This window comes from Choloepus didactylus, chromosome 2 (genome assembly GCF_015220235.1).
Source record: "Choloepus didactylus isolate mChoDid1 chromosome 2, mChoDid1.pri, whole genome shotgun sequence".
Classification (NCBI taxonomy): domain Eukaryota; kingdom Metazoa; phylum Chordata; class Mammalia; order Pilosa; family Megalonychidae; genus Choloepus; species Choloepus didactylus.
This window is the reverse complement of record NC_051308.1, coordinates 80,175,129-80,463,486: the sequence shown is the minus strand read 5'-3', so window position 1 is coordinate 80,463,486 and position 288,358 is coordinate 80,175,129. Positions and strand designations below refer to the sequence as shown.

At 38.2% G+C, this 288,358-nt stretch overlaps 4 protein-coding genes and 1 long non-coding RNA gene across 8 annotated transcripts in view; 2 read left to right on the top strand and 3 right to left on the bottom strand.

Moving 5' to 3' along the window:
• Positions 1 to 51,431, bottom strand: part of LOC119516383 — a 66,133-nt gene extending 14,702 nt beyond the window's left edge. Inside the window, exon 1 of one of the 2 annotated variants that reach the window (XR_005213295.1) lies at positions 51,339 to 51,431. This is a non-coding gene — a long non-coding RNA (uncharacterized LOC119516383). Of the gene's footprint in view, positions 1 to 12,603; positions 12,666 to 51,338 lie in introns of those variants that run through there. The other variant, XR_005213297.1, reaches the window with a different exon arrangement.
• Positions 51,432 to 56,755: 5,324 nt separating this feature from the next.
• Positions 56,756 to 92,112, top strand: NPL (N-acetylneuraminate pyruvate lyase). Of its 2 annotated transcripts, XM_037825207.1 has the most exons (12): positions 56,756 to 56,899; positions 60,863 to 60,949; positions 66,920 to 66,993; positions 69,331 to 69,418; positions 74,508 to 74,565; positions 77,314 to 77,387; positions 79,520 to 79,614; positions 80,332 to 80,480; positions 80,614 to 80,660; positions 84,022 to 84,106; positions 88,016 to 88,055; positions 90,985 to 92,112. In XM_037825207.1, the coding sequence occupies exons 2-12, from the start codon at positions 60,882 to 60,884 to the stop codon at positions 91,167 to 91,169; spliced, it is 963 nt and encodes a 320-aa protein (XP_037681135.1). In that variant the 5' UTR covers positions 56,756 to 56,899; positions 60,863 to 60,881; the 3' UTR covers positions 91,170 to 92,112. The 2 variants fall into 2 exon arrangements, with proteins under 2 accessions (XP_037681135.1, XP_037681134.1); XM_037825206.1 differs by lacking the exons at positions 56,756 to 56,899; positions 60,863 to 60,949 and adding an exon at positions 62,878 to 62,968.
• Positions 92,113 to 132,099: 39,987 nt separating this feature from the next.
• DHX9 (DExH-box helicase 9) lies at positions 132,100 to 194,648 on the top strand. 2 transcript variants are annotated; one of them, XM_037825204.1, is made up of 28 exons: positions 132,100 to 132,237; positions 135,951 to 136,083; positions 136,736 to 136,876; positions 152,935 to 153,040; positions 154,729 to 154,841; positions 155,436 to 155,584; positions 158,011 to 158,057; positions 159,936 to 160,072; positions 160,378 to 160,467; positions 160,590 to 160,751; positions 160,888 to 160,965; positions 161,552 to 161,743; positions 172,907 to 173,048; positions 173,480 to 173,562; positions 177,172 to 177,328; positions 179,345 to 179,445; positions 182,107 to 182,320; positions 182,505 to 182,599; positions 182,904 to 182,977; positions 184,184 to 184,336; positions 186,115 to 186,275; positions 187,082 to 187,193; positions 187,794 to 187,955; positions 188,063 to 188,190; positions 189,587 to 189,816; positions 189,987 to 190,102; positions 190,814 to 191,014; positions 194,002 to 194,648. In XM_037825204.1, the coding sequence occupies exons 2-28, from the start codon at positions 135,973 to 135,975 to the stop codon at positions 194,339 to 194,341; spliced, it is 3,795 nt and encodes a 1,264-aa protein (XP_037681132.1). In that variant the 5' UTR covers positions 132,100 to 132,237; positions 135,951 to 135,972; the 3' UTR covers positions 194,342 to 194,648. The 2 variants fall into 2 exon arrangements, with proteins under 2 accessions (XP_037681132.1, XP_037681133.1); XM_037825205.1 differs by lacking the exons at positions 132,100 to 132,237; positions 135,951 to 136,083; positions 136,736 to 136,876; ... (1 more) ...; positions 154,729 to 154,841; positions 155,436 to 155,584 and adding an exon at positions 157,038 to 157,174 and having other exon boundaries at positions 194,002 to 194,646.
• Positions 144,765 to 145,772, bottom strand: LOC119527805 (heterogeneous nuclear ribonucleoprotein A1-like). Its single transcript, XM_037828238.1, has one exon. It carries the CDS (start codon positions 145,770 to 145,772, stop codon positions 144,765 to 144,767), a length of 1,008 nt encoding a protein of 335 aa, XP_037684166.1.
• Positions 194,649 to 215,892: 21,244 nt separating the features above from the next.
• On the bottom strand, positions 215,893 to 283,031 carry SHCBP1L (SHC binding and spindle associated 1 like). The gene is made up of 10 exons (XM_037825203.1): positions 282,502 to 283,031; positions 280,253 to 280,402; positions 259,514 to 259,728; positions 258,653 to 258,739; positions 258,363 to 258,581; positions 246,664 to 246,769; positions 223,463 to 223,616; positions 222,158 to 222,408; positions 217,840 to 217,962; positions 215,893 to 216,166 (listed from the first exon to the last, which is right to left on the bottom strand). The coding sequence occupies exons 1-10, from the start codon at positions 282,904 to 282,906 to the stop codon at positions 215,915 to 215,917; spliced, it is 1,962 nt and encodes a 653-aa protein (XP_037681131.1). The 5' UTR covers positions 282,907 to 283,031; the 3' UTR covers positions 215,893 to 215,914.
• Between the last annotated feature and the right edge of the window lie 5,327 nt (positions 283,032 to 288,358).

Below are 288,358 nucleotides of genomic sequence, written 5' to 3'. Positions count from 1 at the left end.
TAACATTTAAACAAAGACAGGCAGGCTTAGGATAATGAGCAAAGTGGTCAGTTTGGGCCAACTCGTGTTACTTCATTAATAATCATTAAGAGGGCTACATACAGGAGCACCAGACTTCAGGGACTAATTGCAAGAGCACCTGACTTTAGGGTTACAAAACAAGGTAAGAGGATACCAGCAGGGACAGACACTAGTTGTCTTGTTATTGTCCAGGTACAAGGTGCAGTTTCAAAACATAGCAACAGCAAAACAAGGCATCTGGGTTGCAGTTCAGTGAGTGTGATAATTAAGCAAAGTTTTCTCCTAGGTTAACTTTCCTTTTAATTGTGCATGTCTTGGTGGTTAAAGCCAATTAAGGCTGGTCCAGCTGGAGCTGTGAAAAACAAGAACTTATCTATGGGATGTGTAGGTGGGGATTTCAGAGATGGGGAGAAGAGAATTGGAAACTTTTGCAACCTAGTCAGGTAGAGAGCTGCTTTGGAAAGTGGTCTGTTGGGGGGGAGGGCTGGGAGGGCGGGTTAGGGTATGAAAAATGGGTCAGGGTCCACTATAAATATACCTTGATATGAAGGGAGATCCTCTTGGCTGGTGAAGTCCTGGCAGAGGTTTCTTCCATTCTCCTGGTATCAGAGAGCGCACTTCTGCCCACATACATCCAATATGCTCCTTTCCACTAACTATGTCAATTCTGATCATTGGCAAATGTGAGAAACTTCCATTTATATTTAAAAATCACATCCACTGTGAAATTATTTCTCATTTACATTTAGTAACTCCATCAGTCACATCTTAATTCATTATTCTAAGAAAATATGCATTATTCTGTTATGTGAATGGCTTTAAAAAACAAAGCATTATTTTTAAATATATAAAGTCCTTTCTTGTCTCATAAGTTGAACACTGGTAAATCTACATTAACCTACTGATTAGTAATTTTGCACATTAAAAATTATATATAGATTTAATACCATTTTCAACTTTTATTTAATGAATATTTAATTCAGAAACCTACGAAATAATAGGTAATTATAGCTCTACAAGAACACATATTGACATGTAGTTTAAAAGACCGTGAAAGGTGCCTTGTGCTTGCAGTGAGTTTATAATTTAAACACAAAGAAAAATTTTAAGGTTGTCAATCAAATATTCATCAGAAGAGAGAATGCATGGAGGATCCCACTTCCTCAGGGCACATGTGCAAAGGAGAAACTAAAAATAACATAGGCCAGGTTTGGCAGACCTTGTTTAGGCAAAATTCCAAAAACATCCAAAAAGGGCTGATGACAAAAAGCAAAGATGACACTATGTAGAGACAGGTTTGAAAAACATTGTGATGATGATAACCAAAGGGATTTTTGAGGTAGGAACAAATGGGAAAGTCCAAGGAGTTTGAATTTCATTTCCCATCCTTTCTTTCAATATCTTTTTCTGTACTTGAACTGTCCTCCAACATCTCCAAACCCTGACTCACTTTTGAGGGGAGTTTAAAAGAAGATCAGTTGAGTAAAGCAATACACAGCCCATCTAACACAGTGGTAAAGTTTAAAACATGCACACCCTATCACACCAATAGGTGTTTGCCTTGCAGAGTTTTTTTGCTATGTTTAAAAAAGAAATTTTTATAGTCCTCCCTGCCACTCTCCTCTTACCTTGCAGAGAAAGTACCTAGGCCAGTAGATTTCTGATTTTAAATGCTTATGAATTTTCTTCAGTGCCATGACTGACCAGTCCCATTCCCTGAAACTCTGAGATTCTGATTCAGCCCCAGCAGGCTGTATTTTTAACCAGCACTGTAAGCAATTCTGATGTAACCATCCCCTGGCCCACATTTGAAAACTGTTTCATTGCATTGGAAGAGTAAAGGGTTAGAGAAAACTTCACTTCTCTCTGCTGCAGGGAAGTCCACCAGGACAGGCTTTCTGAAAAGAGGTTCTCTGACCTGCATTCTCTCTCTCAAGGGTTTTTAATTAACATTTCATTCCCAAGAACAGACACTCGTCAGTCTGTGACCTGGCAACAACTTCCGACACTCACTCAGCAACACATCTGCAGCCTCTTGAGAATTTAGATAGAAACTAGCCCAATAATCCTTTATTTCTAGACCCTACAAAGCTGCCTGTGCAAAATGACTTGATTCCACACTAGTATTTTTTAATTTTTCCAGTTTGCTGCTTTTTGGTTGACTGCTATTGACAGTTGAATTCCATCCTATTTCTGGTTTTCTGCAATGTAAAATAATTCTCCTTTGCTTATGTTATGCATTCATGCTGTATCCTGTTCCACAGGAAACAGGGTAAACCCACCAACTATAGTAAGAACATTTCCTTAGAATCAGAAGAGATGGGAAAATCTTTTCTCAGTTCAAGGTTTCTGAATTCACTGCTGAAAAAGGATCCTCAATCAGCTTTATTCTCAAAGGCCCACTCTAATTAAAGTAACATTATTTGGCCTCAACATAATAACGAGCACAAACATAGGCACTGAAACTGCACAGCAGGACTCAACAATGAGATGATCACTCAGGATGCCTAGGATATGCTCATGGTTGATTAACTGTCATTTAAGTGAAAACACAAAATTTACAAATTCTCAGAGAGTACTTGAGGTCCTTGGACCTCCAGTGTTCTCATCTCTGCCACTTGTTACCCATGTAACTTTATTTGTGGTAATACATCACTCTGAGCCTCAGTTCCATCTAAAGTAGATTGCTTAACGAAAGGCTGCCAGTTTTATTGCAGTATTTTTGGGAGGTAGATCTCACTGGGAGAGACTGAAACCTGGAAGACCAGTTGGAAAATTATTGTAATAGACTAGGTGTGAGAAATAAGGGCCAAGACTAGGTTAGTGGGAGTGGGAGTGAAAAGAGACACGGAAGGCTTCAGAAAGAATCAACGCTTGTTACTGACTGGTTGTATCTGAGGAAGGGATGTGAGGAATGCCTCTCTAAAATGCAAGACTGCTTCCTTGCTTAAGCAAATTCAACACATTGAATATAATTTCATTTCTCTTTGATTGTTAAGGGTCACTAATCTGAAATCTAATCTCATCTTTCATTATTACTGATGAAAATATATAGGATTTAGAAATTTGGGGTATATCCGTAATAACCTCTATCTATCAGTAAAAATTTCTTTCTGCATAAAGTCCTCCTCTCCTTTCACTCTATCATCATTTTCTCTTCATTCAAAAGTGAAGTATATGAAAGAAATGCCAATGACTTTAGTTGACCTCTGGTTAATTTATATTTTATAGGATGCATTTCCCACAAGGACAGCTGATTGGAGATGTCCACCACAATATCGCTACAATGCCTTACACTTTGCAGAAATTCAACAATGTTGAGACTCATCTCTACTATTGACACTATGGCTGGTAAGGGACGAGCATGGGATTTGAAATCAAAAGACCAAGCCATTTATTACCTGTATTACTTTGAGCAAATCACATAACCTCCTGAACCTTTGATTTCTCACCTGCAAAATGAGCAAAATGAGCACCTGCATGACCACTTTACATGGTTATTGTGAAGACAAAATGAAAAAAGTGCAAACCAGAATGCAAGGCTAAGGATTTCTAAATAAACGCTGGAGAAATATTAGCTACTAAAATTAATTAGGTCTGACTATTCTCAGACGCTATTTCACAAACTATACTCTTAGGACATTAACTAGTCGGTGAAAACTAGGAATCCGTCTTCAAAGAAATTTGGGAAATATTGCTCTAAGGTAACCAGAGAAATCCTAACACAATCTTATTCCAGAATAATATTTGCCAGATCTATAGTTACTAACACACACATGCACACACACAAACACACACACGCACACTATAACAACAAAATATCGCTTTATTAATTTAGCTTGTCCATAATATTTTGAGCCCTCTTCTAGGATACTGTATTCCCAGTGCCTAGAACAGAACCTGTCCAATAGTAGGCACTAAATAAATATTTGTTGAAGGAATGGACAAATGAGCAAATAGAGAACCAACCAGATGGTGTGATTTTAAGATCCTGGGAAAGTCTCATACCACTCCCTCCAAATTTTTTCTCCTTCGTATCTAGTGTTTAAAATTTCATCAGTAGAATTTAAATCCTTTCTCCAAAAACTCTCAGGAGAGGATAGGGCTTCAGCAAAAAGGTTCTCTGATTTATTGAGGTGAGAGAATGATGGTGATCATTGTAAAGAACCTGCATTAGAAGCAATGTTATTAATAGAAACTGAATGAATCTATTATGTGGGTAAAAGGGATGTGCTATTGCATGACATTAAAAGGCTGAAGACAAAGGCAAGATGGCAGCCACAGTGAAGACAATCAAGGGTTCCTCACCCCAGGAACTTTGAAGATGATTTCTTGTGGCACATGCCTCAGATAAAATCCTGGCTAGAAAATCAAATGCTAGTGTGACTTTCCAGAAATTACAAAGTGAGGCCATCACAACTTAATACAATCAAATCAATGATCCAATGCATGGGAAGTAAACGCAACCTGAATACAGAAACAAGTACAACGAATGGTTTCATAGTCTGCTCTGAAAAAAAGAATTAAATGCCAACAACTGTGAGTGAGGTAAATGAATTTCATAACAGAGGGTGCTCAGGCATCCAAATATTGTATTTATATGCAGAGGCTCTTTTTTGTTTCTGATATGAGTTATATAGTGTTTTCTGTTAATTAAAGTTCAACACAATTTTGAAGCAAGATTATTGTCCTGTGTTTCAGATATTCCCAGAAGTGTTGAGAGAAAAAGAATGTCATGCTCAATATTCCAGGAAATTAATTACCTAGAGGAATTCATGAAAGAATGCAGAGATCACAATGTTGCATTTTAAATGCATTTGCCATATATTCTTTGGTTTTGTTGATTGATAGAACTTACTAGCTGACAACAGGTCTCAGGTATCAAATTTTGATATGATAGGACAAACAGAGCCAGATGGTAGGGGCTAAACTAGGACTAGGATTTAGGCAAAGATAAACGCTTGGGCTAAGACAACTGGGACAAAACCTTGGAGTCACCATCACCCATCCCCCAAATATGGTGACACTTCAAGCACCAAGTGGCCAGAGTCAGCCTGAGGAATGAGAAAATAAAACACGTAGAGCTAAAGATGATGTCAAGGACTAGCTAGGGTTTGAAGTAAAGAGGAAAGTGATAAATGGAGGCTCAGACAGATCCATCTCCAGTACCACATATATAATGACATCTATACAGTCCAATAAGATTAGGAATATATGCAGATTCCACAGTTAGCCTAGAGTATTCTGTTCAGCGGCATGGCCAGAACAAAAGAAGTCCTATATGTCAAATTTATTTTCAGTCACAACATGATCTGATTTTCTATGTTTATAAATTTGTATTAATTGACTAGAAGCTAAGGAACGTGGCTATAATGATGGTTATGGTTTTGACTGTATGGTGTATGATAGCAGCAGCAGAAAAGCTTTATGAAGCCCAAACACCCCACTTGAAAAGAGGTTAATACTTGCCCAGTTAAGAAGGTTGGAAGTTCTCATAAAGATGCCACGGAAAAAAAATGATTGGAAGAATCTTGGGATTCTTGGGATAAGGATTTTCAAGATCCTTATCCTCCTATGTCCTTCTTTGACTTTGTAGTTGATCCAAATACTTTTCTGTGCATTTTTTGTGTTTTCTCATTATAAGGTGTGGTTTTGTAAGAATAAGGCTTGACCAAGACAATCTTCCTGTAATAGAACCTACTAATATTAAGCAAGGAGGTGAGGGAATTGACCTACATACCCAAGTTAGAAACCAAGGAGTTATAACTTTGTGTTGTCAGCAGTAGGAAGATGTTGGGAGGTTCAGAGCCTGGGATCATTTTGTGTTGAATCAATAAAAGGTCCACACTTACTCCAAGCTGAACTTATTACTTTCTAAGGCAGCATTGTCTATAGAAATGTAACATGAGCCAGTATGCGATTTTAAATTTTCTAGTAACTGTACTAAAAAGGTAAAATGAAACAGGTGAAATAAATTTTATAGGATATTTTATTGAATACAATATATCAAAATATCAAAAATATTTCAAGTGTACCGATATTTTTAAATTATTAATAAGAAATTTTGTATTCTCTTTTTTATAATAAGCTTTGAAATTCAGTGCATATTTTATACTGACACCTCATCTTAATATAGACTAGCCCCATTTCTAGTGCTCAGTAGCTACAAGCGGCCAGTGACTACCTTACTGAACAGTGTAATTCCAAGGTCTTAAATGGGTAGGGAAATTCAAACACAAATAAGCATTTGTATTTATCGTATCATGTGTCATATTTCCCAAAACATCAAATTGTTGTAATATATGTCTTATTAAATTATTTACAGAGTATTGTAATCATCCATAATTAAAGAAAAGTTACTGCTGTATTCACTTTCAAAAAACAAAGAAAACATGATGTTAGGAAAACTGAAAAAGGAAGAAAGTGTGGTTTTTTTCCCCCTTCAAATTAAGAAAAGATATCCGTTATTTAATTTACATGGTAAAATACTTTGGTTCAATAGGCTTTGAAGACTATTGCTTGGAAGTAACAGGTCTTCTGCAGCTCTGAAAAAATGAAGTGCTCAAGAACAAAATTTGGTGAGGGTGGGTTGGAGCAAAGGAAGGGAGAGAGGCGGAAGGATGAAGGGAGCGGCAGGGCACTGTGCCAGTGAAAAAGGCGGGAGAAGGAGGGGGGTGCAGTCTCCTTTGCATTTTTGCCAAGAACCAGGCCTAATGTTGAATAAGTGTGTGCCTCTGCACAGCTGCACCAGTTTGTGATTATTTCTCACTTCCGGCCCTCTCTGTTCTCTATTCATAAAGAGACGCAGGCATGGCTCATCTCACTCTGACCAGCTTTATGACTGATACTCATCACCTGGGGCTGCCCCACACAAAGGCAAAGACAGCAGCCTACAAAGGGCCTTCCAGCCCCAAAATGCCTTCTCCACATTTATCCCTGTCCAATTATCCTTGACTCCTGGTATTCATTTGGCACCTGAACTTCACACTAAGCGCCCTCCTTTGTGTCAGGAAGTTTTTCTCAAACTTCAACCATTTGATAATGTCTATCATTGTTTCTGCTATATCTGGGTATCGCCTATACTATTACTTAATATTCTTTCTTTAAATCAATCCCCCCTTTTTATAACAAAAATACACTTATCAAAGAAAGAAACATTATACATTACCAAAAAGTAAAGCCTGTGTAATTTGCCATAAATAGAAGGTAACCCTGAAGATGAACACTACTATTAAAATTCTTTCACACATGTAACACCTGAAATCATCTTGCCTGCCACAAGAGGTAAAATTACCACTAATCAGAAGATCCTGGAAAGATCTCCAAAAAGCTATTGCTAAAACATGAATATCATAGAGCAGATATGTAGCATTCACAAATAGTTAGCGATGAAATTTTGCTTAAGCAGAGGATAGCCTTTAGGTTAGAGTTCTCATCTTTATTCTGCATAAGAATTACCTGGGAAGCTTATTTAAAATATAGGTTTCTGGGTCCCACACCAGAGACTCTGATTTATTAGATCTGGGTTGGACCTGGATATTTGCCTTTCTTTAAATCAAACTCTTCAGGTGATTAGGATTTAGTTGTTCAGCGAAGTAGCCTTTAAGACTGAAACACATTCCAGTAGGAGACTGGGAAGCTATATCACAGATTACAGCCCTGCATTAGCAGCAGAATTCCAAAATAGAAGAAAGGAGTTGGTAGAGGGTGGAGATCTGAAAATCAGCTTCATCATTTCCACTGTTTTGTGGAAGATACCTTTCCAGGAGAACAAGGCTTAATGCAACAATCCATTCACTTTCACATAGACCGAGCAACAAAATCACTTCTCCGTGGATAATTATAAATAAATTACATTTATCAGTCCTAGGTGGAATCTTTCTGTGGGGTCTTTTGTTTTTCCTCGTCCTTCAGAAAATATAAAGACTATGTGTTTAGTATTTTAGGATATTAAGGATCTATATAAAACTTCCACGTAAACATGAAAGCCTTTGTGAAAGATGTGAAATTTAAGGTTGGTGTAAAAAAGAGGGGGAGAGGTTATGTGGTTGGACTTTTCCCAGCAAAATGGAGTAAATCAGAATGGATTCTCTAGGAAATAAGAGACAAACGCTGTCTTGGCCAGCAGAGCTCGGCCAAATGGACTAAGCCAGAGAGCTTTCTGCTCTCCCCTTGTCTTACATCAAATACTGTAGGTTGCTGTATAGGCAACTTTCTAAGAAGGCTCCCAATTATCCCTGACTCCTGGTATTCATGCCCTGGCATAATCCCCTCCCTTGGAGTATAGGTTGAGCCCAGGGAACTCTAATGAATAGAATACATCAAAAGTTATTATATGTTCCATCTGAGAATTGGCTCCAAAACACTGATTTACATCTTGCTCACGCTCGCTCTCTGGCTCTTCTTGCTTGCTCATGCTGATGAAGCAAACTGCTACGTTGTGAGATGCCCTTTGGAAAGGCACATGTGGCATGGAACTGGGGGCAGTATATTCATTTCTTATGGCTGCTCCAACAATGTACTGCAAACCTGGGGGCTTAAAACAACAAAAATTTATTCTTTCCAAGTTCTTCAGGCCAGAAGTCTGGAATCATTTCCAGTGGGCTGAAATCAAGGTGTTGGCCGCCCCCGCCCCGGAGGCTCTAGGGGAGAATCCTTGCCTCTTCCAGCTCTGGTAGCCACCAACATTCCTTGACTTGTGGCCACATCACTCTAATCTCTGTCTGGGGTCACACTGGCTCCTCCTCTTCTGTCTGTAATCTCCCTCTGCCTCTCTCTTATAAGGACACTTTTGACGACATTCAGAGCCCACCCAGATAATCCAGGATAATCACCTCATCTCAAGATCCTTAATCACATCTGCAAAAAACTGTACCATATAAAGTAACAGTTACATATTTCAAGAATTAGGACCTGATATCTTGGGGGCCACCATTCGTTCCCTTACAGGCGACATCTGACTAACAACCAGGGAGAAACTGAGGCCCTCAGGCCAACAGCATGTGAGGAACTGAAACCCGGCCCATATCAGTGGGCTTGGCAGCAGATCCTTCTCCACTGGAGTTTTGAGATAACTGCAGCCTTGTGAAGATACCCCGAGTCAGAGGACCCAGCTAAGCCCTGCCTGCATTCCTGACACACAGAAATCTTTGAGATTTTTTTTTTTTTTAAAGCAACTAAGTTCTGGGATAATTTTGTACATAGCAACAGATAACTTATACTGTTGCTTTGCTCATAGCTCATAAAATGCCAATTCATGACATTGTATTCATATATAGCTAAGATGACTGTTAGGTCAAAACTATTTTATCATTAGAAGCAACCTGGTATTGTGAAAAAAACACAAGCTCTAGAGTTAGAAGAAGCCCACTTACTGTGTGACTTTGAGCAAGTTGCTTAACATCTCTGAGCTTTTGTTTCCACTTGTGTTAGATGGAAATAATGATAATTCCCTAATAGGGTTGTTGATAACATTTAATAAAATGGCATATGTGAAGCATCAAGTTCAGGATCTAGCATCCAGCAAGCACTCAATAAAAAGTAGGCTATGTTGTTCTGTGTATCTTAAGTGCTATTTTACTTTTAGTTAAAGCAAAATAGCACTAAATATATTTTAGATTTTCATCTTAGATTTTTAAGAAAATTGTTTCTCCAAGACCAATTATTGGTGTAATTAAAAAAAAAAAGGACATCTAACATCCTCTATGATGGACACTCCCATCCCCAAGGGCACATAACACCTGCACTCTGGACACACTTCTTATGGCCAACCATCTTTGAAACATTAAAATTAGTTCATATAAAACATGAAGTCAGAAAATGAAGGAACAGATAAAGAAATCAAGACCAAACTCTTTTACCTGGAGTCAGTAAGACATCCATTGATGGAGAAAGATGATGCTATCACTTAACAAGAGTAAACTTCAGGACCTATCAACCAAGTATGAGTTTGGGAAACTCAGTTTAGAGATGGATGGCAGGTCCAATTAGGTGGCAGGGGCAGAGTGAAGAGGCTATAATCACTCAGGGGGCTTCAGTAGCATTTTGTGGAACAAGAAGCTGAAGGTTAATAATGGTGAGCACATGGAAAGATGTGAAAGCTAGAGAGCTAGGGGGACCTCTCTCTCTCTCTCTCATGGAAGATTTGATCTAGAGTCTCATCCCTGAACCTGATAAGCACTTAACCTCTAGTCCCTCCTCATCCCTGAAATGAGTTGTCATTCTCGACCATCCTCTGGGTCCCTTATAGCTGACATTCACGGCTTCTGCCTGTGTACAAAATTGATTATTCCCCTGTAAGTGTGCAGGGAGATACTCAGCTTTCGGAGGAACAATTAAATACGCTGGTTACAGTCAGGTGCTATTTTGATTCACTTTCTGCTCTTTGTCTAGTGTCAGTGTGTTAGTTCTCATTTAGGAAGAGAATCAGTGCTTAGTACGTGAGAGAAAAAGAACCCGCAAGATGGCTTGCCAAAAGGCTTCTGCACAGTCTGTAAGACAATTTATTTTCTCCTTAGCATTGACAGTCGGTGTCATGGGGACCCCTGAGCTGAAGTGCTGAGATGAAATGCCAGTTCTGTTATGTAAGGAACTAACACACTTTGGAGGGAGGTTTAAAAGGCACATTGACAGTCACGTACATACATGTTTTCTGGAATAATGAGGAATTAAGGTTTCTTGAAAGAGGAGAAGGAGATAAGCCAAATTGTTTACTTATTTTTTTTCCAAGGTATTACATATTTAATGGCTTTTTTATACCAAAGATTATTATGAGGGGTGCTGGGGATTTCTTTTTATTTCCCCTTCTTCCATACACGCAGAGGGGATCTCAGTGGCCCTGGTTTCTGTGTCTAGACCCTGCAGCTCCTTTCCTTTGGGCCTTGACCTCTGCTCCACCCGCCTCCCTCCCGGTCACCTAGCTGGCAGTCAGCCAATGCCAGACTGCTCCCGCATCAGCCCCCGGGCACCAACAGTTACCTGGCAACAGTGGCAATCCTGCTAACAGGCAACGAAGCAGCAGTGGAGACCAGAGAGAGCAGCCTCTCACAGAATCCAAAAGAGGGAAGGGAAGGGGGGCAAACGTCTCTTTTTTATCAATGGCTTTCCTTCCCCACCCATATGGTTCTCCTGAATCACACGTACCCTGCTTCAACTCCCCACCTCCAATATCTATCCTCACCTCATAAAAATAGCCTCCAATTGGAGAGTTTGGTAACAGCTAAAGAAATGCATATGGACTAGTGTAGTTGGGGAGATGCGATAGTCACCCTCCCCTTAACCTCAGTGTGAAACATTCAGGACTTAGCAAACCCAGTTTCCATCTTTGTACTTTGTTGTGTGTCCTCTCGTAAGACATTTCAGAGTCCCGTCAGGACCGGAGCCAAGGATGTATTTTGACCACCCAATTATCTTGCCATAATAGAGTCCTAAATAATGTGTAGTGAGAGGCTTTGACAAGCAGTTCTCTCACTTCTTGCCTTGCTAGCCACAAGTCTCCAGCAAGTGGTACTACAGAAGTGGGCTTAAGCATACTAGCTAGTAACAGCTGGCATTTGCCAAGTGCTTATTCCATTCTGGGTGTTGCATTGAACATTATACAGATACATTTAGCTTTCAAAACAGCCTAATGAATTTGATATTATTTTCTCCATTTTACAGATAAGAAACACTGAGGCTCAGGGCCTAAGTAAATTGTCAAAGGTCATACATTTATGAAGAGCAGGGTAAAGATTTGAATTCAGTTCAGGATTGGAACTCAGCTTCTTAACCACTTTTTTATGTAGATAAAAGGTGAGAGATGATAAAAGGAAGCTTGGATGGTAAGGCAGAGACGGAAATTACCAAACTGTAAGAATCAGTGTATGAAAGTCACCTCATGGAATGTGCTAAGAAAAAGTTACTCCTCAGTTAAAGTGGATTTATAATAACAGAGGCCGATCAATCTCCTTCAGCAGATATATGGAAAACTGTGTAAACACTCAGAGGTCTTGGAGGACGTAAATGTCAACCTACTGGGAACATAACCCCTGAAGATCCTGTCATCATCATCAGTCTGTAATTTTGAGGGAAAAGCAACACGTCACATGAGGCAGAACAAACAGCATGGGATTTGGGGTGAGACAACCAGAACTTAAGTCCTAGCTTAGACATTCACCTACATTGTGACCGTAAAGAAGTCAATTCAATACACACTTATTGAACCTATGTCTTGTACCAGGTATTGATTTTGGAGCTGAGAAAATAAGAATGACAAGATACAGACCATGTCCTGAAATGGGCCACAGGCTCATGGAGCAGGGAGAATTTTGGACAATTTTCCACATTTTCTTTATCTAGAGGCTGAGAAGACTCATACTGACTTATTAGAGTTTTTGTGAACATCAAATAAGATAATAGCTGTGAAAAGGACTTGTGGTCTATAAAAAGTGTCATGCCAAGTTAGTGGTTATTTTGGTTTGCTAAAGCGGCTGGAATGCAATATACCAGAATGGATTGGCTTTTAACAGTGGGGATTTATTAACTTACAGTTTACAATTCTTAGGCCCTGAAAATGTCCAACTCAAGGCATCAACAGGATGATACCTGGACTTTGAAGACAGGCTGCTGGCATCCTGGGACGCCTCTGTCACATGGGAAGGCATATGGATGGCAACTGCTGGTCCTTCTCTCCTGGGTTTCCTTACTCTCAGCTTCCGGCTTCAGTGGCTTCCTCTCTGTTTTCTTGAGTTCTCTCTTAGCTTCTCTGGGGCTTTTCTCTAAACTTTTCTGTGAGTTTCTCTTTCTTTTTCATCCTTTATAAAGGACCCTAGTAAGAGGATTAAGACCAACCTTGAATGTGATGGGTAACCTCTCAACAGAAATAACCTAATCCAAAGGTCCCACCTACAATAGGCTACACCCACAGAAATGGATTAACTTAAGAACATACTTTTCTGGGGGTACAAAACAGCATCAAACTACTGCAGTGGTGATTATCAGTGCTAAGATTGAACTCCTAAAGTAATTCTTTGACATTACCATGGTGTTCTAGTTTGCTAATGCTGCCAGAATGCAAAACACCAGAGATGGATTGGCTTTTATAAAGGGGGTTTATTTGGTTACATAGTTACAGTCTTAAGACCATAAAGTGTCCAAGGTAACGCATCACCCATCAGATACCTTCACTGGAAGATGGCCAAGGGTGTCTGGAAAACCTCTGTTAGCTGGGAAGGAATGTGGCTGGCGTCTGCTCCAAGTTCTGGTTTCAAAATGGCTTTCTCCCAGGACATTTCTCTCTAGGCTTCAGCTTCTCTTCAAAAATGTCACTCTCAGTTGCTCTTGGTACATTTGTCTGAGCTTATATAGTGCTCCAGCAAACTAATCAAGGCCCATGCTGAATGGGTGGAGCCATGCCTCCATGGAAATTATCCAGAGTTATCACCCACAGTGGGGTGGGGCGCATTTCCACGGAAACAACCTAATCCAAACGTTCCAACTTAATCCCCACTAATATGTCTGCCCCCACAAGACTGCATCAAAGAACATGGCTTTTTCTGGGGGACATAATACATACAAACTGGTACACATGTTAATTAACCATATGGTCTGACCCCTGCTGACCTTACTAACTTCATTTCCCACTAGCTCTACCTCCCTCTTCCCGGTTGAACACACCAAGAATATTCCTGCCTCAGAGTCTCTGAACTGCCCTAACTGTACTTATCTCATTTTTTTGCAAGGCTCATTCCTTAATTTTATTAAGATCTTGCTCAAAAGTTATATTTCCAGGGAGGGCCTCCCTGTTCACCTTGTCTAAATGGAACACACATATACACACACATACATGCATAGTCACACATACATATACAACCCACACATGTCCACAAACACATAATACACAGCTACACACATGCACATGTATACTCTATACATGCACACGATGCACCTATATACACGTATGCAGACACATGTACATGTATACTCTCCACATACACATGCATATAATATATACATGTGTACATACATGTGTACACTATATACATGCATACACAGTGCACATATGCCCACACAAACACACACATACACATCTATATACACATATATGCTTAGAACTCTATTTCCTTACCCTGTTTTATTTTTCTTCAGAGCACTATGTCTCCCTGAATTTCTGTATTTTACATGCTTGTTTACAGGGCTGCTATCTGACTCCTCCACTGGAATGTAAGCTCGCAGGGTCTTTATCTTGTTTAACATTCTGTTTCCAGTGCCCAGAACAGTGCCTGACTCATCATCCATTGATGCTTGACAAATATTTATTGAACATTTAGTTTTTTATATATAACAGCTTTATTGAGATAGAATTGACATACCATGCATTCACCAATTTAAAGTGTTCAATTCAATAGTTTTGAGTATATTCACAGAGTCGTGCAACCATCACCACAATCAATTTTAGAACATTTTCATCACCCCAAAAAGAAACACCTACCAACTAGCAATCACCACCCAATTCTTCACAGCCTCTTTCCCCCAGCCATGGGCAAACCACAAATCTACTTTCTGTTTCTACAGATATGCCTATTCTGGACATTTCGTATAAATGGAGTCATACAATTTGTGGTCTTTTGAACATTGAATTCCAAATGAATGATTAATGAATGAACAAATTGTTAAAATCTTTGCCACATTCTATAGATATAAGTAGTCCCTCAGAAGGGTTCCTTCCATGAGGTTTGAGCAACTTAACATTTAACCTAGGAGACAGAGAATTGGTCTGGTGAAAGTAGAGCAGAAATCTCATTTATTCATGGTTCACTTTCATTCATTTGTTTGTTTTTTAATTGTGACATTTTGACAGGAGTTGACCGGAAGCTTCCCTTTGTGCTATCAACAGAAAAAGAACAATGGCTGACAGAGCAAATTGATACTTGAAATGAAATTCTGAGGGGACTGTTTGTTTCCTTAAGAAAACCATACGTTTTCAAACACTCTGAATTAAAAATGATTTAATTCTATTCTAAGGAAAGGCCAGCAGGACTGGTGCTCTGATATTTTGATTGCAGATCATTGCCTATTCATTAAAGCAGGACCTTCATCAGGCAACTTTGGTAGACATAATTCTACACATCCATGTACTTAAAGTAATAAAATGGCCTTTTATTATTTACAAGCATTTCATAATTGACCCCACTTACCAAACTGACTTTCCCCTTCAATTATTTTAAATTGGTAAGGTTTTACTCCATAAATATACTCTTTTCCAAAATACATTGCTAAACCATTTCTCATATCCAATTCACATAAAAATAAAATGACATCAGGGTAAAAGTGAACCACTAACTATGTTATTATAATTGGAATGGAAAGAAGGTCACAGGGTATAACTTCTCACCCAATGCTGGAATCCCTTCCAGAGCTTCCCCAGCTTGAATGCATCCTAGGAATGGGAGGGCATCATTACTTGAAGCAAACCCCTCTATCATTCTAAACAACTTTAATATTCAAATATTGTCCCTTATAATTAATTCCCCAAGTATTCTAATTTAAATACTTTCCCCCATATACATGACTGTTTCCCTGCATCTCATTCTTTTAGTCTGAGTTCATTCCTCTAGGGCAAAGGAGAGGAAGCCAACTTTTCTTGCCCAGGGCAAGTAAGTCCTCAAATATCTGAAGATAATGATGCTTGCCTCCTTAAGGCTTTCTGCACCGGGCTAAACAAGCCCCAGGCCATTTTATGACTTGGTTTGCAGACCCCTTTGCCGCACTCCCACACTACTGTTCTTCCACCACCACCTTTCTGAAAACCCATCATTGAAGCAATCTGCTGCTCTCCCTCATACAAAACTGCAAAATGGGCATTTAATTGTGACCTTCCCAGCATGTTTCAAATGGATAAGGAGCCATACATGCCTCCTGTTAATTGCTAAAATAGCCTTTCAAGTGCAAACACAACATAAATGGTATTGTTGGGAATATATAGATGAAATCTTTCATATCTGGGGACTTCTATGGGCTTTCACAGGCATTTGTGGGTCAGGGGAAGCTTTGAGCTAAAATGAGCTGATCCCATTTAAACAAAGGGCAACATCCATTCAGAAGCTCTGATCTGCATCTCCAATCTTTAGATACATGTAATTTCAACTGAAGTTATCATGAATTGAACCAGGAAAGCAAGAAAGAGTTGTTTCAGCAGCTGTGAAAACAAAAGCAAAAATACAGAGCTGCTTTTATTAATTTGTAGCTTTCTCAAAGAGCAGAACATTTTAGTGTGCTTCTCATTTATAGATGCCACACAGAGAACATTTTGTGTTTTCACAAATGCTTGCAGTGGTATAATGTAAGGGGTGGAGCTGATAGCCTATTTTTGTTAGGGCCACAGAGACACTATATTATGAGTATATTGCAATTCAAGTTCTGATCTGTCTCCATCCTATACATTCAGACATAACAACCAGTTCACCAAGAAGTGAGCCAGCTTTGGGAGCTTGAGTCACACCAGCTGTGGCCCCTCCTTAATTTTCAGCCAGGAAGACATCTCTGGCCAAAGAGTGCGCCAACAAGCAATCAAAAAGCAAGAAACAAGCAAGGAGCATCAAGAAGTTCCCTTCCAACAGACAGTAGCATGCAAAGACAAAAATGGCAATGCAAGGCCAAGCAATTGTTTGAATCACCACTCCAACATTTCTGATGTATGACTTTGAGGAAATTACTTAACCACCCTTAGTCTGTTTCTTCATCTAAAAATAAGTCTTCTAATACATACCTCAAAAGGTTATTGTGAGGGGTCATGTAAGAAAATATATGTAAAGTAAAGTAACAATGGCCAGGCACAAAAGTAAGTATTTAATAGTAGTGACAAATAAATAAATTGCAGATTAGAAAGCTGTTGGGTGAATACAGAATTAAAAAGGGACTGGGATATGTTTATGGGCTTTTTATCACAGGCTATGAGAGCCCAATGAATTGTTCCTTTTTTTTCTATCTAAAGATCTGGGACCAGCCAGTGAGAGTGAAGTGGCCTCTTCCCTGGACAACGATGGAGACATGGTGCAAGTTTTCATGTCCAAATTGTCCACTTCCAGGCTCTGTGCAGACCAACACCTTTCCCTAGCACTTGTCATTGTACCACTACTTTTCTTTAACATCAACAATGGTTTCAGATTCCTGTCTTCATAGATGCTTTTTCTTTCTTCATGATCAATAGGAAGATACTTATGCACACAGGTTAAATTTTCCCTATGTTTTAGGCTGGATTGCCTCTGAAGATTTTATGTATATTTTTATAAATTTAGTCATAAAAGATGATACTTTTTCTTTGGGGTAACTTGTTATTTCATTCACCATCAAAATTTCCCCAAAATTTCACCATCAGGCAAAGACAATGAATGAATGTAGAATTTTCAGTTCTATCATTCAATATAAATGTATCAAATGTCTTTTTGTTTATGACATAGGCAAATAAGAACAATAGATTGTCTATATTTTCAAGGAATTTATTGTATAGAGGACATGGGTACATCAGCAAATGCTACAACACAAGGCAGAAAGTGATTCTCACAGTGATTGAGAATGAACAAAGAGCACAGGGGAAAGATATTGTTTCTGATCTGGTTTGGAAATAAAGGAAGATTTCTTAAGAGAGGTGGCATTTGTGACTTGAAGGATGGATTGTATTCTGATGGAAAGAAATCAGGGGTTGGCATTGTAGAGGGAATGCTGCAGAAATTATCAAACTTGCTTGGAGAGCAATGAGCAGTTAAATTGGGCTAGAATATAGGGTGAGTGGGAAGGCAACATCATTTGGAGATAGAACAAAACTGATAGAAGGGATCAGAATAGGGAGAGAAATGAAGACCATGCCAAGAAATTTGAAATTTGCTAAGTAGGCAATGGGGCATCCTTGAAATGCTTGGAGCAAAGAATTCACATGATTACATCTATATTTTTAAAATAAATTACATTATCAGCAGCTCATTGGATGATTTAAAAGAGAGGAGAATGAAACCTGGATGCCTAGAACTATTTTCACTTATTCGTTTATTTATCAGATATTTATTGAGTCCCTATTAAGTGCCAGGGATCAGGGTCATATGGGGTCTTTAACAAGACCAAAAAAGTCCCTACATTTATGCATATATGCAAATGAAGTGAGAAAGAATTAGGCCCTAACCAGGAAGAGTGTGTTTAAAAACATACTCAGTTTCCCAGCTTTCTAGGGCCATGACTCAGAAGGACTCAAATGACCTCTGAATAACATTCCACCACCTGATAATGCCACCCGATTTTAAACCAATAACTCCAAATCAATTATTTTCAGTCTCTGTTTCTCTAAATTTTATTCCCAACACTAGATACCTATGCTTTCTCACATTCAAAAAGGTACATCAGATATATATGACATATATATATATATGATTGAATTAGGGATTCTGATATGACAAAATATGGACAACACTCCCAGATAAATGCTAGATCATTAAAGCAAGAGGAACCATAGTGGAGAGGTTGCAAACATTGTTGGGTTTGTGTTTTGTTTTGTTATTTGGATTTGAATGTCTTTAGGCAAGGTGTCTATCCTCCAGTTTTCCATGGGCCCCACCATTCAAATTGTTTTACACCCAGACATTCCATTTCGTTTACATTACCTCTCTGACCCCCAGAGGCACTTGGGTTTATCATCTCTGATTCTTGCCCAACCTCTTTCTTGGTCTCAGTAACCCCACAGATGGAAAAACTAAGACCCAGAGAGAGCCTAACCTTCCTAATGTCACACGATTGGTTAATGGCAGAGACAAGACCACCAAGCCAATACTCCCTCTGCTCCATTCCACCTCCTGCCGTGATGGCAGAGTCTGGGTTAAGCAACCTGAAGGGACATTCTGGAGGGATTACCTTGCATCCTTGGCAACCATGGAAGTCGGCACATCAATCGCCCCTGCTGTGGTACAGCCAGTAATTCAAGGCCCTTACACGGCACATCCACAGGGTGGGTCCTCTCAGGAACGGCCTTTCTTGGCACGGTAGCCCATTCTTTCCGGGGATGTTTGGTCAAATGGGACTGTGGCGGCTTTCTCTCCATCATTAGAATTTCCTCCTATTGTGCTTCTACAGAAGGGGAACTGACTGTGCGGTAGAGTGACTAAAGAAAGATGCTAAAGTTGGAACTGGGGATAATCCAAGTTGGTGGCTGCTGAATCATGAGGAGATTCTATGCTGCCTCCTGTTCTTCCATCGAGTTCCAGTGACTCAGTTGTTTAAATCTTGCGGCAAGACACCTGGAAGCCATTTGTGTTTTTACTAAGGACTCATTCACAGGGTAAAAAAATGTAATAACGTTCATTTACCATCACTCCATTACCCTGAGAACCAGATTGCTGCTAATTCAATGCATTGCTGATTTAGTCATCACATTCAGTGAGGCAACATTCTTCTGCAAAAGCTATTTATGTCCCAGCACCATTTGAAAAGACTTTGTTAGATTCTTTTTGAAATATCAAGTCCCAGAGAGGCAGAACTGCACTGGATGTGGGTCTGAGGAGAGCCCTGTCTAAAGGACAGCTAACCAGTTTGGGGTCATGCCTTCGAGCTCGAATAACACATCCCTTTTCTCCTCAAACTTGTTTTTGAACATTTGATTGGAAAGGGTCTTTTCAGGACAAGCTTCCTCAGGTAAAGAGAGTCACAGCCCACCGCACAGCTCTGGCACAGTCCCCAGCTCACTGCAGGCAGGAAAAAGGTGGAAGGACATGTTTGTAGCTGAACATTTGATAATACTTACTTCAGACTCACCAGTGGCCTGGCATGAGATTTCCATCATCCTGCATGGACAGCTTCTCTATTCCTCAATTTTCCCCAACCAAAAGTGAGGGTATTTGTCCCACATTGAAATGAGTCAAATGATGAAATGAGGTCAATTCCATAGTAGTGGGTAGTTGGACACCCAGCATGAAGCCAGTAGAGGGGCAATACTGTGAGCCTATTTAAACAATGAGGAAGTCCTTGGGTTTGCTTCCCCACCTCCTCCAGAGGGGCAGAGATCCTCATAGCCAAAAGAGTGACCACCAGAAAGAAAATAAGCCCATGCTGCCCTTGCTTCTTCCCTCCTTCCCAGACACCCCAGGTGAGAGTGGTTGATAAAATACCTGTGAAGGGCTTTGAATTCCTGGGAGATCCGTTCTATATGGATAGAAAATGTTATTATAATGCAAAACACTGGAGATTGGCGGAAGTCGTCATGCACTAGGCAGAGAACAGACAAAATAATTTCCTTTCCTTCCTTCTGATCTCTAGCTAAAACTTGTCTCAATCACTTGAGTAGAATTTAATCCACTAGTGGACTGTCCCCATTCGAGGACTGCAGGGCTAAAGTTAGTTCTGACCTGAACACGCCAACCACAAGGGGGAATGGGCCAGAGTTTCTCTCTGCTGCAGACTAGCTGCCTGCTAGTTTGCACACCTGTATCTTCCCCAGAGTTTGGGGTACACAGTCTTCCACAAGGGTTTCTGCTTTAAAATGTCTTCAAGCCAGGGCAGAATTGGGCAAATTCTCTTTCTGTCCCTTTTCTCCCCACCCGTTTCTACTGCATGTCTTCAATGGTCCTACCCCTACCCTATTTGCACAGGGCCTTGCTCTCAGCTGTCAGCTGCAGCCCATTGTAAACAGAATCAATTTTCAGGCTTTCAGGAAGAGCCTTGCCAGGTGCCAAGGAAGAAATTTTCAGTCTGACACATCTGCTCTTTACCCTTCAAATTGCTCTAAATAGCATCCAATTCCAGCCTCCATATAAGTCCAGTTCTGAGGCTACACCCTAAAAGAGGTATTAACTGTATGGCTCCAGACAGGAGGGACCACGAGAGGGAGTAGACACAGCAGGAGGATTAACGGAAGGAAATAAGGGAGTTTAACTTAGAGAAGGGACTTTTCAACAGATGCATAGGTGTTTTCAAGTATGTGAATGTGCATCGCTGTAGTTCGGCTTTTATGATAACAAGCAATAGAGTCGCACTCAAGCTAGCACAGTAAAGCAGGATTGTTGTTAGGGTTCTCTTGGTACAGTAAGGGGCTCTCAGAGAAATCCAAAAGATGGAGCTACAAAAGGCATGGGCCTCCTGGAGAAATGAGTAGGAGAGGGGATTTGGATTTAAGGTGGTCTAAATACTACAGTAGCAGAATCTCAAATGCCTTTTAATAGATGTCACCTTTAACGCGACTCATCTGTAGCCCATTCATCTGCTTCTTCCTCCTCTAACAACTGGCAAATTCCTTCCTAGTTCCTTCATTTAAATTCCATGGAATGGAAGTCCAAGTGGCTGGGCTTACTATTTTTCAACAGGCCACCGAAGTGATAGGTTGCAGAAGAGCTATGCATTGTCTGCCCATGGTTCAGGGATCCATCCCTTGTCCAGTCAGCTATAGCAAAAGGTTAGAGTTGAGTAATATAAAACAGTGATGCTGCTGCGCTTGCAGTTTGGGCTGTGAGCAGCACAGTAGCAGCTTCTCCTGGAAGGAAGCACAGGAGGATTAGACAGGCTAGCACTGCATTTAAAAGCATAGATCCTGGAGTCTCACTGCCTGGGTTTGAATACCTACATACCGTTTCCTAGCTGGATAGACCTTGGGCAAGCCACATGGCTTTTCTGAGCCTCAGTTTACTCATCATTGGAAAAATAAATAAGGTTGTGGTAAGGATTATTTAGGCAATCCCCATTTAGCACTTAAAATAGTGTCCAGCATAGAGTAGCAATCCATAAATGTTTGCTATGACTTCTCTCTAGTATAGTGCTTCTCCAACTTTCCTGTGAATATGAATCACTGAGAAGTCGGTAAAATGCAGATTCTGGTTCAGTAGGTATAGGGTGAGACCTGAGATTCTGCATGTCCAACCAGTCTTCCAGCTGATGCCAAAGCTTCTGTTCATGATCCATGCTTTCAGTAGTCAGGCTCTAGTACACAGCACACAAAGAAGCAGGAATAGACTGTCTCTAAGGGAAAAAGGATAGACCTTGAAAAGGAAAAAAAAACTCTTCAGCTCAAAATAAGGAGGAACTTTCCATCAATTAGAATTGTCTTTAAATGGAAACACAAGAGCTGCTTCGCGAGACGGTGAATTCCCTCTCTGGAGGCAGGGCCGCCTTCAGTCGGCACAGGAAGTACAGTGTCTAGGGGCCCACAAAGATGTTTTAATTTTAATTTCTTTTAAAACCAGAAGAAAAAAATGAATAGAGTAATAATGAATAAAAATCATGAATCCAACCTGGATTATAGTCATCTTAACACCAATGCAGCCATGAAATATAATTTTTAATATATCTTATGGAGCCAAGGACCTGTGAAGGCAAAAGTGCTCAAGAAAGGGGCCATGAAAGTCATAGTGCAGCCCTGGCTGGCTGTAATAACTGATAAAAGGTGGAAACGGAGGACTCTAAGGTCTCTTCCCACTTTGACAGTCAATGTTTTTGTCTCTAAGATTCTGTGACTTCTGCTCTAGGTCTGCTAGCTGTAAACCTCATACCCACACACCGCCACGTCCTGCTTGTCCCACATCCTCATACACAGGGTAACACAGTTCAGCATTGCCAGGGCATTGGCAGTTAGCAAGCCACCCCCAGCATTTATAATCTAGCTTTGCCTTCTCCCTGTTTGCTTCCAAAATAAATACTGATTTTTAATCTTTCAAAAGACATTTGATTCCAGACATGGCAAGCATTTTGCCGACATTTTCTCATTAATATATGTAGCACCTTATTGAAGGAGATGGGGTTTTGTAATTGTTTTGTTTTTACTTCTAAAGGGGCAATGAAGTCAAGGAAAGATTAAGTGAGGGCTGCACTTCAAAACTCAGTGGGAGAGAAAAAAATATATATCAAACTAAGATGATGGCTATGAGGATGGTGATGATAAGGATGATTATACTTGTGGGTATAAAACATGCATCAAGCACTCATAAATCACTTAAGCCATGATTCTCAACCATTAGCATGAGTCAGAATTACATACGTAGCATTAAACAGACAGATGCCTGGACCCCACCCCAAACCTTCTCCCTCAGAGTACCCAGAGAACAGAGCTCCATTTCTGTGTTTTGACAAAGCTCCCAATAGGAGTCCTCCATTATGAGTCTTAAAACCACTGTGCCATGACAGGTGCCTAACTTAAATGACGGATGCTTCCTTCAGGAACCTTCCACCCTGGGCTCTGAGGCACAAACCAAGTGATATTCAATTTCTACTCTACCCAAAAAATGATGCTGTATTTGATGGCCTGCCAACCCTTTCCTTATTTCTTGAAAGTGAGGTCTGGAGCAGAGGAGCAAGAGTAGAGAAATTGGGGAATGGTAAAAAGGAAAAGACCAACAGAAGAAAATAGAGGGCAGGAAGTAGCAAACAAGGACCTGTGGAGTAGAGGAATCAAAGGCACCAGCAAATTCCTATTCTACCCAACACTGCTCCTTCTTACTGTGCACTGTTCCCTTCCTTGCCCACATACTTCTGTCATTTAAAGTAGGCAGATAAAGCTGGTCAATAGAGCTGGACAACACATAGCACAGTGCTCCTCAAACACCAGGCCATAAATCAGGGCTGTTCTGGGCAGAGCCTCCACACACGTGCCAGTGAACTGGGAAAATTAATGACAAGCTACTGAGTGTGTTACAAAACTGATACGTCTGATTTCAAAGAATGTCTTTTATTCTTTCCTATATATTTTTTATATTCAAGTGTGCTTTCTTTATGAAATAATATTGATATTACTTAACATTTTGTTATCGTTTTTAAATATTCTTTCTTGGCAATATAAAGTATTATACACTCTCCTGCACTTTTCAAAATTATTTTTATTGCTGGGATGTACCACCTAATGCATTTTGTTTTACTTTCTCCTCTCATTTTAGAGCTGAATTTCCAAAAAGGCCATGTGACTTCTGCTCTAGAGTGTTGGTTTAGAAACACAAGCTTCAGAGATTGGTTCTGAAACTGGGGTTTGACCTTTGGCTCTAACACTCTCCACTTGTGTGACCTTAGGCCAAGTCACTTATTGGCCCTAAGTCTCAGTTTCTTCATCTGTAAAATAAGAATCATGCTTACCTCATGAGATAGTTGAGGGATTAAATGAGATAATATGTATAAAAGCACTTTGCATTTGCTAAATGAGGTCATTATTATTACTATCATCATCATCATCATCATCATCATCACGATTAGTGGTATAACCCAGTTTCACGTAGTTAATGGCAGCACTTGGTCTAATCCTTTAGCTTCCACATTGGGCTGGTTCCCAGTCCAGTGATCTTCAAACTATCACTTAGTGAGTCTACCTCAGGTTGTATTTTCTATTTAGTTCAAGAAACATTAATCACTTATTTAATATTCCTGAAAAAATTGCAATAATCTGACTCTAATCATGAGGGAATATCAGACAAAACCCAATTTGAGGGCCAGTCCACAAAATAACTGACCTACATTCAAAAATGTCAATGTCACAAAAATCAAAGAAAGGCCATGAAACCAATCCAAATGTATGGTTCTGGATTGGATCCCAGAACAGAAAAAAAAAACATTGCTCTAAAAACCATTATGGGGATAATTAGCAAAAGGTGACTAAGATCTGTAGATCAGATAATAGTAATATAGCAATGTTAAATATCCTGAGTGAATATTCTTCTTCTCAGGAAATACACACTGCAGTATTTAGGGACAAAGGGGCATGATTTCTGGTTCAAAACGGTTCAGAAAAACAATTATATAATATATATGTGTGTGTGTGTGTGTGTGTGTGTGTGTGTGTGTGTGTGTGTGTGTGTGTGTGTGTGTGTAGTTATATACAGATAGAATGATAAAGGAAATTGGGCAAAATGTTAAAAGTACCTATTACATGTTAAACCCCTATGTATGATAATAATACCTGATACAGGACTTTACAGTTTACAAAATACTTTCACATGACTTTGTATCTGATTTGATTCTCATTGAATTCTTAGTGACGTACAGTGAAGCCATATCTTGGGGGGAGGGAGGAAGGCAAGCAGTAAAGAGGCGTCTAAAATTTCAGCCAGGAAGGCAAAAAATCATATACAAAAGAAATACCCTTCTAGAATATTCTTTATATTTACCATGTTTTTTTCTGTAAACACAAAGTGTTTGACTTCATGTTGGGGACCAGATTGTGACAAAAATACAGTTCTTTAGTCACTCGACTCAGTTATTCAGATTATGCAGACTCAGAGAGACACGATTCTCCCATTGAGAGAGGGACATAGGGACTGAGGTCAGCTGAGGAGACGGAAGATCGTGTAGCTCATCTCACACTCACTCCAAATCCATGCTCACTCTTGAGTAGGGTGTACAACAGAATTGCCCACAATGTTTAAATGTCCCTCTCTCTCCCTCTCCTCTCTCTCTCCCTCAATGAATTGGCTTGGTTTTGCTGAGCCTATGTCCTTGAATTTAAGAAGGGACTTGGTAGGGCAGTGTGCAGGATTTGGCTGATTGCTGCTCAGCATCCATTCTCCTCTATTTTCTGGGTAACTTTCAATGCTACAGAGGCTGGAAGTGAAAATGACATTTCCTGGATTCTAGTTAGGAGACTGGATACGACCCAGGTTCCATCAATTAGATACACTCTTAAGAGGTTTGGAAGGCAGAGGTGAGGCAGAAGCTGTTTCCCTGCTGCTATTGCAGTTTTCTGCTGGCAGGGAAGATTTTGAAGTTGTCAGCATCAGTCTCCACTTCGAGGGTGGGCTGGGCAATAAAGATCATCAGACTCCACATTCCATTGTCCAGACCGTTTGGAGGAAGAACAGCAGTAGCAGCTTCTTAGAACTGTCCTTCTGATCTCTAGCTCACAGCTATGCCACTGTGTTTAACAACACAGTGGTTTCAGCAGAAGCTGCAATTGCCCTTCCTCGTTGAGGCAGAGGTCATCCTTTCACTTGTTCTGCGGTGTTCTGGGAGTCATTGTTGGAGGTGCAACCTAGAACCTGCTCCTCCTAACACTTTCAACAATTTTGGAAGCAACCAATCTCCTGCATTAAACCCCTCTAATTAAAATACCTGGAATAGTTTCTGCTTCCTGAACTGAACCCTGACTGATTTTTCCTGTTTTCCAGATACAAAGAGTCAGGCTCTAAGAGGCCAAAATGATGCACTGCTTGAATGAAGTTCTCATAGGATCAAATACAGGAGCTGGGATATTGGTGCAACTCATCCATGGACACAAAACTGACTTTCTGCACTTAAAAATTATCTGTCTCATTTAGATTGCCTAGTCCTGAGACAGGGATGACACCTTGTACAAGCTATGTAAGGGTACTTAACATTGACCAGGCTTGACAAATAAAAGTTTTCAAATGATTATTCCACAGCTTCTCTTCAGGAAATTAAAGCAAACTTCATGTTGTTATCAGTTCATTTTTAACTTCCTAAGGCAAGAAAGAGAGAGGAATGCTCCAGACTGAAATGAATCGGGGTAAAGTTAACTTTCCAGTTTCAACAACGATGGGTAGAAGTTCTGAAAATACTCAACAGGAGATTTAACCAGGAGCAGGAGTTCAAAACTAAAGTGCCCACAAATATATCCCCTATCTGGCTCAATTTTCACAACAAACTCAGGAGACAAGTACTATTATTATCACCATTTCCTGGGAGAGGGGGCTCATGTGAAGTGAAGTGACTTCTCAAGGTCACCCGGCTATTAAGTGGGCTTGGTGGAGGAAGAAATATGCTAACCCAGGCTTCTCTAATACCATAGCCTGTGCCTTTAACCGCATCCGAAATAATGCAGCTCTCCACAAGGTGAATGATTGCCAATATTTTTTTCCACTCCCCAAAATAGTGTTTTCTAAGCTAATATAGACAACCATTGATTAAACCCAGCAGCCCTCATTAATCAGTTTCTTGAGTGAAAAATAAAACAGCAGGTTCCAGCATTTTTATTCTTAGCTCCCTTACTAGAATGAAGGAGCAGGGAAGGGAAACGGAGAGAAATTAGCTCCTAGACCCAAGATGACATTCAAATCCATTTCTCTGCCTCCCTAGCCAGCTGCCCCTGGATTCCCACTCATGTATCCCTCCACCAGTTCACAGAAATCAGAACTCCTGCACCTCACTCCCGAAACCAATCACAATTCCCATTCCCTAAAACCATTCATTCCTCTACAGTGATTGAGGACCACACAACTGTTTCCCTAATATTAACGATGAGTTTTCCCTCAACAGCAACTGGCTAAAATTCTCAGGTTAGAATGACAAATGGGACTGCAATTCTAATCCCCTTTCCTTACCGTCCCACTCTCCCCTTCTGTCTAGATGCTCCTGCTGCTCTAGATTAGTCTCACGATGCTGACACTCCTCTCTGCCACCACACAGAGGTCCTGAGATTCATTCATAGCTGACACCCAAGCCATTACCACTTGCTGTTGCAAAAATAAGTTTGGAACCCTGGGAGTTATAACCTTTCTCCATTTTTCTTTTCTGCTGATAAATCCTGGAGAACAGTAGGGATAACAGCAAGACATCCATCATCTTGTGGGGTTTACAAGTAGCTGGCATTACATTCTCAGCCAATACAACAGCAAGCTGACTCTAATCACAGTCTGTTGATCACAGCTTTCAGTAATATTGCCTTGTTGCATTGTTCTGTTCCTTCTCTGAGCTGAATGCCTTCAGGAAACCTTTCTGAGACTTACTATTTAAACCCCAGGGAGGAGGGTAGGGGGAATGCAAAGAATTTTGTTTCATTTGCAAAGGTAAGGAAAGCACTTGGCTCTTAGAAGTTCACAGGCCTTGAAAGGAGACAATTTAAGCTAAAATCTGAGGACATTAAAGTAGTTGCAAGTGTTAGCAAATTCTGGGCCAAACAAATATTCTGTTTTGCTGAGTTTCACTGATTTCTTCCAATAATGTTTATTGGGTATTTCCACATTTTCTAAGATGACTCTTGGATTACCAATAAGGCTTGTAGTTTTTAATAACTACTGTTAATCTGAATTTGTGAGTCTTCCTAAAAAATATATTCCACTACTTTCAGTTCTACAAAAGTAAAATTCAGCTGGTTTAGGCACCATTCCATAATTATAGCTTTTGATCATGTGAAGGGATGGCTTAGGAATGATGAGCTACTGTTCTGTGGTGTGGGTATGACAAGACAGGTAAATCCTATTTGATTTGCTTTTGGCAAGTGCTTAGACCAGTGGCTTCCAAACATGTTGTACGTGTACCCCAAGCAATAAAATAATGTTAAGCATGCTCGCTCTAGGCTAGGCTGTGGTGAAAGAGACCCAAACATGTTTAATGGCTAAATAGAAGTTTATTTCTTGCTCATATAATAGCCTGAAGTGGATGTTCCTGGTAAGATGACATCTCCTCTCCCATGCAACATTTCAGGGATGCCGACTCCTTTCATCTGGGGCCTCCAACATCCCCAGCGACTGGTCATTTCTGCATCTAAGGCAGCAGAAGGGTGTCGGAAATAAAGCGGTACCTGTAAGGGAATAAACGCTCACTCGGTTTTGGAGGAGAAAAGAATTTATTTACAATCTTGCAAGATAGGGCGTCCAGCCAAACATGTGGCAGGCTGGCGCGCCAGAGGAAGAGAATGGCGATTTTTATATCTCCTACTCCTAATTCGCAAGTCCCTCCCCTGTTTCCCCATTGACTGGGTACTACAGAGGTTACAGCCTATCCAAGAACACTAACTAATTCATCTTTTGAGATTTTAATTTGTACAGCCAATCCCAGAGAGCCAACTAGCTCATTATTGAGATTTTGAACTGATCAGCCTATCCCAGACAGTTCATTTAGTTTAAAAAATTTTTCTTTTTGCTGTGAGTTCCCGCCTCTGATTTTACCTCATATTTCTTTACATTCCAGTAACCATGGTTACTTTTTCATATAAGGGGCTGGCAGATTCTTTCTTCTCTTTATCACGGGGCTTGTTTAAACTGGTTTTGCCTCCATTTCCCTTATTCCATGCTGTCTCTATGTGAAAACTAAACTTATCCCTTTCTTACAAGGGGAAAGAGTATAAAGGAGGCACACCTGCTTTCTTAAAAATCTTGGTCCAGAATTGGCATATATCACTTCCAGTCACCTTCCCTTGGGGAAAGCTGGCCCCAACTACTTGCAAAGGGTCTTGGAAAAGTTGTCTTTGGCTGGGCAGCAGCTGCCCTGCTGCAATCGTCTATTCTGGAACAAGGGACAGATTTTGGTGAACACCTAGCTGTTTGCTACAACTATTAGTTTATTCATTCCTTTATTTAGTCATTCTTGTTTATTTAAATATTTGCAAAGTATATATGTGTGTATATATTTATATATAATGCTGTACTAATTATTGTAAAGCATATACAGAAATGTAAATTAAAGAGGAGGAGAAGGAAAAACAAGTTTAAATGAATGTTTTAAATTATCTCCCTGCAGCCCATTAGGTTATCCTTTTTCTCCCCCAGTGAGGATTCACTCCCACTTTGGAGACAAACTCTGGAAGGTTCTAGAAGTTAGGAAGTGCTCTTCTGATGGAGAGTTTTAAGAACCAAAGGCATCACCTTCCCCCAGTTGTTTCCATCTTTATAGATGGCACTATCATCCACACAGTTGCTCAAGCCTCAAACCTAGAAATCGTCTCCGATTCCTCACTGCCTTTCTCTCCATAGATAGCCCCTAGCCAGTCCTGTCAACTGGCCTTTCCAAGAATATCCAGTATCCCTCATCTGTCCACATCCATTACTACCACCTGACCTCAGCCACCATCATCTCTTATCTGGACCTCTATGAGAGTCTCTTGTCATTACAATTCACTCTCCATGGAACAGCCAGTGTGATCTTTTAAACATATAAAGAAGATCACATTATTACCCTGCAAACTCTCCAATGGGTGGACACTTTGAATAAGATCCAACATCCTTGCTGGAGCTTGCAAGGCATGGTAAGCACTCAAATATTTCTTGAATGCTGTTAAATATTTGCATAGTGAAAAAAATTGGAAAAAAAAATACCAACCTGTCGTTATCTTTACTGTTAACTTGCTCAACGGCATCTTTTATAAATAAAAACAAGGATATTTCCATTTTGTAAAGGAAAAGAAAGAGGAGGAGAGGGAAAGGAGGAAGAGAGAATAAATGAAGAGCTACTGTTTCCAGGTAAAGTCCACTCTAATGACCAGTTACTACTTTCATTACTACTTTCTCCTCCCAATTCAAGCAGATTCTCACTTGCAAGAGGTTTCGTAGCAAGAGCAAGAACAGAAAATTTACTTTACTTCCTGGCTTTCTTTTTTCTTTTCCAAAGAGCAAAACCCCTGTTAAGGAGAATTATAAGGAAAGTGTCTCAGAAAGAAAGTGAAGAAAGGATTCCCTCTGAGAAAAGAAAAGACCCTAGGCCATGGGGAAGAGAGACAAGTCTGGGGCAGCTTTTTGGAGGAAAAGGCAAGGGCCTACTCGGGAAAGAGGGGTTCTGGTACCCAGGCTCCCAGCCTTCCTGTAGGTTTCAGGTCCCCAAGGGCTGAAGGGACCCTGTGGGCTAAAGCCAGCTGCAGTCTCAGAAGAACCAGTACAGAGAATTGCCAAACACAACATGTTGGTCCTGAATTAAGACCCCAGAATCTTGGCTCTATCTCACAGGGGTGGGGTTGGGGAGGGAATGTTAAGCCCACAAAGACAGAAGCTGACTTTCCTGCCAGCCTAAAGGTTGAGTGTCCAGAGCCAAAATGAAATTGATATATGGAAACAAAAGAAATGTCATATTTCCTGGATACCTTAATTTGTGATCTGAGATATATACCCACTACCTTCCTATAACAACATTTAAGGATTTATTACGTTCATACCTTAGCACTGATACAATGTCATCCCTATAATAATGTCACTCTTACTCATTTGCATTCTATTTTGCTTTCTGGGGCAGGGTGGGGAGAAGATACTAAAGGAGTGGAATTATGCATAATGCCAGCGTTGTCTGGGAGAGTGCATCTTGTGCATGCATATCAGCTGGCGTATGTGTCAGGGAAGAAAAGGCTGACAACCACTGCTCTATGCCTGTTTCCTTCTGACTTGATTCAGTTCATAACTGCTTCCCTAACCATGCCTACTACAGAACCTTGTTCATAAGGCAATGATGGCACAGCGGTTGAGAGCACAGGCCCTGGACTAAGGCTGCTGGGATTGGAAATTAAGCTCTGCCAGCTCAATCAGCTATCTGTTATGGAGCAAGTTTCCCAATTTCTCCGTTTTTCTCATCTGGGGATAAGAATATCCTTACCTCATGGCGTTATTGTGAAAATTAAATGTGGTAATAATTTTAAGGTGCTTAGCACAGTGCCAGACACACAGTAAGCTTTCTATTAAATGTTACCTGTTATAATTAGCTATTATTAAAGTTGGCACTTGGAAAAGGCTGAATGAATAAATGAATGGCTGACTTATCCTCTGTTACATCTGGGGCAGAGAGTTACCCAAAAAATATGGAATTGGCCAGGTTATCCTCTATTTAGGTGCCAAATTCTGCCCCAATTTGTTTTGGGTTTTGTTTTATTGAGGTGAAATTCACATAACATAAAATTAACCAATTTAAAGTGAACAATTCAGTGGCATTTATTTAGTAAATTCACTATGTTGTGCAAACATAACTTCTTTACAGTTCCAAAACATTTTCATTACCCCAAATAAAACTCCATATCTATTAAGCAATTATTCTGTTCCCTCCCCTACTGAGTCCCTTGCAACCACCACTCTGCTTTCTGTCTCTAGGGATTTATCTATTCTGTCTATCATACCATACATTACCATAGTGAATTAAAATAAAGTAGGGACTTTTCACACATTCGTGCCGCCTCAGAATCTCCAAGGTCACTAGTAACATAAGGGACTTTTGCATTGTCATAATGTCTCAGCACCTCTGACCCTGTCATTAGGTTCCTCAGTGACCACCCTTGACATCTACTTATACAAGAGAAACAGCTTCTCTCCCTCCTCGCCACATCCTTCCTAGATTTAAGCCCCCACAAAAGTTAAATACAAATCCCCAATCCCTGCTCTTACTTGACCAACCGCTTCAGTTCCACCCATGTAACATCCTAAAGGCTTGGTCCCCAGGTCACTGTCACCTTTTGCTCTCTGCCTACCTTGTTGGGCCCACCTCCTGAAGTGTTTTCCCATGTGACCCTGTGAGGCCTCTGCTCCTCTCTGTCCTAGGACCTGTGAGTGCTAATCGACTTTTCTTCCATATACCTCTGGTGTCACTCATCCTTGCCACACCTGACTATACAGAGACCCTTACTCACAACACATGGCACATCTTTTCTTGTGCTTGTTAGCCATTTGTATCTCTTCTTTGGAGAAATGTCTATTCTTTTGCCCATTTTTTCATTGACTTTTCTTTTTATTGTTGAATTGAAGGCGTTTTTGATATTAATATTAATTAATATGAATTAATTTAGATATTAATCCCTTATCAGACATATAATTTGCAACTATTTTTCCCCATTCTGTAGGTGTCTTTTCATGTTCTTGATGGCATTTTTGATGCATAAAAGTTCTGCTTTTTTAAAAATTTTTATAAAGTCCAATTTGTCTATTATTTCTTTTGTTGTTCATCTTTTGGTGTCGTATCTAAGAATCCATTGTATAATCTAAGGTCATGAGGACTTACTCCCATGTTTTCTTCTAAGAGTTCTATGGTTTTAGCTCTTATATTTAGTTGATTGATCCATTTTTTGTATGGTGCACACACTTTGTTTTTGTCATGAATGCACATACATCAGGTACTTGTCACCCACCTGAGGTGGACTCAGGCACACCATCTCATTTGGTGACCAATCGCCAATATTGGCAAGAACTTCAGCCATGATCAGGAACACTCTGTGGTCATACCAAAGAACTTTTTTTTGGAAATGCCAAGTGTCTTCTGAGGGAATAAATTCTGCTATTTTGGCCTCAAGCATCATTAAAGTAAATCTATTCCATGAATCATGAGAAATCAAGATATTTGTAGTCCTTCTACTGGAGATTAATCTGTTTTAGTTTCCTGGGCTGCTCAAGCAAATACCATGAAATGGGTCACGTTAAACAATGGCAATTTATTTGCTCATGGTTTTGAGGCTAAAAGAAAGTCCAAATCAAGACGTATCAAGGTAATGCTTTCTTCCAGAAGACTAGCATTCTGAGGCACCCAGCAATCTTTGTTCCTTTGCTCCTCTATTATTTGACAATGCACATGGCGGCCTCTCCCGGCCTCTCTGTTCTCTTCCAGGTCCAGATGAATTTTAGCTTCTGGCTGCTCCCTGTGGCTTTCTCTGTTTGAATTTCATTCTGCTTATAAAGGACTCCAGTAATAGGATTAAGACCTATCCTGACTGATGTGGGCCACACCTTGTGCCAGTTTGAATGTATCATGTCCCCCAAACACCATTATCTTTGATGTAATCTTGTGTGGGCAGACGTTATCAGTGTTGATTAGATAGTAATTCTTTGAGAGTTTCTTTGGAATGCGCCCCACCCAACTGTGGATGATGACTCTGATTGGATAATTTCCATGGAGGTGTTACCCCACCCATTCAGGGTGGGTCTAAGTGGATCAGTGGAGCCATATAAATGAGCTGACATAACAGAAGGAATGGAGTGCAGCTATGAGTAACCTTCTGAAGAAGACCTACAGCCAAGAGGGACACTTCGAAGAAAGCACAGGAGCTGCAGATGAGAGACAGTTTGAAGACTGCTGTTGAGAGCAGACTCTTGTTCCAGAGAAGCTGAGAGAGAACAAATATCCCAAGTGCAACTAAGAGTGACATTTTTGAGGAACTGCAACCTAGAGAGGAACGTCCTGGGAGAAAGCCATTTTGAAACCAGAACTTTGGAGCAGACGCCAGCCACGTGCCGTCCCAGCTAACAGAGGTTTTCTGGACATCAATGGCCATCCTCCAGTGAAGGTACTCGATTGTTGATGTGTTACCTTGGACACTTTATGGCCTTAAGACTGTAACTTTGTAACCAAATAAACCCCCTTTATAAAAGCCAATCCATTTCTGGTGTTTTGCATTCTGGCAGCATTAGCAAACTAGAACACACCTTAACTGAACTAACCTCACCAAAAGGTCTTACTTACAATGGATTCACCCCACAGGAATGGGTTATGTTTAAGAACATGTTTTTCTGGGTTACATATAGCTTCAATCCATCACAGATGTATTTAAAATATCCCACAACCAACAACTCAGTAGGATGACTAGTTAAACATCAGCCATTTGAAAACACTCTAATTTCAAGAAATGATGTTGATAAATCACTTTCCATATATTTTATAGAAAAACTGTGATGAAAGAAAAATGATGCATGTATGATCAGTGCCTCTATATTGCGTTCCCACAGAAATTCAAAACAAAAATCACAAACATGCCATATTTTATGACACCTTTGAGCCCATACTGTCCCCTTAGCCTGGATTGTCCTCTCCCTACCTTCACCCACCATAATCCTTGCAAATCATAGGAGTATAGTGAAGAGTTTAAGAGAATGGAACCAAGAGTCACACGGCATGGGTTCAAATCCCAGCTCTATGTTCTCCTAGCTGTGTGACACTGTGCAAGTTATTTAACTTCTCTGTGTCTTGGTTTCCTATGAGGATGATGATGATGGTACTAATCTTGTTGGGGTTTTGCAAGATTAAATGAGCTAATATATGGAATATACTTAGAAAAGGACTGTACTGGACACATAGTAAGTAAGTACAATATAATTACTGTCTTTATTGTTCTTTGAGTCCTAGCTCCAGCTTTAAACATTTGCAAAGAATCCTTCATTCCCTAGGGCAGAGTTACACACCCACTTCTCCATGCTTGCACTTGCCTCTACTATGCAATATGCATCACATTCAATTAAAATTGTCAGTGTCTATGTCTGCCTTGGTGCTGTGTATGAAGTATGAAGAATGCAATGACAGTCATTTTACCGTTAAGAGTCTTTAAGCCTTACAATAGAGCCACGAACATGTTAAGCGCACAATAAATAGTTGGTTAACGAATGAAAGCATTCATTGAATGCTATTTAACCTTTTCAAACTTCCCATGCAGTCAGTATCTTCCCTGTAACTGTTGAGTGATTGTTATGGCTGTGGCTAGTTCTAAAGCCAAATAAGGTAAGGTTTTGAGCTATCTCAGAGACAGTATGATGACCATTGGTATCATAAAACTTTACCATTAGCATCGTTAACACAGTAGATAAACATTATCACTGGACAGCAGCATCTTTGCCCAGTGCATGTAATCTCTAGGGATGAAACTTAAAGTTTCCTCAGCAGCTCTCAAGCACTGCAACCCTCCAGGGTTGTGGTGACATAGAACATGCCACAACTCCCAGCAGTGGGCTGGAGTGGTAAGTCAGTCACTCTGTAAGTGGAGAAAGGCTTTGACAGGAATGTGCTCCAAGGAGACACTGAAAATAGCAAGTCCCTCTGAGACCAAGGAAACTTCCCCTTGTGAAAGTGAGAAAGGGATTCTGAAACAAGAAGCTTCCTGGCAGTGAAAAGAAAACATCCGGGTTAGCTGGCTTGCACGGGGGAAACCAGGGAAGGCACTGGCTGCTATGAGAAGGGAGAGTGGAGCCCCAGGGAAAGCCCCAGACTTGGAATCAGAAGAATCACATCTTGAGTTCTCCATCTGATGAGCCTAACTTCCTCCTCTCTAAAGCAGAGGGTCAAATGAAGAAAATGCAAAGTGATGTATAAATGGAAGGAATTGTTCTGTATAGTCGGGAAAGGCCCCTTCACACATGAACTCACAGAACAGGGGTCTTCCACCTTCTTCATTCTAGAGTTGAAAGAGCTGTCATGACATTCTTTTCATTTAAATCAGCCAAGTTCCTAAGAGGCTTAAAGGGACAATAGACTTGAAGGTTTCCTTGGAACAAAACTTTTTATCAGGAATCTGCTTTTTTTGGCACTATAGCTTTAAACAGGTGAAAATGATCCAATCTTAAGATCAAATATTTAAGATGCAAACCACCAGTGGTATGTTTCTGGAACCGGATGCCCTCCAGCTAGCAAGAGCTGATGATGCCCATCTCTTCTCAACTCCAAGTTCAGTGACTCTACATTGGGAACTTGAAATCGGCCATGGTGAGAGTTGACGAATGCTACAAATCAGGGCTTTTTATTCCCCCAGGAGAGCTGGCTTACCAGCACACTACTGACTGAGCCCAAAAGACTCAGATTCCTCCAGCCATCACTCTCCACTCCAAATGCTACAAAAAGGAAACTTCAACTGCACACATAAATATTAGTTGGAGCACAACACAATGATGATAGAGGAAAAAAAAAAAAACAAAAACAGAAAACCCTGGTAAGTCAACTATACATTCTAGCCACATGAGGTTCTGGCAGTGAGGTTGCTTGAGTGCTTTTAACTGAGAGTAACTGCCGGAGAATTTTGAGGTAGCTTTATCTTGAGCCTCAAGTGAATATATTCAAAAGCCATGTTATAGCTGAAATTCAAACATCTTGATTGCACATGGAGAGTAACTGAATGTTGGAATAACCAACTGGTCAAAATAGGTGATAGGTCCAGAAAAATATTTGTTCTTGGCTGTCATTTATCCCACTAAGCTAATGTAATGTTGCAGTTATAACGATTTTTCAATACATAATGGTCAAATGAAGAAATTTTTATTTCCTCTTACACGTCTCATTCATTGTCTTACAGTTAAAATGGATTGTTCCTTTTCTTCTGGAACTCCAAATATTATACAATGTTCTGTAGGGCAGTGCTTTTGATAGGAGAAGATAATACTGCTCCGGTTTGCTAATGCTGCTCTTTTGCAAAACACCAGAAATGGATTGGCTTTTATAAAGGGGGTTTATTTGGTGACAAAGTTACAGTCTTAAGGCCATAAAGTGTCCAAGGTAATGTGTCAACAATCGGGAACCTTCACTGGAGGATGGCCCATGGCGTCCGGAAAACCTCTGTTAGCTGGGAAGGCATGTGGCTGGCGTCTGCTCCAAGTTCTGGTTTCAAAATGGCTTTCTCCAAGGACGTTCCTCTCTAGAGTGCAGTTCCTCAAAAATGTCCCTCTTAGTTGCTCTTAGGGCATTTGTCCTCTCTTAGCTTCTCCGAAGCAAAAGTCTGCTTTCAAAGGCTGTCTCCAAAATATTGCTCTGTAAGCTGCAGCTCCTCTCTTGACTCCTGTGCATTCTTCAAACTGTCCCTCTTGGCTGCAGCAAGCTTGCCCCTTCTGTCTGAGCTTATATAGTGCTCCAGTGAACTAATCAAGGCCCATGCTGAATGGGCACGGCCACACCTCCATGGAAATTATCTAATCAGAGTTACTACCTACAGTTGTGTGGGGCACATTTCCATGGAAACAACCTAATCCAAACGTTCCAACTTAATCAACACTAATACGTCTGCCCCCACAAGACTGCATCAAAGAATATGGCTTTTTCTGGGGGCATAATATATACAAATCGGTACACTGCCTTACATGTATAATGTGTCTGATGGTTCTCAGAGTTCTTTGTTATACGTAATTCTCATTTAATCCTTACAAACATCCTCTAAGGATAGGTGCTTCCATTTTCAGACCAGGAAACAGACGTTCCTCATCATAATAACAGCTAACATTTCTGAGTACTCACCATACGCCAGACACTGTGGTAAGCACTACATACATTATCTCATAGGATAAAGGTATGTCAGGCAGGACACTTAGTTGCAAGGAACAGAAGCCTCCTTTTTTAGCTTGAGCATAAAAGGAATGTTTTAAGCAGAAATAGATCTCAAAGAATCTTCAAAATTGCTGCTGCACTAGACTCAGAAAACTTACAGGAACCAAGAAGACAAAGCAGCCAAGAGGACCATCAGATCTTCCCATGGGAAAAGTCTGGTTAGAACATAGACATTGTGGCCACAGCTTCCAGATACTCAGCACCATGTCTTTAGAACTACTGGACATTGGATACTGCTGTCATAGCCATCAGCACTGCTGCCAACAGCCCCTGCTTCTTTGTGTTACTCTTATAGTCATAAAGCCCAGGACAAGAACTTCTGGTTGGCTAAGCTTAAGCCTCATGTCCATGCTTTAGCTGTTAAGATTTCAAGCAAACCAGTGTCTAGCCTTTGTGGCTCCTGCAATGGGATGTAGATCCTTCACTTACCAAGAATCACAAAATAGTGAATTCCCCAAAGGAGGCGGTTCAAATTATTGTAGTGGTCATCTGTCCTATTCATGGCTGCCAATTACCTTTTGAGTATCCATCCTATATTTGGGGATATTTCCAAAATGTCACCATTCCAACATAGGAGTCAGAATGCAAATTCCCAGTGTCTCTTGTAACTAGCATTCAAGCACATAAATTAGTTACAGCCAGTCAGGCACACCATTGCAAGATTTCAATTCAATAGTGAGTGACAAGAGGAAAGAGGCTCTGCATTGACTTTCCATCTTTGCTGATGAGGAGGAGGCAGAGGTGTCTGGTTTGGGGTGATAGCAACAACAGTGGTGGCTATTTCTTGGGTTTAACAATGTTGTATTTGTGACACACAAGTAACAGCCGTGGGGCAGCAGAAGCTGTTTTCCATTAGATATACAGCTTGATTTGGGGTATTATTTCTCAAGGCTAATCCTCAGGCCTGTTTCTCCAGTCCATTCAACAATTCTGTGATCCACCCAATAATCTTTTAAATAAACTGTCTTTCTGCTTATTCATGCAGAAATACCTTCTGCTGCTTGTTGCTAAGAACTGTTACCAATACAATTATTTTTCCTATTTCTCAAACGTGAAAACTGAGGCTTCAAGAGGCCAAGTAATTTACACAAGATCGCAAAGCTGGTCAATAGCAGAGCTAGGATTTGAACAAAAACTGACATAATCCAGAGCCAATATTTTAAGCCAGAAATATTATGTCACAAGATCATAAACTGATGAGCCAGAGTAGAGTTTAAGTTAGAAGGAATCACAGAAATATTGCATCTAACCTGAAGCTCTGAGGAAGAAAGTGTCAAACTGGAGACCACAACCAAATTCTGACTTGTAATCTGATGTATTTTCCATGGCACTTCTTATCCTCATTTTAAAAAATATATATTTTGCTTTATATATTTTGAGATTAACTTTAAGTGCATTTGGGTTCATGAATATCATACCATGAGGCAGGGAGGTGATTACCATTGCTTCTCTCATCCTACTCCTTACTTCTATATTCAATTTCCATCTTACTGAAGTACATCCTTTAGTAGTTCTCTCAGCAAGTGTGTATTTTTAAAAGTGTATGTTTATTAGAAAAATGTTTTTATTTTTCCCTCATTCTTGAATAATGGTTTGGTTGGATAGAGATTTCCATGTTTAAAATTATTTTTTCCTCAGCACTTTGAAGATATTATTTCATTGCTTTCTAGTCTCTCTGTTGTGGCAATAAGTTTGCTATTAAACAGCTTAATTTTAAAATGGGCAAAGGACTTGAATAGGCATTTCTCCAACGAAGTTTGGATACAATCACCATCATGGATGAACCTTGAAAACCATTATGATAAGTGAAATAAGCCAGACACAAAAGAAAAAACATTGTATGATTCCACTCATATAAAATATTTAAAAGAAGCAAATTCATAGAGACAGAAAATAGGTTAGAAGTTACCAGGGGCTGGGGCAGGGAGGGAAATGAGGAATTATTGCTTAATGGGTAAAGAGTTTGGGGTGATGAAAAATTTTAATAATGGAAGGTGTGTGATGGTAGCACATTATAAAAGTAATTAATGCCACTGAATTTTACAAGTAAAAAGGTTAAAATGGCAAATTTTATGTAACATATGTTACAATTTAAAAAAAGAAGTCTGTTATCACTCTACTGTTCCTTCTTTTGTGATTAAGCTCTGCAGTATCACTGCAGCGTGAGGTTTTGTTCTTATTTATCTTATTTGAGACATGTTTTGATTTTCATTCTTGAAAACCTTGAGACCCTGTGTTTCATCAGTTCTGAGACCCTGTGTTTCATCAGTTCTGGAAAACTCTCAGTCATGATCTCTTTTTATATCGTCTCACCTCTGTGGAATAAACTGCTAGTTGTCTTCCAATATCCATTATCCTTTATTTCCTTTAAAATAGAACTATCACATTTTTTTTCCAGGCACATGATTGGAACTTCTGCCTGCCTCCCTAGAACCTTTTGTGGTCATGTGATATGAGAAGTAATGTACATGTCTTCTGATTGCATCTTTAAAAGAAAAGGGTATGCACACCCCTTTTCCCTTCCCTACATCCTCTCCCACCCCCTTCCTGGCATGCAGAGTACAGAGCTATGGGTGCCACATGGGATTCTGAAATAGAAGTCACATATTGAGAATAGCAGAGCCACCCTACCAGCCATTGACACCTGGACTATTCAATGGGAGAGAAATAGATTTCTATATTGTTTAGGCCTTAGTATCACGGAATCTATTTTTATAGCAACCTTGATTATATCTTAACAGTTATGCCTCTATTTTCTCTACCCTTTCCTAACACCTCCCTTAATACGTGTGTGTGTGTGTGTGTGTGTGTGTGTGTGTGTGTGTGTGTTGGTGGGTGGGTGGGTGAGTGGGTGGGTAGGTGGGTGCATGACCTTCTCACTGTCATCTCCATTTCTCCTAATCATGTTCAATTTTCCCTCTTGCTATTTCTTAGTGCTGTATCTGGGTGATGGCCTTGGAGCTTTCTTCCAGTTCACTAGTTCTCTTCAGATGTCTAATCTGCTATTTAACATGTCCCTTTGACTTTCTAATATCAACAAATATATTTTTAATATCTAAACTTTCTCTTTGGTTCTTTTTCAAATAATCCTGGTCTTTTTTCATAAATTCTTTCAATCTATTCCTTTCTTTGTGTCTCTGACATTTAAAACATACTTATTTCATTGCCTCTTTCAGATTTTTAAAAAATTAAGCCAGTTCTTGGGTTGGTTTCTCCATCAGGATGATTCGTTTCCTCATGTGGTTTGTAATTTTTTATTACTAGTTCATCTTCAGTAGGACTGGTTATTCCTATGGGATACCTGTGTGCCCAAACTGCGGAAATGCCCCACCACAGAAGTTTGCTTCTGGTGAAATTCCGAGGGTTCAAACCTATACCAGTTTTGATAGTAATTTCTCAGCTTGAGATTTCTATATTTCCCAGGTAGTATAAATTTGAATCTTATATTGACTCATAGCAAGTCCTAAGTGACACATTTTTCCACCCATAGCTCAAAACCAACTACAAGCTTCCTTCCTGCTTACCCACAACATTTGTCAGTGTCTTCTCTAGTCCCTTCTTCATGATAACCTACCCACCTGGGCTCCAGGCTTTATTGACAGAACTCCTTCACAGTTAGAGCTCCAAATAAAATATAAGGCCCCCAATTAAATTTGAATATCAGGTAAACAATTTTTTAGCATAAGTATATGCCACACAATATTTAGGAAATACCTACACTAAAAAATTGTTGTTATATGAAATACACATTTAATTGGTGATCCTGCATTTTTATTTGCTAAATCTGGCAACCCCCATCCCAGTGCCCCGCCTAAACTTAGACTGATGACACCCACTCTATCCTCACGAGGGCTTCAGTACCCCAGTTGCCAGATCCTAGGACCTATATGCAAGCCAGCATTATTAGCTACAATTATCAGTCTGGCTCTGAGTTCCTTTTTCATCTTGAAGACTGGAATATTTCCCTTACTTTTTCCAATACTGGCTGTATCTAAATATTTTAAAATTCTGCCACATTTTATCTAGACTTTCTATGTGACAGTGGGTGGAAGAAGGCTTCCCCAGGACAGCTCAGTTGCCTGTGTTGGCAGAAATCCTTTACTATACACCCCTCGTCCTCTAGGTGAGCACTATACTCTTCCATCCAATGGAGCACAGAGGGGTTAGTTCACCCAAAATAATTGGAGGGCAAGAGAATGTTCAGGAACACATGACAACACTCATTACTTGTATGCCAGGGATGATGCCCATCTCAGCAAAAGAAAGTTTTCCTATGGATGGATTTTTCAAAGAGAAGCAAACGTGTCCCAGTTTTCACTACAGTTTTTGTGCCGGTTTGAATGTATTATGTCCCCTAAAATGCCATTATCTTTGAAGTAATCTTGTGTGGACAGACGTAACAGTGTTGATTAGATTGTAATTCTTTGAGTGCTTCCATGGAGACGCAACCCACCCAACTAAGGGTGATAACTGTAATTGGATAATTTCCATAGACGTGTGACCCCACCCATTCAGGGTGGGTCTGAATTAGTTCACTGGAGCACTATATAAGCTCAAGACAGAAGGAGCAAGCTTGATACAGCCAAGGGGACACTTCGAAGAATGCATAGGAGCCAAGAGAGGAGCTGCAGATGAGAGACAGTTTGAAGACGGCCGTTGAAAGCAGACTTTTGCTCCAGAGAAGCTAAGAGAGGACAAACGCCCCAAGAGCAACTGAAAGTGACACTTTTGAAGAACTGCAGCCTAGAGAGGAATGTCCTGGGAGAAAACCATTCTGAAACCAGAACTTTGGAGCAGACGCCAGCCATGTGCCTTCCCAGCTAACAGAGGTTTTCTGGACGCCATTGGCCATCCTCCAGTGAAGGTACCTGACTGTTGATGCGTTACCTTGGACACTTTATGGCCTTAAGACTGTAACTGTGTAACCAAATAAACCCCCTTTATAAAAGCCAATCCATCTCTGGTGTTTTGCATTCCGGCAGCATTAGTGAACCAGAACAGTTTTATTTCCCAAAACCTGGGTATCCAGGATTTCCTCTAAATTCTTTGGGCAGAGGGAAGGAACTGAAATTCTGACTTCCTGCATTTTATTTTCTCTGGGCTGACTAAAAGATAAGCTAGATGGTGAGGTAAAAATAGAAAATTATTAACCAAAAAGGGTTGAAACATGTATATTTTAAGACCTTAAATTAGTCAAAATCTTAAGAAATGGAAGACACCGAGTCATCAGATGAAGAATATAAAGTGGTTTTGTATTGAAATGTTTCAGAAAAAGGACCCTTTCAAATTAGTTCTAAATAAAGCTCTCAGAATAGAAAAAGATAATTTTGTTTTCACTTTAGGCATGGAAAATCCCCTAGACCAAAAATTCCAAAATTCTTTCCAGATATTTTCTATTTTTTTTTTTTTTTTTTTTTAAATAATCCCCACATCCTCCACATGGTTTCCAGGCAGGACCTAATTTGGCCTGGACCCCAAATCCTCATTATCCCCACAAACCTAAAATTCAGGCTTTTGGCATCATCTCAAAGGAAAGTTTAACTTTCAGTTCTTGCATTCTGTGCGTTAAAGGTATTAATTTGTTCAAGATACACATTTAAAATACACCATGATTTTGAAACTCTATTTTGGCACATCCACATTTTTTCAGTATTCCAAAAGCCTTAAAAATTGGTCCATGCCCTGGGCTTTCCGTCCCCTCTGACTGGCTCTGCTGCTAAAAATTCATGTTGTATAAGCTTTAAAGAGTGTGCATACCTCTCAAACAGTCCCCACTGTTGATGTGAGTTTAAGAAAAGAAGGTATAGATCTAGCTAAATTGGAATTATTTTGTAGCTCAAAAAGGAATGAAGTAGTGCTTCTGGCACTTGCCTCTAGACCCAGAACTTATTTGCTTGGGGGCTTAACCTACCTCCACCTCCTTTTTCTGTAGTGATCCCTCCAGAATAGGGCTATCCTACTCCAAGGAAACTCACTAGATGACAGTCCAAATAATGACCATCCAGACTTTCAAAACACATTAAATCAGAGAACCATGGAATTTTAACACGTTTCATCACAGAGTAAACCATGTAAACAAGAAAAATTTGGAAATTTCACAGAAGCATAAATAGGGAAATGGAAATTACATTTAGCCTCACCAATATCAGAAAATTTCTATTTTTCTTAGCATAAAACATATTTTAAACAAAAATGGAATCATTCTCGACAAGCTTCATCATTTTTCTTCACTTTTCTATAAATTGTGAACATTCTCCATGCTATTTAATATTTTAGGGTACCATTTTAATAACTATACATTCTATATTATAAATATGTGTTAACGTATTTCATCAGTCCTCTATTTGCGAGCATTTAGATTGTTCCTGGTTTCTATTAAGTCTATGACAATTATTCTTGTAGAAAAGTTATCGTTGCAGTCAACCATGATTACATCAGTAGGATAAATTCCCAGAATTGAAGCTGATAGGTGAAGACTGCACATTTTCAATATTTGGTGTACACATTGCCAAATTACATTGCAAAAGGTTTAATCAATCCTATCAGTAGTATCCAAGAGTATCTATTTACTTGCTTGAAGGAAGCTTGTATAAAGATAAACTAATAAGTGAATATCTATAATGCAAAAGTATTTTTCATTTTTTTTAAGGATTTACAACATGCTTCCTTTAAGCAGTGAACTCTCCTAGTATGCTTAAAATATTATTCAGGGGGATTGTGAGAAGATGGCAGAGTAGGGACTCCAGGACTCAGTTCTTCCACCAAAACAACTATTAAACAGGCAAGTACTGTCAGAAGCAACTATTTTGAAACTCCGAGGGCCAGAAGAATACTGTACAGCATCCAGGGAAGAGTGAGAGGAAAAGGCTGATAAATTATAGCAAAGAAGAGTAAACTACTCCCCCAGTGTGAGTGGATACCAGCACCCATTCTCCTTTCTCACAGCAGTCTGCTGTGGGGTCCAGCCCCTGGGTAGCTTGCTGGTGACAGAAAGGGACATAAAAATCATCTTCCTCAAGATCAGGGGTGGAGCATGGCCAATTACAATCACACTTTTTTATTAGTGACTTCAGATCGCTGGGAACCCAGCTCTGAGAGTGGCCATTGCTTCAACCTGCCCCGGACAAAGTCCACGGTGGAGGAGTCTTAAGGATGTTACAATTCCTTAAGCCTACAGCCAACATCCTACTTAATGGTGAAAGTCTGGAAGCCTTTCCTTTAAAATCAGGAAGACAACAAGGATGCCCTCTATCACCACTTTTATTCAGCATCGTACTAGAAGTTCTTAACAGAGCAACTAGGTAAGAAAAAGAAATAAAAGGCATCCAAATTGGAAAGGAAGAAGTAAAACCTTCCCCATTTGCAAATGATATGATCCTATATACAGAAAATCCTGAAAAATCCACAACAAAACTCCTAGAGCTAATAAATGAATTCAGCAATGTGAAGGAACAAGATCAGCACCCAAAACTGAGTAGTGTTTATATACACAGGTAATGAACAATTGGAAGAAGAAGCCAAGAAAAAAATTCCATTCACAATAGCAACTAAATGAAGCAAATATCTAGGAATAAATCTAACCAAGGATATAATGGACTTATACACAGAAAACTGCAAAACATTGCTAAAAGAAATCAAAGAAGACTTAAATAAATGGAAGGCATTCCATGTTCACAGATCAGAAGACTAAATATTGTTAAGATGTCAATTCTATCCAAAGCAACTTATAGATTCAATGCAATCTCAATAAAAATTCCAACAGAAATGGAAAAGCCAATCATCAAATTTATATGGAAGGGCAGAGGAGTCCAAATAGCTAAAGTCATCCTGAAAAAGAATGAAGTTGGAAGATTCTCATTTCTTGATTTTACAACTTATTACAAAGTCACAATAATCAAAACAGCATAGTACTGGCAAAAGGACAGACATATAGACAATGGAATTGAATTGAGAGGAAAAAAATCAATCCTCTCATTTATTGCCAAGGAGGCAAAGACCACTCGATTGGGAAAGAGTAGTCTCTTCAACAAGGGGCGCTGGGAAAACTGGATCTCTGTTTGCAAAAAAAATGCAAAATGGATCAAAGACTTAATTATAAGAGCTAGATCTATTAAACTCCTAGAAGAAAATGTAGGGAAGCATCTCCAGGACCTTGTTTTAAGCAATGGTTTCTTAGACATTACACCCTAAGCACAAGCAACAAAAGAGAAAATAGATAAATGGGACCTGCTCCAAATTAAAAACTTTTGCACCTCAAAGGACTTTCTCATGAAAGTAAAATGACAACCTACACAATGGGGGAAAATATTTGGAAACCACGTATTTGATAAGAGTTTAATATCCAGAATATACGAATATACAAAGAAATCCTTCAAATTAACAACAAAAAGACTCAATTAAAAATTGCGCAAAAGACTTGAATACACATCTCTCCAAAGAAGATATACAAATAGCCAGAAAGCACATGAAAAGATGTTCAACATCATTAGCCATCAGGGAAATGCAAATAAAACCACAATGAGATACCATTTCATACTTATTTGTATGGTTGCTATTAAAAAAAAAACAACGCAGAAAAATAACAAGTGTTGGGGAGGATGCACAGAAATAGGAACACTCATTCATTGCTGATGGGAATGTAAAATGGTGCAGCCGCTGTGGTAGACAGTTTGGCAGTTTCTCAGAAAACTAAGTATAGAACTACCATATGACCAGGCAATCTCACTACTAGAATTGAAAGCAGGGGCTCAGATAGTTGCACAAGGATGTTCATAATGGCATTATTCACTATTGCCAAAAGATGGAAGAACCCCAAGTGTCTATCATCCAATGAATGGATAAGTAAAATGTGGTATATACATACAATGGAATATTATTCAGCTGTAAAAAGAATGAAGTCCTGATACATGCGTCAACGTGGATGAACCCTGAAGACATTATGTTGAGTGAAATAAGCCAGACACGAAAGGGCAAATATTGCATGATCTCACAGATTTGAAACAATTAGAATAAGCAAACTCACAGAGTCAGAATCTAGAATACAGGTTACCAGGGGATGGGGTGGGAATAGGAAATGTGAAGTTAAGGCTTAAATGTGCCAGCTTTCTATTTGGAATTATGGAGATATTTTGGTAATGGATGGTGGTGATGGTAGCACATTGTGAATGTAATTCACAGCACTGAAATATATATCTGAATGTGATTAACAGGGGAGATGTTAGATTGTATATATGGTAAAAGCAGAAAATAATTTTAAAAAACTCATGGAACTACACTACACAAACAGTGAACTCTAAGTTAAACCATGGACTCTAATAATAGTACAATTATAAAAATGTGCTACCTTCAACTGTAACAAATGTTCTACACCAATGCAAGGTGTTAATAATAGGGTGGTATATGGGAATCCCCTATTTATGCATGATTGTTATATAAACCCACAACTTCTCCAATAAAGAAAGAAATATTCAATTTAAAGTATAATTGTAAGCTTCTATGGAAATTTTCTGTTAATACAGCTAATAAAGAAAATAAGGTATTTCTCTACTTGATTTTTTTTTTTTTAACGGAGATTACCACCTCTCAAAGGACTCTTTCTCTTTCCATCCTCACCCAGACCATGAGGAGACACCACGGTACAGTGCAATTATTCTGCTCTTAATCCATCTTCTATTTCATATTCAGTTTCCCGTCATGCAATGGATAAACACAGCAGCCTGACATGATGAGAAGCCTTCCCTGAAGACTGCAGCCCACACTCATCCATCCCTTCACTGAACTCCTATTATACTTATTGTCTGTACCACACAATTAGCACTTTATTATATACTGTCTTGTTCTTTAATTGTCTGTACCACACACTTTAGCACTTTATTACATTCTGTCAGATCCTGTAATTGTGTCATGTATTTTTGTCTTGTCTCTCCATCTAGATTACACGCATCAGGGCAGCAGGGACCCCGTCTGGTTCTGCTTCGGCATTCCCTTCACCACCAAACACTGTGTCAGGCACAGCAAACTAAGCCTTCAAGAAATGCTAGCTGGTTTATTGGTTGGTGGGTGGGTGAGTTGGAAGATTGGTTGATTGATTTTCTCATGGGCTTTAAATAGGCTGAGTTATCTAAAACCAGGGGTAAGAAATAGTAAGACTAGAAATAAGATTCTAGGTAACAGAAGAAGTGGGCCCCATGGTCATTTCAGCCACTGTCCTTCTGTCCAAGCTGCTTTGTTGCCTAGCAAGTCATTTAGTTTCTCTCTACCTAGGTTTTTCTGCGGATGTAGAACAGAGAGACCAAAACACATGACCTGACAATACCATTTCAAAAATCACATGTGTTTTCATCTGAAGATTTTACACTATCCTAACAGTCTCCAACTGGGGAGATAACTGCCATGTAGAAGAAGGAGGTCATACTTTGGAATCAGACTCACTTCTTACCAGCTGTGTGATCTTTGACGAATTGTTTAATCTCTCAGTCTCTCTCTGTCTCTTTAAACTCTCATTCCTCATCTCTAAAATTATTCCACTGACTATGATTATTTGTGATATTGCCACTGAGTGTCCTTAAGCCTGGTGCAGTATTCTTTCTTTCTCCAATTTCTGCAAATGTTATGCATTGAAGTGCTAAGTATTGTTATTATCATAATAAATATAATTAACACCTCTGTTTTTATCACGCACTAGTTGAAGAATGTCTGTCTAGGCTGTCATTAATGGGTTTGCTTTTCAGTATGTGTGGGGAATAAACTCAGGCAGAGTTGCACAATTTCCCTATCTTTCCTAGTTGAAGAGTCAGTTACACTTAGTGATCTATCTCGTAACATCAGATTTACTTCCAGCAATAATAATAAAAACCACCCAGTATCCAGTATTAACAAATTCATGCCTCTGTTTGTCATTTTTACCTTTACTGTAAACATTTAGGTAAACCGAGCATTGAGTTAACCATATTTCTCTGACTTTGGGATGATACAAATAAAATGTTCTGTGCCTGTGTCATCTGCATTTTCCCCTTCTGATCAATATATTTTGCCATACTGTACCCTTTTTCATGTTTTTGTCATTGTTTTTTCAACTGGCAGGTGCACAATAAACTATAACTAGCAAATAGTTATTCAACATGTTATCCTCCCCTACAAGATGAGTTTAAGCCTTTCTCAGAAGTCTCTCCCTCACCCCAAGGCTTCTCCATCTCTGAGGATCCAAGGAGCCTGGAGAACTTCAAATGGCTCCTTTGTAGGATGGATGACTCCATTTAAAATTAGCTTCTCCCTCTCTGTATGTGTTGCCCGAGGATACCTTTGGTAAAGAGGGACTGCTTCCTTCTGTGTATCCATGCTAAATGGCTATGTTCTTTGAGTCTTTAAAAAATATTTAAGGTCTGCTGGAAAACAGGCAGGGTACAGGCACTGGAGACATAAAGATGAATTCCACACAGTTTGGGCTCTCAAGGAACCCACAGTCTGAACCCACAGTCTAAGGAAGGAAATAGACATGCCAACAGATAATTACCACCCCATGAGATAATTGTGAAAAGAATACTTGTGGTCAGGGTGTTCGTCTGAGCCCACTTGTGCCCACCACTATCGAAGGGAGCAGTTGACCTGGTTGTGGGAGCTGATTAGCCTAAGGGAAGGAAACTGCTTGGAGACGGTTTTGCAGCAGCCTTGGGGTGGAGAGGGGGTTATGGGAAAGAAAAGATGCTCTGTGTCCAACTTTGGTGCCCTGTCCTAGCCCCACAGACTCATGCCTGAGCCCCGTGGAGGGAGAAACTGCAGGAAGAGAGGGAAGGGGCTCAGTGAGACACTGGACATACATTATGATGCTTTGGGGCCCAGGTGAAAAGTGCAACTCAAAGTAGAATAGAAGGGGCTTCTCTCCACGTTTTGGGACAGTGTGGTTGATGGACTTGGGGGCACTGTGAGGGAGCACCCTGGCTGAGACTGTCTGTGACAGTGGCCGAGGTGACACACTGCCCTCCAATGGCTTCATGTCAGGGAACATCAACAAGGAGCTCAAAGGGGAAGAACAGAAAAGGATGGGAGGGAGCACATGTGAGATGCCACTGTGCCCCCAGAAATAATTGGGGAGACTTGATAGGAAGGTGGTCCGTACTAGGCAGGTAGAAGCTCAAGCCAATGAAATGTGTTGTTATCACTAAGATAATAACTATTACCATTAAAGCTGATGCTTTGGGGAAACAATGGTTCTATCTCCACAAAAGTTGTGGGAATACAAAAAAAGCACTTATTTTCTGGTCATGAGATTAACCCGAGTGATACCTATAGTGGTTAGTTATATGCCCGAGGTCTGTAGGTAGAGAGACATGAGTTCCAAGATAAGTAAAAAAGGAGATTCAGACACCACCATTCTGGGGTGGAGGGACTCTGATGGTGACAGGGAGTGGTGGCCAGGCTTCTCCTTCTCCTGGAGATGGAAGAGTTTAGGAAAGGCCTTGGTGGGGGATCCAGCAAGATGGAACTAAAGAAAATGACACAGAGGCTGGAGACAGAAAGGAGTGAGGTAACTAAACAAAAATGTCTAGAATCAAATTCCAAAAAGAAGACATCCCCTGAGCTGAACAAAATGGAATTCTACCTACATGACATAGTTAAGTAGAATCCAAACAAAAGAATTCTGACTGTATTAAAGAGTACACTGAAAAATAAGTTCTTCCTGCCCTCAGTACCTTTTCTTAGAGTAAAGAGCTGGAAGTTGCTGTCATGTAGCCACACAGGTTGTTAAAATATTTGAATACTTTCTACTGGTTGGTAAATAGCCACCCCTTAAAGCCCCTAGTGGGGCTTACTTTTAATCCATCATTAAAGGGTCGAAGCTTAGAAGTTAGGGGACCTCTAGGATCCCCCAGCTCTAAGGCCAGCAGCCATTCCTGTTGGCCACTGTTGACCTACTTGTTAGGTACTTAAAATGTCACTGTTATCCTTCCAGAAATTACCCATATATAGATATATCACTACAGATACCTCTTTTTTTCTTTAAATACAATTAGAAGAATTAAAATGTTCTATGCTTTGTTTTTTTCACCTATTTGATAGGCCCTTAAATGGATGAACAAATACAGATTGTTTCCTTTAGGAGACAGCAAAATTTAGACTAAGCTAAGACACCTAACCTTAGAAGTGGCTCATGGGAATAAAGAGAAAGATCCTGGAAGAACTTTCCAGAAGGCCCAGAAGAACCCAACCAATAGGGCAGTAGAATTGACATTGAAAGCTGGAATATGAGTGGGTTTGCCCAGCCAGTAATGCCCTGAAGGCTCAGGTAGCAGGAGTAAGAAAAGACAGGACCACTAAATCTCCCCAGGTTCTCCTCCAGAAGCTGTCGGAGCTCCTGCCCACTGCTGCCAGCTGACAGGAGTCGTCCAAGCCTCCCAGAGCCCAGCATCTGGGCTTGATTCTGTTATCCAGAATCAAACCAGCCTTGGGTGGGAGAAAATCAAATTTCAAATTTCACTTATCTCACTGAATTCTTTCCAGAGAGTATTTTCTTCATGAAAGGGGACAGAAAATGAAAGTTCTTCATAAAATAGCTAAAATATTTTTTTCCTAATTGCCCATCTTCATCTCAAATGCTGAAGGAAGCAGAGGTTTATCCATAAAGAGAAAATACTTACAAACTGTACTTTAGCTGATGTTTATATACTGTCTGTACATCCAGAAGTCAAGGTCACTGGGTGCACTCTTCTTACAGCCATCTTGTCTTCAAAAACTTAAAGAACCAATAATGAGGAGGAAAAAAAACATAAATTTTCATGTCTGGTTTCTGGGTTTCTGGACATGATTTTTTCATTATTTTAATAACAATGAGAGAGAGGGAGACTAAAGAAGAATGTTTAAAATTGAAGGCATCAACTGCACAGATTTTAAGAAAAGTACAGTGGGAAAAAGAGGGACAGGAAAAGGTTACCTAATATTTTTATTGTCTACTGATATTTCCAGAAACTTTCAGTCTGAAAAAAGTCACACAAGAGAAAGCAATTTCTGCAGATACACTGTCATCTACTGGTGAGTTTTTACCTTACTCATAAGATGAGCAGCTATTGAGCTTTGGAACGTTTTTAAAAGACATGATTATTACTCTTTGAGACACCTGGAGAACCTGTGAAAGCATAGCCACAAGTAGAACATAACTCACTTGTGGGCTTCCCAAAGGCCTAAGGCTCACGTAGGCAATAGGTAATACAGGCTGAACATGCTTCAAAAGGAAATTTTGACTGTAAATATTTGAATATTGTCAACAAGGCCCTGCCAAGCAAAATTAATATTATTAACTTTCTCTTCTGTTTACTAACTCATAGTTTCCCCTTGCTGATAGTCAAACAAGGCCCAAATAACAAAAAGTTTTCCCATTATTAGGTTGTGATTAAGCAATACGTGTAACCCACTGGCGACATCAATCTAGAGAGAGAGAGTTCAGGAATAGCGTCACAAAGTCAGCAATGACGCAATGTTCCCCAGATGTAACCATGATGGGAAAACTGATGGAATCTGAGTCCTCAAATCCCTCTCTTCCTGCTTTCAAAGAGGCCTTGCCTTCCCTTCATCCAGCTCCTGTATCCTTGGATGCTCGCTAGTTTCCCATGCTGTGCCCACAGCATACCTTGCAGCCATAAGGGTTCCTACTATTACATCAATACCAGGCAACAGGAGGCACCCTCCTCCCATCAGTGCTAACTTCTATTTTCAGGCCACAAAGCTAACACATTGCTCTCAGCTTTCAGCATGCACTTTTAGTCAACAACTATTTATTACTGCCTACCATGTAGCAGGCACTGTGTCACAGTCACCAGGACAGACAGATCACTGCCCTCATGAAGCTTACAGACTAATGGTGAGAACTAAACACAGCAGTAAGTTCACAAATACAAGTTGTGACTGGAAGAGGGTGTCATTTAGAGGGGGAGGATCTGAGCAGGCCCCTCTTAGGGAGTGACATTTGAGCTAAAAGCTGAACAATGAGTAGAATCAGTCAGATGAAGAGCCTTCTAGGTAGAGATGAGCACACATACCTTGATCTTGGTAAGAACTTGGGGCTTTTGAGGAACTGAACAGAGGCCGGAATGCTATAAACTAACTCCTCAGAAAAATAGACAACACCACAAAATTCCAGGCAGTTTAAAACTGCATTCACAATAGCAGCATTATTTATAATAGCAAAAACAAAACGAAACAAAAAAAGTGGAAACAATCCAAATGCTGATCAACTGATGAATGGGTAAACTCAGGGTGGTATATCCATACATTGGAATATTATTTGGCAATAAAAGGAATGAAGGTCTGATACATGCTACAATATGGGTGAACTTGAAAACATTAAGCTAAGTGAAAGAAGCAAGATACAAAAGTCCACATTTATATGAAATGTGCAGATTCCATCTGTATGAAATGTCCAGAATAGATAAGTCTATGGAGACACAAAGTAAATTACTGCTTGCCTAGGGCTGGGGGATTGGGTGGAAAAAGGGAGTGACTATTGACAGGTATGGGGCTTCTTGGGGGATTGATGAAAACTGATTGTGGGGATGGTTGCACAACTCTGTGAATACACTAAAAACCACCGAATTACATACTTTAAATGGGTGAATTATATCTCAATAAAGCTGTCATTAAAAAATCTAAAGCCATAGATCCCAAGTTAAGAATGCCAAATTTGGAAAGATATCTCTTGTATTCCATTCATTCTTCTTTTTATTCCCTTCTACTTAGAAAGCTGATGTGCATTCACTAAAGAGCTGAACCAGGAGACAGTTGACAATGACTGCAGTATACTGTCCTGAAAATTGTCCCATCCTGGGAAGCCAAAAGGGTACTCCAAAACCGAGCTTATATACAAGACTTTCTCCCATCAAGAGATGTCCTGTTTGACACTCAGCCACAGAAATTAAACCCTAAAGGAGAAGGAAATTTGTCCTGGAGACCAGCAATTAGCCAAACAACTTAGTCATGGCCTGCTCCTGTCTCTGAAGATCTCTGGACTTGGATACAAAAATAAACCTCAGCTTTTCCATCACCCACACTGACATGTCCATGTAAGTCAGAATTTCCAGAAGTAACTCTCTACATGTGACCCTGATGACGTTACAATAGGTCTACGATGTATAACATCGTAAAGGACCAATTTAGTTCTCCTTCCTTTGTGGGTGTTTCCCAAAATATCAGAGAAATGTTTTGGCTGTCTACAATCCATTTCCTCTCTTCTGGTAAGGATTTCCCAATGGAGTGGGTAGAGCACCCCCCTTACCCACAGTCAGTTCAGGAACTTGTAATGGGGCTCCACCTTCTGCTCCAGGGATGGAGCATGTGGTCAGTCTGACCAATTATAACTCACCATAGCCCCCATGCCCTGTTCTCTACACCAGTGGGTTTCAAACTTGAATTAAAGCAAACAAAATCTGATGTGAAACCCCCATATATTTTTAAGTAACAAAGGAGAGCTTAAGGCAGTAAATGTATTAAAATCCCACACTCTTGGCCTGCAGGTGAATAGGTACTGTGCCTGCACTGTGGGAAATTCAAAGAATAGGACATGGTGCCTGCTTGGAGCACTTCACAGTGGAGTTGGGGGGTGTGAGTCAGGGTTAGGCAAGAAATAAAAAGCATAAAAAGTTAAGAAATGATGATTAAATAATATTTGATAACAATAGAAGTTCACTTATCAGAAGAGTGTTAAGAGGACCTGAGACCAGTACCAAGCATTTGCTCTGCCTTCCTTCCTCTAAATCCTACTCATTGTCTAAGACTTAGCTCTGGTGTCACCTCCCAAAGGACTTTTCTGAAACACTCTATTGCCTCATCATACATACATACACACACACACACACACACACACACACACACACATGCATACACACATGTACCTTCAGCCTGGGTTAGAGTCTTCCTCTCAGGGTTCTTATAATATCTGTGCACAGATTTATCACTGCACTAACCACATATTCAAAGATAAATGTCTCCCCCACAATTCACAGTATATATTAGAAGTTTCATGAGGGTATATAGTAGATACTGTGATGCACCTCTTCCGTCCCCCATTCTGGTGAGACATGGGTCTCCTCCAACAGGTGACTTTGGCCCCAGAACTCACCATTGGCCTGGCTGAAATTTTCTTGGCACTGCATAGCAACCTGGGATTCTTCTTACCCCATCCTATTTTCTTCCTTCTCTCCTTTCACAGGTGTCAGATCTGTGTCTGTCTGAAAGCTCTCTTTACCTTCTCTAGATCCCTCTTCCAATAAATGTCTTGCACATCTTATCTCATCTTGGCATTTGCTTCTTGGCAGACCCAAATGAATATATTATTATAAGGAGCTACCATATCATCATATTTATTCAGACAGTGGTTTACTTGTGCATTTAGAATATTGGCTTCTTGGTTGACAATTTGAAGTCTAATGGCCCCCATCTTTTGACTATTGAAATACTCAATGCTGCATATATTAAAGTGAGACTTTAAAAAATACTACTGACATTGTCCTGTTGGGATATAATATTTGAGTTAATAGAAAAGAATACTATGCTATATTCTAGGATACCTTGTTTCACGTAACTTGGACTTTTTGTTTTTCGGGGGGGGCAGGGGCGGCCACTGGGGAGTAGGATCACATAGAGTAGTGGTTAAAAGTTACCAGCTTCCAGACTGCTTGAGCTCAAATCCCATCTCAACTATTTACTGGCTCTATGGCCTTAATCAAGTTATGTAAGTTCTTTAAGCTTCTGTTTCCTCTCTGTAAAACAGGGATGATCTTTCACCTGTAAAACATGAATAAAAATATGCATCCCCCATCCCATAATGTTAACACCCCTTTTCAACATGAAGAAGTTACAACGGTCATTGCCCAAATATCCCTGAAGTTTGAGAGAATGATCAAATGAGAGGAAGGAGCTATACCAGAAAAGATAGGATTTAACAACTGATTATGACTACTGAATCATTATATAGACATTTCTTTTTAGTCTCTAATGTGTTGGAACAGCTAGAAGGAAACACCTGAAATTGTGGAACTATAACCCATACTACACTTTGAAATTTCCTCTGTAACTACTTGTTAAACTGTACCTTGAAATTTATAATTTTTCTGCACAGGTTATATTTTACAATAAAGTGTTAAAATAATAATAATGATAGGACTCACCACTAGGATTGTTTTATGAATCAAATGTTAAACAACTAGAACTGTCGGCAAAGTACAGTATTTATTATTATCGGCTATTTTTCTGGTGATGTGTGCAATGAAAAGCAGTTTGAAACTAGAAAGCCCTTTGGAAAATTTACTTTCTCTATATGAAATGGTAAGTATTGGCCATCACTTTTTCTGGAAAATTTTAGTTCATTCACATCAGCAAGAAAAAGCTGGGGAATAGTTTATGTCTGTGTTCCTGATTTATCGACATAGTGCACGATATCAGAAAATAGATTCTTGACATTCCTGCAAGTAGAGACATTTTGTTTAAAAAAAATAATTTTCCCTTTCAAAACTCTTCCAATTGTTTTCCAGAATAGATCAGAAAAGCTCCTGTATTAATAGCATATCCGCCCACCCCTCTTTGAACAATGAGAGTGTGAGGGGTTTGGGTAGCACCACCAGCCTGAAGAAAACAGAATCCCTGATGTCAGGGTTTACCACACGGGTATGAAACAGTATCTCAAATCTCAAAATACCCACGATATTGCAGGACCATGAGCAGGAGAAGGAAGGTTAAGACCCAAAGGAGCAAAGGAAGCTTTCCGCATGCGGGAGGAACTGGCGGTGCCTGGGTGGGTGAGGTTTGTGCAATGCGGCGGAGAGGGGTGCATAAGCTTTCCCCTTCCAGAGACCCAGTTCTGCATCTCCCTCCCAAGTTCGGATGCTTCCAACTATCGGGGAGCAGGGACAGTGCGTCGATACTTCAGCCCTCGTCGCTTAGTAACACAAAGGGAACAGTAAACTCCATATTTACCTAACTCTTGGGGTTTCAGGAGCGGCGGGTTCGGCGCGGTAGTGCTCCGACGCGCTCCGCGGAAGGCGGCGCAGAACTGCAATCCCCAGGCTGCCCTGCGCGGCGGGCTGGTTCTCCCGGCCCCGCGGCGGAGATACAGAGCGCGCCTGCGGCAGCGCGGAGCTGGCGGCCGGGGTTGTGCGGGGCGGCCGTCGTGGCTATCACGGCAACATAGGCGTCCGGATCCGCGTCGTCTCGGGTGAGCGCGGATGGGCTGACGAAAACAGACGGACAAGTGGGGGGATTCGGTAGATTGACGTGAGGGACGTGAACCTGGTGTGGGTGACAGTGACAGACCCGGAGGAGAAAGGAAAGACCTATGCTTGGGAAGTGGAGCGTGTGGATGCGACAGCCTCCAGGAGTGGAGCAAGCGTCGGGACAGACGGAGTTGGAGGGACCGGATACTTTCCAAGAGCACGTAGCTGTAGGGTCTTTTTCTCAAACTCATCAGAGTTAGCGATTAAATCTGATCCAAACTCCGTTTTGTGGGAAATGAGTTGTATTTCTGCTTTCCTTTTTTTTTTTTTTTTTTTTTCCTTCACTTTATCTCATTTCTTCCCCTAGTATTTCTCAAGTCATTCCCCTTGCCCGGAGCTGCATCCTCCCCCTTCCCCAGAGATTCATTATTTTTCTTCAAACTGTCCGTTTAAACAAAATTTGACTTGGGCAACTTGAATTCTTTGCTCTGAATGTTCTGGCCTGTGATAAAGGTATTAGATTTTAAGAGTTAGGATATTTCCTCCCCAGTGTTTCAATAATTAACGTTCTAAATTCACATTGACCTTAGGTTGGAGAACATTTTAACCATTTGCTTTTGATACCAGTTACGAAGAATTCCAAAGCATGATATTCCCAAGCTTCTTTAAAAGTCGAATTTACAAAATATCTGTCATTCTCTGTTAAAGTAGTTGTGAATTTTTATCAATCGGCAAAGTTTATTTAGTGTATTGCTCTGTGCAAAGATAAATTTGAAACTGTCTCTTCCCCCACATGGCTTACAGTCTAGAGGTGGAGCCCAAACTACCATGCTAATAACTCAGATGTAAGGTTTTTAAAAAAAACGAAAGTGTTTGGGGAATTCTGAGGGTTAAGAAGTTATTTTCAGAGAGGATCAGGGAATGCTCTCTGGCTTTTAAAGTGACTTAAAAAAGTTGGCTGGACTGAAGAGGCTGAAGTGGGAGATAATGGCATTCAGGTGGGAGAGGCATGGGAGCAGAGGCAAAGGGGCCAGGCAATTTGGTGCAAACAGTTGATTTAGCTGGTGTGCTGAAGACGTTTGTACAGAGACCCAGCCAGACCGGGGAGTTTAGTACTTATGCTGTAAGCCAGAGGAAGTTAGTATTTTCTGAGCAGCGCAAAAACAAGATAAGAAATGTCTGTGTTACTGGAAGATTCATCTGGCAACCCTTGTGGGATAAAGGAGAAGAGTGGGAGAGTGACTCCCAACTCCTATCCCCCACCCACAAGGGCCCCATGTTTTGACTTTTTTTTTTTAAACCAAACAAGCTGCACTTAAGCAGCAATTGATGTTTTTCAATCAAAGACATTGAAAAAAAGAGGCCAGTTAGAGCTTCTGACCATCCTACGGGTATCAGTGTTACTGCCCTAAGGTGTTGTAAGTGCAGCCACAAATATAAGAATTTGCAAGTCCATTTACTGTGAACAACCTGGTAGTGTTTGATTTGGGAGACTTTTAAATGTTGAATATAGTTCTTGGGACTCTTACCTTCTTGGGCCTCTCTGGGCCCCTTGGACCTGGGATTGTTCCATTGGACTAGATAAGGGATGACAAAAGGATAAGTTATGAGAGAGGCAATGGGTTGGGCAAGGAAGGATTGCAGGGGAGATAACAGAGAATTGAGACAACAGTCTGTGAATAGACAAGGGTAGCAAGGGTTGGGAAGGAGGCACTAGCATAAGCAGGATGACAGGGAACATGGTGCTGGTAAAGGAATAATAATAGTAGTTAAATAATGGCTAACATCCTGTAGCCATCAGACAAAAGTTCATGGGGGAGGCTGAATTTGTACTTACTATGTGCCTGGCACTGTTGTTAATCACTGTATATGAATTCATTTAACTCTCTCGAAAACCCTATGAAATGTTACCATTTAGAGATGGGGAAACTGAAACACAGAGAAGTTAAGTAACAGGCCCAGGGTCACCCAGCTGGTAAATCACGGAACCAGATGTAGACCTGTGAAGTCTGACACCAGAGCTGGCCCTCTTCAGTCACTCTATTGTAAGGAAGAGAGAAAGAAATTGTTTAAAGGGCAAGGTGGCAGGTTCGCTCTGGGCATGTTGAGTTGAGGTGCTTGCAGGAGTGCCTGGTGAAGACACACAGCAGGCATAGCATCCTTCTCAGCTGATACTCATGACATTCCTCTGGGGTAGACAGGGCCTGTGTTTTTGGCTTCTGAGCCTCAGAGGCTGTGACCTGCCTGTTGTAACAAAGGTGGTCACATGGAGCCCAAAGATTAGGGCCATGTCTTATGACTTCTCACCTTGTGTTTTCCCCATGGGCCAGGTGATTACATTTATCTTTTAGAGCCTCCAACATATTAGTCACATATTCAAGCCAGGAAAACCCAGAGAAATTCCTAATATCCTGTATATCTGGAAAGGTTCTCCTTTATTGCCCCACAATATGGAACAAAGCCATAGGCAAGATTTGGGCTTGATTTCAAGAGTGAGTCTTGTTAGGAATATATCTGTTTGCAAGGGGTGTATCAAGTTGGCTTTCTACAAAAGCAACAAGGGCTACTGGAGCCATAACTCTTGGGAGATTGAGAGAAAGTAGAAGATAATGCAATCTGTACTCCAGAAGATTATACTCCCATTTGGGGTTAATCTGTTAATCTCATCTAGCGTAACAGTTGTGAAACAAGAGCAAACAAAACAAGACAGTTCATTATTAAGTAATAGATTATGTGGGTCAGATTGTAAGTACAGGGAGTATTGGATCTTTAAATGTGCCAGTGAATCTCATAATTTTAATACATCCCCTCTTGTTGATCACTTATAGACATTGCTGTATTTGCTATCAGCCCACTGTCTTTTGTATACTTTTCAGCAAATTTTATCTGGTTATATTTTATTTTCTTATTGAATTATTAGACTTTGCCTTTGAATTTTATGTCTTACAGCTCAAAAAATAATAATGCTTCTATAACTAAAGTGTCAGAGCTAGGAGTTGAACCAAGCAGTTTGACTGCAGAGGTTCATGCTGTTAACCACCAGGTCTGTCGCCTCTCTTGTGTATGTTTTGTGAAACTTCGTGGGTTTTGCCCACTGATTATGGACAGACACACTCTGCCAGATGGTGAGGGATCCTTTTGCCCCAAGTGAATGATGTCAGGTTGACTGAACAGCAGGCTCCATCAGTGAAAGTCTTCATCCAGCTTCCTTCTGAACACCTCTTTCAATCACCAGCATATTCATGCTTTTTAATTGAGACCATGTGTTAGGCAGAGCATTCCTGTGCAGGGAAAGCAAAGACAAAGAAAACACATTTCCTGTCTGCCCAGAGCCTGGCCTAAAGGGGAAGAGAGGTGAATAAAGAATTGTGATGCAGTTTACTTTGTATACTACAGCTAGGAAAACAAAACAAAACTGGTCAGAATTAGAATATGAAAGGATAGTTAGGGAAAGCTGCAATAGTTATAGAAATGACGAAGCCCTTGGCTGTTACGTACTAATTTTAGGTGAGATTCTAGCTTCAAGGAATGAAAATATGGAAAGAGAAAGGAATGTCCCTATTTTTCTGATCATATTTCAATTTAAGTAGTAGTAATTTTGTGTGTATTTAGCCTCCTGTGTTATGTTCAGTTTCTTTCTGGGGTCTACTGTTATTTACCTTACTCTAAATTTCAGACTGCTTCACATTCATCTGTATAGATAAAATGGGAGGCCCTTCTGACAGTATTTCCCGGGACATTGCTCTCTTCTTGTCTCCACTCTCTCTTATCTTAAAAAAATAGAATAAAATTTTTCTCCCCAATAGAATTAGGCTCTAAAGTTTTACATTCTTTTCACTCACTCTGTGTGTTTGTGTACTTGTAAGCATATTTTACAGTTCTTAACTGGGAGTGGACTTTGCCCAGGAGTTTTATCATTAATTGGCATTCCTCGAAGAAGGAGAATTACATTTTATGTTTTCCAGACTTTTTCCCAGCAGCACAATGGCCTCCCCAAAGAAGAAACTTCAAGGTCTTGTTGCTGCAACCATCACACCAATGACTGAGAATGGGTAACTATCATTTGGGCCATAAAGGGATCTGTTCTCATCTGACCGAAATGGACTGAAGTTCTGTATAGAAGCCATCACATAGACCGTGTCCCTCTCTGTGATACTGTTGCCAAATGGCAGCTTTTGTTGGTGGTTCTCCTGTGTTGTCTCTGATCCCCAAGACAGAGAAGAGTTCCCTGTATCACAATCAGTGCAGGGAGGGAGAAGGTAGGATATGGCAGCTTGTCTTTCTCCCAGTGTCTATAGCTCCACAAAGCATTTTCTCCTTGGATTTCACCACAGCCCTGGCTTTCCCAAATATAGTAGTGGAGATGGATGAGGAAAATCCTGTTTAGGCATGCATTGATATCAAACACTGACCTGGCCCCTCTCGAGATCCTGTCTCGAGGTATGTGTGATTCTACTCCAGGCTGTTCATAGACTTGATGGAAAAAGTCCCTACCCTGAGGAAAGGGGTGGGGGTGGGGGGTGTAGCTAAATGTTTACAGGCTCATTTCATTATTGATTTAAATGTTGAGTTGGGGTCAGGGGTGGGGGAGGTAACAACAGATGATTGCTGAGAGATCATTGCCCAAGCAAGTCTTTTGACTTCCAGTTGAAGACTATCATAGCCCCTTTGCTTGCACAATCAGATGATGGTTGTGTGCCATGGGTGTCCATGCACAATATGTAACTCCTTCCTAAGCATTGCCTCTAACCAAAAGGGCAGCAAGTTTAGATCCACTTCCTGGATCTAAAGTTTTTTTTTACCTGTCAGAGGAGTCAGACTGCCAAAGCAGTTGGAATTCTGGTTTTTTTTTTAAGCTTCTCCTTCCTTTATAAAATGTAATAGACTCATACCTACATCCTGGAATTATGAGCATTAAATGAGATAATCTATTCAACAGTGCTTAGCATAGGGTCATTGTTCACATTGGTGAATAAGTTTGAAATGTTAACATGGCATAAGGCAGGAATAAAAGGAAGATGAGGTATTTGATACTTTTTAATAAGGCCTTTCTTTTCTTATGTTGCTAAATTTGTAAACCTTAATATTACCCTTTTAAAGTAGATGAAACTTCTTATCACTCTTTAAGTATTCTCATTCAGAGTTGGCCACATCACAGTCTTCCCTTGGATCATGGAACTCAAAATTTCTAGCTTTTGAGACTCATGAAAAATCACATCCTTAACCAGATCTAAGTAAAATTCTCACTGAGATGGCTTTTTAAATTACCCAGCCGGTTAATAAGCAATTTTTTTTTTCTGTTGCTTCTCCCTTTCTGCAAGTTCTGAGAAAGACTGAAGTCAGCTGTTTCCAGTGTGTCAGGCACTTGTTGGGCAGATGAAAAGGAAGGCATGTGATTGCATGAGCAGGCAGATTTTAGTTCCTGTTACAGAGTGGAGATCCCTTTTGTAAGCTCAGAGCACCACATCTGGTGGATACTACTTTAACCTTTGTCATCAGAACCCTCTTAGCCTGGAAGTGGCCTCTCAAAACAGTCTTGTTCATTATTCTGGGACCCATTGGGAATGTCAGCGTGTTCTTCCTCCCTATTCTGCTGTTTTCCTGGAAAGCCAGGCCCTATGTATAAGAGATAACTAAAATGACTCTGCTTTTTAAAAACCTTCTCCATTTCCCTGCTGCCTCCATCTTACTATTTCCCCCCCTTTTTTTTTTAATTCTCCTTTTCTCTTCTCTGAATTTCACTTCCATGGGGTATGAAATCGAAATAAGAATGTATTCTTTATAGGAGGCTTTTAAGGATTAAATTAAATGAGGTATGCCAGTATTTAGCATGTAGTAGGCATGTGAGTTACATTAGTTCCCTTCTTCCCCCACCATGTAGGCATTTGTATAGGTAGAAAGCAGGTTTGGAGTACCCACCAAGAACAAGCAGGCATTAATCTGTTTGCCCGCAAGGGAATCTGCACTTCTTACATGTTTCAGAGAGACAGGGTGGAAAGAAGGGACACGTGGAATCTGCAAGCTGGAAATTCTGCCAGGTGACCTGCCATCATGAGAGTTTGCCTAACCAGGCATGTACAATGTAACACAGCTCCATCATTCACAAAGACTGGACAAGGACTATTCCCCTGCATCCTTTTTCTTCTTAATTCCAATGAAAACTCACTAACTATTCAACTCTCTGAGTGTAAGCTGATGTCCTAGAGTGGGGAAGTTGGCAGAAAGAACACAGTATCTCTTAAATAGATTTTAGCATATCTGGGTATTTGACCCCAACTTTGCCACCAACTAGCTGTCTGACCCTGGGGATGTCATGTCACCTTTTAAGAGTTCTCTTTTATTTTCTATGTAGAGAGATTGTTCAACGACATAATTTCTGAGGCCCATTCCAGTTCTAGAAGTTTACCATCCTCTGGTATTCAGTCATTAGGGTTATTGTGGTGACCACCGTTAAGTAAGAATGTATAAGATACCTGCACCTTCAGTCCATCCTCCACACTGTAGCCCAGTCAGCTTCCCAGTAAATAAATCTGATCATGTCACTTTGAAGTCTCTGTTGACTTCCCTTTTGTTTAAGCCTTGCTTGTCATTATATGCTCCATATAATGACCAGTTGCTCCAGCATCTCATGGAAACTAGCTAGAAATGCAGAATCTCTGGCCCTGCCACATACCACTGAATCAGAATCTGTGTTTTAATAAAACCTCAAGGTGACTGTTAAACACATTAAAGTCTGGGATGAACTGGTCCAAAGATTAAAGCCCAAATTCCCTGGAATGGCATAGGAAGTCCTTCCCAATCTTCTTTTCCTGGTTCATTTCTATTTCCCCAAACACATCATACCCTCTATACCTTTATGCATTCTGTTTCCTGTGCCTTTTTCCACCACCACCTCTCTCCTTCCTCTACTACACCCAAATATTTCTATTCATCCTTGAAAACCTATACTCTGGTAATCCTTCCCCATTCCCCTAAACAGAGTTAGAGGGTCTGTCCCAGCCTACCTGGTTGGAATTTATCAACCCCTCTTCTGAACTCCTATACACTTTATTTTTGACTCAGTTGTCACTTTCATCATATTTTCCCTTTATATTTTAGTTATATATACTATCCCCTTTACTTGATTAATGTAATAGTGAAATTTAAAGGAATATGCAAGTGTGGGAATAAGCTGCTTTTAGAGGCAGAGATCATGGTAATTTCGTCATCATTGTAAGTTCTATCATCACTCCTTTACCTGACCTTTGTTGAGGATGTCTGTCATGCCAGGTACCATCTAGAGATTGCAAAATACAAAAAGCATAATTCTAGCCTTCAGAAAGTCCTTGCTTTCTAGCCTGGATCATGAGTATAAACAATTTAAAAGTGATGTTCGTTATAATAAAGATGTGAACTTCTTTGCTAAAGGTGTGAGGTATTTCCTATTTTAAGTCTAAGGAATCATAACAATTACTGAGTATTAACTGCGAGCCAGGTACAATACTGAACACTTGTGCTAGCATTGAGCTGGGCAGTGGTGTTCCCTGATGAATTTAGTGTCTATTTTGGGGATACACACACACCGTATCATACTGCATAACTCATTTCTTTCCTTAAGGATTTCTGAAAGTGGAAACAAGGTCTCCAGTTTCCTTTTCCAAATGAGAGTTTATTAGATTAAGTCAAAAGCATACATATCTAAGTGAGTACAGTGCATGTCAAGCCTCTGCCATCCAAAGCTCTGCAGGCTCCTTCTTTGTGAGAAAGCCAGCCCTGCTTTCCTTGTCTCCGAGTATGTGCTGGGGGACACAGGGGTGTGTGTCAAGATTTCAGTTAAAGTGAACAGTAGCCACCTCATTTGACTCTGTAACTCCAACATAGGCTACTGCCCTGTATAATTTTGTTTGCAGTTTCCAATCTGTATTTCAGAAGTCCCCTGGGTTGGCCCCAGCTGTTTTCCTGGTTGCTTGCATGAGCAACATCATTGATGAAAACCAGAGTTGCTATCATGCAGACAAAAGCCGTTGCAGACTTTTCCTGCACTTCGGCGCTTATCATAGGTGGGGATGAGGTGAGGTGATGGAAGAAGCAAGAAGCAGGTGTAGTGTAAAGGTATAGTTCTGAACAGTCGAAAACCTGAGACAAAGATTTCAAGAAGTTGAGCAGGTTAAGCTGACCTAAAAGAATGGGTCCTGAGGTGGATAGTCTAGGCAGCTGAATTCCCTGTCTTGTCTTTGGGTAAGAATGACCTGAATTCACTCCTGTCCTGCATCAGGGAGCCAGGATTTGTTATTTGAGCAAGTGGAGCAGGGAGGAAGCAAATTTATGATAATGGGATATGTGCCATTATGGAAGAAGTTTGCTCCCCTTGTAGTCCTTATAATTGCATAAAACACACTTTTTCCCAAGTGGCAGCCTCTAATCCACTAGCTTTCTTGTTTCTCTGTGTGCATGCTGTGGGCAGTGATTGCCTAGGCTTTCTTTGCTTTTAGTATCTATCCCTTTAATCTTAGCTTCAGCTGTCTTTTATTCTCTCTCTGATTGCTCCTATTCCTTTGACACATTTCCCTTGATGTGTTTGTTTCTTAGATGCGTCAGTTTTGTTTTTGTTTTTTGAGGAATACAATAAGTAAAGATGAAAAGAACGTAATAAGGCTAAAAAGTAATTAGAATTCTCTGGCACTGGACCAAAGTGCAAGTTGCAGCTAACTGGTTACTTTGTTTTCTTGGCAACATAACCATGAGTTCCTCAACTTTTTATCCAGACTCGCCACATGGTTTGTCTTTGGATTTTCAGTCTCTATCTTCCATCCTCCCTACCCACATTTTGATTCAGAACAGGACCACTTTATACTATTTTTGTGCAAGTCTGTTTCTAGATTGTAAAATCAATGTGATTTTAGGGAAAAGGATCCTTATTACCTTAAGCATCAAATCTTTATAAGGTCAGTGTGTCTCAGACTGCAGTGTGCATGCAGATCACAAGAGGATCACATTGAAATGCAGATTCTGATTGGGTAAGACCCTGTGGGGGCCTAAGATTCTGTATTTCTGACAAACTCTCAAGAAATGCTGCTAGTGCTACTCTGAATCACTCTTGGAGAGGCAAAATGAAGGCAAATTTCCTTTCCAACTGTTAATCCTCGTCAATTTAAAACTAGCAAATATAGCTGGGTTTAGCCTTCATTTTTTTGTCACAGACATTAAGTGCTAAATTTTTTAATTATTAAGATCAGATTTTCATATCTTGTAAGCCTAAGAAATGATTGCTTCTCCCCAAGGGGAAAATGTTAAGCTGTCAGTTAACGATTTCCTTCTCCCTGAAAAAGGCAAAAGATGATTAGATAACTATGTTTTAAATATTACTTGTGGTGAGGTTTAAATATAAGCCTTGTGATAACTAATTGTGTTTTTGCTCACATAAGTGGGGCACACATGGCTGAGTGGAGAAATTACCAGCCTCAGAAAATAAAACCATTATTCAGAGCACGCTAAGAATTTCACAGACTGAATAGGTGGATTTTTTTTTTAATTCAGTTTTATTGAGATATATTTATATACCATACAGTCATCCATGGTGTACAATCAACTGTTCACAGTGCCGTCTTATAGTTGTGCATTCATCACCCCAATCTATTTTTGAACATTTTCCTTATACCAGAAAGAATCAGAATAAAAAAATAAAAATAAAAAAAGGACACGCAACTCCCTCCCGTCCCCATCCCACCCTATTTTTTTCATTTAGGTTTTGTCCCCATTTTTCTCCTCATCCATCCTTATAGTGGATAAAACCACAGGGTTTTCACAATCGCACTGTCACCCCTTGTAAGCTACATTGTTATACAATCGTCTTCAAGAGTCAAGGCTACTGAGTTGGATTTTTACTTCTAGCTATTCCAATATATTAAAATCTAAAAAGTGTTAGAATAGATGGATTTTTAATTAACAAAGGAGAGCAGTATATAGACCTGGGGATTAGTTGAATGAAAATATAAGAAAGACTCTAAATATGAATTATTTTCATTTTTGCCCTTGTCTTTTAGAGAAATCAACTTTTCAGTAATTGGTCAGTATGTGGATTATCTTGTGGAAGAACAGGGAGTGAAGAGCATTTTTGGTAAGTCATCTTAGGGATCTGCCTACATATCACCAGCTCAGTCCTCAGAACGTAGCTCTCACCTGGTTCCCGGGCAGGAGGTCACAGTGTCACTGGTGGTTATGATTGAGCCTGGCCAAGCTAACTAAAATTTGTGAATTTGTAGCCTCACCAACTTTAGGCCTACAAAGCATCTCAACAGATGATGCAATTTAGTGGTATGCTTTCAAAAAAGTGAAATATTTTTATTCCCACTTAGAGATGAAAATCTATGGCTCAGATACTTTGTTTAGGTTATCAATGCTGTTCAGCCATGCAGTGGTGGAGTAACAACCACTCCCAGGCTTCCTATCCCTTTAAAATAGGCTTTATTCCATCTTCACGTGAGCTTTCAAATTATGAGTGTAAGAAGGACTAAATGCAGCCCACAAAGGAATTGCTGGTCTAGCAGTTACCCCCATTCATTTCATAGACGGTGGTAATAAAAAATCAGACCTTGGAAGTTTTAAGCCTGAGAACTATAATTATCTATGATTGAGATACCCCTTGGATTGATTGTCATTCTGAGGACTCCTTGAACCTGAGCTCTACCAAAAGGAGCCCTTCCAGAACTGAAGGCACCATAGTCATAATAAGAGCAGATAAAACTTCCCCGAAAAGATGTCCTGGGCCACATATCAAAACCGAGACCTGATTTCAGAACACTCAGTGTCCCCCCTGCAGCTCCAGGTCATAATGAGGAAGCCTGATTCTTACTCCTCAAAGAACCACAGATCTTCCCTGGGTATAAGAAGAAACAGGAACTTCCCTTCTATTAGAACATACATGAACTGTCTCAAGACCCCAGAGGAGTGAATAAAGGATACTTCCCCACTCCCCCTCATCCCTTCCACCCCTCGTCACTTACTCAGTGCTTGGAGATCCAAAGTGCCGCCAATAGTCATTTGTGAAAGGCCCCAGTAATATATCCTAGTGCCATTGGCTTTCTTTCTACAATCTGTTGAGAGATGATTGTAGGAAAGGGGGAAAGGATGGGTTTTGGAATTATACAAATCTGGATTCAAATCTAGATTATTTAGTGTTTCAGAACCTCATATTTTTATTTATAAACAAGGATAACAGTATCTACTTTGGGTTGTTGTGAGAATAAATCAGTATATAACACAGTGCTTAGCACAAGAGATTGTTCATTTCTTTTGTGATTTGTTATGAATTAATTGTAAAAAAAAAAAAAAAAATTTTTTTTTGAATTGTCCTAGATCATTACCACAGCTGACCAGGTCAATCTCTAAACAGAGGTACTTTTAGATCTATAGTATACACCAGTGTATACTAATAAGGGACTCCCACTCATGACCCCTTGACATCCTTGTAGTTCATGGTGCTGATTTTTCTGCCATTCAGACCCAAATATAGAACTGGATGGTAAGGTTTGGAGATGGTCTAAAATGTGGGCAGTTGTCTCTGTCTCCATTCAAAATACTTTTTATCTGTCATTGATAGCAAGGACAGATTTGTAGTTAGGAGTTGTAATTAACCTTCCCGCTGTTTTTAGCAAGGTGAAGGCTGAAAAAGAAAAAAAAAAAAGACTGAGTCTGAAGTGAAAATGGAAGCATGGCAGGTTCCCTTCCTACACCCTGGCCTCTGGTGTTTTCCCTGTGCCCCTTGCTTTTTAAGAAGGGATTTTTCTTTTCTTTCTTTTCCATTCTTTTCTTTTTATTCTTTTTTCCTTCCTTTTCTTCCTTCCTTCTCTCTTTCTTTATTTCTTTCTTTTTTAAATTTTTTATTGTGTTAATATATATAGAACATAACATTTCCCATTTTAACCACTTTTAAGTATACAATTCAGTGGTATTCACAATGTTGTGCTACCATCACCACTATCCATTACCAAAACTTTTTCATTACCACAAACAAACTCTGTACCCATTAAGCATTAACTCCCCATTACCCTAGCCTCACCCCTTGCCTGTACTCTATTTTCTGTCTCTATGAATTTGCATATTCTGGTTATTTCATATAAGTGAAGTCATATAACATTTGTCTTTTTGTGTCTAGCTTATTTCACTCAACATATTTTCAAGGTTCATCTGTGCTATGGCATGCCTCAGAACTTCATTACTTTTTAGGGCTGAATGCTATTTCATTGTATGTATTTACTGTGTTTTGCCTATCTGTGTATCTGTTGATGGACACTTGGGTTGTTTTTGGCTATTGTGAATAGTATTGTAATAGTATTGTAAATAGTATTGTAAATAGTCCCTTAAGCAGGAATTTCTGCCCTGCACTTCCAAGAGTTGGTGTTGGAGGAGCAAAGGTATTTGCTGGTCCCACTTACTGTCTGTTTGTTTGGAATAGTGAATGGCACAACAGGAGAATGTCTGTCCCTGAGCATCTCAGAGTGCTGCTGCGTCGCAGAGGAGTGGGTGGCAAAAGGAAGGAACAAGTGAGTAGTTTTGCCAGGATAAAAACGCCCATTGGTAAAAGCTGTATTGAGTGAGGCTCTTTCTGGGATGACACAGCCTCCCTGCCTTGTGGTCAGGGGCCAGGCTCAAGGTCAGCTTGAGGGAAGATGAGCAGGGTCCCAGGACATCCTGGTAATTCTGAAAGGAGCTGAGGCAGAGGATGAGCCCCTCCTTTCCCATATGGAAGGGCAGCCAGACTGCAGGGCACATCTCGCTCCCAGAGGTTCCAGCTGGAAAACTGTCTTTTATCCATCTACAAGGTTATTCCCCTCAGGCTGCTTATCCTTGGGCTGAAGCGATAAGAGGCTAAAGGAAAGAAAGGGAGGACTGTTTGATGCTGGTATCTGATTCTGCTGTATACATGGCTCTCCTGCTGAACAACTCACAATTCTGGAATCTCCTAAACATGAATCCCCAAAATTCCCTTCTCAGTGGGTGCTTGATGCTTATATTTGCCTATTTCTTTCCCCCTGTAGTACTGGAGGACTTTTTACATTCTGTAAACTTCAATGTAGTAATGTAGTGATATATTTTTGTTGTAACACTCAGTTCATGACATGGTAAAACAAGCAGGACAATATCAATTCAATAAGCACATTCAATTAACCAAGTTATATTCATCAACTATTATGTTGCCAAGTGCTATGCTAGGCATTGGGGATACGAAGCAGAATAAAATAGGGCCTCTGTTCTCAGGTTGCTTACAATCCGATGGGAAAGTCAGATCATGAAAACTAATACTGTGATCCCTCTGATAAATAGTAAAACCAGGGATCAGTGATTGAAGGAGAGGTTTTAAAAGACTGGAGGTACATTCAAAGTGAACCTGGAGCAGAGGTTGTCAGAGTGGAGCCCACAGACACCTCAGGAATCCTTAAATAGCTTCAGAGCACCCTTGGGTACTCTGAAATTATATGCCAATTTTGAGTGCATAACCACATAAGCATTTTCTAGTGATCTATCAGCTTTCAGTTAATTTTTAGCCAGATCCTGGTCCCATAAAGATCAAAGGCCATGGGCAGAGTGAGAAAAGAGGAAGGCTAAGGAAAATGTATCAAAAACTTGGGGCTAGGAAAGTAAGTAGAGAAAAAAAGCCCTCAGAGGGTAGGAGGAAGTTCAGGAAGAATCCTGTCACTGAAGCCAGGGAGGAGAATGGTTCCGGGAGCCTCCCTGTACATGGTAATTCAGAGCAGGACAGTGAAACCAGACTGCCTGAGTGAGTCCTGGCTCTGCCTCTTACTAGCTCCATGACCTCAGGCAAGTCACTTAATCTCTCTGTACCTCATGGGTAAAATAGGAATAATAATAGCATCTATCTTATAAGGTTGTAGTGAAGATTAAAACAGTGCTTGGCATATAGTACGAAGTACTATATAAGAATTAGTGTAATTATTTGCAATAGATGCTGTGTTCATTATAACATTTGTTATAATAATTACTAGATGCTGCAAAGATCAGTAGCTGAAGGACTAAAATGACTTCAGCTCGACACATAGGAAGTGACCACTGACCTCAGAGAGAACAGAACCACTCAGGTTATTGTAGCAGAAGCCAGGCTGCAGTGAGCTGTAGAATTAAGCAAGCATATGGGACTGGGGACAGTGAGTACAGCTGATTCTCAAAAAAGTTTTCTGATGAAGTGAAGGAGAGATAGGATGGTAGGTTAAGCAGAAGGAGTCAAGATTGAATGAAGAGTAGATCAAACTCAGGAAGGCTTGAGCACATTTCGGTGCTGAAAGGACACTGCCATGGGAGAAGAGAAGAAAGATACAGAAAGGAGAGTGGAGAACTGATGCCTTTGATGGAAGGTCTCAGATGGGGATTTGAAATAAAACCAAAAGTAGAGTAACTAGAAAACAGCTAAGACGCTGGGAGGGAAGCGTGCATAGTGTTATTGGTATGCTTAGAGGTGAAGAGGAGGAAAAGTAAGGGAGTCTGGGCCTGAAAGCTTCTTTATCTTTGGTAATGTAAAAGGAAATAAAACCAAATAGAGTTACTATGGCTAAGAGATTTTAAATGGAGTCTGGAGGTCATTCTGGAGATTACTCTTATGCAAATCTCAGCCAGATAGCACCAACTGTGAAAGTATGCAAAGCCTCAAGCAACAATATTCCTCAAAACCCTAAGGAGATGGAAACCATAAATAAACCATGAGATACCTCAGGAAACTATCTAACCCAAGGGATAGAGTACCCCAAATATCCACCAACCACAAAAAACTTATCTAATCTTCTTTTTCTTTAAAAACCCTTGCCTAGAAGTGCCAAGATACAACAATATTTGGGTTGCTACTTGAATCTGTGCTCCTTGAATTGCAATTCTAAGACCCCAAATAAATGGCTTTGTTGCCTTACCGCTCAGCTAGTTATTTCTCAGTCAGCAGTATCTAGGAAGCTAGGATGTCTACCAAGAACAAGGAGTTGTGGTGGAATTTAGAGCTTGAGGAGGATAGTCAAGATTTGCAGTAGCCATTTGGGTGAATAAGCATTGAGACATGATGGACAGAAGGCTTTTTGGAGCCTCATTCTCCTGAATTAGAAAATTACAAGTTTGTATTCAAGTTCCAAGGTGATTTTTAATAGCAGCACCTACTAGCCCAGGGGGGTTTAAAGAAGGAAACAGACGGTTTAACCTAAGTCAAGAGATTGGCTAAGAAGGAGTGGGGAAAGGTTAAGGAGGTCATGCAGTAAAGCTGGTGATAGAAAAACAGGTCAGTCAGTTTCCCACTATCTAGAAGTCTTCTATTATCTTTTAAAACTGCAAATCTAATGATGTCACTGCCCAGCTGCGTTCCATTTTACCTAAGACATAGCAAGCCAGAAACCATTGGAGGATTCTGTGATGGGCCTAATCAGGAGTGTGTCTCCATGCATTAGGACAGGATGTGTGTCTTCCAGAATGCCTCAAAAGGCTCACTGGGATGACTGGACTCATGGCTGAGCTTTGCTAATCCTGTGCTTGAAAGAACAGTGCTAACTGTGGTCTGTCCCTGTTGGGCCATGTGGAGTACCTCCAATGAGGAACTTTGTGGTTTCAGAACAAACCGCCCTTTTGGCCAAATTCTGAGGACTTACAAGATAGGCAATAGCTTTTTACAGTAAATTCATTTCTAATATGGCTGGTTCCTGGCTGTACTCTTGAAGGAACCTCTATTTTTCTCTCCAACCAAAAATACCTCAGTATTATACCTGTCGTCACGTACATGTCACCATCAAATACAGCATCTAAAACAATGCTTAGTCAAAGTAAGTACTCAAGTGTTGATTATAGACATTGATTTCAAATGCTACTGCTTAGTTGAACCTTAAATTTTATTCTTTGGACAGTCTTTTTTTTTTTAAATCCCTGGTGATTCTTGTCTTTCAACTGTTTTCTCTATTTTTACAGCAGGACTTTTTTTTTTTCCTTAAAATAACTTTCCATCCAAGGTTTTATTCTTAAGATTTAGAAGTATTCCATGCTAATATTTAAGCATTTACTGTAGGCCATGTACTAGGCTGTTTTACAGGAATAGACGCACATAATCCTTACAACAGTCCTGTGAGGCATGTGCTATTATCGTTTTAATTATTCCAGGAGACTGAGATATGTAGGGATTAAGTGCCTTACAGAGAGGGTCACAGCTAGTTAGTAATAGAGTTGGGATTCAAGCCCAGGACTCTAACTCTGGGGTATATGTTCTTAACAGAAGCAGGTGCACCACCTCCCAATCAGATTTTTTCCCTAATACTTGATTCATCATTGTCATCTTCATTATTTTTTTTTATATATACATTTGATCATTTAAATCAATAAATATTGCTACACACCTAGTAAGTACAAAGCACTATTACATAAATATATACAATGCCACTTATTTACAAAAGCAATATATAATGTCTGATATAAATTATTGATTATTCAACTAGATCATTTATTTCAATTAGAATTGTTTTTTAATTTTATATCTTTCATATTAGCCTAGACAAATTTTTATGCATTTTTTAAATTGTGAACTTTAACAAATATACTTACCAGTGATAACTTTCAAAGTACTATTAAACAAGTAGTTAGAGACCAAATTTCAAAGAATGTTATGGGTTACAGTTCCACAATTTCAGTTATTTCCATTATTATAAAATATAACATGTATACAGAAAGGTGTTAACTTTCAAAGTACAGTTCAATAGCAGTTATATAGGTAATTTCAAAAAATGTTATGGGTTACAGTTCCACAGTTTCAGTTCTTTCCTTATCATGAAATATAGGATATATACAGAAAGGTGGTAATTTTCAAAGCACAATTCAATAAATAGCTATAGAGCAAATTTCAAAGAATAAGTTACAGTTCCACCATTTCAGTTATTTCCTTCTAGCTATTCTAATACTCAAGCATCTAAATATAGTTTCAGTATTTGTAATCCTTTGTTAAATCCTATCTTCTCTGTTGCTACCCCTTCCTCTCATTTAATCACTTTCTTGACTAGACAAATTTTTATGCAAGTGTGTTTATAATACTTATCTCTATGGGCCCCAGTTTCCTTACCTATAAAATAATGGACTTGGACTAAATAATCTCTGGGGTCTTCTGCCTTTAACTTTATGAGAGATTGATCTCATTTCTTTGCATGTCCAATAGCTTTCAGCATGAAGTTTTGCTGCTGGGAATATGAAACTACTATACTGCATAACCATACTGCCTTCCCAGTGGCTCTAAACTAAGCCAGCTGCAGAAACATCTCCCAGTAAGGAAGAAATGAAGTGCACTTTTAACTTTGCCTTTAAAGTACTTCTTTCAGATTGACTCTCTCTACTGTGAAATCAGAACCATCCTAGGCACTTTCACATCACAACCAATCTCTCAGTAACATGACTAGACTTTGAAATTGGAGGCCCATATTCAAGAGATCACCATAAGCTCTTTTAATTAGATTAATTTTAAATAACCATTGTGGAACTTGATAGTTTAGAGATTGTAAGATATTAGCTAACTGCTAAAATAAACTAAGATAGTGCAATGTTGGTGGCCATCTATCCCTTCTGTGTTACTACTAAACCTCAAGTGATACAGCAGTGTTTTCTCTCTTGCAGGTTGGATCAGGTGGTGATTCACGTAGGAACACTGAGCTTGAAGGAATCACAAGAACTGGTAAGTATACAGGTCCTTCCCAGAGACCCCACTTGTGGGGTCTCCATTTTTATGCTTAAAATATTGCTATGATATATATTTCACAGTAAGGAAATAACTGCAACTGTGGAACTGTAACCCATAACATTCTTTGAAGTTTGCTTTCTAACTACTTGTTAAATTGCACTTGGAAAGTTATCACTTCTATGTAAATATGTTATGTTCCACAATAAAAAAAAATTTTTTAAAGATATCTCTGTGTGCTGGATGCTGTGCTGGAGAAGAGAAGGTATGGGGACTCAGAGAGCTCATCTAGAGGCAGGCACAGAACCATAAGGAAGGGGCTATAGCCCAGGGTTATGAGTTTGGTAGTAGGGCTTTGGATAGGAGATGGCGACACCTCTTCCTCCAAGGGAGTAAATATGGGTGTAGATGTAACTAAGTTTGCAGGTAAGAAACAGAACTTGAGCCAACCTCAGTTTTCTCTGGGAAGTAGGAGGCAAGGCCATCTGCTGGTCATAAAGGGGATATAAGATGGGTGAAGGCTTGAAGAGGGGTGAAAGATGAGAATGGTTGCACTGGAGAATAAGAGAGCTATTCTGAACACCTGCTAAAGTTGTAAGTCATACAACTGACAAAACACCATTCAACACAATTGTAGAAAGGTTTTTTTTCTAGGCAACACTGTGCAGCCAGAACATAGCAACAAGAATGCAGACAATTGGATTGCATTAGCAGGTTAGGTGGGGCAAAAAGACTATGGAGGAAGGAGTTAAAGTTGCTGGCAGAAAAGTAGATAATGTGTTGAGTTTGAGGCCAGCTGAATTGGGTAGGAAAAGAAAGCACAAAATGTTTAGCATCATTTACCAGAAGGTCCAGTGCGTGGCCTGCTACTAATTAACTGTGTTTCAAGAATTTGATATTTGATATTCTAACTCTAAAGATCATGATTTGATCTAGTCCAATATTTTCTTTTTTTTTTTTATTAGAGAAGTTGTTGATTTACAGAACAATCATGCATAAAATACAGGATTCCCATATACCACCCTATTATTAACACCTTGAATTGGTCTGGAACATTTGTTACAATTGATGAAAGAATGTTTTTATAATTGTACTGTTCACTAGCCCATGGTTTAAGTTAGGGTTCAATATTTGTGTAGTGCAATTCCATGTTTGTTTGTTTATTCTGGTACCAAAATATACAACCTAACATTTCCCCTTTTACCCACATTCAGATGTATATTTCAGTGCTGTTAATTACGTTCACAATGTTGTGCTACCATCACCCAGTATTTTCGTGATGGGTTTTGTTTGTTTTTCCTATTCTCTGGATTAAGAAATGGGGTGTGTATTTCATACTTGAAAAATTGCAATTCAGTGCTCTTAGGCATGCTATAAGGGAAAACATATTACTAGATGATTGCTTGATAATTCTGGAATCAGAACTTGGAGATTTGATTTATTCTTACATTTGATTTTTTTCTTCTTACAAAAGGTCTCTCAATTAAGGTAGCATGGTATAGGGAATCCTTTTTTCTCTCACTTGCTTTCTTTTCCAATGTGTAATATAAATTTTAAAATATTGTCATGACATGAAAGACAGTGTCATCCAGTGGGCTGAACACTAAAATAGTGTAGAGATCATCTAGGCATAGGGATAATCCCCTGGTAGGGGGATAATCTTGCCAAGAAGACAATAATATTGGTTTAGCTGCAATTCTCCATTGGATGGTGCTTGAATGGGCACTACCATCAACTGTTTCCTGGGTATTTCCTTTTTCATTGCTTCCTATGAAAGTTACTCTTCTCTTTTCCTAAATAGGGTGCTAAACAAATGATTCAACTATATCACATTACAATCTGTGTTAATGAAATTATTCCCAGAAAGCATTGGTTAGTCTTTGCAATATATTCAAATCTTCTCTATTTAACTCTCTCTAGTTACTGCTGCAGAAAATTAATCACATCTGTCAGATATAGATAGCTATTACTAAAGTCTTAGAGGGAAGCCCTTGTTCCCTTTTAGAGACTGGGCATGTACCAAAAACAATCAGTGAGCATTTACTGAGTGCCTGCTGTGTGCCCAGCATGATAAACCTGAGCACAAGGGAGAATAAGATCAGACCCTTGTCCTCAGGGAACCCCAATCTAGTGGGAGGACAGTCACCATATATACAACTCATCATGTTACAACATAAATAGGGGGTTAGATTTGAGATAGATACAAACTGCTATGAGGGTCCAGCAAGAGGAAAAGTTAATTTTTTCTGGGATAATTTGAGAAAATAACAGAGGAATGGTACAGTGTTTCTTCTTTATGTATAATCTGTTTCTTCTCAATCTTTCTCAGCTAATTTCCCTTCCAAACTGTAATAAAAATTTTAAAATATGATTCATTCTATTGGACATGAAAGTATCATCCAGTGGGATGAACATTAGAAGAGAAATTACATTTGTAACTTTCTCTGTTAACAGTTCTATATTATCAAAATGAGCATTCACATCTCCTTAGCAAAGTGTTTTGTGATGACAATGTCTGAAGAAGAATAAGATGATGTGCACAGCTCATCTCCATCAGGGGTCTCTACTTGACAATCTGGGATTTTTCTGGCAATGACATTTATCATTGTGTGGCTAATTTTTCCACCCTCCAATGTTGTATCAATTGGCAAATTTGAAATTTCTGTTGCTGAACTCTAATATCTGACCTGTAGGTGAATATGACAACTCAGGTCCTCAAGAGTAGGCTTCTTTCTTCTTTTAAAGGCTCAACATGCAGCAGAAATAGGAGCTGATGGCATTGCTGTCATTGCACCATTCTTTCTCAAGCCATGGAACAAAGACAAGTAGAAATGTCTAAACTCTCGGTGCTTCACATGGTCCCCTTCTTTTTGCTTCCATTCAAAAAGGTTATATTTAATTCATGAAAGTAATGTCTAAAGGCTTAGGCATGGAATTGCAACAATACAGTGGTTCTCTGGAATATTTCTCCTCCCTGGGCCCATAAAAGAAGAAACCACATTAAAGGGCTTCATTTCTTTTGCCAGGTGATATGACTAGGTCGTCCATCAATTCTTGGTCAGCCTATAGGTGACTGTTTGGATCAGGTGTCCATTCCTGCTACAGTCAGTTGGCAAAGTGTCAGGGTCACATGACAAAGCATGGGGACCCTTTTTCCAAAAAATAGAAATATAAGTTATGGACACTTTGGCACTACATGTCCTGTTCAAGACAATGTGTGAATGAAAAAATTGAAGAGATTTCACAAAGATACAGTCTTCCAAAATATTAAGATATTGCTTTCTCCTTCTCCATTGTGCTCTCTATGGAAATTACTTGTGATTTCCAAATAAACTGATGAATCCTTTATATATGTATATATATATTTTATTGAGATTGTTCACATACCATACAGCTATCCAAAGATCCAAAGTGTACAATCAATTGCCCATGATATCATCATACAGCTGTGCAACCATCACCACAATTAAATTTTTTTTCAATTTTTAGAGCATTTTCATTACTCCAGAAAAGAAATAAAGACAAAAAAAGGAAATTCAAATCCTCCCATACCCCTAGCCATCCCCCCCTCCATTAACGATTCATAGTTTTGGTATAGTACATTTGTTACTGTTGATGAAAGAATGTTAAAATACTACTAACTGTAGTATATAGTTTGCAATAGGTATATATTTTTTTCCTATATGCCTCTCTAGTATTAACTCCTAGTTATAGTGTCATACATTTGTTCTAGTTCATGAGAGAGATTTCTAATATTGTATAGTTAATCACGGACATTGTCCACCACAAAATTCACTGTTTTATACATTCCCATCTTTTTTTTTAATTCAGTTTTATTGAGATATATTCATATACCATACAATCATCCATGGTGTACAATCAACTGTTCACAGCACCATCATACAGCTGTGCATTTGATGAATGCTTTTTGATTAGCAAAAAGAAATACAAACTTTAAATGGATAAAAATTAAATGATATTATTTGCAGTTATAATGATAGTTAATCACTATTATTAATTATACTTAATTAAATCTACAACTAAATAGGTCAAAGTCATCATGAAATATCAATTATTGATAGAGAAAAAATAATTATTAATTACATAAGTAATTTAAATATTGTTAATTTGGGAATTTAAAATGACCATTTTTAAAGGGTTTTTTTAAATCATGTTTTTAAGAAATTTTACATGACTACTTTTCCCAAAAGGTGAACAAAGGAAATTTAATGAATTACACACAGTAATATTTTAGAAAATATTTGTCATAGACATAATACCTCATCACAGAAATAAAGTACATAAAATTCTCTCTTGCTACCCAATGACATCCCAAGTGTAAGCAGTTCTGCTGGATTTATTGGTCATCTGCAGTGATGTTGTAGATGAAGCTCACATGGAAGGACATGTCGGAAATCCCTATTCCTCCGAAAACTGGGGGAAAGTATCTGGATTTCTCCCCACGTCTGTTTGAATTACTGTGACATGTTCCACTGCTCATAACGTTCCTCTTTAAGCAGATGTTGCTTATCTTTTTTGTTGTAGAATCTTGTCAGTTACAACCTTATTACTTTGATTATAAGGCAGAGCTCCTTTATTCACTGACCACAGTGCACCCTTCTGGGCTCTTCAGCCCTTCCTAGCTGATGATCTTCTGGTTTTTTTTAAGATCATTTCTCCTGATGTGTGGGAAGGTTCACACTGGTTTTTAAATAGTAGTTTAATGTGGTAGGAAAGTGACAATCTTTTGGCCTTTCTACAGAAAGGAAAATAAGACTTTGGATGAAGTGAATGGCAAAGAAATTGCAGTAGCAATATCAGGGATGGTGGGAGAGTCAAGAATTTTCAACTTCTGAAAAAGTTGGTTACATTTCATTTGATAATTCATTTTTACCAGGTGAAGCCACTGTTTTACAATTGTTCACACCATTATTTGTCCTGCTTTTTTTTCAGATGTCCTGATTAACTTCCTAAAGGAGGTAGCTGCTGCTGCCCCTACATTGCCATTTTATTACTATCACATTCCTTCCTTGACAGGGGTAAAGAGTAAGTACTGCTTCTTTTGAGGTTACTTTCCCTCCACTGCTCACCTCATCCCCTATTTTGCTAGGAAACCCCCACTCCACCCGAACCCATGCCATGCAACAAGAGTATAACACCTTTGATTAGGCAGCTCCAGTTGCTCCAAAATAAGTCACTCTAATATCCCAGCCCATATCAGTCATTCACACTAGCTTATAATAGGAATTGTTAGGTGTGAAGGAAGAGTTGACCCCTGGTCACTATAGCATACATCCCTATGCATGTGAAGGCATGAGACTGAGCCCCACGAGGACAGGGACTGTGTCTCCCTTAGATCCTATTGTGTTCTCAGTGCCTGGCACTCTGATGCTCTTGTGACATTTCTTCTAAGCTTTTTAAAATTCTTGCTGTACTTCTCTAGCTAGAAGAGTGCTACAATTAGATGAAATTTTTAGGGGATTATTTTTAAAATTCCATTCATTTTTAACATTCTTAAAAGAAAAAGTAAATGGGCTTTATGACTATCCATCTATTGTCTTCAAGGAATGGAAAGCTTAGGACTATAGAGTGACGAGTACAGAGGAGCTACTAGGCAGGGGCAAGTGATGATGCCCAATCCACAGTCAGTTACAACTAAGAACAACCCTTGGCGGCTCAGCGGGGATGTGTGGGCTGTGTGCGGTGCTATTTGACGTTTTCTGGAGGTGTGCAGATTAACGAGGCATTTGTTGCTTTGAGCAGTTCGTGCTGAGGAGTTGTTGGATGGAATTCAGGATGAGATCCCCACCTTCCAAGGGCTGAAATTCAGTGACACAGATCTCTTAGACTTTGGGCAATGTATTGATCAGAATCGCCAAAAACAATTTGCTTTCCTTTTTGGGGTGGATGAGGTAAGTCACATCCTGGCAAACTTTAGCAGGTTAGTTTCCCTCCAAAACAATTTATGTAGCTGTTTATTTAGTGGCATCTTTATCCTTTCTCTCCTTGCATAAAAGTGAACATTCTTTGTCTATTTCTGATTAGCAACTGTTGAGTGCGCTGGTGATGGGAGCCACTGGAGCAGTTGGCAGGTAAGTGTGATTCATTTTTCCCAATGGTTATCAGTGTGAAGTCCCTCTATAAAAGTAGTCATCGCTTGAGTAGTTATACTTCCTGCATGTGCACCCTTTCTAATAGATGTTACTTTTCCACATTCCTTCAGTGAAAGGGAATTAAGTAGGATTAAGCAATTTGTTAGTTAGAAGCCTCTGTTAGAGGTGAGACGCATGAGCACAAGTTGAGAGCGTGAACAGAAGTTGTAACCTAGTGGGATCTGGCCCTTAGCTCTGTTGGCCCTGGTGATCACTCTGTCTCTGTCAGAAATTATTTGGTTACATGTAACAGAAACACTTCAAACTAGCTCATATGAAAGAAAGTTATTTAAAAAAAAAATACTAGGAAATTATATAAAACTCAAGAGGAAAAACTATAGCCAGGCCTCAGAGTGATGAGAACCAGCAACTACAATTCTTTCAACAGCCAAAGCAGACCATCTGTGGTCTTCTGGAGACTCGCCTACACATCTATCTGTGCATCTTTTCATTTCCCTACTCTTTTTCTTTCTCCAGATGGGTTTTCTTTGCTTCTGTGTGCACATGGTTAATCACGGCTGCCCTGACATGGCAACTCGGGATATCACTAGATGGCACTAGTTAGTCAAGTGTACACCCACAGTCCAATCAGCTGCAATGAGGAAAGCAGAATCACGTGACAAGGCGCCTACTCGGTAGAAGGCTTAGAGATGGCAAGCAAATTGAGTGGCCTGTTCACTGCACCTGTTAACCTGATTCATTAGAAATATGACCACAAGCAGCTTAGTTGAACTGTTTGCATTAACTGGAAGTGCATTTCCTCCCTGTAGGAAATGTGCAGGGGAAGCAAAGTAATATTCATAATGTATCTTGGTGAGCCCAGCTTTGATACTGAGATCTTGAGTTAATAATCTTAATGGCTTGTTCCCAAACCAGGATGGCTTTCTACATCTATCATCACTAGAGATACATCTATCGAGAAAACCTGTCTGTATCTCCTAACCATAGAATCTTTTTTGCCTTGGAAATTCTTAGTTTTTTGACTCCCTTTTTTTTATTGTCTCCATACTTACCATTTTAATTCTGCTGACATACTCTTTCTCAGACTAAGCAAAATACATTTGGTTAGACTTCAGCTTTTCATCATTATAATCACACTCCTCTAACTGACGATACACCTAAGACAACTGGGATTCAAATTTTAGTATTTTGAAACTCCTTAGACATCCATGTATATATTGTACCTTAGAGATGTTTTTTCTTTACAAGTGGCTTTTCTCAATTATTATATTTTATTTTTTTCTCCCCCTTTTTTTTTTTTTTTACCAGACAATAACTTCACATTCCCTTGCTGTTGACTCCAGGGTCTATCTGCATATATAAAGACCAAAAACATTCTGTTCTTGGTGCATCAAGATGAATATATTTTCTGATACTGACTTACCATGTGTGCAGCCACTCAACCTCTCTGTGCTTCTGTTTCTCCTTTAAGGAAATTGGGGGAGCATCTTTATTATGAATTTCTAAAACTTTCTACCTTGCTGATTTCTCTAAGAATTCAGTGATTTGTGTAAGACATTTGTCCTTATTGGTAGAATTAGAGATTTTTTAAAACCCTCCAAAAACATTTTATCAGATCAAATAACTATTCTCACCTTCTTTTTTTTTTTTTTATTAAATTCAGTTTTATTGAAATACATTCACACACCATACAATCATCCATGGTATACAATCCACTGTCCACAGTATGATAACATAGTTATGCGTTCATCACCACAATCTATCTCTGAACATTTTCCTTACATCAGAAAGAACCAGAACAAGAATAAAAAATAAAAGTGAAAAAAGAACATCCAAATCATCCCCCCATCCCACCCCATTTGTCCTTTAGTTTTTATCCCCATTTTTCTACTCATCCACACACTAGATAAAGGGGGTGTGATCCACAAGGTCTTCACAAGCACACTGTCACCCCTTGTAATCTACATTATTATATAATTGTCTTCAGGAGTCCAGACTGCTGGGTTGGAGTTTGGTAGTTTCAGGTATTTACTTCTAGCTATTCCAATACATTAAAACCTAAGAGGTGTTATCTATATAGTGTATAAGAATGACCACCAGAGTGACCTCTCGACTCCATTTGAAATCTCTCAGCCACTGAAGCTATTTCGTCTCATTTTGCATCCCCCTTTTGGTCAAGAAGATACTCTCAGTCCCACGATGCCAGGTCCACATTCATCCCCGGGAGTCATATTCTGCATTGCCAGGGATATTTACACCCCTGGGAGTCGGGTGGCATGTAGCGGGGAGGGCAGCGAGTTCACCTGTCAAGATGGCTCAGTTAGAGAGAGAGAGGGCCATATCTGAGCAACAAAGAGGTACTCAGGGGGAGACTCTTAGGCACCATTACATGCAAGTTTAGACTCTCCTTTGTGGTAATGAGCTTCATAAGGGCAAGTCCCATGCTCGAGGGCTCAGCACATCAAACCGCCAGTCCCAATGTTTGTGACAACATCAACACCAGTCCAGGTGAGGATGTCCAACACATCCACACCTTCCCCCAGATCCTCGGGGCTGGGGAGGGGGAGGCTGTAAATATATTTTTTATTATTTGCCCAAATTACTCTGGGATGTCTCACCTTCATTTTTATTGAATTAATAGAAAGCAGCATGAAGCATCAGGAAGCCTTTGCTTCCTGCAGTCCTTCTTTGAAGCCATAGTTTCTTCACAGTAAAATGGAAACCAGACCTTCCTTAAAGGACTTTGAGAGGATTAGGCATGATTTATGTCACAGATCTGGAATACAGTAGGCACTTAATAAATTGTCCCTCATTTTGTTATAATCATCATTATTAATAGTATTATGGATAATAATATTCTCTAAGTAATATGCAAATTGGCAGTGAATTTTGGTAATTTCTCAGGAATTGCTCCTTTGACTGTGGTGTCCCATTCACCCAATTTCACAGCATAAGGCTTTTAGGACTCCCTCAGATACTACATTATCCACAATTCTTAGCTAGCACTGACCCTCTGGGTGTGCCCTGGGGCAAGCGTTGGCCTCCATCATGCCCTACCAAGTACACCATCATCTTTCACTTTTTTTCTCTTTTTGTTCATTTTCCATTTTTCTTCCTATTTTTTGTCCCCTTTCATGTTCTGTGCCACTGCAGCACTGCTTTGAACTTCTGAAAAGCTCAGAACTGAAGACATCCTGGCCCTGACTTAGGTTAGGGCCTAAAAATAGACTCCTAGGAGGCCTGGGTATATCTTTTTCCTTTTGAACAGCAAAAGGGTTTGAAGACCTAGATCTTTCCAGTTGAGTTATTGAACCTGCAGTATTTGTTGTTTTCTTTCCAGTACCTATAACTACCTGGGAAAAACGACAAACCAGATGTTGGAGGCTTTTGAACAAAAAGACTTTTCTTTGGCCCTCAACTATCAGGTAAACTTTTTCTTCCCCTCACATAAAGTATAGCGTTTTTCATCCCTGCTTGAGAATTCTTATTTCTTTTCTCTCATCAGCATTCATACCACCTGCCTTCATTAAAATTGCCTAGCTGCCTCTCTAATTTTCTTTATTTTCTTCTGTTTCTTTTTCTTATTTCAAACTATTTTAGTATCCTAGGCTGCTCAAGCAAATACCATACAATGGGTTGGCTTAAACAATGGGGATTTTTTTGCTCACGGTTTTTAGGCTAAAAGAAAGTCCAAATCAAGGTGTGATCAAGGGCATGCTTTCTCCCAGAGCACTCTGGCCTTCTGGGGCTGGCTGTTGGAGACCCTTGGTTCCTCTGTCACACAGCAAGGCACATGTGGTATATCCTGGTCTCTCCCTTCTCTTCTGGGTTCTGTTGATATCCAGCCTCTTGCTTCCTGTGGCTTTCTCTCTGTGTGTCTGAATTTCACACCACTTATAAAGGATTCCAGGAATAGGATTGAGACCCATCCTGATTGAGGTGGGCCACAACTTCTTAACTGTACCCTCATCAAATTATCCTACTTACAATGGATTCACCCCACAGGAATGGATTAAATTTAAGAACATGTTTTTCTAGTGGACATACAGCTTCAAAAATACCACACAAACCAAACCTGACCCCATTGTATTTATTCCTTACATGTCTAATATGGACAGGTCTGATATAGGGAGGACTCCCCTCTGTTCTTCTAAGAAGGGATCATCTTATTGCTGCACATTGAAAGTATTTGTGTGGCCATAAAATAAGTGATAGATTTCTTGGAAAATGACCACACTCCATCCCCCTGAAGACTGCAAACATGAGTCATCAGAGAATGTGAGGAAGGTGTGAGGCCAGTTTCCTAAAACAGGGAAGGCTTAATCTAAAATCAGGGCAATTCAGTCTTCTCCCTAGAATTGTGCTGAGAACTGAAAACCCCCACCAGGCAGGAAACAAGAGCCTAATGGGTGACCAATAAGAGATACTGGCTTTGAAGCAGGAAGAGAAAAGCAGCAGGAGCTGATATGTCACAGGGAAGACCCCAGCCGACTTGGCCTGCCATAACTTGTTACATGGAGGATAACACAGCTGTCTGGGGAGAGAAGAGCGTCATGGAAGGGTAGAACCAGTTGCATCAACTGGGTGGTATATGTACTTTTAGTGAATGGAATGAGGCAAAAAGAAGTAGGGCATGTACAAGAGAAAGCTTTTGGGGACCAAGAAACAGGGATTTTCAGGTTGGTAAAATAGTTGAAAGGCATGTCCCAAGAAAGTAAGTGGGACTGGAAGGGAATGTCAGCAATATCAGTGCAGGTGGTTGGTCCCCTCGTGGGGATTGAATCATAAACCCCACAAAAGACAGGTTCAAGTCTTAATAAGTGTTCCTGTAGGATTTGTAAACAGGACCTTTGAAGATGTCATCTGTTAAGGTGTAGCCAAAATGAATAAGGGCAGGCCTTAATTCAGTATGGCTGAAGTCCTTATAAGCAAAGGAAATCGGACATAGAAGTAGAAGCCAGAAGTCAGAAGAAGCCAAAGAATGAGGCAGATCACCATGTGACAGCCAGCAGAGATGCAAGCCAAGGAACCCCAAGGATTGCGGGAAGCCAGCACCAGAATGCTACAGACTCCAGGAGAAAGCATGGCCTGCCAAGACCTTGAGTTTAGTCTTCAAACCTCCAAAACTGTGAGCCAATAAATTCCTAGTGTTCAAGCCAAGCAATGTGTGGTATTTGTCATATCAGCCCTGGCAAATTAAGACAGTCCCAATAAAATTCAGATGGGGATCTTTTTGAATAGCAGAGGCCATTAGGGAAATCACCAGGATTACAAGCAATACTGCAAAGCATCCTGGGTGTGACCTGGAGTACCAACCCAGAGAGAAAATGAAGGAACAGTAGCCAGAAGTGATTAATTATTGATCACTCTTCAGGCCTGAAAATTGAGCCAGCCTAAATCCACTCCCTCCTTAAAATTTAAATAACTTATCTACTATTCACCTTTGTTCAGCCCCAGATCAGATGGAGGCAAGAGCCGGAATGGGGTGTGGACTTAGGAAACTATGGCAATTAAATTAAACGTTGGCTAGACTTTAGTTTAAAACAGGGTAAAAATTCTGAATTGTGCAGACTCTGCCTTATCTGTATACCCATGGTTATTTTCTTTTTCCTTAGTGTCCTAAAAACAAGATATTTCTGAAAAATTCCAGTTTGTTTTGAGCTGAATGACAGGGAAGTCAGCATAGAGTACACTGTGAACAGCTGTGACATTGACACTTCACTCAATGGTTTCTCTTATTGACTTGTCCACTTGCTATCATTTTCACCTTTAGTCCCGCTCAAATAAACCATCCCATTCAAGGCAACATTGGAAGAGAATTTAGTTTACCACATCCTTTGCTGCTTCTTGCAAAAGACAAGTATGAGAGGGTCTCATTTACTCATTTATTCATCTATCAATGGTGAACTTGGTGCACAATTTCAATAAAGCCTGCCTATGAAGAAGCAGAAAAGTAAAAAGTTAGAGCAAAATTTATCTTATTCATTCTCAAGGACTTAAATGCCATCTATTTTATTTACATGGAGAAATGACACATGTACAAAGATACTCCTTGCTGCATTGTTTATAATAGCTAAAGATGGAAACCATATCTATTCAAAGGGACATGGTTAGATAGATTATGTTCAAGGTATACAGTAGAATTCTATACAGCCCTTTAAAAGAATGAGGTAGCTTTATATGCCCTGATCTGGAAAGATCTCCCTGATATATTAAGGGAAAAAAAGCAACAAATTACAAAATAATAGATGTAATGTGCTATGGTTGGGGGGGGTGGTATATACAGATATGTTTGTAAGGCTATGGCTAGTAACATTTTATTCTGCACTGAATTTTTGTTATTGGTATATACAATATATGAAAGTAACAAATACATTATACATTTTATAAAATTTTTTCAACATAAAAGTAAACCGTTATTGAAAATGTACTCTTAATGAGATCAATGGGACTTTTTAACCAATTAGTTCATGACTTCATGGATGAATATTACTGAATGCTATGATGAGATTCAACATTAATACTCTTCCTGTGTTTTTGTTTTTAGTAAAATAAGTGCTGAGAAACCCTGTTTATTAATATGAAAAGATAAGAATGGAAGAAGTTATTTTATAGCAGTATCACTCAATTCTTCGAATGCTTTCTGTATCATATGCCCCAAATCACAGAATGCTTGATCATTTAATGATTTTCAGGTGACCACCTGATGAGTAGCAAGGTTGAAAGCAAATAGAGAACTCTCTGATTTTCAAGAGGACTTGTTACCCATTCATTAGAGGAATAACTCTGTTCTCTCTCTATCATTGCCAATAGCCATATTTTGATTTGCTCCTTTATTGATATCCCAAGGCAGCGATGTGGGAGGTTTGTCTTTATTTTTTCAAAAGTACGAGAAGGACTGTGAAAGGAGAAATACAAAATAGGCTGCACCTCCATTACATACAAACTCTTATGCTGATCAGTTTTAGAAAACAGTACTTACGGAAGTTGTTCTAGAAATTGATTCCCATAAATCTTAGCCTTGGTCAAGTGCCCCCTTGCAAAGTCCTCTTGGGTATCTTGGAAAGTACCCCAGATATCTGTGTACCCCAATTTGAAAACCACTGTACTAGCTGATAAGTTTACCTACATAAACTAGATGGATAAAGGCTGGATGTATGAAAAGATCCCACCTTATCCTAAACAGGGCTCAACCATCCTCACTTAGCTGTTTTTTCACTCTGACAGACCTTCAGGAAACTAAGTTGTACAGACTTTTTAGTTTGGGGTTTCTGTAATTTGACCAATAAGTTCTTTAAATTAATATTTACTACAGATTTTTTTTTCTTCTCTAGTTTTGTATCCAGAGATTTATCAACTTTGTAGTAAAACTAGGTAAGTGCCACATCTAGGTAATTTCCTGCTTGTCTACTTCTGGAGAGTATAAATGAAATAGGATACCATTACTTTCTCTGAGGAATTTAACATGAACACTTTTCATTGCTCTGTTGCAGTTTTATTTCCCATACTGACCTTCAGAATAAACCCTACAAACTGATGAAGTAAATAAACCTGGTTGGAAAACCTCTGGAACCCTCCTACAAAACTCTCCTCTCCATTTTAGTACCCACCCCCCATACACACACATACACACTAATTTTTATTCCTTCTCTCCTAAACTTTCAGCACTCTCTCCCTTTATATGCCTCTGCTCATTAAAATTCTACTGCTCTGTGGCTGATTTCAGCCTAAGTGCTTAGAGGAGGATAATCTGAATACAGAGCTTACTAAATTGTGAATGACTGACAGCCCTCCCAAGGGTCTTTACAATTTAAAAAGAGCTTATTAACACAAGTAAGCTTAAATGGGTAGTGGTTTGGATAATATGACAAAGTAAAACTTGGGGGAAATACAGAGACTTTGATTAAAGAAACCTCTCCGGAGTCTCGTAAATCTTACTCCATGATAAATGACAAATGCAACAGTTCACCCTATTTCTGCAAGAGATTGGTCCTTCCTGAAAACCGGGGTCAATGCCAGGAAAAGTTTTAAGTTTGTCCTTGGCAGGCCTCCCATCTCCCTTTCAGAGTCTCTCTGCCTCATCCTGGCAAGTCCTTCCTCACCCCAAGAACCCATTGTGTTCCACATTCCCACCATGTTCCCAGCTGGCTTTCTTAATGCTTCACAGACAGTGTTTCCCATTTGTATTACCTCTTTCATGATTTTTGTTATAGTTGGGTGCTACTAGTAACAATAATTATTTAATATTATTCCCTTGTCCTAAAGCAATATTTTTCACAAAATTGAGGATTTGGTGTAACAGCAATATGTTCCTAATGCACATTAAAATAAATATTGAACTATTATATTTAAAAAGGAACTATACTGTTAAAAAAGAACTTGTGAGTCCCATGTAAGCTCATCTTGCATGCCAGCAGTGGCACTAAAATACTTTTGCAAAACATTGCTCCAAGCTGTTAGCTGAAAGGATTTTTGCCAGAGAATTTGCATTTTTAAAAGAGATAGATTTTATGACCTAAAAGAACATATCTTGAAAAAGCTCATTTCAGAGCTTGGGGTTTGGAGTTTCATGGTTTAGTTAAGAGAGACATAATAAATTAAGTCTTACCATGAAGGCAATTCCCTAGTCCACCTGTTCATAATAAGCCTGCAAGTGCACATTTTGCATTCCTCAATGTTCTATATATTTTGATGATGTTAGTATTTCTCTTCCCAGTGTTCAGTTGTTAGGGTAACTAAGTTAACTTAGCATAAGCAAGTTACTTTTTATACTTTGAAACCAAATACAATAACCAGCTAAAAAACCAAAATCACAGCTATTTTAAAAATTAGGGGATAGGGGTTAGGGATTGTGATGGATAATTATTATTTACGTTCTTTACATATTAACAGTATATCTGCTTTTTTTTCCCTCTGCTTCTTTAATTTGAAGGCTTTGCCTTCAGTTCTGAAAAATTATTTGCTATTATCTGTGAATACTATCTTTACTGCCTTCAGTCAAGACTCTCATTCTGAAAGCCTATTAGACATATGTTGGAACTTCTCAAATTTGTACCTTAAACTTTTTTATACTTAACATATCATTCTCTCTGTGCTGCATTCTGGGCTATTTCCTTACATATACCTTCAAAATTGTCTGTTATTTTTTCAGCTATGTTTTCTACTATTTAATTTCACTGACTATATGTGTTTCATTTCCACTACTTCTTTTTGATCCTTTTTCAAAAATACCCGTTCTTTGTTCACATGCTCTTTTCTTAGTCTGTGGCTTCTATTCTTTCTTTTACCTCTGAGAAGTCTCTTTCAGAATTTTCTGTCATCTGATCTGAAGATTGAATTTTGTCATTTGTGCATTTGCTGACTCTTATGCTGCTTCTTTTTTCTCGGGTGCTTTGTAATTTTTAGCTCATCTTCAGAGACTGTTGTTTTCTGTGAAATCCATTGTGCCTTAGGTTGTGAGGTGCCCCTATCAATTGATTTTACATTTGCCTTTGCTAGTTTCACCAATTCTAAACCAGTTTTTAGGTTGAGTTTTTAATCTGGTTCCTATACTAAGTGCATAGTGCAAATTTGGGTCCAGCATTCACATGTGGCACAGGCTTGAGATATCTTTCATATTATCTTTTCCACCCCCAGCTCTAGCAGAAATCACGCTTCCTTGCATTCCCATCCCCAAGCCAGTGGGCTGGGCTTTTTTGTTGCTGTTGTTTCGTTTGATTTGGTTTCCTACTGCTTTTCATGGAAGACTGGCTCTCTGTTTTACACAGAGAGCTTAATTCCAACTCCCCACCTTGCATAGACCAAAGATTTCATCTTGCGTTTATGCATCAGCTTTATAGCACCAGCACTGAGTCATAAACCAACTTGAACAGTGCATATCTTAGTAAATTTTTAGATGATCTTGAACAAAATCTGTCTTATCAAATGAAATTCTACATCAACCAATCAACAACAGTATCTACCTGATTCAAATTACCCTCATGGGCCATTTTCTTCAGTTCTTACCACTCTGACTTTGCATGACCTCTGTGGTTCCCCCTCCTTGCTTTTGTAGTAGGTTTTGAGTCTTAATTTTTTGGTTTTGCAGTTTGTCAGTTAAATTTTCCAGAATTTCTACATGTTTGAAGCAGGAAAAAGGATTTCCTATGTCTGCTTAGTCTGCTATATCAGCCAGAAATATTTCCATCTTAATTCACCTTAACCTACCATAGTGGTCACTATAAGCACACAGTCTCTTCTTGGACATGTTTGTGTGGCAGTGCACAGTGCCAGTCACATTTCTGCATTTATTTTTCCTGTCTAGGTTTTGGAGTATCGCAGACCAAAGCCATTATGACTCTGGTCTCTGGAATTCCAATGGGCCCACCCCGGCTTCCGCTGCAGAAAGCCTCCAGGGAGTTCACTGATAATGCTGAAGCTAAACTGAAGAGCCTGGATTTTCTTTCTCACAGTGGTTTAAAAGATGGAAACTTGGAAGCCTGTAACTAGGGCCTCTCTATCAAATCACTATGTAAACACTGAGATCTAATCCTCCTTGAATAATGCATTTCTCAGGGACTTTTTAGATATGCTTGAACTGAATTCTCCCCTAGCAAATGACGTCCTACATCGTTTCATCAAATATTTATTAACCAACTACTCTGAGCCTAAACTAAGTTATATTGTGCAGTGGGGTGAAAACTCTAAAAGTCATGAGTCCTAAGTTATTCAACATTTCACAAAATTTTTCTGAAGAAATTCCTATTTACATCGATGAAATGGAATCAAGAGGAAAATTGTAATTGATTAATTGTGTCTACCTTTGGGAGCTCACATTATCTCAATTTCTGTTTCAAAATCCTTTTTTAAAGTTTTCTAACTTTAAAGCTGAATAATGTACTTTCATCTTAATAAATATCCTTTGGAATCTAAAACAACTCTGATCTGTTGCTTTTTAGGTAGCACATTAACTTCCATGCCAAATTACAACGTGACTCAACAGTTCACAACTACTTATACACCAGCACACTTGGCTGCTTAATCTAACTCCAGATTTTTTGCCTTCAGATTAATGGTGATATCGCTGTTTTCCCCCAAATCACTGGCTCACATGAGGTCTTGCTTCAGTTCTACATAACAAGAGGGTCCATTGGGATGATTTTCTCATAACAAAGGTAAAGCCTTCCCCAAAGATGAAATCAGTCTCCACTTCTCGCTATATAGAGAACTTCTCAAAGCTCAAAGTTTCAAATAACCAAAGGGCCCTTACTCTTGTTCTCCTTCCATAAGCTTCCCCTTCCCTCAATGAGAAGTGTCTCCCACACAAAGTCCTAAATTACTGGCAGCAGAGGCTTCCTTTCCATGGTGAGCCTGGGGGCTACTACTTTTTCCCTGTTACACTTTCATGCAGTCACTTTTTTTTTTTAATGCAAGTTTATTGAAATATTTTTGCATACCGTACAATCATCCAAAGTGTAAAACAGTTGTTCACAGTATCATCATATGGTTGTGCATTCATCACCACAATCAATTTTTGAACATAGTCATTACTCCAAATAATAAAAATAAGAATAAAAATAAAAGTAAAAAAGAACACCCAAGCACCCCATACCTCACCACCCCCCCCATTATTAATTTACTTTTTGTCCCCATTTTTCTACTCATATGTCTGTACACTGGATAAAGGGAGTATGAGTCACACAGTTTTCACAATCTCACAGTCACACCATATAAGCTATATAGTTACACAATTATCTTCAAGAATAAAGGATATTGGATTGCAGTTCAACAGTTTCAGATATTTCCTTCTAGCTATTCCAATACACTAATAACTAAAAAGGGATATCTATATAATGCATGAGACTTACCTCCAGAATGACCTCTAAACTCTAATTGAAGTCTCTTAGCCACTGAAACTTCATTTTGTTTCATTTCTCTTCCCCCTTTTGGTCCAAAAGGCTTTCTCAATCCTACAGTGCCAACTCCAGGCTCATTCCCAGGAGTCACGTCCCACATTGCCAGGGAGATTTACACCCCTGAAAGTCATGTCCCATGTAGTGGAGAGGGCAGTGAGCTTACCTCATGCAGTCACTTTTCTTCAGTGATAGAAGGTTTTGGGAGGACTCAAAGATCTCCTTTTAGCTTTCCTGATATGCTTTTATTCTTTCCTTTCTCTGCAACATATCACTAGCTATCTAAACTACTTTTTAACAAACTCTGGTGTTTGCTTTCTAAGTAGCAAAACGTACTCACAGTCAACCCCTATTGATTTTAAACCTAACTAGTCTATTAACTGCCTAAGCATTTTGTTTTCATTCCTTTTCTTAGTAATTGCTTTGCTCACTGACAGAGGAAAAGTATTTGATAGTCATTTAAGTTTTGCTCTTTATTTTTTATCCCTTCAAATTGAAGAGAAAATTTTTTCAAAATATGAATTTGAAATTTTCAGTGAACTCCAAATATCTGTACTAATTCTCTCTTTAATTGGTCAGCTATTTTAGAGTTACTGTTTTTATATCTCCCTTACCCTCTCTTTTTGTCCAGGAATGACATGTGCTGTTTTCTCACATTTCCCTCTCCTTCAGTTGTAAAGATTCTGAATTAGAAATTGAATCACAGTGGTTTATACTCTACTCTCACTGAAGTTTTATTTCTTTGTAGCTGTTAACTTTCTTAAAGTAGAAAGTGAGATTCTTGTTAGTCTTTGATCCTGAGAATGTTATACCCTTACTTAATGGTACTAAAGCCAAATTAATTTTTCAATGGAAATAAATTTCTTGAGGATCCACCAAGCAAAGAACTGTGTTTTTCTTTATTTGCTCTTGTGAAATCATTGCTTGGAAGACTTTTAAGATGGTTAATGAGATCTTGTGAATGAAAGAGAAATACAATGATTCAAAAAAAAAAAAAAAATGAACAGGGCAAAGTTCAGCTTTGGTTTTTAGTATCCAGCTCCTAGAAACAAATGATTATCATATAGCAATAGGCTACTAATATCTTTTATCTTTAATATCCTTTGTCTTTTAATACCTTTTTTCATGACTAAAGGTTTGGAATATTATGAATTCACTGTTGTCTTTGAGTCCCATCTCTAAGCGGATATGACCACCTTTGTGTTTATTGCAATGTTTTAGAATTACCTTCTTAACCTTCCTACTAGACTGAGAGCTTTCTGAGGGCAAGGACCACCCTTACTTATCTGAGTCCTCACACAGAGCCTATAGGGTTTCAGAGGTTTTTGGAATGAATGAATGACTGAATGAATGGGGCCTACACACAATTTCCTACAAGAGATTTGGAATGTAATCAACTAAATTCCATTAAAAGATTTTATTTTATATGGAATGATTTTTCTGGATTTACCAAAAGGAAACAGATTTGGAATTTCACTTCTGTAACATATTTTTCCTGCCCATTGTGCATCCATCTCCCCTTTCTTACTAACAGAACTTCCATTTTGTTCAAGTATCCAACCTCGGGAAAAGACTCTGTGCCGGTTTGAATGTATTGTGTCCCCCAAATGCCATTATCTTTGTGGTCTTGTTGGACAGACGTTTTTGGTGCTGGTTAGATTTGCTTGGAATGTGCCCCACTCAGCTGTGGGTAATAATTTTGATGCGATGTTCCCATGGAGGTGTGGCCCCGCCCATTCAGGGTGGGCCTTGATCAGTGGAGCCATATAAATGAACTGACTGAGAGAGAGAAAACTCAGTGAGTGCAGCTGGGAGTGATGTTTTGAAGAGGAGCAAGCTTGCTAGAGAGGAACGTCCTGGGAGAAAGCCGTTTTGAGGCCGGAGCTTTGGAGCAGATGCTGGCTGCCTTCCTAGCTAGCAGAGGTTTTCCGGACACCATTGGCCATCCTCCGGTGAAGGTACCCGATTGCTGGTGTGTTACCTTGGACGCTTTGTGGCCTTAAGACTGTAACTGTGTAGCAAAATAAACCCCCGTTTTATAAAAGCCTATCCATCTCTGGTGTTTTGCATTCTGCAGCATTAGCAAACTAGGACAGACTCCAACATCCTCAAAGGTAAATCCCAGTTCATTTAAGCCAGTCGTGGAAATCCCACTCCCAATCAGTGACTGGTTCACAGATGGGTATGTGGCACAATTCTGGCCACCTAGCTGTCTTCTAAGACTGCTAAGAAGGGAAGTGTTCTGAGGAGGGAGCAATGGGCCTCTTCTTCCCCTGGCCATTTTTGAGTCTAGAGGTAGATTGCTGCAGCCCTTCTGCAGTCCTGAGGGAGCCAGCGTCAGGACACAGCCAACACAGAGGATGGCAGAGAAAGCAGATAGAACTTGTGGACCTGTGTAATGGAACTGCTGAATTAACCAGCCCTGGAGTCACCCAACCTCAACACTGTGTTATTATGTGATAGTTAAGTTTTCCTGACTGTTTTAGCCTTTTCTAGCTGGACTTTTAATTACCTGCAGACAAAAGCATACTAAACATTTCACTCATCTGCCTTGGCATCTCTACTCTCTATCCTGCACCTCTTTCAGATCCAGCATCCCTGACTGTTCACAGATTCCTAAAGTAGATCATTCCCGTTGCCACTACCACACCTGACTTCATGTAGCCCTAAATAAAAGTGGTTTTGCTCTATGAAGTTGATGCTGTGTTTATTGCTTTAAGATTCATGACCACTAAATCTTCACTATAGATATGACCTTTTATTGTTATGAAGTGTCCTTTCCTTCTCTTTAAATGCTTTTGTAGTTGAGTTCAACATTATCTGAAACTATTATTGTCACCCCTGCTTCATGTTTGTTTGAATTTACCTTGAATGTATTTATTCATTCATTGTTTTTTTCTTTAAGATCAGAGTTTATGATGTAGCCAAGGAAATAGGATTTCATGTAAATGAAATGCATACCAGAGTAGGGGTAACCTGCTCTTACTAGTCCCCAGGAAAGTCCCCAGGGTGTGCAGCCTTTGTAATAGTCTCTGCACAGATTGGGTCTGGCTGGAGTTGGGGTAAAAAGCAGAATTTCTTTTATGTGTTTTAATACTCAGGGCCTACGTCACCTTTCAAGAAGGACTTGTGCAAAAAATCTCATGATTTTTAAGGAAATGTTTAGAACATATCAGACCTTCCTTGTTCCTGAACCACATTTACATCATCATGGCTACATCGTCATCCATGGCGAAAAAACAGAGTTATGCCTTGATAAGCTTGAACAAGTTCACTCCTATCCTCTAAAGTTTTAAATTAAATATTTAACATGCATTTAAAAATCACAAGTAAGGTATAAAGTCCAACAATAAAATATACACCTGTGTACACACCATACAGTCTAGGAAGTAGAGATTCACCAATACCTCTGAAGTCCCCTACATGGCTTTCCCTCATTCCATCGATGAGGAATTCCATCATTCCTCTCCTAACCTCAGGAGTAAACACTATCATTAATTAGATCATTCTCTTGCTTTTGTTAAAACTATATATGAACATATGTATTGCATAGCTTTGCATGTTTTTGAAGATTACATAAACGGAATCATGATTCTTTCTTGCTCAGTTTTATGTTTCTGTGATTCATCCTGTTGTGCATGTAGCCATAGCTCATTCATTTTAGTGGTGTGTTGTATTGTATAGTGTGTTGTTCCATAACTCATTTATCCACTCTCCTGTTGATGGATATTTGGATATTCCAGTTTTCTGCTATTACAAACAATGATGCTATGAATATAGACATAACCTGTGCATATTTCAGGGTATACATGTATAACAGGTTCTCTATGGTGTATGCCTAAGAGTAAGATTGCTACTAATAGTGTTTGTAAATCTTCAATTATATTAGATAATGACAAATTATTTTCCAAAGTGATTCTTAATTTACACTGTCACTAATGATACATGAATTCCTGTAGGTCTGTATCATAGAAACTTGGGATTGCCCAGCTTTTTAAAATGTTTGCCAATCTGGTGGGTGTAAAATGTGTCTCACTGAGATTTTAGTAATTATTTGCTTACATATTAACAAGATGGAACTTTTTTATGTTTATTGATCATTGTATTTTCTCCTTTTTGAAATACATGTTTATGTCTGTAGCCCACTTTTCTGAGTGGCTTATTTTCTTACTAATTTGTAGAAGTTATATTTACATATTTTGGATACTGATACTTTGTCAGTAATGTGTGTATCAGATATCTTCTATCATTGAGGCTTGCCTTTTCACTTTTTTTATGGTGTCATTTACAGAACCAACATTCTTAATTTTGATGTATTCTAATGTATCAATTTTTCCTTTAGTTTGTGCTTTTGGGGCCATAGTTAAGAAATTCTCCTCTATCCTGAAGTAATAAGGATATTTTCCCATGATTTCTTTCAAGGTTTTAAAGTTTTACCTTCATTTTCAAATCTTTAATCCATTGAGATTTTATTTATGTGTATAATTTCATTTTCATTTTCTAATTTTTTTCCACTTAAATAACCAGTCTAATCTGCTGTATTACCTATCTATAAACTTTTTATTTCAATTATCATATTTCTGTTTTCTATAATTTTTCAAACATTTCTAGTTAATTTATAAATCTATTTTTCCTTTAATAACTTTCAAAGCCTTCTCTTATTTCTTTAAGCAAACCATACCTCACATAACAACTGTTCATTTAATGACTTTCCACTGTAACAACTTTTAAAAAGTTATACCCATTTTAGACAGTGACTTCCTTTTTTTTTTAAATAATGACTTTTTCATTCCAAAGCACATGAAATTAATACATTCCAGGAAGTGATATTTCACCATTAAGGTTTCCGGCAAAGATATATTTGCCACTTTACTTGACATGACTGTTTCTAATCAAGACTATCTCAAAGTCTTTATCTAAAGAAGAAAAGAATGCTTTTTGCACAAACTGTATTTATTAATACTTATTCTTGTTAATAAATTATTGTTTGTTACTTATACAGAGTCATTTGTGGAAAAATTGATACATTTTTCTATCTGTGAAATTTTTTAGGTACCCTGAATATGAATAGAATGCATCATGATTTTTCCTGTTAAAATTAAACAAAATAGTTTTTTAGTTAGTGACTTTTCACATAGCAGTAGAGTTTTCAGGAGTGTATTAAATATATTAATGAGGAAGTAATATATTCTGTATCAGATAATTCCAATATCTGAAATCTTTACAGGTATGATTCTGCTGTCTGATTTTTCTGCTAACTCTCACTCATGGTATGGTAATCTTTGCATATTTTGTAATTTTTTTTTAAATTTGAGCTTGTGTTCAATGGAACTTCATCTATAAAAATTTCACAAAAGAGGACATGGTTTTAATTCTTTAAGGTGATTTATCCCTGCTGACCAGTGACCATTTAAAAATAATCGGCTTGAGGTTTTTTTCTATGTCACTGGAAGTGAGCCTTTACCCCTCCACCCAGCCTCTAATTTGAGACAGGCAAGTTTCCTTGTCCTCCTCTTCTGTATTTTTGTTGTGTTGTTAATTTATTTGTTGTTGTCATTCACTTTTCACTGAAGGTAAAGGCATTCTGGATTTATATATGGGTCTCCTATTCGCCTCTGCACTTTGGGGGGGTCTCAAGGTTTTGTCAGCTCTCTCTTAAGCACCACGTACCTTTTGAAGCTCAGGGCTCAGCTGATCCTTTCAGAGTAGGAGCTTTTTTCAGTGTTCTCTTGTGTCTTTGGATTCATTCATTCACTTCATTTTTATTTACCTCTAAGACATTTTCTTACTTTCTTGGCAGATCAGCAATGTATTTTATTTTTATTGTATTCAACATTTTTCATTTTTCAGTGGTAAGTTTATTCAGGATACTCTATTTTTTACTGAGGGAAACTTTATTTTGTTCATGAGAATACAGTATACTTTACACTCGTATCAAATAGGAAGTTACAAATTCTGGATATGTGATACCACTTATTTAACACTGAAAAATAATAAAATCCCTAAACTTCATAGAAATACATTAGTATCAGTGAAACCTGATAAAAAGAGGTAACAAAATGTTCAAATGTACAAATATATTCTTAATAATCCCGTACCTTAATATGGGAACCATAAAAGCAAATGTGAGTATGATATTTCAATGACTACATTACTGATATTTCAATGACTACGTAACTAAGATTCAGGCCCAACTGTAAGATAAGGTTAAACTATCTCCTATACAATAAAGGCAGAAAAAGCAAATAGAACTGTGAAAAAAGGAACAAAGCAAATTGCAAATGCAACGAACTTGAATGAATTTCTATACAGGTAGCCATAGAATTTTTAGATAAACAAATGGTTTAGTAAATCCAGCACAATGGATACAGAAAAATAATATATATGAATCACTTCTGATGTCATACTTGCTTGTAATAAAAGCAAACATTTTCTGATATCTGTATACAGCCAGTAATAAAAAAGTAAGAATTTTTTAATTGGCATTTCAATGAATATCATAACTATATATTGAGGAAGAAAATAATTTTAAAGTTATCAAATATGGTTTATTTTTGTCTTCAAAATCTAGACAGTGATTTCTGTTGGAATCAGAGTATATATACTTCCTCTCTGGCATTCATTGCATTAAAAATGAGTCATCACCTGGACTGGTGTTGATGTTGTCATAAACATTGGGACTGGTGGTTTGATGTGCTGAGCCCTCGAGCAAGGGACTTGCCCTTATGAAGCTCATTACCACAAAGGAGAGTCTAAAGTTGTATGTAATAGTGCCTAAGAGTCTCCCCCTGAGTACCTCTTTGTTGCTCAGATGTGGCCCTCTCTGTCTCTAACTGAGCCATCTCGACAGGTGAACTCGCTGCCCTCCCCACTACGTGGGACCCAACTCCCAGGGGTGTAAATCTCCCTGGCAACGCAGAGTATGACTCCCGGGGATGAATGTGGACCCGGCATCGTGGGACTGAGAGTATCTTCTTGACCAAAAGGGGGATGCAAAATGAGACGAAATAGTTTCAGTGGCTGAGAGATTCCAAATGGAGTCGAGAGGTCACTCTGGTGGACATTCTTATGCACTATATAGGTAACACCTCTTAGGCTTTAATGTATTGGAATAGCTAGAAGTAAATACCTGAAACTACCAAACTCCAACCCAGCAGTCTGGACTCCTGAAGACAATTATATAATAATGTAGATTACAAGGGGTGACAGTGTGCTTGTGAAGACCTTGTGGATCACACCCCCTTTATCTAGTGTATGGATGAGTGGAGGAATGGGGATAAAAACTAAAGGACAAATGGGGTGGGATGGGGGGATGATTTGGGTGTTCTTTTTTCACTTTTATTTTTTATTCTTGTTCTGGTTCCTTCTGATGTAAGGAAAATGTTCAGAGATAGATTGTGGTGATGAACGCGTAACTATGTTATCATACTGTGGACAGTGGATTGTATATCATGGATGATTGTATGGTGTGTGAATGTATTTCAATAAAACTGAATTTAATAAAAAAAAAAATGAGTCATCACATCACTTCTGTGTGAGACCAAAGGAAGAGATATTTATTCAGTACAAAATCTGTATTTTCTGTAGCAAACTATATAATTTAACTTGTATGGTCGTTTATTCAAACACCATAATTACATGGAACTTTGAATAGGGAGTGAGATATTGTTGGTTTTTACAGGTTAGTGTGCAGGCCTAATGCATCCCAGAATATTTGGGCAGAGAATAAAAATGTATTTGCAAAGCCTCCCCTTGAGGGACTGGGGAGAAATGTGGAAATATTAAACTTACCTACCTGGGGAATTACTGATATTCTCACAAGCACAGGGGGCTACCAATTTAGAAAGCTGAGCCCTCAGTCTTGGGGCTTGCCCATATAAAGCTTGTTACTGCAAAAAGAGGCTAAGACTACTTATAATTGCTCAGATGTGGCCTCTCTCTGTAAGGCAACTCCGCAGGTAAACTCACTGCCCTTCCCCCTACATGGGACATGATTCCCAGGGGTATAAATCTCCTGGCAATGTGTGACATGACTCCCAGGGATGAGCCTGGACCTGGCATCATGGATTGAGAAAGCTTTCTTGATCAAAAGGGAGAAGAGAAATGAAACAAAATAAAGTTTCATTGGCTGAGAGATTTCAAATGGAGTTGAGAGGTCATTCTGGAGGTCATTCTTATGCATTACATAGATATCCCTTTTTAGTTTTTAGTGTATTGGAATAGCTACAAGGAAATACCTGAAACCATAAAACTGCAACCCAGTAGACTTGATTCTCGAAGACGACTGTATAACTATATAGTTTACATGGTGTGACCACATGATTGTTTAAACTGTGTGGCTCACACTCCCTTTATCCAGTATATGGAAAGATGAGTAGGAAAATAGGGACAAAAATTAAATGAATAATGGGGATGGGGGATGGGGGGATGTATTGGGTGTTCTTTTTTCTTTTATCTTTATTATTTTAATTTTTTTTTTGGAGTAATGAAAATGTTCAGAAATTGATTATGATGAACATACAACTATATGATGGTACTGTGAACAATTGATTGTACACTTTGGGTGATTGTATGGTATGTGAATACATTTCAATAAAATTGAATTTAAAAAGAATCATTAAAAAAATAAGTCATCAGTCCATCAAATCATAAACCATTTTCAGTACCATTAATTCCACTTTTAAAAATTATTTAACTTATTTCTCTTATTTTAAGAGAACTTATTTTGCTTATATTTGCTGTGCCCAGTACAGCTTTCAAGCTATACTTTCAAGCCCCATCCCATCCTTATTTTTTCCAGCTCCATATTGTTTGCTCAGTTGGTGGAAGCCCTCAATCCCACCCAACAGTATAGGTACTGGATTCTTTATTTGGATTTATGGCATTAAGTATGAACCTAACATTATATCAAAGTCTTCATGTAATTTTTATCTATTCTTTAATCTTCTTAAAATTTATTTTATTAGAGCAGTTGTAGGTTTATAGAAACATCATGCAGAAAGTACAGATGTCTCATATACCCCCTCTCACACATGAAGTTTCCCTACTGTAAACATTCTGCATTAGTGTGGTACCTTTGTTACAATTCATGAATCAATACTATTATTATTTTGCTACTAACTTTAATGTACTGGTTTACAGTGTGTGGTATAGTTCTATGGGTTTGTGTACTTGTGTGTGTGCATGGTAATTTATACACAACCTAAAATTTCCCTTTTTGAATATACAATTCAGTGCTGTTAATTATATATGCAAAGTTCTACCTCCACCCCCATAGTCCATTGCCAAATGTTTTCATCACCCCAAACAGAAACTCCACACCAATTAAACATTAACTGCCCATTCCCCTGCCTCACTTGGACCCTGGTAACGTGTATTCTAGTTTCTGAAGTTATAAATATGCTTATTTTGCTTATTTCATGTAAGTGAGATCATATAGTATTTGTCCCTTTGTGTCTGGCTTATTTCACTCAACTGTCTTCAAGGTTCATTCATTTTGTTGCATGTATCAGGACTTCATTCTTTTCTACAGCTGAATAATATTCCACTGTATGTATTACAACACATTCTGTTTATCCATCCATCTGTTGAGGGACACTTGGGTTGCTTCTACCTTTTGGCAATTGTGAATAATGCCACTATGAACATTGGTGTGCAAATATCTGTTTGAGTCCCTGCTTTCAACTCTTTTGGGTATATACCTAGAAATGGGATTGCTGGGTCATAGGGTAGTTCTATACTTAACCTTCTGAGGAATCACCATACTGTTTTCTACTGTGGCTGTGGCATTTTACATTCCCACCAACAATGTATGGGTGTTCCTATTTTTCCACATCTTCTCCAGCACCTGTTATTTTCTGTTTTTAGCCACTCTAGCGGGTGTAAAATTTTTTTTGCATTGTGGTTTTGATTTGCATTTCTCTGATGGCTAATGACTGAGTATCTTTTCATATGCTTATTGGCCATTTGTATATCCTCTTTGGAGAAATGTCTCTTCAAATCTTTTTCCCATTTTTTAATTGGGTCATGTGACTTTTTGCATTGTAGTGTTCTTCATAAATTCTGGATGTTAAACCTTTATTGGATAGATAATTTCCAAATAGTTTCTCCCATTCTGTCAGTTGTCCTTTTACTTTCTTTAGGAAGTTTTTGATGCACAAAAGTTTTAAATTTTGATGTAGTCCCATTTATCTACTTTTTCTTTTGTTGCTTGTGCTTTTGGTGTAAAGTCTAAGAAACCATTGCCTAACACAAGATCATGAAGATATTTCTCTATGTTTTCTTCTAGGAGTTATATAGTTTTAGTTCTTAGAGTTAGGTCTTTGATCAATTTTGAGTTGATTTCTGAATATTATATGAGTTAGGGGTCCACCTTCAATCTTTTGCTATGGATATCCAGTTCTCCCCACGCCATCTGTTGAAGACACTATCTTTCCCCACTGAGGGGACTTGGCACCTTTGTCAAAGATCAGTTCACTGAAGATTTGGGGGTTTATTTCTGCACTTTCAAGTCAATTCCATCGGTCCATATATCTGTCCTTGTGCCAGTACCATTCTTTTTTATTACTGTAGCTTTGTTGTAAGTTTTAAAATGAGGGAGTATGGGTCCTCCAATTTTGTTCTTTTTCAAGACAGTTTGGGCAGTTTGGGGCCTCTTACCCTTCCATATGAATCTGATGATTGGTTTTTCCATTTCTGCAAAGAAGCCTGTTGGAATTTTGATTGGAATTGCGATGATCTGTACATTGCTTTGGGTAGAATTGACTCTTAACAATATTTAGTCTTCCAATTCATGAACACGGATTGGCCTTCCATTTATTTAGGTCTTCTTTAACTTTTTTCAGCAATGTTTTGTAGTTTTCCATGTACAAGTCCTTTACATCCTTGATTTAATTTATTCTGAGATATTTGATTCTTTTAGTTGCTACTGTAAATGGAATTTTTTTCTTGATCTCCTCTTCAGATTGTTCATTACTAGTGTGTAGAATCACCACTGGTTTTTTTTTTTTTTTTTTTTTTTTTTTAATCATCATTTTATTGAGATATATTCACATACCACGCAGTCATACAAAACAAATTGTACTTTCGATTGTTTACAGTACCATTACATAGTTGTACATTCATCACCTAAATCAATCCCTGACACCTTCATTAGCACACACACAAAAATAACAAGAATAATAATTAGAGTGAAAAAGAGCAATTGAAGTAAAAACGAACACTGGGTACCTTTGTCTGTTTGTTTGCTTCCCCTACTTTTCTACACATCCATCCATAAACTAGACAAAGTGGAGTTTGGTCCTTATGGCATTCCCAATCCCACTGTCACCCCTCATAAGCTACATTTTTATACAACTGTCTTCGAGATTCATGGGTTCTGGGTTGTAGTTTAATAGTTTCAGGTATCCACCACCAGCTACCCCAATTCTTTAGAACCTAAAAAGGGTTGTCTAAAGTGTGCGTAAGAGTGCCCACCAGAGTGATCTCTCGGCTCGTTTTGGAATCTCTCTGCCACTGAAGCTTATTTCATTTCCTTTCACATCCCCCTTTTGGTCAAGAAGATGTTCTCCATCCCACGATGCCGGGTCTACATTCCTCCCCGGGAGTCATATTCCACGTTGCCAGGGAGATTCACTTCCCTGGGTGTCTGATCCCACGTAGGGGGGAGGGCAGTGATTTCAACTTTCAAGTTGGCTTAGCCAGAGAGAGAGGGCCACATCTGAGCAACAAAGAGGCATTCAGGAGGAGACTCTTAGGCACAAATACAGGGAGGCCTAGCCTCTCCTTTGCAGCAACCGTCTTCCAAGGGTAAAACTTATGGTAGAGGGCTCAACCCATCAAACCACCAGTCCCCTATGTCTGTGGTCATGTTAGCAACCATGGAGGTGGGGTAGGCGAATACCCCTGCATTCTCCACAGGCTCCTCAAGGGGGCACTACATCTTTTTTTTTTTTTTTTTTCCTTGTTTGTCTTTTTTCTTTCTTTTTTTTTTTTTTTAACTTTCCCTTCTTTTTTAAATCAACTGTATGAAAAAAAAAGTTAAAAAGAAAACAAACATACAATAAAAGAACATTTCAAAGAGACCATAACAAGGGGGTAAGAAAAAGACAACTAACCTAAGATAACTGCTTAACTTCCAACATGTTCCTACTTTACCCCAAGAAAGTTACATAATATAGCAACATTTCAGTGAACTTGTTCCTACTACATCCATCAGAAATTAACAGACCATAGTCATTTCTGGGCATCCCCAGAACGTTAAATAGCTTATCTGTTCTTCTTGGATTATTGTTCCCCCTTCCTTAATTGCTCTCTACTGCTAGTTCCCCTACATTCTACATTATAAACCATTTGTTTTACATTTTTCAAAGTTCACATTAGTGGTAGCATATAATATTTCTCTTTTTGTGCCTGGCTGATTTCGCTCAGCATTATGTCTTCAAGGTTCATCCATGTTGTCATATGTTTCACGAGATCGTTCCTTCTTACTGCCGCGTAGTATTCCATCGTGTGTATATACCACATTTTATTTATCCACTCATCTGTTGAAGGACATTTGGGTTGTTTCCATCTCTTGGCAATTGTGAATAATGCTGCTATGAACATTGGCGTGCAGATATCTGTTCGTGTCACTGCTTTCCGATCTTCCGGGTATATACCGAGAACTGCAATCGCTGGATCGAATGGTAGCTCTATATCTAGTTTTCTAAGGAACTGCCAGACTGACTTCCAGAGTGGCTGAACCATTATACAGTCCCACCAACAATGAATAAGAGTTCCAATTTCTCCACATCCCCTCCAGCATTTGTAGTTTCCTGTTTGTTTAATGGCAGCCATTCTAACCGGTGTTAGATGGTATCTCATTGTGGTCTTAATTTGCATCTCTCTAATAGCTAGTGAAGCTGAACATTTTTTCATGTGTTTCTTGGCCATTTGTATTTCCTCTTCAGAGAACTGTCTTTTCATATCTTTTGCCCATTTTATAATTGGGCTGTCTGTACTATTGTCATTGAGTTGTAGGATTTCTTTGTATATGCAAGATATCAGTCTTTTGTCAGATACATGGTTTCCAAAAATTTTTTCCCATTGAGTTGGCTGCCTCTTTACCTTTTTGAGAAATTCCTTTGAGGTGCAGAAACTTCTAAGCTTGAGGAGTTCCCATTTATCTATTTTCTCTTTTGTTGCTTGTGCTTTGGGTGTAAAGTCTAGGAAGTGGCCGCCTAATACAAGGTCTTGAAGATGTTTTCCTACATTATCTTCTAGGAGTTTTATGGTACTTTCTTTTATATTGAGATCTTTGGTCCATTTTGAGTTAATTTTTGTGTAGGGGGTGAGGTAGGGGTCCTCTTTCATTCTTTTGGATATGGATATCCAACTCTCCCAGCCCCATTTGTTGAAAAGACCATTATGGCTCAGTTCGGTGACTTTGGGGGCCTTATCAAAGATCAGTCGGCCATAGATCTGAGGGTCTATCTCTGAATTCTCAATTCGATTCCATTGATCTATATGTCTATCTTTGTGCCAGTACCATGCTGTTTTGGCAAACTGTGGCTTTATAATAAGCTTCAAAGTCAGGGAGTGTAAGTCCTCCCACTTTGTTTTTCTTTTTAGAGTGTCTTTAGCAATTCGAGGCATCTTCCCTTTCCAAATAAATTTGATAACTAGCTTTTCCAAGTCTGCAAAGTAGGTTGTTGGAATTTTGATTGGGATTGCATTGAATCTGTAGATGAGTTTGGGTAGAATTGACATCTTAATGACATTTAGCCTTCCTATCCATGAACATGGAATATTTTTCCATCTTTTAAGGTCCCCTTCTATTTCTTTTAGTAGAGTTATGTAGTTTTCTTTGTATAGGTCTTTTACATCTTTGGTTAAGTTGATTCCTAGGTACTTGATTTTTTTAGTTGCTATTGAAAATGGTATCTTTTTCTTGAGTGTCTCTTCAGTTTGTTCATTTCTAGCATATAGAAACATTACTGACTTATGTGCATTAATCTTGTATCCCGCTACTTTGCTAAATTTGTTTATTAGCTCTAGTAGGTGTATCGTTGATTTCTCAGGGTTTTCTAGATATAAGATCATATCATCTGCAAACAATGACAGTTTTACTTCTTCTTTCCAATTTGGATGCCTTTTATTTCTTTGTCTTGCCGGATTGCCCTGGCTAGCACTTCCAGCACAATGTTGAATAACAGTGGTGACAGCGGGCATCCTTGTCTTGTTCCTGATCTTAGAGGGAAGGCTTTCAGTCTGTCACCATTGAGTACTATGCTGGCTGTGGGTTTTTCATATATGCTCTTTATCATGTTGAGGAAGTTTCCTTCAATTCCTACCTTTTGAAGTGTTTTTATCAAAAACGGATGTTGGATTTTGTCAAATGCTTTTTCAGCATCTATTGAGATGATCAATTGATTTTTCCCTTTCGAGTTTTTAATGTGTTGTAATACATTGATTGTTTTTCTTATGTTGAACCATCCTTGCATGCCTGGAATGAACCCCACTTGGTCATGGTGTATGATTTTTTTAATGTGTCTTTGGATTCGATTTGCAAGTATTTTGTTGAGGATTTTTGCATCTATATTCATTAGGGAGATTGGCCGGTAGTTTCCTTTTTGTAGCATCTTTGCCTGGTTTTGGTATTAGATTGATGTTAGCTTCATAAAATGAGTTAGGTAGTGTTCCATTTTCTTCAATGTTTTGAAAGAGTTTGAGTAAGATTGGTGTCAGTTCTTTCTGGAAAGTTTGGTAGAATTCCGCTGTGAAGCCATCTGGCCCTGGGCATTTATTTGTGGGAAGATTTTTGATGACTGATTGGATCTCTTTGCTTGTGATGGGTTGGTTGAGGTCTTCTATTTCTTCTCTGGTCAGTCTAGGTTGTTCATATGTTTCCAGGAAATTGTCCATTTCTTCTACATTATCCAGTTTGTTGCCATACAGTTGTTCATAATATCCTCTTATAATTTTTTTAATTTCTTCAGGATCTGCAGTTATGTCACCTTTTTCATTCATTATTTTGTTTATATGGGTCTTCTCTCTTTTTGATTTTGTCAGTCTAGCTAGGGGCTTGTCAATCTTCTTGATCTTCTCAAAGAACCAACTTTTGGTGATATTTATCCTTTCTATTGTTTTTTTGTTCTCTATGTCATTTATTTCTGCTTTAATCCTTGTTATTTCTTTTCTTGTACTTGGTTTAGGATTGGTTTGCTGTTCATTTTTCTAGCTTCTTCAGTTGATCCATTAGTTCTTTGATTTTGGCTCTTTCTTCCTTTTTAATATATGCGTTTAGTGCTATAAATTTCCCCCTTAGCACTGCTTTTGCTGCATCCCATAGGTTTTGGTATGTTGTGTTCTCATTTCATTCGTCTCTATATATTTAGCAATTTCTCTTGCTATTTCTTCTTTAACCCACTGATTGTTTAGGAGTGTGTTGTTTAACCTCCAGGTATTTGTGAATTTTCTAAGTCTCTGATGGTTATTGACTTCTAATTGTATTCCATTGTGGTCAGAGAATGTGCTTTGAAAAATTTCAATCTTTTTAAATTTATTCAGGCTTGTTTTATGTCCCAGCATATGATCTATTCTGGAGAAGGTTCCGTGAGCACTAGAAAAGTATGTGTATCCTGGTGATTTGGGATGTAATGTCCTGTACATGTCTGTTAAATCTAATTCATTTATCAGATTGTTTAGGTTTTCAATTTCCTTATTGGTCTTCTGTCTGGTTGATCTATCTATAGGAGAGAGTGATGTGTTGAAGTCTCCCACAATTATTGTGGAAACATCAATTGCTTCCTTTAGTTTTGCCAATGTTTCTCTCATGTATTTTGTGGCACCTTGATTGGGTGCATAGACATTTACGATTGTTATTTCTTCTTGCTGAATTGCCCCTTTTATTAGTATGTAGTGGCCTTCTTTGTCTCTCAAAACACCCCTGCATTTGAAGTCTATTTTATCTGAGATTAATATTGCTACACCTGCTTTCTTTTGGCTGTAGCTTGCATGAAATATTTTTTTCCATCCTTTCACTTTCAGTTTCTTTGTGTCCCTGTGTCTAAGATGAGTCTCTTGTATGCAACATATTGATGGTTCATTTTTTTTGATCCATTCTGCGAATCTATATCTTTTAATTGGGGAGTTTAATCCATTTACATTCAACGTTAAAACCGTGAAGGCATTTCTTGAATCGGCCATCTTATCCTTTGGATTATGTTTGCCATATTTTTCCCTCTCTCTATTAATATCCTTTATTGTACCCATACCGAATCTCTTTAGTACTGAACCTTTCTCCAAGTCTCTCTGTCCTGTCTTTGTTTCTCTGTCTGTAGGGCTCCCTTGAGTATCTCCAGTAGGGCAGGTCTCTTGTTAGCAATTCTCTCAGCATTTGTTTGTCTGTGAAAAATTTAAGCTCTCCCTCAAATTTGAAGGAGAGCTTTGCTGGATAAAGTATTCTTGGCTGGAAATTCCTCTCACTCAGAATTTTAAATATATCGTGCCACTGCCTTCTCGCCTCCATGGTGGCTGCTGAGTAGTCACTACTTAGTCTTATGCTGTTTCCTTTGTATGTGGTGAATTGCTTTTCTCTTGCTGCTTTCAGAACTTGCTCCTTCTCTTCTATGTTTGACAGTGTGATCAGTATATGTCTCGGAGTGGGTTTTTTTGGATTTATTCTATTTGGAGTTCGCTGAGCATTTATGATTTGTGTATTTATGTTGTTTAGAAGATTTGGGAAGTTTTCCCCAACAATTTCTTTGAATACTCTTCCTAGACCTTTACCCTTTTCTTCCCCTTCTGGGACACCAATGAGTCTTATATTCGGACGTTTCATGTTATCTATCATATCCCTGAGGTCCATTTCGAGTTTTTCAATTTTTTTCCCCATTCTTTCTTTTATGCTTTCATTTTCCATTCTGTCATCTTCCAGGTCACTGATTCGTTGTTCAACTTCCTCTAGTCTTGTACTATGAGTGTCCAGAATCTTTTTAATTTGGTCAACAGTTTCTTTAATTTCCATAAGATCATCCATTTTTTTATTTAGTCTTGCAATGTCTTCTTTATGCTCTTCTAGGGTCTTCTTGATTTCCTTCATATCCCGTACTATGGTCTCATTGTTCATCTTTAGTTCTTTGAGTAGCTGCTCTAGGTGCTGTGTCTCTTCTGGTCTTTTGATTTGGGTGCTTGGGCTTGGGTTATCCATATCGTCTGGTTTTTTCATATGCTTTATAATTTTCTGTTGTTTTTGGCCTCGTGGCATTTGCTGAACTTGATAGGGTTCTTTTAGGGTTTGTAGACCAGTTGAAGTCCTTATCTCTAATTTATCAGATCTACAGCTTCATGGAGTACACTTTCTCTAACTAACCAGCAGGTGGCGTCCACGAGCCACCTGTTCTCCACAAGCCAGATCTCCCCTGCTTAGCCTTTTTGGTGAGTGGGGGAGTGAGTCTTGTGGGGCCCAATTGGTGTACCAAGCTTGCGTGTGTAGTTGGTGTTGCCTGCCCTGTATGTGGGGCGTGTTTCTGGGCAGTCGGTGAGGGGGGGTGGCCCTAACAATCAAATCTCCCTGGTGATCCTAGAGTTTTAAAGCTGCTGCAATAGTCTAATCCTTCAGTTCAGTCCTGCCACAGTTTGTCTCTGCCACTGACCCACAAGTCTTTGGTATTGGCGTATGGCTCCTGAGACTTGCAAGTGGGCCCCTCTTCCAGGCTGTGCACCCCGGGTCCCTCTGTTGAGGGATGACTGTGCTATGTCACAGGTGAGTGCCGTCCCCCCAGGGCAGTTCTGGGCTGCTGGGCTGTGTTGGGAGGCTCCCAGTCTGCTCAAATGATGGCTGAATGGGGCTCTGTTAATTCACACTGCTCCCCCCTTCCCAGCTCTGGGACATTCAGCTGAGGTTGCAGGGAAGGCTAATGTCCACGCCCAGTTTTGTGGTGTGTGCCTGTTACTTGAAGCACTTCCATCACACTGGGTTGTCTGGGGCAGTTCTGGGCTATGGGGCTGGCGATGGGCAGGAGTGTTTCCTGTCCACCAGGATGGTGGCTGTGAGCGGACACCCCCCTTTTCTTGGGGAAGTTGTGTTGTTTAGTGAATTTTCTCAGCCACTGGATTATTGCCTTTTGTCTCAGAGCTCTCTTAGTTCTGCTCTTGACTTGACGTGCCCAAATTTCAATTCTTTGAAGCTTTCTGTATTGAGCTTCTTAGAGTAATTGTTTTAGAAAAAGCAAAAAGGATTTAAAAAAAAAAAAAAAAAAAAAAAAAAAAAAAAAAAAAAAAACGGCCCTCCTCAGAGATCTAATGGGTTATTGAAATGCTAATAGACAAAGCAACCAGGTCCATTAAGGAAAGGTGCACAGGGCAGAGAGATCAGCTTTGCTTCGGGATTTGCATATGCGCCTCAAGGCCTGATCTCCGCCCTTCCCCTTTCTGTGTTCACCAGAACTCCAAAAATCCTCTGCTTTTATTTTGGAGTTTTTCGTGTTGTTTTTTTTCTATGCCTGTCTCCTCTCTGCTGGGCTGGCTGCTCTCAGAGTCTCTGGTGTCTGGTCTCAGTCTATCTATGGTTGGAGTTTGAATCAGTAGAATGAGTTTCCGATAAGAGCAGCCACTGCAATTCTCCCTTCTCCTTCCCGGAGCTGACAGCCCCTCCTCCCCCGGGACTGAGCCTGGCAGGGAGGGGCGCGGGTCCCCTGGCCGCAAAAACTTACAGATTTCGCTGATCTCAGCAGTTCCACGTTTTCATGAGTGTTGTATGAAGTATGCCCAAAGACAGATTGCTCTGTGGTGTCCAGTCCACGCAGTTCCTGGCTTTTTACCTACTTTCCTGTAGGAGTAACTAAAACATACAGCTCACCAGTCTGCCATCTTGCCCCGCCTCCCTCACCACTGGTTTTTGCATGTTAATCTTGTACCCCGCCACTTTTGCTGAATTTGTATATTAGCTCTAGTAGCTTTGTTGTGGATTTTTCAAGATTCTCTATGTATAGCATCATGTCACTTGCAAATAGGGACAGTCTTACTTCTTCCTTTCCAATTATTTCCTTTTATTTCTTTTTCTTGCCTAATTGCTCTAACTAGATCTTCCATTACAATGTTGAATAACAGTGGTGACATTGGGCATCCTTGTCTTTTTCCTGATATTAGAGGGAAAGCTTTCAGTCTTTCACCATTGGTATGATGTAGATGAGGGTTTTTCATATATGCCCTGCATCCTGTTAAGGATATTTCCCTCTATTCCTAGTTTTCTGAGTTTTATCAGTAAGTGGTGCTGAATTTTGTCAAATGCCTTTACTGCATCAATTGAAATGATCTTTTTTTTTCTTTCATTCTATTAATGTGGTGTAGTACATTAATTGATTTTCTTATGTTTAACCACCCTTGAGTACCTGGGATAAATTCCACTTGATCATGGTGTATAATTCTTTTAACATGCTGTTGGATTCCATTTGCTAGTATTTTGTTGAGGTTTTTGCATCATATTCATGGAAGATATTGGTTTGTAGTTTTCTTGTGATTTCATTATCTGACCTTGGTATTAGGATGATGCTGACCTCAAAGAATGAGTTGGGAGTGTTTCCTCCTCTTCAGTTTTTTTGGATGAGTTTGAACAGGATTGGTATAAAGTCTTGGAATGTTTGGTAAAATTTACAGTAAAGCCGTCTGGTCCTGAGGTTTTCTTTGTTGGGAGGGTTTTGATGACTGATTCAATCTCTTTACTTGTTATTGGTCTGTAGAAATCTTCTATTTCTTTTAGAGTTAGTGTAGGTTGTTTGTTTGTTTCTAGGAGCATGTCCGTTTCATCTACATTGTCTAATTTTTTGGCATAGTTGTTCATAGTTGTTCATGATCCTTTTTTTTTAATTTAATAAATTTTATTTTGAAATAAAATTCACTCTTACAGGAAGAGTTGCAAAAACAGTACAAACCCCATACATAGAACTCCATCATATCCCGATCCCCCTCCCCCAATCCCCCGATCCACCATCTTTAACATTCTGTCACACCACTATTTCTTTCTTCCCCCCCCTCCCTCCCTCTCTATCTATCATCCATCATCTATTGCTCTGTCCTCTGAACATATGAGAGCAAGCTGCACATATCTTTGAGCAAACAATATAATTCACATATACCTTTCCCATGGACAAGAACATTCTTTTATGCAATCTCACTAAGCGCAGCTAAGAAGTTCAAGAAATTCAACATTGATACAAACTTACATTCTATATTTCCTTTTTTTGTGTGTGTGTGTCCCATCTGTGTCCCTTTCAGCCTCCTCTCCTCCATCCTCAGATCCCATCCAGGATCATCCTTGGCATTTAATTGTCATCTATTTAGACTGTCTTTTTTTTTTTTTTCAATTGTGGAAACATATATATAGCCTAAATCTTCCCATTCCACCCCCTCCCTAGCATTCCATTAGTGGGATTAATCACATTTAGAATGTTGCAATGCTATCACCTTCCCACCATTCCTTTCTAGAAGTTTTCCTTCACCCCAAACAGAAACCCTACACTCATTTCTTAACTCCCCATTTCCCCCTCCCCAATTCTCGGAACCCCTACTCTACTTTTCATCTCAATGGTCATATTCTCTGATACTTTCTTTGTGTTTACCGTGGGGCTTAAATTTAACATCTTAAATCTATAACAATCTTCTTTTTCTTTGATACCAACTTAACTTCAATATGACACACAAACTATGTTCCTATACTCCCTCATTCCCCCACTTTTATATAGTTCTTGTCAAAAATTACATATTTTACATTGAGTCCAAAACCACTGATTTATCATTACAGATTATGTATTTTAGATCCTGTAGGAAGTAAATAGTGGAGTTGCAAATCAAAAATACAGTAGTATTGGTATTTATATTTACCATGTGATCTTTAGTGGTACCCTTTATTTCTTCACATAGTTTCAGTCAATTGTTTAGTGTCCCTTCCTTTCAGCCTGCTCAACTCCCTTTAGCATTTCTTATAGGAGTGATCTGCTGGTGGTGAAGTCCCTCAGCTTTTTTCTCTGTCGGTAGGGCTTCCTTTAGTATCTGAAGTAGGGCAGGTCTTTTATTAGCAAAATCTCTCAGCATTTGTTTGTCTGTGAAAAATTTAAGCTTTCCCTCAAATCTGAAGGAGAGTTTTGCTGGATAAAGTATTCTTGGTTGGAAATTTTTCTTTCTCAGAATTTTAAATATGTCATGCCACTGCCTTCTTGCCTCCATGGTGGCCTCTGAGTAGTCACTACTTTGTCCTATGTTGTTTCCTTTGTATGTGGTGAATTGCTTTTCTCTTGCTGCTTTCAGAACTTGCTCCTTCTCTTCAGTATTTGACAGTCTGATCAGAATATGTCTTGGAGTGGGTTATTTGGATTTATTCTATTTCGAGTTCGCTGGGCATTTATGCTTTGTGTATTTGTATTGTGTAGAAGGTTTGGGAAGTTTTCCCCAACAATTTCTTTGAATGCTCTTTCTAGATCTTTACCCTTCTCTTCCCCTTCTGGGACACCAATGAGTCTTAAATTTGGACATTTTATTTTATCGATCATATTCCTGAGATCTATTTCGATTTTTTCAATTTTTTTCCCCATTCTTTCTTTTGTTCTTCCATTTTCTGTTCTGTGGTCCTCGAGGAGGCTGAGTTGTTGATCAGCTTCCTCTAATCTTGTATTATGAGTATCCAGAGTCTTTTTAATTTGGCCTACAGTTTCTTTAATTTCCATAAGATCTTCTATTTTTTTATTTACTCTTGCAATTTCTTCTTTATGCTCTTCTAGAGTCTTATGTCTTTTATATCCTGTTCCATGATCTTCTTCATGTCCTTTATATCCTGTGCCATGCTCTCATTGTTTATCTTTAGTTCTTTGATTAATTGCGCCAAGTACTTTGTCTCTTCTGATCTTTTGATTTGGGTGTTTGGGTTTGTGGTCTCCATATCGTCTGGTTTTATCATATGCTTTAAGATTTTCTGTTGTTTTTGGCCTCTTGGCATTTGCTTTACTTGATCTCTAATTTGTCAGAGCTGCAGCTTGGTGGCATACACTTTACCTAACCAGCAGGTGGTGTCCGTGAGTCACCTATTCCCCTCAAGTCAGTTCTCCCCAACTTTGTCTTTGTGGTGTGTGGGGATCTGACTCTTGTGGGGTCCAATTGCTGCACTTAATTTGGATGTGTTGTCAGTGCTGTCCGCCCTGAATGAGGAGTGTGTGCCTGAGCAGTTAGGGAGGAAGGGCAGCTTTAATAATCAAACCTCCCAGGTGTTCCCAGAGATTTAAGGCTGTTCTCTGCCACTGACCCACAAGTTCTTGGTATTGGCGTAAGTTCCCTGGGATTTCCGAGTGGTTCCCCCTTCCCTGCTGTGCTGTTCCAGGACCTCTGCTGAGGGAGGGCTGCTCCAGGTCACAAGTACGTGCCGGCCTCCAGGGAAGCCCTGGGACACCGGGCCATGCAGGGGCGTTCCCAGCCCGCTTCAAAGACAGTTGAATGGGACGCGTTAACTTCCCCCTTTCCGCACAGCACTGCCTTCCCAGCTCCGGGACAATCAGCCATGGGTGTATTAAAGGCCACTGTCCATGGCCAACACTGTGGCATGTGTGCGGTGCTGCGGGAAAGACTCTCCATCACACTGGGCTTCCTGGCGCAGCTCTGGGCTGCGGGTCCGGCCCCAGGCAGAAGCATCCCCTGCCCACCAGGGAGATGGCTGCAAGTCATGTGGTCCTTTCTCCCTTTGGCTCCCCTTTGCTCCCCTGGGCCTGAGACAGACGGCAGCAGGTGTGGGAAGGGGTATCCTCCACGCCAGACACTGAGGTGTTAGCCCAGCCCGCTCCCACCATGCTTCACTGCGGGGCTCTCCCCATCATATCTGCATCTGCTCCCAGGCTTTTTTTTTTTTTTTTTTTTTTTAAAGAACTAGTCCATCTCCAAACGCCAGCCCACTGTTTCCCCACACCGCAGCATGGCTGAGGGACTTTCAGCTGACTCACTCACTCGTTTCAGAATGCAGACTCCTGGTTTCACCTAATGCACAGTTCCTGTAGATTTAGCAGAACTTGTCTGGCTGGTGCTACTCTGCAACTGATGTTCTGGGTCACTTTCTGGTTTTTATCTAGCATTTTTCACGGAGGTGTTTTTTTGCCCTGTCTTACCTAGCCGCCATCTTAGGTTCTCCCATGATACTTTTTTGTGTGTGGATTTGGTGGTAATGACCCCTTTCCCATTTTCTGATTTCACTTATGTGCATCCTCTCTCTTTTTTCTATGTTAGTCTGGCTAAAGGTTTGTAAATTTTACTAATCCTTTCAAAGAACCAACTTTTGGTTTTCTTCTTTTTAAAGTATTTTTTACTGTCTATTTCATTTATATCTGCTCTAACATTTGTTACATCCTTCCTTCTGCTCTCTGGGTTTAGTTTGCTATTCTTTTTCTAGTTCCTCTTGATACATAGTTAGGTCTCTGATTTGAGTATTTAAATAAGGATTTTTTATCCATTTTTTCCATTTGTATCTTTTGATTGGGGAGATTGGTCCATTTACCTTCAGTTTACTACAGATAAGATAGGACTTCAGGCATTTTGTCCTTTATTTTTTATACATCTTATATCTTTTATGTCTCTCTTTGATTTTATTGCAGCCTTCTTTTGTGTATAGTTGATCTTCTGTAAATGTAACTGATAGATCCCTTTCTCATTTCCATTTCTGTATATATTTTGATTACTATTTTTGTGGTTACCCTGGGGTTTATATTAAACTAAGTCAGTAGCTACCAGTTTGAAAAGATATCAAGTTAACTTCAATAGCATACACATTTTCTGCTTCCATACCCCCTCTTCTCCCTCATTATGTTGTTTTGTCACACATTACCTCTTTACATTTTTTTTAAACCATCATTTTATTGAGATATATTCACATACCACTCAGTCATACGAAGCAAATCGTACTTTCGATTGTTTACAGTACCATTACATAGTTGTACATTCATCACCTAAATCAATCCCTGACACCTTCATTAGCACACACACAAAAATAACAAGAATAATAATTAGAGTGAAAAAGAGCAATTGAAGTAAAAACACGAACACTTGGAAATTGAAGTAAAACGAACACTGGGTACCTTTGTCTGTTTGTTTCCTTCCCCTATTTTTCTACTCATCCATCCATAAACTAGACGAAGTGGAGTGTGGTCCTTATGGCTTTCCCAATCCCATTGTCACCCCTCATAAGCTACATTTTTATACAACTGTCTTCGAAATTCCTGGGTTCAGGGTTGTAGTTTGATAGTTTCAGGTATCCACCACCAGCTACCCCAATTCTTTAGAACCTAAAAAGGGTTGTCTAAAGTGTGCGTAAGAGTGCCCACCAGAGTGACCTCTCGGCTCGTTTTGGAATCTCTCTGCCACTGAAGCTTATTTCATTTCCTTTCACATCTGCCTTTTGGTCAAGAAGATGTTCTCCGTCCCACGATGCTGGGTCTACATTCCTCCCCGGGAGTCATATTCCACGTTGCCAGGGAGATTCACTCCCCTGGGTGTCTGATCCCGCATAGGGGGGAGGGCAGTGATTTCACCTTTCAAGTTGGCTTAGCCAGAGAGAGAGGGCCACATCTGAGCAACAAAGAGGCATTCAGGAGGAGACTCTTAGGCACAAATACAGGGAGGCCTAGCCTCTCCTTTGCAGCAACTGTCTTCCCAAGGGTAAAACCTGTGGTAGAGGGCTCAACCCATCAAACCACCAGTCCCCTATGTCTGTGGTCATGTTAGTAACCATGGAGGTGGAGTAGGCGAATACCCCTGCATTCTCCACAGGCTCCTCAAGGGGGCACTACATCTTTTTTTTTTCCTTGTTTTCTTTTCTTTTTTTTTTTTTTTTAACTTTCCCTTCTTTTTTAAATCAACTGTATGAAAAAGAAAAAAAAAAGTTAAAAAGAAAACAAACATACAATAAAAGAACATTTCAAAGAGACCATAACAAGGGAGTAAGAAAAATACAACTAACCTAAGATAACTGCTTAACTTCCAACATGTTCCTACTTTACCCCAAGAAAGTTACATAATATAGCAACATTTCTGTGAACTTGTTCCTACTATATCCATCAGAAATTAACAGACCGTAGTCATTTCTGGGCATCCCCAGAACGTTAAATAGCTTATCTGTTCTTCTTGGATTATTATTCCCCCTTCCTTAATTGCTCTCTACTGCTAGTTCCCCTACATTCTACATTATAAACCATTTGTTTTACATTTTTCAAAGTTCACATTAGTGGTAGCATATAATATTTCTCTTTTTGTGCCTGGCTTATTTCGCTCAGCATTATGTCTTCAAGGTTCATCCATGTTGTCATATGTTTCACGAGATCATTCCTTCTTACTGCCGCGTAGTATTCCATCGTGTGTATATACCACATTTTATTTATCCACTCATCGGTTGAAGGACATTTGGGTTGTTTCCATCTCTTGGCAATTGTGAATAATGCTGCTATGAACATTGGCGTGCAGATATCTGTTCATGTCACTGCTTTCCGATCTTCTGGGTATATACCGAGAAGTGCAATCGCTGGATCGAATGGTAGCTCTATATCTAGTTTTCTAAGGAACTGCCAGACTGACTTCCAGAGTGGCTGAACCATTATACAGTCCCACCAACAGTGAATAAGAGTCCCAATTTCTCCACATCCCCTCCAGCATTTGTAGTTTCCTGTTTGTTTAATGGCAGCCATTCAAACCGGTGTCAGATGGTATCTCATTGTGGTCTTAATTTGCATCTCTCTAATACCTAGTGAAGCTGAACATTTTTTCATGTGTTTCTTGGCCATTTGTATTTCCTCTTCAGAGAACTGTCTTTTCATATCTTTTGCCCATTTTATAATTGGGCTGTCTGTACTATTGTCATTGAGTTGTAGGATTTCTTTGTATATGCAAGATATCAGTCTTTTGTCAGATACATGGTTTCCAAAAATTTTTTCCCATTGAGTTGGCTGCCTCTTTACCTTTTTGAGAAATTCCTTTCAGGTGCAGAAACTTCTAGGCTTGAGGAGTTCCCATTTATCTATTTTCTCTTTTGTTGCTTGTGCTTTGGGTGTAAAGTCTAGGAAGTGGCCGCCTAATACAAGGTATTGAAGATGTTTTCCTACATTATCTTCTAGGAGTTTTATGGTACTTTCTTTTATATTGAGATCTTTGGTCCATTTTGAGTTAATTTTTGTGTAGGGGGTGAGGTAGGGGTCCTCTTTCATTCTTTTGGATATGGATATCCAACTCTCCCAGCCCCATTTGTTGAAAAGACCATTATGGCTCAGTTCAGTGACTTTGGGGGCCTTATGAAAGATCAGTCAGCCATAGATCTGAGGGTCTATCTCTGAATTCTCAATACGATTCCATTGATCTATATGTCTATCTTTGTGCCAGTACCATGCTGTTTTGGCAACTGTGGCTTTATAATAAGCTTCAAAGTCAGGGAGTGTAAGTCCTCCCACTTCGTTTTTCTTTTTTAGAGTGTCTTTAGCAATTCGAGGCATCTTCCCTTTCCAAATAAATTTGATAACTAGCTTTTCCAAGTCTGCAAAGTAGGTTGTTGGAATTTTGATTGGGATTGCATTGAATCTGTAGATGAGTTTGGGTAGAATTGACATCTTAATGACATTTAGCCTTCCTATCCATGAACATGGAATATTTTTCCATCTTTTAAGGTCCCCTTCTATTTCTTTTAGTAGAGTTATGTAGTTTTCTTTGTATAGGTCTTTTACATCTTTGGTTAAGTTGATTCCTAGGTACTTGATTTTTTTAGTTGCTATTGAAAATGGTATCTTTTTCTTGAGTGTCTCTTCAGTTTGTTCATTTCTAGCATATAGAAACATTACTGACTTATGTGCATTAATCTTGTATCCCGCTACTTTGCTAAATTTGTTTATTAGCTCTAGTAGGTGTATCGTTGATTTCTCAGGGTTTTCTAGATATAAGATCATATCATCTGCAAACAATGACAGTTTTACTTCTTCTTTTCCAATTTGGATGCCTTTTATTTCTTTGTCTTGCCGGATTGCCCTGGCTAGCACTTCCAGCACAATGTTGAATAACAGTGGTGACAGCGGGCATCCTTGTCTTCTTCCTGATCTTAGAGGGAAGGCTTTCAGTCTCTCACCATTGAGTACTATGCTGGCTGTGGGTTTTTCATATATGCTCTTTATCATGTTGAGGAAGTTTCCTTCAATTCCTACCTTTTGAAGTGTTTTTATCAAAAAGGGATGTTGGATTTTGTCAAATGCTTTTTCAGCATCTATTGAGATGATCAATTGATTTTTCCCTTTCGAGTTTTTAATGTGTTGTAATACATTGATTGATTTTCTTATGTTGAACCATCCTTGCATGCCTGGAATGAACCCCACTTGGTCATGGTGTATGATTTTTTTAATGTGTCTTTGGATTCGATTTGCAAGTATTTTGTTGAGGATTTTTGCATCTATATTCATTAGGGAGATTGGCCGGTAGTTTTCCTTTTTTGTAGCATCTTTGCCTGGTTTTGGTATTAGATTGATGTTAGCTTCATAAAATGAGTTAGGTAGTGTTCCATTTTCTTCAATGTTTTGAAAGAGTTTGAGTAAGATTGGTGTCAGTTCTTTCTGGAAAGTTTGGTAGAATTCCCCTGTGAAGCCATCTGGCCCTGGGCATTTATTTGTGGGAAGATTTTTGATGACTGATTGGATCTCTTTGCTTGTGATGGGTTGGTTGAGGTCTTCTATTTCTTCTCTGGTCAGTCTAGGTTGTTCATATGTTTCCAGGAAATTGTCCATTTCTTCTACATTATCCAGTTTGTTGCCATACAGTTGTTCATAATATCCTCTTATAATTTTTTTAATTTCTTCAGGATCTGCAGTTATGTCACCTTTTTCAGTCATTATTTTGTTTATATGGGTCTTCTCTCTTTTTGATTTTGTCAGTCTGGCTAGGGGCTTGTCAATCTTGTTGATCTTCTCAAAGAACCAACTTTTGGTGATATTTATCCTCTCTATTGTTTTTTTGTTCTCTATGTCATTTATTTCTGCTTTAATCCTTGTTATTTCTTTTCTTCTACTTGGTTTAGGATTGGTTTGCTGTTCATTTTCTAGCTTCTTCAGTTGATCCATTAGTTCTTTGATTTTGGCTCTTTCTTCCTTTTTAATATATGCGTTTAGTGCTATAAATTTCCCCCTTAGCACTGCTTTTGCTGCATCCCATAGGTTTTGGTATGTTGTGTTCTCATTTTCATTCATCTCTATATATTTAGCAATTTCTCTTGCTATTTCTTCTTTAACCCACTGATTGTTTAGGAGTGTGTTGTTTAACCTCCAGGTATTTGTGAATTTTCTAAGTCTCTGATGGTTATTGACTTCTAATTGTATTCCATTGTGGTCAGACAATGTGCTTTGAATAATTTCAATCTTTTTAAATTTATTGAGGCTTGTTTTATGTCCCAGCATATGATCTATTCTGGAGAAAGTTCCGTGAGCACTAGAAAAGTATGTGTATCCTGGTGATTTGGGATGTAATGTCCTGTATATGTCTGTTAAATCTAATTCATTTATCAGATTGTTTAGGTTTTCAATTTCCTTATTGGTCTTCTGTCTGGTTGATCTATCTATAGGAGAGAGTGATGTGTTGAAGTCTCCCACAATTATTGTGGAAACATCAATTGCTTCCTTTAGTTTTGCCAGTGTTTCTCTCATGTATTTTGTGGCACCTTGATTGGGTGCATAGACATTTACGATTGTTATTTCTTCTTGCTGAATTGCCCCTTTTATTAGTATGTAGTGGCCTTCTTTGTCTCTCAAAACATCCCTGCATTTGAAGTCTATTTTATCTGAGATTAATATTGCTACACCTGCTTTCTTTTGGCTGTAGCTTGCATGAAATATTTTTTTCCATCCTTTCACTTTCAGTTTCTTTGTGTCCCTGTGTCTAAGATGAGTCTCTTGTATGCAACATATTGATGGTTCATTTTTTTGATCCATTCTGAGAATCTATATCTTTTAATTGGGGAGTTTAATCCATTTACATTCAACGTTATAACCGTGAAGGCATTTCTTGAATCGGCCATCTTATCCTTTGGTTTATGTTTGCCATATTTTTCCCTCTCTCTATTAATATCCTTTATTGTACCCACACCGAATCTCTTTAGTACTGAACCTTTCTCCAAGTCTCTCTGTCCTGTCTTTGTTTCTCTGTCTGTAGGGCTCCCTTTAGTATCTCCAGTAGGGCAGGTCTCTTGTTAGCAAATTCTCTCAGCATTTGTTTGTCTGTGAAAAATTTAAGCTCTCCCTCAAATTTGAAGGAGAGCTTTGCTGGATAAAGTATTCTTGGCTGGAAATTCCTCTCACTCAGAATTTTAAATATATCGTGCCACTGCCTTCTTGCCTCCATGGTGGCTGCTGAGTAGTCACTACTTAGTCTTATGCTGTTTCCTTTGTATGTGGTGAATTGCTTTTCTCTTGCTGCTTTCAGAACTTGCTCCTTCTCTTCTGTGTTTGACAGTGTGATCAGTATATGTCTCGGAGTGGGTTTATTTGGATTTATTCTATTTGGAGTTCGCTGAGCATTTATGATTTGTGTATTTATGTTGTTTAGAAGATTTGGGAAGTTTTCCCCAACAATTTCTTTGAATACTCTTCCTAGACCTTTACCCTTTTCTTCCCCTTCTGGGACACCAATGAGTCTTATATTTGGACGTTTCATATTATCTATCATATCCCTGAGGTCCATTTAGATTTTTTCAATTTTTTTCCCCATTCTTTCTTTTATGCTTTCATTTTCCATTCTGTCATCTTCCAGGTCACTGATTCGTTGTTCAACTTCCTCTAGTCTTGTACTATGAGTGTCCAGAATGTTTTTAATTTGGTCAACAGTTTCTTTAATTTCCATAAGATCATCCATTTTTTATTTAGTCTTGCAATGTCTTCTTTATGCTCTTCTAGAGTCTTCTTGATTTCCTTTATATCCTGTACTATGGTCTCATTGTTCATCTTTAGTTCTTTGAGTAGCTGCTCTAGGTGCTGTTTCTCTTCTGGTCTTTTGATTTGGGTGCTTGGGCTTGGGTTATCCATATCGTCTGGTTTTTTCATATGCTTTATAATTTTCTGTTGTTTTTGGCCTCGTGGCATTTGCTGAACTTGATAGGGTTCTTTTAGGATTTGTAGACCAATTGAAGTCCTTATCTCTAATTTATCAGATCTACAGCTTCGTGGAGTACACTTTCTCTAACTAACCAGCAGGTGGCGTCCACGAGCCACCTGTTCTCCACAAGCCAGTTCTCCCCTGCTTAGCCTTTTTGGTGAGTGGGGGAGTGAGTCTTGTGGGGCCCAATTGGTGTACCAAGCTTGCGTGTGTAGTTGGTGTTGCCTGCCCTGTATGTGGGGCGTGTTTCTGGGCAGTCGGAGACGGGGGGTGGCCCTAACAATCAAATCTCCCTGATGATCCTAGAGTTTTAAAGCTGCTGCAATAGTCTAATCCTTCAGTTCAGTCCTGCCACAGTTTATCTCTGCCACTGACCCACAAGTCCTTGGTATTGGCGTATGGCTCCTGAGACTTGCAAGTGGGCCCCTCTTCCAGGCTGTGCACCCCGGGTCCTCTGTTGAGGGATGACTGTGCTATGTCACAGGTGAGTGCCGTCCCCCCAGGGCAGTTCTGGGCTGCTGGGCTGTGTAGGGAGGCTCCCAGTCTGCTCAAATGATGGCTGAATGGAGCTTTGTTAATTCACACTGCTCCACCTTCCCAACTCTGGGACAATCAGCTGAGGTTGCAGGGAAGGCTAATGTCCACACCCAGTTTTGTGGTGTGTGCCTGTTATTTGAAGTACTTCCGTCACACGGGGTTGTCTGGGGCAGCTCTGGGCTATGGGGCTGGCGATGGGCAGGAGTGTTTCCTGTCCACCAGGATGGTGGCTGTGAGCGGACACCCCCCTTTTCTTGGGAAGTTGTGGTGTTTAGTGAATTTTCTCAGCTACTGGATTATTGCCTTTTGTCTCAGAGCTCTCTTAGTTCTGCTCTTGACTTGACGTGCCCAAATTGCAATTCTTTGAAGCTTTCTGTATTGAGCTTCTTAGAGTAATTGTTTTAGAAAAAGAAAAAAGGATTAAAAAAAAAAAAAAAAAAGCGCCCTCCTCAGAGATCTAATGGGTTATTGAAATGCTAATAGAGAAAGCAACCAGGGCCATTAAGGAAAGGTCCACAGGGCAGAGAGATCAGCTTTTCTTCGGGATTTGCATATGCGCCTCAAGGCCTGAGCTCCGCCCTTCCCCTTTCTGTGTTCACCAGAACTCCAAAAATCCTCTGCTTTTATTTTGGAGTTTTTCGTGTTGTTTTTTTTCTATGCCTGTCTCCTCTCTGCTGGGCTGGCAGCTCTCAGATTCTCTGGTGTCTGGTCTCAGTCTATCTATGGTTGGAGTATGGATCAGTAGAATGAGTTTCCGAGAAGGGCTGCCACTGCAGTTCTCCCTTCTCCTTCCCGGAGCTGGCAGCCCCTCCTCCCACGGGACTGAGCCTGGCAGAGAGGGGCATGGGTCCCCTGGCCGCAAAAACTTACAGATTTCGCTGATCTCAGCAGTTCGACATTTTCATGAGTGTTGTATGAAGTATGCCCAAAGACAGATTGCTCTGTGGTGTCCAGTCCACGCAGTTCCTGGCTTTCTACCTACTTTCCTGGAGGAGTAACTAAAACTTACAGCTCACCAGTCTGCCATCTTGCCCCGCCTCACCTCTTTACATTTTGTGTGTCCATTACAAGGAAATATGATTATTTCTCATTCCACTGTATTCTAAATCTTATTGAAATAAAGAGTAGAGTTATAGACTGAGGATCCAGTGCTATGGGATTTTGCTTTTACCTGTGTAATTACCTTCACTGGAGATCACTTCTTCATCTCCTGCCACTGTCTAAGCCACTATTCCTGTCCTTTCCTTTCAACCTGAAGAACAGCCTTTTGCATTTTTTGTAGGGCAGATGTTTTGTTAATGAACTATTTCAGTTTTTGTTTATCCAGAGATCTCTGAAACTCTCCCTCATTTTTGAAGGAGAGTTTTGCCAGATAAGGAATTTTTGACTGGCAGCTTTTCTCTTTCAATACATTAAACATGTCATACCATTGCCTTCTCATCTCCATGGTTTCTAATGAGAAATTGGCACCTTATTCTCACTAAGAATTACTTGTATGTGATGAATCACTTTTCTCTTGCTGCTTTCAGAATTCTCTACAGTTGACATTTGACATTTTGGTAAGTATGTGTCTTGGAGAAGCTCTATAGTGTTTATCCTGTTTGGAGTATGTTGTGCTTCTTGGACATGTACATTTATGTCTTTCTTAAGAGTTTGGAATTTTTCGACCATAGTTTCCTCAAATATTCTTTCTGCCCCTTTTTCCTTCTCTTCTTCTGGGAATCCGTAATGCTTATATTGGTATGCTTCATGTTGTCCCACTGGTCCCTTAGGCTCTACTCACTTTTTAAAATTCTTTTTTCTATCTGTTCTTTCAATCAGTGATTTTGATTGTCCTGTCTTCTAGTTTACTGATTTTTTCTTCTGCCTCTTCAAGTCTGTTGTTGTATTCCTTTAGTATATTGTTAATCTTAATTATTATGTTTTTATTGCCATAAGTTCTGTTGCTTTTTTAGCCTTTCTAATTCTTTTGGTTCACACATTGGCTTCTTAGGATTTGATAGCTCTGTATCCGTATTTAGTTTATTTCTATCCATATTTTCCTTTAGCTCTTTGAATAATTTGTTTGAACTTCTTTAATTAGTTGTTCTAACGTCTATGTTTCCTCTGAAGTTTTAATTCATTCCCTTGAATGAGATATATTTTCTTTTTTCTTTGCATGGTTTGTGATTTTTTGCTGATGTCTGGCCATTTGATTATTTTGATGTGCTAACTCAGAAAGTCAGTTTCTCCCTTTTGCCTAGGGTTGTATTGTACACTGGCTGTGTGGTAAGTTTCTTTTCCAATGCTTGGTCCACCTTACACTGAACAGTTAGAGCAGCCTCTGTTTAACAGTTCAGACTTTCTCAGATCTTCTGCACCTGTCTTTTGCCCTAGGCACATGCTGCAACTTTTAAGATTACCCTATCAAGTGTGACTGTTTCACCTCTAGGAGAAGATTTACTTTCCTCTGTTCCTCCTTCAGGAGTCCTGGGCTGTTCTGTCTGTTCTTTTTGCAGTTTTTTCTACCCAGAAGCTGTCATTTGCTCAACTGCTCTTCCACTCCCAGGGTTGCCTTTTGATTACAGCTTTTGGTCTTCTGTCCACTCTACCTTACAGTAGTTTATTTTTCCCCTTTTCCCCATTTGGCTATTCTGCCTCCAGTAACTTTCACGTTAGAGTATCCTACCCTGGGAGCCAGATGGGATCAGTGTTCAAAATGCCCATTTTTTCATTTAGGTGCACCAGCAATTAGAGACCAAGTTGGACATGTGCACCCCTTGCTAACCCTTCCACTGTAGGTCACTCTTGTTTCCTGTTTCCTGGGGGCTGATTTTTCTAAGCACACTCGCCGACTGCTGGATTCCCCACTTCAGATCTATGTGGCCTTGGGTCCCTGTACCTAAATGTGTGTAAGGCTCTAGGTCACTGCTGAGGATGGCTCTGTGGTCAGTGACCATGGCAGCAGGTGCCCAGGCCAGAGTGCTGCTACTGGGTGACTTAAACCACACAGGACCCAGTGAGGTGGAAGGTCCAGATTGGCAGGACCATGTCACAGATTTCCTACTTTCCTTCCTGGTGTTTTTTTGTTTGTTTGTTTCTTCAATTCAGCATTTGTGGAGTCTTTTTCCAATCTCTTATCATCCTCCAGAGTTCTAAGTGAGTAGAATTTGCCCTTTTATTAAATGTCTCTAAGGGGAAAATTTCCTGGGGATGTCTTATGCTGTCATTTTGATGATGTCACTCAATTGAGTCACATGTCCAGGAGTCAGAGAAGCTAGAAGCTAAGGGAGGAACCGTGGGAAGGTGCAGCCATTGAAGGCCCAGCTGTTGTCTTATATCTATTAGGTGGGTCTACTGTTCAACGTGTGTGAGCCACAGATGGCTACCACTTCCTTTCTGCCTCTGAATCTCCCTTTCCCTGTATTTTGAGTCATGGATTATCTGGATCCCATGCCTATTTGAACAAGGTCTTTACCACAGCTATTTGCTTTGGCTTCTGGTTGAGTTTCCCTTGATGAGGTCTTATCTTTGATAATATTTCGACCAGTTCCTTGACCTGCTCTGCTGGGAAGGTCATGGTGCATGAAAATAGAGACATCAGTGTGTATTGTTTCAAGCTTTATCTAGTCCTACATAACTTGTTACCTCTTTTCCTGATTCTTACATAGGGATCTAAAAGCCTGGAATGTTCTTTTCCCAGTATTCACATGGCTGGCTTCTTGTCTGTCATTCATATGTTAACTTAAACATTACCTTCTCAGAAAGGACATCCTTAACCATCCCATTTAAAATATTAGCTACCCAGTCAAATTCTATCACAGCATTATATTTCAATTTTTTGCATAGTACTTGTTACCAGCTAATTTTTATTTTTGTCTCCCGCTGCTAAAATGCAAACACTTCTTGAGTCTGTGACTTCATGTCTTCCATAAACTTTGAAAAATTCTTGGCTATTATCTTGTCAAATATCGTGTACTATCTCTCCTCTACTTCTGAGACTCCAATTACATGTATATTATACCTTTTCATCATGTTCCATTCATTTCTTAGTCTCTTATTTGTATTTTTCATTTGTTGTTCTCTGCAAAATTTAATCTGGATATTTTCTGCCAACCTAGCTTCCAATTCCTAATACCCTTTTCTGCTATGTTCAATCTACAATTAATTGAGGTCTGAATTTCAGTTATTGTACTTTCACTCCTAAAAATTTCCATTTGATTCTTTTTTATAGATTCTAGCTCTATGTAAAATCTCTACAACTTTTTAATTTGTTTTCTTGAACATATTAATCACAATTCTTATAAAGTCTTTGTCTGGTAACATCAATTATCTGGATAATCTATGGGTCTGTTTCTATTACATTTTTCTCATTGTGCCGGTTTGAATGTATTATGTCCCCCAGAAAAAGCCATATTCTTTGATGCAATCTTGTGGGGCAGACATAATAGTGGGGATTAAGTTGGAACGTTTGAATTAGGTTGTTTGCATGGAGATGCGCCCCACCTAACTGTGGAGGATAACTGATGGGATATTTCTGTGGAGGCATGGCCCCACCCATTCGGGGTGGGCCTTGATCAGTGGAGCCATATAAATGAGCTGGCTCAAGGAGAGAAAAGAGAGTGCAGCTGGGAGTGATGTTTTGAAGAGAAGCAAGCTTGCTAGAAAGGAATGTCCTGGGAGAAAGCTGTTTTGAGGCCTGAGCTTTGGAGCAGACGCCAGCTGCCTTCCTAGCTAACAGAGGTTTTCCGGACACCACTGGCTGTCCTCTGGTGAAGGTACCCTATTGCTGAGGTGTTACCTTGGATGCTTTGTGGCCTTAAGACTGTAACTGTGTAGTGAAATAAACCCCCGTTTTATAAAAGCCTGTCCATCTCTGGTGTTTTGCATTCTCCAGCATTAGCAAACTAAAACACTCATTTTTCCCCCCTCAGTGTTTTGGCCTGTCTCCCCCCTTGTCTGAAGATATTTCTATTGAATATGAGAGAGTCTGTTAAAAAAAAATTTCTAAATGTTGCAGATAATCTTATCTTCCTCCTTCTAGCAGGAAGAATAAGATAGAACACCTTCCCCCAATTAGAAACTGAGATGATTCAAGGCTGGCTTTCACTCTTCAGAGTTTGTCCTTCCTCAATCTAGTTCTTAAGGGGGGTCGCAAATGAAAGCCTAAAGTGACTACCAGGAATCCTTTTCCTTTGTTTTTGTCTCCCCTGTACAATGAAACTGATGAAAGCTCTGTTTAGATGTTTAGCCTCTTAGCCACTGTTTTCTGCTTGGCTTCTTAATCTCTTGCCCAGGCAGTTTAGGAATCAGCAATTGCCTCAATGTGAAAGTGACTCAAAATCTCTGCTGTTCCCTTTTCTGCAGGATTTTGTCCCCTCATCTACTGGCTGCCTTGACTCTTTTTTCTGCCTCAAACAGCTCTCTTATTTGGACCCCCCCCTCCCTGGATTCTATAGTTCTCCTCAGGAGGGTTGGTGTGATAAAAGCTGCTCCATCATAGAAGGGGGAGTCTCTGAATTCAAGCTCCAAGAGAAAAAGGATCTTATTCATGCCATATCCTCTATAAATATATCTAGTCCAAAAATCCTTCAATAAACATTTCAATTAATGTGAGTAGAAACTAGACCATGTGTCTGTCTTTGATGTCTCTACCCTTTACAAACTTCTATATCTAAAGGAGACTAGAATTGTTTAAATCCTCCTCCTCCCTGTTTTTATTTTTAACCCATTTTTCACTCCCATTTCCCTCTTCCCATTATAGACAAATATTTTAATGTGCAACTTTTTGAATATTTTTGTGCAAAATATGCAGTTTTAAATTTACAAATGTTGTTACATAATTTATTTTGTTCTCTGTTTTGTTTTTTCACTTAGCTCTGTGCCTTGAAGTCTATCCAAGTTACTCTGTGCATATCCAATCCATTTCCTGTAACTGCTGCATTGGAATCCATGGTAAGCATCCATTACATTTTATATATCCAGGAAAAAGCAACACAAACAATGCCTTAATGAATATCTATTACATGTTCTAAAAGGGATGTGTATGAGAATTTCCCAGGGGCAGACTTATTCAGTCTTACCCACACGTATCTTGTTTTACTAAATAGTACTAGATTTCTCTCTTGAATGGCATGCTGGTCTGCTTTCTTACCAGCCAGACTTTGTGGTTCCCTTATCATATCACCATCAACACTTGAAATTATTCACTGTTCTATTTTTTATCAATGGATGAGTGGTAATATCTTGTTTTAATTTCATTTCTATTGTTACTAATGCTTTTGAGCACCTTGAATATACTTGTATTTTTTCTTCTAAAAATTGCCTGTTCATATTCTCCATGCCCATTTTTCTGTGAAGATTGCTATATTTATCTTGTTGATTTGAAGGAGTTCTTTGAGTAGTTTAGAATAGTTAATAATTTCTTGACACTCCTAGACATGATGAATATTCTCTGACTGCTGTCATCCAACTATTAACTTCATTCATGGTGCCCTTTATTGAGCACATAGCCTTAATTTTAATGTAATCAATGACTTAAGTTTTTTTTGCCTTATTTTTTGTGCTTTTGAACTTTTTCTTAAACTGTCCCATTTTTTATAAACCCTTCCTATCAACTGGTCTGATGTCCATGTTCTATGGACACATTGGGGAAAGCACCAGAAGACGCTAGCCCCCAGGATCACTCAGACTGGATGTCTTCCTCAAATTCAGAGAGCACCCACCTCCTCCCCCTTCCTAGATTTTGCCTTTCTCTCTATCCTGGATTTCACTTCTTTTGCCTTTTTCTGTGCTCTTCATGTAAACTTACCAATTTTAAGCTAGTTTGTTTTGTTTGGAAGCGAAAAGAATGTAATGATGTAGAAAAGCCAGAACTCTAAATACAAGATCCAGCAGTTCAGCCTACTTCTTGAAGTCAAGCTATCCTGTTGCCAGGAAGTCTCTGTGGGCCTTGTTTTTTTTTTTTTTTTCTTTAAAAAAAAAAAAAGATTTCATCCCTGATCCCTGTCTGAGTAGTGCTGTATGTGCTAATACAAGAATGTTGAAGGGCACAGGTGTCATGAGTGCTCACAGGCTTCTGAGTGAGCTCTCTAAACTTCACCGGCACTGGCTTCTTCAGGACATCACACAACTCTGCTTAAATCTGAGTCCTGGTGTCAGGCTTTCTTATTCCACTCCACCTTTCCCCACCCCTTTGCTTATTTGAGAAAGAGGAAAAGTGATGAACCAAAACATCCACCCCATTTTTTCCTCATCTGTTTCAACCACAGATGTCAGTTTTATCCATCCCATTCTTTTTGCCTCATTCCGTTGGATCAGTGGAAGTAACAAATTACATGAGAAACTGTCAGTTTTTTTTCATACAGCCTACAAACTGAATTTAAGATTTTATATTCTTTATTTTCTCACCAAACTCAGGAACTAAGTTATTTTTAGGCAAAAGGGAAATGTGAAATGTTAAGTGTTCCAGCTGAAATAGACCTTCATTATTTGATCATAAGAGTAACTTGCAGTCTCAGTGCCAAATTCTTAGGTGGCAAGAAAATAGTACTTATTTTTTATTAAGCTTAAGGAAAAAAAAAAAAATCCCCACCATGCTCTGTGCTGCTTTGCTAACCTCTGTAGTCTCCTGGATAGTCATATGCTGGGAACATCTAATGGTTGTATTTAAATCTGTCCATTCTTCATACTGCTGAAGCATGTTTTGAGGATTCATGTGCAAATAAGATCTTAGACAGAGCTAGTTGCTAGGAGCAACCTACAAAGGTAAATTACAAAGCAACAACTCAATGACAAAATTCTCCTTAACCCTTGGAAGCCAAAGATCCACTTCAAAAAAATTACTTACACTTGAAATATGTTGGCACTTTTTCTGCATTCATTATCTACTACAAAATACTTGGAATCCATTTATGCTAGTTGAGTATCCCTTATCAAGATCATCAATAACTATCAGTAAACTGCTGCTTTAAGCACCCTGAAGAGTATACAACACTCAATGATTTTACTAATTAATTGAAAGAAAAAAACATGATGAAAATAAAAGACGAATAAATGCTGAATTGTTGTTCTAATTCTAAGTGCATCAGAGTTTTGAAGAAGTGATTGATCACTATGCTCTAGAAGAATTAAAAACATCAAGAAAGTGAAAACTAAAGATGGGTAATTATGAGCACAGAGTATTGATTGGTCTGTATTCTCTGGAAAAATTCCAGCTTGAAATATTTAGCATCGTTGCCTTCATGTGAAGCAGTAGAGTTCATAAATTTAGCAGTGACTATGATAATACTTAAAGATAAAAATTATCCCAAAGATTCTGAATACAAAAGGATATCCAATGTAAGCAAAGATGGCCTTGCAGGTTTTATTCTTTCATTCAACTCGTATTTACTGCGCAGCTGCGATGTGCCAGGCACCGTAGTGGGTGTCCTGGCCTAGTGCATATTCACTGAGCATATTTCCCTGTCAGGAGATATTCACAGAGTATCTGAATCACTAACAATTAACAACAGCTACTATTTATTGACCACCCGTTATGAGTGAGGTACTGAGTTAAGCCCCCATCATATGTCATCTCATTTAATCATCACAATAACTTTATGAGGTAAGCACTGAGATTTCCAGTTCTGTCATCTCACCAGGAACCTATGAGAGAAGCTAGGAAACATATTGCTACATCCAAAATGTTAACGGCCCCAACTTCTAAAATGTTAAAAAGCGGGTAGCATATTACTGGAAGAAGGCTTGGACATCTCCCGCGAAGGTAACAGGTCTCCCACGCGACCCGACGCTCGCGCCGCTCGGTTGCGGCACGCGCGGCCCCGACCTTCGGGAAGCTATCGCCCACGCTCGCTTTCTGCGCACGCGTACGCGCACTAACCCCGCCCCGCCCTCTCTCCGCGCAGCGGTCGGAGCCATTTCGCTGCTGTCTTCACGCTGAGTGTCTGTGTGCTTCGGTGGTTTCTCTGTGGAAGGCCGGAGCCACGGACGGTCCTAAGTGAGCTTTGCTCTCTGGCATCCTGAAGCGGCATTTGGTAAGGAAAAGATGCCCTTACCTCACTGCGAGGCGACGGTGTCGCGGGGTGGCGGTGTGGGACCGGACGTTAGTGCAGCCTTGCTTTGTTACAAAGCGCGGGTGGCCATGGCGGGTGGGGGAAGGGGCGAGCCTCCCAGCCGAGTTCCCGGATTGCGGGTTGCTTGTGCTGCTCCCTGAGGCGCGCTGGCTCTGCTCCGGGCCTCGGTGTGGCTCCTAGGCCGCCTTCCAGCAGTTCCCACTCTTGTCTCCAAGGTAGCACAACCCCACTTTCTCCTTCGACCTGCTCACGTCGGTGGCGCTGTCGCCGCGGAGTGAAAGGGGAGTGAGTTTGGTCGTTATCCCGCGGCGACGCCGCTCAAGCCTACGGCCTTTTATTCATTCATTCATGACACAAATATTCGGCGCTCTCCTGCGGAAACTGTGGATAGAACATGAAACACGATAGACACTGTCCTTCCGCTTCCCTCAGGGAGGTTGCTGTGGGGGAGGCAATTGAAAATTATTTGCAGGTTTTGGTAAAAGGTATGAGGAATGAAGAAGAATGTAAAGGAAGAGTTACTTTAGATAGGGTGGCAAAGGAAGGCATCAAGAAGAGGGAAGACATTTGAACTTTTATCTGAAGGCTGAGAATGCGTCAGCTGTCAAGATGAGGCAGAAAACAGAGCTGCAGAGGCAGAAGGGATTAGTTAGCACTTGAAGGCCAGAGGCTGGAAACGAATGTAAAGAAGGCAGTGTGACTGGATTGTGGCCAGAAGGATTTAAAAGAAAAATGAATTTTAGGTGGCAAGGGTGGAAACAGGGAAACCATTATTGCAGTACTCCATGTGTGCAGTACTGGTGGCAGAGGAGATGGAGATAAGCAGATGTATTGTGGGCATATTTGGGAAGCAGAATTGTGTAGTGGTGGAGGGTAGTAAATCTGGAGTCAGACTGCCTTGCTTGGAATTCTGGCTTCTCCAGTTACTAGCTCTGTCTTCTTCATCTGTGAAAAGGGGATAACAGTTATCCATAAGGTTGTTCTAAAGATTAAGTAAAATAGCTCATGTAGGTGATCCACCAAGGAAAATGTCTGGCACATACTAAGGAACAGCTATGGCAGTTCCTGAAGGAGTGAATGACTCCTAAAAGGGGTATTTTAGTGTGGCAGTTGGATGAACCATGATTTTGGAGCTTGAAGAGAAAGGACCGAGCTTTCAATATATAGTTGATATTGAATATTATGGAGATGAGACAACCTAGTTAGATAAAGGAATTTGATAGTGTAGTTCTTCATATTTCATGTTACTGAGGCACTGTCTGGGCTTGTTTTTTGAATTAATTATTCAGGGATGGAATTTATAGCTAGACATCTTCAGCTTTCCACAGCTTTTCTATGATAGCGTGTCCCTTCACCAAAATGACTGTGGCCGGTGGCCACAGAATAATCATAAGTAACAGGATTATACTGGGGTCCAGTTTGAATACATTAGACTTAAATGCTAACAAAATGCCTAAGAATGATCCCAAAACAGGTATAAAATCTGGCAAAGGGGGTTTTTTCTTCACCTCAAACTAAATTCATAGCATATTTTCTCTGGTTCTAAATCTGGTTTCATATAATTGATAATAATTTAGACTCAGATTAGAGATTTGTAGGCTCCATATTTTTTTTGTTATCCTATAAACTGGGGTAGAGGGGGGAAGTGCCAACCAATATATGTTGCACTTCAAGAAAACTTGGGATCCTCAAGTTTTAACAAGTAACAAGGCTAAGGAGAGTATTGGTACGGCTCCCATACTTTCAGACAAGAGACTTTTTTTAAATTCTCATAAAGTAATGAGACCCCACCAGAGAATTTTTAGCAGTTTACTAATTATAGCAAACCTTCAGGCAAGGGGCAAGAATAAAATCGGGTCTCCTCCCCTCTAATGGTGGTCCTTCCTTACATTACTTCCTGGGAAAAAAGATACCTTCAAAGATAGAAAAAAGGATTCCTTCAATAGGCTTTTCTAATGCACATAAAAAATTTTTGATTTTAATATTTAGTAGGTATCTTTTAGGAGAAAGAGGTGAGTTACACAGGAGTACTTGTAAAGTTATATATGCTTCAGAGGAGAGATTGAAGTGATGAGGCCATTTTAGGGCTACCAGTGAACACTTTGGGAACATACAAATATTTAAGTTAAACAAGTTCTTGCTTTCAGTTCAAGTTCTGAATACATACTGTATTTGGACTTGTTTTAGTTTGCTAAACCTGCAAAAATGCAGTATTCCAGAAATGGACTTGTTTTTAACAATGGTAATTTGTTAGCTTACAAGTTCACAGTTCTGAGGCTGTGAAAATGTCCAAATCAAGGCATCAACAGGATGATAACCACCTCCCTGAAGATTGGTTACCAGCGGTCCTCAGCTCCTCTGTCACATGGCCAGGCATGTGTCTCCTGGTCTCTCCCTTCTCTCTGGGTTTTGTTGCTTCCAGCTTCTGGCTGCTTCTTTCTCAACTTCTGTGGCTTTTCTCTCTCAGCTTCTCTCTGTATTTCTCTGAATTTCATCTCTTATAAAGGACTCCAGTAAAAGGATTAAGACCCACCTGGGGCACTCCTCAACTGAAATAACCTAATCAAAAGGTCCTATCTATAATAGGTCTACACCTAGCAAAATGGATTAGCTTTAAGAACATGATCTTTTCTGGGGTACATACAGCTTCAAACCATCATACAATCTGAGGACAATCTAATAGCAGTCATTATCAGAATGAGAACAAACCGTTGGATTTATACACAAAATGATTGATGGCTATTTTTAATATAGTAGTTTAGGTCTTAATTTAGGCCTCCAGAGTGCCTGACTTGAAAAAGTTAACCTTTCTAAGGCCCAGTTTCTTCCTCTGTAAAAAGACATTATGTATCTACCATATAACAGTATCTGGCATAAACCACCATTGCTATGAGGAATTGAGTTAAAACCCATAAGGTGCTCATTGTAGAAAGTAGGATACTACATAAAAGTATTTAAAAAAAAAAAAGATTAAAGTAATCCATAGTCACCTCAAGATAACCAGTTGGGGGGAAGTTTCTTTCTAGTCTTGATTTATGCAGATATACTTTTTTTTTTTTTTTTTTAGCAAGCAGCAAAGTTTATTTGAAAAGGCCAGCACACATGGGGAAATAGCAGAAGTTGGCAAGACAGAATACCTGCTGGAGAGGTCAGTGCAGGCAGGCCCCTAGAGGGGGGCACACCAGATTGAGCTCTGTCCAGGTTTTATATATTAGCCTTTTGCTAGGCTTCAGGGTGGAAATTCCCATTCTCCCTCACCCTGGCTTAACCTCTCTGTTTCCTCCATCTGTCTCAACTGATTCTAGGAATTAGGGGTTCTCCTTTCACCCAGCCCCTCCTTTCTCCCTCCACCTGTCTTATCTCAGTTGGTAGGGTTGGGTACCCCTTTGGTTTGGCCTCTCCCCTCTCTCTCCACCTGCCTGTCTCAGCTGCCACTCCATCTGGCCAGCAGATATACTTTTTATGTAGTTCAAATCATACACTTTTGTCTCCTGCTTTTTCTTGTACCATGCCATAAACTTTCCAATTAGGTCATTAAAATTTCTTCATAGGGAATTTTAATAGTAGCATGATAGAATATCCTATAACCTAAAATTTCATTAATTTCCAGTTATTGGTTAATTCAAAAAGCTGTTTCTAACTATTTTTTGTTGTTCTGTTTTTTTTTTTTTTAGGTCTAAAGAAGACACTTGAATCATGGGTGATGTTAAAAATTTTCTATATGCCTGGTGTGGCAAAAGGAAGATGACCCCATCCTATGAAATTAGAGCAGTGGGGAACAAAAACAGGCAGAAATTCACGTGTGAGGTACTAAAGAATAAGTTTACATTTATATGATTTATGAGGATCATTTTGGGGTTAAAAGAAGCAGAATGTTTTCTCTTTGTATATGTTAATGTGTTGCAGGTTGTGACTCATTCCCTAGTCTATTTCATTATAAATCATTTTCAAATGAGCATTATTTTTAAAGCAGTCTGATAGGTAAATTATTCCAGTTCAAGCCTATATCATCCTCAGCTTCTTCAGTACCAGTAGTGCAGATTAGAAAAGTTGGAGCAGCTATTTGCCTGCTTATTAACTAACTACTATCAAAAGTAGAGCAGTTCTTGATTGATTCAAATCAAAGTCCTTGAAATAATTATAAACAGAGATTGTTCTTGGGTGTTATGAAATCAGATTTTAATGTGGGATGTTCTGTTATACGAGAAGAGAATATCTGAGCCACATAAGTTAATATTATTATTTCGGGGTTAGCTTATCATTGGATAACATGATTAAAGCTTTTTCAATAAGGTAGCCCATGAATTCTCTTAGGTATGTTATTTTCAGTGTATTTATAGAGTAATGTTTACAACAGTTAACTGTTTGTTTTCCCTTAATGGACTATTGAGTTATGAATTTTTAAAATCCCAGAATTACCCAGGTCAATCTCTAAAACATTTTTTCTTGGTTGTTAAAGGTTCGGGTGGAAGGATATAATTATGCCGGCATGGGCAATTCTACCAATAAAAAAGATGCACAGAGTAATGCTGCCAGAGACTTTGTTAACTATTTGGTTCGAATAAATGAAGTAAAGAGTGAAGAGGTCCCAGCTATTGGTGTAAGTACTGATGGTCAAATACTCGAGATGTATAAATTGTAAGGTTATGCTAACCCAGTATGTGTGGAGACCCAGGGTAATCATTTTTCACTGTTTTCAAATATTAATTGTTCCTTAGTAAACCTTGGCAGCTTGTTTTCTCAGAGGGCTGAAATAAGCTTCTGAAGATTTAGATTTTATTCTTATGTTCTTGTCTTGTGGGCTTAAGCAGTTCTTTTTATCTGTGTGTCTTATGATTTTATATATTTCATTTGTTCATACATCAGATTTTACAGAGCTTTGTATGTACCATGTACTCCCAAAGATAACATTTTAAACAATATAAAAATCAGAAACACCTTTGACACAACTTTTGGTCTCATTAACATTTCCATAAATAGAATATTTCATGCAGTGGAACAATACCATTCTAGTGTTTTTGATACCATGATTGGTTTAATTGTATTATGTAAGTATACAACAAAGACCCCTCTCATTCTGTTTTTAAGAAATAAACTTTATTTTTCATTTAATTAAAAAAAAGAAGATTGGAATTTTCTTGAAAATAGGATTTATTAACATTATAAAAAATATTCACATTATGGTTTTTAAGTAAATCCTTTAGATAAATTAAAATTAGAGATTCAGTTTTTATAAAATGTTTAGGAATAATAGCTATACCAGTTTTTTTTTTTTTTTTTTTTTATCATCATTTTATTGAGATATATTCACATACCACGCAGTCATACAAAACAAATTGTACTTTCGATTGTTTACACTACCATTACATAGTTGTACATTCATCACCTAAATCAATCCCTGACACCTTCATTAGCACACACACAAAAATAACAAGAATAATAATTAGAGTGAAAAAGAGCAATTGAAGTAAAAAAGAACACTAGGTACCTTTGTCTGTTTGTTTGCTTCCCCTACTTTTCTACACATCGATCCATAAACTAGACAAAGTGGAGTTTGGTCCTTATGGCATTCCCAATCCCACTGTCACCCCTCATAAGCTACATTTTTATACAACTGTCTTCGAGATTCATGGGTTCTGGGTTGTAGTTTAATAGTTTCAGGTATCCACCACCAGCTACCCCAATTCTTTAGAACCTAAAAAAGGTTGTCTAAAGTGTGCGTAAGAGTGCCCACCAGAGTGATCTCTCGGCTCGTTTTGGAATCTCTCTGCCACTGAAGCTTATTTCATTTCCTTTCACATCCCCCTTTTGGTCAAGAAGATGTTCTCCATCCCACGATGCCGGGTCTACATTCCTCCCCGGGAGTCATATTCCACGTTGCCAGGGAGATTCACTTCCCTGGGTGTCTGATCCCACGTAGGGGGGAGGGCAGTGATTTCACCTTTCAAGTTGGCTTAGCCAGAGAGAGAGGGCCACATCTGAGCAACAAAGAGGCATTCAGGAGGAGACTCTTAGGCACAAATACAGGGAGGCCTAGCCTCTCCTTTGCAGCAACCGTCTTCCCAAGGGTAAAACTTATGGTAGAGGGCTCAACCCATCAAACCACCAGTCCCCTATGTCTGTGGTCATGTTAGCAACCATGGAGGTGGGGTAGGCGAATACCCCTGCATTCTCCACAGGCTCCTCAAGGGGGGCACCAAATCTTTTTTTTTTTTTTTTTTTTTTTTTTTTTTTCCTTTTTTGTCTTTTTTCTTTTTTTTTTTTTTTCTTAACTTTCCCTTCTTTTTTCAAATCAACTGTATGAAAAAAAAGTTAAAAAGAAAACAAACATACAATAAAAGAACATTTCAAAGAGACCATAGCAAGGGAGTAAGAAAAAGACAACTAACCTAAGATAACTGCTTAACTTCCAACATGTTCCTACTTTACCCCAAGAAAGTTACATACTATAGCAACATTTCAGTGAACTTGTTCCTACTACATCCATCAGAAATTAACAGACCATAGTCATTTCTGGGCATCCCCAGAACGTTAAATAGCTTATCTGTTCTTCTTGGATTATTGTTCCCCCTTCCTTAATTGCTCTCTACTGCTAGTTCCCCTACATTCTACATTATAAACCATTTGTTTTACATTTTTCAAAGTTCACATTAGTGGTAGCATATAATATTTCTCTTTTGTGCCTGGCTTATTTCGCTCAGCATTATGTCTTCAAGGTTCATCCATGTTGTCATATGTTTCACCAGATCATTCCTTCTTACTGCCGCGTAGTATTCCATCGTGTGTATATACCACATTTTATTTATCCACTCATCTGTTGATGGACATTTGGGTTGTTTCCATCTCTTGGCAATTGTGAATAATGCTGCTATGAACATTGGCGTGCAGATATCTGTTCGTGTCACTGCTTTCCGATCTTCCGGGTATATCCCGAGAAGTGCAATCGCTGGATCGAATGGTAGCTCTATCTCTAGTTTTCTAAGGTACTGCCAGACTGACTTCCAGAGTGGCTGAACCATTATACAGTCCCACCAACAATGAATAAGAGTTCCAATTTCTCCACATCCCCTCCAGCATTTGTAGTTTCCTGTTTGTTTAATGGCAGCCATTCTAACCGGTGTTAGATGGTATCTCATTGTGGTCTTAATTTGCATCTCTCTAATAGCTAGTGAAGCTGAACATTTTTTCATGTGTTTCTTGGCCATTTGTATTTCCTCTTCAGAGAACTGTCTTTTCATATCTTTTGCCCATTTTATAATTGGGCTGTCTGTACTATTGTCATTGAGTTGTAGGATTTCTTTGTATATGCAAGATATCAGTCTTTTGTCAGATACATGGTTTCCAAAAATTTTTTCCCATTGAGTTGGCTGCCTCTTTACCTTTTTGAGAAATTCCTTTGAGGTGCAGAAACTTCTAAGCTTGAGGAGTTCCCATTTATCTATTTTCTCTTTTGTTGCTTGTGCTTTGGGTGTAAAGTCTAGGAAGTGGCCTCCTAATACAAGGTCTTGAAGATGTTTTCCTACATTATCTTCTAGGAGTTTAATGGTACTTTCTTTTATATTGAGATCTTTGGTCCATTTTGAGTTAATTTTTGTGTAGGGGGTGAGGTAGGGGTCCTCTTTCATTCTTTTGGATATGGATATCCAAATCTCCCAGCCCCATTTGTTGAAAAGACCATTATGGCTCAGTTCGGTGACTTTGGGGGCCTTATCAAAGATCAGTCGGCCATAGATCTGAGGGTCTATCTCTGAATTCTCAATTCGATTCCATTGATCTATATGTCTATCTTTGTGCCAGTACCATGCTGTTTTGGCAACTGTGGCTTTATAATAAGCTTCAAAGTCAGGGAGTGTAAGTCCTCCCACTTCGTTTTTCTTTTTTAAAGTGTCTTTAGCAATTCGAGGCATCTTCCCTTTCCAAATAAATTTGATAACTAGCTTTTCCAAGTCTGCAAAGTAGGTTGTTGGAATTTTGATTGGGATTGCATTGAATCTGTAGATGAGTTTGGGTAGAATTGACATCTTAATGACATTTAGCCTTCCTATCCATGAACATGGAATATTTTTCCATCTTTTAAGGTCCCCTTCTATTTCTTTTAGTAGAGTTATGTAGTTTTCTTTGTATAGGTCTTTTACATCTTTGGTTAAGTTTATTCCTAGGTACTTGATTTTTTTAGTTGCTATTGAAAATGGTATCTTTTTCTTGAGTGTCTCTTCAGTTTGTTCATTTCTAGCATATAGAAACATTACTGACTTATGTGCATTAATCTTGTATCCCGCTACTTTGCTAAATTTGTTTATTAGCTCTAGTAGGTGTATCGTTGATTTCTCAGGGTTTTCTAGATATAAGATCATATCATCTGCAAACAATGACAGTTTTACTTCTTCTTTTCCAATTTGGATGCCTTTTATTTCTTTGTCTTGCCGGATTGCCCTGGCTAGCACTTCCAGCACAATGTTGAATAACAGTGGTGACAGCGGGCATCCTTGTCTTGTTCCTGATCTTAGAGGGAAGGCTTTCAGTCTCTCACCATTGAGTACTATGCTGGCTGTGGGTTTTTCATATATGCTCTTTATCATGTTGAGGAAGTTTCCTTCAATTCCTACCTTTTGAAGTGTTTTTATCAAAAAGGGATGTTGGATTTTGTCAAATGCTTTTTCAGCATCTATTGAGATGATCAATTGATTTTTCCCTTTCGAGTTTTTAATGTGTTGTAATACATTGATTGTTTTTCTTATGTTGAACCATCCTTGCATGCCTGGAATGAACCCCACTTGGTCATGGTGTATGATTTTTTTAATGTGTCTTTGGATTCGATTTGCAAGTATTTTGTTGAGGATTTTTGCATCTATATTCATTAGGGAGATTGGCCGGTAGTTTTCCTTTTTTGTAGCATCTTTGCCTGGTTTTGGTATTAGATTGATGTTAGCTTCATAAAATGAATTAGGTAGTGTTCCATTTTTTTCAATGTTTTGAAAGAGTTTGAGTAAGATTGGTGTCAGTTCTTTCTGGAAAGTTTGGTAGAATTCCACTGTGAAGCCATCTGGCCCTGGGCATTTATTTGTGGGAAGATTTTTGATGACTGATTGGATCTCTTTGCTTGTGATGGGTTGGTTGAGGTCTTCTATTTCTTCTCTGGTCAGTCTAGGTTGTTCATATGTTTCCAGGAAATTGTCCATTTCTTCTACATTATCCAGTTTGTTGCCATACAGTTGTTCATAATATCCTCTTATAATTTTTTTAATTTCTTCAGGATCTGCAGTTATGTCACCTTTTTCATTCATTATTTTGTTTATATGGGTCTTCTCTCTTTTTGATTTTGTCAGTCTAGCTAGGGGCTTGTCAATCTTGTTGATCTTCTCAAAGAACCAACTTTTGGTGATATTTATCCTTTCTATTGTTTTTTTGTTCTCTATGTCATTTATTTCTGCTTTAATCCTTGTTATTTCTTTTCTTGTACTTGGTTTAGGATTGGTTTGCTGTTCATTTTCTAGCTTCTTCAGTTGATCCATTAGTTCTTTGATTTTGGCTCTTTCTTCCTTTTTAATATATGCGTTTAGTGCTATAAATTTCCCCCTTAGCACTGCTTTTGCTGCATCCCATAGGTTTTGGTATGTTGTGTTCTCATTTTCATTCGTCTCTATATATTTAGCAATTTCTCTTGCTATTTCTTCTTTAACCCACTGATTGTTTAGGAGTGTGTTGTTTAACCTCCAGGTATTTGTGAATTTTCTAAGTCTCTGATGGTTATTGACTTCTAATTGTATTCCATTGTGGTCAGAGAATGTGCTTTGAATAATTTCAATCTTTTTAAATTTATTGAGGCTTGTTTTATGTCCCAGCATATGATCTATTCTGGAGAAAGTTCCGTGAGCACTAGAAAAGTATGTGTATCCTGGTGATTTGGGATGTAATGTCCTGTAGATGTCTGTTAAATCTAATTCATTTATCAGATTGTTTAGGTTTTCAATTTCCTTATTGGTCTTCTGTCTGGTTGATCTATCTATAGGAGAGAGTGATGTGTTGAAGTCTCCCACAATTATTGTGGAAACATCAATTGCTTCCTTTAGTTTTGCCAATGTTTCTCTCATGTATTTTGTGGCACCTTGATTGGGTGCATAGACATTTACGATTGTTATTTCTTCTTGCTGAATTGCCCCTTTTATTAGTATGTAGTGGCCTTCTTTGTCTCTCAAAACATCCCTGCATTTGAAGTCTATTTTATCTGAGATTAATATTGCTACACCTGCTTTCTTTTGGCTGTAGCTTGCATGAAATATTTTTTTCCATCCTTTCACTTTCAGTTTCTTTGTGTCCCTGTGTCTAAGATGAGTCTCTTGTATGCAACATATTGATGGTTCATTTTTTTTGATCCATTCTGCGAATCTATATCTTTTAATTGGGGAGTTTAATCCATTTACATTCAACGTTAAAACCGTGAAGGCATTTCTTGAATCGGCCATCTTATCCTTTGGATTATGTTTGCCATATTTTTCCCTCTCTCTATTAATATCCTTTATTGTACCCATACCGAATCTCTTTAGTACTGAACCTTTCTCCAAGTCTCTCTGTCCTGTCTTTGTTTCTTTGTCTGTAGGGCTCCCTTTAGTATCTCCAGTAGGGCAGGTCTCTTGTTAGCAAATTCTCTCAGCATTTCTTTGTCTGTGAAAAATTTAAGCTCTCCCTCAAATTTGAAGGAGAGCTTTGCTGGATAAAGTATTCTTGGCTGGAAATTCCTCTCACTCAGAATTTTAAATATATCGTGCCACTGCCTTCTTGCCTCCATGGTGGCTGCTGAGTAGTCACTACTTAGTCTTATGCTGTTTCTATACCAGTTTTAATAGGGTCATTATTTTCATTGAACTTTTTTATTCTGACTTGTTTATAAAGGTAAAAATGTATTTTAGTTCCTTCCATTGCTTTGGCCTGGAAGTCAGGAGACTTACTTTCTAGTACTGACTGTTTAGATAATTATAGGATCTTTGCCCATATATAAAATGAAAAGCTTAGACAACATGATCTTTTAAAATTCTTTCTGGCTATGAAAATGTTTCAAATATCTTTCAGATATTTGAAGTCATTGTGATTGCTCCATCTATTATGGCCTCTTCCTCTCTCTTGTCTTCTTGTAGTGTGTGTCTGCCAGTAGCAACTTCTTTTTTATCTGAAAATGTTTTTATTTCACCAACTTTTTGAAAAATATTTTCACTGGATATCAAATTCTGGGGTCCCATTTTTTTCTTTTATCACTCTAAAGATATTGTTCCATTGTCTTTTTTACTTCCATTATTTCTGATTAGAAGTCAGCCATATTGGAATTATTTTTTCCTATATAGTGTGTTGTAGTCTCAGTCTTTTTTCTTTGGCTTTGGTTTTTAGCAGTTTGACTATGATGTGACTAGGCATGGTTTTCTTTGTATTTATTTTGTTTGTGGTTGCTGAGATTCTTGCATCTGTAAATTGATGTGTTTCACCAAATTTGGGGAAGTTTTGGTTATTCTTAAGCTATTACTTCCCCATTTTTTCTCCTCTTCTTGGACTTTTATGTTAACATGCATGTTAAATCTTTGCTATTACCCCACAGGTACCTGAGGCTCTTTTTCCCCCCTCTGTCTTTCACTCAGTTCTTCAGATTTGATTGTTAGTATTGATACAGCTTTAAATTCACTGATGTCTTTTCTCTGTCAACTCCATTTAGCTGTTAAGTCCATCAGTGAATTTTATTTCGGATAATGTCTTTTCATTTCTAGAATTTCCAACTCATTCTTTCTTTCTTTTTTTTTTTTAAGAGGATATCAAATTGTTTATTGATTACACATGATAATGGATGATACAAAAGCTTCATTTCCCATCTATAACTTCATCTAGTACCATTATTCAATTTAGATATACTGCATAGGATGTGCCAACAATCATTTTTATAACCAAATGAAATTCTGTAAGTTTGCTTGGGTGACCCTTTTAACTGATGAACTTCAGGTCACAACACAGTTAACTGTCAGTTCAACTACACCAAGGTTTCTGAAGACGAAAGGCTTCACTGCCCACAAATCGTTCTTCTAAGATTGTAAACGAATTTTGAATGGAACCTGGCATCACCCTGAAGGAAATCTAACATTGTTGGGGCAGTTTATCAAGATGGCTTCAGAGTAGACTAACTTTACACAGCACATTTAAAAAAAGGCACATTTAAAAAAAGACACATTTATTCAGCATCATGATCAGACTATTACATTTAGCAATCAACAGCATGGGTGCGAAAAAAAAAAAATCTACATTAAAACCCTTTGTTGGAATGCTTTACACTTTCCACAGAACAGAAACTAAAATAACCTGTTACACAATTAGTCACAAATACAGTCCTCGTGGTCTTTTTTTGCCCGTACACATGAGTATTGTCTAAAACATGTCTTCTTTGTAGCAGCTAGGCCCTGCCACCACTGTGCTTGGCTGAGTTCACAAATCTGTTGTAACCTGTAGCTTCCCTGTCACTTCTCTGGGTCTCCTCTCCTGCTAAGCTTTGTTTCCTGGCAGTAATTAAAACCTGCCACTGCCATAGCTACTGCTGTGCTGGAACCGCCATAGCCACCTTGGTTTCGTGGTTTGGCAAAATATTGGCCTCCACCACCATAAGGGCCAGAGCTTCTGCCTCCAAAGTTTCCTCCCTTCATGGGTCCAAAATTTGAAGACTGATTGTTGTAACTGCCAAAATCATTGTAGCTTCCGCCACCTCCAAAATTGCTTCCATCATTACCAAATTCATTATAGCCATCCCCACTGCTACCATATCCACCACCACCTCGGCTGCCACCAAAGCCACCATGACCACTGAAGTTTCCTCCTCGATCAAAGTTGTCATTCCCACCAAAACCACCTCTGCGACCACCACCGAAGTTTCCAGAACCACTTCGGCCTCTTTGGCTGATTAAAGCACTGGCCATCTCTTGTTTAGACAGGGCTTTTCTTACTTGACAGTTGTGGCCATTCACAGTATGGTATTTCTGAATGACAATCTTATCCACAGAGTCATGGTCGTCAAAGGTTACAAAAGCAAAGCCTCTCTTCTTGCCACTGCGTCGGTCAGTCATGATTTCAATTACTTCAGTCTTCCCATACTGCTCAAGATAATCGCTTAGGTGATGTTCTTCAGTGTCTTCTTTAATGCCACCAACAAAGATCTTTTTCACAGTTAAGTGGGCACTTGGTTTTTGAGAGTCTTCTCTTGAGACATCCCTCTTTGGTTCCACAACTCTTCCATCCACCTTATGTGGCCTTGCATTCATGGCTGCATCCACCTCCTCCACAGTAGAGTACATGACAAACCCAAAGCCTCTGGAGCGTTTGGTGTTTGGATCCCTCATTATGACACAGTCCGTGAGCATTCCCCATTGCTCAAAATGGCTCCTCAGACTTTCATCGGTTGTTTCAGAGCTTAGCCCCCCCATGAAAAGCTTCTGCAGCTGTTCAGGCTCTTTAGGAGACTCTGACTTAGACATGACGGCAGTGGGAGGAAAGAATTCAACAATGTTTCCTCGGTGGCGTCCACGGGCAGAAAGCTCATTCTTTCTTATAGATACTATTTCTCTGCTGGCATTTCTTTTCGTTCTTTAAAAGCACATGTTCATAATATATGGATTTCCTTTATGCCATTGAGCACAGTTATAATAGCGGCTTTAAAAATCCTTGATTGTAAATTCTCATGTCTGGGCCATCTCAGGATTGGTCTCTTTTGATTGTATTTTCTTTCAAGATTGGATCACATTTTTCTCTTTCTTAGTTTGTCAAGTAATTTTAGATTGTATTAGGGCATTGTGGATATTATGTTGTGGAGAATCCAAATAATGTTTTATTCCTCCAAGGAGTATTGATTTTGTTGTTTTATCAGGAGGTTAATTTAGTTGGACTCAAACTGCAAATGCTGTATCTTGGGTGTCAGCTCACATTTCACTTCAATTCTCTGACCCTTTGCTAGGCAGCCTGGAGTTTGCCCTCTATGTGTGTGCTTGAAAGGTTAGCCAGAGATTTGGGCAGAGTTTATACACAGAATTTGGGGCTCTCCCTTCCTGGCTCTGTCCTTTCCAGGATTCCCTCCACAGTTTCTAGCAGCTTTGGTTCCCCTAAACTCTATCCTTTGATTCTCGAGTCTAGAAAGACTGGGTTTTCTATTGGAGTTTTAGCAGCCTCGTATGGCTTTTCTTTAGACTAAAAGCTGTAAAAAAAAAAAAAGAAAAAGGAATTACACTCTTAATATTCCCTGCTTCCCTATTTCAGTTCTCCTTTGGTATCTGCCTGCTTTTGTTCACTCCTCAGTACTTTCATATAGTTGTTTTTTTATTTTTTCTAGAGTTGTATCTGTAGGAGGATCAATCTGGTAGGAGCTTAGAGAGCTAAGAGAGTACTCTACTGTCTTTTCCTCATTAGCATTTTAATATGCTCAGCTCTTTCTCATTAAATGCTCCAACTCTGCATTTCCTACTCTCCCTCACTTCCTCTGTTCCAGCTACGATGGTCTTGCATTTCCTCAAATATGCCAGCACCTTTCTGCATCAAGACATGTGTACTTACTGTTCCTTCTGCCTGAGGTGCTGCTCTTTTCCAGATATCCACAGGGCTCACTTCTTCACCTTTAGGTTTTTACTCAAATGTCTACAGTCTACAGTGCACAGGACAGCCTGTCACAAGGAATTACCCAGTCACAAATGTCAATAGTTCCAAGGCTGAGAAACACTGTTCTACACTAAATTTTTTTCATGGTCATTGTATTAGAATGTAAGTTTACTGCTGTGTCCCCAGCATTTAGTACACTTCCTGGTTTTAGAACAAGCTCTTAAGTGTTTTTTTGGTTGAATGGATAAATTTGGAAAAAATTCATATCACAAGCTCATCTATATTTTTGGCTGCTGTCTTTACCACACCTCTCCATCCTAGCCAAGCCCTTGCTTATGTCACATATTTCCTCTGGTGTTTGCCCTTCCACTCTACAGATTGCACTTGCCAAAAGTTACCTGAATGTTTCTAAATGCAAAGGATGCTTCAGTGATCACTTCATAGATTATTTCATTAGAAGTTCCTGTGATTTTTAACTAGAATGCTTTTATAAAGAGAAACCTCTCTTTATCCGTAATTTAGTCGCCTTGAGGTATAATTCATATGGGTTTGTATTAGTTAGGGTTCTCTAGGGAAACAATCAATGAGAGATATCTATAAATATAAGATTTATAAAAGTGTCTCATGGAACTGTGGTATGCACAAGTCCAAATTCCATAGGGCAGGCAGCAAACGCCAATGAAGATGTTCAATGAACTCCTCAGGAAACAAACTGGCAACTTCAACGAACTCCTCAGGAAATGTTTTGCTGGTCGGCCAAAGAAGTGAAGGTCCTCTTGTCTCGCTTAAAAGTCTTCAACTGATTGGATTAAATCCAGCTGACTGCATTCTCTCACTGGAAGACACGCCCTTCATTGATATCATCAGTCACAGCTGCAGCTAATTGACTGATGATTTAATAAACCAGCTTGTTGATTTATTAACCAGCCACAAATGTCCTCACATCAATAGTTAGGCCAGTGCTTGCTTGACCAGACAGCTGGGTACCATCACCTGGCCAAGTTGACACATGAACCTAACCATCACAGGCTTCATACAGGAAAAGCAGAATAAATGTTTGGTTCTTCCCTTTAATTTACAAATTAAAAAAAAAAAAAAATTAGTCTTTAGCATCCTCCAAAGGTGATCAAATAGTTTTTTTTCCCCCCCAGAATCATTATGAACTCTTTGATTCAAATATATAGTGTATTTTAATCCATTCAGGTTTTTCTCTTAATTGGTTTTCAAATTGTCTCATTTTTGGCCAGTAGGAACTTCTTCAGCTTCATCCCTGAATCCTTTAACCTTTGATCACTTTCTTGCTTTCTGGTATACCATATGTTTGGCTTAACTTGAATTTTCCTATGCCAGACTTGGAATTGGCCATTTCTTCAGGAGCCCTGGTTCTTTTTAGTGGGGGTTGGTTTTTAGAGGCCATGAACTGGGTGTTGGGTGTGTTCATTGCTACTGGATTGGTCATTTTTTTTTAGCCTTTGCAGTGTACTGAGCTAGGAAAAACATTGTTTAAGATAAAATATATTTTCAATTAAAACTGATGCTTCCAATTTAAATTGAGGACCTCATTGTGCATCTGTATATCTTTTTTCTCATCATGTAGTTTTGAAGTTAAATCTACAAAACCAAGGATACTCAGAAAAGTCAGGTTTCTACCCCTGCCTCCTCCATCCTGTTCTCCATCTCTCATGTTTTTGTTTGTTTGTTTGTTTGTTTGGGGAGGTGGGGGGTTGGTCAGCCTTCCTCTTTCTGATTACAAGCAAGTAATACATATGTATATATAAATACCCCAACTCTCATTTCTTATACTAACTGTATCTTATTGTTCAGTTTTCTCTTTATCCACCTGTTTTTCACTTCATAGTACCATAGTTTATTTAGTTAGCCTCTATTGATAAACATTTGTTTTTTCCCCATTCTTTTTCTAAGAGATAGTGCTGAAATGAATAGCCTTGTGCATATGTATTTTTGCCAGTCTGTGGGAGACATTCCTTAATTTGGGATTGCTGGGTCAAAGGATATGCATATGTAATTTTGCAAACTACTGCCATTTTCCTGTCTATAGGAGTTGTATTATTTTTCATAATTCTGTTTTTCATCATCTCCGTAATTAATTGGATTCAGTCCTATTCTCCTAAATGTAAGTATCCCACACCATAAGTATCCCATCCATAGAACAAACTAATCTGTAAGCTTGGGCATTCTGTCAGATGTTTATACTTCTGTAATAAAGCCATCCTTTCTTGACTATTGGCTAGATAATCTTTTGATGTTATTTTGACAGGGAGCTACATATTTCATCTTGAACAAGACCTTTATTCCTAGTAGATCAGCTTTAAACAAATTGGCATTCAAAAAAAACGGGATACATTAAGAATTCATGAGATTTCCCTGTACAACTTTTCTCCTTTCTTAAGCTTAAGTTTTTAAATTATTTATGATGAGCAGTTTTTCTGGCCTTGTTTCCTTCTATTAGATGAACACCTTTTGGTTTTTGATGGAGTTTTGTTTGATTTATTCGTAGGAGCAATATACCCCCTGAAATAGTGAACCTATTTTGTCACCTGTTTGGGGGTGGGGGGTTGGGGGTGGGGTGGTCACATCAATCTGTAGGTAAGTATGTACTGAATTTCCACTACAAATTCTTAATGTTATAGTGCAAGATTATCAGAATGCTTGAACCATTTTACATTTCATTGTATCAGAGTGCCTTATCAATAGATTTAACCAGTTTGGGGTAGATTTTTTTTTTACTGTTTGCTAATTCAGGAAATAAAAATGATAGTTCATTGTTTTAATTTTTTAGTTATTAATTGCTATTTCACATTTCCTCCTTTGAATTGTCTATTCTTATCTGTTAGTAGTTCTTGCTTTACTATGAGTTCTTTTACAATTAAAAGCATTTTTATGAATTATAATACATGCTTATTGTAGAAATTTTGGAAAATAAAGACTATGAAGAAGAAAATATAGATGAACTGTAGTCTCACCAAAGTTGCTAAAATCTATGTATTTTTGTTCAGATATTTAAATGTGATAATTTAACATGGTGGCATACATGTTGCATATATTGTTTTATAACCTGCTTTTTTCACTTAATGTAATAGTCATTTTCTCATGTCATTAAACCATCTTTCCTTAGGCAGGGCCAAGGTTATGTACTATAACACTTCTAATATCCTCTCTTTCTCCCAAGCTATTAACTTAGTTGATCAAGAAATGTAAAAAAAGGAAATTTCCCCATCTCTAGAAAATAGGAAGTTATCTCACTCAAATACCTCAAGACTTGAGGAAGGAATTTTTTCTTAAGTTGGTGTAGATGAGTGAAGTAGAGAAAAATTTTGGCCCTGGGTGGGGAAGGTAGTTCAAAGAGGCAGGATAAGTGAGCATTGTGGCACCAGTGCTGCCCACGTAATTTTTCCTGGGACCTGACTATTAGGGCTGTCCCCAGAGTAGGTACTCCTTTTGTCTACCAAATGCCACAACTGTAACCTTGGTAGAGCAACTCTGCCTCAAGCTATATGCTAACTACATGAATTAAAAAGTATACTGAAAGAATGAAAATAAAAGCATGGCTAAAGCTAGTACTAGGCAAATGTAGTATAAAGTAAAATAGAAGTAACAGTATTAATATAAAAATAAATTTTAAGGAAGAAAGTGGAAAAGAGAAAGAAAAATCAGTTTACAATTTAGCAATCCACATAGTATTAAAAATGCTATTGTGTGTGTTGGCAAAACTTAAATGGTAATATTAGAAAGCAGTAAGGAACCCCCCAAAAAAAGAAAAAAGTTAGTAATCTAAACATTTGGAAATTTGCTTGGATCTAAGAGAAAACTTAAAATTACAGTTACAGACTAAGTAACAGTATCTGTCAAAACTCTGGTGTAACCACAGGAACAGGCTTTTAATCAAAAGCATATTAAGTGCTTATTTTATTGCATTATTAAAGATTTTTAATTGAATGAATGCATAAGCCTGCAACCTAAGAAATATAACAAAATAAAACAGGAGAAAGAAATTAATAAAGATAAAGTCAGAAATTGCTGGATTAGAAAGAAAAAAAGATAAAAGTGATAAAGTGAAATTTTAAAATACTCTTTGAAAGAGATAAATAAAATAGTCTATCCCAGGTCAAAGTAAGAAAAAAGTAAATACTATAAATCCATGATTTCTTTTTTTCAAAACCGATCTGGTTTGATGGGTTTGAGAATTCAGAATTACTCATATTTTTGAAAAGTCATATTGTACATGTACCATATAACACCCCCAACCCATCTGAGGCAGGACCCTGTAATCAAACTTTCTTAAAATTACATAGTGGTCTTAGAAGAAGAAAAAAAAACCTGCTCAGTGATCTTAATAGAGATTTTAAAAAGGCATTTGATAAAATTAAACATTTATTTACCAATAAGTGCTTAGGAAATGGAGTAGAAAAATGCTTTCTTGACATACTAAAAGGTATCATCTAAAAGCAATAGTAAACACTGTACTAAAAATAAGCCCAAGAGCAGCTCTGCCCAAAATGTTTGTTACAGTTCATGTGAAGGTAAGTACAGAAATTGAGTAAGCATTTAGAAACACTTACAACATTGTGCAGCATTGTGACAGAGTAATTTTACATTTGTTGAATCTAATAATTAGAAATTTTGAGGTTGTATCTTGTGGGCCTTTTATATTTCTAATAATTCATTTTTGATATATTTTACAAAAATATTGTTCCCTATAGATTGGGGGGACCTCTGTCATCACGGATAGGTTGAGATGCACTGCCCCAGAGGAATTCCCTATAAAATTAAGATGTGACCAAGGAGTCACTATTACCAGCCTTACTCAGTATAAGGCAGCAAATAAAAGGAAGTAAGAGAGATATATGTAGTATGAGAAGAAAAAGAAATGGGTGTAAATATTACAAAAGCATAGTCAGAAATGTCATTATTTAGTAGTATGGGTAGAAAATTCAGACAGGTGAACCAATTAAAAAATTGATAAAACTTAAGCTTAGTATGGTGATCTGTTGTAAGATTAATACATAAAAATCTGCACAAGCAAAAATAAATTTCATTGGAAAATTATCCTATTCACAGTAGTAGTAAAATTACAAAGAAGAATGTATGATTTGTAGGATGTATAAGCAATATAACAAATTTTTACTGAAGGATAGTGTCAAGAACTCTAAAGGGTCTGAGATTTTACCGTACTTGCAAGCTAACAGTTTAACCTACCACACTTCATAGATAAAGGCAGAAGACACGAGACTCCCAAGTCAGAGACTTGGATATTGTTCATGGCATAGAGGCAGCATGAGCTTCATGTTTACATTGGTTTCCATTGTCTCCAAATCCATTAGGAACGTTGTAGAATAGAGTTTGATGTTCCCTCTGGCATGCTTTTTCCCCATATATGCTCTTGGTTGGCTCCTTAACCTGCTTCAGGTCTCTTCTCATATGTACCTTTTGAGTGAAGCCTTTCCTGATCACCTTATTTAAAATAGTGATCTCTCGCAGTCCCTGTTCTTCTTACCTGCTTTATTTTTCTCTATTGTTCATCACAACTTGACATATTATGTATTTATTTATTGTCTAGTATTTCACATTAGAATATAGCTCTATGAGGATAGAACTTCCATCTTTTGCCACTGCTGTATCAGCATCCAGAAGATGTCTAGAATGTAGAAGTTGTCTAACCAAATATTCGTTGAGTCTTGGATGTATTCATGAAAGCATTGAGTGGAAAAAGTAAATTACTATACAGCATTAACTGATCCTACTTTGTACATATGTGTACATACTATACTATATGTAGGGTATAGTGAATATAATTTATAATATATAGTATACTAAATATGTGTGGATTATATATAGATCTGAAATATATCTATAAAATGGGAGATGTGAATAATTTTTTCTGCTCGTTTTTGACTGAAATGAGAGCTAAATAGTTTTAATTATTGTGCAGAGAGGAGGTGTGATATGTGAGCCTTGTTTAAGTATTAAATGGATTTACTAGTCCCCATGAAGGCAAAAGCACTTACATGGCCTTGACTTTTTCTCTTGTAGGTAGCACCCCCTCCACCTGATACTCCTGATGCCACAACGGATACAGGTGGAGGTTTACCAACAACCATGGGAGGACCTCTTCCTCCACATCTGGCTCTCAAGGCAGGTCAGGGACTTGAATGTGTGTACATGACTGAAAAAATACAATATGTTTAGTCACCATTTCGCTTTTTCATGTTAACTGTAGTAAATTTTTGATGTTAAAATATGTTAAAAGAGACAACCCAAATTCATAAATTTTCAAATATTAACAGATCATTTAATTTCTCTTATAAAGTGTGGTGTAGCATAATTCATTAGCTTTTACTAATTGTGATCTCTGAATAGGTTTTACCCATTTGGTTAAAGGGTCTTATGATATGCCCTTTCTTGTTTCTAACTTATTTTTACCAATTATAATAGACTTCTTTGTTATCTTATGGATCCAAACCATTGCTGAATTCCTTTTTCACTCTTTGATATAGTCAAAACTTTATTGGGATGTCTACTGTAAGGTGGTAGAGTAACTAGAATATTGATCAAATTACTGAAGTCCAGATCCAGTGTTTATGATTTGGGAATAATAGTAGTATTGACCTCACAAGATTGTTCTGAGTAGTAAATGCATGTAATAAAATAAAAGAGTTAATAGTCAGCCAATGATAGGTGTTCTTTTTTTTTTTTTTTTTTTTTTTTTTTTCTTTTTTTTTTTGTTTTTTTTTTATTAAATTCAGTTTTATTGAAATACATTCACACACCATACAATAATCCATGATATACAATCCACTGTCCACAGTATGATAACATAGTTATCCGTTCATCACCACAATCTATCTCTGAACATTTTCCTTACATCAGAAAGAACCAGAACAAGAATAAAAAATAAAAGTGAAAAAAAACACCCAAATCATACCCCCATCCCACCCCATTTGTCCTTTAGTTTTTATCCCCATTCCTCCACTCATCCATACACTAGATAAAGGGGGTGTGATCCACAAGGTCTTCACAATCACACTGTCACCCCTTGTAATCTACATTATTATATAATTGTCTTCAGGAGTCCAGACTGCTGGGTTGGAGTTTGGTAGTTTCAGGTATTTACTTCTAGCTACTCCAATACATTAAAGCCTAAGAGGTGTTATCTATATAGTGCATAAGAATGTCCACCAGAGTGACCTCTCGACTCCATTTGGAATCTCTCAGCCACTGAATCTATTTCGTCTCATTTTGCATCCCCCTTTTGGTCAAGAAGATACTCTCAGTCCGACGATGCCGGGTCCACGTTCATCCCCGGGAGTCATACTCTGCATTGGCAGGGAGATTTACACCCCTGGGAGTTGGGTCCCACGTAGCGGGGAGGGCAGCGAGTTCACGATAGGTGTTCTTTTTAGTTAATCTACTTTCTCATCAAGACTGATTTCTGTTACATCTCTTTAACTTCTCTTTATTTCTAACACCAGTGTTAGCAATTTTCTTTTCAGAGTCATGGCAGAGAAACAGTTTTTTCATTTAACCAGTTATTACATTTGTATCAAGTTGAGAAACAAATGTATATTGATACGTGTGTTAGATTGTCAGTCACTAGAGCTTTCCCCTGCATACTAGCCTTGGAATTTGCAACGGTAGACCGATACTGCAGCCATCTGTCACTCTTCAAGTAAGTCGTGGACATTTTGAATTCCTTGCCAAACAGTTAAAACCTTGGGTTTCCAATCATGGAGTGTCAAAATCAAAATTAGGAATACTCTTTAAGATATTTAGGAACTTCTTAGAGTTTGATTCATCAAGAGACCCATGATCTTCTTTCTCTAATAGAAAATAATTCTGGAGTTGGAGCCTCTGGTTATGGTGCTCCTGGGCCCACCTGGGATCGGGGAGCCAACTTAAAGGATTACTACTCGCGGAAGGAGGAACAAGAAGCACAAGCGGTAAGGGTATCACCCTGTATTACGTCTCTGAAAATGTTACTAGGGTCTTAGTTGACAGCAAGGTTTAGGTTATTTACAAGATAATGGTTTGGAATACTTGTGAGTGGCTATTTGAAACTGTTTATTCGCACAAGTCACCGTAAACTTAAGCTACCTATTAAATCTGGTCACTGGAATTGCCTTTGGAAAAATAGTTTTTTTCCTGGTAGTGATAAAAGATGTCCTCATCTGATTTTAGGAAATGTATCTCAGGAAACCTTATATCATGAGTACTATAGTAAGATGTCTTGATAGTACAGCTTATTTTTCCACTTAATATATTTAAAGTGTTAAAAACAAGCACACACACAAAAAAGGTTTTTAGTAACAATGTAAATGCAGTATATTAACTAATATCTTTTTTACATTTGGACCTTTGGAAGCAATAAAATTAATTTCTCCTCAGTTTTGACTAGGACTAGAAACTAGTAAAAACAGCTTTTGCAATATAAGGAGTGGTATAAAGAAGATAATTGTGATAAATTTCTGTACCTAAAGTGCTCACAGCTAAACTAAAATTAGTGCAGCAGAATTTAATTATCATTGATTCAACAGACTCTAGAATCAGAAGAAGTGGATTTAAATGCTGGGCTTCATGGAAACTGGACCTTGGAAAATGCTAAGGCTCGTCTGAACCAGTATTTCCAAAAAGAAAAGATCCAAGGAGAATATAAGTACACCCAAGTGGGTCCTGATCACAACAGGTTTGCTTGTTTTGTTCTTTTGCTTCTATAGTAAGTTTGAGTTGTTTTGGATATTCGTTGTTGAATGTGTTCTAGTTTTGTCCATGTTCTCTGGTTCAGTTTGTGGGTTAGCAGAAAATTGTGTAAAGAAGATATTTTACTTTGCACAGGAAGAATTGTCATGGATTTGTAATGTGTTTAACATAGTTATCACTTATATGTATGATTTTAGTTATTTTAGTTGTGTAAGGAGTTCAGCCTTTTGCAGAAATCTGCTGTTTGTGATGCAGACTTGTAAGGTTCTCATTTGACTCTGAGAGGCAAAAGTCATGGCATTGTGTGGGTGGTGTTCATAACTGATTTAAAAACCAGCCAGAAGTGGTTTTATTCACTGTGATATCATAAAAGGCAGCTTTAAGTGTTATCTCTTTAATAGGTCATCTTAGACACTTAAGTTTCAGAATATCAGAAATAGATTGTATTGCATCTAAATGTACATGTAAATTTTGCTTCAGTTTTGAAAGTTGCCAATTCTCATTAAGAGTCCTGTTGTTGAAGTGTAAGGGCTTATTGTAAAGCTAAGGAAGGACAGCTTCAGATCTTTGTATGTGGATTAAATTAGCCTATTTTTTTCCATTAAGTTTATAAAACTGAAGATAAAGGGAGGTGATTGTAACAGTGACAGTCTGTTTCTCAGCCTGCTTGCTACCCTTCCTGAGAGCATTCCAGGGTGTAGTAATTATTACTCCCAGGAAGGCTCGTATGGATTAGACTCTTCTTGGGGTTATTATATTGGAAGGGAAGAAAGTTTGTAATCTTCTGGATTATTCAATTTGCTGTCCTTAATTATATGAAATAAATTATTCAAATTACATTAAAAAGATTTTCCTTGAAAATCAGGGTATTCTCTTTGGGATGCATCTTGCAACCCTAAAATAACTAGTACTGAAATAAAACTTTCGCACTGTGGTCAAAATGATGTTCAAAGCATGGTTCTCTGGAACTACTTCCACTGTTTTGTTCAATCCTGAATTTTCTCATTCTTTTTTTGGTGTCAGAAGATTTTTTTATAACTGTTAGAGGTTGTAGAGGAAAGATAAATTTGTTGATGATTTATTTTCTTTAATATTTTGTCTTGAACTGATTGGGCCTAGCACTTGGTGACTTTAAGAAGAGTAGGATACCTAAGTGTGCTTGAAGTTTATTGTTATAAACATGTTCTGATATCAGTATCTTGTCATTGGCTTCTGATACAAAGAATAATTGAAGAATTCAGGATATAACCGTGTGGAAGGCAAAGACAGTTGGCAATCTAGGGCAACATTGCTCCTTGTATGTCTTTTTTTAAAAGGCATAACAGACAGCAACACCAGAGGTCTGTGTTCATTTACACATGTGCTGCTGCTTAGGCTGAACTAAGCAATCACATGGGAAACTATTGTAAACTGATTTCTGGTGTCGCTGTTCCCCCTAGGTGGAGGAGAATGAGATTGAGTGCTGACTTTAAGCCTGGCTGAGAAACATACTGGCATCGGTGTCATTAATGAAAGGGTGGATGTTGTTCCCCTGAAAGCCAGTGGCCTTTGACCCCTGAAGCCGCTGTGCCTGAAGGTCAGTTCACAAGAGGTATAGGAAGGAGTCTAACATTTATTTTTTTCTTAAGCTTACCTAACCTTTTATTCATGGCACAAAGTCAAGGTTAGAATGTACCTGACAAGTGGAAGGATCAGAATGCGTAGTTTTCAGAGGGCAGTTTTTCCCTTGCTAAAATCTAAATTCGTTTTCTAGAATCTGTTAGCAGTTTTAACTATAATGTTAAAAATGTGTTTTGTTCTCCAGGACCTGATTTAAGTAATCATATAAATAGGCTAAAATTTTTGACATCTAGGGCTGCTTCCAACTGCTGGCAGATCCCAGAATCCTGCCTCAGGAGCCAGTTATATGCACAGGGTGCTTTGTGTGTGTGTGTGTGTGTATGTTTGTGTGCATGAATGCATACATTCAGCTTATCTTGACAGATTGAAGTCATTAATGTGTGGCCTCTGCAAAGGACTCTCAAGATGATCACAAACTATAATTTGAAGAGTTTGGGGCTTACTTTATTTCTTAGCCCTGAACTAAGTGGAAAATTCCTCTTCACTGAGTGTGTTCTTTCAGATGCCAATCTTTGGAATAAGAGTAAGTAAATAATGGAGTGTAAAACCGTAACATTTTCTTTGCAAGAACAATTGGCTTGTCAACTTTGATTATAGCTGTACCATGCTGTGTTGTATATTGTTTAAAGTTGGTGTACTTTATTTGTTCTAGGATTGAACAGGAATGAATGTTTACAGTTTTTTTTGCTGTGATTTGCCTAAGCAGTTGGAAAGCCTGCCTGATTTGGGAATCCTATATTTAGTAATTTCTAACAGTTAAATTTCTAATCTTGTTTGTATATGTTGTTACAGGAGCTTTATTGCAGAAATGACTATTTATATCAAGCAGCTGGGCAGAAGTAAGTGTTACTGCTTCTCTGATATTCTGCTTTTGTATAGAGCAGTAATCTTCACATTAAAGGTTTGGGTCACATGTATGTAAGCTGTATTAGCTGAAAGAACACATATATGGTGATATCTAGGGTATTTTAGAATGTTAGAGATTATGAATTGTAGGGCCCAGCCTACCGGTTTGGATGTGAAAAAAGACCATCCATGTTAGTTTAATATATCAGAGATGAGGAATCTGCCAGTATCAGAGAACTTTAAAAACATTTTTTCATCCTTTTACCCAAAAGTGTTCTTTCAGTTTTTTCAGGTAAAACTAGCTAGGTGAAATTTAGAAAGGAGTAAATCAGACGATAGAATTTAAGAATCATAGAATAAAGAAGAGAAGATGAGAAAATCACTCTGAGGAAACACTTAAGGAATAAATTTGAGGGGTTCTTCATGAAGGAAGTAAAAAGGTTAAAATATGATACCTGTATTCTTTATTCTTAGGTAGTAAGCCTAAAGCAGGGAGTGTTTGTTATGCTTGAAAGATAAGGACTTAGCACACCTGTGTACCTGGGTGGTTTTGCCACTAACAAGTTTTGTGACCATCTATAAATCACATCTTACGTTACTGGAACTCAGTTTACTTATCTGCAAAGTGAGAGAGTGGCTTAAGATTCTTTCCAGCTTGAGAGCTCTACAACTAGCATGAATGATTTGAATTTGGTATATGAAAGACTTTCCTAATAGAATTAAACCTTTGAGTTTTTTGTAAGTTCCTTTGATGAATGCACAGTTATATGATGTATGATGATATTTAACGATTGTACACTTTGGATGATTATATGGTATGTGACTGTAATCTCAATAAAATTGCAAGAAAAAAAAACTGATGAAAAGCAAAAAAAAAAGTTCCTTTGAGTGAACAGGTTGTTGAAGAATAGAAGAAAAAGGCAGTCTAACTTCTTTCAGCCCACTGATCAGATCATCAGGATTAATTTGACTGATTTGGCTAGTTAGGCAGGAAGATATCTTTGTGCCCCCTCCTTGCTTTCTGGTTACCTCTTCTGAAGCTGAATGCTGTTGGAGGAGAGGAAACTTTCTAATAGTATTTTTCTTTAAGAGTATGAGTAACTACTAAATGCAGTCTAATGCGGGGTCAACAAACTACTGCCCTCTGGCCATACCCAGCCTGTTGCCTGTTTTTATAAATAGAGTTTTATTACAACATAAGTATGCCCATTTGTTTATGTTAGAGGATGGCAGACTTTTTCTGTAAAGGGCCAGGTATTAAATATTTTAGACTTCGTGGGTCATCTCCATCACTTATTGTTAATTTTATTTCATTTTCGCAATTCTTTAAAAACGTGAAAAACATTCTGAGCTCCCAGGCCTGTAGTTTGTCAGCCACTAGTTTAAGTTGTCTGTGGCTGCTTTCACTTCTTAAAGACAGAGTTGAACAACTGTGACAGAGACTGTAATGGCCCACAAAGCCTAAAATAGTTGACTTTGCAGAAGTTTTCCAACCGCTATCTAAATGACCACTTTGGATCCATTTTAGATTGTTTTGCTTTTCACATGTTAAAGAGAATATTTTCTTCTATTTTAATACCAAGTGATATTAATAATGACAGTTTGATTGAAATAGGTTATTTGCTCTTGTAACACTGATTTGGATGTGTTTTAGTATCAGCCTTTAATCAAAAATGGTTGCTTATTTAGTTGATAATCTGTTGTGGCATTCCTTTTGGTTAGCAAGTAGAATGAAAAGGAACTTAAAACCTGTTATGTACTCTCTTATTTGGGGGCTTCTTTTGTACCTAAGCCCTGAGTTACTTGTGATAAGATTTGTTTACTCAGGGGATTTGTCCTTCGTCTCTGGTAATTCAGACCTTATATTACAGGGATTTTTGCACGTGAACATGGATCAAATAAGAAACTGGCAGCACAGTCCTGTGCCCTTTCACTTGTCAGGCAACTCTACCATCTTGGAGTGATTGAAGCTTATTCTGGACTTACAAAGAAGAAAGAAGGAGAGACAGTGAGTCTTTAGACTTAGCCCAATGAGATATTGTAAGATTTAATTTAGCTTTTGTTTTCTGTTAGGCTAAGTCAGTTTAATTCATACTTCAGGAATCTTACCTCAAGAATAAAAATGACGCTGTTAATCATCTCTGTGTCTAGCAAATAATTGAAGTAGTTCTCTCACTAAAGAGAACTGATTCATGTTGGTTTTAGGAATATTGTAGATTTAGTGTTGATTACATATTTTTAGACCACTATGGTGGACTTGAATAGTTCTCATATGTGTGTTACATGATTTTCACCGTCATGCTTTTTCTGTAGGTGGAGCCTTACAAAGTTAACCTCTCTCAGGATTTAGAGCACCAGTTGCAAAACGTTGTTCAGGAGCTAAGTCTTGAGATCATGCAGCCAGTAAGTATACTGCTCTTTAGTTCACCTTTGCATGTAAGTTATATGCAAAATTCTCTAGAGGTTCTCTGGTCAGACAAGCAATTTTTATTAGTCTTCTCTTTGTTTTTGTATTTTTTTAATAGCCTGATGATCCTTCTGTGCCAGTTGTACTCAATATTGGCAAGTTGGCTCACTTTGAACCATCTCAGCGGCAAAACCAAATGGGTGTGGTTCCTTGGTCACCTCCACAGTCCAACTGGAATCCTTGGACTAGTAGCAACATTGATGAGGGCCCCCTGGCTTATGTGAGTGCAGTATTGTTTTTGAGATCAGAGTCTTGTGTTTTACTCTTGGATATATTTCAACAGGATGTCTAAGTAAAAAATGGATTCAGTTTGAAGCTGATTTATTTGCTCTGGTTATTGTTGTCACATTTTATAGGCTACTCCAGAACAAATAAGCATGGACCTCAAGAATGAATTAATGTACCAGCTGGAACAGGATCATGATTTACAAGCAGTAAGTCTGTGAAGTATTTAGACATATGGTGCCCAGAACTTCAGAACTTTCTAGGTATGGGCAAAAGGACAATGACTAATATATTTTGCCCTTTCTGGGAAGGTAGATAAAAGATTTGAACCAAACTGCTAATTCTAGTTACCTCGGAGAGGAGTTGTTATGAGTTCTAAGTGTCTGGGAGAGAATTTCACTTCACTTCTTAATGTAAGTTAATGTAAGTGGAGAAATTTGGGGTAGTAATTGTTTTGGGGTGTTTTTCTGTATTTTTCAAATAAAATGTAACACTAATGTGTTGGAAGAAAGGGAATGTATGTGGAATGTTCAGGGAGAAATGAGAAAAGTAAGGGAGTGGACAAGGCTGCAATATAGATTTTTTGGAAATTTAGTGAAAAGAGGCAGTTCTATTAGAAATATAAATATATAAATTCCTTTATGAAAAAAAGTTACTATAGCAGTAGAAAGGAATAAATATTTTTAGGGAGGGCTTTTTTTTTTTTTTTTAACTTTTCAATTTTAGTATTGAGACAGTTGCTTCTAATGTATATGTTGGTAGAAATTTAACTGAGCTGTAACTTTTCCAATACAGATCTTGCAGGAGAGAGAGTTACTGCCTGTGAAGAAATTTGAAAGTGAAATCCTGGAGTCAATTAGTCAAAATTCAGTTGTCATTATCCGAGGTGCTACTGGATGTGGTAAAACCACACAGGTTCCCCAGTTCATTCTAGATGATTTTATTCAGAATGACCGAGCAGCAGAGTGTAATATTGTAGTAACTCAGGTAAGTAGTGAGCCAACTAGGAGGTGTATCTGGTGTGGTTAGAGTTTGAAAGGTAGAATTGCAGAGGCCAGACTATTCCTAATTCTTTCTTTGATCCCTCTCCCCCTTTGTAGTCATGTGAGGTTCTTAAAGTGGTAGAGAAGAACTTAAGTTTCATTCCAGTCTCCAATTTCATTGATAAGTTTAACTGAACTACTTAGGGGATTCTTTTTTATCTATGCTAGAGGGAAGCTTTTGGCCTAGAATCAAACAAGACTGAGAATTCTTTATCCTTAAGTTCATATCCAAATCTTGACCTATCTTACCACCTTAATTTTGAGCAAAAGCCCATCTGAGCAAAAATAGGCAAGCAAGCCAAATAAATAATGATTGACTTTCACTGAATGCTTACTGTGTACCAGGTTCTATTCTAAACAGGTGATATTTTTAACGTATTTACAGCTCATAATCACCCTGTGATGTAGATAGTATTTTATTTAGTTTTTCTCTTTTAGGAAATTAAGGCACAGAGAGGTTAAATAAAGTGCTCAAGGTTAACACAGGAAGTGGTAGAACTAGGATTCAAACACAAACAGTCTGGCTTCAGGATGCTTTTTGTTAAATGCTGTATTATATTACCTTACCAGGGAGCAACATCTGTAAGTCTTTAACAGTGCTTAGGAAAGAACAAGTTAGGTCTTCCAAGCCTTTCAGGTTGAAGCAGTTTCTGTTATTTCTAACCCTGTACGTCTGGCATGTGGAAGGACAACATTGCAAATAGCCAGAAGTACCATCTTTCAGGTAGGCTCAGACCTGGACTTTGGACTTCTTAACTGGGGAAGCATAATTGATATTTGGGTGAGGGCCATAAACCTTCAAATAAAAAAAAAAGTTTGTGCACATGTATTTGAGTGTAAGTGTATAAGCTGTATTTTTTTAACATTTCTGAAATTGAGGTGTATCTTACAATCTGCCTTTTATATGAGAATCAGGTTTTTGGCCTGAAGTAAAATTACTGAAGGAATGATTGTTGCATCTTAAGATTGATTGCATCTTAGACTTGAAATAAATGATAGTTGTACTTTTTTATGGGAAAGGATTCCTAGCTTTCCTTTTCTTCCCAAAATGTTCTTTGATTGCCTCTTCAACCCTCAAAACTGACTCTGAATCCATTGCCTCCTGGTGAGTTTCACCATCAAGAACTGTAGTCCAATAAAAATTAATCTTTACTGGTCCTTCAGGAGTGTTGTTCAGGATGACATTTACAGGAGAGGAGCCTTGAGCTCTACCTGCCCTCTTCCCCACTACCACTCTCCATTTTTAATCTCAAGAACAGTTCAGGTGTGTCAGCAAAAATGCAGAATTAACAAAGGAACTAAAGACAGTTGTAAGTCAGAGGTTGTCTGCATGTCATGAGTAAAATAAAACCCAATTCCTGGCAAAGTGAGAAATGTTTTTTACTTTTTTCACTAATCAAAGGCCAGTTGTTCAGGCCAGATTGTTTACAAAAATGGCTTTTTGTGTTATGGTCTTCATGTTTGTATTATTTGCTTACTAACTTGTGTTCCTTCCCAAATAATTTGGACATTCCCATTGGTTTCATTTGTAAAGAGCACAGGTTTCTATATATAGGCTGTAACAGATGTAGTGACCTACAGAGTAGAATGGTGGGCCAAATGCTGTTCTACTTGCAAGTATGAAAATAGCTTTCATTTTTCCACTAGTCCTCCTTTATATTTATTCCTTCATAAGGTGGTAAAATTATGGAGTTGGAAAATATTTCAGAGAACTATTCCATCTTCCTGTCTAGAATGGAGTGTTCATAATGGGTGGTTACCTGACTTCTACTTGAAGATTTCCAGTGCAGGTGAAATGTAATAGCAAGCCTGCATCTTCTGATGTTGTACAATGACTGTGAATGACTGTGTCATGTTGGATCTATGTCCTGTGACTTCCACCTTTTTGTCTTAGTACTCTACTCCTGTTTGCCCCCGAATCAGTCTCTTTAATTATCATTTTTTCAAGACCTTTACATGTTAGATGTCTTCAACATTTTAAAAATCTCTGTAGTGTCCTAATATTTCTTCTTTGGCTTCTAAACATCCATAGTTCAGCCCTGAAGATAGGGTATAAGATTCCATTTGCCCACTTCTAAATACATCAGCATTCTATCTGTAATATGAAAGGTAGGCCTGAGTGTACTGTTTGTTGTTCATGATAGACATATATCATTTGCCTTTTAAAAAAATGTTTGCATTAGTAATTTTCATAGTATCTCTCTGTACCGTTTTCTCTTTATCTTCTACTTACATCCATATCTCAGAAACCACATGAAGTCATTACCTAAATATTAGAAAGCTTCTTATGATCCTGGTTTAAATGTGTTATATCAATTTATAGAGCACAAGTTGAGTTATTCAGAATAAGTAACTCAGACCATCAAGCCTAACCATCACCAGCCTCAGTGTAAATTCATTTTTTTGTAATTCACTTTTATTGAGATATGTTCACAAATCATAAAGTCATCCACAGTGTAGTTTTTCATAGTACCATTATATAGTTGTGCATTCATCACAAAAATCAATTTTTGAACATCTTCATTATCACTCACAAAAAGAATAAGAATAAAAGTTAAAGTAAACAAGAATACCCAAAACATCCCATACCCCCCATCCCTCCCTATTATTTATTTACTTTTTGTCCTCATTTTTCTACTCATCTGTGCATACACTGGATAAAGGGAGTGGGAGCCACAAGTTTTTCATAATCACATGGTCACACTGTATAGTGTAAGCTATATAGTTATACAATCATCTTCAAGAAAAAAGGCTACTGGGTTAAAGTTCAGCAGTTTCAGGTGTTTCCATCTAGCTATTCCAATACACTAAAAACTAAAAAGGGCTATGTATATAATGCCTAAGAATAACCTCTAGAATGACCTCTCAACTCTATTTGAGATCTCTCAACCACTGAAACTTTATTTTGTTTCATTTCTCTTCCCCCTTTTGGTCCAAGAAGGCTTTCTCGGTCCCAACATGCCAGGGCCAAGCTCATCCCCACAAGTAATGTCCCATGTTGCCCGGGAGATTTACACCCCTGAGAGTCATGTCCCATGTAGGAGGGAGAGCAGTGAGTTTACCTGCAGAGTTGGCTTAGAGACGGAGGCCACATACAAGCAACAAAAGAGGTTCTCTGGAGGTGACCTAGGTTTGTTTTAGAGTCCTACTTTTGACGGTTGGGTTGTCCATATTTCTCAGCCAAAACCAGGCTGGGTTTCTATGCAGGGCAAGTAGACCAGCTCCTCTGGTCTCAGTGAAGGGTCTGAAGCATGTTTTTAAAAGGGCCTCTATTCTCTTGCACTTTCCGGACTGTCCAGCAGATGGCTTTATCTACCCAGGTGAGCTGAAACTGTGGGATTCCTGTGCCCTCACTTTGCCAGCCAAAATCTGGTTCAGTGTGGGGTTATACCTGTGGCAGACTGTTCCCTCAGCTGACCCAATACTCGAGCCATCCCCCAAGGTAAGGAAACAGCACCAGCTGCTACTTCCTTCAAGGGTGGGGGAAGGATTTTTAGACCCTGGGCTGGAAATACCATCTCTGTCCATGTTTTCTCAGTCTCTTTGTCCCTCACTGACCTGAGTCTTGAGTTGTCCTCCCCTGTCCCCAAGGTCTTGAAACGGTGGGGGTATGTCTCATTGCTGTGAGAGATTTTAAAATCTGTCCCTGATGGGAGTGTTTCCCTCAGTGTAAATTCTTGACCACTGAATTCTGTCTGTGCCATCAGACTATCCACACCCAAGCCACATAGAACTCATGGGCTGAGTGCAGAAAATTTGAAAATAGGAAATAGTTATCCCCTCCCTCACCTGAAAGCTGTTTGAGAGAGATGAATTGTGAGGATGTGAATCAAGCATGTTAAATTAATACCTCCTGTGAATATTTCATCACTCTTGCACCCACCCCAAGTTACCATCATTTCAGTATATAGCTATTCCCTCATATAAAATAAACTCAGAAAATAAAGTGGAGCCTGCATAGTTTGTAGTATCTGGTGCTTAGGAGTCTTGAATCTTAAGTATTTTATTGCATCCTAGTTCTATTATGTATTTAAATAACCTAGATGAGCAATAGAGGAGCAAAGTTCTGGTACTTACATCTTTTCTTTGGGAGATCTCTAAGGTAAGAGAAATTAGTAGTTCTGAGTAAATGTCAAGAAGGATATAAGAAAAATGCAGATGCTGGAATTACTGCAAAAGAACAATTTGTGATAGATCTTCAACCTCCAGTGGTATGGAAAGTGTTACCCATTGCTTGGCACATCTCAGTAAGTACTCTGTAAATATTAACTATTTCATTTAATTTATTGAAGCAAGCTAAGCAGAAATGTGAAGTAGTGATCACTTCAAACTACCTATTACCCTAGCTAGACTTGAGGCAAGAGTAACAAGATTCTCGAGAGAAAATAAGGTCAGCAGATTTATGAAGTAAAAATGGAAAGAAAAACTCATCTCCTGGAGGGTAATTTGAAGTATTCTGTTGAATGGCTTATGATCATATCCCTTGCTTTCATCACCAGTACTTTTAAATTAGTCTCACTTAAAACCAGTTGTGTTATTTTTAACATGCTGATACTACACCAGCAACTTAAAGTTACAGCAATAAGAGGCAGAATAATTGGAAAAAGGATTGGATTGGAAGTAAAGAAAATTTGATTATAAATCCTTTTATGTCCTTTATATGTTTTTAGGCACAATAGTTTAACCTTTATGGGCTGTGTTTTTCTCTATTTGAATGAAATAAAAATTACTTTGCACCATGGTTTTTATTGTGTAGTATGTTACACAGAGGTTAATTATGATTATTCTAGAGATCACTACTGTCTTGAGCCTCCTTTGTATATATTTGTGGAAAGGAATAGTTAAGCCATGTATGGTAGCTCTGCAGGTCTAAGGGAAAGATGCCATTTTAACTGAGTCTTGCCTTGTATTAGTTCACCATGGAGAACAGTTTGTAAAACAAGTATTTAAACTTAGAAGATCTAGGGTAAGGGAATAAATCATTCAAGGAGTGTAGAACAGCTACTTCATAGGCTCTCAGGTGGCATGCAGTGTTTTAAACATTCGTCAACAGTGTTAACATTAAGCAGTATTTTTCCACACAAGATGCCTTTCCTGTGAATATGTATACTAGCTAAGAAATACAATGAGAATTAGAAGATTTTTTTAAAATTTGTTTTTTATTTTAAAAGTTTTACATGTTCATTGTGGAAAAAATTAGAAAATAGAGAAAATTTTAAGGCAACCAAAATTCACTCAAGATCCTTCTGTCCTAAAGTTTACTTTTGGTATATATCCTCTCAGACTTCAGTGTATACATATTTACATGCACACCATCTTTAACCTGTCCCCTTTATGTAATAGCATATTATGTTTTTTAATGTTTTCATAATTTTCTATTGCATATATCCTTATTTTATTCTTAAATGATGGAGACTTATTTTAGGTTGATTTTATTATTTAGATATCATATATACTGGATTGAAGACATCTGTGCGTATATAATTGTACAGTTTTTCATTTCATTGGGATAAATTCCTTAATGTGGAATTGATAGGTCAAAGGGTATTTTAATTTTTATACACCTTGTCATACTCTTCAAGAAAATTACACTGATTTTCAATCAAATCAACTGAATGAAAGAAGCACTTCCTTTTTTAGTGTATACTTAAAATGTAGGTGTTTTTTTTTTTTTAAAGTCAGGACTGGAGGAAAATGGAAACTGATAAGTCAGAGAAGCATATAAAACATGGGAAGGCTATAGCTGGATCATTTGTTTCTTCACTGTTTGAACAGTTGTTTTGATACTGATGTTTTATTCATTTGAGGAAATTTAGCAAATAGGACTTTGGGAGATGGTTTTTTTAAGCAACTCTTGTGTGTGTTTGTAACAGCCTTTATTATGGCTATCTTGAGTTTTAGACAGTTGTGTTTGGGTGTGTGTGTGCAGAGTTAAGAACTAAAATAGATACTGCATAGAGAATATGCCATCTCCTACCGGTGAACCTGAAAGTAGCCCTAAAGTGATAAAGCGGTCCTCAAGTACCCAGTGGCATATGAACACAGCTCTTAGAAGAGTCAGATATCCTAATTGACTTGTTCTTCTGGAAGCCAGCTATTAAGTGAAATGCTGAAAGCTGTAGGAAAGAGAAAAACAGGGAAAGGAGATAATAGTGTTGAGCATCTATCTGCTATGTACAGAATGCATGGAACTTCTTAAAAGGGCCAGGAAAGCTTTGGCAAAAAAACTTTGTGGTTGTATTTTATACATTAAGTGGAATATGTTCACATTCACTGAGAAGTATATTGCAGAACAATTCCTTTGTGTGATATTACTTTTCAGGATAATGAGGTGCAGGGTGCTGCCTCTGTACCTCATTTAATCTTACTAATTAAATCTGGATGAGGATGTATAAAATGATTAATATTTAAATAGCTGAGCTGGCTTGCAGGAGTTGAAACTTGAGAACTTTCCTGTATAAAAAGCTGAATTTAATGCTTTTTTTTTTTTCAAATGGTTAAACTCATTTAATTTTTTTTAATTTTTTTCTTTTTGAGGTTGTTCACAAACATTACAATTATCCAGAGATCCAAACTGTACAATCAGTTGCCCATGGTACCATCATACAGCTGTGCATCCATCACCAAAATTAATTTTTTTTCCATTTTTAGAACATTTTCATTATTCCAGAAAAGAAAGAAAGAAAGGAAACTCAAATCTTCCCATACCCCTAACCACCCCTACCCCCCACCCCCATTATCGATTCGTAGGTTTGGTATAGTACATTTGTTACTGTTGATGAAAGAATATTAAGATACTTCTAACTAGTATATAGTTTGCAATACGTATATATAATTTTCCTATATGCCCCTCTATTATTAACTTCTAGTTGTACTGTCATATATTTGTTTTAGTTCATGAGAGAGATTTCTAATATTTGTACTATTAATCACAGACGTCCACCACTAGATTCACTGTTTTATACTTTCCCATCTTTTGACCTCCACCTTTCCTTCCGGTGACTACGTGACTCTGAGCTTACCCTTTCTACCACCTTCACACACCATTCAGCACTTAGTTATTCTCACAACATGCTACCATCACCTCTGTCCATTTCCAAACGTTTAAGTTCATCCTAGTTGAACATTGTGCTCATAATAAGGAATCTCTCCCCATTCTTTAGCCTCGTTCTATATCCTCGTAACTTATATTTCATGTTTGTGAGTTCACATATTAATTATTTCATATCAGTGAGACCCTGCAATATTTGTCCTGATGTGTCTTATCTTATTTCACTCAGTGTAGTGCCCTCAAGGTTTCTTCATCAACCCATTTTTTTTTTAAGATGGTTTTGTTCAAACACCATATATTCCATCATAAGTAAACAATCGTTGGTTCCCTGTAGTCATGTATTTATGTATTCAGCACCATTGCCACTGTCTATATAAGAACATCTCCATTTCTTCCACAAAGGAGAAAGAGTCAAAGAAGGTAGAGGGACAAAAGAAAAAGAAAAAAGAGAAAAGCCATGATGGCTAGAAAGCAACAAAAGGAAAGATAGCATTAAACTAAAGTAGAATAAAAAGTCAGACAACATCACCAATGCCAGGAGTCCCATACCCTTCCCCAATCCACCCCCCACCCTCCAATATGCATTTAGCTTTGGTATATTGCCTTTGTTATATTAAAGAAAGCATAATAAAATGTTTCTGTTAATTATAGTCTCTAGTTTGCATTGATTGTATTTTCCCCCCAATCCCACCCTATTTTTAACACCTTGCAATGTTGACATTCATTTGTTCTACCTCATGTAAAAACATATTTGTACCTTTTATTACAATTGTTGAGCACCCTAGGGTTTCACTGAGTTATACAGTCCCAGTCTTTATCTTTCCTCTTTCCTTCTGGGGTCCCACATGGTCCCAGCCTTCCTCTTTCAACCGTATTCACAGTCATCTTTGTTCACTGTACTTACATTGCTATGCTACTGTCTCCCAAAATTGTGTCCCAAACCTGTCACTCCTGTCTTCCTTTCTGTCTGCAGTGCTTCCTTTAGTGTTTCCTGTAGAACAGGTATCTTGTTCACAAACTCTGTCATTGTCTTTTTGTCAGAGAATATTTTAAGCTCTCCCTCGTACTTGAAGGACAGTTCTGCCGGATATGGGATTCTTGTTTGGTGGTTTTTCTCTTTCAGTATCTTAAATATATCATCCCACTTCCTTCTTGCTTCCATGGTTTTTATTGAGAAATCCGCACATAGTCTTATCAAGCTTCCTTTGTATGTGATGGATTGCTTTTCTCTTGCTGCTTTCAGGTTTCTGTCTTTGTCTTTTACATTGGATAATCTGATTATTAAGTGTCTTGGTGTAGGCCTATTCACATCTATTCTGTTTGGGGTATGCTGTGCTTCTTGGATCTGTAAATTTATGTCTTTCGTAAGAGATGGGAAATTTTCATTGATTATTTCCTCTGTTGCTTCTGCCACTCTTCCCTTCTCTTCTCTTCTCCTTCTGGGACACCCATGACACATACATTGCTGCATTTCGTGTTGTCATTCAGTTCCTGGAGACATTGCTCATATTTTTCCTTTCTTTTCTCTATCTGTTCTTTTGTGAGTAGGCTTTCAGGTGTCTTGTTCTCCAGTTCCTGAGTGTTTTTTTCTGCCTCTTGAGATCTGCTGTTGTATGTCTCCGTTGTGTCTTTCATCTCTTACATTCTGCCAGTTGTTTTTTCAAACTTTCGATTTCTACCTTATGTACACCCAGTGTTTTTCATTATACGCTTCATCTCTTTTGCCATATCTTCCCTAAACTTTTTGAATTGATTTAGTATTAGTTGTTTAAATTCCTGTGTCTCAGTTGAAGTGTAAGTTTGTTCCTTTGACTGGACCATAACTTCGTTTTTCTTAGTGTAGATTGTAGTTTTCTGTTGTCTGGGCATCTGGGTTTCCTTGGTTACCCCAATCAGGTTTTCCCAGATCAGAACAGTCTCAGGTCTCAGAAGGAGGCAACAGTATCATGTCTCCCTGAGGGTGTGTCTTAGAAGATTGGTGTACCCTGTGAGGCCTTATGTCACTGTGCTTTTCCGCCCAGCAGGTGGTGCCTGTCAGCCTGTAACTCCAGAGTGGTGTAAGGAGGTGTGGCCCGTGGCTGTTTTCCCCCAGACTCTGGGGTCCAGTTCTGAATGGAGGGCAGGTAGTAGAGCTGGGCCCCTCCTCTTTCCTCTTAGAGAAGATACCCTCCCTAGGGAGAGGTCATTAGCATTTGAATAGTGTCTCTGCCTGTGCTATCTCCACCCTTGTCTGGGTCAGAGCCCTGGGAACTAAAAATGGCTAAGGCTTTCTCCACTGAGCCGAAAAAGGGGCAGAAAGCCCCCTTCAGGGCCAGTCCGCAGCCACCCTCCAGCTCTGCAAGGTTGGTCATCACCAAAAACCTCTGCTTTTTGGGGATTTGTAGCTTGCACTGAGCAGTCCATGCATGTTAATTAAAACCCCAGTTTGAGCTCAGCTGAGCTACATTCACCTACTGGGAGAGTGCTGCTCTCTAGCACTGTGAGGCTTTGCAGTTCGGGTCATGCGGGGAGGGGGCTTCTGGCTTAGATCCGCAGTTTTTACTTACAGATTTTATGCTGCAATCTTGGGCATTCCTCCCAATTCAGGTTGGTGTATGATGAGTGGACAGTCACGTTTTGTCCCCCCACAGTTATTCCAGATTATTTACTTGTTGTTCTTAGTTGTTTGTTAGTTGTTCCAGGGGGAAAAACTAGCTTCCACTCCCCTCTATGCTGCTATCTTCTTCCTGTGAATTTAATGCTTTTAAAAGGACATTGTAGTAAAGAAGGTAGCATAGTTGAGCAAGTCAAGGCACATCAAGCATTTATAAACCAATTAAGTATGTTCAGCAAGGCATCTTTCAGTCTCTTGTTTTGTAGACAAGATAAATTATAGACTGGAGTGTACACTTTCATCTGTTTGTTACTAGCCCCATACCCTAAGGGTTTCTGTTGTGTTAGGGAAATAGGAAGTCATCATGTTGTGAATTAGTTCAAAGGATATTGAAAGATCTAGTGAACTTGTTTTGTTTGGTTTTGTTTTTTAAAAGATTGTATGAACCTCTGATGTCCTAATTAGTTACCCAGTATCCTGGAATATCACATAGGTACTACGTGTGAAACTCTGAGAAAAGGTTTTCTCAAGCAAGGAACTAAAATCTACCATCAGGAGCTTCTTGACAAAATCCATTTCAGGACAATTTAAAGGCATTCAGTCATTGTAAATGTCATATCTGCGTGTACCTCCACAGCTTGTATGTTCAGCACATTATGAGAGCCATAACAAAGATTGGTTTGTTTATTTAGAAGAACTGGAGCACTTCCGAAAAGTTTTCTGAAAAATCAAGTTTTGACACTTAAAACATTAACCTTTAGCTATAAAGAAAATTCTACTGTATAGAAAAATGCATCTCCCTTAGGGTTCCACAGGTTTATTGCTTGAAACAGTAATATATACTCAGTTTTTCCTGTTCTATAAGCTCATCAAGAATAGTGATTTTATTCAACTTTTTAACTCTAGCACCTTCTGTAGCACCTTATACAAACACGTAATGAATGTTTGATTTATGAGTTAATATGTGAATGAAGGGTGGTCACCATAGATATGGCAAAGGAGATTGTTCACCTTCCTGATTCCCATACATCTCAGTTAAATAATTTTCTAGAGATGTGTCCAGTGTGAATAAGCTCCCTATGAGAGCTTCTTTTCCTACTACTTTGGAAAAGTACTCTGGAATATCATTAATAGTTTGGGCCATTGGCAAAGAAATTCTAGACTTTCCTGTTTTTATTGCCTATAAAAACCATGGAATCACTTTACATTATGAGATGAAATAAAGAGATTTTTTTTAAAGTAGCTGCCATGGAATTAGGTGGAATTGGGGGGGAGGTGAGTTTTTTTAAAAACAAATTTCAGAGCTTTCTAAAGATATCATTGCTGTTAATTCTTGTGTTGTTTTTTTGTTAATTACTGAACTGGCAGTGGGACAGGTTTACTAGCGATAATTGAACACTAAATTAACAAAGGTAATTATAGTTTTGTAGCTTTTAAATGGCTTTTCTTATTTCTTGTTTCAGCCCAGGAGAATCAGTGCAGTTTCTGTGGCAGAGCGAGTTGCATACGAGAGAGGAGAAGAACCTGGAAAAAGCTGTGGCTATAGTGTTCGATTTGAGTCTATACTTCCCCGCCCTCATGCTAGTATAATGTTTTGTACTGTAGGTCAGTAGTAGCATGTTTTGTTTCATTCTTTGGTTTGGGGCTGTATTGTTTGTGTTGAAAACGAGGTAATAGTACAGGATGGCTAGAAATTAGAAGAGAGACTGGTTTCAGAATATCTTGTTTTTAAATATAATTTTAGGCAGTTTTTTGTCTTCATGTAGTCTGTGATGTATCTGCTGGTTGCGATAACTCAAGACAAAATGAGTTATTAAGTTATTAGTTATTAAGGTTTTATCTTTCAGACTTGTTTTATTCCAGAATACACTTATCACCTTTTTAATAATTTAAATAATACAATTGATTCTTTTCTAAAAGGATGCTGGGGTTATATTAGTTGGTTGTCTAGAATTTGCTTCTTTGTACTTTTCTGTACCTCCTTTTCTCTAGTAAACATAGATACATCCAGTTGATGCTCTGATTTTCTATTCAAGGTGTACTACTAAGAAAATTAGAAGCAGGCATTCGAGGAATCAGCCATGTAATTGTAGATGAAATACATGAAAGAGACATAAATGTAAGTATTTTAAGAGTTAAGGTAAGGTACTAATTCAGAATGGAGAAACTAGAATGGAATGTTTTTGCTTCGTTTTCCCTTTCCCCACTGTTTATATTAATCTTCTTTCAAAACCATGAATTTCAGTCACAGAGATGTTGAACACCTTCATATGAAAGGAGGCAATAATTTTTTTACCAAGATCATCAAACCCTACTTTTTTTCTCTTTATTTAAAAAGTAAACTAAGAAGTCTAACAATAAAGATGTCTTATTATAAAGTAATTGTAAATACAGTGATCAGTAAGAGCTGTCGTAATTCAACTGAACTAAGGATTTCTGAATATGAATAGCTATAGAATGTTGATAATGATTAGTTTTACTCTGAATTGAAAATTTATCTGTTAAACTTGATAATATTTTATTTTAACATGATTGACATTGTCATTTTGGTATTTACTGCTCTAATCTTTTTGGATGTCAATGATAATTAAACCAGAATGGAAGAAACTAAAATTTGTTTCCTTCTCTTCCCTCTTTGGGCCCCTTTTGGCAAAACCTGTATAGAATTAACTTGTGTGATTATGGGTTAATACCACAAAGTAATAATTTTTTTTTTAATATCAGATAATATCTTGACATACCCAAACCAAGTGTAGTCTCTTTCAGAGGTATCAGAGATGAAGAGTATGGTATTACTCAAAACATTCTTTGGAGCTCCTTCCTTTCAGAAAATACCTTCATAGCCGTTGTTGTTACTAATCATCTTTAGTTTTGGCAAAACTGTGGCCTTTTATGGTTAAGCTAAAGGAAGTAAGAATAGTTTGAATGATTTATCCAGTGATTTTAAAGCTGAAATCTTAACTATTTAGCAGGACAATATTTTTGCTATTTTTTGTCATTCATAATCTCATGAAAATTTTAAATTGTTCCCTAATTAACTTAATTGACAAATTAAGTGTTTCAGTATTATCTTTACTTGCATGGCAACACACCACTATTCTTAAGGTTTAAATTATTCCAAGTAATTAATTAGAAATGTCATAGATCATTATTATTTTCCCTTTAAAAAAAAAAAAAAGTGGTTTTGGTCAACTTTCCTTGAAAGATTGGCAAGTCTATAATAATGTGCCATTCACAGTGAAAAATGGAAAGAAGCCTTTGCGGAAACTTGTATTCTCTTTAACTTGTCTAAATTTGTCATTTTACATGGAAAACCCAAAAGAATCTACAGACCAATTATAAATAATGGAATTTAACAAAGTGGCTGGGTAAAAGGTTACGAACAGCTAGAATACAGTTACAGAAGATACCATTACAGTAGTCAGAGTGTCAGATACCTAGAATAAATCCACAAAAAGACATGTAAAACCTTTCAGAAAAAATTATAAAACTTTATTATGAAACATTAAAAAAAGACCAGATCATGTCTATGGATTGGAGAACCTAATATCATGTAGATGTCAGTTCTCCTCAAGTTGATACACAATTTGAATGCAGTTATAATCAATATCCCAGTGGGGTTTTTCGTAGAATTTAACAAGCGGATTATAAATACTTACAAGGAAGATACGTGAGCAAAAAATAACGAGTACTTACGAAGAAAAGCAGAATGAAGGGTCATGCTTTACAGATATCAGGACGTATTTTGAAACTATAGTTAATTGAGACAGAATAGTACAGGGGTTGGTTGTATGACTAATGGAATAATACAGAGTCCAGACAGTGTGCTATGTATCTCATGTATAAGACAGCGGTGGCATGTTAAATCATAGGGTAAGGGAATGGGACGGTTCACAAAATGGAGCTAGAAACAAATGGTCAGTCCACAAGGAAATGGTTGAATTGGATCCCTGCCTCATAACCAGATACCGATATCAACTCCAGATAGACTAAGGACTTAAATGTCACAGCAGTTTTAAAACTCTTAAGTAGAAAAGTAAACATTTAGACAGTGTAGTCTAATAGAAATGTAATGGAGCCACATATGTAATAATTTTTAATTTTCTAGTAACTACATTTAAGAAGGTAAAAATGATTAGGTAAATTTATTGAACCCAGTGTATCCAAAATATTTTCAACATGAAGTCAATATAAGATATATTAATGAGATTATTATACATTCTATTTTATATGAAATCTTCAATATCTGGTGTGTATTTTATACTTAGAGCACATCTCAATTCAGAAGAGTCACATTGCATGTGCTCAGTAGCTACATATGGCTAGTGGCCACTATACTGGGCAGCATGGTTCAAGACTTGAGGGGATTTTTTTAAACATAAAAAGCACTAACCATGAAATAAAAAATCATTATGTTCATCTGTATTAAAATTTTTAAAATGTGTTAATAATTTAGAAGATACTTTAAAGAAAGCAACCAACTGGAAAAAGATTCCAGTACATCCAGCAAAGAATTAGCTTAAAAATAATCTACAAATCAATGAGAAAAGTACAGATGACAGAAAAATGAGCAAAAGATAGCATCAGGCATTTCACAGAACATTTGGCTAATGAACACAAGTTGTTCAACATCATTGGTGAGTAGGAAAGTGCAGATTAAGACCACAGTAAAGGTAATTCTTTATATCCATTTGATTAATAAAATTTAAGGGATGGTATCAAATGTTGAAGAACATGTGAATCAGCAGACTCTTTCCACTGCTACTGGGGATATATAAATTGGAACCACTTAGTAAAATAGATTAGCATTACCTCATGAAGTTTAACATTTACATGCTCTTTAGTAACCCTCAGTTACATATCTGCACGTAGCCACAGGAACTTGCATATGTTCAACAGGAGACATGAATAAGATTGCTCATAGTAGCAAATGTTCATAAAAGTAAAATTTTAGAAACACTAAAATACCTGGGAGAATAGGTGAATTAAATCTGTATATTCAGATATTGGGATATTAAAAAGTCAGAAACAATGACTATAATAGCACATATTTATAAATCTTACCAACGTTATATGTGAAAAAGGAAATCTCAGAAGACTACATGTAATATTATACTTCCCGGATAGTTAGCAGTAAGTAAAATACAGTTCAAGATGGTGGATATCTCTGGTTTAGGGAGGCAGTGGATGATGGGGGAGAGGACCACATGCCAAATATAAGTTGTTGTCAAGGTCCTAACTTTCCTGTTGGTTGGTGGGTTGATGGATGCTTTACATTATTAAAAACATCTCAGCCACAATTTTGTTTGAATGAACCTTGAAATAAGACAGTTTCAGCTTTTTATTATTAGCCTTACAGGTGATTGGTTAACTGGTTTCCAGTTCATCATGACTTTTCCCCTACTTTTTCTTAAAGTTGTGTGCCTACAAATTTAAATTTCACTGAAAATTTTGAGATGAATTCTTTGCTCTCATTAATGTTTTTTTCTCCTCCCTTCCCCTAACCTAAATAGTACTCATTTCTAATCCTTGTAGCTATAGGCTACAACTAATCTTACAAATGCTGTTATTGCATCCCACTGTGACCCTTTCTCTTCCACTTCTATAAGCCACCTAAGAAACTGAATTTCACTTTTATCTTGCAGCTATGTGACACAAGAAATCTTTTAGATGTATCTCATTAGCACTAACTATACATTTTTTTTCATTTGTTTTTGTGTTTTAATAGACTGACTTCCTTTTGGTAGTGTTGCGTGATGTGGTTCAGGCTTATCCTGAAGTTCGCATTGTCCTCATGTCTGCTACTATTGATACCAGCATGTTCTGTGAATATTTCTTCAATTGCCCTATCATTGAAGTTTATGGAAGAACTTACCCAGTTCAAGGTAAATATCATTGGAGGGGTGGGTAGAGGCGGGAGTAGTGAATATCTTCTTTTGAATACTAGGGTTTGGATTTTCTTAATCTTGGAGATTGGAGTGATAGTTGAAAGGAATTTAAAATACAGACCAATTTAAAGTTACTGAATGCATCATAGCATTCTTGGGAAGTTTCTTGCCTGTGATTTTAGTCAGGCAGTAATAGTTATCAAGTACAGTCTGAGGAGTGGAGATCAGATTTCCTTCAGCACTTGAGAAGTTTGCACATCTAGTAAATTTCCTGGCCTTTACTCATAGCCAAACTTAACTTTTAAAGGTACATTATTTAGTCATGTGTAAATCTGTAGGTATTTGTGGGAGAAACTATTTAAGCATCCAAGCTCAAATTAAGTGGAAAATTCTTTTTAGAGCCAGAGCAGGCTGTTTGAAATGAGATAAAAGTAAGTATTTCATGGGCAGGCAGGAAAGTGATTTTTTGATAGGTGAAAGCAAAGCTTTAGTTTATGTAGGAGATTTTATCATCACCGTTTCTAGGACGTTAGTCTAGAAACTTTGTTAAAAAAATGAATTATGATTAAGTTATACTGAGGGATTTGGGTATGAAAAAATAAGTAAATGAATGGTTGATGGTATGAGCCAGTTTTTTTATTGTTAGAGTAGGAGGGTACAGATAAGTAGGGAGGAAGGCTAGAATGAACCATATCATTCTAGATTACAGTCAGAGATACCAGTATGAACTTTTGTTTAGCTAAAAATAGATACAATTGGGTAGATAGGGAAATAATTACAGATATGTATATATACACGGGTTAGTGTACACACGCATATTGCCTTGCTTTGTATGTTGAGAAGGCTTAGAAACAGTGTGACAGCAATAGCAAGGAGAATGTCCAGCACCATCTTGGTTCCTAATATAATTCTCGAGTAAAAGGAAGCAGAATTCCTTGTAGAGATGGCTCATTCTAAGGCTGGGGCAGAGAACACACAAGATGAGCCTGAGCAACTTGTAGTGCCAGAAAATGTGTCCCCCTCCCCCGAAAGCCCACAATATAGCAGGCAGAGGGACACAGGAGCCAACCTGAAAGAGATCGCAATGGCCAAAGCTGAAACAATTTCTGCAAAAAAAATAAATAACACAGTATTGAATTATAACCCAAAGTATAAAATATCTATGAGTCTGTACTGATATATGTGATTGAATAAATAAATGGGGAATAGAGACACAGCTCCCATACAGAAGAATTCCAAATAATTAATAACTTAATGTAGATACTCCCACCCCTATTCCCTCAAAAAAAGTGGGACTTAACTTCCTATACCTTGAGTGGGCTGTGCTTGATTATTTGCTTTTAAAGAGTAGAATATAGAAAGGGCAGTGGTGGTGGAGTTGTAATTTTACAGTGGAGAAACTTGGCAAGGACTACCTTGGTCTGAAGATAACGTTTAACATCTTCAGTCAGGTTGATAGTATATACTCTTGATATAATGGGATGAGAATGGCACTTTTGTGGCGGGAGTTTTTTATTACAGGGACACTTCAGGGCCCTTTAGAGAACCTTGGGCATAATTGATCAGCAGAGCTTCCAGCCTTTGCATTGAGATCCCTCTTCAAGGTAACAACTATAAGGAAGGATGGGCTATGATATATTATTATATCATATTGAGGTTTTTTCCATGTAACTCCCACACCAGACATTATTCCTTAAGAACAGTTTTATATTCACATTTGAGTTGCATAACATCAAGCATTCCATAAATTATTTGATTGAATATTATACACAAGAGGATACCCCAGCTGGCTCTGTGGAACATGTATAAGAGATACTGCACCCTCCTTCAAGGCCCAAGAGAGGAAACACTAATTAGGAAAATAAAAGGCTGTTGCCACTGGAATTTCTTGGAAATTGTAGAGTTCGACTGAAGAGTTTTAAGGTAATTTTGAACCATGAATTAGCAGATGAGTTTGAGATTGCTCCATTCAGTAAGTTGATAGTACTTACATCCCTGCATTGTCTATGACAGAATATTTCCTGGAGGACTGTATTCAGATGACCCACTTTGTTCCTCCACCAAAGGACAAGAAGAAGAAGGATAAGGAGGATGATGGTGGTGAGGATGATGATGTGAGTGGATTTCATAAATATTTTTCATTATAGGAAAATTATTCTTACAGAGAATGATTTCAGTAAGAATATGCAATGAATTAGCATCATAGAACATCTTTAAAAACTATGTCTTTGGATTAAATAATTTCACTCCCAAAGAATTCCAAGTTAACTGACAAGCTCTTTTCTGCCATGAGTTATCATCTCTGGCATAAAGCTAAAAAGAAAAAATAGTAAAAGGAAAGAGATTAAAGTCCTTACATGGTTAGAGACAGCCCAGTGTGTAAGGCTTTGCTACTCAAAGTGTGTTCTGTGGGCCAGCAGAGCCTAGAAAAGTAGTAGAAAGGCAGAATTGGGGCCCCACCCCAGATCTGCTGAATCAGAATCTGCATTTTTAATGAGATCCCCAGGTGATGCATATATATAATTTTAAAAAGCAGCAGCTGTAGTCCAAGATTAGAGTGATTATTATGATGATGGTCTCATCAGGTGGTGAGAGTATAAAATTTAGGGAGTAATGTGAGATTTCCTGAAAAGAAACGAGAGAAAAGTTAACATTATTTTGTACTGTATGAGAGTTGATGTGTTGAAGTTTCCCACAATTATTGTGGAAACATCAATTGCTTCCTTTAGTTTTGCCAGTGTTTCTCTCATGTGTTTTGTGGCACCTTGATTGGGTGCATAAACATTTATGATTGTTATTCTTGTTGAATTGCCCCTTTTATTCGTATGTAGTGGCCTTCTTTGTCTCTCAAAACATCCCTGCATTTAAAGTCTGTTTTATCTGAGATTAATATTGCTACACCTGCTTTCTTTTGGGTGTAGCTTGCATGAAATATTTTTTCCCGTCCTTTCACTTTCAATTTCTTTGTGTCCCTGTGTCTAAGATGAGTCTTTTGTATGCAACATATTGATGGTTCATTTTTTTTAATCCATTCTGCGAATGTTTATCTTTTAATTGGGGAGTTTAATCCATTTACATTTAACTTTATAACCGTGAAGGCATTTCTTGAATCAGCCATCTTATCCTTTGGTTTATGTTTGTCATATATATTTTTCCCCTCTCTCTATTAATATCCTTTAATGTACCCATACCGAATCTCTTTTGTACTGAACCTTTCTCCAAGTCTCTCTGTCCTTTCTTTGTTTCTCTGTCTGTAGGGCTCCCTTTAGTATCTCCAGTAGAGCAGGTCTCTTGTTAGCAAATTCTCTCAGCATTTGTTTGTCTGTGAAAAATTTAAGCTCTCCCTCAAATTTGAAGGAGAGCTTTGCTGGATAAAGTATTCTTGGTTGGAAATTTTTCTCACTCAGAATTTTAAATATATCGTGCCACTGCCTCCTTGCCTCCATGGTGGCTTCTGAGTAGTCACTACTTTCACTGATCTCAGCAGTTCAACGTGTTCATGAGTGTTGTATGAAGTATGCCCAAAGTCTAATTGCTCTGTGGTGTCCAGTCCACGCAGTTCCTGGCTTTCTACCTACTTTCCTGGCGGAGTAACTAAAACATACAGCTCACCAATCCGCCATCTTGCCCCACCTCGAGAGTTGATGAACAAATGATAATATAAAAATATACCTTGGCATGTATGTCACCAGAAGGAAAGTTGAAGGTTAAAACCTGGGAATGTATAACACAGTGAATCTTGTGGTGGACAGTGTCTGTGGTTAATGGTACAAATATTAAAAAGTTCTTTCATGAACTAGAGCAAATGTACGACACTATTACAAGGAGTTAATAATAGAAGGGTATATGGGGGAAAAATGTACCTATTGCAAATTATTGACTGTAGTTAACAGTATAATTTAATACTCTTTCATCAACAGTAACAAGTGTACCACACCAATACTATGGGTCAGTAATAGGGGAGAATAAAGGGGTATGGGAAGATTTGGGTTTTCTTTTTTATTTTTATTTCTTTTCTGGAGTAATGAAAATGTTCTGTGTTTGATCATGAGGATGTATGCACAGCTGTGTAATGATATGTGAGCCAGTGATTGTATACTTCAGATGGTTTGTATGGTGTATGAATGTATCCCAATAAAATTGCATTAAAAAAAATGTACCTTGGGCCTGGAAATTTGAAAGGAATGAATACTGTAAGAAAGCTAGCAGTAGTATTCGATGGGAAATAACCCAAGATGAGATTTTTTTAATCAGAAGACCTGAGGATGTAAATGAGTAGAAACTTACAGAGTTTAGTAGGGGGAAATAAAAGCTAATTTTAGCAAGTTTATTTCTCATTACTGGAGGTTGGGTTTATCATTGGTTCTAAGGCAGACTTTTGGAAAATACAGAACACAGTCATTTTAGAAATAGTTGATGATCAGATTATATAAGTAATAGGAGCAGTTCATTAATCAGTAAGGAAAAATATTTTTGAAAAACCACGAGTTTATAGTCATAAGTAAATATACTTGTTAGGAGCCATTCATTAGAAGTCATATTTAAAAGATTGCTTGAATTTTAGTCATGTCCTATGGGAAATATTAATCAGTAGAAAAGTAGTGTTTCTTGTGTGTAAGTTCTGCATCTTTATAGATTAAATTTCTTCTTAGCTAGAATTAATGACGTAGTTGTCATTTGAGCATAAAGAACAAATCTAGAAGATTTATCTCATAAGCTTTAGTAATTAATTCATTATGAAGACAATCCAAAATACATCTACCTGTTTTTTGCAGGCCAATTGCAATCTGATCTGTGGTGATGAATATGGTTCAGAAACAAAGATGAGCATGGCTCAGTTGAATGAAAAGGAAACTCCTTTTGAACTCATCGAGGCTCTCCTTAAGTACATTGAGACCCTTAATGTTCCTGGAGCTGTGTTGGTTTTTCTCCCTGGCTGGAATTTGATTTATACTATGCAGAAGCATTTGGAAATGAATCCACATTTTGGTATGAGTCTGTGAATTCTCACATAGTTAGGGTGGAAATAAGTATTCTTCCTGTGCCATAGCCAATATGTGAAAACCCAGAAAATGTATTGTCTCTGTTTTTTGAATGAAAATGTGCATAATGGAGGATCAGTTTTAAACCAGACTCCTAGTCCTCAGTCCTTAACCCTTCTGTATTGTTACAGGAAACCATCGTTATCAGATTCTACCTCTGCATTCTCAGATTCCTCGAGAGGAGCAGCGCAAAGTGTTTGATCCAGTACCAGTGGGAGTAACAAAGGTAAATATTAAACATTGCCATTATGGGATTGGAAGTGTTAAATGAATGTTATGGTCCTTCAGAGAGTTGCCAAAAGAAAATTTGTAATCCAGCTAAATTCAGGAGGGAAAAAGGTCTCCTCTCCTGGAATTTAGTAGATTTTTCATTTTTCATTATCAAATCAATGGATGAGAGATTTCTTTTTAAGGACTTAAGTAATTCTTTTGCCATAGGTTGCATAAGCAAACCAGTATACATAATAGGAGTATTCCAAAATACATAATGGGAGTATTTTCTAAAGTGTAATTTTTCTTTTTTTCTATAGGTTATTTTGTCCACAAATATTGCTGAGACAAGCATTACCATTAATGATGTTGTTTATGTCATTGATTCCTGCAAGTAAGTTCCCAGGAAATCTGTTTGCCTAGACTAAATCTTTTGATTGTTTCAGTGTTACTAACTGGAAATTTATGTGTTAACAGTATCAACAACACTTCATTTTTTAATTTCTCTGTTCTTATACCTTTAAAATTATGCATCTATATATACTGGCTAATCAGCTAATTAGTAATTAAGAGTAATTCTGTTTGTGTTGACCATTACAAATTAGTTATTGTAAAAAGTGACAAAAGCTTTAACACTGTAACTTCTGACTTCTTCCCACTGCTCTTGTCTGCTGGTGTTCTGCTTATTTCCTGTAGGGTATTTCTGTTGACTACTGCCATAAAATAGTATGCTGTTTGGTGTATAAAGAAGAGATAGTTAGCAGATGTCCTACTTGCAGGACACTCATTTAAGAATTAAAAGACTTCATATTTTGTCTGAGATTAACCTGGGACTACACAGGGAGACATTGTTTATAGATAAAATAGTTGTAAGGTAGTTGATACACAGAGGACAACAAACTCAAAACTTGGTTGTATGTGACCAGCTTGTGCTCCATATTTTCTCTACCTAGTACTTCAACCTGTCATTCAGTTGAAAAAGATTTGCCGAGGCCTAGGGTACTTCAGGGAATGGCAGATAGCATTCATCTCTTTTGGGCTAATCCCAATCAGTTAGTAGTGGCCACCTATATATAACACTGAAGGTTTCTGAGATTGCTTAAGAGTTTGAAAGGGCCATGTAGACACCACTTAGTGAGGTATGGTTTCAGATGTCCCACATATTCTGTTTTAGCACACAACCTTTGGGTAATAGCCAAAAAGTTATACTAAATTTTGGAATAGAGATGACTTGAATAATGTAAATGATGTTATTTACATTTATGTGCAAGATCCTGTTTTAAATGCTTTATGTTTATTAATTCACTTAATGTTTATAAAACCCTATGAGGTAGGTAGTAGTAATAGCCTCAGTTTCAGATGAGAAAATGAGGCCAAGGTCATCCAGCTGATAAGTGGCATATGTATTTTATATTACCTTTTAGTAGGTTGATAGTTAGGAGAATGCAGATTAAAGTTGCTGATTTTTATTTGTGCCATTAACAAATAGGCATCACTAGTAGGCATGGCTATCTGGAAAGTGTCCACCGCTTAGTGAAAATATAATAGATGTTATTGGTAATACATATGAGTCTTAGAATTAACCACCATTTTCTATTAGGCAGAAAGTGAAGCTGTTCACTGCTCACAACAATATGACCAACTATGCTACCGTATGGGCATCCAAAACAAACCTTGAGCAGCGGAAAGGGCGAGCTGGCCGTGTGCGGCCTGGATTCTGCTTTCACCTCTGCAGCCGAGCTCGTTTTGAGAGGTAAGACCAATTCTTGAATAAAGATTGAAGTTTCTTTTTTAACCCCTTTACACAATCTCTCTCCTCCTTTGCTCTGCCTTAAACTTAACTCAAGACATAACTGTGTCCAATTCAGTATATTGGAGGAAGCTTATTGGATAGCAAGATGGTAGTAAAAATGGAAAATAATTAGGAATCAGAAATTGCCAATTGTTATATATTTGATACCATTATATTCTTTACTGATAACCTTTTAAAAGGAGGATGTGTAGATGTTATTTTGACTCCGTGTAGCTTTATCATTTTGGGGTGTCTGATACTTATGGAATAATTTTCTGAAAAATTTAAGTTAAAATATGATACCTTTGTATTCATAGAATTTTCTTTCAGTGTTAGCACATCATCTGTCTCATATTCTCATCACATCTCTGAGAAATAACATAGAGGGTAGTTATTTAGATAAGAAAACTAATACTTAGGTAGTTTAGCCAACTTAACCAAGACTGTACCAGAGCCAGGCCTGAAATCCAAGTCTCTTAATTCCTTGGCCATTTCCATTTGTACCTACAGGGCCTTTTGGGGAATATTTGTAAATGAAACCAGATAACCTGGTTAAAAGTATCTTTATCTTTATCTTTTTGAATCATAGGTTTATTTAAGATAAGTGTTTATTTGAATGTTTTGGAGATTCATGTGGGTACATTAGCTTTAACTGGTGATAATAAACACTGAATTAGAATGTGTTTTTATAACAATAAAATATTGTGAGACTGACTATTTTAGGTAACCAGGCATACATAATATGGGGAAAAAAGTTAAACTTTGATTTGCATTTATACTGGTGATATATGGCCCCCTAGCAATTTTGTGTATGTGTCCCTAGTGATTTTAAGTGTAGGTTTATTTGGAGGATCAGAAGTGTAACTGGGGAGACTTGCTGCAACTAGAGATCTAGTTCTTTTTATTATACTCTAACACCTACCTACTAATTAGTAATGGCATAAAGAGACCTTTAGTAAGGGAGTTTTGTTCTTTTCTCTATAGAGTGAGAAACATTATCAGATATGTACATTTATGTAAACCTGAGTTAAGCTGATCTAAGACTGCCAGCAGTGTTGGAATCACCTCTAAATGTTTCCTTTGAATCTTTACCATGAAGTTTATAAGGAATAAGCCTGAATTAGAAATGTAGAGACATGGATCTTTTATACTATTTGTATAACCCTCAATATTTATACTCTTTTGGCCTCCGTTTCCCCATTCTATAAAATGAAATTGTTTTTTCACCTCTCTGTATCTGTTTCCACAGTTGTAAAAGATAGTAAGTAATACTAACCCATAGGGTTAGTATGAAATTTAGTTAATAGTGTAAAATACTTAGAACAGTATTTGACACAGAGTAAGCTCTGAGTAAATGTTAGCTGTTATCATTGTGAATATTACTTTATAATAATAATTTTATTTTAAATTTGAAAGGGTTAGTTAATCTGCAGGAACCTTCCCATTGCACTAAGATTGTATGGACCAGGTTGAGGACTGGGGAGATGTTAACATTAGCTCCCATCTCCCCAGAAGTCTTGCTAGTGTTTTTAACCCTCGTTGTCAGTAGGCGAGAAGTCATAGGTAGGGGTAAAAAACAAGGGGTTTTGAATGTTTTTTTCATCCTCCTTTGCTCCTCAACTGGAAATAGCATCAAGCTATATAGGTAATGTCAAAAGCCATTACTCAGGCAGTTAAAAGGGCCTTGTCAAGAGGGTTTGTGTGAGGAGAATGGCTATATTATATTTGTATCCTCTTAGACTTGAAACCCACATGACACCCGAGATGTTCCGAACACCACTACATGAAATTGCTTTGAGCATAAAACTTCTGCGTCTGGGAGGAATTGGTCAGTTCCTGGCCAAGGCAATTGAACCTCCACCTTTGGATGCTGTGATTGAAGCAGAGCATACTCTCAGAGGTACAAATACAAGCCTACTTAACATACATCTGTCTTGTACTGGCTAATAACACTTAACAAATGGATCAAGAAGGAATAGTCAACAGGGCTGTGATAATGCTTCCAGTGTTGCTTTATTATGTCCTTGACATGGTCAATATACATGAGGGAAGAAGGAGTTAATGTCTTATTTTTTAAAAAGTAGAGAAAAGGGCAAGATATCCTCTCTTAATGAATACATAAAGATCAGAACTTGAATTATTCATGATCCCACACATTTTATTAAAATATTAATCTCTCAGGACTCCTATTTATATTTTCTTATCAACCTTATTTATAGAAACCATGTAGCATAGTGGAAAAAATAAAGACACTGGATCCAAATTAATCTGAACTTGAATTTTTAATCTAGCACTCACCTGCTATATGAACTTTTGACTTTTTTTCTCCAAGATTCATTTCTTTCTAAAAATCCTCAGAAGATGGTTGTGAAACTTACATGGCATGTATATACTTATGCTACTGTTATAATTATTACTGGATTTATAGACTTTCCTCGTGGATTGTGTATTTAGCTTTATAACCCTACAGGCTCTAGTTCTATCTAGTACCCTCTTCATATAGGTGCTCTGGAGTTTGGTTTTGTTTTGTTCTTTTTTTGGAGTGAAGAGAACCATTGGCTATGAGTATGATGCTGGCAGTTGGCTTGACAAATGATAAAATCTTTAGTGCATTATTCCTGACTTAATCTACAAAGAAATTTCACTTTTGCATAGTTTAAATGGGTGTTTGTAACTTTCTGCTCACAAAGAAATATTTCCCCACAGAGCTTGATGCATTAGATACCAATGATGAGTTGACTCCTCTGGGACGAATCCTGGCTAAACTCCCTATTGAGCCTCGTCTTGGCAAAATGATGATAATGGGATGTATTTTCTAGTAAGTGCTTTGTCTTATTGCTGATAAATAAATGATAGAACAATTTCAGAATCTTTTCCCCTGTCCAAAAAAGAATGGGCACAGAAGAAAGAAATCACTGAATATTTTAAGTAGAGAGAATTGGCAATCTAGATACTAAGAGGAGAACCCCAAAATGAGAAGAATGAGTAATTCTAGTAGATGGACATCTGGGCCCAATTTGTTAGAGGCAAGAGCACAAATTTTTCAAAAGAGAGGTGCATTTCATCCTAGGAGTTTAATTTAGTTGTCCTGTGAAAGAGAGTAGCATTAGGAAAAAAAAAAGGTATGTTTTATCAGAAAGTTTTGCAGATTTAAGAGATTTAGTTTTAAGTGTAAAAGAGAGAGTATGAAAGAAAACATATAACACTTGGTCTTGATTAAAAGCAGTTTAATGGCTCTTAATTATAGAAAGCCGTTAATATCAAAGTTCATTTTTTAAAACCTTTCTACTTTTGGGGAGGGTAGCTGTAGAGTTCTTTAAGCCAGTTTCAGTGCTAATAAAAGCAGTATCAATACTGCCCCAGCTGCTGGCAGCAGGATGAGGATCTAGTCAGAATTTATTGTCTGTGTGTGTTTCAGTGTGGGAGATGCTGTCTGTACCATCTCTGCTGCCACCTGCTTTCCAGAGCCTTTCATCAGTGAAGGAAAGAGACTGGGTTATATCCATCGAAATTTTGCTGGAAACAGATTTTCTGATCATGTGGCCCTTTTATCAGTATTCCAAGCCTGGGATGATGCTAGGTATGGCCTCGAGAGTTATTGTAAAATTTAGGTGGACCTTCTCTAGTTTTTAATCTGTATCTGGTTCTCTGGCCTTTGAGGATGACTCCTTATATCTATTGTTTTAGAATGGGTGGGGAAGAAGCAGAAATACGTTTTTGTGAGCACAAAAGACTCAATATGGCTACACTAAGAATGACTTGGGAAGCCAAAGTTCAGCTCAAAGACATTCTGATCAACTCTGGATTTCCAGAAGGTGAGACTCCTCGCATTCTTAAGATGTATCTAAAGTAACATTTGTATCATATGCATATTGCAGGACAGTATATTATTGCTTCAAAACTTAGACTCTATGCTTTCTCTATGTTCCCAGCTTTTTCCTGGTTATTTGAACTGTTGTGATACCAGTTTTTCACGTTAATTCAGTCTAAAAAAGGCAATGAAATGCTGAAAGGCAATGAAAATGGCACACAGATGATAATAGCTGTTTCAAGAATTGTTATTACTTTGATTAAAAGAAGTTATTTTTTACCTTGCTTTTATTTTGAAAACAGCACTGATCTAACTTTCAGAACCTTCAGAATGAGCAGTTTGTTGAGCAACCTCAAATAGTGGTTTGAGAAGTGATTAATCAGTCTGTCCATGTGATTATTTTTATACTTGAACTAAATCCTTTCAAGTTAAATATTTTAAATGACTTTAATTTAAGCTTTTAGTAGTACTGAGTACTTTTTTGATGTATAGTATAGAAACAGTGACCCCATTCTTCATTTCTTGATATAAAGTTGAGATATAGTATCCACCTCCAGTTATGTTATGTGACAGAATTATTTCCTAAAACATTGAGAATTGGAATGCATAACCAAAAACAAGACCAATTTAGATAAGAGACAAAAGGTTTTTGGGCAGGATGGTAAATTTTTAAAGGATATGATCTAAATTAACTAAACAAAGTAGTTGTTCCTTTGTAAATGTTCTTGTAAACTGACTGAATTTGAGCTTTTTTCAAAACCAAAGGAAAGAGGAAGAACATTTTTTATGTTCTAGAATCTTCATTTCTTGGGACATTTATATTATATCCCATTTTATATTTCAGGAAACTGATACAGAGGTTTTAAATTTTTTTGTCTAAACTCATTTGATTAGGGTATTGTAAGACGAGAACTCAGGTTTGTCTAGGACAAAATATATCCATGCTGTTAGCATTTCACTGCCATGCTTCCCAACAAATGATAGTGTACTCAGAAAGTATAATCTGGGTGAAAACATCAGCTTTCATTCCAGTAGGTATCGCCTTAGATTGTCTCATCTTCTTTAGAAGTGTAGCAGCTATTTAAGAATATCCTAGTGGAATACTTTGTGGTCCCATCAATTTAGTTATTAATCTCAGAGTAGATGGTTAATTGTGGAGGGTTTTTAGAAGTAATCACCCCAAGCTTATGTTGTAATTGAGTCTATAAAAGTTTTTATTGTGGAGACTGAGCAAAATGTTCTACTTGAACCTATTCTGGGTGCAAGGGGTCTGAGAAGAGAGAAAGTTTATAGGTAGGTTATTTGAAAAAAGGTGAGAGAGGAGTCAGTTCTTCTAATAGTTTGCCTAGGTGTGAGGATTAGCCAGTTATCTGATCTTTTAACTCCATTCTTCTTAACAGACTGTTTGTTGACACAAGTGTTTAATAACACTGGACCAGATAATAATTTGGATGTTGTTATCTCTCTCCTGGCCTTTGGTGTGTACCCCAATGTGTGCTATCATAAGGAAAAGAGAAAGATTCTCACCACTGAAGGGCGTAATGCACTTATCCACAAGTCATCTGTTAATTGTCCCTTTAGCAGCCAGGACATGAAATACCCATCTCCTTTCTTTGTATTTGGTGAAAAGGTAAGAAGATTAGTTTTAAAAAGTTTACAATGAAAGTCCAAATTGTCTTTACTTATTAGTCAAGTGGGAATAAGTTTTAATTTTCAAAGCATGCCTTATTGTCATTAAATGGCATTTAATTGGCATTTGTAATGTCAACTATTTCCTCTAAACTTTTTCTCCATCCACAGATTCGAACCCGAGCCATCTCAGCTAAAGGCATGACCTTAGTGACCCCCCTACAGTTGCTTCTCTTTGCCTCCAAAAAAGTCCAATCTGATGGGCAGATCGTGCTTGTAGATGACTGGTATGGCTTTTCAGATGTGAACTAAAAACTGAATTCGTCTTAAAATTGAGATTTGATGGAATTCAGTTGCTAATTCAAATATGATCAGATTTATAAAATAAACATGGCAAAATACGCTGGTATAAAGAACATTACTTTTTCTTGAAGAGTAATAAATCATGGCAGTATGGTTCATTAACAACTAAGTCCTTAGATTGACTATACCAGAGAAGCAAATGCATTAGGAATTTGAACTGCGTCTGCTGTCACCAATGTGGCTAAGAAGTTAGAATCTGATTGGAATTGGGATTACTAGTTAAGTACCCTATTAGAGACTCATGATAAGAATGTGGTAGGCATTTGACAAAAGTGGAATAGAACTTAGCGAACAGTTAGTAGGTACAATCATGTTTTTGAAGGCTTTGAAAACTCCCACATTCTGAGTCTCCTAATTTTGTTTTTTATTGGAGGGTATTGATCTAGCAATATTGTGCTCAAGGATCCTTAGTGTTTTTAAAATCCTGCTAATAGCTAGTGATGAAATTTAAGAAATTAGTGCAGATTATTTTACTTTTCATGTGTACGCCTAAGTCTTGACCCTTGCAGTAAAGTATTGGTACTTGGTAAGCAGTTAAATTTATTCCATTACTTGCCATGTGTGAAACTGGGAGATTATTCTTTTTTCTATATGCTCTCCTCTCTTCTTTTTCTTTTTTTTTTGTTCTGTTTTAGGATCAGACTGCAAATATCCCATGAAGCTGCTGCCTGCATCACTGCTCTCCGGGCAGCCATGGAAGCTCTGGTTGTTGAAGTAACCAAACAGCCCGATATCATCAGCCAATTGGACCCGGTAAATGAACGTATGCTAAACGTGATCCGTCAGATCTCTAGGCCCTCAGCTGCAGGCATCAACCTTATGATTGGCAGTGCACGGTGAGTACTGCATTAACTTCTCTTTGAACCAACCAGAGAAGAGTAGTCTTAGTTTATAGAGACCTAGACAAACACTGAATATGAAATTTAGTTCTGGTTAACACTCAGAAAAAAAGAATTTTACTTAACCTTTGTCTCTGTGTTAATAATCTATTTGTTATATAGGTGCATATTAGAGATAGAAAGGTTACTTTATAAGTACACATGGTCCAGAGTGAGTCACATAACTGGAAAGTGACAGCCCAGACTGTCCTCTTTCATTGTACTGTTTTCCATCTCTAAAGAAAAAGTTGATGAGGGAATAAATTGAATGCTTCTCCCTCAAATGAAAAACATCAGGGTTTATCTCAGGGAAATAGTAGAGGAAGTATAGATATCTTAAAGCAAAGAATTCCAAACTTTGTCTTTTTTGTTTGTTTCCATTTTTTCCTCCTTTTGAATTTTTCTTTTTCCTGCGTTTTTTTGTTTGGAAATATTTGATGCCTAGAGAAGAGCCAAAAGATTAGTACAATGAACACTCATACAGTCTTAACTTAGATTAACTAATTGTCAGCATTTTGTGACACTTGCCTTCACGTATATATATATCACACACCCCTACATCTTTTGCTTAATCATTTGTGATTAAGTTGCAGACATGACATTTTACATTAATATATTTCACTTATCTTTTAAGAATAGAGCTGCAATACCATGACTGCACCAACAAAATTTAAGAACTACAATAATATTATATAATATACCAAACATATTCAGATTTTTCTAGTTATCACAAAATGTCCTTTATAGCTTTTTTAAAACTTGTCATCAAAGATCACTTATTGCATTTGGTGGTAAGCTAATTATAATTTTTAATATACCAGAACTGCTATTTACTTTATGGATTCTGGTTTCCCATTTTGTCTATATCCAAATTAATTATTTTTTAAAATTTATTGAACACATAGTACTTTGTGTGTGCCAGGCACTGTGCTAAGTACTTTTCTAATGTTAACTCATTTAAATATTTGGTCTACCTATCTAGGAGGTAGGTACAAATGAGGGAACAAGAGACATAGAAGTTAAGACATCTGCCTAGGATCATACAACTAGTAAATGGTAGTGCCAGATTTTAAACCCACACAGTATGGCTCCTGAAACAGTGATCTTATTTATTATGCTGTACTGTGGTCCTCCAACTGATCAAATGTATAGAAGAATTCTTGAGAAGGGGCATCTTCAGCAACAAAAATAGGAAGGAAGTGTCATGAGGCAGATACAAATGCAATGCTTCATGGAGTTCAGGAGAAAATAGATTATTTTTAGCAAGAAAGGTGGTGATATTGCTAAGAGATCCAGTAGGACAGAAGTCCAGAGACTGGAAAAGGGTAAGATAAATACAAGAAAGAGTTAAAGATGTATGGCGATGACAATGGCCTGAAGTACAGTAGGGACAATTGAAATGGGATAAGTGAATAAAATTAATTCATTCACTTCTTCAATTCTAATTTCTAGAACTGTTTGCCATAGAATCAGTAGGAATTGGTGATGGATAAAGGAGGAGTGGGGAGCAGTGCAATGAAGAAATGAAGCCAGAGTTCACAGCCATATTTCTGATGTGTAGCTGCTGAGATGTTAGTGCTAGTCTGTAAGAAAAGCCTGCAAAGAAGTCAGCAGTTTGGGGGTATATTGAATTGGAGTTATTGCTAAGGCAGTGTGTATTTCGGAGTTATTGTAGGAAAATATTTGATAATAAATACTAAATAATTTATTGCCACTCCAGGAACCTCTTCCTAACGTAGCATTTAGTACTCATTCTCCTAAAACATTATATAGTTGAACCTACTAAAGGAGACCCATCTCAAAGTTACAAGGATATGCTGCCAAAACTCAAGACCTTAGAAAGAACTTGAGAAAACAATTGATGTCTCTTTCTTTTCTGTCTCGGAGTAGCAGATTTCATTTCATTTGTATTTGTGCATTTGGCTTCATTCCCTTTTTTTATTAGAGAAGTTGTGGGTCTAAAGAACAATCATGCCTAAAATATTGTATTCCCGTATTATTAACACCTATTATTAACACCTTGGTGTTGGTGTAGAACATTTGTTACAATCGATGATAGCATCTTTTTCTAATTGTATTATTAACTATAGTCCATGGCTTAACTTAGTGTTCACGGTGTGTATGGTGAAGTTTCCATAGATTTTTTTTTTAATTCTTATTCTGTTACCATGTATGCAATCTTATATTTCCCTCTTTAGCCACATTCAGATATATATTTCAGTGCTGTTAATTATGTTCACAGTGTTGTGCTACCATCACCACCATCCATTACCAAAACTTTTCTGTCGTTCCAAATAGAAACTGTGTATTTTAAACCTGAACTCCTTATTCTTTACTCCCACCCCGCCCCCTGGTAAGCTATATTCTACATTCTGATTCTAAGTTTGCTTACAGTATTTTTCCTTTTGTATCTGGCTTATTTCATGTCTTCAAGGTTCAGCCATGTTGTCACATGATTCAGAACTTCACTACTTTTTATGACTGACTAATTTTACTTTGTGTGTATCCATTTTGTTTATCCATTCATCGTTGATGGACCCTTAGGTTGTTTCCATCTTTGGGCAGTTGTGTATAAGGCTGCTATGAACACTGATTTACAAATACCCATTTGAGTCCCTGCTTTTAATTCTCTTGGGTGTATATGTAGAAGTGGAATTGTGGGTCATATGGGTAATTCTGTACTTTGAGGAACTGCCAAACTATCTTCCACCACAGCTGCACCATTTTAAATTCCCACCAGCAATGAATGAGTGTTCTTATTTCTCCACATCTTCTCCAATACTTGTAATTTTCCTTTTTGTTTAATAGACATTCTAGTGGGTATGGGCTTCGTTCCCTTTTTGCATTAAAATTTCAGATTAGAAGGATTAAATGAGTACATTTGGTGAGTAGTTGAGAAGTATTAAGGATGCTTTGCTAAAATGATGCCTTTGTGATTTTCCTAGATATGGAGATGGTCCCCGTCCTCCCAAGATGGCCCGATATGACAATGGAAGTGGATACAGAAGGGGAGGTTCTAATTATGGTGGTGGAGGCTATGGTACCAGAGGATACAGTGGCAGCGGTTATGGTAGTAGCTCCACCTCCTATCGCGGAGGATATGGTGGAGTTGGTGGTGGAGGCTATAGAGGAGGTTCTCGAGGAGGCTATGGAGGAAGTTCTAGAGGAGACTACAGAGGGTCTGGTGGAGGCTACAGAGGATCTGGGGGATTTCAGCGAGGAGCTGGAAGGGGGTGCTACGGAAGTGGATATTTTGGACAAGGAAGAGGAGGTGGTGGCTATTAAATCTTGATTGTGTCAGTGCCTACTTGTAGACAGTTAAAAAAAATTGCATGCTTTGTATTTTCCCAAGATACTAGTTTGTCACCAATTAGTAAACCTATTTTCCACTCATGTCTTTCATTGTTGTTTAAGGAAACCAAGCATATAGATAACATTAGTGATTTTGTTTATATTATGTAAAATATAATGATCTATTATAAGACTACCACAGTTTGTATTTTTTCTTTAAGGAGTAAAGATTTGCCTTTTAAATTAACTTGATATTTTCTTGGCTTTAGTTTAATAAAATAGAAAATAAAGTATTACACTGAATACTGGTTCCGTATTTAATCGTTGGTCTTACATATTAGAATAATTTTACAATGTCAGCTGCATCTATTCGTTTTAAACAGAGAAAAAATTATACTCACTGTTGTTAAAAGTACACCTAGTAGTATTGTTAACTTATAGTAGTTAGAATAAATATCCTTTAAATTGAATTGTTATTGTTACTTTTGGGGTAGATAGTGGCCATTGCACAATTCACATGGATATCTGCCCATGAATGAAACTGTTTTGACCTGGGACTGAACATTTTGCCTTTCTCCCAAGCTTTGCTTTGAAAAATCTGTTGAAAACCTTTGAAGACCAAGGCTGGCATTTTCTTTTCTAAGTTGTTTTCCAGTGCAAGAATTAAAAGCAATACAATCAATTGACCAAATTCTTAAGATTATAGTTAGGGAAACAGAGAAGGTAAGTGAAGCTTCACTGGTGCATAAAGTTTAGAATTTGATAAATAATTATCTGCATTAACATGTATCACAAAAGATGTTTGTTAAGCTAGTTGATTTGGTAGAAATGTTTACAAATTCATAACATTTAATAGTTTCCAAAGACTTTTCACCAGTTTCTCATTTAGGAGATAGCACAACATAGTAGAGCTTGCAAAGGCTTTGTATCAGACAGTACTGGGTTCATATCTGCTGTCTTCTACATGGGAGATCTTGGACCAGTTCTCTTTTGTCTTAGGATCCTTTTCAAGGTTATCTTCTCATTCTGTAGATGCTATTTAGATCATCTTCAACAAATTACTGTCAATAAGCTGATGATTCCTATCTGCATAGACTCCCAAATAAGCATCTCCAACCGAGATTTCCTTTCTAAGCATCAAACCCATGTAAACAAGTGTTTACTGGGCATACATCTCTGCTTAGATATCCTGCAGAAATTACAAACTGTACTTTTCAATCTGAAGAAATCTCCCTACCCCACCCTAACTCCTGTATTCTGGTTTCTGCTTCCATGCTTAACTGTTTTTATCACTAACAGGGATTTTGGCTATTTAGTTGCCTTTAGTTGACTAAGTCATATGTTACCACATGTAGTCGATTCTACTTCCCGAACCAGTCCATGCTTTTATGAACTGGCTGCCTCTATTTTATTCAGGCTATCAGCTTTGACTTACAATATATCCTCTTAACTGATCCTCCTGCCTATAGTCCTGCCCTCTACAATACATTCTCCACACTGCAGGTGGAATTAGCAGCCTATGCAGATGACATCACCACATCTTCCTCACCCCTATCTTAACCATTCAGTGGCTCATATTGCCTTTAGGATAAAGACTAATAAACTCCCTGCTCGCACCTTCACTCTCCCTTAATTCTCCATAGCTGAAACTAGCCATACTGAACCTTTTTGGCCCCATCTTTGGACTGTGCTTTCTCTTGCCCTTTGCACATGTTATGTAAATTCACGTAAAAGGTATAAATTCAATTATGCCTCACTTGACTGGTAATCATCCCTCCAAAATCAACTAGAACTGAAAAATGGAAAGATGGCCAAAAGAGATGTCCAATTACATTCTCTTGAGCTTGAAAGAATCACCAGTCATAGTTCTAATAATCTTTTGCAGATTTCTAGAACTGTTTCTCTGTGTAGCTCCCTCTTCTTCAGTATTCTCTGTACAATCTCCAACTGCCTTCCACAAACTGCAGTCTGTAGTTGGTTCTCCCTCTGCCATAGTTCAGGAAGCACCTTCACAGAGTCAGAGTGATTGTAGGACTCATCTCATTTGTTTCCATCATCTTGGGGATCACAGTTATACATTGCCTATTGTCCAATTTCTGAAAGCAGTTGGTTCATTCGTATATCTATAGTTTGGTTTTTTAGTTGTTTACTTGGAAAGGAAAGTCAAGTATCAGAGTGTTGTGGCTATAAATGGAAATCCACTTAAGTCAGTTTTATTGTCAAAGAATCCCTTATGATGTAAGTATCCTGAAATCATTCCTTTGAAGGAATGGACAGAGCAGGATACTACATGGAATATTAGTTTTTCCAGATTAATTCCTTGAGACATCAACTAGTGTGTCGCAGTTCCTTCCTTTTCTCAACTAAACCCTTCAGTCTTCCTAGAACAGACTATTCAGTTTAAAGGATGCCAGAGCACATGTGAGATAACTGAGAAATTTCCCCCGAGCAAGAGAGACAATTCCCTTCTCTCTTCCTCCCCATTCAGGACATGAAATAAAGGGCTGGAAACAGTAGGGTGACAGAATTTGGGAAGAATGTACGGAAAGTTGTGGAGTTTCTGCTCACCATCCCTGCTCCTGCCACACATATAGTGAGGTAGGGGCATAGTGAGCATTGTCGCTGGCAAAATTGTGCCTGCCCTAAAAGTTTTCAGGCTTTTGAGAGTGGACCTGAATTGCACCCATTCTGTCTGTTTGGTAGCTTCCATGGTTGACACTTTGCATTTGTAAGCTCGAGGGCATTGACACCCCAAGCTTCTTTGGGGCTGAGAACGGTGTGGAAGGGAATTGTATCATTTCCTGTGGGCCCAGAGAGATGCTTCAAGGTTGACTGAGAAAAGAAGCCTATATGTCAGTCCTTGGAAGGCATGCTGCAGAGCGCTTTGTGTCAAGAAAATGTGTGGGCACCAAGCATCCTTGAGCAAGCAACCGCAACTTCATGGGATCTCCTGTGCCATGAAGCTGCATGCAGAACTTTGTAGGCATCATCACCAATGCCAAAAGAATAGACCAGAAGATCGTGAACGGTTGTGCCAGCTTAGGGTCATCCTAGACAACTAGAAAGAAGATACTGTGGCCAAGCACATATGTAAATGCCCGTTTCCCGCCTATAAATCTGAAAGCAGAATTGGGATGAGAGGACAGTATAAAACCAGAAACTGGAATTTTGACTTACATTGGAGTGGATTTAGGACTTTTGGTTTTGATTGGAGAAAAGGTCAAAGATCTCTGGACCATGTGGGGAAAATTTACTGTTGAATCTTTAAAAGTTAATTGATTGACTACTTTAGTGATAGTTTAGCTTTTAAGAAAATATTTAAAAAGAACCTTTACTTTCTGGGAGCTAATTAGGTTGACTAGCTGTGTGGATTGCCTGAGACTGAGTGGTTTCCTGAATCACAGGACTTTAAGTGCTAAAATGGAGAAAGTCCTGGGCAAACTGGGATGAATTTCTCACCTAGGATTAATCCTTAATTGAAAATCTTTTAGGAATTTTCAAACTTGAAATTCCATATTTCTTTCAAACCTAGAAATAAATTTAAGATGAAGATAACAAAGGAATTGGCTACATAAGCCAATGTTTAATTTTTCTCAACTGGTAAGTCTGTAAAATAATGTTTTTCATGTTAACTGTCAAAATGTAATAATATACTTAGTGGTTATTTTTAATACTTTAGCAGTTATTTTTAATAAAGTGATTTAGAATTCATACCTCTTCCCTAAAATAATAAGAAATGCAATACAATAAGGTTAGCCTGCTGATTTAAATAAAATTCATTTTTTTTGGCATAAAGAATTGTTCTAAGCATTTTTATATTAACCTAGTATCCTAATTAATCCAGTAACCTAATGACAACCTGCCAATGACCTCAGAAATTTGTTGGTAGATAATAAATGTTCAGCTTTCTTATACAACCACAAAATTAATCTGAAAAAAATTAAGTTACCAAAAATATGACATGGCTTATTAAGTATTTCATAAGTTACAAGGTTTGTCCAAGTTTCTAACTAATAAGAATTAATGTTCTGTAGAAAAAGGATCTCACTTTGTTGAAAGACAAATAGCCATTTAGGCATCAGTTGGATAAGATTAAAGAATATGCAGAAGGGACCTTAAATATTATCTAGTTCAGTAATCTTAAGCATTTGATGGGTCTTAAACATTCATAGGGCTCCTTGAGAAAATGATGAAACTTAGGACTCTTCCCCAATTAAAGGCATGTACACAAAACTTTTTACTTAAAATTTCAGGTAATTCATAGCTTGAAACTATGCACTTTGGTTTAAGAATGCCTTAGGAGAGGCGGGGCAAGATGGCAGACTGGTGAGCTGTAAGTTTTAGTTACTCCTCCAGGAAAGTAGGTAAAAAGCCAGGAACTGCGTGGACTGGACACCACAGAGCAATCTGTCTTTGGGCATACTTCATACAACACTCATGAAAACGTGGAACTGCTGAGATCAGCGAAATCTGTAAGTTTTTGCGGCCAGGAGACCCGCGCCCCTCCCTGCCAGGCTCAGTCCCGGGAAGAAGGTAGAACTGCAGTGGCTGCTCTTATCGGAAACTCATTCTACTGATTCAAACTCCAACCATAGATAGACTGAGACCAGACACCAGAGACTCTGAGAGCAGCCAGCCCAGCAGAGAGGAGACAGGCATAGAAAAAAAACAACACGAAAAACTCCAAAATAAAAGCAGAGGATTTTTGGAGTTCTGGTGAACACAGAAAGGGGAAGGGCGGAGCTCAGGCCTTCAGGCGCATATGCAAATCCCAAAGAAAAGCTGATCTCTCTGCCCTGTGGACCTTTCCTTAATGGCCCTGGTTGCTTTGTCTATTAGCATTTCAATAACCCATTAGATCTCTTGAGGAGGGCCGTTTTTTTTTGTTTGTTTGTTTTGTTTTGTTTTGTTTTGTTTTTTTAAATCCTTTTTTCTTTTTCTAAAACAATTACTCTAAGAAGCCCAATACAGAAAGCTTCAAAGAATTGCAATTTGGGCACGTCAAGTCAAGAGCAGAACTAAGAGAGCTCTGAGACAAAAGGCAATAATCCAGTGGCTGAGAAAATTCACTAAACACAACTTCCCAAGAAAAGGGGGGTGTCCGCTCACAGCCACCATCCTGGTGGACAGGAAACACTCCTGCCCATCGCCAGCCCCATAGCCCAGAGCTGCCCCAGACAACCCAGTGTGACGGAAGTGCTTCAAATAACAGGCACACACCACAAAACTGGGCGTGGACATTAGCCTTCCCTGCAACCTCAGCTGAATGTCCCAGAGCTGGGAAGGTGGAGCAGTGTGAATTAACAAAGCCCCATTCAGCCATCATTTGAGCAGACTGGGAGCCTCCCTACACAGCCCAGCAGCCCAGAACTGCCCTGGGGGGACGGCACTCACCTGTGACATAGCACAGTCATCCCTCAACAGAGGACCCGGGGTGCACAGCCTGGAAGAGGGGCCCACTTGCAAGTCTCAGGAACCATACACCAATACCAAAGACTTGTGGGTCAGTGGCAGAGACAAACTGTGGCAGGACTGAACTGAAGGATTAGACTATTGCAGCAGCTTTAAAACTCTAGGATCATCAGGGAGATTTGATTGTTAGGGCCACCCCCCCTCCCCGACTGCCCAGAAACACGCCCCACATACAGGGCAGGCAACACCAACTACACACGCAAGCTTGGTACACCAATTGGGCCCCACAAGACTCACTCCCCCACTCACCAAAAAGGCTAAACAGGGGAGAACTGGCTTGTGGAGAACAGGTGGCTCGTGGACGCCACCTGCTGGTTAGTTAGAGAAAGTGTACTCCACGAAGCTGTAGATCTGATAAATTAGAGATAAGGACTTCAATAGGTCTACAAACCCTAAAAGAACCCTATCAAGTTCAGCAAATGCCACGAGGCCAAAAACAACAGAAAATTATAAAGCATATGAAAAAACCAGACGATATGGATAACCCAAGCCCAAGCACCCAAATCAAAAGACCAGAAGAGACACAGCACCTAGAGCAGCTACTCAAAGAACTAAAGATGAACAATGAGACCATAGTACGGGATATGAAGGAAATCAAGAAGACCCTAGAAGAGCATAAAGAAGACATTGCAAGGCTAAATAAAAAAATGGATGATCTTATGGAAATTAAAGAAACTGTTGACCAAATTAAAAAGATTCTGGACACTCATAGTACAAGACTAGAGGAAGTTGAACAACGAATCAGTGACCTGGAAGATGACAGAATGGAAAATGAAAGCATAAAAGAAAGAATGGGGAAAAAATTTGAAAAAATCGAAATGGACCTCAGGGATATGATAGATAATATGAAACGTCCAAATATAAGACTCATTGGTGTCCCAGAAGGGGAAGAAAAGGGTAAAGGTCTAGGAAGAGTATTCAAAGAAATTGTTGGGGAAAACTTCCCAAATCTTCTAAACAACATAAATACACAAATCATAAATGCTCAGCGAACTCCAAATAGAATAAATCCAAAAAAACCCACTCCGACACATATACTGATCACACTGTCAAACATAGAAGAGAAGGAGCAAGTTCTGAAAGCAGCAAGAGAAAAGCAATTCACCACATACAAAGGAAACAGCATAAGACTAAGTAGTGACTACTCAGCAGCCACCATGGAGGCAAGAAGGCAGTGGCACGATATATTTAAAATTCTGAGTGAGAGGAATTTCCAGCCAAGAATACTTTATCCAGCAAAGCTCTCCTTCAAATTTGAGGGAGAGCTTAAATTTTTCACAGACAAACAAATGCTGAGAGAATTTGTTAACAAGAGACCTGCCCTACTGGAGATACTCAAGGGAGCCCTACAGACAGAGAAACAAAGACAGGACAGAGAGACTTGGAGAAAGGTTCAGTACTAAAGAGATTCGGTATGGGTACAATAAAGGATATTAATAGAGAGAGGGAAAAATATGGCAAACATAAACCAAAGGATAAGATGGCCGATTCAAGAAATGCCTTCACGGTTTTAACGTTGAATGTAAATGGATTAAACTCCCCAATTAAAAGATATAGATTCGCAGAATGGATCAAAAAAAATGAACCATCAATATGTTGCATACAAGAGACTCATCTTAGACACAGGGACACAAAGAAACTGAAAGTGAAAGGATGGAAAAAAATATTTCATGCAAGCTACAGCCAAAAGAAAGCAGGTGTAGCAATATTAATCTCAGATAAAATAGACTTCAAATGCAGGGATGTTTTGAGAGACAAAGAAGGCCACTACATACTAATAAAAGGGGCAATTCAGCAAGAAGAAATAACAATCGTAAATGTCTATGCACCCAATCAAGGTGCCACAAAATACATGAGAGAAACACTGGCAAAACTAAAGGAAGCAATTGATGTTTCCACAATAATTGTGGGAGACTTCAACACATCACTCTCTCCTATAGATAGATCAACCAGACAGAAGACCAATAAAGAAATTGAAAACCTAAACAATCTGATAAATGAATTAGATTTAACAGACATCTACAGGACATTACATCCCAAATCACCAGGATACACATACTTTTCTAGTGCTCACGGAACTTTCTCCAGAATAGATCATATGCTGGGACATAAAACAAGCCTCAATAAATTTAAAAAGATTGAAATTATTCAAAGCACATTCTCTGACCACAATGGAATACAATTAGAAGTCAATAACCATCAGAGACTTAGAAAATTCACAAATACCTGGAGGTTAAACAACACACTCCTAAACAATCAGTGGGTTAAAGAAGAAATAGCAAGAGAAATTGCTAAATATATAGAGACGAATGAAAATGAGAACACAACATACCAAAACCTATGGGATGCAGCAAAAGCAGTGCTAAGGGGGAAATTTATAGCACTAAACGCATATATTAAAAAGGAAGAAAGAGCCAAAATCAAAGAACTAATGGATCAACTGAAGAAGCTAGAAAATGAACAGCAAACCAATCCTAAACCAAGTAGAAGAAAAGAAATAACAAGGATTAAAGCAGAAATAAATGACATAGAGAACAAAAAAACAATAGAGAGGATAAATATCACCAAAAGTTGGTTCTTTGAGAAGATCAACAAGATTGACAAGCCCCTAGCTAGACTGACAAAATCAAAAAGAGAGAAGACCCATATAAACAAAATAATGACTGAAAAAGGTGACATAACTGCAGATCCTGAAGAAATTAAAAAAATTATAAGAGGATATTATGAACAACTGTATGGCAACAAACTGGATAATGTAGAAGAAATGGACAATTTCCTGGAAACATATGAACAACCTAGACTGACCAGAGAAGAAATAGAAGACCTCAACCAACCCATCACAAGCAAAGAGATCCAATCAGTCATCAAAAATCTTCCCACAAATAAATGCCCAGGGCCAGATGGCTTCACAGGGGAATTCTACCAAACTTTCCAGAAAGAACTGACACCAATCTTACTCAAACTCTTTCAAATCATTGAAGAAAATGGAACACTACCTAACTCATTTTATGAAGCTAACATCAATCTAATACCAAAACCAGGCAAAGATGCTACAAAAAAGGAAAACTACCGGCCAATCTCCCTAATGAATATAGATGCAAAAATCCTCAACAAAATACTTGCAAATAGAATCCAAAGACACATTAAAAAAATCATACACCATGACCAAGTGGGGTTCATTCCAGGCATGCAAGGATGGTTCAACATAAGAAAAACAATCAACGTATTACAACACATTAAAAACTCGAAAGGGAAAAATCAATTGATCATCTCAATAGATGCTGAAAAAGCATTTGACAAAATCCAACATCCCTTTTTGATAACACTTCAAAAGGCAGGAATTGAAGGAAACTTCCTCAACATGATAAAGAGCATATATGAAAAACCCACAGCCAGCATAGTACTCAATGGTGAGAGACTGAAAGCCTTCCCTCTAAGATCAGGAACAAGACAAGGATGCCCGCTGTCACCACTGTTATTCAACATTGTGCTGGAAGTGCTAGCCAGGGCAATCCGGCAAGACAAAGAAATAAAAGGCATCCAAATTGGAAAAGAAGAAGTAAAACTGTCATTGTTTGCAGATGATATGATCTTATATCTAGAAAACCCTGAGAAATCAACGATACACCTACTAGAGCTAATAAACAAATTTAGCAAAGTAGCGGGATACAAGATTAATGCACATAAGTCAGTAATGTTTCTATATGCTAGAAATGAACAAACTGAAGAGACACTCAAGAAAAAGATACCATTTTCAATAGCAACTAAAAAAATCAAGTACCTAGGAATCAACTTAACCAAAGATGTAAAAGACCTATACAAAGAAAACTACATAACTCTACTACAACAAATAGAAGCGGACCTTAAAAGATGGAAAAATATTCCATGTTCATGGATAGGAAGGCTAAATGTCATTAAGATGTCAATTCTACCCAAACTCATCTACAGATTCAATGCAATCCCAATCAAAATTCCAACAACCTACTTTGCAGACTTGGAAAAGCTAGTTATCAAATTTATTTGGAAAGGGAAGATGCCTCGAATTGCTAAAGACACTCTAAAAAAGAAAAACGAAGTGGGAGGACTTACACTCCCTGACTTTGAAGCTTATTATAAAGCCACAGTTGCCAAAACAGCATGGTACTGGCACAATGATAGACATATAGATCAATGGAATCGAATTGAGAATTCAGAGATAGACCCTCAGATCTATGGCCGACTGATCTTTGATAAGGCCCCCAAAGTCACCGAACTGAGCCATAATGGTCTTTTCAACAAATGGGGCTGGGAGAGTTGGATATCCATATCCAAAAGAATGAAAGAGGACCCCTACCTCACCCCCTACACAAAAATTAACTCAAAATGGACCAAAGATCTCAATATAAAAGAAAGTACCATAAAACTCCTAGAAGATAATGTAGGAAAACATCTTCAAGACCTTGTATTAGGAGGCCACTTCCTAGACTTTACACCCAAAGCACAAGCAACAAAAGAGTAAATAGATAAATGGGAACTCCTCAAGCTTAGAAGTTTCTGCACCTCAAAGGAATTTCTCAAAAAGGTAAAGAGGCAGCCAACTCAATGGGAAAAAATTTTTGGAAACCATGTATCTGACAAAAGACTGATATCTTGCATATACAAAGAAATCCTACAACTCAATGACAATAGTACAGACAGCCCAATTATAAAATGGGCAAAAGATATGAAAAGACAGTTCTCTGAAGAGGAAATACAAATGGCCAAGAAACACATGAAAAAATGTTCAGCTTCACTAGCTATTAGAGAGAAGCAAATTAAGACCACAATGAGATACCATCTAACACCGGTTAGAATGGCTGCCATTAAACAAACAGGAAACTACAAATGCTGGAGGGGATGTGGAGAAATTGGGACTCTTATTCACTGTTGGTGGGACTGTATAATGGTTCAGCCACTCTGGAAGTCAGTCTGGCAGTTCCTTAGAAAACTCGATATAGAGCTACCATTCGATCCAGCGATTGCACTTCTCGGTATATACCCGGAAGATCGGAAAGCAGTGACACGAACAGATATCTGCATGCCAATGTCCATAGCAGCATTATTCACAATTGCCAAGAGATGGAAACAACCCAAATGTCCTTCAACCGATGAGTGGATAAATAAAATGTGGTATATACACACGATGGAATACTACGCGTCAGTAAGAAGGAACGATCTCGTGAAACATATGACAACATGGATGAACCTTGAAGACATAATGCTGAGCGAAATAAGCCAGGCACAAAAAGAGAAATATTATATGCTACCACTAATGTGAACTTTGAAAAATGTAAAACAAATGGTTTATAATGTAGAATGTAGGGGAACTAGCAGTAGAGAGCAATTAAGGAAGGGGGAACAATAATCCAAGAAGAACAGATAAGCTATTTAACGTTCTGGGGATGCCCAGAAATGACTATGGTCTGTTAATTTCTGATGGATGTAGTAGGAACAAGTTCACTGAAATGTTGCTATATTATGTAACTTTCTTGGGGTAAAGTAGGAACATGTTGGAAGTTAAGCAGTTATCTTAGGTTAGTTGTCTTTTTCTTACTCCCTTGTTATGGTCTCTTTGAAATGTTCTTTTATTGTATGTTTGTTTTCTTTTTAACTTTTTTTTTCATACAGTTGATTTAAAAAAGAAGGGAAAGTTAAAAAAAAAAAAAAAGAAAAAAGACAAACAAGGAAAAAAAAAAAAAATATGTAGTGCCCCCTTGAGGAGCCTGTGGAGAATGCAGGGGTATTCGCCTACCCCACCTCCATGGTTGCTAACATGACCACAGTCATAGGGGACTGGTGGTTTGATGGGTTGAGCCCTCTACCATAAGTTTTACCCTTGGGAAGACGGTTGCTGCAAAGGAGAGGCTAGGCCTCCCTATATTTGTGCCTAAGAGTCTCCTCCTGAATGCCTCTTTGTTGCTCAGATGTGGCCCTCTCTCTCTGGCTAAGCCAACTTGAAAGGTGAAATCACTGCCCTCCCCCCTATGTGGGACCAGACACCCAGGGGAGTGAATCTCCCTGGCAACGTGGAATATGACTCCCGGAGAGGAATGTAGACCCGGCATCGTGGGATGGAGAACATCTTCTTGACCAAAAGGGGGATGTGAAAGGAAATGAAATAAGCTTCAGTGGCAGAGAGATTCCAAAACGAGCCGAGAGATCACTCTGGTGGGCACTCTTACGCACACTTTAGACAACCTTTTTTAGGTTCTAAAGAATTGGGGTAGCTGGTGGTGGATACCTGAAACTATTAAACTACAACCCAGAACCCATGAATCTCGAAGACAGTTGTATAAAAATTTAGCTTATGAGGGGTGACAATGGGATTGGGAATGCCATAAGGACCAAACTCCACTTTGTCTAGTTTATGGATGGATGTGTAGAAAAGTAGGGGAAGGAAACAAACAGACAAAGGTACCCAGTGTTCTTTTTTACTTCAATTGCTCTTTTTCTCTCTAATTATTATTCTTGTTATTTTTGTGTGTGTGCTAATGAAGGTGTCAGGGATTGATTTAGGTGATGAATGTACAACTATGTAATGGTACTGTAAACAATCGAAAGTACAATTTGTTTTGTATGACTGAGTGGTATGTGAATATATCTCAATAAAATGATGATTAAAAAAAAAATCTCTATTATAGGTAATACAGTTAGATAAATACCATAAAGAAACATTTTATTAGGTCCTAAATAATTTTTTAAGAACATAAAAGAGCCCAAAAGCAAAATAGTTTGAGAGTCTTTGAATTAGATGGATGTTGTACCTCTGTTTCCACCCTCTATTTGGTGGGCATTGTTTTGTAAGCCTTACAACCATTGATCTCTTTTCCCTTTTCTAAGGCACCATGATTTTTTTTAACATATTTCTGCATCTGTGCCCCCAAACTTTATTTACATTGAATTTCAAAATTTGTTAAAAGATAAGTATGTGACTTGCTTGTGTCCCCATAAGAAAGAAAAGATGATTTTATGGAAGTTCATGATAAATATGGTTATTTATTTAAAAGAGAGCTACAAAAAGAGAGTCATTCACTCTCTGAATGTGTTGTGTTGTGTGTGGATGTAAAATCTAACATCATCCTCATCTACTTTGCCATCAAGGGGGAAGACAGTCTGGGCATGAAATCAACCTGCAATGGAAGATGTAAATGAGGGAATCACTGAGGAACACCACTAGACTCACTGGAATAAAATATCTCTTTTAGTTTTGTCATCCAGTAGATTTGCTTACTGGTTAAATTGTTTGAAGAGATGTTTTATTTGCAACTGGATGAATACTATCTGTTACATTCAAAGTTCTTATTTTTGTCTTGTAGGTTTATTCTTTTTTGTTGTATTTTAAATTAAACCTCAACAATCTATTTTTACAAAAAAAAAAAAAAAGAATGCCTTAATGTGGTTGAATCGATGATATTATAGTGTATTTCCTTCTCTCATTTTCTATTTTAATAGAAAATTAGACCCCGACCTCAAATGTATTGCTTTCTGCCTGCCATAACTGTCAGATCTATAAATTAATATGCATGTACCTAACTGTGCCAGTTTGAATGTATTAGGTCCCCCAAAATGCCATCATCTCTGAGGCAATCTTGTGTGGGCAGATGTATTAAATTAATTAGATTTTAATTCTTTGAGAGTTTACATGGAGATGCAACCTACCCAACTGTAGGTGATATCTCTGATTAGATAATTTCCATGGAGGTGTCGCCCTGCTCATTCAGCTTGGGCCTTGATTAGTTTACTAGAGCACTGTATAAGCTCAGACAGAAGGAGCAAGCTTGCTACAGCCAAGAGGGACACTTTGAAGAACATACAGGAGCTGAGAGAGGAGCTGCAGCTTACAGAGACATTTTGGAGACAGCCTTTGGAAGCAGTCTTTTGCTCCAGAGAAGCTAAGAAAGGACAAAAACCCCAAGAACAACTAAGAGTGACATTTTTGAGGAGCTGAGCCTAGAGAGGGACATCCTGGGAGAAAAGCTGTTTTGAAACCAGAACTCTGGAACAGATGCCAGCCATGTGCCTTCCCAGCTAACAGAGGTTTTCCAGACACCATTGGCCATCCTCCAGTGAAGGTACCCGATTGTTGATGCATTACCTTGGACATTTTATGGCTTTAAGACTGTAACTGTGTAACCAAATAAGCCCCCTTTATAAGAGCCAGTCTGTTTCTGGTATTTTGCAGAAGGGCAGCATTAGCAAACCAGAACACACACAAAGAATGTTAACATGGGAACAGCTTCTTCTAAATTCATAATAATTTCTCCTTGTACCTTGTGCTGCTCAGGAGTGCCTTTGCATCTTTAGTTTGTAACCACTTGGCACTTGACTGTTTTCATAAACTGGCAAAAGGCTCTAGCATTACAGTTCCCATTCTGCTGTTTTGGGACTCGACCCTAGCTGCTACTGGCATGGTAAAAGAAATCATTCCCACAGCCAGCCCCTTTCAAAAAGAGAAAATGGAGTTCTAATTCAACCCTTCTTCTCTTAACTCAGGGCCACTCTTCTAACTTCAATTTTCCCATCTTCAACCTACAGAACCTTAATATTTGTATCTCCAGCACCTGTGGTGAAATGTCCTCAAATGTCCTTCAGCTTTTTGTGAAAGCAGAGACCCACCATTAGCATTTTTTAAAAAGCTATTGAACAGTTACTACTTGCAGTGCACAGTTCAGTGGGGGATATAATGGTTATTAAGATAGAGCCTATATTTTAAGAAATTTCCAGTCTAATAGGAAAGCCAGATATTGTGCACAAAAAAGAAGGGCGGAGGAGGAGCTTCTAAAATGAAGGAATAGAAAGGGAACAGCAGAACATACTTCTCTCCCAAAAGCAGCGAGTAGCCAGGCAGAAACTGTCTGAATCTACTGTTTTGTGGATCCGGAGACCACAAGAGTTCAGTACAACATCCAGGGAAGTGCAGGATGAAGAGACTGAGAAACCATGGTCAGAGACTGTAAGTAATTCCATCCATGGTTTCTGGTGCCCATCTGCCACCCTCAAGGGAAGCAGCATTAGGTATCCTGATCCTTGCCTGGCAGGTGGTCTGTGGGAATCCTCTGCCCCAAGTACAGAAAGTACACAGCTCAACACTGAGCCAGATATTGGCCAGTGAAATAACAACATGGGATTCCTGTTTCAGCCCACGCTGGTCACACACCACTGGGTGCCACTGTTTTGACTGTGTCACAGGCAGAACTGGCAAAGAACTAACAGACTGTCTTCGTAGGGCTGAGGAGGGATAGGCTGCCAAAGAGTGCCATCTGCTGGGCAGACTGGAAAGTACAGCCAATGGTGTGAAAAGGAAAAAGGGGGGAGGGGGTTTTGGAGTCTTTCCAGACCATCTCCCAGGGCCCTTTGGATTGCATCTACGCCCCCTGCATGGGTACTAGCCCTCTTTGGGCTGGAAAATACTGATGAGCCAATGGTCAAAGACAAGCTTTAATACAAACCCAATCAACAACAAAATCCTAGACAAGAGAGAGAAACCAATCTTCAGAATAAGCCCATCAAGATATGAGATACCCAGATATCATCAAAAAAATCACAAGGCATTCTAAATCATGAGAATGTTTGGCCCAATCAAAGGAAAAAATGAAAAAGTCAAGGGAGATACAAAATTTAGAACTGCTAAACAAAGATGTTCAAACAAATCTAGATGGCTAAAGATAAAGGATATTAAGAAGACACTGGGTGAGCATAAGAATTTGAAAGCATACAAAGAAAAATAATGTATAATGGAAATGAAAGACACAATGAAATTAAAAACACACTAGAGACACAACAGATTTGAAGACGCAGAAGAAATTATCAGCAAGCTAGAAGACAAAGCATCTAAATTCAAACAGATAAAAGAACAAATGGAGAAAAGAATGGAAAAATTTGAGCAGGGTCTCAGGGAAATGATTGACAATATGAACCACATTGACAAAAGCATCCTGCATGTCCCAGAAGGTGAAAAGAAGGGAAAGGGGCCAGAAAGCATATTTGAGGAAATAGTGGCTGAAAATTTCCCAAGCTTTATAAAAGACATATGCAAATCCAAGAAACCCAACATATTCCAAATAGAATAAATCCGAATAGACCCCCTCCATGACACTAATCAGACTGTCAAATACCAAAGAGGAGAAAATTCTGAAAGCAGCAAGAGAAAAGCAATTCACCACATACAAGGAAAGCCAAATAAGACTTAAGTGCTGATTTCTTATCGGACACCATGGACGTATTTAAGATACTGAAAGAGAAAATTTGCCAGCCAAGAATTCTCTATCCAGCAAAGCTGTCCTTCAAAAATGAGGGACAGTTTAAAATATTCACAGATAAATAGAAGCTGAAAGAGCTTGTTAACAACAGACTAGCCTTATAAGAAGTACTAAAGGGAATTCTGCTGGCTGAAAAGAAAAGACAGGAGAGAGAAGCTTCAGGAGGTATAGAAATGATTATTAATAAGGGTAACTAAATGGATAACGAGAGAAAAAATAAATCTGATAAAAGCCAAAGGATAAAATGGTTAAAGTACTGCACGTACAGTAATAACATTGAATGTTAATGTATTAAACTCCCCAAAAGACACAGATCGGCAGAATGGATTAAAAAAAATATCCATCTATACGCTGTTTACAAAAGACTCATTTTAGACCCAAAGATGCAAATAGGTTAAAAGCAAAAGTTTTGAAAAAAGACATTCCACACAGCAGTAACAAAAACAAAACAAAACAAAACAAATAAAACCCTGGGGTAGTTATACTAATATCAGAAAAAATAGACTTTAAATGCAAAAATGTCCAAGAAGGGCATTATTATATATTAATAAAAGGGGCAATTCACTAAGGAGAAGTGACAATCATAAATATCTATATACCTAATCAAGGTGCCCTGAAGTACATGAGGCAAACACTGGCAAAACTGAAGGGGGTGGAGGCTAGTCCTCTAGAGCAACTAGTAATAGCCAGGAACAACTAGTAAATAGTCTGAAACAACTGTTGGGGGACATCGTGACTGGACACACATTGTACACTAGCCTGGAATGGGTGGAACGGCCAAGATCACAGCATAGAACTATAAATAAAGCTTCTCAAACTGCAGAGCTGGCACCCCTCCACCACCAACATGGCAGGCTGAGCTGAAACACTTCCCTGTGGAAAAAAGAAACAGGTTACCTGGAGCAAGGGAAAGTAACCAAGCTCCAACTGTGATTTTAATCAACAAATTTGTACTACTGAATACAAGCTACAAGCACAGATAAACCTGGAGCAAGCAGGAAAGGAACCTGAGGTTCCTCCTGGCACAGAGAAGGCAGGACTGATGGGGGGAAAATACATAAATAAAAACAAGCTTTTGGAGACGGCTGAGTTCAGAATACTGGAAAACAGCTGTGTCCCAAGAGTGGGAGCACGGGGAACTGGGTACCAACACTGGTTGACCGCAGAAGCTGGGGGGCTGAGAACTGGCTCTGGAAAGGGGCTTTCTTCTTTTTCCTTTTTTTTTTTTTTTCTCTGATTATAAGTAGCTCATTAAAGAAAGCCTCACGCATTTTCAATTGTCAGCAATGACCTAGGCAAGAGTGGAGTTGAGTCAGAGAGACAAAGGAGGAATTCAAGTGTAGAAGATAACTCCCTATAGAGTGTATCTTCCCTAAGAAAAGGGGGGTGGGGCCCAGCTCAAGTGGCTGCCCTCCCTCAGACAATTCAGACCCCAGGGCCTGGGGGGAGGGGAGAGACCAGAAAAAACTTAAGCTTGGCTTCTGAGAGCCTCAGCCCCTGACCAGGACAGGGTCTGTTGATAATTAAATGGACCACACCTCTTTACACCAGTGGGGAGCTGTGGGCTGAGAAGCACCACTTGCTGGGCACGATAGGAAAAGCACAGAGTCTAGAGGCCAATTGTTTTTTTCAAACTTTTGAGTTCTTCGTTATGTTTGCCCAATGTCGTCTTTGTATCTTTCATCTCTTTTGCCATATGTTCCCTCAACTCATTGATTTTGATTTTTGATATAGGAGATTTGTTTGATTAATAATTAGTCTGACAATCTGCTGGGTCTCATCCACAGGGAAACCTGATACTGAATACAGCCTCCTGCTGAGACCTGGGCCTGTCTGGTCTGGGAAAATCTGATTGGGGTAGTCAAGGAAACCAGATGCCTAGACAACAAAAAATTACAAATCACACCAGGAAAAATGAAGATATGGCCCAGTAAAAGGAACAAACTTACACTTCAACTGAGATACAGGAATTGAACAATTATTACAATATATACATTTTTCATTATAGTATATAGGTTGGAATAAAAGGAAAGGGAAGGTGTAGGAGAGAAACTTTTAATTTCCTTTTGAAAAATTAAAATTCTTAGGAAATCTTAAAAGTGCTTTGTACATGCTTTAGGGATGTAAAAGTAAGAAAAAACTGTCACTGTTTTCTAAAGTGGGCTTGGGGAAAGAGGTATTCATTGGAAACAAATGGCAACAACAGAAAGGAAATAGTTGACCAATGAGTGAGACGTTTGCTAACACAATAATACTGCTCTTTTTCTGTTCACCCTCAAAGATCCTATCTTTGCTCATTACCTACTGTTCTGAAAAAACAGAAAGGTTGCAGAAGAGGGTCAGAAAATAAAAATTGTCACTCCTATAGTTCATTAAATTCATTGTAGAAAATCTATTCTCATTAAAGCTCCCATGGACGGTCCTTGAAATTATCTTTTATTTCTTCCAGCTAACAAGATCATGCATAGATAAAACCTATGGAATTGTCTATTAGATTTTCTTCTTAATAAAAATAATAAGGCCTTTTAATTAAATACCGAGAACACCCAGGCCTTTAAAAATACATTATCCAAATGTATGATACAAATACAAGGTGATAATAAAAGGGTGGTATATGGGAAAAAATACACCTAAAGTAAATAATGGATGATAGAACTATTTTAAAAATCTTTCAATTGTAACAAAGGTAACTACTGTTGAAAAAAATAGTACAATTATTTTTTAAAACTGTTATCATCAACAGTAACCAATGTTTCATGCCAATGCAAGGTATTGGTGGTGGGGTGGTGCACAGAATTTTATGCATAATTGCTTTGTAAACTCACAACTTCTCCCAATAAAAAAAGTGGAAGGAGTGAGAAATGTCAATTGATGTGATTATCTCAAATGTGAATATTAAAGATGCTCAATAGATTGAACAATCTAAAAGGTATAGATGGAATTAATGTGAGCAGTTTATTTAGAATACTAAGGGAGAACCAGGTTGGTGAGGAAAGGAAAGATGAAAAGTGTTGATCATGATTTTAAGAAAATCTCATCGCCAAGGTGATGAGTACATAGCTAGACACAGATAGGGTCAATAAAAGAGAATTTTTTAAATTGTGAACTGGAATAATAAGGAGAAATATCCTAGAGAAAGCAAAGGAATTGTGTCAGGGGCATAAGTGGATAGAGGATTTCTTCACAAAGGAGAAAGGACACTTCATTCTCTGAACCTTGGGGAAAGGTGGTAAAGAGGTAAGAATATAGAACAGCTTTTATCTTGGTGGGTCAGATGTCCTTCATGAAATAAAAGGAAGATTGTTGAGAATGAGAGGATGTGATTGCATAAGAGTTTTTAAGAGAATATCTAAGTTTTAAAATGGTAATTGAGAGAAATCAGAGGAAATCAAACAATAGTTGTTGGGTGCTAAGGCTCCTGCAATGGTAGGTGGACATGGTGTTTTTCTTTAAAAGTTCTCAGACCCAAGACATGCAAATAGAGAATCCAGATTACGGCCTTGATCGAAGACTGTTCTGTTGTTAGAAAGATGTGGCAGATAGCAAGGGCAGGGACTAATGGTACTGGTGAGAGAATAAGCCACATATATCAATCACTTCATTCATTTGTTAACCCAACTATTCATCCCATCACTTAACACCTGTAATAAGAATTGCAGAGTGATCTATCTTATCACTTCTTGAATTCTTTTGTCATCTCACCATCACCAAGATAAAATCAGAGCACTGTACTATGGATATGACCTGACATGGCCCTTCATGAACTGGCTCCAACCAACCTCTTAAACCTTGTCTAATAAGTGTCTCTTTGTCACACTTGCTTTGGTCAAATGGTTGTAAATCCTTTGGAATGTGCATGGCTTTGCACAGCTTGTTCCTACTTCCTAAAATTCCCTTCCCCCTATCTGGGGAATCATAGTCATCCTTATAAACAATCATTATATATCACTCCCTCTGTCAAGCTTTCACTTCATTTTAACAGACACTGAACTCTACAAAGTGAATCACTCTCCATGATACAGATTTTATATCATACATACTTCTTAACATAATTTAATTATTTGTTTAAAAATAACAGTTCTACTAGTTTGTGAGCAGATTAATAACAATGACTTTGTGATACATTTAATTTTTATCCTCAGTACCTATGGTAGTGTGTGAAACAGTAACTGGAAAAGAAGGTGATGTGGAGTTGAAAATCAGGAATGAGCTGGATTGGAATCAGGATAAGGGCAACCAAAAGGCAATTCTGAGAGAAACAGGGAAGTAGAGATGAGACTGTTGGAGCTGGAAGATCATGACAGACCTGGCTTTACAAACTACTTCAAAAAATAGGAGATTATATAGATGTAAGCATGAAAGGAAGAAAGACTAGTAAAAACTATATGATGAGATTAGATGAGATGATGTGGAAAACCTATAATTGCAAATGATTAAAAGTTACCTCCATTTTCTGAAAACATTTTAGGGTGTGAGATTACTCAAAATTATCACATTATACAAAAATGTTTACCAGTCCTACTTTTACTTCAACCATATGTTTAAAGTGTTTTCTTTATTCTCTTAACTGAGTTTTTAATGGATTAAATTATTCAAAACATCACTGTTATTTATTCTTTTGGGCCTTTTAGTCATCACATAATTGCTATATTCCCTCTACCAGCTGTATATTATTAACATAGAAATGCAAGCATTCTTTTCACTAATATTGTGGGTCAAGGCCTAAAGTTTGGTTTGATAATAGGAAAAAAACAACAAAAAAAATACATTATCAACTCTAAGTCAGATTCTCTGGCTGGCAACTCAGGGTTGCCTTTGCTAGGTTATAGATAACATGAAGTCAAAGTCAAATCAGGGAAACAAAGGTTTAAGTGTTTGATCCTGAGTGCTTATTTATTTTTATAACCTAAAGTCAATATAAATTCTGCTTTGTGAAAAAGACCATTAGTTGTCGCCCAATAACTATTTTTACCCTCTTTCTTAGAAAATACCCTCCGTATTTTAGAGGACACATGGCCACTCAACTTTAAGATTTGTGGTTAGGTGTGGCCAAGTGATCAGATTCTAGCTAGAGGTATGAAAGTTGAAATGATGTGTGCCTCTTTGCAGAAAGGTCCAATCCCTGCTTCTTGGCTGCAATTTGGACATAATTGCTTGAGCAACAATAGCTATCTCAGGAGGTGATTTGGGAATGGAAACCATAAAATGGTTAAACAAGATAAAAGAAACTTGAATTTTGACAACATGGAATACCCTATTCTATATACCTCTAGACTTGAGTATGAAGGAGAAATACATGTCTATATTTTCACACCTCGTTTTGTATTTCCTTATTTCTTGCAGTTGAACCAAATCCTATAAAATATAGTGCTATGTTAACTTATTCCAATTACTAACACAGATAATGGGGAATGAATGAATCAGGAATTGACTAGAAACTTAATTTTATGTATTCTATGCAGAACACCTAATACTTTTTATTGGACTTGGAGTAGTATTAAAAGAAACAATGTTTAAAAACAAATTTGTTTCTGGAATTAGAGACTGGTAATGATTGCATCATATACTAAAAATATACTAAATATCACTGAATTATACACTTTAAAGGGTGAGTTTTTATAGTAAGTTATATCTCAATAAAACTTATTTAAAAATATACATGTTAAAATGAATTATTTAATGAGAGAGCATTATCATGTTTAAATTTCTAATTAAATAAGCTTTGAATTTAATTAAAACTACCGTGTATGTGGGATATGAGAATTATTTATTAAACAAATACCTGAAATATAAAACTTTTAACATTAATCCAGATGCTTTAATTTGTGATTATTCTTATATCCCCTTTTAAGTTTGCTTCTATCTTATTATTATTCATTTCCAGATTCAGGTTTTGCATTACTTTGGAGAGCATATTATCATCTTTTTTGTCTCCTGAAGCAGTCCCTTGTTGGTAGTTTCCTTCTGCTACAATAAAAAACTGTTCAGTTGGTTGAAGAATGCTTACTCCATAGCCATTGTTGTTATAAATATGATTATTAGTCATCTTCAACTTGGGTGCTGGAAGAACCTGTTAAATTATTCAAGAAAATTAGTTTTTCAATGATTTTTATAAAAAGAAAATACGAACTAATGAACATATCATTGAACATTACTCTAGAACTTATTCTTAGGATAAAACAACTTTCTTGAAACAACTGAGACTATCTCAATTTTGAACAAGTACTATTTTCCTCACTCAATGTAATATTAACTATAAAAATGATGAAAAAATTAAAGTTTTCCCCTTATTTTTACTAATGATGTGTGATATGGAGAGAATAAAATTCAGCAATATAATAGCATGGCTGACTGGGGTGAGGGTAGCACTCAACTAGTGTTCTTTACAGTAAATTCTTTTTTGAAGAAGGACAGTTATGTTCAGACATGAATAATGAGGTAGCCACCATAAGATCTAAAAGAAAAGTGTTTCTGGTAAACAGAATAACAAATACAAAGGTCCTGGAACAAGAATAAAGTTGGTAAATTCTGGGAACACTAAGCCAGTGTAGCTGGAGTATAATGTAGAAGAGAATTGAGAGGAGATGAGGTTGAAGAAGCAGGCAAGGGTGGGATCTTGCCATAGTTTATAAACCAGTCTTACTAAACTTTAACGAGCATGGAAATCACGTGAGGATCTTGTTAAACATTAGATTCTGATTCAGCTGGTCTGGAATAAGGCTTGAGATTCTGTATTTCTTGAAAGCCAGATGATGCCAATGCTGCTGGTCTCTGGATCACACTTTGAATAACATGGTTATGGTTCTCAAAATGTGATTCCAACCAGAACGCAGTATCAGCATCACCTAGAAATGTACTAGATGCAAATTCTCAGGCTCTACCCAACCTACTGAATCAGAAACTGGACCTGGGTCTCCAGAGTGATTCTGATTCATGTTTGAGAACCACTGAAAAATTGGAAAATATTTAAAAGCAGAAAAAAGTGTTTAAGATCAAGCAAGGGTTTGAAAATTGCCCCCATGATACTCCAATCTACCATTTGGGCCTTATTTTCAACCAATTACCTGGCTTAGTTGGCAAAATCATGCTAGGCGGAGCGGATGGTTCTACCAGTAGTATATAATACAATTCCTGCCCTTATGTAGTTTACAATCTACTTGAAGTGATAAAATTCATAAAATAATAAGGAATTTAAATGTAAACTAGAGTTCTAGGGAAAAACTTCATTAACTACACAAGCCTAAAGAGGGAAGTAGAAAGGTAATATATATAGAAGCAGAAAAGAATGGGAAGCCATTTTACCTATAATTTTTTGCTATTAATGTTTTAATTGGTTAGGGTAAATCATTTTATGCAAAATTGAAGATTAGGCTTAAAATGTTTCCTAATGTGTTTATTCTTCTCTTCTAATTCAATTTTCAAAGGGTATTACACAAGCAAAACCTATCCACTTTCTCGTATTTAAAGTAATTTGCTAAGAACTTACGTTGAAATTATTAAACTATAGGACTAAACTTGTTTCCCATAACCATCATTTTAACCATATTTTAATTATTATTTGTGCTATTGCTCTTTTTCCAGATCAATGATAACATTTTTAAGATTTTTTATTGGGCATGAAAATTCTAAACCAGAAAGGAATGGAAAGACTAAATTTTAAGAATTAAGCTAATATTTCATAACATATTCTAATAAATATTTACAATTCTTATAAGAATTGTACGTAGAGAAATGTGAAAATACCTTCATATTGACTCCACCTAAAGTGCTTTTTGAACTTTCACTGGTTCTGAGGTTATTACAGTGATGAATTTCATTCCTTTCCAAAATGGCTATGCTCCCAGGATACAGTTCAACACCTGCACCCTATAAGTTAAAAACAAATAAAACATGCTACAAAACACAAACATATCTCTAAAATTTTCTTTAGACTTGAAAACTGTATTCTATATGCAATCTAAACTCTTACATTACATGAAAATGCATAATAACGTATTCAACAATTTATTTTAGAAATGATATTAAACAATATTGAAAACTAAATATTATCTGTGTTAGATAATCATTAGGCCTAAAAGGAAGGTTGAGGTCATATAGTCCATTACCTTGCCCACCCACCCAAATGGATTCTCTAAAGGTGAGTACAAAACCTCTTTATTCATATACACTCTATTTCCTCATTTTAATGGTAATTAAGAAAATCATCCTATAAGTCTTCTTTTGTTTTCCTACCTTCTTTAATCATTTTTCTTCTTCAACTTTCCAGTCCTTTAATGACTTTCGTGATAGTTATCTGATGACTCAAGTTTTCTATGCCCTGATTACTCAGAAGCTGTCAGAAGTAATCACAATACCTTAGAGCAACGTTTGGTAGCTGTGCTGGTTTGGATATATGTCCCCCAAAAAGCCATGTTCTTCAATGCAATCTTGTAGGGGAAGATTTACTAGTCTTTTGATTAGGGTGGAAACTTTTGATTGAGTATTTCCATGGAGATATGACTCACACAACTGTGGGTGATACTTTTGATTAGATTATTTCCACAGAGGTGTGGCCCCACCCATTCAGTGTGGGTCTTAATTAGTTTACTGGAGTATTTAAGAGAAAAGCCAAGAGCCAGCACGGACTCAGATGCTTGCTGACACTTGGACATGCTTGGAGATGCAGACAGAAGGATGTTTGGAGATGCTAAGCTAAGAGGAAGCCCAGAGTTTGCCCCAGAGAAACTAAGAGAGGACCCCCAAATGTTTAGAGAGAAACACCCTGGGAGAAGAAAGCAAGGAAGCACAGGAACTGAGAGAGAGGAGCTAAGAGAAACAAACTAAGAGATATTTTGAGACATAACCTAAGAGCAAAGGACCAGCAGATGCCAGCCACTTGCCTTCCCAACTGACAGAGGTATTCTGGATGCCATAAGCCATTCTTCAGTGATGGTAACCTCTTGATGCCTCAGTTTGGACACTTTTATGGCCTTAAAACTGTAAAATTGTAACCCAATAAATCCCCTTTATAAAAGTCAATCCATGCTCTAGAGCAACTAGTAAATAGCCAGGAACAAATAGTAAACTGTCTGGAACAACTGCTGGGAGACAATCATGACTGACCACACATGATACACCAGCCTGGAATCAGTGGAATGGCTGAGATCACAGCATAAAGGCTGTAAGTAAAAACTGCGGAACCACGTCAGGAGCCCCCTCCCCCCATGGCAGGCTAAGCTGCAAAACTTGACTGTGGGAGAAAGAAGCAGTCCCTGCTGGGAACAAGCAAACAGAGTTCAACCTAGCTCCAACTGGGGCTGAATATAAGCTACAAACACAGACAAACCCCTAACAAGCAGCAAAGTAGCCTGAGATTGCTCCCAATGGAGAGGAGGTGGGGCTGACAGAAAAAAAAATAGAGCCTGTTGAAGACAGCTGAGCTTAGACTACTGGAAAACAGCTGTGTCACAAGAGAAGGAGCACAAAAGACCTGGTATTATCTCTGGCCAACAGGCAAAACTGGGTGGCCGGGGACTGGCTCTGAAAAGGGAATTTCTTTCCCCCTTTTTTCTCCCTTAGTCTGAGTGGCTCAGTGGAGAAATCCTCAGGCATTTTCAGTTTTTGGTGCACTGACCCTGGCAGCAGTGGAGTTAACAGAGTCAGAGAGACAAAGGAGGAATTCAAGTGCAGAAGATAACTCCCTAGGGGGTGTATCTTCCCTAAGAGGAGGGAGGTGGAGCCCAGCTCAAGTGCCTGCCCTCCCTTCAGAACTCAGACCCCAGGTCTAGGAGTATCAAACAATCAAACCAGAAACAACTTTAGCTGAGAATTAAAGGGACCACACCTTTTTACACCAGTGGGGAGCGACAGGCTGACAGGTGCCACCTGCTGGACATGTTAGGAAAAGCACAGCACCTAGAGGCCTCACAGGAAAGTCTGTCAATCTTCTAAGACACACCCTCAGGGAAACCTGATACTGAATATATCCCCCTCCTGAGACCTGAGCCCGTTCTGGTCTGGGGAAATCAGATTGGGGTAATCAAGGAAACCAGAAGCCTAGACAACAGAAAACTACAAATTGCACTAGGAAAAACTAAGATATGGCCCAGTCAAAGGAATAAACTTACACTTCAACTGAGATACAGGAATTGAAACAACTAATTAAAGATCTTCAAATAAATATGCTAAATCAATTCAACGAGTTGAGGGAAGATATGGAAGATATAGCAAAAGAGATGAAGGATATAAAGAAAACACTGGGTGAACATTAGGTAGAAATCAAAGGTTTGAAAAAACAACTGGCAGAACCTATGGAAATGAAAGGCACAACGCAAGAGATGAAAAACACAATGGGGACATACAACAGCAGATTTCAAGAGGCAGAAGAAAACACTCAGGAACTAGAGAACAAGACACCCGGAATCCTACACACAAAAGAACAGATAGGGAAAAGAATGGAAAAATATGAGCAATGTCTCAGGGAATTGAATGACAACATGAAGCACATGAATGTACATGTCATGGGTGTCCCAGAAAAAGAAGATAAGAGAAAAGGGGAGGAAGCAATAATGAAGGAAATAATCACTGAAAATTTCCCATCTCTTATGAAAGACATAAAATCACAGATTCAAGAAGTTCAGCATACCCCCATAGAATAGATCTGAATAGAGCTATGTGAAGATACTTAATAATCAGGTTATCAAATGTCAAAGACAAAGAGAGAATCCTGAAAGCAGCAAGAGAAAAGCAATCCATCACATACAAAGGAAGCTTGATAAGACTATGTGCAGATTTCTCAGTAGAAACCATGGAGACAAGAAGACAGTGGTGTGATATATTTAAGATACTGAATGAGAAAAACCGCCAACCAAAAATTCTATATCTGGTAAAACTGTCCTTCAAATATGAGAGAGAGTTTAACATATTCTCTGACAAACAAACAATGAGAGAGTTTGTGAACAAGATACCTGCACTACAGGAAATACTAAAGGGAGCACTACAGATAGATAGGAAAAGACAGGAGTGAGAGGTTTAGAGCATAATGTTGGGTGATGGTAGCACAATAATGTAACTATACCGAACAAAGATGACTGTGATTACAGTTGAAAGAGGAAGGTTAGGGGCATGTGGGACACCAGAAGGAAAGAGGGAAGATAAAGCCTGGGACTGTATAACTTACTGAAACCTAGAGTGGTCAACAATTGTGATAAAATGTACAAATATGTTTTTACATGAGATAGAACAAATGAATGTCAACCTTGCAAGGTGTTAAAAAATGGGGTGGTATTGGGGAAAAACTATAATCAATGAAACTAGAGTCTATAGTTAACAGAAACATTGTATTATGCTTCCTTTAAAGTAACAAAAGCAGTATACCAAAGCTAAATGCCTATAAGAGGGGGATATAAGGGAGGGATATGGGATTCTTGGCATTGGTGATGTTGTCTGAATTTTTTATTGTACTTTATTTTAATTTTACCTTTTCTTTTCAATAATCGAGGTGGGGGTTAGGGGTATGGAAGGGTTTGAGTTTTCTTTTTCATTTTTATTTATTTTCTGGAGTAATGAAAATATCCAAAATTGAAAAAAAATTAATTGTGGTGACGAATGCACAGCTATATAATGGTACCATAAGCATTTGAATGCACACTTTCGATGACTGTATGGTATGTGAATAATCTCAATAAAATTGAATTTTAATAAAAAGCTGATCCATTTCTAGTGTTCTGCATAATGGCAGCATTAGCAAACCAGAACAGTAGCCTACAAGCACTTATTTATTTTTGAATAAACCATCAAGTGACTGACCCATGATCCACTTCAGAGCCCCTGATTCCTAGACTTGTTTTTAAAATCACATTTAATGCTAATAATTCCTTACTTTGAACTTAGGCACTTCAGTTTTCCTAAGTTTACTATGATATCCTTGTACTTGTTCTTATTTGGTTGATTTCTACCAGTTTCTAAACTTAATTCTAATGCCATTAAAAGATGAAGAAATTGCTACCCTTTGTTTGCATATTAAGATCACTCTAAGTTAACTGTAGTCATATAAAATTGTAGTCTTTATAAAATGAAATACCTGGGCACCAGTAATTTCACTGTCTGTAATTGTCAAAGCAGCCCCCGTAAGAACACAAACTCCTGTTCCTTCACATTTTAATATACAGTTTTCTAGAGTCATGTGACCAGACTCTACCACCACAATACCATCAACTGTCCCTTGCTGTATCAAAGATAGATGCATTAGTTTCACATTGTCAGCTTTGGACACCACAAAACTGTCATGAGAAGGTTCGGAAGTAATCATAATTTCCTCTCTCTTCCCAATTCCTATCATAAGGACAAAAATACATAATTAAATGAGCAGTCCCAAATTTTAAAGCCAATAACACTTGCTACTGCTTATACATTTTAACTTTCACGTATTTGTAGTAAGTAATATATTATTCAGTTGTTAACTAGAATAATGTAACCTTGTGTCCTTATTTTGATGCCATGATGGAAAAAATTTTATCATCAATCTAAATTTTTCTACAGTGTTTATTCAACATACTTATTCTACTTTATGTTCCAGAAATTTTATAACCAACAGTCATCTACAAAATACCTAAGACAGATAAAAAGTATACCATATCATAATTTAGTTTCAAAACCATAATAAATTATCATAATTTAAAAAGACTGGCAGAGACTTCTGAATTCGCTTAGAATATTAATGTAATCCTACCCATAATTTTGCTCTAAGTAGTCAAAGCAATCACCTAAATTTAACATCTACCCAGAAATAAGGTGTTGGATGTTCAAGAAGGTTACAAAGAAATTTTTTTTAATTACAAGTATGATACTTATTACCCATACTGTTTGGCAAAATACTGATTGTAACCATCAAAATCTAGTGAAAATTTTGCTTGATTTTTGAGTTGATAGGCAAAATTTGAGGCACATGTTCTTTTCTTTTGGCCAGACAATGAGAATACCCCTACTTCAAAGTAAAAGGACAAAATTAAAGTTAATAAATATGTTCTGAACCTAAAAGAAATTTAGTAAACTCTGTTTTTCTACTCCTATTTTAGTAAGTTTGCCTGTAAATTAGCTTTTTAAGAAAATGCTGAGAATATTTTAATATAAACTTACATCTGGCTTTTCCTAGTAAGGTCCTATGAAGAGCAGTGGTAATAAGTGAGGGAAAAAAAATACTTTTGGTAAAAGCATAGGTGGAGCTAATAGAACATATTATGAACAGGTCTTAATTGTAAAAACTGCATAAGGGATTTTTGTGAAACAAACTGATCTAATTTCTATTAATTTCATTAAACATGTTTATAATATACAGTTTGTCCAATATACATTTTTATAAAACCATTGCAAAAGATGCACTGCTAACCCTTTATAACGATGTCATCGGTCAATAAAGCAAGGTTTGCAGCTTGATATTCTCCGGGAAAAATAACTACTGTATCTCCACTATAACAACTATCCAAAGCCAAATCCAAATCATCATGCTGTTGAAGAAGTGTGTCTGAAGATAAGTCCTTTACCTGAAAAGAAGAAATAAAACAATGCACCTGAACAATAAGTTAAACTGAAAGTTGTTATTTTAATCAGTTATTTGTTACTGACATGTGCTTTTCCCAAAGACTTAACTATATAGTGTTTATGTTCCTTAAAAGCTCAGAGTACCAGTCTACCAATTAAAGGAGTAATGATATGAGATGTTCTTTCTTTACAAACACTAATAATTTTACAGCTACTAAATACTGGGTATAAGCTATGTACCAGAAGTTGAATTTTGATTTTTTCATAATACATGCTATTCCTCACAACAAATATTTTAGGTAAAGTATTATTATCCCCATAAAAGGGTAAGGAAATTCAAGTGCCATGAGATTAAATGATTTGCCAAAGGATACAGAGTTTGTGGAAAGCCAAGCTTTAAATCCAGGTTTGTGTGATGCCAGACCTCACACTCTATGCAATATGCTATTTGTTAAATACAAACTGACTCTCAAATTTTGGTGAATCAACAAAATTTTTTATTTTAAGGTTCTGGAACTAAAAACAAAGGGCACCAAGAATTTGCACTGGTAGTAGAAAAGAAAAAAGAATTTCATTATTAGTGCCATGAAGAGTGAAGGATATTAAAAATAAATTTTGGAAACTAAAAATACATTCTGAAAACAAGAAGCCTATTCCATTTTTATCCCAATGTAAATGGCACTATCACTCACATGTATTATAAAAGTGATACTTGTTATAAAAATACAGAAAATGAAAGCAAGTGTAACAAAAGAAAAAATTAACCGATATATTTTTACTTAAATATAATCTGTTGATACAAATATTCCAGTCTTTTATCCATATACTCATTTATTCATACACCAATATATTATACCATATACTGTGTAGTATTTTGAATTCTGATTCATTTAATGACTAATCACATTTCCCATGTATTTAAATATTATTTCACTGCCTCATTTTTAATGGTTACATAATAGTGTATTATATGAATGTACCATAATTTGTATTATTATTTTCTTTTATTTATTTAGGAGGTTTACAATTTTTCACTATTATGAAAATATTGCAAGTAAATCCTTGTGCACACCTTTAGTTGTTTAGAATAAACTAGACAGGAAATTACAGCATCAAAGGGCTTATAAAACATTTTTAAGCCTCCTGATCACACATTGCCAAATGCCCTCCAGAAATGTTTAACCAATTAAAACTTGGTTTGAGAATACGCATTTCACTGCAAACTTATCAACACAGGGTATTCTTAATTCTAAAAATATTTGTCATTTTAATGGGCAAAAATCCTCACTGTGCCTCATTTAATTTACATTCTTTGTTAAGTGAGTGTGAACAGTTTTTCCATATATATGTGAAACTTATATATGTAAAACTAAATAAGCACATCTATAAATTAATTTGTACTGGCTTTTCACATTACATACTCCAATTACTTTGCAGGCAGAAAGTACAAAGATTACTTCTATAAATAGTTTTGTAAAAAGTCTGGAACTTTTTTCATTTATATTTTTATTATTCACCGAGATAGGATATACAGAAGGGAAAAGAAAATTTGATGGAGGAAGATAATGAATTTAATTTTGGTATCAGTTATTGAGTTGCCAGTGGAGGAGCTAAGGAGAACTATTCAGTAGACTATAGATATAAGGGTCTAGAATATAGGACCAAAATCTGGTTAGGCATAGAGATCTTGGAGTTATTTACATTTATAAGTCAAGCATGGGAATTGATGAGATTAACTACAAGAATGTGTAAAGAAAGGAGGGAAAGATGACACTCTATGACAGAACACTGAGGAACAACATTTATAGGACAGGCAGAAAATAAAAACAGCTCTCAAAGTAAACCGAGACTGATCAAAGAGTTAAAAAGACAAGAGACTAGGATGTCATAGAAGGAGAAAGTGGCTGATAGTGCCAAATCAACTAAGAGATTAAGCCAGATGGTAATCCCTGAGTTGTGCCTACTGAATTTACCCACAGGGAGGTCCCACATAACCAAGAGAACATTTTTAGTGGTATGCTGGAGGCAGAAGCCAGATCATAATGGGTAGGGGTATGAATGTGAAAGAAGTAGAGACAAGCACAGGCAAATAATTCAAGTTTTGTTTTGCATGGGAAGAGACTGAGAAATGTAGTGTTTAGATTAGGAAAGTGTTTTATTATTTAAGATAAAACAATTTTTTTGGCCAGCTTAATGGTTGCTTCATTGGAGGGACTGATTCAACTCTCTACACCGTTATTTCTTGATGAACCTGGCTTAGAGTTTGAAAGAGCGCTCCAGCTCACAAGCAAATGGCAAAGAGGGATTCAGCAGCAGATCTGAGTGGGCCATAAGAAAGAATCTGTAAAATTGAAGATAAGATGTTTGAAATGATAAGATGATCCAATCTGAGGAGCAGAAAGAAGAGAGAATGAAGAAAAAAAAATGAACAGAATCTAAGAGTCCTGTATTAGTCAGGGTTCTCCAGTAAAACAGACCCAACAGGATATATAAATCCACAAGTTAGGAATACCAATGAAGGCTTCAATGAATTGCCAGAGGCTGGCTGGCTGAAGTAGAGATAGAAATTCTCTTTCTGACTGTTGAAATCATCAATTCTTCCTTTAAGTCCTACAACTGGTTGGATGAGACTTCTATCATTGCTGAAGGCAATTTCCTTTGTTGATTGTAAATGTGATTAGCCATAGATGCAATCAACTGACTAATACTTAAATCCAGGAAATACCCACACAGTAACAATCAGACCAGTGCTCGTGTGACCAAACAACTGGAAACCATAAACTTGCCAAGTTGACACATGAAATTAACCATCACAGTGCACCTCTTGTCAATTTATCACCCATACACATCTCCTTAAACCACACTTAATTTCTAAATAAAAACAATAAAAGTCATACTTTTGCCTAACATAATTCAACTGTCTTGTGTATAACTGGCAACAAAGTAACCCTTTCTCCAGAAGAGGATGCAAGTCCTTGGTAATATTCACTCTTAAACATGATATCTAGTAACTTAAATATTATGATGTAAAGTTAATACAACTCATGTTATGTGATAAGGGGATAATATAGGGAAGAAAACAAAGTTATTTGTTTTATGTATATATACAAACATATTCATAACAAAACAAGGAAGAAGTACACATAGCCATTATAGTTCTTGTTTTGGCAACTGGTCATGAGGTAGCTCATATGTTAACTACCTTCTTCCACTACTCATTTCATATTCCCTTTACCCTCAGCTGGTCTTGGTTCTCTGCTCTGTGGGGCAACCCAAACCTTCATTCCTGAAGACTCTGAGTTATTAGTAGACCTGCCTGGATTGGTTTGTTACAGTTTTCCATTGACTTTAATTACAGGGCATGGGAGAACTAAGAAACACTCTAAGGGATCTCCTGTATTCCAGGCAACCTCTTCTTTAGTAGCAGCCCCATTTCCTCTTGAAAATCAGAATCAACTGTGGTATATGCATACAATGGAATATTGAGCTACTATGAGAAGAAGTGAAGCTGTGAGACATGCAACAAGGTGAATGGATCCTGTAGACAGCATTTTGAATGAAGTATGCCAGAAACAAAAGCAAACACTATAATGCCTCACCAATATGGACTAACTATAATGTGTAAACCCAGATTTGAATCTTAGAGCACAGCCTAACAGGTAAACGAGTATTGTAATGGGCCCTAGACGGTAAGCTCTTAAAGCAGTCAAATCTTTTCCTGAATTGTAATGGCTATCTCCAGACTCTGAGATGCTGATCCCTTTGTGTATAACCTGATTGGTCTCTGGAACATTGGGTATCTGTGTGACACCTGAAACTCAGATCTAAAGCTCGGCAGATATGAATGTCAGTATTAAAGCATACGGCAACTGTTAACAAAAAAAAAAAAAAAAAAAGGGCCCAGACTTCAATTAGAGATATGAATGAAGCAGACCTGGTTAAGACTAGGGCAAATAGGGCCAAAGGGTAAAGGCTGAAACTGTCTGTTAAAACTTCAAGTTCCATGTGAAACCACAGAAAGAGATGTTTATTTGTGCAGGATCTATATTTTCTAAACAACATAACTTCTACAGTCTGTTCAAACACCACAATTACATGGAACTTTGAATAGGAAGTTAGATATGGCAGGTTTGTATAGGTTACAGTGAAATAGCAACACATCTCAAAGTAATTTGGGCAGAGAACAAAAATATATAGGCAGGACCCCCTGAGGAGCCAGGGGAAAAAGCAGAAGTGTTGGGCTTCCTCACCTGGATTGTTGCTGATGTTCTCACAAACATGGAGGACTGAGTGCTTGGTATGCCGAGCCCATTATCTTGAGGCCTACCCTTATGAAGCTTGTTACTGCAAAGGAGAGGCTAAACCTGCTTACAATTGTGCCAAAAAGTCTCCCCCTGAATGGCTCTTTGTTGCTCACATGTGGTCCTCTCTCTCTAGTTAAGCTACCATGGCAAGTGAACTCACTGCCCTCCCCTCTACGTGGGACCTGACTCCCAGGGGTGGAAATCTCCCTGGCAACGCAGAATATGACTCCCGGGGATGAATCTGAACCCGGCATTGTGGTATTGGGAATACCTTCTTGACCAAAAGGGGGATGCAAGATGAAACGAAGTGAAGCTTCGGTGGCTGAGAGATTTCAAATGGAGTCGAGAGGTCACTCTGGTGGACATTCTTACGCACTATATAGATAACCCTCTTTAGGTTTTAATGTATTGGAATAATTAGAAGTAAATACCTGAAACAATCAAACTCCAGCCCAGTAGCCTTGACTCTTGAAGACAAGTGTATAACAATGTAGTTTAAAGGAGTGACAGTGTGAGTGTGAAAACCTTGTGGATCGTACTCCCTTTATCCAGTGTATGGACGGATGAGTAGAAAAATGGGGACAAAAACTAAATGAAAAATAGGGTGGGATGGGGGGGGAGATGATTTGGGTGTTCTTTTTTACTTTTATTTTTTATTCTTATTCTGATTCTTTCTGGCATAAGGAAAATGTTCAAAAATAGACTGGGGTGATGAATGCATAACTGTAAGATGGTACTGTGAACAGCTGATTGTACACCATGGATGATAGTATGATATGTGAATATATTTCAATAAAACTGAATTTAATTTAAAAAAAAGTACAAATAAAAAAATCAGAATCAATCACTCCAGCCAGTACAGTAATTTCCTTTTTTGCCTGTTGATTCACAGGCATGAGCAGCCCAATGTGGCCAGGTGGCAGTCTTAACTTCCAGTTCAATGGAATCATATTCTGGTGAAACTCCTCCTCCTTTTGGAATTAAGACCCATAGACTAGCAGAGCGTAAGATCATTGGGACAGGAAGCAAAATTATTTCTAATGGATTACAATAATGGGTAGTGCCACTCCCATTTCCATCCCTTAATTCCTGGACTAATGAATCCTGGCCATGGGAGAAATAGCACAACAGATGGGATGCAGATTTAGAGCATACACAGCCTCCTGCAAGATATTGCTACCCATTTGATGCCATAATTGATTCTTTACCATTCTGTGAATCCAGCTGCTCCAAGGTGATGGGGAACATGTTAAGACCATGTGCCCATTCCCACACTTCATTTGCTGTGAACTGAATTCCTTGATCAGAAGCAAAATTGTGTAGAATATCACAATGGTGGATAAAGCATTCTGTAAGTCCATGGATGGTAGTGTTGACAGAAGCACTGCATGCAGGGAAGGCAAATCTGTATCTGGAATATGCATCTATTCCAGTAAAAACAAAACACTGCCCCTTCTGTGATGGAAGTGATCCAATGTAATCAACCTGCCACCAGGCAGTAGGTTGATCACTTCAGAGAATGGTGCCGTGTCAGGGACTGAGTGTTAGTCTCTGTTTTTGGCAGATTGACCACTCAGCAGTGTTTACGGCTAGGTCTGCCTTGGTGAGTAGAACATGTTGCTAAGCCTATGAATAACCTCCATCTCTACCATAATGGCCATTGTGGTGGTTTGAAGCAGTATGTACCTGAGAAAAAAAAGTTCTTAAATTTAATTCATTCCTGTGGGTGTGAACCCATTGTAAATAGGACCTTTTGATGAGGTTACTTCAGTTGAGGAGTGACCAATGTCACTCAGGATGGGTCTTAATCCCATTACTGGAATCCTTTATATAAGAGAATGAAATTCAGACACAGAGAGAAAGCCACAGGAAGCAAGAAGCTGAAACAGAACCCAGAAGAAAAGGAAAGAACAGGAGATGCCACCATGTGCCTTGTCATGTGACAGATGAATGAAGGATCAAGAGCAGCTAGTCCCAGAATGCCACAGTCCTCAGGGAGAAAGCATCTCCTTGATGATGACTTTATTTGGACATTTTCCCAGCCTCAAAACTGTGAGTGAATAAATTCCCATTGTTTAAGCCAACCCATTGCACTGTGTTTGCTTGAGCAACAAAGGAGACATAAACAGATTTTGGTGCCAAGAAATGAGGTTCTGCTATTGCAAATACCAAAAATATGAGAACAGCCTTGGAATTGGGTAATGGGTAGAGGCTGGAAGAATTGTGAGGTGCTTGATAGAAAAGGCTTAAATTGCTTTGAAGGGACTATTGCTAGATACATGGATGCCAAAGGTACTTCCAATGAAGCCTTAGAAGGAAATGATGAATGTGTTATCAGAAACTGGAGGAAAGGTGATCCTTATTTTAAAGTGGCAGAGAACTTGGAAAAATTGAGTTCTGATGTCAGATGGAAGGCAGAACTTGAAAGTGATTGTTCCAGTTTGCTAATGCTGCTGTTTTGCAAAATACCAGAAATGGATTGGCTTTTATAAAGGGGGTTTATTTGGTTACAAAGTTACAGTCTTAAGGACATAAAGTGTCCAAGGTAAGGCACCAACAATAGGGTACCTTCACTGGAGAAAGGCCATTGGCTTCTGGAAAACCTCTGTTAGCTGGGGAGGCCCGTAGCTGGCGTCTGCTTGCTCCCAGGTTGCATTTCAAACTGGCGTTCTCCAAAATGTCAGCTTCAGCTTTCAATGACTATCTTCAAAAATGTCTCTCTAAGCTGCTCTCCAAAATGTCACTCATAGCTGCTCTGAGGTCCTTCTGTCTGTGAGCTCTTTTTATAGGGCTCCAGTGATTAAATCAAGACCCACCCTCAATGGGCAGGGCTGCACCTCCATGGAAATAATCCAATCAGTTATCACCTACAGTTTGGTGGGCTACATCTCCATTGAAACAACCTAATCCAAAAGTTCCAGCTAATCAAGACTAAATACCTCTGCCCCCACAAGACTGCATCAAAGAACATGGCCTTTTGGGGGACATAATACATCCAAACTGACACAGTGATAAACTTGGATATCTAGCTAAGGTGATTTACAAGCTAAGTGTCGAAAGTGCAGTCTGGTTTCTCCTTGCAGCTTATAGTAAAATATGAAAGGAAAGGGATAAACTGAATTCCTGGTCATAAATAAACCAGAAATTGATGGTTTGGAAAATTCTGAATTTCTGATAAGTGAGTCTCCAGAGAATAATATTCCATGTGAGGGTTTAACTGGATCCAGTCAGTCATTTCAGTAGAAGTCAGGATTAGAAATGGAGTTACTCAGGAAGGATTTGTGGAATGTTCTTTTGTCTAATGATTTGCAGCCCTGTATACTACATGCAAAACAGACTTTTTTTTTTTTTTTTTGTAAGAAATGCATGAACAGAACCACTGCCAGCCTGGACTAAAAGGAACAGAGAAGGAACAAGTTGAAGGAAATATCACTGCAGAATCACGGAAGCTGAGGTCTGGACCAAAGACATTTTCTTGGTCCAAGAAAATAGGAACACCCAAGTGTATAGAAACGGTAAGTCAGCCCTGGCACTTGGACAGGGTGGGCCTTCTGCCTCATTGTTCAGGAAGAGTGCTGCCACCCCAGTGCTCTGAGAGGGTGCAGCCTGTGCCCCAGCATTGCTGGAGAGCCTGGCCACCATCCAGATGCTTGGAGTGGGTGAAGTCTTCACTCCAGTATTCAGGGAGGGCATGGGCACTGTGCAAGCACTTGGAAGAGGTGGGGCTGCTGCTTCATCAGGTCCAGAGGACAAAACATCATTCCATAGATGACTGTAAGACCTTGAAATCTAATAGAGTATGCCCAGCTGGGTTTCAGAATGGTTTGGTACCCATAACTCCTGTTTCCAATTTCTCCCTTTGGGAATGTGAATGCTTATCCTATGCCTGTCCCTCCATTGTATATCAGAAGCAGATAATTTGTTCTCTACGTTTCACAGGTCCACAGACAGAGAGGAACTGTGCCCCAGGATAGACCACAACCATAACAAATTTTGTGCAAGTCAGGATTAGAAACGCAGAAATGCAAAGACTTTGTACTAAGCATTGTTTCTGAAATGACTTAAGACCTTTGGGATACTGTGATGAAATGAATGTATTTTATATGTGGAAAGAACATGTCTTAAGAACAGGTTCTTAAATTTAATCCATTCCTGTGGATGTGAACCTATTGCAAGTTGGACCTTTTGATGAGGTTACTTCAGTTAAAGTGTGACCCACCTCAATCAGGATGGTTTTTAATCCTATTACTGGAGTCCTTTATAAGAGAATGGAATTCAGGTAGAGGAAGAAGGCCACAAGAAGCAAGAACCCAGAAGAGAAGGAAAAGACCTGGAGATACCACCCACATGCCTTGCTATGTGACAGAGGAACCAAGTATCAACAGCAGCTAGCACCAGAATGCCACAGTGCATGGGGAGAAAGCATCACCTTAATTTGGATATTTTCCCACCTTCAAAACTGTGAGTGAGTAAATTTCCATTCTTTAAGCTGAATCAGTTCATAAGATTTGCTTGAGCAACCCAGGAAACGTAAACAGCTATTTTTCTTGACAATGACAGGAGTATTTGGGGAAAGAGGCTGAATGTTATTGACAAAACAAGTCATCTATCCACTATTATTAAAATCCTCTACTGAAGTCACCCTCTGGTGAGCATTCACATGGGACACAAATGTCAACATGTTTTTTGCCCATTTAGAACTGTCTATTCACATACCTCTCCCCCAGTCCTCTTTATCACCAGTTTTCCAATCATGTTCCTTCCAAGTCCCTGACCATCCAGCCAAATCATTGGCCATGGCTCATGAACTGGTATACAAATGCATGTCTAGCCATTTCTTCTTTCAAGCAAAATGAACAACCAATGTACTACTTGAAGTTTTGTCCACTGGGAGGATTTCCCTTCACCACTGTCCTTCAGGAATTTCCCAGAAAGGGGGCTGTAGTGCTCCAGCTGTGCACTTTCAGGTAATACCTGTATATTGTGCAGAACCATCTGTAAACCAGGCCCAAGTTTTCTCTTCCTCAGTGAATTGATTGTAGGGAACTCCCCGAGAGGCCATAGGTGTGGGCTAGGAAAGAGAAGGTATTGTGACAGGAGTAGGGGTTATGGGCATTTAGGCCACTTCCTCATTTAACTTACTTGTGCCTTCAGGATGTGCTCAAGCCTGGTCTCACATATACCACCTCCATTTGATGATGGAGTGCTGCAGTGGAAGCCAAACAAATTTGGTGGATCAAACAATATTGTTTCGGTTTGCTAAGCTGCCAGAATGCAATATACCAGAAATGGGTTGTCTTTTTCAATAGGGATTTATTAGGTTACAAATTTAAAGTTCTAAGACCATCAATAGGAAGATACCTTCCCTGAAGAAAGGCTGCTGGCATCAGTGGTTCCTTTGTCACATGGGAAGGCACACAGTGATGTCTGCTGGTTCTTCTCTCCTGAGTTCTGGTATCGTGGTTTTCTCTCTCAGCTTCTGTGCATCCTTGCTTATTTCTCCTGAGACAATTCTCTCTCAGCTCTCTGGGCTTTTACTATCTTTTATCCTCTTCATAAAGGACTCCAGTAAAGGATTAAGATCCATTTTGAATGGGCTCAGTCACATCTCAATTGAAATAGCCTAACCAAAAGGTCCCACCCATAATAGGTCTGCCCCCACAAAAATGGATTAAAAGAACATGATCTTTCCTGGGGTACAATCAGATTCAAACCTGCACAAACACCAAGTTCATGACAGACAAAATTCAGGATCTGTGGTAACTTGGTGGCCCATGGTTAAGTATTTCTTCTATACCAAGGCCCAGTAACATACCAAAGCCTGTTTCTCAAAAAGAGAACAGATATCTGCAGAGGATGGCAGGGCTTTGCTCTAAAACCCTAAGGATCTGTGCTATGATTCTGCTATGGGAGCCTGTCAAAGGCTCTAAACAGCATCTCTATTTGCCACTGAAACTTCCAGCTGAATCTGCTGGATCATTTGGCCCAAGTGACAGAGTTGCTTGCACCCTGGACCTGTTGCGGAACCTCTTTTTGTTCTAGCCTCCATTCAAAACTAGCAGCACTTTGGGTTACTTAGTAAGTAGGCCATAGTAGCACACACATATGAGAAATACATTGTCTCCAAAATCCAAAAAGGCCAACTAGACATTATACCTCTCTTTTGGTTGGGAAGGTCCAGATATAACAACTTATCCTTCACCTTAGAAGGAATATCTCAGCATGCCCCACACCACTGGATGCCTCAAAATTTCACTGAGGTGGAAGACCTCCAAATTTTTGTTGAATTTATCTCCTACCCTCTGACAAACAAATGCCTTACTAATAAGTCTAGAATAGTTGCTACTTCTTGCTGTGTCCAATCAGCACAATTCCGTCAACATATTAGACTAGTGTAATTGTCTTGTGGGAGGGAAAGATGATCAAGGTCCTGCTGACTATATTATAACAAAGGGCTGGAGATTTGATATTCCCCTGAGGTAGGGCAGTGAAGGTATACTGCTGGCCTTGCCAGCTGAAAGTAAACTGTTTCTGGTGGTCCTTACTAACAGCTATTGAGAAAAAATCATTTGCCAGATCAATAGCTGCATACCAGTACCAGGGAATGTATTGATTTACTCAAGCAATGATATCGCATCTGGAACAGTAGCTACAATTGAAGTCACCACCTGGTTAAGTTTATGGTAATCCACTGTCATCCTCTAAGTATCATCTATTTGCTGCACAGGCCAAGTAGAAGAGTTGAATAGGGATGTGGCAGGAATCATCACCCCTGCATCCTTCAAGACCTCGATGGTGGTACTAATCTCTACAATCCTTCCAGAAATATGATATTGCTTTAGATTTACTATTTTGCTAAGTAGAGGCAATTCTAGTGGTTTCCCTTGGCCTTTCCTACCATAATAACCCTCACTCCACAAGTCAGAGAACCAATGTTTCTGCATTGGTTGCTATTCCAATTATGCATTCTTGAACTGGGTAAATAAGCACAGAAGGGGTTTAGGGACCCACCGGATCCATCAGATGCACTGTGATATGGACCTGAGCTAAAAGTCCATTGATCACTTGACCTCCATAAGCCCGTATTGTGACTGGAGGACCAGAGTGATGTTTTGGGTCTCCTAGAATTAATGTCAGTTCAGAGTCAGTGTCTAGTAATCCCCTAAATGTCTGATCATTTCCTTTTCTCCAATGCACAGTAACCATGGTAAAATACTGTAAGTACCTTTAGGGAAGGCTGAGAGCAGAATAACAATATAAATCTTTGGCATGTAGCAGAGTCCTTCTCCAAGGGGACTAAGCCTTCCCTCCATTCAAGAGGTTCTGGGTCTGTAAACTGTCTCAAATCTGGGAATTGATTGAGAGTCTGTGACTGTCTATTTTTGTAACTCAAGTTAAACTTCTGTCCACTCAACCTAGAACTCTTCTGCTTATACAGATCAAGTAAAAATTTAGTATACTTCTCATCTATTTACCTTCTAGATACTCCATGATCAACTAGTTAACACCATAGATTTCTGTGAGTCAGATTATTCTGATTGCTGCTTTACTCTGCTGTCCATTATGGTAGCCAAACTCACCTTAATCTCTGGTAATTAAGTGCTGCCTCTCGACTCCTGCCAACCAGGGATTCAAACATCCCCATTTTGTTTAAGGATCCAAGTTCAGTGGCAGCAATTCCCACAGTAATATCTGACCTACAGAGAATAGCAACCATAGAGCTCTTCAGGGATGATGGAGCTACTCACAGGATTTTATTCCTCATAGTTCTGGTGAAAGGTATGTCCTCTGGACATTCCTGTGGTGGGTGAGCAGATCCACTCTCACATTCCAGTTTCTCTAAGCCTTTAGATCCCCTCATCTTCAGGGCAGTTCTGGCATTTCAACTTCAGGTAATGTAGGCTACCTTTTGGTCCATGCTTCAGCCAACCACCTGAAAAACTGTTACACCGCTTTCTAACCCCTCAAGGTATATTAGTGAATCCAGAGTCCCTACTTAATGGGCCCATATCAATAAATCAGCCTGATCCAACTTTATGTTCCTTGCACCATTATCCCACACTTTTAATATCCGTTCCCATACATCTTCCTATTATTTCTGACTATATAAATTGGAAAACTCATGCAGTTTTTTGGAGTGTAGTGCACTTTGTACCTCACATTTCTGGGCCTGTTGGGATTTCAGTCTAGCTATAGGTATGGAAGGAAACGGGTGGTAGGGGTGGGTTATGAGAGGAATTACCTGTGTCTTACAAGCCAACTACCTCTGTGCATTCCATTATAGTTTCATCTGGTGATAAACAGGTTAATCTCTTCAGACAGATGTGTGAGGAATGTTTCTTCAGGGGAGGAAGTTACACGTTTATCAGGGACAACAGTATTAATCTCTTCAGATGGAAGCAGCATGAATGATTCCTAAGGGAAGACTGGAGGTTGGGTGCCGGATTCCTCAGGGCAGACCATTACAGGTTTATCTGGCAAAGAAGACTCAGCAGAATCTAGGCTTTCAATATCCCCTCCATCACCATTATGTCCCCATATGTCCCCATGCCAATTTTCAGGTCCCCATTCGTTCCCAATCAATGCCCTCACTTTAACATCAGATGGCCTTCAAGGTTGGGAATTCAATTTATGCTGTAATTCAGTCACTTAAACAATGAGACTCTGGGTCTGGTTTTCAGAAATCTCAAGTCTGCAGCTACAAGAAATTAGAGTTTCTTTCAGGGCACACATAGAAACTTTCATGACCTTCATGTGGTGCTTGAGCTGGGAGCTTGAGGCCTTGACTCATCCCTTTCCTTAACAATGGTATCCAACATATTTAGAAACAATCAGCAAACATCATTATACATTTTAACTCCACAAAACTCTGTTAAGTTATCAAATACACTGTCAGCCAGAGCCTGGCCTCTTAAAAGAATTTGAGTAGAAGTAGTCAATGGTGATATTTTGCTTATGTCTATTGCTAATTCACAGCATGGGCTGAAAAAAAAAGATATAGAAATACGACGAAACCAAACATGACCCTTTGAAAAGATCAATAAAATTGATAAACCTCTAAGAGAAAAAGAGAGGAGACTCAAATTACTAAAAAGAAAATGAAGAGATGCCATCAAAACTGATCCTAAAGACATTAAATGGGTAAAAACAATAATATAAACAATTCTATGCCCCCAAATTTGATGACTTAGATGAAATGGATCAATCCTGGAAAGACACAATCTACCAAAACACTCACACAAGCAAAAATAGATAATCTGAATAGGGCTGTATCTTTTAAACAAATTGAATCAACAATTAATAGCTTTCTAAAACAGAAAGCACCAGCCCTGATGGTTTCATTGGTGAATTCTACAAAACATTTAAATAAGAAATGATGCTAATTCTCTATAATGGCTTCCAGAAAATAGAAGCAGAGGGAACACTTCCTAACTCATTGTGTGAGGCCAGCATTACCCTAATACAAAAACCAGAAAAAGACATTATAAGAAGGAAAACTATAGAACATCTGCTATGAACATAGATGTAAAATTCCTTAAAATATTGGCAAATCAAATCCAACTATGAACTTTAGTACATTGTTAGTGTAACTGCTGTGGAAAACAACTTGGTGGTTCCTCAAAATGTTAACCATAGAACTATCATATGACTCAATAATCTGATTTCTAGGTATATACCCAAAATAATTGAAAGCAGGTGCTTGGACAAATGCCTGTACACCAAGGTTCATAGCAGCATTGTTCACAATGGCCAAAAGGTGGAAACAACCCAAAGTCAATCAGCAGATGAATGGATAAACAAAATGCAGTATATACATACAATGGAACATTAGTCAGCCCTACAGGGAATGAAGTTCTGATACATGCTACTATATGGATGAACTCTGAAGACATCATGTTTGTGAAATAAGTCAAGCACAAAAGGACAGATACTATATAATTCCACTTACATAAAATAGCTACAATATGCAAATTAATAGAGACAAAAATTCATAGAGACAGAAACTAGAGGACAAGTTATGGGGGTTGGGGAGAAGAGAGAAGGGGAGTTAATGCATAATGGGTGCGGGGTTTCCGTTTGGGGTGATGGGAAAGTTCTGGTAATGGATGATGGTGAATGTAGCACAACATTGTATGATTAATCCCACTTAATTGCATCCTTGTGAGTGGTTGAAGTGGGAAAGTTCATGTTGCATGTTTCCACAATTAAAAAAAGAGAAAGAGAAATTAAGGAGACAATAACAACTAAAGTCAATACTCAATCCCAGGCTGCATCTAATAATAGAGAAGAAAATGCCCAACAGGACATTATTGGGACATACAAAAATACTGGAGTATAGCTTTCAATGTGAAATTTCTTGAACTTGGTAAATGTACTTAAGGAGGTTACATAAATGAATATCCTTATTCTTAGGAAAACTACGTGGAAAAATATTAAGTGTTCCATTAAATAGTGTAGAACCTACTCTCAAATGTTTAGAAAGTAGAGAAAAAGAAAGATAGATGGATAGATAAAATGATATAGCAAATGTGGCAAATCATTAAAAGTTGGTGGATATGGGTATCTGGACACGGGGTATGTTGGAGTTCTCAGTATGGGGTTTGTATTACATTTGCAACTTTCATTTAAGCTTGAAATTATTTCAAAAGAAAAAGGTTTTTAAAAAACAATGAAATACCACTTCACTGTCCACTAGGATGGCTGCATTCAAAAATACAGGTAATAACGAGTGTTGACAACAATGTGGAGAAATTGGAACCCACTTTCACTACTGGTGGGAATATAAAATAGTTCAGCCCTGTGGAAAACTGGTGGTTCCTCAAAAAGCTAAACATAGAGTACTGTTGATTCAACAGTTACAATCCTAGTTGGATACCCAAAAGAAGTGAAAATAGGTACTCTATAAATACTTGTCCATAAATGTTCATAGCAGTGCTATTCACAATAGCTAAAAGTGGAAACAACTCAAATATCTGAAAACAGATGAGTGGATTAAAAATTACATATAGGGAGGAAGAAGATGATGGCATAGAGAGCAGTGGAAGCTAGTTAGTCCCCATGGAATAACTAATAAACAACCAGGAACAACTAGTAAACAATCTGGAATAACTGCAGGGGGACAAACATGACTGTCCACACATCATACACCGACCTGAATTGGGAGGAATGACTGAGATTGCAGCATGAAATCTGTAAGTAAAAACTGCGGACCCAAGCTGAGAGCCCCCTACCCCCATGGCAGCCCAAACTGCAAAGCCTTGCTGTGGTAGAGAGCAGCACTCTCTGAACAAATGAATATACCTCAGCTCAGCTCCAACTGGGGTTTTAATTAACAAGTGCTGACTGCTCAATACAAGCTATGAATCACCAACAAGCAGACAGAGGCCTTTGGTGACAAGTGACCTTGGAGAGCTGGAGGACCTCTCTGGGAGGGAGGGAGCACAGAGGAGCAGGTACTATCTCTGGCCAACAGGTGAAACTGAGGGTGGCTATGGACTGGCCCTGAAGGGGGGCTGTCACTTTTTTGGCTCAGTGGCAAAAGCCTCAGTCATTTTCAGTTCCCAGCACTCTGACCCAGACAAGGCGGGAGATAGCAGAGTCAGAGAGACTATTCAAATGCAAATGACATCTCTCTAGGGGTGTAGCTTCCCTGAGAGGAAAGAGGTGGTGCCAAGCTCTACTACATGCCTTCCATTCAGAGCCAGACCCCAGAGCTTGGGGGAAAACAGCCACAGGTCACACTCCTTACACCAGTTGGGAGTGGCAGAAAAGCACAGTGGCTTGAGGCCTTACAAAGTGCATCAATCTTCTAAGACAAACTTAGGGAGACCTGATACTATTGCCTCATTCTGAGACCTGAGCCCATTCTGGTCTGGGAAAACTTGATTGGAGTAACCAAGGAAACCAGATGCCTAGACTACAGAAAACTACAACGTACACTAACAAAAATGAAGTTATGGCCCAGTCAAAGGAACAAACTTACACTTCAACTGAGACACAGGAATTGAAACTACTGCTAAGTCAATTCAAAAAGTTTAGAGAAGATATGGCAAAAGAGATGAAGCGTATAATGAAAACACTGGGTGTACATAAGGTAGAAATAGAAAGTTTGAAAAAACAACTGGCAGAATGGAAGAGATGAAAGACACAATGGAGACATACAACAGCAGATCTCAAGAGGCAGAAGAAAACACTCAGGAACTGGAGAACAAGGCACCTGAAAGCCTACTTACAAAAGAACAGATAGAGAAAAGAATGGAAAAATATGAGCAATGTCTCCGGGAGTTGAATGACAATATGAAATGCAGGAATGTACGCATCATGGGTGTCCCAGAAGGAGAAGAGAAGGAAAAAGGGGCAGAAGCAATAGTAGAGGAAATAATCAATGAAAATTTCCCATCTCTTATGAAACAAATAAAATTACAGATCCAAGAAGCACAGCATACCCCAAACAGAATAGATCTGAATAGGCCTATGCCAAAATACTTAATAATCAGATTATCAAACATCAAAGATAAAGAGAGAATCCTGAAAGCAGCAAGAGAAAAGCGATCCATCACATACAAAGGAAGCTTGGTAGGACTATGTGCGGACTTCTCAACAGAAACCATGGAAGCAAGAAGGAAGTGGAGTGATATATTTAAGATATTGAAAGAGAAAAACAACCAAGAATCCTACATCCAGCAAAACTGTCCTTTAAATATGAGGGAGAGCTTAAAATATTCTCTGACAAACAGACAATGACAGAGTTTGTGAACAAGACAACTGCTCTGCAGGAAACACTAAACTACAGACAGAAAGGAAAAGACAGGAGTTGGAGGTTTGGAACAAATTTTGTGAGATAGTAGCATAGCAATGTAAGTACACTGAACAAAGATGACTGTGAGTATGGTTGGAAGAGGAAGGTTAGGAGCATGTGGGACACCAGAAGGAAAGAGGAAAGATAAAGACTGGGACTGTATAACTCAGTGAAACCTAGGGTGCTCAACAATTGTGATAAAATGTACAAATATGTTTTTACATGAGGGAGAACAAATGAATGTCAACATTGCAAGGTGTTAAAAATAGGGTGGGATTGGGGGAAAAATGCAATCACTGCAAACTAAAGACTATAATTAACAGAAACACTGTATTATGCTTCTTTAAATGTAACAAAGGCAATATACCAAATTAAATGCATCTGGGGGGGACAAGGGATGGGGATGGGACTCTTGGCATTGGTGATGTTATCTCTTTATTCTACTTTAGTTTAGTGCTATCTTTCCTTTTGTTGTTTCCTAGCTGTCATGTTTTTTTTTCTCTCTTTTTTTTTTCTTTTTCTTTTGTCTCTATCTTCTTTGACTCTTCCTCCTTCTTTGTGGAAGAAATGGAGATGTCCTTATATAGATAGTGGTGATAGTGGTGAATACATAAATATGTGACTATACTGGGAACCACTGATTGTTTACTTAGGACAGAATGTGTGGTGTGTGAACAAAACCATCTTAAAAAAATGGGGTGGATGAAGAAAACTTAAGGGCACTATATTGAGTGTAAGAAGACAGACACACAAGAACAAACACTGCAAGGTCTCACTGATATGAACTAATTACAATATGTAAACTCATAGACATGAAATATAAGTTACCAGGATATAGAACGAGGCTAAAGAATGGGGAGCAGTTACTTATTATGAGCAGAATGTTCAACTAGGGTGAATTTAAACGTTTGGAAATGGACAAAGGTGACGGTAGCATGTTGTGAGAATAACAGTGCTGAATGGTCTGTGAATGTGGTGGAAAGGGTAAGCTCAGAGTCACATACGTCACCAGAAGGAAAGTTGGAGGTTAAAAGATGGGAATGTATAAAACAGTGAATCTTGTGGTGGACAATGTCTGTGATTAACTGTACAAATATTAGAAATTTCTGTCATGAACTAGAACAAATGTATGACACTATAACTAGAAGTTGACAATAGAGAGGCATATAGGAAAAAATATATATACCTATTGCAAACTGTATACTACAGTTAGTACTACTTTCATCAACAGTAACAAATGTACTATACCAATACTATGAATCAATAATGGAGGGGGGTGGTTCGGAGTATGGGAGGATTTGAGTTTCCTTTTTCTGTCTTTATTTCTTTTCTGGAGTAATGAAAATGTTCTAAAAACCGAAAAAAAAAAAAAATTAATTGTGATGGATGCACAGTTGTATGATGGTACCGTGGGCAATTGATTGTACACTTTGTATCTTTGGATAATTGTATGGTATGTGAACAATCTCAGTAAAAAAAATCAATTGTGTTGAATTATATAAAAAATTATGGTATATACATACAATGGGATATTATTTGGTCATAAAAAGGAATGCAGTTCTGATATATGCTACAATATGGATGAACCTCACAACACATTGTGTTAAATGAAATAAGGCAGCAACAAAAGGTCATATATTTTATGATTCCATTTATAAGAGATATCCAGAATAGGTAAATCCGTAAAAATAGAAAGCAGATGGTGATTTCCAGCAGCTAGGGAAAGCGGGAAATAAGGAGTAACTGCTTAACACATATGGGGTTTTCTTTTGGAGTGATGAAAATGTTTTGGAATTAGATAGAGGTGGTGTTCCACAACATTGTGAATGTACTAAATGTCATTGAATTGTTCACTTTAAAATTGTTAATTTTATGTTATGCAAATTTCACCTCAATAAAAAGAATAAAAAAAAGATACAAAAAGAAGGAATAACTGAGAGCAAATATCTCTGAGGAGTCAAGTCAGGGGACACAATTAGTACAGGTGAATAGGAGTTGTATTAAATTCTACTTTGTACTGGTATATTTGCAAATATAGTTATTATCCTTTGTAGCATTTCAGGGAAACTCTGACAACAATGACAGCTTCATTCTAAGAAAATAAACAGTAAAATAGTAATAATAATAGCAGCTGATGTTTATTGCCACTTGCTGTGTGCCAGGCACATTGTTAAGAGGTTTATATAAATTATTTTACTTAAGCCTAGCAACCCTATTAGATAGACTTCATTACTCTATTTTACAATTGAGGAAATAAGAAAGAAGAAACCACATAACTTACTTAATCTCGCATATATATTAAGATACAAAACCATGAATCAAACCCAGGTTTTTCTGATTTCAAAACTTTTGCTCTTCACCACCACAGTATCCTGCCTCTCTTGACGGAGAAAAGGAACAGCATAGAAGCCCCATGATGAAGAATGAGGATATCCTTATTCCTTCTAGATCTGGGAATGTGACTAATGTTTAACTTTAGATCATGTACTGGAAGAGTGCTTCTTACCATTTTCAGTATTCATTCAGAAGCCAGAGTGAGTCTAAACTTAAGATGGTCATCATAATTTGAGAACTTGGAGAATAAGAGAGGAGATAAGGACGGACATTTAATTTGGCTGACTGGAAGGATATTTATGACGTCAACTGAACTAGAGAATACAGTAGGACTAGGAATGGACTGAGTACAAAGATAGTAAGTTCAAATTTAGAAATGCTGAATGTTAGAGAGACAAGGTGTTTAAAAGGACGTCTTCAAAGATAACTAGCAAGAAAGGAAAAGGAAAAGGGAACAAATTCACTGAGCAACTACTGTGTGCCAGGCACTACTAGGTATTGTATACATAATATTTCATTTAAGCCTCAAAAAACCTGTAAATAGTAGTAGTTGTAGTAGCAGTAATAGCTAACATTTATTGAGCACTTATTACGTGCTGGGCACTATTCTTAGCATATTGCAAATATTAACCCCTTGAATCTCCACAACAATTCTGTAAATAAGATATAGAGTATTATTATCCCCATTTTACAGATGGGGAAATAAGGCACAGATAGGTTAAATAACTGGATAAAAAAATCACATAACTACCAAGTGGGAAAGACAGGATTCGAATCTTGGCAGTCTGCTCTTAACCAGTGCAGTGCACTATTTTTACCTCTATCTTTTTAAAGCATTCTGCAAATAAGAAAACAGATTCTGAGAGGTTAGGTGGCTTAGCCAAGGTTACATAGATATTAAGTGGTCTCAGATACATTTATTTGAACCTTAAGCTATCTAACTACCAAGTTCTTGTCTTTCTACTGTACTACTTATGAAGATCACCTACATAAAGATGATGGGCATAGATAAAACTGTTTAAGGAGAGATAAAGAGCAAAAAGAATACTGAGTAAAAAATTTTAAAGTTGAGAAAGTTGTTATAGGCTATGTACGTAGCTATGACTACAATCAAATTAAAATATTTTGTCAACCTCAAGAGAGGTAAATCTAAAATCAAAGGTCTAAGCAAAGTAGAAGTTGATGAGATTGCCTTCTCATAATAGTCTTCCTCTCATCCCGGCCTCCAAAATTAGAGATAATTACTTAAACAAGTCAAGATAAGATTGCAAAGAACAGATAAAAATGCAGGAAATTTTTCAATGTTACTTAAGAAAGTGAAGAAAATAAATCCAGAAACATTTAAAAACAAAACAAAACAAAAGTAAACATCGGAATGATAAAATAAGGCTAGGGATAAAAGTACAATCTATGTCTTACTTTTTACAATGGTGTTTTTAAAGATGTTGCTCTAGTTTGCTAATGCTACTGGAATGCAAAACACCCAAGACAGATTGGCTTTTATAAAAGGGGATTTATTTGGTTACACAGTTACAGTCTTATGGCCATAAAGTGTCCAAGGTAACACATCAGCAATCGGGTACTTTCACTGAAGGATGGCCAATGGTGTCCTGAAAACCTCTGTTAGCTGGGAAGGCACGTGGCTGGTGTCTGCTCCGAAGTTCCGGTTTCAAAATGGCTTTCTCCCAGGACATTCCTCTCTAGGCTACAGTTCCTCAAAAATGTCACTCTTAGTTGCACTTGGGATGTTTGTCCTCTCTCAGCTTCTCAGGAGCAAGAGTCTGCTTTCAACGGCCGTTTTCAAACTGTCTCTCATCTGCAGCTCCCGTGCTTTCTTCAGTGTCCCTCTTGGTTGTAGCAAGCTAGCTCCTTCTGTCTGATCTTATATGGTGCGCCAGTAATTTAAATTCAGACCCACTCAATGGGCGGGCCAACACCTCCATGGAAATTATCCAATCAGAGTCATCACCCACAGTTGGGTGGGGTGCATCTCCATGGAAACATTCAAAGAATTTCAATCTAATTAACACTGATAGATCTGCCCACACAAGATTTCATCAAAGATAATGGCGTATGGGGGACATAATATATTTAAACTGGCACAGATGTTTACAAAGATGTTGGTAGAATAATTAACAAAACTGAATAATCTGACCCAAAAAGCAATTAAAATGAAAATTAAATTTTGATGAAAATAAATGGATAGGATTGTAGACAAGACCAGTCTTGCAAGCCAGCTTTATCTTTCACTACTCTCACTCTCCTCATGAGGGCTTCTTTCAGTTCCTTAAATATACCATACTCTTGTCAATGGGCCTTTGCATGCATGCACACATGTATTCATTTATTCATTCAACAAAAACTGTTGGGCACCTACCATGTGCTAAGTATCATGCTAGGTGATTGGATGAGCAGTGAACAGACATGCTCCTTGCCCTCAAGAAGCTCATATTTTAGTGAAAGAGACTGACATTCAATAGATGGCCAAGGGAAAATGCAGGGTGCTACTAGAGTATATAACAGTCTAATGTATTCTGGAAGTTGAGAAAGCCTTTTTCTGTGGAAGTGATATTTAAATAGAGACCAGAATGATGAGCAGTGGCTCAGTAGGCAGAGGAAACAACATGGCTGACTTCCAGCTCTAGCATTAGTGAGGGAGAAAAGTGGGTGGATGAAGTGGATGAGGATTATGATTAGGATGACTCCCTCAAAACTGTAATTAGCAACTGGATGGTTTAGTGGTGCCATTTACTACAACAGCTAACACTAGAATATAAGCAGGTTTGTGGATAAGATAATGAATTTAATTACAGAGTTTTGAAGTACTTGTGAGGAATAGGAAATTGGACATGTAGCCTTGAGGCTCAGAACAAAAGTCTGGGATATGAATAGACATTTTGGATTATCAGTATATATAATCAAAGTCATAGGAGAAGATTAGATAAATCACTTAGGGAAAATATAGCACAGAAGAAAAGACAAAGACAAAGCATTTAGAGGACAGGAGGAAAAAGCAACTAAAAGGAATGAAAATCAGGAGAGTATATAACAAAAGACAAGGAAAAGGAATACTTCAAGGGAGAGCTGTAAAAATGCTACTGAGATGTCAAGTGAGATGTAACACTTTTCCCTCTTGGGCTGGAAAAATTCATACTCATGCATCAGGTTTCAGCTGAGTTATTTACTCCAGCCGGCATTGCCAGAACTTCTAATCCTATGTGCACCATGTAATACACCTATCATAGTATTCATCATTCTGTGTTATAATCGTAATTGCCTATTTACTTGTCCATATATCCACCATACTTTAAACTTGTCAAACGTATGAGGAAGCAACACTATGGATCTTGTTGATCACTGTATCCCCCCAATGCAATCTTCTTATTTGTATCCCATCCTCCCCATAGCAATCAGCATGGTACCTGGCAACAAGGTTAGTATTCAGTAAATATTTGTTGATATTTATCTATCTATTTATTTATTAGTACCTATTCTACAATAATCACTGAGCTGTATACAAAGGGAGATAAGAACCCTACCTGCAAGGAGTTCTTTTCTGATTACATGCAGCAAAAACTTATATGAAAAAATAAGAATAAGTGTATTCCTTACCATTTCAGTAGTCATCACTTTTGCTACAATATGTGTTATAGTCTTTCCAAAGTCTCTTTTGCCTTTCCTACGCCTCAGAATTCTTGGAAAGAAAGGTCCATGAACTCTATAGTTGAAAACATTTATTTATGATTAAATTAACATGAAGACTCAACCCATACTTACTTAGAAATAGGTTTCATTAATTAATTATAAATTCCTTGAGAACAACACGTTCCTTGAGAGTAAAGATTATGCTCTTTTAGATAGCCAAGTGTTTAATCCCTTGAACTCTAAAATATTTTCATTTTAATGGCTGTACATGAAAATCTGTTTGTGACTCACTACAATCATTTGCCATTTGCCCAATCACTTCAATCTTCCAAGACAATAGGAAAATTTTCTAATAGTGCTTTCATAATCCACTGAATTGTAGACTCAACATAGCAGTTGTGGGTTATGTCTGTGCTACTGAGGCATAAGAAAGTTTGTGGACATGTCTAATTTTAGACACTATGTTCAATTAACAGATTATTTTGTTTCAGAAGATATGCTCTTCATAGATATAGTTAGCTGTTTGCCTCCAAGAGGAACTATTTTAGTTTTTCTCTTAGATGTTTTAAAATTTTTGCTGTTCAATGCTTCTAATTAATTTCATTCTTTCTCTTCTTTCTGCTTTTCTTTACATTTCTTGTTTCATCTCTTAATCATTTAAGTCTCTCCAAAAGAAAGTCAGAGAATATTTTTGAGTAGAACTGTTCACTTTCATCATTATTGTCAGCCAATCAGAATGCTCTTCCAGTAAATAAAGATTTAATAGTGATTTCCTTAGGTGTAATATTTAGGACTCTTTGCAGCAGCTTGATCATTGCTTGATGCTAAGAGAAGTCTTCTTTAGGGCCAATATACTTTGGGCTTATATCAAATATTTTTGTGAAGTTTAACATTTCATGAAATAGTTTTAAGAATTTACCATGCAGGTTATTAAAATCTAACTTCTGACATATTAACAATGTCCTTCAAAGCAAACATTCTATCAAAGATTTCAAAATCAAACTCATTTAGCATTTTTACACCTATTTTGGATTTAATTTTGAGAAATAGAGTTACCTATATATATTTCACCATAGACTATATTATTAGCTGTTCAAAATGTAAAGTATCCTAAATGTTCCAGAAACCAGTTTATCAAGCAATCCTAGTTTTAAAATACAGTTTACATAAAAGACACGTTTTAAGTAAAACATTCCATGAGGTTTCCTAAATATATACACCTATTTACCTCTATCAAAACAGTCAAAATATAGATCATTTCCATCACCCTGATACATTCTTTTACGCATCTTTGCAGTCCACCCTCCACACCTACCCCTAGGCCACCATTGATTTGCTTTCTGTCTTTAAAGAGTTCCTTTTCTTAGAATTTATAAGTGGAATTTTAAAGTGAAATTATACACTATGTACTCTTTTATGTCTGGTTTCTTTCATTCAGGGTATTTTTGAGATCTATCCATGTCATTGCATTTGTTCCTTTATAATGCAATTTGTTCCTTTATAATGCTGAGTAGTAATTCATTATAGGATCTTCTATATACAAGATCATGTCATCTAAGAATGGAGAAAATTTTACTTCTTCCTTTTCAATCTGGAAGAATTTTATTTCTTTTTCTTTCCTAATTGCCCTGGCTAGACCCTCCAGAGCAATTTGAATAGAAGTGGCAAGAGCAGACATCCCTGTCTAGTTTCCTGATCTTAGGAGGGAAACATTCAGTCTTTCACCACTAAGTATAATGCTAGCTGTGGGTTTTGGTTGATGGCCTTTAATAAGTTGATGAAGTTTCCTTCTATTCCATATGTGTTGAGAGTTTTTTTTCACAAAAGGGTGTTGGATTTTATCAGATGCTTATGGGTATCATATGAATGGGATTTGTCCTTTATTGTATTAACAATATCACATGGATTTTGTCCTTTATTGATATCTATGGGTTTTGTCCTTTATTGTATTAACATGGTGTATGACACTGATAAATTTTCGTGTTAAACCAACCTTACATTCCTGGGATAAATCCCACTTAGCCATGGTGTATGATCCTTTTTCTATATTGCTGGATTCACTTTGCTGGTATTGTGTTGAGGATCTTTGCCTCTTGTTCATAAGGGATATTGGTTTGTAGCTTTCTTTTCTTGTGATGTCTTTGTCTGATTGGTATCTGAATAATCCTTGCTTCATAGAATGAGTTGAAAATTGTTCCCCCCCTTCCAATTTTCAAAGAGTTTATGAAGAATGGGGTGGTAATTCTTTAAATCCTTGGTAGAATTTACCAGTAAAGCCATCTGGTTCTGGGCTTTTCTTTGTGGGTAGTTTTTTATTCACTAATTCTATCATTCAGATTTTTTTTTCTATTTGAGTCAGTTTCAGTAGATTGTCTTTTTAGGAATTTGTCCATTTCATCTACATTATCTAATTTGTTGGCATACAATTGTTCACAGTAGTCCACTATAATTCTTTTCATTTCTGTGCAGATTTTTGTAACATTTTGCCTTCTCACTAGCAATGAATGACAGTTCCTGTTGCTCTGCACCCCCAACTGCAATTGATACTGTCAGTTTTTTTTGTTTTTGTTTTTGTTTTTAATTTTAGCCATTCTAGTAGATGTGTTGTGGTATTACATTGCTGTTATAATTTGCAATTTCCTAACGACATATGATGTTAAGCACATTTTCACATGCTTATTTGCCATTTGTATCTCCTCTGGTGAGGTTGCTGTTAAGATCCTTTGCCCATTTTTAAATTGCGTTGCTTGTCTTCTTATTGAGGTTTTTTTTTTTTTTTTTTTTTTTCAGACTAAGACATGAACTTTATTGGAGGACTTACGTACAGGAGAAATCAAACAGCTCCAAAGGCAGCGGTTCAGAGTATAGAAGCAGCCCTCTGCAATTAAGTGGGAATCAACAGGGCCAGTTATAGAGGCTTAAGACAAATACATTCTATTGAGTATAAGAACATGGGTACAGCAAGGGGTCTTGTGATGAGAAGATTGTTGTCAAAGTGCACAGGGGAAAAAATTATAGGTTGCTTTGTCAATAACAGTAAACATGATAACATTTTAAAGTTTCCAGGAACAGGCAGGGTCTAGATTAACATCCTATGCAGAAGGGGTCTGTTTTCTTGTGTACATTGACCATCTATACATTCTTTCCTCCTTAGGGATGTCAGTTAAACTTTGATTAACTGCCTTAGGTCACACAGGCTGCTATATGCTTAAGTTTCACAGAATATTAGGGGAAGGCCCGGGTTCTGGGCTCCCACAATCCACCCTCACACAGCAGCTTGCGTTGTCCATAGGTCACACATTGCATCCACAGCCCACAGCAACAATACAGTAAGCAACAGAACATGAGCAAATTAGCACATAGAGAAGGAAAACCTATTAACAAGCAGCATCATGGCCAAGATAAAGAATGAAGCCATCTTGACCAAGGGTCTTCAGCCAAATGTTCAATATTTTGTATACAATTTTGCATATGATTTAAAGCTTATGTGATGTTTTTAGAATTATCAGGTATATATACACAATACTGAATGTTTATTAGAGCACAGGTGCCATCTTGAATGGCAGAGAGACTATCTAGAGCCATTCTAATTTGTAAGAATACAAAATACCTTTCTAAGTCGTGTAGTTTCTTCATTTAATAGTTATATAGTTAATTTTGATTCATTAAGTGCATGAGCAGTGTAGTTAGCTAAAGCAGCCATGTGTTTTTCAGTTACTTTGGCGGCTCCTTTTGGAACAGATATAGCTAACAGATACCACCACCAGGCATCCACTTTATTCTATATCTAGTTTTTACCATTTCCCAAATTGCTTGGTTTGTGCAGTAGAGAGTCATAAATTGTAGATGGCACATAGGGATGCCCCCACGTATATCATTCAATTCCGTCATAGGGCAAGTAAGTCCAGCTGTTTTGCTCAAAGGTCCAGAGACACCCCTTAGGGGAAGGGTGGGCCCCCCTTTTATTAGTAACATCTTGCCATTGGTAGTGGCTGCTGTTCTGCAGTCAGATGGTTACACTGCAGAGTTCAGGAGGCAGCCACCCCACGTCTTTATATCCTTCCATGCACTCCATGCACACTGGAGTCACCTTGTCTATATTTACAGTTTCAGCAGTAAGCCATCCTAACCCATCAAAAACTGAATATCCCAGTAATGGTCAGGACTTATTAACTTGTTCCCAAACTAGAGAATATATGTATGAATATGTTATAGTCTTAGAAGGTCACGTTTTTGTTGAAGAAGAGAAAGAAAAGAAGACTTCCAGTGTTCTCCACGTCAGCATCCTGTCCCACATTGTCCAACAGGCAGCAGCAACAGTCCATGGAAGGCCGAAGGCACCGGACAATGGAAGATCAGTGCATACTCAGCACTGAGACAGGAGAAATCAAACAGCTCCAAAAGCAGCAGTTCAGAGTGTAGAAGTAGTGCTAAACAGGAGAAGATTCTTCCTGATGGTTGAGGATTGGGAAAGAAAAGTCAGCGTTCTGGACAGAGATATTATTGAGTTTTAAGAGTTCCATGTATATTTTGGATTCAAGTCTTTGCCAGATATGGGTTTTCAAGCCACAGACTTTTCATTTTCTTAACAGTGCCTTTTGCAGAACAGATGTTATTTTTGTTAAGTCCAACTTATCATTTCTTTCTTTTAGAGATATTTTTGGTGTTCTATCTAAAAACTCATCACCAAATCCAAGGTCACTTAGATATTATCCTATTTTTTTATTCTAGGAGTTTTATAGTTTTGTATTTTACATTTAGGTCTATGAACCGATTTGAATTAATCTTTGTGAAAAGCTTAAGGTCTTTGTCAAGGTTCACATTTTTGCATATGGACATTCAACTAATACAGCATCATTTGTTGACAAGACTTCTTTCTCAAATGAATTGTCTTTGCTTCTTTGTCAAAGATAAATCAACTATATTTGCGTGGGTCTATTTCTGGGCACTCTATTCTGTTCCATTGAACTATGTGTCTGTTCTTTCACCAATACCATGCTGCCCTGAGTGCTGTACCTTTACAGTTAAGTCTTTAAATTGAGTACTATGAATCCTCCCACTTTGTTCTTTTTCTTCAGTATTGCGTTGGGTATTCCAGGTCTTTTGCCTTTCCATATGAACTTCAGAATAAAATTTCCAATACCTACAAAATAGTTTGCTAGGATTTTGGTTGACATTGCATTGAATCTATAGATCAAGTTGGGAAGAACTGACATCTTAACAATACTGACTATTCCAATCTATGATTATGGGTTAGTGCTCCCTTTACTTGTATCATACTTCTTTTATTACTGTCATCAGAGTTTTGCAGTTTTCTGCATATAGATCCTATACATATTTTGTCACATTTATATCTAAGTATTTCACTTTTTGGTGCTAATGTAAATGGTGTTGTTTTCAGTTTCAAATTCCAATGTTTATTGCTGGCATTTGGAAAGCATTGACTTTTGTTCATTAACCTTGTATCCCATGACCTTGCTATATGTTTACTTCCATGAGTTTCTTTGTCAACTCTTTGGGATTTTCTACATAGACAATCATGTCATCTGCAAACAAAGACAATTTTGTTTATTCTTTCCCAATCTATATTCCTTCTATTTGCTTTTCTTGTCTTATTATACTATTGAGGCCCTCCAACACGATGTTGAATAGTAGTGGTAAGCGAAGACATACTTCCCTTATTTCCAGTCTAATGGGGAAAGCATCAGTTTCTCATCATTAACTATGATGTTAACTGTAGGATTTTGTAGATATTCTTTATAAAATTGAGGAAGTTCTCCTCTATTCCTAGATTGTTGAGAAATTTTACCAAGAATGAATGTTAGATTTTTCTGCATCTGTTAATATGAACATACGATTTTTCTTCTTTAGCCTATTGATGTGGTAGATTACATTGATTTTTAAATGTTCAATCGATTTTGCATAGCTGCAATAATCTCACTTGGTCATGCACAAATTATTTTTATAATTTACTGCATTCAATTTGCTAATATTTCATTGAGAGTTTTTTGCATAAATGTTCACAAGAGATCTTGGTCTATAATTTTCCTTTCTTATAATGTCTTTGTTTTTGGTTTTAGGGTAATATTGGACTCACAGAAAGAGGAAGTGTTCCCTCTGCTTCTATTTACTGGAAGAGATTGTGGAGAATTGGTATCACTTTCTCCTTAAATGTTTCATAGAACTCACCAGTGAACTCATCTGTGCCTAGGGCTTAGTTTTGGAAGGTTATTAATTATTGATTTAATGTCATTAATAGATATGCACTGATTCAGACTATCTATTTCTCCTTGTGTGAGTTTTGCATCTTTCAAGGATTGGCCAATTTCACCTAAGTTATCAAATTTGTGGGAATATTCCTTTATTATCCTTTTAACAACCATGTAATTAGTGGTGATGACCCTCTTTCATTTCTTATATCAGCATTTTGTGTCTTCTCTCTTTTGGTTTCACTGATTTTCTCTGTTGTTTTCTTGTTTTCGATGTCATTAATTTCTGCTCTAATTTTTAAGTTATTTTTCTTGTGCCTACTTTATTCTTTTTTTTATCATTTTTTAAATTGTAGAAAATAACATATATACATAGAAGTGATAACTTTCCAAGTACAATTTAACCAGTAGTTAGAGAGCAAATTTCAAAGAATATTATGGGTTATAGTTCCACAGTTTCAGTTATTTCCTTATTATGAAATATATACACAAAAGGGTAATATTTTTCAAAGTATGATTTAACAAGTAGATATATAGGAAATTTCCAAAGTTGCTATGAGTTATAGTATCATAGTTTCATTTATTTCCTTATTATGAAATATAACATATATACAAAATTACAATTCAACAAATTGCTATAGAACAAATTACAAAGGATGCTATGTGTTATAATTCTACCATTTCAATTCTTTCTTTCTAGCTATTCTAATCCCCTAGCAACTAAGAAAAAGAAAATCATATAGAGTATTCATAATTCTTTGTTAAATTCCATCTTGTTTGTTGCTATCCCTTCCTCTAGTTTAATCACTTTCTCTGCCTGCTTGATCCATCAATTACTGGAAGAGGTAAGTTTGAAGTCTCAAACTATAATAGTGCATTTGTCTATTTCTCCTTGCAGTTCTACCAGTTTTTGACACTCTTTTGTTAGGGTGTATACCTGTTAAGCATTATGTCTTCTTGGAGAATTGACCCCTTTATCATTATTTAATACTCTTCTTTATTATTTCTGATAATTTTCTTGGTTCTGAAAGTCTGCTTTACCAGAAATTAACATAGCTACTCCAGCTTTTTATGATTAGTGTCGTATGAAATAACTTTCTCCAGGCTTTTACTTTTTTAACTTGAGTTTTTATACTTAAAGTAGGTTTCTTGTAGATGACATATAGTTGCTGTTTTTTTTTTTTTTAATTATTTAAATGCACTCTGGCAAGCTCTGTCTTTTGGCTTGTGTATTTTGGCCATTTGCATTTAAAGTGATTATTGATATAGATGGACTAAAATCTACCATTTTTGTAACTGTTTTCTATTTGTTGCACTTGTGCTTTCTTTTTCCCCTTTCTTTTCCAGTCTTCTCTGATTTTAACTTATCATTTCATACATTCCATTTTATCTCCTCTCTTAATACATCAATTTTATGTTTTTAAAATTTTTTGGTTTTCCTTAGTTTGCAATATGCATTTTAAACTAAAATACACCTTCAAATAACACTATACTACTTGACATGTAGCACAAGTGCTTTATAAAGAATATTCTCAGTTCCTCCCTCCTGTCCCTTATGACAGTACTGCAATTCATTTCACTATACACTATATGCTATAATTTCCCAAATCACTGTAACTGCTAGTATTGCAAAGTTATCTTTTAGCTCAATTAAGAATAATACAAATAAAATATTTTATTTTACTTTCATTTATTTCTTTTCTGATGCTCCTTTATGTAGATCTGAGTTTCTGAGCTTTATCATTGTTCTTCTCCCTGAAGAATTTCTTTTAACCTTCCTTGCAGGGCAGATCTACTAGTGACAAATTCCCTCAGTATTTGCTTGTCTGAGTAAATCATTATTTCTCCTTCACTTTTGAGGGATAATTTCACTGGATATAGAATTCTGGGTTGATAGATCTTCCAAAACTTTCAGTATTTCACTCTGCTCTCATCTTGTTTGCATGGTTTCTGAAGAGAAGTCTGATGTAATTCTTATCCTTGTTCCTCTATAGGTAAGGTGTTTTCCCCCTTTAGCTTATTACACTATGTCCTCTTTATCTCTGATTTTCTGTAATTTGAATATGATATGCTTAAACAAAGATTTTTTGCTATTTATCCTACTTGGTGTTCTCTGAGCTTTCTGGATCTGTCGCTTGGTGTCTGCATTTAATTTTGGAAAATTCTCAGCCATTATTACTTCAAATATTTCTTCTGCTCCATTTACTCTTTCTTTTCCTTCCCTCTGGTATTCCAACTATGCATAAGCAACACCTTTTTAAATTACCCCACATTTCTTGGATGCTCTGCTCTGACATTTTTCATTCTATTTTTCCTTTGCATTTCAGTTTGGAAAGTTTCTATCCACCTATCTTCAAAAGCTCACTGATTCTTCCCTTAGCAGTGTCCAATCTACTGAAAAGCCTATCCAAGGCATTCTTCATTTCTGTTACAGTGATTTTGATTTCTAGTATTTCCTTTTGATTCATTCTTAGTTACCATCACTCTGCTTGCCCATCTACCTGTTCTTGCAGGTTCTATTTTCCATTAGAGTTCTTAACATACTAATCATAGTTATTTGAAATTTCCTGTCTGATAATCCCCAAATCATATGTGAGCATTGTTCTGATGTTTGCTTTGTCTCTTCACCTTATGTTTTTTCCTACATTTTATCATGTCTTGTAATTTTTTGTTGAAAGCCAGGCATGATGCATTGGATGATAGGAACTGAGGTAAAAAGGCCTTTAGTGTGAGGTTTTATGCTAATCTTGCCGGGAGTTAGGCTGTGTTTAATGTATGCTTTAGTTGCAGGTGCCAGAGGTTTCAAAATTCTGTTTGTTTTTACCTCCTCTATTCACTTTAGCCTCTCTAAAATTCCTCCCTAGACAGAGTCTGTGTTTTGCAGCTCTTTCAGCTGTAACCCACTGATTACACAGGATCCCTGCTGATGTAGTGGTAAGATGTGGGGAGGGGAAGTGTTCTATAATCTTATGATTAAGTCTCAATCTTTTAGTAGGCCTGTGTCCCTGGGATATGACTTTCAAAAGTATTTCTTTGAGTTTTTTCTCCCTTTTAGGTGAGACAGTAAGGCTACAGGGGCTGGAGTCAAGGGCCCTTCTTTCTTAGGCTCTGGTAAAGTCTTTTCCCCTGGAGAATAGATATTTGCTATGAGAATGCTCTGGGAATATTTTACAATGGTTACTTTTGCCTTCCCCTTGTCAAAGCCACAAAGGGATCTTCCTTGGCTCTTCATCTAAGAGCATAATGAGGTTCCTAGAGATAAAAACCCATAAAAGTGTGGGGCTTCCATAAGATTATGACCCCCAGGAGTTTCTCACTTTCATGCTAGTCCACATTCAGTCTCCAGCAATTTATCAAAAGTATCATTTAAGTGTTCCTACCAGTTTTATGGCTCCAGTGGCCTCTGCTGTGGTTAGCACATCTTGGTTTTTCACTGTTTTTATTCATTTGTGTTTCCAGATTTCATGGTGGCAGTTTGGTCTGCAACCTCAGTTCTCTGATAGATCCAAGAAAAGCCATTTTTAGTTTGTTCAGCTTTTTTCTTTAAAGAATGGGACTGATGACTTACAAGCTCTTTACGTGTCAGAGCTGACCCAATAATCTTTAGTTCTTTCTATAGTTTCCATTTCTCTTTTGAGATTCCTTATCTGTGTACTCATTAAGACCATATTTTCCTTTAATTTTGCAATCATGTTTTCCTTTAATTCTTTGAACACAGAATTCTTCATCTTTGTTTGATAAATCCATCATCTGGACCCACTCATAGTCAATTACTATTAACTGTCTTTTTTCATGAGTATGGGTCTAATTTTCCTGTTTCTTTGCATGTTTATTAATTTTTGGTCAAAAACTGGATATTTTTGATAATACATTCTAGCAACTCTGAATTCTGTCATATTCTTTTGAGGACTATTCATTTTGTTTTCTAGCAGGCAGTTAACTTGCCTGGTCTCAAACTGCAAACTGTTTCCCTCAAAGTATGCAACAGCTGACATCTCTGCTCAGTTCTCTCAACATTGTTGTCTTTTATTAGCATGGTTCCCTGACTCTCTCCCATGCCAGCATAGTTTAGTGATCAGTCAAAGACTTGGGCAGAGATCAAAATTTGGATCTCATCCCTGTTGCAGCTCTCATGATTTCAGGATCTCCCCCACCCTCCAAATTTCCAGCTGCTCTGACAGCCCTGGACTCTGCTTTTGTCACGTTGAAACAGTAAGGCTGTACTTTTTCTGCTGCTACATCTATAAGAATGGGAGATGCACTGCACACAAAAAGGCAGTTGCCATCTTTCAATGATAAACTCTTTTCTGGTTGCTTCCTGCTTTGGGTCACTTTCTAGTGTCTTCAAATAGTTTGCTATTCAAAATATATTTTTGTTCAGATTTTATAACTGGTATTTGTAGAAGGGTTTGCCCAATCAACTCATTTCACCATTCCTGGAACTGGACTCTCAGTGATCCTTTAAGTTTTAAGATGAGAGAGAGAACTCTATGTGTTGCTCTGTGTCATTAGAATCCAAATTAAAGTGATAGTAATTTGCATTCAAATTCAATACATGCAACTATATTCTTATGGATTTCTAGACAAATAGATTTTAAAATTCTTATCTATACTGATTTTCTGAGGTAATCTCAGGGCATTATTACACAGTAATTACAATATCAACAAAACATCAAAAATAGACATTGAAATGGGATTCTTAGTGATTAAAAAATAGGTCAAATTTGGAGAAAAATACAAAAAGAAAGGATTTTGGCTAACAGTTCATTGTTAGAAGAGCAAAAAAAAAGGGCTCAGAATTCCAAAGGGCAAAGAATAAGAGTGGAGCATAAGGGAAGGAGTTGAACAATTTAATAAGAAAGAGTGAGAAATCTTTTGCCCTCATTCAGGGTTATCTGTGAAGTTTGGAACCATAAGCAAGAATTCCTGTTTCTCCATATATAAAACAGAAAATGTATATTTCTTTTCAATGCAGAGTGAGGTAAAAATATTTTAATACATTTTGAAGTATTCTGGAGAATGATGCTGGTTAAATCTCATTGCTTTATTTATAATGTAAAATAACTTTTCAATATATATTTTTTTGAGAAGCTGAAATCACGATTCAGCAATGTCAGTCAACTCTCTATTTACTCTGTATAATATCAGTGGAGACCTGTGTCTCTCTCTTCCTTTCTTATACTTTGGCCAAGACCAAAAAGGTAAAGATAAAAGATAAGGACTAGATTTTTGAGATTTTTTTTCTCAAAAAAAAATACAATGATTTCAGTGAATTCAGCCAATATAAAAATAATTTTCCAAGATTGATAGTTGCCTTGTGCTTACCTTATAAATTAAACATTTAATTTTATAGTCTATCTTAATCAGAGAAATATATATATATATAGCAATTAAGTAATATGATAAAGAATGATTGTGTAATCGTTTGTTTCCTTTTAAAATAGAGCTAATTATTACCGGAGGCGTAAATCTTCCCACATTTTCAATAATCCGCAAAGCATTACTATCTCATAGTATTTTTTCCAGCATTCAACAGCCTCTGCTGCAGATGGGTCTTCTTTAATATTGCTCTGATACTCAATGAGCTCGACACGCTTGTTTTTATATTTCTCCAAAGTTTTTTTAAAACGTTGTGCAATCGGACCAGGTATTGTTCCATCCTGAATGTCACACCACCTGAAAAGTATCAATGTATTATGTTGTTTATCTTCTATAATGTACTAAATAATTTTCTAAACTATACTTACAAATTAATTCTTTCTTCAATCAAAGCAGTATAATTCTCACAACTTTCTTCATCATCCCAGTCTCTCCAAAGAAAGTCATAAAAAAACCTAAGATAAACCAAATTAAGATAATGATAAAAACAGCCACTACTCTGTGTTTAGAATTAAAAAGAAATTCTGACACCAGAACTCTTTACATGAACATTAATTTTTAAGAAAAATATTTTTAAATGATCTATCTGAAATAACAATAAAAGCTAAGACTCAAAATTAGATGATCTGGATTCCTTCTTAGGTTGTTACTACAGGTTAACTTTTTTGAAGTGGGGCTGAAATTCAGGTGCCAAATTTCAGAAGTTTTGCATATGATTTTGATCCCCAAAGAGTTAACACTTAAGATATGATAAAATTTGGGAGGACAAAAAATTAGGAAAACCAAAACATGCCCCCAAAAATCTGTATTTTATTTATAGATAGCTTCTCTCAAATTATGTCAACTTGTAAGAAGCAATCATAATGCGGATGCTGACATCTAGTATTTCTAATGCACTTAAATATGAAAAATGAAATCTAATATATTAAGGCGCTCACATATGGACAGAATTCAATGCTATTAACCTCTAGAACTTTTTAGTTTGATTTTTATAAAATACAAGATCAAACAATGTTAAACTTCTCACTGCTTATATCTAACACTACTGTAAGAAAACATTACAGTAAAAGAGTTACAAATATAATTAAAAATGGACAAATTGAATCCAGCAGTGAATAAAAAATTAAATTAATAAATATTATAAACTACTGGCATGAATCAATTTTATGTATTAAATTAACTTTTTGAATATGATAATTTTAACTTTCAGAAGTAAAAATCCCTAATACCTTACAACTTCTAAGGCCAGAGCAATATCATGTATATCAGCATCTTGTCCTTCAACAGGATAAACTTCCAAGAGAGGTACGCTGTGCTCCAGTTCTTCCAAAATCTCATCAACCAAAGCCCTTGGGATATTTGCAATGTTAGAAGAAAAGGGCTCAGCAACAGAAACAGTGACTTTGAAACAAGATGATGGGCTTTGGCGTGGTTTACAAGTTACCTGAGATAAATATTTTAAGATATGTAATTACAAATGAAAATAAACCACTACTTTATTCTCATATATGAGCTAATTAATTAAGTTTCTTCTTTTAAATGTTTTATGATTTCTCTAACAGTCAACACTACCTTGTGTTTATTCATCACATTTCACTGCAGAATAGTGATAACCTCCAGAACTTCTCTGAAGATTAGTGTTTGAGAAGGAGAGTCTACAGTATTCAGTGTTCTAAAAATTAATAAATTATACTAAATATTAACTCAAAATTATATCTTCCAATAAACAATTTTGAAATTAGTTTTAGATATATTTAGATAAAGAAACATACATTTTTAAATATCAGTGTGTTACATCGTCAATATATATGACGTTAATCATTTAAAATATAGGATATATCTTCAAACACCAGCTAAATTTTGATATACAAATTTTATGAGTTTAATATAAATTCTGATTTTCAAAGCAGCTATGACAGGAAAAAATCAGCAGAATAGAATAGCAATTGAAAACTAGGTGTTTGAAGATAAATAAGCGATCTGCAATCGATATTTGTGACAGAACAAAAATATATTTACAAAAAGTAGATAAAATTTTTTATATTGAGCCTTATTTTTTTAAAATTTATGTTTGATTTTTATCAGTATTAAACATGTACATAGTTTAGAATCAAATAGGTATACTAGGTTATGAAAATAGAACTCCTTGACATTCTCCCATCACCCTCTATCTCCTGTTCCTGAGTGGCAATAATTTTTCTTTTAGCTGATTATTTGGACATACACCTCTGTATCTTTAAATACGCTTGTATTGCTACTTGTAGGTTTTGTTTTGCTTTTCTTCAGTTTTTGGCATTATACTGACTTTTCATTCTGAAAGATGAGAATTTAATTATCTCTTTCATTTATTCTCATCCCTACTGCATAAACCCACTCATCCCTGTACCGCCATTCTCCAATATGGTTATATTTTAGTATTCAGCATTTACCTTAATATGTTTCCAGATAAAATTAAAGCCATGTAGTATAAGGTGATTAATTTTCCTTTCATGCACAAAATTTTGTTTTCCAGGAGTTATTTGTATTGTATTACACGGTTGGATCACACTGTATATCTAGTTTTGTGTCTTTTATTTCATTTTACATTACACAGTAAATACTTTTCTAAGTCATTAAAAGTCTTTTTGTTAATGTAAGTTCTATGACTATGTGATAGTCTATATTGTGGATATACCACCATTTATTTGACCAGCATCCTATTATTAAACTTTGATGGCATTCCCTGTTTAAAAATTTTATAAATATCACTGTGATCACCTTAATAAGTCTTTTTATGCATTTCTGATTTCCATAGAATAAACTCCTAGAAATAAAGTGAACTATTTTAAAGTTCTTAATATGTTCTGTAAGGATATGCTAAATTTTCTTCCACTTAAGTATAATATTTCCAAGTTTTTGTTTGTTTGTTGTATGAATTTATGGTAGGCAGAATAATGGCCACCAGGTTGTTCACTCCCTAATCCTTGGAAACTGTGGATATGTTATCTTACATGGCAAAAGGACCTTGAGATTGGGAGGTTATCCTGGATTACCCAATTGGTCCTAATCTAATCATATGAGACCTTTATAGGGGGAGTGCATTTCCTGCCTGCAGAGAACCAGAAGGATGGCAGCATGAGAACTCAACCCACTGATGCTGACTTTGAAGATGGAGGAAGGGGCCTATGAGCCCAGGAATGTGGACAGCCACTAGAGGATGGAAAAGGCAAGGAAACAAATTCTCCCTTGTAGCCTCTAGGAAGAAATGCAGCCCTGCATACAGCTTGATTTTAGCCCAGATAGACCCGTCAGACTTCTGACCTATAGAACTGTAAGTAATGAATTTGTATTGTTTAAGCCACCAACTTTGTGGTAGTCTCTTGTGGCAGTAACAGAAAACCTAATACAGCATCTAAAGAAAAAGACAAAGATGGAGGAGGGCAGTAGGAATAAGTTATTGTAACTTTACAACAAAGAGCATTATATAGCACTGTTGTTACTTTGAATTCAGGTGACACTAAAGAAGCAGAGACAGATGAAACAAAAAAGTCTGAATTGTGGCAGCACTATTTTAAGAAATCATAAGAGCTGACACATAATTAAAAGCATCAGAATCTACCAGCTAATATTTTGTTTTTTCCTGTGTCCTCCTTTTCTTCTTTCTAATGTTAAAGGACATTAGCAGAGGAGGCGGGGCAAGATGGCAGACTGGTGAGCTGTATGTTTTAGTTACTCCTCCAGGAAAGTAGGTAAAAAGCCAGGAACTGCGTGGACTGGACACCACAGAGCAATCTGTCTTTGGGCATACTTCATACAACACCCATGAAAACGTGGAACTGCTGAGATCACCGAAATCTGTAAGTTTTTGCGGCCAGGGGACCCGCGCCCCTCCCTGCCAGGCTCAGTCCCGGGGGAGGAGGGGCTGTCAGCTCCAGGAAGGAGAAGGGAGAATTGCAGTGCCTGCTCTCATCGGAAACTCATTCTACTGATTCAAACTCCAACCATAGATAGACTGAGGCCAGACACCAGAGACTCTGAGAGCAGCCAGCCCAGCAGAGAGGAGACGGGCATAGAAGGAAAACAACACGAGAAGCTCCAAAGTAAAAGCAGAGGATTTTTGGAGTTCTGGTGAACACAGAAAGGGGAAGGGCGGAGATCAGGCCTTGAGGCGCATATGCAAATCCCGAAGCAAGGCTGATCTCTCCGCCCAGGGCACCTTTCCTTAATGGCCCTGGTTGCTTTGTCTATTAGCATTTCAATAACCCATTAGATCTCCGAGGAGGGCCGTTTTTTTTTTTTTTTTTTTTTTTTAAATCCTTTTTGCTTTTTCTAAAACAATTACTCTAAGAAGCTCAATACAGAAAGCTTCAAAGAATTGAAATTTGGGCACGTCAAGTCAAGAGCAGAAATAAGAGAGCTCTGAGACAAAAGGCAATAATCCAGTGGCTGAGAAAATTCACTAAACAACACAACTTCCCAAGAAAAGGGGGGTGTCCGCTCACAGCCACCATCCTGGTGGACAGGAAACACTCCTGCCCATCGCCAGCCCCATAGCCCAGAGCTGCCCCAGACAACCCAGTGTGACGGAAGTGCTTCAAATAACAGGCACACACCACAAAACTGGGCGTGGACATTAGCCTTCCCTGCAACCTCAGCTGAATGTCCCAGAGCTGGGAAGGGGGAGCAGTGTGAATTAACAGAGCCCCATTCAGCCATCATTTGAGCAGACTGGGAGCCTCCCAACACAGCCCAGCAGCCCAGAACTGCCCTGGGGGGACGGCACTCACCTGTGACATAGCACAGTCATCCCTCAACAGAGGACCCGGGGTGCACAGCCTGGAAGAGGGGCCCACTTGCAAGTCTCAGGAGCCATACGCCAATACCAAAGACTTGTGGGTCAGTGGCAGAGACAAACTGTGGCAGGACTGAACTGAAGGATTAGACTATTGCAGTAGCTTTAAAACTCTAGGATCATCAGGGAGATTTGATTGTTAGGGCCACCCCCCCTCCCCGACTGCCCAGAAACACGCCCCACATACAGGGCAGGCAACACCAACTACACACGCAAGCTTGGGACACCAAATGGGCCCCACAAGACTCACTCCCCCACTCACCAAAAAGGCTAAGCAGGGGAGATCTGGCTTGTGGAGAACAGGTGGCTCGTGGACGCCACCTGCTGGTTAGTTAGAGAAAGTGTACTCCACGAAGCTGTAGATCTGATAAATTAGAGATAAGGACTTCAACTGGTCTACAAACCCTAAAAGAACCCTATCAAGGACAGCAAATGCCACGAGGCCAAAAACAACAGAAAATTATAAAGCATATGAAAAAACCAGACGATATGGATAACCCAAGCCCAAGCACCCAAATCAAAAGACCAGAAGAGACACACCTAGAGCAGCTACTCAAAGAACTAAAGATGAACAATGAGACCCTAGTACGGGATATGAAGGAAATCAAGAAGACCCTAGAAGAGCATAAAGAAGACATTGCAAGACTAAATAAAAAAATGGATGATCTTATGGAAATTAAAGAAACTGTTGACCAAATTAAAAAGATTCTGGACACTCATAGTACAAGACTAGAGGAAGTTGAACAACGAATCAGTGACCTGGAAGATGACAGAATGGAAAATGAAAGCATAAAAGAAAGAATGGGGAAAAAAATTGAAAAACTCGAAATGGACCTCAGGGATATGATAGATAATATGAAGCGTCCGAATATAAGACTCATTGGTGTCCCAGAAGGGGAAGAAAAGGGTAAAGGTCTAGGAAGAGTATTCAAAGAAATTGTTGGGGAAAACTTCCCAAATCTTCTAAACAACATAAATACACAAATCATAAATGCTCAGCGAACTCCAAATAGAATAAATCCAAAAAAAACCCACTCCGAGACATATACTGATCACACTGTCAAACATAGAAGAGAAGGAGCAAGTTCTGAAAGCAGCAAGAGAAAAGCAATTCACCACATATAAAGGAAACAGCATAAGACTAAGTAGTGACTACTCAGCAGCCACCATGGAGGCGAGAAGGCAATGGCACGATATATTTAAAATTCTGAGAGAGAGGAATTTCCAGCCAAGAATACTTTATCCAGCAAAGCTCTCCTTCAAATTTGAGGGAGAGCTTAAATTTTTCACAGACAAAGAAATGCTGAGAGAATTTGCTAACAAGAGACCTGCCCTACTGGAGATACTAAAGGGAGCCCTACAGACAGAGAAACAAAGACAGGACAGAGAGACTTGGAGAAAGGTTCAGTACTAAAGAGATTCGGTATGGGTACAATAAAGGATATTAATAGAGAGAGGGAAAAATATGGCAAACATAATCCAAAGGATAAGATGGCCGATTCAAGAAATGCCTTCACGGTTTTAACGTTGAATGTAAATGGATTAAACTCCCCAATTAAAAGATATAGATTCGCAGAATGGATCAAAAAAAATGAACCATCAATATGTTGCATACAAGAGACTCATCTTAGACACAGGGACACAAAGAAATTGAAAGTGAAAGGATGGAAAAAAATATTTCATGCAAGCTACAGCCAAAAGAAAGCAGGTGTAGCAATATTAATCTCAGATAAAATAGACTTCAAATGCAGGGATGTTTTGAGAGACAAAGAAGGCCACTACATACTAATAAAAGGGGCAATTCAGCAAGAAGAAATAACAATCGTAAATGTCTATGCACCCAATCAAGGTGCCACAAAATACATGAGAGAAACATTGGCAAAACTAAAGGAAGCAATTGATGTTTCCACAATAATTGTGGGAGACTTCAACACATCACTCTCTCCTATAGATAGATCAACCAGACAGAAGACCAATAAGGAAATTGAAAACCTAAACAATCTGATAAATGAATTAGATTTAACAGACATCTACAGGACATTACATCCCAAATCACCAGGATACACATACTTTTCTAGTGCTCACGGAACTTTCTCCAGAATAGATCATATGCTGGGACATAAAACAAGCCTCAATAAATTTAAAAAGATTGAAATCATTCAAAGCACATTCTCTGACCACAATGGAATACAATTAGAAGTCAATAACCATCAGAGACTTAGAAAATTCACAAATACCTGGAGGTTAAACAACACACTCCTAAACAATCAGTGGGTTAAAGAAGAAATAGCAAGAGAAATTGCTAAATATATAGAGACGAATGAAAATGAGAACACAACATACCAAAACCTATGGGATGCAGCAAAAGCAGTGCTAAGGGGGAAATTTATAGCACTAAACGCATATATTAAAAAGGAAGAAAGAGCCAAAATCAAAGAACTAATGGATCAACTGAAGAAGCTAGAAAATGAACAGCAAACCAATCCTAAACCAAGTAGAAGAAAAGAAATAACAAGGATTAAAGCAGAAATAAATGACATAGAGAACAAAAAAACAATAGAAAGGATAAATATCACCAAAAGTTGGTTCTTTGAGAAGATCAACAAAATTGACAAGCCCCTAGCTAGACTGACAAAATCAAAAAGAGAGAAGACCCATATAAACAAAATAATGAATGAAAAAGGTGACATAACTGCAGATCCTGAAGAAATTAAAAAAATTATAAGAGGATATTATGAACAACTGTATGGCAACAAACTGGATAATGTAGAAGAAATGGACAATTTCCTGGAAACATATGAACAACCTAGACTGACCAGAGAAGAAATAGAAGACCTCAACCAACCCATCACAAGCAAAGAGATCCAATCAGTCATCAAAAATCTTCCCACAAATAAATGCCCAGGGCCAGATGGCTTCACAGGGGAATTCTACCAAACTTTCCAGAAAGAACTGACACCAATCTTACTCAAACTCTTTCAAAACATTGAAGAAAATGGAACACTACCTAACTCATTTTATGAAGCTAACATCAATCTAATACCAAAACCAGGCAAAGATGCTACAAAAAAGGAAAACTACCGGCCAATCTCCCTAATGAATATAGATGCAAAAATCCTCAACAAAATACTTGCAAATCGAATCCAAAGACACATTAAAAAAATCATACACCATGACCAAGTGGGGTTCATTCCAGGCATGCAAGGATGGTTCAACATCAGAAAAACAATCAATGTATTACAACACATTAAAAACTCGAAAGGGAAAAATCAATTGATCATCTCAATAGATGCTGAAAAAGCATTTGACAAAATCCAACATCCCTTTTTGATAAAAACACTTCAAAAGGTAGGAATTGAAGGAAACTTCCTCAACATGATAAAGAGCATATATGAAAAACCCACAGCCAGCATAGTACTCAATGGTGAGAGACTGAAAGCCTTCCCTCTAAGATCAGGAACAAGACAAGGATGCCTGCTGTCACCACTGTTATTCAACATTGTGCTGGAAGTGCTAGCCAGGGCAATCCGGCAAGACAAAGAAATAAAAGGCATCCAAATTGGAAAAGAAGAAGTAAAACTGTCATTGTTTGCAGATGATATGATCTTATATCTAGAAAACCCTGAGAAATCAACGATACACCTACTAGAGCTAATAAACAAATTTAGCAAAGTAGCGGGATACAAGATTAATGCACATAAGTCAGTAATGTTTCTAAATGCTAGAAATGAACAAACTGAAGAGACACTCAAGAAAAAGATACCATTTTCAATAGCAACTAAAAAAATCAAGTACCTAGGAATCAACTTAACCAAAGATGTAAAAGACCTATACAAAGAAAACTACATAACTCTACTAAAAGAAATAGAAGGGGACCTTAAAAGATGGAAAAATATTCCATGTTCATGGATAGGAAGGCTAAATGTCATTAAGATGTCAATTCTACCCAAACTCATCTACAGATTCAATGCAATCCCAATCAAAATTCCAACAACCTACTTTGCAGACTTGGAAAAGCTAGTTATCAAATTTATTTGGAAAGGGAAGATGCCTCGAATTGCTAAAGACACTCTAAAAAAGAAAAACGAAGTGGGAGGACTTACACTCCCTGACTTTGAAGCTTATTATAAAGCCACAGTTGCCAAGACAGCATGGTACTGGCACAAAGATAGACATATAGATCAATGGAATCGAATTGAGAATTCAGAGATAGACCCTCAGATCTATGGCCGACTGATCTTTGATAAGGCCCCCAAAGTCACCGAACTGAGCCATAATGGTCTTTTCAACAAATGGGGCTGGGAGAGTTGGATATCCATATCCAAAAGAATGAAAGAGGACCCCTACCTCACCCCCTACACAAAAATTAACTCAAAATGGACCAAAGATCTCAATATAAAAGAAAGTACCATAAAACTCCTAGAAGATAATGTAGGAAAACATCTTCAAGACCTTGTATTAGGAGGCCACTTCCTAGACTTTACACCCAAAGCACAAGCAACAAAAGAGAAAATAGATAAATGGGAACTCCTCAAGCTTAGAAGTTTCTGCACCTCAAAGGAATTTCTCAAAAAGGTAAAGAGGCAGCCAACTCAATGGGAAAAAATTTTTGGAAACCATGTATCTGACAAAAGACTGATATCTTGCATATACAAAGAAATCCTACAACTCAAGGACAATAGTACAGACAGCCCAATTATAAAATGGGCAAAAGATATGAAAAGACAGTTCTCTGAAGAGGAAATACAAATGACCAAGAAACACATGAAAAAATGTTCAGCTTCACTAGCTATTAGAGAGATGCAAATTAAGACCACAATGAGATACCATCTAACACCGGTTAGAATGGCTGCCATTAAACAAACAGGAAACTACAAATGCTGGAGGGGATGTGGAGAAATTGGAACTCTTATTCATTGTTGGTGGGACTGTATAATGGTTCAGCCACTCTGGAAGTCAGTCTGGCAGTTCCTTAGAAAACTAGATATAGAGCTACCATTCGATCCAGCGATTGCACTCCTCGGTATATACCCGGAAGATCGGAAAGCAGTGACACGAACAGATATCTGCACGCCAATGTTCATAGCAGCATTATTCACAATTGCCAAGAGATGGAAACAACCCAAATGTCCTTCAACAGATGAGTGGATAAATAAAATGTGGTATATACACACGATGGAATACTACGCGGCAGTAAGAAGGAACGATCTGGTGAAACATATGACAACATGGATGAACCTTGAAGACATAATGCTGAGCGAAATAAGCCAGGCACAAAAAGAGAAATATTATATGCTACCACTAATGTGAACTTTGAAAAATGTAAAACAAATGGTTTATAATGTAGAATGTAGGGGAACTAGCAGTAGAGAGCAATTAAGGAAGGGGGAACAATAATCCAGGAAGAACAGATAAGCTATTTAACGTTCTGGGGATGCCCAGAAATGACTATGGTCTGTTAATTTCTGATGGTTGTAGTAGGAACAAGTTCACTGAAATGTTGCTATATTATGTAACTTTCTTGGGGTAAAGTAGGAACATGTTGGAAGTTAAGCAGTTATCTTAGGTTAGTTGTCTTTTTCTTACTCCCTTGCTATGGTCTCTTTGAAATGCTCTTTTATTGTATGTTTGTTTCTTTTTAACTTTTTTTTTCATACAGGTGATTTGAAAAAAGAAGGGAAAGTTAAAAAAAAAAAAAAAAAAAAAAAAAAAAGAAAAAAAAGGGGAAAAAAAAAAAAAAAAAAGATGTAGTGCCCCCTTGAGGAGCCTGTGGAGAATGCAGGGATATTCGCCTACCCCACCTCCATGGTTGCTAACATGACCACAGACATAGGGGACTGGTGGTTTGATGGGTTGAGCCCTCTACCATAAGTTTTACCCTTGGGAAGACGGTTGCTGCAAAGGAGAGGCTAGGCCTCCCTGTATTTGTGCCTAAGAGTCTCCTCCTGAATGCCTCTTTGTTGCTCAGATGTGGCCCTCTCTCTCTGGCTAAGCCAACTTGAAAGGTGAAATCACTGCCCTCCCCCCTACGTGGGATCAGACACCCAGGGAAGTGAATCTCCCTGGCAACGTGGAATATGACTCCCAGGGAAGAATGTAGACCTGGCACCGTGGGACGGAGAACATCTTCTTGACCAAAAGGGGGATGTGAAAGGAAATGAAATAAGCTTCAGTGGCAGAGAGATTCCAAAAGGAGCCGAGAGGTCACTCTGGTGGGCACTCTTATGCACACTTTAGACAACCCTTTTTAGGTTCTAAAGAATTGGGGTAGCTGGTGGTGGATACCTGAAACTATCAAACTACAACCCAGAACCCATGAATCTCGAAGACAGTTGTATAAAAATGTAGCTTATGAGGGGTGACAATGGGATTGGGAAAGCCATAAGGACCAAACACCACTTTGTCTAGTTTATGGATGGATGTGTAGAAAAGTAGGGGAGGGAAACAGACAGACAAAGGTACCCAGTGTTCTTTTTTACTTCAATTGCTCTTTTTCACTCTAATTATTATTCTTGTTATTTTTGTGTGTGTGCTAATGAAGGTGTCAGGGATTGATTTAAGTGATGAATGTACAACTATGTAATGGTACTGTAAACAATCGAAAGTACAATTTGTTTTGTATGAAAAAAAAAAAAAAAAAAAAAAAAAAAAAAAATAAAGGACATTAGCAGCCCCTAGAGAATTATAAAGCAACCTAACCATCCGTAATCTTCCTTGCTATTTTTGGAATAAAGGAGAAATTAAATAATCAATATAGTGCATGCAAAACTGTAGAACTTGATAGGGTTTTCAGATAATCTAACCTGGTGAGTTTCCATGGAACTTTACAGATCTTGAAGGGCTTTTTTTGGAGGGGAATGGGGTGCCCTACTATGAAGTGTTGAATGAGAAGCCAAACAATTGCTAGGATGCCATACCTCATTTCAATCAGAAATGTTCTGCTTTGATGTGTTGTATATGTGGGGCTTCTCCATAAAACCTGATTGAAAAAACAAACTAATATTGCTAAAAAGAAAATGTTAAAACCACTGACAAAGTCCACCTCCTCTTATATTAATCCAGACATTATGAAAGTTCCAGGCAAAAGCTACTCAAAATCTGAAGATGAACAAACCTCTAGAAAACACTAAAAAAAATAGAGTATTATTGAAAAATAAGAGTATTGTTAAAAATAAGTATTAATCCCAAGACTCTTTTATATTCCTTTGTCTCTGTAAAGATGCCACTAATTTACTAATTTACTCTTTTAGTTTGCTAAAGCTGATGAAATGCAATATACCAGAAATGGGTTGACTTTTACAATGTGGATTTATTAACTTACAAGTTTACAGCTCTGAGGCTGTGAAAAATGTCCAAATTAAGGCATCAACAGGATGATACCCTCTCCCTGAAGAAGGGCTGCTGGCATCTGAGACTCCTCTGTCACATGACCAGGTAACCTGGCCACATCTGCTGGTCTCTCCCTTCTCTCCCAAGTCTCCTTGCTTCTAGATTCTGGCTTCAGTAGCTTCCTCTCTGAGCATAGCTTCTGTCTCTCTTAGCTTCTCTCAGGCTTTTTTCTGTGTCTTCTCTCTGTCTTTTCTCCTCATATAAAGGACTCCAGTAAGAGAATTAAGACCCACCCCAGGAGCACTCTTCAACTGAAGTAACTTAATAAAAAGGTTCCACCCACAATAGATCTATACCCACAGGGATAAATTAAAAGAACATGATCTTTTCTGGCTGGCGTACATACAGCTTCAGACCATCACACTTACTTTTCCATTGACCTGTATTTTTCAGTTGTTTTCAAGTAATCTGTAATGTAATGAGTTTCAAACACAAGTTTTTCTTGTGACAAAAATTACAGATTTGAGATATCTCCCTGGGCAGGGGTAGAGTTGGTGATTACAAAGTCTAATTTCTATACAAGCATAATTGGTCCTTAAAGGAATCAAATTTATGACATCAAATATACCACAATATTTCATCTACATACTAAAAAAGAAAAATCATATCAGATGAAGTCTTAGAAGTTGATAAATTACATAATCAAGGGAAAACCCTTCAAACTTTACAGACGGTTTTCTGATCCATTTTTTTTTTTAATTCAGTTTTATTGAAATATATTCACAAACCATACAGTCATCCATGGTATACAATCAACTGTTCACAGTATGATCATATAGTTATCCGTTCATCACCACAATCTATTTCTGAACATTTTCCTTACATCAGAAAGAATCAGAATAAGAATAAAAAATAAAAGTGAAAAGAGAATACCCAAACCATCCCCCCATCCCACCCTATTTGTCATTTAGTTTTTACTCCCATTTTTCTACTGATTTTTTTTCAGTTTTTTAACTTTGTTTATCAAAAAATTAAAAACAAACAGGCAAACAACAACCAAAAAAACCCCACAACATTTCAAACAAAGCAATGGATTAAGGAAAACAAATAACCTAAAATAACTACTTTGCTTCCAATATGTTCCTACCATACCCCAAGAAAATTAATAAACCATGTCCAAACAGAGGAGTAAGAAAAACAAATAATCTAAAATAACTACATTGCTTCCAACATGTTCCTACCATACCCCAAGAAAATTAACAGCCCCTAAGAAAACAAAGGAATAAGAGAAAAAAAAAACCTAAAATAACTCTATTGCTTCCAACATGATCTTACTATATCCAAGAAAGTTTACAAACCATAATCATTCCTGAGCACTCCCATAACATTGAGATTACCCTCCATAGTTTATCTGTTCTTACTAGATTATCATTCCCCCTCCACTAATTGGTATCTCTAGGTCCCCTACATTCTACAGTATAAAACATTGTACATTTTTCACAGAATTCACATTAGTGGTAACATACAATATCTCTCTTTTTGTGCCTGGCTTATTTTGCTCAGCATTATGTCTTTTTTTTTTTTTTTTTTTTAAATCTTCATTTTATTGAAATATATTCATATACCACGCAGTCATACAAAACAAATCATACTTTCGATTGTTCACAGTACCATTACATAGTTGTACATTCATCACCCAAATCAATCCCTGACACCTTCATTAGCACACACACAAGAATAACAAGAATAATAATTAGAGTGAAAAAGAGCAATTGAAGTAAAAAAGAACACTGGGTACCTTTGTCTGTTTGTTTCCTTCCCCTACTTTTCTACACATCCATCCATAAACTAGACAAAGTGCAGTTTGGTCCTTATGGCATTCCCAATCCCATTGTCACCCCTCATAAGCTACATTTTTATACAACTGTCTTCGAGATTCATGGGTTCTGGGTTGTAGTTTGATAGTTTCAGGTATCCACCACCAGCTACCCCAATTCTTTAGAACCTAAAAAGGGTTGTCTAAAGTGTGCGTAAGAGTGCCCACCAGAGTGACCTCTTGGGTCCTTTTGGATTCTCTCTGCCACTGAAGCTTATTTCATTTCCTTTCACATCCCCCTTTTGGTCAAGAAGATGTTCTCCGTCCCACGATGCCAGGTCTACAGTCCTCCCCGGGAGTCATATTCCACGTTGCCAGGGAGATTCACTCCCCTGGGTGTCTGATCCCACGTAGGGGGGAGGGCAGTGATTTCACCTTTCAAGTTGGCTTAGCTAGAGAGAGAGGGCCACATCTGAGCAACAAAGAGGCATTCGGGAGGAGGCTCTTAGGTACAACCATAGGGAGGCCTAGCCTCTCCTTTGCAGCAACCGTCTTCCCAAGGGTAAAACCTGTGGTAGAGGGCTCAACCCATTAAACCACCAGTCCCCTATGTCTGTGGTCATGTTAGCAACCATGGAGGTGGGGTAGGCGAATACCCCTGCATTCTCCACAGGCTCCTCAAGGGGGCACTACATCTTTTTTTTTTTCCTTGTTTTTTTTTTTTTTTTTTTTTAACTTTCCCTTCTTTTTTAAATCAACTGTATGAAAAAAAAGTTAAAAAGAAAACAAACATACAATAAAAGAACATTTCAAAGAGACCATAACAAGGGAGTAAGAAAAAGACAACTAACCTAAGATAACTGCTTAACTTCCAACATGTTCCTACTTTACCCCAAGAAAGTTACCTAATAGAGCAACATTTCTGTGAACTTGCTCCTACTATATCCATCAGAAATTAACAGACCATAGTCATTCCTGGGCATCCCCAGAACGTTAAATAGCTTATCTGTTCTTCTTGGATTATTGTTCCCCCTTCCTTAATTGCTCTCTATTGCTAGTTCCCCTACATTCTACATTATAAGCCATTTGTTTTATATTTTTCAAAGTTCACATTAGTGGTAGCATATAATATTTCTCTTCTTGTGCCTGGCTTATTTCGTTTAGCATTATGTCTTCAAGGTTCATCCATGTTGTCATATGTTTCACGAGATCGTTCCTTCTTACTGACGCGTAGTATTCCATAGTGTGTATATACCACATTTTATTTATCCACTCATCTGTTGAAGGACATTTGGGTTGTTTCCATCTCTTGGCAATTGTGAATAATGCTGCTATGAACATTGGCGTGCAGATATCTGTTCGTGTCACTGCTTTCCGATCTTCCGGGTATATACCGAGAAGTGCAATCGCTGGGTCGAATGGTAACTCAATATCTAGTTTTCTAAGGAACTGCCAGACTGACTTCCAGAGTGGCTGAACCATTATACAGTCCCACCAACAGTGAATAAGAGTTCCAATTTCTCCACATCCCCTCCAGCATTTGTAGTTTCCTGTTTGTTTAATGGCAGCCATTCTAACCGGTGTTAGATGGTATCTCATTGTGGTCTTAATTTGCATCTCTCTAATAGCTAGTGAAGCTGAACATTTTTTCATGTGTTTCTTGGCCATTTGTATTTCCTCTTCAGAGAACTGTCTTTTCATATCTTTTGCCCATTTTATAATTGGGCCGACTGTACTATTGTCATTGAGTTGTAGGATTTCTTTATATATGCAAGATATCAGTCTTTTGTCAGATACATGGTTTCCAAAAATTTTTTCCCATTGAGTTGGCTGCCTCTTTACCTTTTTGAGAAATTCCTTTGAGGTGCAGAAACTTCTAAGCTTGAGGAGTTCCCATTTATCTATTTTCTCTTTTGTTGCTTGTGCTTTGGGTGTAAAGTCTAGGAAGTGGCCGCCTAATACAAGGTCTTGAAGATGTTTTCCTACATTATCTTCTAGGAGTTTTATGGTACTTTCTTTTATATTGAGATCTTTGGTCCATTTTGAGATACTTTTTGTGTACGGGGTGAGGTAGGGGTCCTCTTTCATTCTTTTGGATATGGATATCCAACTCTCCCAGCCCCATTTGTTGAAAAGACCATTATGACTCAGTTCAGTGACTTTGGGGGCCTTATCAAAGACCAGTCAGCCATAGATCTGAGGGTCTATCTCCGAATTCTCAATTCGATTCCATTGATCTATATGTCTGTCTTTGTGCCAGTACCATGCTGTTTTGGCAACTGTGGCTTTATAATAAGCTTCAAAGTCAGGGAGTGTAAGTCCTCCCACTTCGTTTTTCTTTTTTAGAGTGTCTTTAGCAATTCGAGGCATCTTCCCTTTCCAAATAAATTTGATGACTAGCTTTTCCAAGTCTGCAAAGTAGGTTGTTGGAATTTTGATTGGGATTGCATTGAATCTGTAGATGAGTTTGGGTAGAATTGACATCTTAATGACATTTAGTCTTCCTATCCATGAACATGGAGTATTTTTCCATCTTTTAAGGTCCCCTTCTATTTCTTTTAGTAGAGTTATGTAGTTTTCTTTGTATAGGTCTTTTACATCTTTGGTTAAGTTGATTCCTAGGTACTTGATTTTTTTAGTTGCTATTGAAAATGTATCTTTTTCTTGAGTGTCTCTTCAGTTTGTTCATTTCTAGCATATAGAAACATTACTGACTTATTTGCATTAACCTTGTATCCCACTACTTTGCTAAATTTGTTTATTAGCTCTAGTAGCTGTATCGTCAATTTCTCAGGGTTTTCTAGATATAAGATCATGTCATCTGCAAACAATGACAGTTTTACTTCTTCTTTTCCAATTTGGATGCCTTTTATTTCTTTGTCTTGCCAGATTGCCCTGGCTAGCACTTCCAGCACAATGTTGAATAACAGTGGTGACAGCAGGCATCCTTGTCTTGTTCCTGATCTTAGAGGGAAGGCTTTCAGTCTCTCACCATTGAGTACTATGCTGGCTGTGGGTTTTTCATATATGCTCTTTATCATGTTGAGGAAGTTTCCTTCAATTCCTACCTTTTGAAGTGTTTTTATCAAAAAGGGATGTTGGATTTTGTCAAATGCTTTTTCAGCATCTATTGAGATGATCAATTGATTTTTCCCTTTTGACTTGTTAATGTGTTGTAATACATTGATTGATTTTCTTATGTTGAACCATCCTTGCATGCCTGGAATAAACCCCACTTGGTCATGGTGTATGATTTTTTTAATGTGTCTTTGGATTCGATTTGCAAGTATTTTGTTGAGGATTTTTGCATCTATATTCATGAGGGAGATTGGCCGGTAGTTTTCCTTTGTTGTAACATCTTTGCCTGGTTTTGGTATTAGATTGATGTTAGCTTCATAAAATGAGTTAGGTAGTGTTCCATTTTCTTCAATGTTTTGAAAGAGTTTGAGTAAGATTGGTGTCAGTTCTTTCTGGAAAGTTTGGTAGAATTCCCCTGTGAAGCCATCTGGCCCTGGGCATTTATTTGTAGGAAGATTTTTGATGACTGATTGGATCTCTTTGCTTGTGATGGGTTGGTTGAGGTCTTCTATTTCTTCTCTGGTCAGTCTAGGTTGTTCACATGTTTCCAGGAAATTGTCCATTTCCTCTACATTATCCAGTTTGTTGCCATACATTTGTTCATAGTATCCTCTTATAATTTTTTTAATTTCTTCAGGATCTGCAGTTATGTCACCTTTTTCATTCATTATTTTGTTTATATGGGTCTTCTCTCTTTTTGATTTTGTCAGTCTAGCTAGGGGCTTGTCAATCTTGTTGATCTTCTCAAAGAACCAACTTTTGGTGATATTTATCCTCTCTATTGTTTTTTTGTTCTCTATGTCATTTATTTCTGCTTTAATCCTTGTTATTTCTTTTCTTCTACTTGGTTTAGGATTGGTTTGCTGTTCATTTTCTAGCTTCTTCAGTTGATCCGTTAGTTCTTTGATTTTGGCTCTTTCTGCCTTTTTAATATATGCGTTTAGTGCTATAAATTTCCCCCTTCACACTGCTTTTGCTGCATCCCATAGGTTTTGGTATGTTGTGTTCTCATTTTCATTCGTCTCTATATATTTAGCAATTTCTCTTGCTATTTCTTCTTTAACCCACTGATTGTTTAGGAGTGTGTTGTTTAACCTCCAGGTATTTGTGAATTTTCTAAGTCTCTGATGGTTATTGACTTCTAATTGTATTCCATTGTGGTCAGAGAATGTGCTTTGAATGATTTCAATCTTTTTAAATTTATTGAGGCTTGTTTTATGTCCCAGCATATGATCTATTCTGGAGAAAGTTCCATGAGCACTAGAAAAGTATGTGTATCCTGGTGATTTGGGATGTAATGTCCTGTATATGTCTGTTAAATCTAATTCATTTATCAGATTGTTTAGGTTTTCAATTTCCTTATTGGTCTTCTGTCTGGTTGATCTATCTATAGGAGAGAGTGATGTGTTGAAGTCTCCCACAATTATTGTGGAAATCAATTGCTTCCTTTAGTTTTGCCAGTGTTTCTCTCATGTATTTTGTGGCACCTTGGTTGGGTGCATAGACATTTACGATTGTTATTTCTTCTTGCTGAATTGCCCCTTTTATTAGTACGTAGTGGCCTTCTTTGTCTCTCAAAACATCCCTGCATTTGAAGTCTATTTTATCTGAGATTAATATTGCTACACCTGCTTTCTTTTGGCTGTAGCTTGCATGAAATATTTTTTTCCATCCTTTCACTTTCAGTTTCTTTGTGTCCCTGTGTCTAAGATGAGTCTCTTGTATGCAACATATTGATGGTTCATTTTTTTTGATCCATTCTGCGAATCTATATCTTTTAATTGGGGAGTTTAATCCATTTACATTCAACGTTGTAACCGTGAAGGCATTTCTTGAATCGGCCATCTTATCCTTTGGTTTATGTTTGTCATACTTTTCCCCTCTGTCTATTAATATCCTTTATTGTACCCATACCGAATCTCTTTAGTACTGAACCTTTCTCCAAGTCTCTCTGTCCTGTCTTTGTTTCTCTGTCTGTAGGGCTCCCTTTAGTATCTCCAGTAGGGCAGGTCTCTTGTTAGCAAATTCTCTCAGCATTTGTTTGTCTGTGAAAAATTTAAGCTCTCCCTCAAATTTGAAGGAGAGCTTTGCTGGATAAAGTATTCTTGGCTGGAAATTTTTCTCACTCAGAATTTTAAATATATTGTGCCACTGCCTTCTCGCCTCCATGGTGGCTGCTGAGTAGTCACTACTTAGTCTTATGCTGTTTCCTTTGTATGTGGTGAATTGCTTTTCTCTTGCTGCTTTCAGAACTTGCTCCTTCTCTTCTGTGTTTGATAGTGTGATCAGTATATGTCTCGGAGTGGGTTTATTTGGATTTATTCTATTTGGAGTTCGCTGAGCATTTATGATTTGTGTATTTATGTTGTTTAGAAGATTTGGGAAGTTTTCCCCAACAATTTCTTTGAATACTCTTCCTAGACCTTTACCCTTTTCTTCCCCTTCTGGGACACCAATGAGTCTTATATTTGGACGTTTCATATTATCTATCATATCCCTGAGGTCCATTTCGATTTTTTCAATTTTTTTCCCCATTCTTTCTTTTATGCTTTCATTTTCCATTCTGTCATCTTCCAGGTCACTGATTCGTTGTTCAACTTCCTCTAGTCTTGTACTATGAGTGTCCAGAATGTTTTTAATTTGGTCAACAGTTTAATTTCCATAAGATCATCCATTTTTTTATTTAGTCTTGCAATGTCTTCTTTATGCTCTTCTAGGGTCTTCTTGATTTCCTTTATCTCCCGTACTATGGTCTCATTGTTCATCTTTAGTTCTTTGAGTAGCTGCTCTAGGTGCTGTGTCTCTTCTGGTATTTTGATTTGGGTGCTTGGGCTTGGGTTATCCATATCGTCTGGTTTTTTCATATGCTTTAAAATTTTCTGTTGTTTTTGGCCTCGTGGCATTTGCTGAACTTGATAGGGTTCTTTTAGGATTTGTAGACCAATTGAAGTCCTTATCTCTAATTTATCAGATCTATAGCTTCGTGGAGTACACTTTCTCTAACTAACCAGCAGGTGGCGTCCACGAGCCACCTGTTCTCCTCAAGCCAGTTCTCCCCTGCTTAGCCTTTTTGGTGAGTGGGGGAGTGAGTCTTGTGGGGTCCAATTGGTGTACCAAGCTTGCGTGTGTAGTTGGTGTTCCCTGCCCTGTATATGGGGCGTGTTTCTGGGCAGTCAGGGAGGGGGGGGGTGGCTCTAACAATCAAATCTCCCTGGTGATCCTAGAGTTTAAAAGCTGCTGCAATAGTCTAATCCTTCAGTTCAGTCCTGCCACAGTTTGTCTCTGCCACTGACCCACAAGTCCTTGGTATTGGCGTATGGCTCCTGAGACTTGCAAGTGGGCCCCTCTTCCAGGCCGTGCACCCCGGGTCCTCTGTTGAGGGATGACTGTGCTATGTCACAGGTGAGTGCCGTCCCCCCAGGGCAGTTCTGGGCTGCTGGGCTGTGTAGGGAGGCTCCCAGTCTGCTCAAATGATGGCTGAATGGGGCTTTGTTAATTCACACTGCTCTACCTTCCCAACTCTGGGACAATCAGCTGAGGTTGCAGGGAACGCTAATGTCCATGCCCAGTTTTGTGGTGTGTGCCTGTTATTTGAAGCACTTCCGTCACACTGGGTTGTCTGGGGCAGTTCTGGGCTATGGGGCTGGCGATGGGCAGGAGTGTTTCCTGTCCACCAGGATGATGGCTGTGAGTGGACACCCCCCTTTGCTTGGAAAGTTGTGGTGTTTAGTGAATTTTCTCAGCCACTGGATTATTGCGTTTTGTCTCAGAGCTCTCCTAGTTCTGCTCTTGACTTGACCTGCCCAAATAGCAAGTCTTTGAAGCTTTCTGTATTGGGCTTCTTAGAGTAATTGTTTTATAAAAAGAAAAAAGGATTAAAAAAAAAAAACACACAAAAAAAAAACAAAAACAAAACAAAAAAAAAAACGGGCCCTCCTCAGAGATCTAATGGGTTATTGAAATGCTAAGAGACAAAGCAACCAGGGCCATTAAGGAAAGGTCCACAGGGCAGAGAGATCAGCTTTTCTTCGGGATTTGCATATGCACCTCAGGGCCCTTCCCCTTTCTATGTTCACCAGAACTCCAAAAATCCTCCGCTTTTATTTTGGAGTTTTTCGTGTTGTTTTTTTTCTATGCCTGTCTCCTCTCTGCTGGGCTGGCTGCTCTCAGATTCTCTGGTGTCTGGTCTCCGTCTATGTACGGTTGGAGTTTGGATCAGCAGAATGAGTTTCCGATAAGGGCTGCCACTGCAGTTCTCCCTTCTCCTTCCCGGAGCTGACAGCCCCTCCTCCCACGGGACTGAGCCTGGCAGGGAGGGGCGCGGGTCCCCTGGCCGCAAAAACTTACAGATTTCGCTGATCTCAGCAGTTCCACGTTTTCATGAGTGTTGTATGAAGTATGCCCAAAGTCAGATTGCTCTGTGGTGTCCAGTCCACGCAGTTCCTGGCTTTCTACCTACTTTCCTGGAGGAGTAACTAAAACATACAGCTCACCAGTCCGCCATCTTGCCCTGCCTCCCTGATCCATTTCTTTTTGTTTCTTAATCTAAGTTAACTAAACTTCACAGTTTAGATAAATTAAGATTAAAGGGAAATGACAGAAAAAGAAGGTCTGAGTTTGTCTGAAGCCTAAATTACTAATTTTTCAAGAAGTTACTTTTGTTATTTTTAAGTTGTTTCAGCAATTGAAACTAGTTTAATAAATGTCTGATATTACTAGATCCCATTTCATGATAACTGTTTACATGTAAATGGGTACTAATATTCCACTTACCTTCTTTTTCACTATTAATTTACTTGGATACGTAAAATAGAAAGAAACTTGTCAATATCCCAACATAAAGTCATATTTCACAGTCTTAAAAAGAGCTAATAATTTCATTCAAAAAACAAAGATTAGACAAAAATTATTCACCTCAATAAGTATACCGACAAAAGGGATAGAAGCTTCTTCATATTTCACAAAGAATAACTCAGGACTAGTTTTCCAGACTCCAAGCCATTTGTCTTTTAATTGCAGTTTTTCTGATAGGTATTTGCTCATAGCCTCATCAGCATCTTCTGCCTAGGAAAAAAATATTATCATAGGTTTGTAACTAAATATTTTAATAATATCTACTTAAATATAGAACCAATATAGCCTGTTTTAGTTTGATAGGCTTCTCAAAGCAGATACCATGAAATGCGTTGGCTTAAACAACAGGAATTTATCAGCTTACAATCTGAGTCCATGAAAATGTCCAAATTAAGGCATCATCAGAGCGATGCTTTCTTCCCAAAGACTGGCTGCCAACAATCCTTGACTCCTCTGCCACATGGCAAGGCACATGACAGCATCTGCTGCTCCCTCCCTTCTCCTCCAGGTTTCCTTGCTTTCAGCTTCTTGCTTTCATGTCTCTCTCTCTCTCTCTCTGGTTCCCTCTGTGTATTCGATTCCCTTTATAAAGGACTCCAGTAAGAGGATTAAGACCCATCGTGAATGAGGGGGGTCACACCTTATCTGAAGATCCTACTTATAATGGGTCCACACCCACAGGAAAGGATTAGCTTTAAGAACAAGATTTTCTGGAGGTACATATAGCTTCAAACCACCACATAGCCTTAAATGATTAAAAATCTGGAAAATTATAGATTTTTAACTGAAATTATTTTTAATGGGAAATATCAAAAACATTTAAAAATTAAAATAAATGGAAAAGAGATCTAGTCAATCAATAGAGTAATTCAGAGATGAGACATCTACTTATTGTCTTCAAGTAATTTGTTCTATTAATCCACTGAGCAGAAAGAACTGATAATGCATATTAAAATCATAATTATCATATTTAAATACATAGTAATTATCTTTTCTGAACTTTAAAGATGTAATGACCTATTTAAAATGTTTTCAGAACATAAAAATTTAAAATAGCACTATATTCAATAAAATGAATGAGTATATTAAGTATTCAAAAAATATTTGCCCACTTGATCTTTTTAAAATTTATATTCATCTACCTCAAGTAATGGTAAAAAATCTAAGCCATTATGAAGCTAGTCATTAGACCATGTCTGATTAATAACACAATAACTTGAATAAAAATTTTTCAACTGCCTTTAATAAACCAAGCCTTCTCCAATCTTCAATATCAAATGTATGTTGGTCATTAATACTGTCTTAGTTTACAGTAAGAATATTTTTAAAAATCAAATTTTCTTCTAGTTATAAAATACGATAAACTTACAGCAAATCTTCAAAATACAGAAAATATAAGGAAAACAAAAATCACCCGTAATCCTGACAGCCAGAGATAACCATTGTTGATATTTTGGTTTACCTCCTTCTAGTCTTTTTCTATGCATTCAATATGCATTCATTCATCCATACATACTGAAAATATTAGGTCATACCGTAGTTTTGTCTCCTGGTATTTTTTTTTCATTCACTTAATATTATATCATAAGCTTATCCATAATTCTTGAAAACATGATTTTTATAGCTGCATGATTTTCCATTATATGGGGTCGTCATAATTTGTTTACCTGCCCTATTTTTGGAAATGCGGATTCCAATTTTTACTTTTAATAAATATCACTTGAATATCCTTATCATAAATTCCTGTGTTATAACTCATTAAAAAACAAAACAGACTAGAAACATACAATATTTGTTCTCTTCCATGTTACCAGGTATATATCTTCTATACAAAACATCATTCCACATCCTAAATACTTATGTCTGGGAATCATTCTTAAAGTGTAAAAATGTTAGCATTCTAGTGTAAAAGTCAAGGCTAAATAATTCATAACAATGGTCCATCTCACCCTTATGTTTTGGCACAAATTGTTCAATAAAAATACTAAGATGTATACCTGGGTAATGATACGGCCTATATATGTTCCTCTGTTAGGTTCTCCGAAAACCAGAAAACACTGAGTCAGGGCTGTCCCCTTAACTAACAAATGTTCTGTTGGACGGAAAATCTAACAGTAATTCCTTTAGGGCAGGGCCTGGGTGCTTCTAATAAGGTGGAAGCTCTATAGGTTTTGAGTAAACTTTAATTTTTGAAATGCAATCTTCTTTGTGCCCTTTGTACCCCATCACCCAAACTCCCTCCACCGCCCGCCACGAGGCCGCTGTCCTCACGGGGGTGTGCGGGATCCCTGGGTCCGGGTTCTCCTCACCTTACAGCCCGCCAGCACCCGGTCGCAGTACAGCGCCACCTTCTCGTCCCGCCACATCCCCCGCATGGGCGACACGCAGATCTGCGGCAACGGCTGCGCCTCCTCTTCATCCCCTCCGGGCACCAAGAGAAAGGGCTCCTCCTCCTCCTCGGCCCCCTCTCCCGAGCCCCCGGCCTGAGAGACCGGCGGGAGCTGGAGCCGCCGCCGCGCAGCCTCCCGGCCCGCTTTTCCCTTCACCGGGCGAGGGGAAGCCATTACCGACCGCACCGGGGACGCCGTGGTCTTCAGCGTCGCCGCCATCACCGTGTCAGCGGTGGACGCGAGGACAACCCTGTCTCCTCGCCTGCCGGGGCTGATGGTTCGGACGGAGTCCTCAGGCACAGCAGCCCTGGACCCCGACGCCATCTCTTCTGCACCCTGCGGGCCAGCCGCAGCCGTTAGCCACTTCTCCCGCCCTGGGCGCGCTGGCCAATAGGTGAGCTGCGCCCTCAGGGCCCGCAACGAGCGCGGGGGCTCGAGCGGGCCGCCGCCGGGGCGGGGCGGGGCGGGGTGCTAGGGAGGGTCGAGATGTTGGGGGACGCGGCTCAGGGCGGGGCGTCGCGTTGGGGTGTGGGTCCGAGTGTTGTGGCCCGCGGCTCTGAGCCGGGCGTGAGAACGGAGGGTGGGGTTGGGGAGACCGCTCTGGTGGGGGAAGGGGAGGGTCCGGGCGCTCATCTGGATGGGGTGCATGGGGCGAGGTGGGGTGTATGGGGTGCGGCTCCGTGTGGTGCCCCCTCCAGGAGTCCCGGTCCCTGGGTACTCTCCCCAGCCTCACTCCTCTCTCTTTAGGACCACACAGCGACTGGACTCCCTCACCAAGAAGGGGTTGCCTTGGGGTCACGTTTTCAGGGTGGTTGTGAGGCACGCGAAGTCATCAAGCCCTAACAGATGGCACCGCCTGCCACCCTACGCACGTGTAGCTCACAAACACAACCTGAAAGAAAATATATTTTTATATTAGGGAGACTATAATAACTGGAATCCTCTGGTTATTACTGAAAAGTAAACAAATTTTCAACGTAAATTTTTCCCCAACCTATTCACACGGTTCCAAAATTAACATTTCTCTTTCATTTTAAAGAGGACATTCACTTTCTGCCAAGATGTGGTAATAGCGAGATAGGTTGGTCTGTTTTGCAACCACAAATTCTCTCATAGATTATATTATGCAACTGTAAACTGAGCCCAGATTTCCAGCTGGGAGTAATGTGTGCAAATATGAACACTTCACAATAAAAGTAGTCTGCTCAAGGTAATATTTTTGGAGAACAGGAAAGAATCCTTTCTGGTATTTTATGATTGAAGATAGATTGAGCCAAATGCAATAACTTTTGTTTACAGTCTCTCTGTGAAGTACTGCACTGGGTCTGGCAGCGCCCAAGGATTAGAAAACAGCATTGGGAAAACACCTGCCTTCCTTCACACTCATTTGGAAAGACACTATGTTAAAATTTCAGTTTATTTTGAGGAAAATATTAGTATTAATATCATGTTACTATAGTTCAGGGAATAATTACAACATTCATCATGTTTTGACCCTATTCTTAGTTTATTCCTTTTGTCAGAAGTCCCGGATTTTGTTCAAAACAAAACCTAACCACATGATTTAACTCACCAAAACTAAAATTTATTATTTTAGTTTCTTCAAAAAAATTGGTTTTAAATTAATTGTAGGGTTTTTATTCTTAGGTTAAGAATAATAGAGACCACCTATCCTAGTCCAAAGTTCAAAAAAACAGCAACTCCCCCCTCCCACAAAATATACAAATATTTGTTAAGAATCTGTTATGAGCCAAGCACTGCATAGAAGCCAAAGTTATGAGGTAAAGGTCAATATTCCTGCTCTCATAATCTGGTGTTGGATACAGATGGGTTAATAGATGATTGTGTTTGGTAAGGAACATGATAAAAATACATATATAATCATATTTTTTATTTTTTTATAGTATTAACATATGTATAAACACAATCCATTTGTGGAAGAAAGGGCAGAAGAAGTGACACTTGAGCTGAGACTAATAAAAAAAGCTTTCAATGATTTTCATCCTTACGGAAACAATGCCTATTCTCTGAGCCAATTCAGGTAATAAAGAAAAGCATAACAAATAAGAAATTAAAAATCAGCTGTAATTCCAATATGCAGCAATAACTACTGTTAAATTTTGGTATATTTTCTTTCATATTTTTCCTTATCACATAATTACAAGGCTTAAATTTTATTGACTTATGTCTTTTTGGTTTTTATTTAGGATATCATAAGCATTTTCATATCATTAAAAATTATTTAAACCCACCATTCTAAATAGCTGCATACAATTTCTTTGTATGGATGTAATTTGTACAACCTTTCCCACATTTTCAGATACTTGGGTTACATCAATATTTATAATAAAAAAATACACCATTTGAATATCTTTGTGTGTAAGTTTTGCTTATTTTTCAGATTTATTCTCCCCAAGGGCAAGTGGGATTACTGAGTCAGGATGTATAAACATTTTAAGGCTCACGGTGTTGCCAAATTCTTTTCCCAAAAGGATGTATTAATTTATACTTCCGTTAGCAGGTAAAGTTCCCACACAAGCTGAGTTTTGAAAGAGAAGAGGCTATAGCCAGCTAAGGCAAGGGCAGAATGGGAGATGGAATAAGGTAAAGCAGAGAGAGTAGTTAGAAGTTTTACATAGGGGTAAAACAGCTTGGTCTAAGTAACTTTGTATGGCTGAAAGAGAGGAGACAAATTGGGGCAAAAAGTCAAGTTGGAGAGATTTGCAAAAGCCATATCCCTGGCCATCCCTAGGGAAACTTTGGACCAAGATGACCCTTCAGAGTTATACTATAAGAAGGTGAGCCTTTGTATCCCTGCATCTCCTAGCCATTGGATGTGGGCTGCCCACAGAGAGAGGGATAACCTTGGTGTGGCAGCTCCCTTTGGCTGAGAACAACTCCCAAAGGTCATGTATATTATGTCAAGTTAATTTGAGCCATATTGATAAATTCTCCCTTATCCAACTTTATTTTCATTCTTCTGATCCTGCACCCTCAGGATCCATTCCCATATAAATGTTCCCAGCTCCTGCTAGTACATATTGGCTAGTTCCTTCACAATATAATCCTTTTCTTCCCTTTGCAGATCCAACTTGTAACTTAACCATATTTATTGGACTGGTGGCCAGGAGGGAGTGCGGGGTAGATCTGAGGAGTGGTGTGTGTGGCCTTGCAAGGCAGAAACCTATGTATCATTTTCAAGCAAGAGGAATGTGATGCTTAGGTTCATGTGTCAGCTTGACCAGGTGATGGTGCCCAGGTGTCAAGCAAACACTGGCCTAACCATTACTGCAGGGACATCTCATGGCTGATTTATTAAGTCATCAGTCAATTGATTGCATCTGTGGCTGATTACATCTACAATCAACTAAGGGAGTGTCTTCCACAATGAGAGAATACAATCAGTTGGATTTAATCCAATCAGTTTAAGGCTTTTAAGGGAGAAGAGAGAACTTTCACTTCTTCTTCTTCAGCCAGCCAGCCTCTCCTGGGGAGTTCAATGAAGACCTTAATTGGAGTTGCCAGCTCGCAACCTGCCCTATGGAATTTGGACTCATGCCTCCCCACAGTTGCATGAGACACTTTTATAAAATCTCATATTTACAGATCTCTCCTGTTGGTTCTGTTTCCCTAGAGAATCCTGACTAATAGAGGGAGATTTTAACCTTTAAGAGGAAGAAGTAAGCTCAGATGGTTTAGGAGAATCTAAGGATTCAATATTTTCAAGGGCATCAAGCAAGGTGTCTCCATCCTAAATCTCAGGGTCCCACTCCTTCCCAATCAAATCCTGACTTTGGTGCAGCAGCCCTGCTGGGGTTGAGAACTCAACCTTCTCTGGAACTCCATTACCCTTAAAAAGTAGGTCCTTTTTCTGCCTTCCAGCAGAACTTGAGAAACTCTTTATAAGCTGCCATGGAGGCTTCTGGTTTTCACACTTTACCTTAAACTGATGATTAATTGCCCTTAGTCTTTCTTTGTCTTTTTCCAGTGCCATCAATAAGACCCAGCAAGAGCCTTTTGATCCCATAGCCCTTATAATTACTACTTCCATCAAATCCATCAAACTCCTGAGATATTGCATCACCAGTGCAATTGCTCCTCTTTTACCACCAGTGAAAGTTTTAACAATTGCACCTGCATATCATGCTAGGAGCCATCAGTTTTCCACCTACCACCAATGACACTGACAGCAGTCATTGTCATTGTCAGTGTCATTGACAGTAGGCTAACGTGATCCAGCTCCACAATATTATTTTATAGTCCATTTCCTAGGACCTTTCCCATAACAACCATCTTAGGTTGGGTTTCCTGGGAAACAGACTCTAAGGCAAAGATTTGCATAAAGAGGATTTGGGGGAGTGTTTTTGAGAACAACACCTATAAGGGCAAAGAGCTATTGTACTGTGATGCATTTGCAACAGAGTCCTCAGCTATTCCTAGGGAAGCTCTGGGCCCAAATGCCCTTAAGAATTGTCCTGCATCGAGGCAAGGATGTGGGCCTTTGTATCCTTGCATCTACCAGTCATTGGATGTGGGCTGCCCACAGAAGGAGGCATAACCTTGGTGTGGCAGCTCCTTTTGGCCTAGCACAATGCCCAGAGAAGGACCCAGTTGGAGTCACCAGCAGCAAACACTTCCAGCAGCTGGGGGAATGAGTGTCTTGGTTCTACAAAGGTGGTTCAGCATCCCACAGCATCCACTACATACAGTTATCAGAATCAGGATGTAAAGTAGAATAGAACACTGACTCATTAGAGTGATTGACCTATACAATGATCCCTTCCAGAATTTGAGATTATTGCATGGAAACCAATCCAGCTTAGCTATGTATAAACAAAAAATTGGGCAACCACTCTAGACTGTAAGATGTTAGTCACCCTCTCCTTAAGGCTGGGACTCAAGGGACTCAAGGGACTTAAGGGATGGAGACATGCAAAGGACTTGAAAAGTTCAAACAGTCATATAGCTGGCCTCATTAGACTCAAGTCTTTGAATTTTTCCTCCAGCACTCTCTCTCAGTTCATTTACTTGCTGAAGTTCTGTCTCAAAATGAATAATCAGATTGCCTGGGTTCAATGGCTTGGTTACCACGTAACTGTGAATAAGTTTCTCCTCCTTTCTAAGGCCTTGGTTGCCTCATCTGTAAAATGGGACTTAAATAACAATGTTGTGGTAATGAGATTATGCAGACTAGGTGTTTAGCATAGTGCCTAGCACATCACAAGTACTCACTCGATGTTAACTCAGCCTCTGCTTTTTTACAGCAGTTAAAACAATTCTCACACTTGTATATTGATTCTAACTAGCAAGGCCTTGGGTGTTGGATGAGGCCTCTTCTCCAGACCTGGTGGGAAAAAATGACTGTTCCCCTCTTTTGCCTTGAATTACCTCTTTCTTGCCATTGAAGTAGCAAGATGCATGAGGCTGATAGACGAATGTGGGTGGAAAGGTATTGCCGTTGGGCTTGTGTAGGCACTGGGGCTCAGGCCTGCCTGCCAGTGGCAAGAGAGCCCTTGGTCCTTGCACACATGGGCTACTTTACACATTGGGTTTTGTGGCCAAAATCTCCTGTTATTGTCTTGTTTCTCATGAGGACTTTGAAGGGGATGCTTGGCTCTGATAGACTTCAGGTTGGGAATTCTAAGGTCCTAGACATCTTTCTTAGTCTCTTGTTCCTAGGGATCCAACCAGTAACCACTGTCCTACCTTGCTCATGCTGTTGTCTTCACCTCAGATCCCTTCCCGCTTGTCTCCATCTATCAAAACTCTAGACCAT

What these genes read in the sequence shown, in the direction of transcription:
- NPL (XM_037825207.1), top strand. Translation starts at nt 60,882, where the DNA reads ATGGCCTCCCCAAAGAAGAAACTTCAAGGTCTTGTTGCTGCAACCATC. An exon ending in GGGAGTGAAGAGCATTTTTG is followed by an intron (nt 66,994 to 69,330) that starts GTAAGTCATCTT and finishes TGTTTGGAATAG; the next exon opens with TGAATGGCACAACAGGAGAA. An exon ending in CTTTGGCCCTCAACTATCAG is followed by an intron (nt 84,107 to 88,015) that starts GTAAACTTTTTC and finishes TTTCTTCTCTAG; the next exon opens with TTTTGTATCCAGAGATTTAT.
- DHX9 (XM_037825204.1), top strand. Translation starts at nt 135,973, where the DNA reads ATGGGTGATGTTAAAAATTTTCTATATGCCTGGTGTGGCAAAAGGAAG. An exon ending in CAAGCCTGGGATGATGCTAG is followed by an intron (nt 187,956 to 188,062) that starts GTATGGCCTCGA and finishes CTATTGTTTTAG; the next exon opens with AATGGGTGGGGAAGAAGCAG. An exon ending in TCTTTGTATTTGGTGAAAAG is followed by an intron (nt 189,817 to 189,986) that starts GTAAGAAGATTA and finishes CTCCATCCACAG; the next exon opens with ATTCGAACCCGAGCCATCTC.
- LOC119527805 (XM_037828238.1), bottom strand. Translation starts at nt 145,772, where the DNA reads ATGTCTAAGTCAGAGTCTCCTAAAGAGCCTGAACAGCTGCAGAAGCTT.
- SHCBP1L (XM_037825203.1), bottom strand. Translation starts at nt 282,906, where the DNA reads ATGGCGTCGGGGTCCAGGGCTGCTGTGCCTGAGGACTCCGTCCGAACC. An exon ending in CTGGCCTTAGAAGTTGTAAG is followed by an intron (nt 258,740 to 259,513) that starts GTATTAGGGATT and finishes GGTTTATCTTAG; the next exon opens with GTTTTTTTATGACTTTCTTT. An exon ending in AAGTGATGACTACTGAAATG is followed by an intron (nt 223,617 to 246,663) that starts GTAAGGAATACA and finishes TCTTCTTTTCAG; the next exon opens with GTAAAGGACTTATCTTCAGA.